This window comes from Scylla paramamosain, chromosome 30 (genome assembly GCF_035594125.1).
Source record: "Scylla paramamosain isolate STU-SP2022 chromosome 30, ASM3559412v1, whole genome shotgun sequence".
Taxonomy (NCBI): domain Eukaryota; kingdom Metazoa; phylum Arthropoda; class Malacostraca; order Decapoda; family Portunidae; genus Scylla; species Scylla paramamosain.
Genome location: NC_087180.1, coordinates 3,702,101 through 3,990,458, shown reverse-complemented (window position 1 = coordinate 3,990,458; position 288,358 = coordinate 3,702,101). Strand labels below are relative to the sequence as shown.

The 288,358-nt window shown below is 40.9% G+C and overlaps 7 protein-coding genes and 1 pseudogene across 11 annotated transcripts in view; 5 read left to right on the top strand and 3 right to left on the bottom strand.

The window, feature by feature from the left end:
* Positions 1–36,039, bottom strand: part of LOC135116173 (uncharacterized) — a 55,791-nt gene extending 19,752 nt beyond the window's left edge. The window contains exons 1-3 of the mRNA XM_064033458.1: positions 35,537–36,039; positions 34,650–35,362; positions 34,423–34,470 (exon numbers count right to left, since the gene is read on the bottom strand). Of these exons, the coding sequence (XP_063889528.1) occupies positions 34,423–34,470; positions 34,650–35,362; positions 35,537–35,573 (798 nt within the window). The 5' untranslated portion in view covers positions 35,574–36,039. The remainder of the gene's footprint in view (positions 1–34,422; positions 34,471–34,649; positions 35,363–35,536) is intronic.
* Positions 5,195–11,030, top strand: LOC135116172 (uncharacterized). The gene is made up of 2 exons (XM_064033457.1): positions 5,195–6,676; positions 6,760–11,030. The coding sequence occupies exon 2, from the start codon at positions 7,646–7,648 to the stop codon at positions 10,484–10,486; it is 2,841 nt and encodes a 946-aa protein (XP_063889527.1). The 5' UTR covers positions 5,195–6,676; positions 6,760–7,645; the 3' UTR covers positions 10,487–11,030.
* Positions 36,040–51,257: 15,218 nt separating the features above from the next.
* Positions 51,258–179,353, top strand: LOC135116171 (uncharacterized). Of its 5 annotated transcripts, XM_064033455.1 has the most exons (10): positions 60,011–60,286; positions 66,478–66,570; positions 85,907–86,046; positions 103,441–103,552; positions 115,054–115,196; positions 138,122–138,212; positions 158,423–158,603; positions 162,701–162,809; positions 173,100–173,161; positions 177,641–179,353. In XM_064033455.1, exons 1-9 carry the CDS (start codon positions 60,249–60,251, stop codon positions 173,150–173,152), a joined length of 960 nt encoding a protein of 319 aa, XP_063889525.1. In that variant the 5' UTR covers positions 60,011–60,248; the 3' UTR covers positions 173,153–173,161; positions 177,641–179,353. The 5 variants fall into 5 exon arrangements, with proteins under 5 accessions (XP_063889523.1, XP_063889526.1, XP_063889525.1 ...); XM_064033453.1 differs by lacking the exons at positions 60,011–60,286; positions 173,100–173,161; positions 177,641–179,353 and adding exons at positions 51,258–51,370; positions 172,626–172,731; XM_064033456.1 differs by lacking the exons at positions 60,011–60,286; positions 173,100–173,161; positions 177,641–179,353 and adding exons at positions 51,329–51,380; positions 172,626–172,727.
* Positions 179,354–184,019: 4,666 nt separating this feature from the next.
* On the top strand, positions 184,020–185,138 carry LOC135116063 (uncharacterized). Its single transcript, XM_064033272.1, has one exon. The coding sequence runs from the start codon at positions 184,020–184,022 to the stop codon at positions 185,136–185,138; it is 1,119 nt and encodes a 372-aa protein (XP_063889342.1).
* A 602-nt stretch (positions 185,139–185,740) lies between these two features.
* On the top strand, positions 185,741–186,331 carry LOC135116062 (uncharacterized). Its single transcript, XM_064033271.1, has one exon. It carries the CDS (start codon positions 185,741–185,743, stop codon positions 186,329–186,331), a length of 591 nt encoding a protein of 196 aa, XP_063889341.1.
* Positions 186,332–229,976: 43,645 nt separating this feature from the next.
* On the top strand, positions 229,977–233,716 carry LOC135116026 (uncharacterized). The gene is made up of 3 exons (XM_064033245.1): positions 229,977–230,057; positions 230,565–231,833; positions 233,681–233,716. Exons 1-3 carry the CDS (start codon positions 229,977–229,979, stop codon positions 233,714–233,716), a joined length of 1,386 nt encoding a protein of 461 aa, XP_063889315.1.
* A 6,008-nt stretch (positions 233,717–239,724) lies between these two features.
* LOC135116025 (uncharacterized) lies at positions 239,725–240,787 on the bottom strand. Its single transcript, XM_064033244.1, has 2 exons — positions 240,026–240,787; positions 239,725–239,901 (listed from the first exon to the last, which is right to left on the bottom strand). Exons 1-2 carry the CDS (start codon positions 240,785–240,787, stop codon positions 239,725–239,727), a joined length of 939 nt encoding a protein of 312 aa, XP_063889314.1.
* A 3,833-nt stretch (positions 240,788–244,620) lies between these two features.
* LOC135116024 (uncharacterized) lies at positions 244,621–245,724 on the bottom strand (annotated as a pseudogene).
* Between the last annotated feature and the right edge of the window lie 42,634 nt (positions 245,725–288,358).

Genomic DNA, 288,358 nt, shown 5'->3' with positions numbered 1-288,358 from the left:
ACAAACTCCCAAAAATCGACCTCCCGAATAATCCACCTTCCAGCCTTATCCTCAATTTTCAAAACCAACAACAACAGCAGCAGCAGCAACAGCAACAACAGCAGCAACAGCAACAGCAACAACAACAGCAACAGCAACAAGAACAACAACACCAACAATATCAACAAGACACACAACACACAGTCATGGCGAACACACAACAAACACCACACTCATTTAACTCCTGCAAAACAGACACACACGAAACAATGCATACACAACAAGAAAACAACACTTCACATGACCCAAGCATGCCCCCACTGGAAAAAATCTCTGGTCAAGCCATAGGACTTCAGATCATCACCAAGAAAAGCAAAGGCTGGCCTAAAGAAAAAACCTTTAATCTGGTTGACTTAAAACGGGAATTGACTCTGGATTATATAAATACAGGTACACGAACCCGACATATACTGACCAAGAAATACTACTGTATATGATAAATAACGATATGGAGCTAACAAACTGCTGGTGTACTACTGACGACTCGCAGTTCGGTAAAATCCGTAACGGCTTACACCAAGAACTCACCCCGCCACCCACCAAAGCCCCCAAACACAAACACAGCAGACACAGACACTCCTCTAATTAAAGCAAGTACCCAGAATCAAACACCGTTACACACAAATCACTGGAACAAACACAAACTTCTCACATACAGACACATACACAAACATGGACACGATCACCATAATACAACATAACGTACATACATGGAAAACAAACTAATTCTTGTTAACTAACACATATTTACAGAACAACCCTGACATAATACTTCTGAATAGCACCGGGGTCAAGGACACAGAAACCATAAAAATATACGGATATAACACTCACAAAATCAACAGTGACAACACCCTTCATGATGGATCTGCAATACTAGTTAAAAACAATATTGAATATAAAATCACAGATGACTTTGACACAGATATTTTACAAGTTACCATATCCACTAGCACTGGACCAATAAATATTGCAACAACTTACTTACCACCACGAAGACCTTATCTCCCTATCACAGACTTTCACAGATTAATAACACAAAACACACCAACTTACATCATCGGAGATCTAAACGCCAGACATACGATTCTAAACAACAATGACAGCAACAATGTTGGGAAAGCAATAAAAAAACTTATTGACAAAGGGAATCTCTGTTACAAAGGCCCTAACTTCCATACATTTGTTTGGCAGCAATCATACATCTACACCCGACATCATACTTACAAATCATAAAACATACCATAACATGGATATAAAACCCGGTCCCACCACATCTTCTGACCACATTCCAGTAATAATCAAAATAACTACAAAAGCAATAACAACATCCATTGACCCAATACCAAACTACAACCTAGCAAACTGGGAAACATTCACCCAAGACATTAAAGAAACACATAAAAACATAAACACAAACGCTTATATGACCACACAACAGCTAAATATATCTTTACAACAATGGACAAGTGCTGTAACAAACTCAATGAAGAACAACATCCCCTTAAAAAGAACAAGAACACAACAAAAAGCCACTAACAAATAACACCATAAAATATCTTAAAATCTACGCAAAAAAACATCACAGACGAAAGCAATTATACAGGTTGGATTCCTTTAAAATACGCAACCTTAAAAAGAATAAGACATGCAATAATAAAAGAGTGCAATAACATACAAAATAAACAGTGGGGAAGTAAAATAACTAAGCTTATTAATGCACATAAAGACTCTAAGAAATTCTGGTCACAGATAAAAAGATTACAAGGCAACAGTAAGACCTCGGAAAATTACATAATACACAACAACGAAAAAATCCATGACATAAGAAAACAAGAAGAAATTTTTAGAGAGATATGGAGCAATAACTTTCAAATATCACTGCAGGAAAACGCAGAATTCGATCAACACACAGACAACATGGTCACCCAATACATGATTAATAATGAAGATAAATTTACGCCATACCCAAATGGAGACCCAAACAGACTTGATGACAACCACCCACTGTTACATAAAATAACCCCAGACACAATACAACGTATAATTAAAGGCCTTAAGAATAACACCCCAGGGGTGTCGAAGATCAATAAAATAATTCTACAACACCTATCACCAGACTCGATATTAATTCTTACAAAACTACTCAGCATATCAATTTCCATGGGCTACTTCCCAGACGAATACAAACATGCTAAACTCAGACTAATCCCAAAGGCCAACAAACAAACAACAAACCCACCTAACCACAGACCTATCTCTCTACTTGAAGTGCCAGGAAAAATGTTCGAAAAAATAATCAACCACAGACTAAGAAATTACCTAGAAACGAACAGCCTCTTTCCAACATCTCAACACGGATTTAGACACCACCGATCAACACATACTGCCATAGCAATCCTCACAGAAAAACTAAGTCATACACTAACAACAAACAAAATAGCCACAATTGTCACCCGGGATATATCAAAAGCATTTGATAAGGTCTGGCACCAAGGCTTAAAATTTGAGATATCCTTATTAAATTTACCAGACACTTATTGAGTAGCTTTTTGAATAACAGAACAGCAAGTATAGCAATAAAAACACACACGGGTCCACCCATACCACTGCTAAGCGGAGTACCTCAAGGCAGCAATATTTCACCAAACTTATTCACTATATACACCTCAGATATTCTACCACCAAGCCCACATTGCACATACGTAACTTACGCTGATGATATCACCCAAATAATAACACAACAAGGGAATAGTAGAAATTTCTTAGCACGAAAAGTGGAGAGAGAAATCACAAAAATAAACCAATACGAACATCAGTGGAAATAAAAACAAATATGAATAAATTCGCAATACTTCGTCTCAATAACGAAAACGAAACCAATAACTATCAACCATCAAAGAATACCATACACAAGAAAGGTAAACATTCTTGGACTGTCAATCAACAGCAAAGGGTACAACAACCAAATCACAAATAACGTAGTAAAAGCAAAGCAGGTTCTATATACTATAAAAAGATTCAGCCAACTCACCACGAACATCAAGTTACACCTCATAAAAGCTTGCGTAATTCCACTACTTCTCTACCCAGAATATCCACTAACAACATTATCTAAACATGCTATAAGAAAACTTCAAAGAGTACAGAACCATGCCTTAAGGTTTGTTTACAATGAACAGTATCCATACACAAAAACCACATCAGAGTTACACCAACTAAGCAACATGAAACCAATAAACATTCTATTACACGAAAGAGCTCAAAAAAACAAAATTCACACTACAAAACATTTTACACGACACAGAATACATACACACAATAACAGAAAACCAAAACAACATTTTGGAGCACACATGGTTCAGGAAAACAGCAAAAACATTAGAGCAAGATGTACCACCTCCACTTTACACTTAAACTTCTCAGTTTAAGATGACAACAATAACATGTTATAACACACACACATATATATGCACTGCCCATTGCCAAAACAAAATTTACGTCAACTCAACGGTAAAAGGTAAATAAACAACAAGAAAAGCAAGGCGTACAGCCCGCCACCTATTACTCTCTAACTATATTTCACTTTCACCAAAACTATTCCCTCCAACTCTCAACCCTACTTCCCCCTCTAATTTCACCCCCACTGTCTGTCCCCCTCTTGTAATGTAATGTAATGTTGAGCCATTCTCTCCGACACCCTCAATACGGAAAGACCTTCGCTACTGAAGAAGGGTCAAGGACCCGAAATCGCGATCTAGCGAAAATGACTAGCTTCGGCGAAGTCATACAGCCAATTAAAAAAGAATATAAGACAATCAAAAGATATAAGGAAAATATCTTAAGAAAAATAATAAATGCTCAAATAGCTATCACATTCAATGAGATATGTATTAGAGAAAGACTCCTGCCCATATACACCCTTAATATATATATATATATATATATATATATATATATATATATATATATATATATATATATATATATATATATATATATATATATATATATATATATATATATATATATATATATATATATATATATATATATATATATATATATATATATATATATATATATATATATATATATATATATATATATATATATATATATATATATATATATATTGCCATATTGCGATGGGGGATCCTGATAGCAATTTTCCATAGACCCAGGCTTGGGAAGGGGGGGGTGATTCACGACGGCAAACACCAAGGGGGGGAGGGGGAAGGGGGGGGAGCGGGACGGTGACGTTGACACTGACGGAGAGGTGGGGGGAGGCGTGCGTCCTTATCCTTCGGCGACGATGGAATGACTAAATGAATCAATGATGGTGGGTGGAAAATAATTGAGTGAAAGTTGGGGCGGGGTGTGGACTGGCGGCCAGACGTGGAAGTCGCCCACACACACGCGTGGTTAGGGGGGCTGTGACGGCAATGCCGTGTAGGTCACCCTTTCCCCCTTTCATTCACGGGAATCCTGGAGGGTGGGATGACTGAGTGTTGCCATCACGCGTTCCCCTCCGACATCTCAATACATCCCCTATGGTCAAGGTCGTCGCGACTGCCCCACGAGATCCCGTTACCTGTCCATCCTTTTTACCTGGAGAAAGCGTCTGTGACGGCCAGGGCGGAGCGGCGGCCTCTTCCACTTTCACCGACCAACAGCGGCATGGCTGACGTAATACTTATGTCGGATGGCGGTCTTATTATTATCATTATTATTATTATTATTATTATTATTATTATTATTATTATTATTACTATTATTATTATTATTATAGCCGACACGTGCTCCCTCCGATATCTCAGTACATTCCCCCTATGGTCAAGGTCGTCGCAACTATCCACGCTGTACCGCTATAATCTCCAGTCTGTCGACGTATATATGTCATGAAAAAGTAAAGTTTAAAGTCAGTCTGTTAGTTGACAGGGTTTAAAAAACATGTCGTTGAGAGATAGTGACGATATATACGTATACCCATCTTCTCTTGCAGGTGGTAGGTCATTTCCCAAAAACACAACAACAGAATTTGAAAACAGAATCTTACCCATTCATTTAGACACCGGCAGGGACTATGAAGTCGGCCTGTGTAATATTTTATTCCCTAAATATTTCTACTGCATTACGGAAGGGGATCCAAATTCCAGTATATCGTTCTATGGTCGGGTTAAGCAGTCAGACTTTGATATGTATGAATATAATATGTATACCTATCTACCGGAAAGGAATATCATCTCCAATTTTACCGATAAGAACATACCAGCCATAACTAAGGCGATTAATGGACAGATAGTGAGAGAACTTCAAGCAATCTTGAATGACTCCTTTAAGATCTATTTCCCTTACTCGGATATCATTTATTATGACCACGACTTGGAGCGGGTCGTTGTGAATAATGCGATTGTCCCTCCTAATGACGATCGTATTTACAGTGATATAAGTATAAAATTTGCATCGCATATAGCTCGCATTCTGGGTTTCAATTCAAATTTTCGCTACACCGTCTACTTTCAAAGATCTGGCGACGTCATTTCATCTTCCAGCGCGAGCGAAGCTTCCTCCTCATTACCCATAAAATTATTCGCTCAATACGTACCGTGAGCTGATGCAGGGACGGATTATATGTACGTTTATACCGACATCATTTCCCCCTCGCGATTTGGTAACCAACTAGTTAATATATTAGACGTCATACCACTCCCCGGCGACAGCACCAGTAAAGGTGCGAATTCAATTACGTATAAACCACTTTCTGTATCAACTATAGAGAGTGTGGCCATCAAAATTGCTAATCAAAGAGGCAAACCTATTCAGTTTGAAGATGGGGAAAACAGTGTTACTTGCGTGTTACATATAAGACCACGTTAACTTTGCGTTTCGGACGTAAAGTTTTGAAGAGAATCGATCAAGGTGGGATAATGGGTGGAGTGGAGGATAATGAAACAGGCAGGTGTTGCCTACTTCCGAGACAAGTCACGCACCTCGCGACCATCTGCGCGGGAAGCTTCAGTGTTTCCCCGCGCGGCATGGCGGCCGGGACGAAAGTGTTGACAATGTTATAGAAAAAAAAAGAAAAGAAAAATGGGTGTTCACTGTGGAACAGCAGAGGCGCGGCTTTTATGTGAAGTGTGTGGGAGATGGCGCACTAATCCATCCTGCCCCTCATGTGTGGAAGACCAGTGTGATTTATGCGAGCGGTGTGGACTTCTGTTTCCACATCCACCACCAGAACACACATGCGAAGTTGGCAATCCTGCTTCTTCTGCTAAGCATTATTACTTATTTTGGCGGGAATGTATAATAATAAAGATGAAATGACTGTCAATCTCTACAAGTTTGAGCTCTGAGCACATCTTCCTGTACAGGCTCACACTCGATTGAGGTTGGACAGAACGGCGGCGTAGAAGGCGCATGTCGGTGGGCGTCACAAGGCGGCATTCCACGCGGAGGCGGGGGAAGAGGTGAGAAAAAAAAAAATACTACAAATAATAAACCAATAAATACGGTGCCACCGCCACTACTAATATTCTTTTTTTTTAAGACTCGCCACGGCCGGGACCGAGTGGATTATCGGGGAACGTATTCAATTCTTCCGAGACTTCAATTCCTTCACTACCTACACAAGGTAAATATCAATTCAATAATAATAATAATAATAATAATAATAATAATAAACTGTCGCTGCTACTTCTATTTTTTTCTCTCCAGACACGCCACAAGCGGAGTCGGACCACGATGAGCGCAGCATGGCAGGAGAGTCGGCGGATGCAGACCTTGACGAGCGCGGGATGCCGGAAGAGCCGCGGTTAATTGACTCGAGGGAAAATTTTATGAGGAGCTTCACCAGACATCAATATGACATACCTGATCATGTAAGCAGAGATCCACTCGGTCTACTTACCGAATACAGGGAGTTCTTTATACGGGAAATTAGATCATATTTCACGTCGCACGGCTCGCCATTTCCCCCTACCCTGAAAATATTTTCACACATTTCTCTGTTACTAGTGAAATTCTCTACCTTAGGCGAGGATGAACATCGAGTCATTCATATTGCTTTTAGAGCACGACTGATCACCTATCAAGATGTGCCTGACCTTGTTGATTTATGGATCCATCAGCTGAACAGTCGGCTGGAAAGCCTTACCAGCGAGACTGAAGGATCTGGTTTTATCATTTCAAGAGTACAGAATTTTTTCATCAACTATTGCTTACACGTCGCATGTAGTGGCATAGGAGATTATGTTGCTTATCCTAGAGGCGTACGAGGAGGGAATGAAATTTTCAATCCTGATGGCCGACATTCATCCTGTGTTATTCAGTGTTTGGCGGCTTTCAGACTTCATGCTCGAGGTGTACCTTGGAAAAGAATTCCAAAAATATTACGGAGACGGCATGGCGGAGAGAAATACGTCACGCGCGGAAAAGTAGACAGTCCAGTGACTTGGGAGAACTTGAGTCAATTAGAAAGATTAAATTGTCTGTCTCTGGACGTTTATACACTGACAAAAAGCGGTGAGATATACTATTTAACATTATCAAGAAAAGGCTCACGGAAGTATAAAACTGTAGTCTCACTCCTTTTACTAGACATATGACGCTCATTAAAGACGTGGAGAAGCTGCACCGGAAATTGACAAGAAGCTGTCCCACCCCCGAGGGTCATCAGTTTTGCAAAATATGTTTCAGCTCAGTTCCCAAGTCTGTCAGTTTGAGCGATCACGAGTGTCACTGCGACTTCACTCAAACTCTTCTCTTTCCAGGTGACGGTGAAAAAGTAAAATTTAAAAATTTTGCCTACACCTATCAGCCTGCATACTTAGCATTTTTTGATTTTGAAACTATGATAAAACCTAAGGAGAATAGGAGTGTGATAGCTGAACATGACCCAATTGGTTACTCGTATCTCATCATCAATAGGCATGGAGATGTCGTGGAAAAGAGAAGTTATTTCGGTGAAGATCCCGTGAATAATTTCATTGATAGCCTATCCAATGCTTGGGGAATCATCAAGGAAAGTGTAGTTAGCTATCCAATTAGCATGTCTGCAGAGGATGAAGACCACTTCAAACGTCAGCGTCACTGCGAGCTCTGCCATCAACCCTTTAATGTGAAAACCCCACCTCATAAACATCACGACCACTCATTACCACAAAATAATTACAAGGGGGCTTTGTGCGCGCGATGCAACCTCCAGTGTCGTGACATGAGGAAATATCTCATCACTCTGGCACATAATATGAGCTTTGACGTCTCCTTAATCATAAAAGACCTTCACTTGCCAGAGTCGCACGTGGACATCCTTGCCAAGTCAGAATCGCATTTATTGAAAGTAAGGATTAAGGAATTGCAGTTTCAGGACACGCTTTCCATTATGAATGCCGGCCTCGGTCATCTCGCTCAGAGTCACGTGCAGGCGGACTATAGCACGCGTTACGCCCAGGAAATGGTGAATTACCTCCCCGAGGATGTAAGGCGTGTAATTTGCACTCAAAAACAGTTTCTTTGTTATGAGTACATCACCGACCTTGGCCGCTTAGAAGATCGACAATTGCCACCTCGCGAGGCATTTTATGACACGCTCAAGGGGAAGGCTCTGTCACCTGGAGAATATGAACACGCTCAAAGCGTGTGGAGTATGACATCCTGCCACACTTTAGACGATTACATAAGACTGTATTGTGAGATTGATGTGGGATTATTAGCCGACACATATCTCAAATATAGATCATACCTGCATGAATTTTATGGGCTGGACGTGGCACATTACGTGTCACTGTCTTCTTATGCTTATGACGCTTTTTTAAAGTCGACAGGCGTTCAACTTGATCCACCTTACGACCCTAACATGTATCATCTGATCAAAAGAAATGTACGAGGAGGCTTTGTAACTTGCGTCAGGCCACACCTGCAGTCAAACCACGAACCCGACGGTGGACCCGGCACCTATGTGTTTTATCTGGACTATAATTCATTATATGCAAGCGTTATGCGTTCCCCCCTGCCTATGGGCGACATCAAAAAACTTTCTCAGTCAGAGATGGATGATTTTTTTGAAGTTGGCATCCAGAATCATGCGACAGATGGTGACGTCGGTTACTGGCTGCATTTAGACAGCTGTGACGTTTCCCCCGACGTGGCTCGGATCACGGACGAGTTCCCTCTGTGCCTCGCACACATGACTATTACAGAAGATGACATCTCACCGTACAGTAAAAGACTGTTAGAAGCTGAGGGTCGTAAGCTGGGGAGGAAAAATCGTAAACTCGTGGCCAGTCATAAGGGACTGAAAGATCATCTCATCAGTCTGGAATTGCTGCAACTTTTACTCTCGCTTGGACTGGAAATACAATGTGTTCATGCTATATATAGCTTCAGACAGGCTCCATACCTGAAACCTTTCATAGAAAGGAACGTCGCTCAGCGTAAAAATGAGACGTGCGCCATTAAAAATCGCATTTGCAAACTGATGTCAAACGCAGTTTATGGTAGATCCATGTTATCTGAAGTGAAGTATGGCCTCCAACAGAAATTAGTGACAAAAAGAAAGTCTTTCCTGAAGTATGCAAGAAATCCATCCTTTAAAAGGGTCCACCAATTAGGCGAGGACCGAGTCATATGTGTCAACAGTAAGAATACGATTAAAATCAGGCAGCCAAATTACTTGGGATACCATATTTTAGAAGTGGCAAAGAAGTACATGTACAACTTTTGGTATCGTGTCATCAAAGCTAATTATGGGGAGAGAGCTAAATTAGCTTATGAAGATACTGACAGTTTCATTTTCAGTCTGCACATACCTACAAACTTAAATGATGAACTGAAACATGGACCCATGGCAAATTTTCTCGACACCAGTAACTTTGCTTCAGATCACCCGTGTTTTAATGGGGAGCGGAAGGGTCAACTAGGCTTGCTGAAATCTGAAACCGGATCCACGCTCATCAAAGAGGCGATTATATTAAAGCCAAAGATGTATTCGCTGCTGTTGGAAGATGACAAGCAAGTATCTCGAGGTAAAGGCATTCCAACTCACCTTCAGCAAAATATATTGCATCAGCAGTATAGGGAAACACTTAATAATGTCGCATGTGGGATGGTAGATTGCTATAATATCAGGAATGTGAAAGGACAAATTTGTACCACTCGTATGCGAAAGCGTACGTTGTCACATTTTGACGACAAGCGCTTTCACGTCGATGGCTATACCTCAAGGGCGTATTATCACCCCGACAATGATCCGCGGGAAAGAGATGTGGAGAATGAGATGGAAGAGGAGGTGGCGGTGGATGTGGGGGAGGTGGAGGTGGATGAGGAAGAGGAGGAGGAGGAGGAGGAGGAAGAGGAAGAGGGGGATGGGGAGGGGGAGGATGGGATAATGAGTGGTCTGTGGCGTGATCGGGAGAGACTTTCCACGACATTATTCACATCGTGATTAAGGGGTAGAGAAAGAGGGGACGCAGCTGCTAGCAGCCGCCCTTCATGTAATGTAAAAAAAAAACATTTGCACTGACCACGTAGGCTAAGGAAGAGGGGGAGGTGAAGGATGGGTTAATGAGTGGGCTGTGACGTGATCGGGAGTGGCATTCCATGACATTATTCACGTCATAATTAAGGGTTGAGAGAGACCGCGGCCGCTAGCAGCTGCCATTCATGTAATGTAAGAACATTTGTTTTGAGTGTGGGGTTAAGGAGAGGAATGAAAGGGGATTTGTTCATGTGCTGTAAGAACATTTGTACTGTCCACGTGGGATAAGGAGGATGAGGAGGAGGAGGCGGAAGAAGAGGAGGTAATGTAAGAACATTTGTACTTTGGTAGGTTAAGGAGAGGGAGGAGGAGGTTGAGGAAGAGGTGTGGGTCGGGGGAGATCCACGTCATAATTAGAAGGCAGGGATGAGGATGCAGCTGGGAGTTTAGTTATGCTGTTACCTACATGACCATGTAAATAAAGGTTAAGCAATAAATACTGTAAACATATCGTAGCGTCTTTTAGTAACCCTCTGAACTTAACATGGACAAGACATTTAGCGAAGAGATGCTGAATCTCTTCAGATATCCTGCACGCATAATTATTGCAGGTTATACAAATTCCGGCAAAACACACCTCTGCAATAAAATTATAGAGAAATATCAGCATGGATTTAACAGAATTATCATTTGTGGCGTCTCATCGCATTCGCTGCAGCAGAATTCCCCTTTTCAAGATAAGGTCGAAGTGCATGAGAAAATTATTGATCCCGTGATGGATGATGACAGTCCATACGCCGACCCGCAAACGCACACACTCCTGATATTAGATGACAATTTCCTCACGGCTGGCAATTCTCAAACGATAGCAGAGGCTTTCACCAAAAAGAGACATAAAAATTTGTCAGTTATAATGATAGCACAGAATATCTTTTTCCCTGGAAAGTATGCTAGAACGATAACTTTAAATGCTTCACATTACATTCTTATGAAAAACAGAGATATATATCAAATTGAATGTCTGGGCAGGCAACTTTATGGAAGGGAGCGCGCCAAACACTTTCTGGAAATTTATAAAAATGTCGTGCTTAGACGAGATCACGGTTATTTGTTGTGTGATTTATCCCCGAACGCACCCGAAGAAATTCAACTGCGCACGAATATTGTGGATGAGCCACCCTGTGAGAAAGTCTATCTGCTATGAACGCCGTTTTGGACGAACTTTACCGGGATATGACGAATCCTGCGGCTTTAGGAGGTGTGCAAGCACTCTACAGAGAGGGGAAGAAAAGGGATAAGAATCTAACACTCCGTGATGTGAGGGCATTTCTGCAGGGCAACCGCACTTATACGCTTCACAAGCCGACGCTGAAACGTTTTCCGTGACGAAAAATTCTCGCTCCTAAACCGTCCGTCATTTTAACTTGCGATTTGGCTGATTTTGCGAGGCTGCACAGACACAATGGCGGCGTCCGATACGTCATGTTTTGCCTGGACGTCTTCAGCAGGTACTTGAAAGTGGCAACGCTGACAAGTAAATCCGGACGCAGTAGCCTGCAAGCGCTGAAAAAAGTTCTAGAGTCAGGTAGTTTTACAGGCGTGTCGTGTCTTTTTACCGATCAGGGATCCGAATTTTATAATCAAGCAGTGAAAAAATATCTAACTTTGAAAGGTATTACCTTGTATTCCAATTACTCGCGTGAAACAAAGGCGAGTTTGGCAGAAAGGGTCATCTGAACCATAAAGACAAAAATATATAAATATCTCACGCAGAACAATACACTGACGTATATTAACGTCTTGCCCACCCTAATAAACACGTACAATCACACCCCACACCGCGGTTTGGGCGGCAGCCAAACGCCGGCTCAGGTTCACCGCCTCCGCGAGCTGTCACAAGTCAGGAAGCAATTTAAACGAATGTATTTAAATCGGCCAAGGGGAAAGAAAGTTGTCAGTCATAAATTAGACGTGGGAGACATTGTACGCTTACAACGTGCTTCCCGAACGCAATTTAAATTCAATAAGGGTTATACCGTCAACAATACCGAGGAGCTTTTTAAGATAAGTCGTGTGGATTACTCACATAAAATCCCTATTTATTTCATAAGGGATTTGGCGGGGGAGGACGTGACCGGTGCTTTCTACAGGGAAGAATTAAGTCCTCTCTTCCTTCACATTACCAGGTCGATATATTACGATCGAAGGTCGAGCGAGGTAAGAGAAAGTACTTCGTCCATTGGCGTGGATATCCAGATAAATTTGACAGCTGGATAGATGCGGACGACTTAGTATAAGATATGGATGAGGAAAAACCATTGATATTGAAGTACAAGGATTTGGTTTTCCTCCTCTCGCACGTCACCCCTAAATTGCGGAAGCAGGTCTTGCAAAGTTTGAATAAGCGCGAAGTCAATTGCATCTCGGAAATATTCGCCAACTTTTTGAAGAAACGCCTGACGGACGACGATACCATCATTAACCGCCTGAAAAAATTCAAGAGTGATATTCGCACTGTAGCCTTGAAGAAGACGCCCGTGTACAAGAAGAAGGCCATTCTAATCTCCAAACGAGGTGGCAGCATATTGGCCGCGTTACTCCCGATAGCCGTGTCGGCATTAACAAGTTTACTACAGAGATGAAAGAATATTGTTTAGTTCCCGTCTCAGTTGCCGAGAGGTGTAAGTTTAAACTGACCGACAGCGCAACTCAGCACCGATTCACGTCAAAACAAGTCAAGAAAAAAAAAAAACTTCACTTCCGCTGCCGGCCGCCGCCCTCCCCAACACAACCACCGCGACACCACCACCACGTGCACCCATCAATCCACCCTTGGATGATTTGATTCGAGTTGCCGTTCCTCCTTCCTTTAGAGAATATGGTTTATCTCTCTTGAAATTATTGGAGGGTAAACCTGGGATTTCATGGGATGAGCGCGATAACTTACTTCCACCATTTTCTGGCATAAGCGTGTTTGATCTCATACGAGTACTCGGTCACGAAAAGGGGGTTGCGAAAAGACTTTCACCCGATAAGCGTCCATTATTATCACTGCTACTTCGCATGGCGCAACTCCCCGCGGATGCCATCAGAAATACGACTCAACGAAGTAAACTGATAGGTGGCGGGGTCGGTGACATCTGGGAAGCATATTAAATGAGAAAGCTCCCCATCTTACTCTGTAAACGAGTAAGTACATCAATAATACATGAGAGCACGTGTTAGGCGCGTCAGGGGTGCAGGCCCACGGATGGATAATTGATGAGGGTTATGGTCAAAAAAAGGTTCACCCCCCCATTACCCACATCCCCTAATAAATAATACGTTCCCCGCCCTCCAGCCCTTCCCACCAACAAAGGAAAAAAAAATAACACCTGCGTCAATTTGAATGAATAAATTCTACTACGCAGGAGGTGTAATATCGACCAATACGTGCGAATAAAGGTCCGCGATGTCACATTTCCCCCTCACTCCCCTCACAGAGGGTTCAACGTGTGGATCAGCCCTCCAATTACTCGTCAAGATGAAGGTGGTCGAGGGCAAGCTGACCGATGGCATCTTCCGTGACCGCCGCTGTTATATCATTTACTCAGTAAATGCTGTCTCCACTGAACCGAGTGGGATTGCGCGGGATCTCAAAACGATTTACCCATACGAGAATACACATGCAGCTAGAAAGAGACTCTACTCGCTTCATCGGGCCACGGCAGACACGAGAGATGACCCAGGACGTATCATTATCCACGCGCCTCCCACAGGAAGCGTAAATCTCCCTCACCTGGTGGCCTGCGTGACTCAGTATGGTTGGGGCGAGGCCGTCGAGGGTAACGAGAAGGCGCGACAGGCAATCGCGACGTCGAAGGATTTGCCTTACGTGGAAGGACTCAAGATGGATACAAGCGTGAATCGACGCCAACACTTCCAGAATTGCCTGAAAAAGATTGCCCTGCTAGCCATGGCGAACGCTGAAGTAGAGCAAATTATTATCCCGGAAGGACTGGGATGTAGAGGTCGCTGCCAGGATGAGTGGAGGAATAATTACCTGCCTATGGTGGAAGGGCTGGTGCAGCGACTTCAACCTTTTGGAGTTGAAACTATTCTGGTGAGGAAGTCTGAATAACTATATCATGTAAATTTTAAAATAAAGTTGATGTGTGTTTGACGAATCGAGTATGAATGTATTCCTTAATTGGGGTGGCAGTTATTATTTATTTTGGTCATGGCGGGAGCGGAGCATTATCTGTATTTGACGAGTCTGGACAACGCCAAAAACTGCATATAAATCGCTCAGTAAACTATTATCGATTCGATTGCGAGTCAACTCGCGGATCAAGTTAGCCGAGTCATTCACTTTGGGAGGGTAAATCGATTACACTCTTGCTGCATATCAGACAGAAATAAATAGTCGGTGATTATGCTCGACGTCTTATTCATGACGTGACATCCATCACGACGAGAGCGTTCGCACCTCCCACTCGAGCGGAATACGACTTGCTTTTTACGCAAAGCAAAGGTGGAGGTTTAGACGACATCCGGGTTTTTATTCCACCCCATTCAAGAAGAGATGGTGGCCTATTTTCCGTTTTGAGTGGCTTTGCTAAAAGAGCAATTCCCTTTCTCATGCGCACTGTGGCACCCAAAGCGCTCCAAATGGGAAAAGGTTTATTAACAGATGTTTTAGAGGGGAAGCGACTTCGCGAATCATTAAGAAATAGAGGTGTTGCAGCCGTGAAGGGCGTGGGGGAAAGGATAGTTCAAGGCGGACGAGTAATGAAAAAGAGGAAAGTTGGAGTCGGAAAAAAAAAAAAGAGAGAAAACCACCAACCAGGCAACTGAAAAGAAAGACTTGCTATAAAGCAGATATCTTCAATATTTAGCTTAGTCGCGAAGATGACTCATTACGGACCGGATGTGCAGGGTGGAGCGACCTCCACCCCCCTGAGCAATTATCTGACGGCCGTGAGTGAGAACTTTCCGCGGGTGAATCGCCTGCATACCATCGAATCGTCAGTCGCTGCGAGGGGAAAGTTGGACGTTTTACCCGTTAATTTAGACGCAAATGCTAATAATCATGCGGGGATTAACGATCCTTACATTGAATTTAGACTGCCTGGTGTTCCAGGACAATTTTTGGATCTATCAACGCTGTCTCTAGAATTGCGGGTTAGCGCGACGAAGGCAGACGGTGCGCCACTAGACGATGACGATCACGTCGTTTTTAGTAATGGTTTGAATAATACGATGTTTAAGTCATGCGCTTGCTATTTTAACGAACAGCTTGTGGAGTCATCCTCTTTGTTCAACTATCACGCCTTCATTAAAATGATTACAACAATCCCTCAGGATAAAATTGACTCTATCGGTCGCGTCGTCTTCTACCACCGCGATTATGATGGATCAAAAGGCATAATCAATAAATTTGATGAAGACTATTTCACGGGAGGGAATAAAGACGAGAAGCAAATGATGAAAGATTGTAAAACGCACGGCATTTCGATGACTGCGCCTTTGTTTTCGGATATATCAAGTCTGGACGCTTATCTGCTTGACTCTGTTGATGTCAGAATTCGATTAGAATTGGCTAACAAAACATGGATTCTTAATTCACACCAAGATGCCAGCAGTTTCAAATTTAAGCTCGAGATGGCTAAGTTATGGGTTGACCGCGTCACGCCACATCCGCCCGCCTTAGAATCGTTAAATACCTCCTTGACTCGAAATCCAATGCAATACACTTTTAATAGAACGCTCAATAAAACGTATGTGTTAGCCGCCAATCAAACGTCTTTGATTGCCGAATTACCTTTCGCGCAAATCATACCTCAAAATTTGACCATGGCAATAGTTGATATGGACAGCTTACAAGGCGTAATTGATAAGAATGGTTTATATTTTTAACACGCCGATCTGTCACATGTACATATCACCGTGAACGGGGCGACCATTTATAACGTTCGCAGCTCTTTCCCGCATCACGCGTCAAAATTGTTTTACACGACCCTTGAGTCACTAGGATTGGACACACGTAATTCCCTAACATTTGATGCATTTAATAAAGGTCAGACAGTATGTTTCTTTAACTTTGTGACGGAGGACGTGCACAATGCCATCCCTCTGGATAAATCAGGAAATCTAAGAATTAATCTGTCTTTTGCTAAGGGACGTAATCACAACCGCGTCATAATGTTTTTCGCCGACACTGCTGGCGTCATAGAAATTGATCATTATCGTCACGTTCGCTGCATTGTCCGCGCATAAGCCGTCATGAATGCACGTGAAATACAGGCTGGTCTAGCAGGCATCTTGGACGATCGAGTTTATTTTTTAGGCTGTCACGACCATCGCCATGTGACAGATCTGATAAATCTTGCCAGAAAACAGGTGAAGCCATGCGTTTTCATTCTAAATACATTGAGTGACTCAAAGACCATGGGCCACTGGATTACTGTTTATCTTAATTTTCAAAGTCAGACCATAGGCTATTACGATAGCTATAACTTGCATCCCAAATACAATTCCGCTGTCTTACATCATTTTATGCAAACTTGTCCACATATGAAAATTAGCACATTAAATTATCGACTTCAGGGGTTGAATTCCCTCGTGTGTGGCATTTATTGCATGTTCTTTTGCCTTCTACTGAGTTGGCATACATTAAAACGTGCAATGTGCATTATTCACGCCACCTTCAAAAAGCATCAATATCTATATAATGACAAAAAAATTACTTGTATGGCATACGTAATATTTCGTAATATGCCGCATTGCATGCCTACGTTTTGCCCAGCCGGCAGCCGGGCGAGATGTCGTAACATCTGTAAAGCGGTAATAAGGTAGATTGGGGGTGGGGGGGGTGGGAAAGGGGGTCAATATGGGGTAATTGCTGACGGATAAGCGTCACTTCGCCATCACCTCTCAACCCAGTCGGACGTCAAAGCCTCATCTCCAAGAATGGAGCAAGCTAACAAACGTTTCATCTTGAGAACTGCGGGTGAGTACGCCATTGCCTTGCACGGCATCTGACATCTTCACCATTGTAAATTACATTAACGTTCTTTGCCAATGAATAAGAAGAGGGAGAGTGGGAGGGGAAAATAAAAACTTTTCCATTGTTCTCATCGTTTTTTTTTTTTTTTTTTTTTTCTTGTCTGTTACAGAACGCATCTCTTTCCGCTTTGGTATCTATCTGGGCGATGCTGGGGGTAAGCGAAGCCATGCTGACCATGAGGATGTCAATGTGGAGAAAATGTCAGAACCTGCAAAGAAGAAATTGATCTTTAGTGATGACGACATGTCGCCACTGCCGGCCAGCCCACCTCCTGACGCTCCATCAGGACAGGAGTCGCAACAGCAGCAGCCGACATCGCAGTCGATTCCGCCACCTCAGGAGTCGCTGATGCCGCCTCCGACCGAAGCACAGCCGCAACGGTCAGATGAGTCGGCAGTAGGCGGCAAAGAGGGTCAGGAGGTGAAGAAGAAGTCGCAGGAAAACAGAAAAAAAAAAGAATATTCCCCCTAACATGCCAGAGGACAACAGCACACCAAAACTCCCCGTTGCTCCAGCCGCTCCTCGTAAGAAGCTGGTTCCTAGAGTTATTAAAACTACGCCCGTCATTGACAGCGATGACGATGATCTCTTCGCCTTCAATTCGCAAATGTTTTGAATGAAAGAGATGTATTTGCCCTAATAAGCAATGAGCTGTATTTGTCCTAATAAAAATAAAATGTTCCATCGACTCTGCATAACCTTTCTAATAATAATAATAATAATAATAATAATAATAATAATAATAATAATAATAAGGTGACCATCCGGCATAAGTATTACGTCAGCCACGCCGCTGGTGGTCGGTGAAAGTGGAAGAGGCCGCCACTCCGCCCTGGCCGTCACAGACCCTTCCTCCAGGTAAAAAGGATGGACAGGTAACGGAACCTCGTGAGGCTGTCGCGACGACCTTGACCATAGGGGATGTATTGAGATGTCGGAGGGAACGCGTGATGGCAAGTCTCGCCACCCAGACTGTCCAGGATCCGCGCGGGCAACTAGCGCGTGACGTCCACGCGGCGGCCCATTCTAAGCCCTCAACTTCCCGTTCCCGCCCAAAAAAAAAGAAAAAAAAAAGCCTGCATGGCTGCTGGTGGCGTAAGGCCGCATGGGACCTGGCGGCGTCGCCCGCCACTTTCCTGACACGTGCAGGTCTCCCCCCACCCCATTCCCTTTCCGTCCGACCTTTGACCATCCAGCGGCGACGACCTTGGAATGTACTGAGGTTTTCGGAGGGAACACGCAATGGCAACACTCAGCCATCCCACCCTCCAGGATTCCCGTGAATGAAAGGGGGAAAGGGCGACCTACACGGCATTGCCGTCACAGCCCCCCTAACCACGCGTGTGTGTGGGCGACTTCCACGTCTGGCCGCCAGTCCACACCCCCCTCCCCCCCCCCCACTTTCACTCAATTATTTTCCACCCACCATCATTGATTCATTTAGTCATTCCATCGTCGCCGAAGGATAAGGATGCACGCCCCCCCCACCTCTCCGTCAGTGTCGCCGTCACCGTCCCGCTCCCCCCTTCCCCCCCTTGGTGTTGCCGTCGTGAATCACCACTTTCCCATTCCCAAGCCTGGACCTCCATCCTGAAATGGACTGCCACTGAAGTCTACGGAAAATTGCTGCCAGGTTCCCCATTTGCAACTTGGTGAGGTCCTGCTCGCAATATGGCATGCCATCAGAGTCGCTCCTGGGGGTGGGGGTGGGATCCCCATCCTCCCCCCCCTCCCCCCCTCCCCCTCCCCTCTCCCATCCCCCAACACCCTATTTACAGCCAGGGTCTCCATCCTGAAATGGATCGCCACTCCGGGTAATTGCCAGGGGGGTCGACCATCCTTGTATGGCAAGCCATGACGGCCCCCCATGAAATGGGGGCCGTCATGGCTTGCCATATAAGGATGGGCGACCCCCATGGCAATTTCCCAACTACTGTTGGCGGAGTCGACTCAGGAGGCGTTAACCGCCCACCCCTACTTGGATGGCCTCGGCCTCAGACTTTGCGAATGGCGCTCATTGTACCAACACAGTTTATTGTCAATATACGGCAGCCAGCTACTGCTGTGTTTCTCTGCATTCTCTGAGCAACAAACAAAACTACAAGCAAGCTAAATCTGATACATATGGTGGCCGCAGTGAAATGGAATTGACTTGGCGTCCTACAAGCGTTCCCTGTCTGCTTATCCCCTGCTACTCGATTTCTCCTGCCCACGTGCTCTGCCTGCTCGCCAGCTACTTCAGCATTCATCGCCTGCCAGCTAACTGCTACGTACGCTACCATGTCTTCTTCAATTGCTTTAGGACCTCCTTCAAATTTTCTCTTGCCTGCTTGCCCATCAGCCTGTGTTCCCATACGACTTCAAGCCGTCACCGATGCATTTCGCCAGCTATAACTGCTGTTTCTGTCGTTTCAAGACTGGATTCTTTTCAACCGTCACTGACGCATCTCGACTGCTTCATTGCTGTTGTTCCTGTCGCTTCAAGACTTTGGACTTCTCAGTCGTCAGTCTTCGCTTCAATTCTGGATCATCGACTGCTTTAGTGTTGCTGTTCCCGCCGTTTCAAGACTTAGGACTTTTCAGTCGTGTGGGTCTCCTGTACTTCTCGCCTGTCATTTTTTTGGGCGGGATCACTTGTGGCATCTCCTGCGCGCCATTTCTCCTTGTCAGTCAGTGAAGTCTTGGATGACCTTCAGGGCCAGACTCTACAGGCTGGCGCTCTTTATACCAACACAGTTTATTGTTAATATACTGCAGTCTGCTACTACTGTATTTCTCTGCATTCCCTGAACACCCATTGAATACCATAGAGCAACAAAAAGATCACAAGCAAGCTAAATCTAACACAAGATACAGATATGAGATCGTGATCGGATACAGCCAACAAACAAGGCAAGATTAACAGAATAAGAAGGGGACTAGAGCCACTGTTCTCAATTAGTGGTCCATGGTGGTCCACAGGACGTCCACTATATATGCTGATAAACGTGAAACTAAAAATTCAGTATGAACAATTTGATCAAAATAAATAATTGTCTTCACTCTATTACGTTTTTATCAAAAAAATATTGAGAATCTTCAAGTTGTAGCAGTTAAGTAATACTTTCAGTCATTTCTGAGTTTAATGTATAATGAATGTTCAAGATTCATGCCGTTATACATGATCAGGGCTTAAGTACATATTAATACTACACGTGTCAAATAGACGCGTCATACTGATGATTTCTGTCAGCTGCCGTGCGGCTACTTAATTCCTAAGTGTCTTGAACCACTGACTGAGGCTGTGGTCAGTAGACACTGGACAGCCGAGCTAATTGTATCATTTATTCTGTGATTGTTATGACCACAAATCCTGCCCCTTTCACAGCTCGCTTCCCCAAGTCACCACCTATGTAACTTGAGCGGGGCTCAACTACGGGTTACAAGGTCCTTCTGGACTCTTGCACCCTGTACAAGACAGTTGCAACACCAGGTTCTGTTCCTCTTCTTGGCTGCCACTACCTGAGTAAGCCTCCCTACCCTGCCTCCTGTGCAGCGTAGTGCAGAGCCCCCATTCACCTCCATAGGGTCCTTCTGTCCTCCTGTGGTGAATTACACATCTGAGGTCGCCAGCCTGTTTCAACTCCTACAGGCAAGGAAACACCACGACTGTCAAATCACTCCAATAGCTGGGAAAGAATCGATAGCCACATTATAGAAGTGACAGCTACAAGAAGCGACAAACACATATAAGTATCATTATGTTCTATGGAATACCGCCTTCACAAACAAGACAACATCTACCCACTTCCGTAGAGCTTTATCTCCCGCTGCTGTCCAATATTATACTCAACTTCCCAGACAACAGGCCCTGTTCCCTCACAGGAACGACACGGCTCGGGTAAAAATACTTTACTTAAATGGTCTCTGCGTCCAGGCCATTTAAGAGAGCTCAAGAACACAGTAACACATAAAAAAAAACAATAAATGTGACACAGACAAGAACAAACAGTCCACAGACAAAATGGTGGGTCCATCGACCCGCTTTAAAACGCCAAAAACTTGATGCACACACAGCCGAGGAATCCTTTAGGACTTATTTAACAAATTACGATGCCCAACAATGACTGGAAGGACTTTAAAGGTATCTGTTTCTCACCTATCATCATCATGGGCTTAGAGCTTTACTAGACAAATCATATTATCTGAATCTAAATACCCTATAAGTATATATCACGCAAATTCTTCAAGCCTCGCTCTGCCTTGAGATGCACGTCCCCTGCTGTGGTCAACTGGACAACGACTGAGAAGACAAAGGAGGGAAGCCACTCTACTTGTCCCGGGCGTCTCTCACAAGGTGGAAGGGAGGAACTCATATGACGAATGGGGAAGATACAAGGGAAGGGACAGGAGTGTGACATATTGTCTGCCGGCTCTACTTACTAGTATACTATATGGGCTGGATACATTCTGATGATTGAGTAGGGAAGACGAACTCCTCCACTAAATAATATGTGAGACTCAAAATACAAAGATAACTGGAAATATGGAAAATTAAATGAGGAAGAGGGATGACTACATGTGGAATGTTTTTACAGTAAACTGGAGCGAGTGGCCAGGCAGTTATCATACATGTACGTCTACATCCTTTCTTCCAGTTAACCTACCTTCTCTCTCTCTCTTTCTCCTCCCATCTCCATCCTTCCTTCTCACTTCCTCTTTGCCTTTCTCTCTACTTACAGAGCTCATAACAACATATATATATATATATATATATATATATATATATATATATATATATATATATATATATATATATATATATATATATATATATTCCAGGAGACAGTAGGCACCTACCGAAACGATAATTGCTCCCAGTGAGGTTTAAAACACTGGATCAGATGGTGCTGTCAACTTATCATTAAACCTAACTGTCACCTCACTGAACGTTTCCCTTTGTTTCTCATAACACATGGGGCAGTCACAGCCTGCCCTCTAAAGACAACTGTCTTCCTTCACACAAAACTACAAGCACCTAATTACACAGACACCCCCTTCACTCAAAATTAAAAATTATCATGGCGACTCCTACACCAGACTCGGAGTCCCCATCTGGGGAGGGACCACAATTGTCCCCAGGTCGGACTGCTCTTCTGATATCGACCCTAAGTGTCTTGACTCCCCCTCAACTTTTTCTTCATTAACTTCTGCAACATTCGCGGTCTTGGACCTAATTTTCAATCTGTAGAACACCACCTCTCCTCTACTAAACCTTATCTTCTTTTCCTCACTGAAACACAGGTGTATGAACCAACTGACTGTAGCCCCTTTTCTGTTCCCTTTTACTTTCTCTATCCTCATTTTCAATCCAAAACTGGATATTGGGCTTATGCGTGCAACATCTTAATCTGCTCTCATGCCCACGCTCTTGAATCTTCTGAATTTTCCATCTGACTATGACCACAGAGTCACTCTCAAACTAATTCTATTTGTGCTGTATACCTCTCACCTAACTCCTCTGTCTATAATAAATTCTTTGACTACATAACTTCCAAAGTGGAGCACATTCTGACCCTCTTCCCTTTGGCAGAGATTTCCATTCTTGGAGACTTCAATGTTCACCACCAGCTTTGGCTTTTCTCTCCCTTCAAAGACCTTCCCCTTGAACTAGCCTCCAACTTTGCTATCCTCCACGACCTAGAGCAATTGGTGCAACACCCTACTCGTATTCCTGACCGTCTTAGATATACGCCCAACATTCTTGACCATTTCCTAATTTCTAATCCTTCTGCTTATGCTGTCACCCTTTCTTCTCCATTGGGCTCCTCCGATTACAATCTCATATCTGTATCTTGTCCTATTGCTCCAATCCCTCCTCAGGATCCCCATAAGCAGAGGTGCTTCTACTGTTTTGCCTCTGTTAGTTGGGGAAACCTGAGGAGGTATTTTGCTGATTTTCCTTGGAATAACTACTGCATCCATATCAGAGACCTGTCTCTGTGTGCCTAGCACATAACAGAGGTGATAGTGTCTAGCATGGAGGCGTACATTCCTCACTCTTTTTCTCGATCTAAACTTTCCAAACCTTGGTTTAAAAGAACTTGTTCTCGTGCTATACATGATAGAGATGTGGCCCACAAAAGGTACTTGAGCCTTTCATCATCAGAATCCCATGCACTTTGTATTTCTGTCCAGAACCATGTCAAGTCTGTTCTCCAACTAGCAAAAAACTCCTTCATTAATAGAAAGTGTTAAACTCTTTCAAGATATAACTCCTCTCGTGACTTCTGGCGCCTAGCCAAATATATACCCAATAACTTTCCTTCTTCTTTTCCTCCTTTATTTCAACCAGATGGCTCCATTGCTATCACATCTATCTCTAAAGCTGAACTCTTCACTCAAACCTTTGCTAAAAACTCTACCTTGAACGATTCTGGGCTTGTTCCTCCCTCTCCACCACCCTCTGAATACTTCATCCTACCTATTAAAATTCTTCGCAACGATGCTTGCCATGCTCTCACCTGCCATAACTCTCGAAAGGTTTATGGACCTGATGAGGTCCCTCCTATTGTTTTCCGAAACTGTGCTTCCTTGCTTGCACCTTGCCTAGTCAAACTCTTTCAACTCGGTCTCTCAACATCTACCTTTCCTTCTTGCTAAAAGTTTGCCTACATTCAGTCTGTTCCTAAAAAAGGGTGACCTTTCTAATCCCTCATACTACCGTCTTATTACTTTAATTTCCTGCCTATCTGATTTTTTTTAAATCTCTTCTCAACAGGAAGATTCTTAAACATCTATCCCTTCACAATCTTCTATCTAATCGCTAGTATGGGCTCCATAAAGACCGTTCTTATGGTGATCTTCTGGCTTTTCTTATTGAGTCTTGGTCATCCTCTTTTAGAGATTTTGGTAAAACATTTGCTGTTGCCTTAGACATATCACAAGCTTTTGATAGAGTCTGGCACAAAGCTTTGATTTCCAAACTACCTTCCTAAGGCTTCTATCCTTCTCTCTCTCTGTAACTTCATCTCAAGTTTCCTTTCTGACCATTATATTACTGGTGTGGTAAACGGTCACTGTTCTCCTAAATCTATTAACAGTGGTGTTCCTTAGGGTTCTGTCCTGTCAAACACTCTCTTCTTATTATTCATCAATGACCTTCTAAACCAAACTTCTTGTCCTATCCACTCCTACGCTGATGATACCACCTTGCACTTTTCCATGTCTTTTCATAGACGTCCAACCCTTCAGGAAGTAAACTCTTCACGCAGGGAAGCCACAGAACGTCTGACTTCTAATTTTTCTAAAATTTCTGATTGGGGCAGAGCAAACTTGGTATTATTCAATGCCTCAAAAACTCAATTCCTCCATCTATCAACTCAAAACAATCTTCCAGACAACTATCCCCTCTTCTTCACAGACAATCAACTGACCCCCCTCTTCTACAATGAACGTCCTCGGTCTGTCCTTCACTTATAATCTAAACTGGAAACTTTACATTTTATCTCTAGCTAAAAACAGCTTTTATGAAGTTAGGCGTCCTGAGACGTCTCTGCCAGTTTTCGTCAACCCACCCCCCAGCTGCTAACTCTGTACAAGAGCCTTATCCGTCCATTTAATGAGTATGCTTCACATGTCTGGGAGGTGGGTTTCCACTTATACCACTCTTTTAGACAGGGTAGAATCAAAAGCTTTTCGTATCATCAACTCTTCTCCTCTAATTCACTGTCTTCAGCCTCTCTCTCACCACCGCAATGTTGCATATCTAGCTGTCTTCTACCGCGATTTTCATGCTAACTGTTCTTCTGATCTTGGTAACTGCATGCCTGCCCTCCTCCCGCGGCCTTGCTGCACAAGATTTTCTTCTTTTTCTTACCCCCTATTCTGTCCACTTCTCAAGTGCAAGAGTTAACCAGTATTCTCAGTCATTATCCTTTTCTCTGGTAAACTCTGGAACTCCCTGCCTGCTTCTGCATTTCCACCTTCTTATGACTTGAATTCCTTCAAGAAGGAGGTTTCAAGACACATATGCTTCAATTTCTGACTACCACTTTAGACCCTTTTCTGGGAGTGGCATCACAGTATTTTTTTTTTTTTTTTTTGTTGCCCTTGGTTAGTGTCTCTCATATATATATATATATATATATATATATATATATATATATATATATATATATATATATATATATATATATATATATATATATATATATATGCATAGAAGGGCACAAGGACAAAATCATTGAAGATAAAAAAGCCCACTGAGTTACCAGTCCCAAACAGAATCAGAAATAATTGCCAAAAATTGGAGGATAAGTGTCTTGAAACCTTCCTCTTGAAAGGGGTCAAGTCATAGGAAGGAGGAAATACAGAAGCAAGCAGGGAGTTCCAGAGTTTACCAGAAAAGCGAATGAAGGATTGAGAATACTGGTTAACTCTTGCATTAGAAAAGTGGACAGAATAAGACTTAGAGAAAATAGAAATTTTTGTGCAGTGAGGCTGCAGGAGAATGGGAGTCATGCAGACAGGAAGATCAGAAGAACATTTAGTGTGAAAATAGCGGTAGAAGATAGCAAGAGATGCAACACTGTGGCGATGAGAGAGAGGCTGAAGATGGTCAGTTACGGGAGAGGAATTGATAAGACGAAATGCTTTTGATTATACCCTGTCTAAAAGAGCAGTATGAATGGAATCCTCAGATACATATGAAACGTACTCAGTAGATAGATGGACAAGGACCCTGTACAGAGTTCACCAAAATTCCTAAAAGGGGATGATTAAGACTCAGTAAGGAAAACCAGAAGATCACCAGAGCTGCCGTGATGGAACTCATATTGACAATGAGATAAGGTTTTGAAGTGTTTAAGAATCTTTTTGTTGAGGATACGCTCAAAAAAAATAAATAAATAAAGTGCATGAAATTCAGGTGATGGATGGCCAGCTTTCTATCATGTATAGCATGTTAAACCAAGGTTTAGAAGATTTTGGGTGAGAGAGAGAGAGAGAGAGAGAGAGAGAGAGAGAGAGAGAGAGAGAGAGAGAGAGAGAGAGAGAGAGAGAGAGAGAGAGGAATGTACGCCTCCATGCCAGATACTGTCACCTCTGTTATGCGCTCAGCTCACAGAGACAGGCCTCTGACACAGAAGCAGTACTCATTCCAAGGAAGATCATAATAATACCTCCCCCATTTGGCAGCAGCAAAATGCCAGAGGCATCTACGCTTTGGCGGATCCTGAGGAAGAATTGGAGCAATAGGACAAGACACAGGTATGAGGTTGTGATCGGAGGAGCCCAACCAAGAAAAACTAATAGCATAAGCAGAAGGATTAGTGGTTAGGAACAGATCAAGAATATTAGGCGTATCTCCAAGATGGGCGAGAATACAGGTAGTGTGTTGCACTAATTTTTCTATGTCGTGGAGGATTGCAAAGTTAATTCACCAAGATGGTCAGTGAAGGGAGAGGAAAGCTAAAGCTGGTGGTGAATAATGAAGTCTCCAACAATGGAGATTTCTAAGAAAGAGAACAGAGTCAGGATATACTCCACTTGGGAAGTTAAGTAATTGAAGAATTTTCATATTCAGAGGAGTTAGATGAGAGCTAAACAGCACATATAGATATGTTTGAGAGTGACTGTAGTCGTAGCCAGATGGTGGACAGTTCGGAAGACTGAAAAGCGTTGGTACGAAAGCAAGTTATGTTGTTGCGCACATAGACACAACATCCAACTTTGGACTGAAAATGAGAATACAGAAAGTAGGAGGGAATAATCTAATTATAATTTTATCTTCTACAGTAAAAAAAAAATGTTCACTTTAAAAGGAAACTGGCTGAAAGTATGAACAGAGTGTTGTATTTCTGTTCACTTGTTAAGGAATGTGCTGTATTATGCAGATTTATGCAGTTAACGACACATGGGTCTAATCTATTGGCTTTTTCCCCACCCATAACTGAAATTAACCTCATTTGTTTTTGTATTTATTGGTGTGGTGGTCTGTGGCCTGAAAGGAGTTGAGAACCACTGGATTAAAGAAGTTGTAAGAAATTTGTTTATTTAGTAGGTATGGATGATGCCATGTTTGACCTCCGAGGTAATTTGACATCACTGATGGTCGTACTTGTTGCTGCTGCTACAAAATGCCTTGGCTCTGAGCACCAACACTGATAAAGGCTGAAAAACGGCGCCACTTACTGTAAAACTTTGTCAAAGGCTATGAAAACGTTGCTAAAGATCGTGAAACCATTACTGAAAAGTATAAAAGCACTGTTAAAGGTTATAAATCGTTGTTAAAGACTCTAAAAAAATTTTTTAGGAGTTTTTTAAAAGGTAGCTTAAGGCTGTAAAACAATGCTCATAAAGAATGGTACAAAAGTGAAACAGGATCAATCAAGGTTAATGAAGAATAATCAAGATCAGTCATATTTAACAAAGGCTCATTCTAGAACAATCTAATGTTGTGCAGTACCTCAACCAGTCAGATTACATATAATGTAACATTGTGCAATACCACTGCAACCATCTCATGGTAAACCATCTCATGGTTAACCATGAGTTACTGTGACCTAGAGTTACAGCAGTTGTGGGAAGGGTGCAGGAGTCACAAGGAAATCTGTGCACCCATATTTGAGCCCTGCCCTGAGTACACATAAGAGGTGGCTCAGTGAAGCTAGTCTAGGTGTGGCAGCTTGGTGAAGGGGTTAGGAATTGTGCTTGAAACAATATATATATATATATATATATATATATATATATATATATATATATATATATATATATATATATATATATATATATATATATATATATATATATATAAACGACACCAGCCAAGGGCATCAAAATCCAGTAAAAAAAAAAAAGGTCCACTGAGATGCCAGTCTCCGAATAGGGTCTAAAGTGGTAATAAAAAATTGAAGGATAAGTGTCTCGAAACCCTCTTGAAGGAATTCAAGTCACAGAAAGGTGGAAATATATAAGCAGGCAGAAAATTCCAGAGTTTACCAGATGAATGACTGAGAATACAGGTTAACTCTTGCATTAGAGGTGGACGGAATAGGGGTGTGAGAAAGAAGAAAGTGTTATGCAGCGAGGCTGTGGGAAGAGGGGAGGCATGCATTTAGCAAGATCAGAAGAGCAGTTACCATGAAAATAGCGGTAGAATATAGCAAGATATGCAACACTGCGGCGATGAGAAGGAGGCTAAAGACAGCCAGTTAGAGAACAGTACGAGTGGAACCCCCAGAGATATGTGAAACATACTCCATACATGGCTAGATAAGACACCTGTACAGAGTTGGCAGCTGGAAGGGTGAGAAAAATTGGCACAGATCACTCAGAACGCCTAACTCCATAGAAACTGTTTTACCTAGAGATGAGATGTGAAGTTTCCAGTTTAGATTATAAGAAAAGGACAGACTGAGGATGTTCAGTGTGGAAGAAGGGGACAGTTGAGTGTCATTGAAGAAGAGGGGATAGTTGTCTGGAGGGTTGTGTCAAGTTGATAGATGGAGGAATTGTTTTTGAAGTATTGAACAATAATAAGTTTGCTCTGCCCCAATCAGAAATATTAGAGAGATCAGAGGTCAGGCTTTCTGTGGCTTCCTTGTGTGAACTGTTTGCTTCCTGAAGGATTGGACGTCTACAAAAAGGCGTAAAAAACGTGCATGGTGTTATCATCAGCAAAGGAGCAGATACGACAAGAAGTTTGGTTTAGAAGGTCATTGATGAATAATAAGAAGAGAGTGTTTGACAGGACAGAACCCTAAGGAACACCACTGTTAATAGATTTAGGAGAACAGTGACCGTCTACCACAACAGTAATATAAAGGTCAGAAAGGAAACTTGAGATGAAGTTACAGAGAGAGAAGGATAGAAGCCTTAGGAAGGTAGTTTGGAAATCAAAGCTTTGTGCCAGACTCTATCAAAAGCTTGTGATATGTCTAAGGCAACAGCAAAAGTCTCACCAAAATCTCTAAAAGAGGATGACCAAGACTCAATAAGGAAACCCAGAAGATCACTAGTAGAGCGGCCTTAACGGAACCCATACTGGCGATCAGATAGAAGATTGTGAAGGGATAGAGGTTTAAGAATCTTCCTGTTGAGAATATACTAAAAATCTGTAGATAGGCAGAAAATTAAAGCAATAGGACGGTAGTATGAGGAATTAGAAATGTCACCCTTTTTAGGAACAGGCTGAATGTAGGCAAACTTCCAGCAAGAAGGAAAGGTAGATGTTGACAGAGTTAACAGTTTGACTAAGCAAGGTGCAAGCAAGGAAGTACAGTTTCGGAAAACAATAGGAGGGACCCCATCAGGTCTATAAGCCTTCCGAGGGTTTAGGCCAGCGAGGGCATGGAAAACATCACTGCAAAGAATTTTAATAGGTAGCATGAAGTAGTCAGAGGGTAGAGGAGAGGGAGGAACAAGCCCTGAATCGTCCAAGGTAGAATTTTTAGCAAAGGTTTGAGTAAAGAGTTCTGCTTTAGAGATAGATGTGATAGCAGTGGTGCCATCTGGTTGAAATAAAGGAGGAAACGAAGAAGCAAAATTATTGGAGGTATTTTTTGGCTAGGTGCCAGAAAGTTTGACACTTTCTATTAATGAAGGAAATTTTTGCAAGTTGGAAAACAGGCATGATGTGACTCTGGGCAGAAATATAAAGCGCATGAGATTCTGGTGATGGAAGGCCATCTCTCTATCATGTATAGCACAAGAACAGGCTGCATTAAACCAGGTTTTGGAAGGTTTATGTGGAGAAAAAAAGTGAGGAATGTACCAGACACTGTCACCTCTGTTATGCGCTCAGCACAGAGAGACATGGACATGGAAGCAGCAGAGACTCTGACATGGAAACAGCAGTCATTCCAAGGAAAATCAGCAAAATATCTCCTCAGATCACCCCAGCTGGCAGAGGCAAAGTGCCAGAGGCACCTCCGATTATGGGAATCCTGAGGAGGGATTGGAGCGATAGGATTGCGATCAGAGGAGCCCAACGGAGAAGATAGGGTGACAACATAAGCAGAAGAATTAGAGATTAGGAAAAGGTCAAGAATACTGGGTGTATTTCCAAGACGGTCAGGAATGCAAGTCGGGTGTTGCACCAAGTGTTCTAGGTCGTGGAGGATTGCAAAGTTAAAGGGTAGTTCACAAGGATGGTCAGTGAAGGGAGATGAAAGCCAAAGCTGGTGGTGAACATTGAAGTCTCCAAGAATGGAGATCTCTGCAAAAGGGAAGAGAGTCAGGCTGTGCTCCACTTTGGAAGTTAAGTAGTCAAAGAATTTCTTATAGTCAGAAGAGTTAGGTGAGAGGTATACAGCACAGATAAATTTAGTTTAAGAGTGACTCTGTAGTCATAGTGGAAATTTCGGGAGATTCAAGAGCGTGGGCATGAGAGCAGGTTAAGTCGTTGTGCACATAGACGCAACATCCAACTTTGGATTGAAAATGAGGATAGAGAAAGTAGGAGAAAACAGAAAAGGGGCTACCGTAAGTTGACTCAGACACTTGTGTTTCAGTGACGGAAAGAAGATGAGGTCTAATAGAGGAGAGGTTGTGTTTTATATATATATATATATATATATATATATATATATATATATATATATATATATATATATATATATATATATATATATATATATATATATATATGCACACACACACACACACATACACCGTGGTGCAGGTGTTTGGTGTCAGTAGGAAATCGTTGTAATATATGTGTGTGTGTGTGTGTGTGTGTGTGTGTGTGTGTGTGTGTGTGTGTGTGTTTGTGTGTATGCACACTCAAACGCACACAGAAACATATTTTTTACAACGAATCTTTATCCCAACGCTGGCATCAAACACCTGCAGCGGGCTTCTCTCGTAAAGATAGGGAAGCAAGTGGTGCATGTGTGTGTGTGTGTGTGTGTGCGTGCGTCTGTGTGTGTGTGTATGTGTGTGTGTGTGTGTGTGTGTGTGTGTGTGTGTGTGTGTGTGTGTGTGTGTGTATGTGTGTGCGTGTTCATGACAATTCGAATCACTGCGTGGTAATGGGTAACCTAGTGGCCGCGGCAACATATGGCCCCCAGAGGATTAGCTTCCAACCCGCCACCCTGCTCGACATTAACATTGTAATCAGATTCACAAAACTCCATCCAAAAATAGATAAATTCTTCCAAAGCATCTTTGTTGTCATAAATCCTGAGTGGAAGCAGAATTACTTTTTCATCAAGCTCATATACTTCAAGACTGTGGCAGTCTCCAGTGTTTAACGTGTGCTGCTACTGGGAGACAGAGCACCGAACATCAGACTGCGTCGATATCCGAAGATGTGAAGACTGTCAGGCAGCCTGCAGAAAACGACTTTGGTCTTCCGCAAGCAGACTGATGAGATCAACAAGGTGGCGCTCACCAGTTATGAGGTCTCCCGACCCCTTGCTTGCCAGATGAAGCTATTCTCCATTATCAAAAATTGCCTTGTCACCATGGTAACCTCCGTCTGTCCAGAGCAGCATTATGTCTTTGGGGGTATGAGCCTTTCATCCCACATCGTTCGTCGTCGCATCGGGGTGTTGACAACGTGCAAGATTCATTAAAACCCACTGCCCAACCCTCGTTGCCCTTTCCCTGGTTCTTGACAAAAGCACCGACAGGAAAGACACTTGCCCAGCTAGTTATTATCATCCATGGGGTCACTGCTGACCTCCAGGTGTGAAGCAACACTCTTTTCACCTTTCCAGTCGTGTATGTGACGACCGATTACTGGTGAGAAGAAAGACACTGTTTCACTACTAGTGCGCCACTGTGAGGCTGCCGAACACACACACGCCATCCACAAGGTGCACTGCATAATCCACTAAGAGTTGCCGTGCACTAAGTCTGCCAGCCTTGTGGATGTTATGTCAATCGTGGTGAAGATCGTCAACTTCATCCTCTCCCGCAGCCTAATCACCACCAATTCCAGGTGTTGATGGACAACGTCAACGAGTAGTAGGGCAATCTGCTCTAGCTCGCTAAATCGTGAAACCATGCTGTCATGTGTGTGTGTGTGTAAGCTGCGCAAGAAATTGGCACTTTCCTCTCTTAGAGCAAACTTCCCTATGCTGATGATTTCTGCAACTCGCGATGCTAGCTCATTTGGCCATACTGACGGACATATCACTGCCCACATGAACGACCTCAATATGAAGCTGCAAGGCAAGGATATCCTAGTGACAAACATGCCTCAAACATTACCGCCTTTGAGGCTGAGCTGTGCTTGTTGGAGACAGTTGGAAAATGCTCAGTTTGTGCATTTTCCTCACCTGACTGCTTGCGTCCCTGATGACGGGGACCTGTGGATATTTGCATCCGTGTTATTGCCTCGCTGCGGATTGTTGCACGAGTCAGGCTGCGGACTTAAAGTTGTTCACCACTTCTTTGATTTCCTTGTGAATGACGCCCCTGCCATCCTGCAGATAGTGTTATTAGAGATGCAGTGCAACAACAAACTCAGGGCTAAGTTCCGCACCTCCTCTCTGCCGTTTTTTTTTTTTTTTAACGATCTCGTCCTCCCTTCCGGCAAATTTCCAAATTACATCGCTCATATTCAACACAGTGGCCATGTTTGGCAGCACTTATCTGTGAACACCTGTGAACAGCTCCTCTCAAAAATGAAGTATCACCTTCGCTCCTGACTCTTGGACCGCCATCTCAATTAAATGTTTCTGTTGTCTATTTCATCCATCGAGCTGGACAATGAAACACTTATTCAAGGTAAACAGCACAAATTGTCTCACTAATTTGTATGCTTTCCAATCAAATTCTGGTATAAAGTCAGTGTGGGGCTCTCATCCCTCCGGCTCACGGGCTGCTCCTCAGTCTCGTCTGGCCCTTGCCCTAAAAAGGTTGTTCGCCGCTACTGTAGAGAAAGATGAAGAGGAGGAGAGAACAGGGGAGGAGGAGGAGGAGGAGGAGAAAGAGAAGTATGAGAAAAGAAAGAAAGTAAAAAAGGGAAAAATGGAATAGAATAAGATTATATGCAAAGAAGCAGCAAGTTTACAAGAGGAAACTGAGGAGAAGGAAGAGAAGCGAATAGATATAACAGGACATTTATGAATAGGAGGATAGGGAAGAAGAGAGGCAATTGAAAGGGAATGATAGGTTAATCAGTGCATGTGATTACATAGGAAAGCTAAAAGAGAAAGAGAGAAAAAAGAGAAGAATGTGGAAACCTTTTTTGTAAATAGAATATCGGTCTGACTGAGAATACTAGTCTTGTCTTCATATTATGGCAGTCTTACAAAATAAAATTATGGTTTTGAGTCCTTCACGCTCGAGCCACATCGAAACTACTGGTTTGAATGGCTCGAAACTTTCAGGGAGGTTTCTTTGAAATGGATATCAGAATAAAAGTAAAAAACTGGTCGACATTTCTCTTACAAAGAAAATCCCAACGATTTCAACAGAATATCGGTAATCCCAGCATCGGCCTCCGCCGCAGATCGGCTACCGAGGACATGTTAGATCAGAAAATTCTGTTATCTGTACGATATTTTTTGATATTCTTAAACGGTTGTTCTTAGTAGTTCTCCAGTGGTCTGACAGAGGACTCTTTCCAGCTGATACGAACACCCATCCACTATCATAGAAGATGTGCAATCACGAGTTATTACTACAGTTCCCTTTCTTGACTTTTCTGACAAGTTTATCTATGGATAGTCCCGTAATGAGTCACGACAGGAGACGAGTGGTGTCGTCTGTCCAGGTGCTAGTAAACATGGATTAAGGAAATGACATGTGCAGTACCTGCACGTCAGCCACTCATTCAAATGGAAGATTAGGATCTTTTATATGGCCTTCATCTCACAAAGCCTTTACGTCTTCTTAATACTAAACTTAATACACTTACCTTACTTGGAAAAAGAGTGGTCAGCATCCCTGTATTTGAGTCTGTCGCCTGAAAATAAATTTTCACATTATATATGTTGCACAAGATATTGTACAATAACATATTCGTACACAATGGATGTTTTTAATCTTCTTATTTCACATTTTATGAATATCAAGAGGAGTACAGTCATGCACAACAGTGATGTTTTCTGCTAGCCTTATAGGAGTCTCACTTTTGCAACTCACCTTTCCATTTCGCTTGGCATTTCCTGAAGACTCGTTAGCGTCTCGGACTGCCTGAGATTTGTGCGAAATTTTATCTTGGATTTCGTTTTTCTTTTCGTTGGTGCCTTGATCATCCTTATCTTTTCCATGCTGATTGTTGTCTACAGTTGCTTCTTCGTCCCTTTCATACCGACCAACATTTCTGCCATTATCACCTTTGAGTTTATCGTCCTCTTCCACATGCGTGACATTGTACTTAGCGTCTTTCTCCTCCTCTTTCTTTGCTTCTTGAGCATCGCGCTTTTTGTTTTCGTTGTTTCCATTATTTTTAATGTCGTCCATTTCGTTCTTATCGTCTCTCTTTGTGTTTGGAGTATCAGATTTTTCGTCTTGAATGTTCTTTTCGTTGTCTTTTATATCGTGAGCCTCATCACTGTCACGTGAGGCGGTTTCATTCTTGAACTGAGAGTGCGTATCAGTGAGCTCTTCAGGTTTTTTTGACACCTCACTCGCACCATAGTTCTTTTTTGTCATACTCTGATGATCCTGAATAAAAGTCGGTTTCCCAGCGCTCACTCTATATTCTCGGTCTTGGTGCAGGAGAAAACCTTTGAGTTGTTCTATATTAAAGGTCGTGGAATCTTTTCTTATAAAGTTTATGAATAACAAGGTGAGAAATATGGCGACCAAAATAAAGTACATCTTTGCCGCAGCACGTGGTATACGACACCAGCCTGTGGAAGAAAGATGCTCAGGGTTATAAAGTGTGTGTGGTGAGTAGTCGTGCATTGGAATGTTACTTGAAATTGATGGTATTGTTATAGAAAGAAAAAGTTACATCTTAAGAACATCTTTTTCCCAACTGACTTTCAATACAAACGAGTAGATAGACCAATACACATACTTACGCATGGTCCTGAATTGAAGGATAGAATTTGCTTGCATTTTTTTTTTTTTTTTTTTGTCACCCCCTGACTTGGAAGTTCTTCCGTGAAGTAAAACAAAAACAAAAAAAATCAGCAAACAATATCTGCTACTACAACAATTAAGAAGTCATATAAACTAAGTTAAAGAAAGATTCTCTTAGAAAACGGAATTATAAAGTTAAAAAAAAACAAGCAGCAGTTCAATTGGAGGAACACATTTCCATTACTAAATCACTTGACTGCATTAGAGTTCCTATTCTTTTGCTTTTACCACTAATACTAGTATATCCAAATGAGGGTTCGTCAGGCGTTCAGCAACAATATTAGCTGTTGGCCTTTTTTTTGTACAGACCGTATTTCCACGGTTCACACGGTTACCTCTATAAGATTGTCTGGACGCAACAAAAAAATAAATAAATAATAAATAAAAAAAATAATAATATATATATTAAGTTTTAAGGGGAGACAACTATACTTCGGTGTTGTTCGTGAAACTCCACAGAGGCTACTGTGGAAAGAGGCGCGATGTATCCGAGGAAAGACGTGAACACCTGCTCCGCCGAACCAACTCTGATTTACCGTAGCATATGTTACTGAAAGAGCACCTGTCATTATGATTTCCTCTGCTGGGATTCTATTCTTTCCAACATTGTTTTTATTATTTTCTCTTCTTAACTCTACACGGTCTTATCGAATCATCGATTTCTCGTTTTCACAATTTCTTGTTCACCAGAAAACAAATTCGTTTTATTAAAGTCTGGTATCCTTGTGGCGTCCAAGAAAATGATATGCAAACACTAAAAAAATAATATCTTATATCTTATGAGACACATTACTTGAGTGTAGTGCATTGGTTTAATAATTTTCTTTTGCTTTAAGTATCTAAACTGTGGACAAGCTGTGAGAAATTTTGCATAATGTATTTAAGATATTTGTAGTAAATAAAAAAAAAGAAAGAAAGAAAGAAATCTGGGAGTTTAAGGATATATTTGATACCCACAATGTCTTCCTTCATTGACATCTGCCTAAGTAACGGTAAGATCAGGCAGAAATTAAGAAAATAGTTCAGTCATTCATATGCCGTCCTTACCTTCATGAAGCCAGTAGACATATTTCGCACATTTCAACAATCGTGCCTCCGCAAGTTTGTAGCGAAGATGCTAGGGATTCCACACTCCCAGATCCATGTTCATTTACTAACTGTAAAAACTTCTCCCTGTCTTACCTCATGGCAATAACTGACTGAGATTGAGAACAAACATTATGTAATAAGCACCCGTCACACTGGCAATTCCTCAAAGAATACTAGAAGCATTAGTCTATTAAACTCTATTCATGCCAGTTGCTTAGAAGTGCTAGTAGCTACCTCGTACTGAGGATTTCTATTTATTTGTTTATTTTATTGTTTAATTATTTATTATTATTGTTATTATTATTATTATTGTTGTTGTTGTTGTTGTTGTTACTGTTGTTGTTGTTGTTGTTGTTGTTGTTGTTGTTGTTGTTGTTGTTGTTGTTGTTGTTGTTGTTGTTGTTGTTGTTGTTCTTCTTCTTCTTATTATTATTATTATTATTATTATTATTATTATTATTATTATTGTTGTTATTATTAATTATTTTTACTATTATTACTATTACTATTATTATTATTATCACTACTATTATTATTATTGTTATTATTATTATTATTATTATTATTATTATTATTATTATTATTATTGTTATTATTATTATTATTATCATTATCAGTATCATTATTATCATTATCATCACTACTATTTTTCATAATAATAATAATAATAATAACAATAATAATAATAATAATAATAATAATAATAATAATAATAATTATTATTATTATTATTATTATTATTATTATTATTATTATTATTATTATTATTTGGTTTTGACATTTTTAGCTACAATAATTACCTCTCTGGCAACTCGTTGTTCTCTTGAGCAGTGGCGTCTTATCTCGACAATTTCAACATTGGAAGCTATGGAAGTTACTGGAATTTTCCAGTCTTTGCCCACTTTTCGAAAATCCATTCCCAAGCCAAAATGTTAATAGCAATAGAGGCGTTGTAAAAGCGGAAGATACAAGTCCCAAAAATTATTTCGCAATCACAGCCATTTCCCTCCTTCCCAACCGTGGCTCCTCAACTATCTTCCTCCCCATCAATCATCACTGCCGGTACTCTGTGGTTATGCATTGAGTATTCATAAGTTGAAGGTGCTTCGGAGGTTGGGGGTGATTTTTAACAACCCTTTATTTATTTACTTATTTATTCATTCATTTTCAGGTAGTCCCTGGAAGCTATGCAAACATTTTTTTTTCTTTTAACGAAATGTAGATCTTTAATTGGAAACTATGTCAAAGACACATTTTTTACTCCATTAGTCATTGAGGCTCTGCTTCCTCAAGATCACAGTATGGACTATTTGAACTTCCCTCATATTATTGCGTTCTATGCTATTTGCTTTTATGATTCTTCGTTTATCATAAAATTCCACTTGTCACGCTCTATTTTTTTTTTTTTTTCTTTCCATTCATCTATTGTATTGTTAATCATGCAAGTTCTACTTTCGGACTTAACGTGGTTGTGGACACTAGTTACTTCCTTTTCTCTCTTTTCTTTTGTAACATTTGTGTTTTTATAAAGCTGAAAGTGATGACAAAGTTTTCCTTTTCATATAGAATGACCTGTGAGTAATGCAGTACGTGGCACATCGTCCCTTATCCAGGCACGTAGACCACATACATAAACCGAACAGGTGTGAAATGTCACAAGTCACAATAGCTGCACCTACCAACAAATGATTTGTACGTGTCTTGCGTCCACTTTGCATTCGTACACACAACAGAAGAACCACTCTCCCTTGTTTATTCTCAGTTACCTTTGTTTCAAGATATGCAGTAATGGAGGGAGTATCAGTAAAAAAAAAAAAAAATCTATTGAGAGGGACTTCTACCATAGAAAACTTAGATATATAGGACTGTCAGATATGGTTATGTTTCCGGATATGCAGGAATTCCATCTTAAGGCATACAAAAATAAATGAAAACCGTTAAAAAGAAAAAAATTTTGTTGGTGAAAGGAATAAAGATTCATGTGGTGTTTGGAGTCCTGCAGAGGGGATCAACGGGTGGCACATGGCGCTCCAGGGGCACAGATTGAGAATACTAGTTAACTCTTGTATTAGAGAGGTGGACAGAATCGAGATGAGAGAAAGAAGGGAGTCTTGTGTAACGAGGCGGAAAGAGGAGAGGAGTAATGCAGTTAGCAAGATCACCTTGGATGATTCAGGGCTTGTTCCTCTCTCTTCTCCACCCTCCGACTACTTCATGCTACGCATTGAGATCCTTCGTAGTGATGTTTTCCATGCCCTCGCATGCAGAAATTAAGAAAATAGTTCAGTCATCCATATGCCGTCCTTCCTGTCATGAAGCCAGTAGGCTAAACATCTTTGGCACATTTCAACAATCGTGCGTCCGCAAGTTTGTAGCGAAAAAGCTGGGGATTCCACACTCCCAGTTCCTTATTCATCTGCTAACTGTAAACTCTTCTCCCTACCCTGCCTCATGGCAACAACTGATTGAGATTGAGAACAAACATTGTAAGCACCCGTCACACTGGCAATTCCTCACACAATACTAGAAGCATTAGTCTATTCATGCCAGTTACCTAGAAGTGCTCGTAATTACTTCGTATTGAGGATTTCTATTTATTTATTTATATATTATTTAATTGATATCTATTTATTATTATTATTAATATTAATATTATTATTATTATTATTATTATTATTATTATTATTATTATTATTATCATTATTATTATTATTATTATTATTATTATTATTATTATTATTATTTTATTATTATTTTATTACTATTAATATTATTATTGTCATTATCATCATTGTCATTTTCACTATTATTATTATTATTGTTATTATTATTATTATTATTATTATTATTATTATTATTATTATTATTATTATTATTATTATCATTATTACTATTATTTTTGACATTTTTAGCTGCAACAGTTACCTCTCTGGCAACTCGTTGTTCTCTTGAGCAGTGGCGTCTTACCTCAACAATTTCAACAGGCTCTAATGGAAGTTACTGGGATTTCCAGTCTTTGCTCACTTTTCGAAGATCCATTCCCAAGCCTAAATTTTGATAGCAATAGAGGCGTTGTAAAAGCGGAAGATACAAGTCCCAAAAATTATTTCGTAATCACAGTCGACTCATTTCCTTCTATCCCAAGCGTGGCTCTTCAGCCATCTTCCCATCACTCATCACTGCCGGTGCTCTGTGGTTATACACTGGGTATTCAGAAACAGAAGGCGTCTTGGAGGTTGGGAGTGATTTTTAATAACACTTCATTTATTAATTTACTTATTTATTCATTTATTTTCAGGTAGGCCCTAGAAGCTCTGCAAACATATATATATATATATATATATATATATATATATATATATATATATATATATATATATATATATATATATATATATATATATATATATATATATATATATATATAGATAGATAGATAGATAGATAGATAGATAGATAGATAGATAGATAGATAGATAGATAGATAGATAGATATAGATATAGATATAGATATAGATAGATAGATAGATAGATAGATAGATAGATAAATAGACAGACAGACAGATAGATAGATAGATAGGTATATAGATAGATAGCTCTTTAATTGGAAACTATGTTAAAGACATTTTTTTTTATTTAATTCGTCACTGCTGCTTTGCTTCCTCAGGATCACAGTATGGACTAATTGAACTCTCCTCGTATAATTGTGTTCTACGCTATTTGCTCTTATGATTCTTCATTAATCACAAAATATCGCTTGTGATCCTCTATTTTTTTTTTTTTTTTCTATTCATCTATTGTATCTTGAAGTTAATCATGCAAGTTCCACTTTCGGTCCCAACGTGCTTGTGGACACTAGTTATTTCCTTTTTCTCTTTCCTCTTCTATCATTTGCGTCTTTACATAGCAAAAGTGATGACATGACTTTTCATGTGGAATGACCTATGAGTAATGCAATACGTGGCACATCTTCCCCCAGCCAGACACGTAGACCACACACATAAACCGAACAGGTGTGAAGTGTTACGTCACATTAGCTGTACCAACCGATGATGGTCCGAATGTTCGTATTTGCATTTGCAATAGCGAATATTTGCATCTTTTTTTTAAGACTCGCATTCACATCGCACTGGCATGTTGCCTACCAAATATTTTTCCGAATATAAGCCTATTTCAACGCTATTCTTATACGAATGCAGAGAGAGAGAGAGAGAGAGAGAGAGAGAGAGAGAGAGAGAGAGAGAGAGAGAGAGAGAGAGAGAATTACTCCGATGTGATCTATTAAACAGTTACTCTTAGCTTCTGTCAAACTCCCAGCAGGTTTTTAGACGCCACGTAGAGTCTAGGCACACATGCAGCTTTTTCCCAAGCCTCAAGCCATCGTAATTATCGTATTGCCTGTTCAAACAAAAATTCGCATTCCCATTCGCATTCGCAAGTAATGATAATTATTATTCGCATTCACATTCGCACTCGCAAATACTGAAAAATACACATTCGCACCTCCTCTAATCCGTACGTGTTTTACGTCCACAACAGAAGAACACTCTCCTTTGTTCATTCTTAGTTACGTATGTTTCAGGATATGCAGGAATTCCATCTTCAGGAACACTAAAAATAAATAAAAACTGTAAAAAAATAAATAAATAAATAAAGTAAATAAATGAAATAAAAAAAATAAATAAACAACATTTTTGTTGGTGAAAGGGAGGAAGATTCCTGTGGTGTGTGGAGTCGTGTAGAGGGCGTCAACGGATGACACATGGCACTCCAGGGGCAATGCACTGAATTGTCGGTTGGCAAATCACTGTAAGGCCAATGATTGGGTTTTTGTTGACACCTGAGATTGTTCTTACGGCCAAGACTACTTATACCAACGGGATAACCTTTTGGCTTGGGCCATCGACCGTGAGGTTCATGCCCTGCAGGGTTTTTTGGAGTAAGTAGCCCGATCAAGGAAAAGGTAACTAGTGTCAGGTATAGGATTACCAGCAATAGAGGTAAAAATAACAGGACTAACAATGGGCAGCAGAGTGATAGTGAGTTCATTGTGTATCATAATTATAGAATGAAGGAAAGTCAGTAAAAAAAAAATATATATATATATATATATATATATATATATATATATATATATATATATATATATATATATATATATATATATATATATATATATATATATATATATATATATATATATATATATATATATATATATATATATATATATATATATATATATATATATATATATTGATGGAGACTGCCCCCACAGAGAATTTAGACACACAGGACTGTCAGAAATATGGTTAGACTTAATGTAAAAATAAAAATCATTTCCGGTTAGAGAATGAGGTAGGTTTTTTTTTTCTTTTTTAAGTAAGAGGGTCACCGGCCGAGGGCAAGCAAAAAAAAAAAAAATATATATATATATATATATATATATATATATATATATATATATATATATATATATATATATATATATATATATATATATATATATATATATATATATATATATATATATATATATATATATATATATATATATATATATATATATATATATATATATTTTTTTTTTTTTTTTTTTTTTTTTATGTAGGAAGGACACTGGTCAAGGGCAACAAAAATCCAATAAAAAAATATGCCCACTGAAATGCCAGTCCCATAAAAGGGTCAAAGCAGTGGTCAAAAATTCATGAATAAGTGTCTTGAAACCTCCCTCTTGAAGGAATTCAAGTCATAGGAAGGTGGAAATACAGAAGCAGGCAGGGAGTTCCAGAGTTTACCAGAGAAAGGGATGAATGATTGAGAATGCTGGTTAACTCTTGCGTTAAAGAGGTGGACAGAATAGGGATGAGAGAAAGAAGGTCTTGTGCAGCGAGGCCGCGGAAGGAAGGGAGGCATGCAGTTAGCAAGATCAGAAGAGCAGTTAGCATGAAAATAGCGGTAGAAGACAGCTAGATATGCAACATTGCGGTGGTGAGAGAGAGGCTGAAGACAGTCAGTTAGAGGAGAGGAGTTGATGAGACGAAAAGCTTTTGATTCCACCCTGTCAAGAAGAGCAATATGAGTGGAACCCCCCCAGATATGTGAAGCATACTCCATACATGGACGGATAAGGCCCTTGTACAGAGTTAGCAGCTAAGGGAGGGGGTGAGAAAAACTGGCGGAGACGTCTCAGAACACCTAACTTCATAGAAGCTGTTTTAGCTAGAGATGAGATGTGAAGTTTCCAGTTCAGATTATAAGTAAAGGACAGACCGATGATGTTCAGTGTAGAAGAGGGGGACAGTTGAGTGTCACTGAAGAAGAGGGGATAGTTGTCTGGAAGGCTGTGTCGAGTTGATAGATGGAAGAATTGAGTTTTTGAGGCATTGAACAATACCAAGTTAGCTCTGCCCCAATCAGAAATTTTAGAAAGATCAGATGTCAAGCGTTCTGTGGTTTCTCTGCGTGAAATGTTTACCTTCTGAAGGGTTGGACGTCTATGAAAAGACGTGGAAAAGTGCAGGGTGGTATCATTAGCGTAGGAGTGGATAGAACAAGAAGTTTGGTTTAGAAGATCATTAATGAATAATAAGAAGAGAGTGGGTGACAGGACAGAACCCTGAGGAACACCACTGTTAATAGATTTAGGAGAAGAACAGTGACCATCTACCACAGCAGCAATAGAACGGTCAGAAAGGAAACTTGAGATGAAGTTACAGAGAGAAGGATAGAAACCGTAGGAGGGCAGTTTGGAAATCAAAGCTTTGTGCCAGACTCTATCAAAAGCTTTTGATATGTCCAAGGCAACAGCAAAAGTTTCACCAAAATCTCTAAAAGAGGATGACCATCCCTTAGTAAGGAAAGCCAGATCACCAGTAGAGTAGCTTTGACGGAATCTATATTGGCAACCAGATAGAAGGTTGTGAAGTGATAGTAAATGTTCCCGTTGAAGATAGATGAACTTTAGAGAGGCAGGAAATTAAAGCAATAGGATGGTAGTTTGAGGGATTAGAGTTTTCACCCTTTTTAGGAACAGGGTGAATGTAAACAAACTTCCAATAGGAAGGAAAGGTTGATGTTGATAGAATTGGAAGAGTTCGACTAAGGTGTAAGCATGGTGGCACAGCTTCGGAGAACGATAGGAGGGATCTCATTAAGTCCATAAGCCTTTCGAAGGTTAAGGACAGCGAGGGCATGGAAAACATCACTGCGAAGGATCTTAATGGCTAGCATAAAGCAGTCAGAGGGTTGATGAGCGGGAGGAACAAGCCCTGAAACATCCATGCATTACTCCCTTCCTCCTGCGGCCTCGCTGCACAAGACTTTTCTTTCTCTCATTTCTATTTTGTACACCTATTTAATAGAAGTTTCCCAGTATTCTTAGTCATGCATCTCTTTCTCTGATAAACTCCGGAACTTCCCTCCTGCTTCTGTATTTCCTCCTCCCTATGACTTGAACTCATTCAAGAGGGAAGTTTCAAAACACTTACCATCCATCACTTGATTTTTTCTATTTGGAATCTTCATGGGAACTCACATTAAGTTGGGCTTTTTATTTATTTATTTATTCTTTTTTTTTTTTGTTCTCCCATCAGTGGCCCTCTTATATATATATATATATATATATATATATATATATATATATATATATATATATATATATATATATATATATATATATATATATATATATATATATATATATATATATATATATATATTTATTTATTTATTGTTATGCGCTGCGTAAATGATTGAAGATGAGACTAGTGGAAGGAAAAAAGAAGATGAGTAGAAAGATGAGAAGATAGTGAGATGAAGAGGAAAGAGTCACAGAAAGGCGACAAGCCCGGCTTGTCCTCTCAGTTGAGTAGGCTACAACATTTATTTTTGTTTCTTACATTTTCCTTTGGAGTACCATATTCAAAATACTATCATTTAGAAAAGTAGAAAGTTGTGTACGAGTACATTACAAGACAGATTGTAACCAGTTCCTTCAGGGAAGTGCAGCAAGTAATATTAATGAATTCTCATTGTGCCTTGCAATGTGCCCACCAGTCCCAGCTTCTATGCTCTCCCCGCACACTTTTTTTTTTTCTTCTTTTGTCATGGGAGTTTCCCCCAGCCTTGTGAGAGGAGAGAGGCGCTGGCTGGGAGACACGTCCCATTGTTTCCAATGGCCCGAATCCACAAAACTTAACGACCTGGGAGTGGCGCGACTTCCAGTCGCTACATGCGATTCACAAACGCATCAGAGGTCGTTAACTCCGCGGGTCGCTAATAACTCCACCTCCAGAGGTGTTGTTAAGGCATCGCTATCTCTTATATAGATATTTATGTGCGCAAAATAACGTTTTTTTAACTGTTTCCAAGCTTAACCACCAAGGAAACATGATTTTCCGATGCAGAAAGTGCAATTTTGCATAGAACAACAAAAATAAAACTGAAAATAAGAAGGCAAATTTGCAGTCGATCGGCGAGACATCCCAAGAGTCGCCACAATATTTGAGTTGTTCCCGCTCCTCTAGTGACTGCTGTAATGGAAATCATCCTTGCAGAGATCTACGATTGTGCCATGAGGATCACCTTGACCTCGTGGCACACAACACACGTCTCAACCACCACCAATGGCCAGGCTGCCAGCAGCGCACGTAGCCACCTCGGTCTCCAGGTGTGAACACATATCTCAGCCCAAATCTTGGGGAGAAGCAACACAGGCCTTCTCTCTTGCTTTTTCAAGTTTCACCTCTCTAGCTCCCCTCACGTCTCCATCACTCATTGTCCCAGCTCCATGCACAGTCCAGGGTGAGAGCACGTTACACACAGATACGTCTCCATCACTCACCGTCCAAGCTCCAAGCACAGTCCAGGGTGAAAGCACGTTACACACACGTCTCCATCACCCACTGTCCAAGCTCCAGGCACAGTCCAGGGTGAGAGCACGTAACCAGGGTCGAGTCTCGAGAGAGTGTGAAGCAACACAATCTATTGCGATCCTATGGCCCTGTTCACACAAGGCGGTTTTACCGGCGCGGTTCAAACCGCGGCGGTGCAGTTACAATGTAAGTCAATGGAGTTGTTGACACACAACCGCGTAGTTTTTCCTTCCGCCGCGGATCCGCTGCGGGTGGAGGTTTATCGTCAACCGGGTTGATTTACATGCCTTTCAATGGGAGCATACAAACTTGGTGGTTTGAAGGCGGTGTGAAGGCCTTTCCATTGGCTAGCTTACCCTTAGGCTTAGCTTATATAGGTATGGTTAAGTAACCATACCTATATGCCTAGCATCTAGCCAAAAATATCTCCAATAACTTTGCTTCTTCTTCTTTCCCTCCTCTATTTCAACCAGATGGCACCACTGCTATCACATCTATTTCTAAAGCTGAACTCTTTGCTCAAACCTTTGCTAAAAACTCTACCTTGGACGATTCTGGGCTTGTTCCTCCCTCTCCTCCACCCTCTGACTACTTCATGCCACGTATTAAAATTCTTCGCAATGATCTTTTCCATGCCCTCGCTGGCCTAAACCCTCGGAAGGCTTATGGACCTGATGGGGTCCCTCCTATTGTTCTCCGAAACTGTGCCTCCGTGCTTGCACCTTGCCTAGTCAAACTCTTTCAGCTCTGTCTGTCAACATCTACCTTTCCTTCTTGCTGGAAGTTTGCCTACATTCAACATGTTCCTAAAAAGGGTGACCGTTCTAATCCCTCAAACTACCGTCCTATTGCATTAATTTCCTGCCTATCTAAAGTTTTTGAATCTATCCTCAACAGGAAGATTTTTAAACATCTATCACTTCACCACCTTCTATCTGATCGCCAGTATGGGTTCCGTCAAGGCCGCTCTACTGGTGATCTTCTAGCTTTCCTTACTGAGTCTTGGTCATCCTCTTTTAGAGATTTTGGTGAAACTTTTGCTGTTGCCTTGGACATATCAAAAGCTTTTGATAAAGTCTGGCACAAAGCTTTGATTTCCAAACTACCCTCCTACGGTTTCTATCCTTCTCTCTGTAACTTCATCTCAAGTTTCCTTTCTGACCGTTCTATTGCTGCTGTGGTAGATGGTCACTGTTCTTCTCCTAAATCTATTAACAGTGGTGTTCCTCAGGGTTCTGTCCTGTCACCCACTCTCTTCTTATTATTCATTAATGATCTTCTAAACCAAACTTCTTGTTCTATCCACTCCTACGCTGATGATACCACCCTGCACTTTTCCACGTCTTTTCATAGACGTCCAACCCTTCAGAAGGTAAACATTTCACGCAGGGAAACCACAGAACGCTTGACATCTGATCTTTCTAAAATTTCTGATTGGGGCAGAGCTAACTTGGTATTGTTCAATGCCTCAAAAACTCAATTCCTCCATCTATCAACTCGACACAGCCTTCCAGACAACTATCCCCTCTTCTTCAATGACACTCAACTATCCCCCTCTTCTACACTGAACATCCTCGGTCTGTCCTTTACTTATAATCTGAACTGGAAATTTCACATCTCATCTCTAGCTAAAACAGCTTCTATGAAGTTAGGTGTTCTGAGACGTCTCCGCCAGTTTTTCTCACTCCCCCCCTAGCTGCTAACTCTGTACAAGGGCCTTATGCGTCCATGTATGGAGTATGCTTCACATGTCTGGGGGGGTTCCACTCATATTGCTCTTCTTGACAGGGTGGAATCAAAAGCTTTTCGTCTCATCAACTCCTCTCCTCTAACTGACTGTCTTCAGCCTCTCTCTCACCGCCGCAATGTTGCATATCAAGCTGTCTTCTACCGCTATTTTCATGCTAACTGCTCTTCTGATCTTGCTAACTGCATGCCTCCCCTCCTTCAGCGGCCTCGCTGCACAGGACTTTCTTCTTTCTCTCACCCCTATTCTGTCCACCTCTCTAACGCAAGAGTTAACCAGCATTCTCAATCATTCATCCCTTTCTCTGTTAAACTCTGGAACTCCCTGCCTGCTTCTGTATTTCCATCTTCCTATGACTTGAATTCCTTCAAGAGGGAGGTTTCAAGAAACTTATTCATCAATTTTTGACCACTGCTTTGACCCTTTTATGGGACTGGCATTTCAGTGGGCATTTTTTTTTATTGGATTTTTTGTTGCCCTTGGTCAGTGTCCTTCCTACATAAAAAAAATAAAAAAATAGAATAAAATAAAACCCTTAAGTTTGTTTGTTACTTACTCTGAAGATAGAAAAACGAAGCGAGGATGCAAATGTACACTCATGTGAAATGCATTTATCATGTATGCTATCCAGTAAACGTACTTTGAAGTAATTGAAAGTATTTTTACAACAGTTATCATCACCTCGATAGAACCTCAACAGAAAACCTCAATAGAAAACGGAGGAAATTTTACGTCACTACCAGCTACGGAAAAACGGCAGCTCTGCCTGGGCAGTATACCGCTGGAAGACTGCCGGCAATGAGTGTGACCGTTTCGAGACAGACCTCTTTATTCATGAAGTGGAAAAGCGCCCAGCTATATGGGACATGACTTCCAGATCGTCGAACAATTTCATCGACACCCTGTAGTAATTAAAGAATTTGTCTTCATCGTCTCTCAGCTTGGGGTACAATGTTATGAACATTGTCCTGTATAATAGGGTGAATCCAGTGATATCTTTGTCTCTTCCTGCACTGTGCCAGTCGCCGATACTGGAACCAAAGACTTGCTGCTTCTTCCACGTACATGTTGACACACAACACTGTGACTACAGTGGCATAACTCATGGTCAGTGGCATGGTGAATTATGTTGATCTCCCGCCTGGTGAAACCGCCTCGTCTTCACTTATGCGGATTGTCCCGACGCGGGGACAGCACGCTGGTGTGTACAGAGCCATAAGTTCCACATCTGTTCTCAGCCCAAGAGCGGCTTTTATATAACTTCGGCTGTCTCTGGTTGGCTGGTGCTCCAGCCAACCAGCACCCGTTCATCTGTATATCTCATGGCAAAGAGAGAGAGAGAGAGAGAGAGAGAGAGAGAGAGAGAGAGAGAGAGAGAGAGAGAGAGAGAGAGAGATTAGATATGTCAATAAGCAATATGCAAATAATTATTCTATTTGAGATCAACATCATTCACCTGATATATATATATATATATATATATATATATATATATATATATATATATATATATATATATATATATATATATATATATATATATATATATATATATAAGAAGAGAGAGAGAGAGAGAGAGAGAGAGAGAGAGAGAGAGAGAGAGAGAGAGAGAGAGAGAGAGAGAGAGAGAGAGAAAGAGAGAGAGAGAGAGAGAACTAAATTTCATATAATTTGATATTGTCATGGGACAAAATAGCAATTATGAAGGAAAAAAAATGGGGTGAAGAAAACACCATCCAAATAATAATAATTCCGTGAAATATTTTTCTATAGTCTAACGAAACAGTCATAAATATGAAAAAAAAATTCTTATATATATATATATATATATATATATATATATATATATATATATATATATATATATATATATATATATATATATATATATATATATATATATATATATATATATATATATATATATATATATATATATATATATATATATATATATATATATATATATATATATATATATATATATATATATATCAGGTGAATTATGTTGATCTCAAATAGAATAATTATTTGCATATTGCTTATTGACATATCTAATCTCTCTCTCTCTCTCTCTCTCTCTCTCTCTCTCTCTCTCTCTCTCTCTCTCTCTCTCTCTCTCTCTCTCTCTCTCTCTCTCTTTGCCATGTGATATACAGCAACTCTCTCTCTCTCTCTCTCTCTCTCTCTCTCTCTCTCTCTCTCTCTCTCTCTCTCTCTCTCTCTCTCTCTCTCTCTCTCTTTGCCATGTGATATACAGCAACTCTCTCTCTCTCTCTCTCTCTCTCTCTCTCTCTCTCTCTCTCTCTCTCTCTCTCTCTCTTTGCCATGTGATATACAACAACTCTCTCTCTCTCTCTCTCTCTCTCTCTCTCTCTCTCTCTCTCTCTCTCTCTCTCTCTCTCTCTCTCTCTCTCTCTCTGCCATGTTATATTAGGCCTTAGAGCGCTTATTTAGAATTATGGGATACCATGTCACTGCACACTTAAAAAAGCATCTAACTTTTGAGTTTTTGTTTTACTGCTTGTGTCTTGCCATGCAATAAACATTGAAAACATTTTTTTTTCACTACTATTTCTCCTGGAAGCGTCTCTGATGTATTTCTTTCGGTATTCTAGTTATTTGGTATAAATATCATTGGTAATAGGCCTACTATAATGTTCTTTTCGTAGCTCAAACCATCAATTCTTTCTTATTTTTCGTCTAGTATGCAAAAAAGTAAAAATAAAAATGGTAAGTTCTCATAGTTCAACACTGGGGATCACGATGTTTCGGATCTGCCAATTCTAAGCTCTGTCCACAGACTGAAAGAGTTCCGCCCACTAGCTTCACTTGTCTTGATGAGAACAGGCTGTTTTCTGTATATGAAAGCTCCTCGGGTGGCACAGACTTTTCAATGACACCACACTTACACCAACTTTACCACAGCGATACCAACACCACCAGGACACGGCGCAGCAATAGTATTTAGCTCGTTTTGCCATATTTCTTGCTCTCTGCTAGATGACGGTGGCTAAAAATGTTCTTAATATTTTGTTAGTTGGTTTGACAACACAAATGACGTTAAGACTTTTTTTTCCAGTTGACCAACTTTTATGTCTAAAATTCAATCAGCTGGTGAATCTGGCCATTTTCCCAGAACATAGCGAACGTCCCAAGTGAAGCCAGTGGGCGGAGCTTGTCGAGTCTGTGAGCAGAGCTTACAATCAGCAGATCGAAAAACATTACGATCTCTCGTGTTGAGCTATGGTAATTTACCCTTTTTTTTTTTTTTTTTTGCATACTAGACTAAAAAATAAGAAAGAATTGATGGTTTGAGTTACGGAAAGTACATTATAGTTTCCTAAATATGTATGTAGACCTATTATCAATGGCAATTATGCCAAATAACCACAATATTGAAAGAAATACACAATATGTTTCCAGAAGAAATGATAGTAAAAGATTGTTTTTTTTTTTTTTTTGTTAGTTTATTGCACGACAAGGCACAAACAATAAAAGAAAACTAAGTCATTAGATGTCTTTTAAGTGTACAGTGACATGATATCACACATAATTCTAAATAAGTTTTCTTCAACCTAATCTCACACACACACACACACACACACACAGAGAGAGAGAGAGAGAGAGAGAGAGAGAGAGAGAGAGAGAGAGAGAGAGAGAGAGAGATTTAATATAATGTCAATAAGCAATAAACAAATACAGTGGAACCTTGGTTACCTTTTCGAACAATTCTGTTTTCAAACAAAATTTTGAACTCATTATTGCTTCGGTTGTGGTACCGTAATTCGGTTCTAAAACGGTTACTTGATTTCAAATATTAAAAGACAGCAGAGATATCGTTTATTAGTAATTTATAGTTTCTATAGATATCTACTTCGTTTTTTATATATCTGGAGGAGAGATAGAGTGTAAGACTCTGTGTGTAATTCAATCTTTGAAATAAGTTAAATGTGATCCCATTGAAAAGCCTGGGTGTAAACGAGCAGTTTTCGGCGCTCAGGACAGCGTGAAGAAGAGTGACTGAGGATGAAAGGAATGGAAGAAAAGTCATCAACCAGGCAAGAAAAGGCATGAAGTTCGAATGTGTGAATGTGAGAGGATGGGGCATGAGGAAATTTAAGGATGTGTGTAAGAAACTAAATGAATGGTATTTTGACATAGTTGGAACGACAGACACATTTGAAGGATTACATGAATTTGGATGTCAGTGAGTATGTGAGGAAATAAATAGGAATGGTGAGATGCTTGATGGGTTAGTGAATAAGATGGATGTGATAAACCTGAAAGAGACCCTGGCGGAAGGAAGAGTGACGTAGTGTGCTAGGAACCAGGAATCTGTGATTGACTATATGCTAGTGAATGGAAGAATGCGTGAGATTGTGGATCACATGTGGATTGAAAAGGACAGAATGATCGACATTGTCTCAGACCACAATATGCTAGTGTTAGAATGTAAGTTGAATGGAAGAGAGGGAAGGAATGTAAAGGTTAGAAGGAGAAAGTGGAGATTGAGGGAAGTAGAATTGGAGAATTTCCAGGTAGACTTGAGTGAGAGAAACTAGGAGGATGAAAGCTTGAATGGTGTGGATGAAATGAATGATAGATTTGTAGAGAATGTGAGGAATACAGCAGCCAACCAGATAGGGTATTTAAGAATAAGTACCAAGAAGCCATGGTGGAGTACCATGTAAGCCATGGTGGAGTGACGAGATCAGGGATGCTAGAAAAGAAAGAAAGAGAATAAATAGGGTGTGCAGACACTTGAGAAAGAGGAGGCATGAGAGTGAAGAGGCAGAGAGTGAGTACCAGAATGCATGGATAACTCATATGAGTCAGCAGCGAGTGACAAAGCGAAAGATAATGAATGCTAAAGTTAAGTGTGAGATAAGTGTGATTCAGTCCCTAAGAGATAAAGGTGTTGAAGGTGGCCAGGAATGGTACAGATTCCTGAGGGGTGAGGGAATGCCTGACAGTGAGAATGTGGAGAGTCTGAAGGTGAATGGAGCAGTTGTGACAGATAGAGAGGAAACAAGAAGGGCAATAAAAGACTTCTGCAAAGAGATTGAAGGTGTAGGTGAGGTACGTAATGATAGAGTAGGGTGCATAACACTAGAGAGGAAGGATGCGGATGAGTTGAATGAAAGGATCAGCAGGGAGAAGGTAGAAAAATGTGTGAAAAGGCAGAAGAATGGGAAGGCAGCAGGGCCACATGAGATACCTTATGAAATGTACAGAAATGAAGGGGAAGTTGTGAATGATAGAATGACTGAATTATTTAACCATGTAGTGGAGGAGGAGAGAGTACCGAGAATGGGGAATGAATGCACGGTGACTAAGTTGGATAAGGGAGGATACAAGAGTAAAAATGAGTTGAAAATTTACAAGCCAATTGCATTAGTGAACACAAAAGGTAAAGTGTTTAGTGCAGTGTTGAATGAGAGATTGTGTAAATGAACTGAAAGAGTTGGAGTGCTAGGTGAGGAACAGAATAGGTTTCGTGTGGACAGGAGAGCAGAGGATAATATGTTTGTGCTGAATGAAATGATTAAGAGAAAAAAGAAGGATGGTAGCAAACTGTACTTAGGTTTTCTGGACATAGAGAAAGCTTCTTTTTTTTTTTTCATGTAGGAGGGACACTGGCCAAGGGCAACAAAAATCCAATAAAAAAAATTATAAAAAGCCCACTAAGATGCCAGTCTCAGAAAAGGATCCAAAGCAGTGGTCAAAAATTGAAGGATAAGTGTCTTGAAACCTCCCTCTTCAAGGAATTCAAATCACAAGAAGGTGGAAATACAGAAGCAGGCAGGGAGTTCCATAGTTTATTAGAGAAAGGGATAAATGATTGAGAATACTGGTTAACTCTTGTATTAGAGAGGTGAACAGAATAGGGGTGAAAGAAAGAAGAAAGTCTTATGTAGCGAGGCCGCAGGAGGGGAGGCATACAGTTAGCAAGATCAGAAGACCAGTTAACATGAAAATAGCGGTAAAAGACAACTAGAGATGCAACATTGTGGCAATGAGAGAGAGGTTGAAGACAGTCACTTAGAGGAGAGGAGTTGATGAGATGAAAAGCTTTTGATTCCACCCTATCTAGAAGAGCAATATGAGTGGAAACCCCCAGACATGTGAAGCATACTCCATACATGGACGGATAAAGCCCTTCTGCAGACTTAGCAGCTGGTGGGGTGAGAAAAACTGGTGGAGATGTCTCAGAACACCTAACTTCATAGAAGCTGTTTTAGCTGGAGATGAGATGCAGTTTCCAGTTCAGATTATAAGTAAGGGACAGATCAAGGATGTTCAGTGTAGAAGAGGGGGACAGTTGAGTGTCATTGAAGAAGAGGGGATAGTTGTCTGGAAGGTTGTGTTAAGTTGATAGATGGAGGAATTGAGTTTTTGAGGCATTGAACAATACCAAGCAAAAGTGTTAACACAATAAAGGAGAAAAGAGAGAGAGAGAGAGAGAGAGAGAGAGAGAGAGAGAGAGAGAGAGAGAGAGAGAGAGAGAGAGAGAGAGAAAGCTAGGGTACGGACACCAGATGTACGATGAAGAGTGGCCTCTCACTGTCATTAACTTAGCATAAGAATTTCCACACCCAGAGACTCCCCTTCCTTGATTAATTTACCTTAATTGCCTTTGTTCATTCAATTTGAGTCTCACATTGTTCACAACTGAAGAGTTGCCCTTGACAAAGAAATAATCAGTATTCATCTAGCCCCTTTTGTTTACTCAGGAGAATCCTGAAGTTTAGAGTTTTTTATTTAAATGGAAACCGCGTGAGGAGTGTGTGTGGGTGCGTGTCTGTATGTGTGTGTGTCACACCCACCCCTTCTTTATCAGTAGCATGGAAAAGTGGTTGGAGCACTCTCCCACAGAAGGTCACTTCCCAGCAGTTGGAAGGAGCAGACATACTGATACGTGTTCTAACATTTATTGGAGACTAAGGCAGGATACTAGGTAGCCAGATCAGTTGCCTTAAGGGAGATAAGTGAGTCATTACTGGCCACACGCACTGGCCTATTCGTATAGAAAAGGAGCCTCCACAGTAGTTTGCCAGTAAGGGTAGTTGTGTATTACACACACTATACCCTGGAAAGTGACTCCTTGGCTGCCAGTGTGCATGTGTTGACTTTTGTGCACAATGAGCAGTGACTGACCCTCCTGTGTGTTCGTGGGCCACTCTTTCTTAGTAGTTTCTTGTGTCCTTTGTTAGTGTCCCTGTTTGTCTTAAATGCTACTGTGGGCTGATGCAGTTCAGCCACAAAGAATCTAAGTAATTAGCTCTGTAGTAAACTTTACTCCCTTCTTAGGTCCTGACAAGGCCTGTCACCCTGGAGGCAGTAAATGATACCACTCAGCTTGAGGCTATAACACTCTGTTGGGCAGTGGGAGGACTGTCACAGTAGGAAGAAGTCCAACGTGGTATTATACCTCAATCATATGCATGTTATTGTATATTAACTGTTTTTCCTAGAAATGGTTGTTGATTCTTCTGCAGCTGAGGGTGTTTGGAGTATTTCCTTTGTCTGTGGGTAAAACAGATTGGCGACCTCAAATTATTGTGACTTAGAGTTATGACTGTTGTGAAAAGGGTGCAAGAGTCACAAGAGATCCTGTACACCCATATTTGAGACCTGCACAGAGTCTACATTGGAGGTGGCTCTGTAGTCACCAGCTGCACCACCTCACAAGGTCCTGTGAGGCTGGTGGCAAGAGACTAATACGAAGCATGTGTAACACTAAGGAAAGAGTAGAAACTAAGGAAACTGCATTCATTATGGTAGTTAATTGCAGTAGTGAAGTTGTGTGAGAGGAACTAGCTTAGCTGTAGAGAGGTAGTGAGGGTTGTGTTTACATGGTAAAGTTGATGACATGGAACATAGGGTAGATAAGACACAGAGGGACCTCTGTAGGGGAACGGGTCACCCGGGGTCACATATCAGGCCCAGCAGCCTCAGAAGGGGGCAGATTGTGTCCAGGCTTCAGAGAGAGAGGTGTTGTGACTTGCTCTGCTTTCTCCATAAATCCTAGACCCTCGAACGCCGACCCTCATAGTCATAAGTGTTGCATTCTGGTTAAGTCAAAGTACACTGAATATTGAATATTATTATATATGTATTGGATTTGTGTCTCTATTATTCTGACTGCTTGTTAAGGCGTAAACCGTCACGTATTTTGGTTATTATATCACTCTGTTATGATGGAGTGCTATCTCTTTGTGATGCTTATGTGCCTTATGTGCATGCAAATGTTTTATTGTATATCAATACTCTTGCTGATGTCAAATTAATTGTCACTACAGGCTAACCACATTAAAGCGAGTAAATGACTGGGTCATTTGTCATCCTGATCCCTTATAGACATGACAGCGTCTACAGGCTCAGCGAAGCTAGTCCAGGTGCGGCAGCTTGGTGAAGAGGCTGTGAATTGTGGTCATAACAGAAACTGGCGACCTCACCAGGATAGCTGGGAGCTTCATCGCTACATGGGGGGAAGACAGTTTGTTGTTTGTATTTTGTTTCCTTGTTTTGTGTGTGCCCATGTTTAGAGTAAACCATGGAGAAAAGGGCTGGTAACAGGGGTGACTCACAACTTGGGTCCCCTGCCTCTGCTGGGAGTGGCAGTGTAGATTTTGCCCAATTCGGTGTGAGGACACCTAGTCTCACACATAGCATCCACAGACGTGTTAGCCCTGCCCATAGCATTGTGGTTTCTCCCAGGCCAAAGGTATGTCTAAGGAGATGAGATTTAAGTTGGAAATGAGAAGAATGGAGATGGAGGAGGCTAGAGAGAAGAAGAGCTAATTGAGAAGGCTCCAGTTGGAAGCTGAAGCCAAGGAAAGGAGGTTGCAGAATGAGGAGGCTAGAGAAGCCAGGAGGCTTGAGGTGGGGAAGGAGGCAAAGATGTATGAGAGGGAGGAGGCTGAGAAGAATAGGATATTTGAGTTGGAAGATACTCAAATTGAAGTTAATTCACCTCATGGCTTGAGGAGAGGAGAAGGAGTTAAGGAGGATACTGTAGTGAGCCAGACGGTGAGAAGTTTGAAGTTAATTCCAGAGCTAGATGAAAAGAAGGTGATGAGTGGTTTAGGAGATTTGAGAAGAAAGCCTCTGAATTTGATTTGCCTCAGGAGAGATGGGTTGGCCATGTTGCAATTATGTTGAAGGGCAAGGCATTGGAAGTTTATGACAGGATGTCAGTTGAGGACTTGGAGGATTATAAGGAGTTTAAGGCAGATATCATAAGAGCTTATGTGCTGTGGCCAGAGGCATACAGGCTACAGTTCCATGGAGGAAAAAAGAGGCCTAGTGACTCTTACCTTGAGTGTGCTCACTATCTTGAGGAGACATTTGAAAAGTGGATTGCTAGCAAGCAGGCCATCTCCTACCACAGTAATGGAGTAGTTTATTAATGTAGCCAAGAAGGAGTTAGCACCATTGCTCCATGAGAAAAGGTTCAAAAGCCTTAAGGATGCGGCTACATGGGCGGATGATTATGTGCTGGTCCAGCACCATGCATCCTACCATAGAGGTATGGGAGATAAGCTGGCCGGGGAGAAATGGTCAGGAGGTAGTAAGGATGGTAATGTTGTGTCTAGTGGAGCAACCCTGCCCTGAGTCCATATAGGAGGTGGCTGAGTGAAGCTAGTCCAGGTGTGGTAGCTTGATGCAAAGGCAGGGAATTGTGGTCATAATATATATATATATATATATATATATATATATATATATATATATATATATATATATATATATATATATATATATATATATATATGTGTGTGTGTGTGTGTGTGTGTGTGTGTGTGTGTGTGTGTGTGTGTGTGTGTGTGTGTGTCAATCTCTTTAGTTATTACAATTTACAGTATATATTATTCATATCAATTGCAAATGAACAATATTTTAGAATCATATGAGAGAGAGAGAGAGAGAGAGAGAGAGAGAGAATAGTACATCAAGAAAAATCAACTTACAGGACATCGTTCACCTGATGCACAGTTTATTTATTCTCTTTCATCTATATACACATGTATATGTACGTACATATATGTGTATATGTGGATATGATCTCGTCCTCGGTCCACCCACATGTCCACCCCAGAGACAGCTTCCCACCTCTCACCCGAGTTGAAAAAACAGTATGATCTGATATGTATGTATGATTTTCCGTCTAAATTCTGGTGGCATGCACAACACCACTGTCGCAGTTTTGTGGTCACAGATATGTTGGGCAGCCTGGAAACAACAGCAGGAACCAGAAAATGAGGAGTGGTGCATCTGCGTTTTCTATATTTTCAATGCTCAGCTGGTAATATTTTGAATCGAAGGGTCTTCTTGATCTTGATCTTGATGGTACAGGTGGCACAGGATCACTCCTGAGCCAGGCCTTTGGATCGGCAACTCCTGTAGAAAGGAGAAAAAAAAAGAGAAACGAACAGCATCCTCTATCCTAATTGTTCATACACCTGGCACGCCACATTCTCTCCAGAAACTCTTTCACCGCCTCAATCATCCTTTCATTCGCCTCTCTACACAGTCCCAGCAACAACACCATCCATTCCTTTCCTGTCTTCTCCACTCTTTCATTCCTATCATGCCCTAACTCAGTCAGTATCACTTGCATCATCTCATTCCTGTCTCTGGCATACTTCACACACTCCAGCACCACATGTTCCACCGTCTCATCCTCTCCCATGTCACACATCTGGCACACTTTGCTGCGGGACTCAGACCACCTGTAACTCCTTGCATTCACATCCATACACTGTGCCCTCGCTCGGAAGAGAAGATCACCGCCCAGGCTTCCATCATACCACCTTTCATACCTCGGGGCCTCTTTCTCCTTGTACCATTCCAGGGTCTTCTTTCTTTCCATCTCATTCTTCCATTCATTCAGTCCCACACATTTCACTTCTTTGTCTATCTCATTCTTCCATTTTCTCACATCCCATTCGGCTCCCACTCTTCCTCCTCTTGTTACCACCCATTCACGCTCATTTTGATTCCTACCAGCCATTCTTATCGCCCACACAACTTGCAATCCATTCCTGTCTGTCATTCTCATGCATCTCTTCCTCCATTTGCTTCCACTTTCATTCCACAGGTACACCTTCCTTGCTATTCTTGCATCATCCATTCTCTCAAGCCTAATCTTGTACCTAAGTGTAGCTTTTGTCAGTCTTTCTCTGAAGGTGCTCCATCCCATGTCACCTCTCAAGGCTTCAACTGCTGTGCACCTCGGTGCACTCAGTGCCATCCTTGCTACTTTGTTCTGGCCCACTTCTAACTTATCAATTTCACTTTCATTCCATGCAATCACATCCATACCATACATTATACATGGCACAGCCACACTCTTCCACACTTCTCTCAACACATCATACTTACTTGCTCTCATCCTTGCCGCGCTTCCCAATCGACCTACCCACTGGTTTACCATACATCTTTTCATTTTTTGCCTTTGCACACCCACTAGGACTCATCCACATCCCTAAGTACTTGTATTCTTGCACCTGTCTCAACTCATTCTCTCCAAGTCTCCATACCACATTACTTTCATCCTCTGACCTATTCACAATCATTACTTTGCTTTTCTCACTGCTAAACCTTACTCCAAAGTCTTTACCATAGCCATCCACTACATCCAACAAACTTTGAAGCTCATCTGCTGATTCACTCATAACAACTACATCATCTGCATAAAGGAGCACACATACTTTATCATTCCCCACACTTACCCCTACATTCATTCTTCTCATCCTGGCTGCTAGCTCCTCTGTATACAGGCTAAAAAGGGTTGGTGACAATATACAGCGACACCTTGATCTTGATCTTGATGGTACAGGTGGCACAGGATCACTCCTGAGCCAGGCCTTTGGATCGGTAACTCCTGTAGAAAGGAAAAGAAAAAAAAAAAAAAAAAGAGAAACGAACAGCATCCTCTATCCTAATTGTTCATACACCTGGCACGCCACATTCTCTCCAGAAACTCTTTCACCGCCTCAATCATCCTTTCATTCGCCTCTCTACACAGTCCCAGCAACAACACCATCCACTCTTTTCCCGTCTTCTCCACTCTTTTCATTCCTATCATGCCCTAACTCAGTCAGTATCACTTGCATCATCTCATTCCTGTCTCTGGCATACTTCACACACTCCAGCACCACATGTTCCACCGTCTCATCCTCTCCCATGTCACATATCTGGCACACTTTGCTGCGGGACTCAGACCACCTGTAACTCCTTGCATTCACATCCATACACTGTGCCCTCGCTCGGAAGAGAAGATCACTGCCCAGGCCTCCATCATACCACCTTTCATACCTCGGGGCCTCTTTCTCCTTGTACCATTCCAGGGTCTTCTTTCTTTCCATCTCATTCTTCCATTCAATCAGTCCCACACATTTCACTTCTTTGTCTATCTCATTCTTCCATTTTCTCACATCCCATTCGGCTCCCACTCTGCCTCCTCTTGTTACCACCCATTCACGCTCATTTTGATTCCAACCAGCCATTCTTATCGCCCACACAACTTGCAATCCATTCCTGTCTGTCATTCTCATGCATCTCTTCCTCCGTTTGCTTCCACTTTCATTCCACCAACAGCACGTTGGCTTCACATTTGTGACGTCACGTCGACTCCTCCCATTATACCTCTATGAAAACGCCCCTAGCCCCCAATTACGTCATCTTTTACAGCGGCGAGGCGGCGAGTAAGCGACGTCAACACAACTTACACAACCCATAGCTTGTGTTCTGCGGTTCTGCTTTAAAGCAGCAGTGCACGTGCTTCACACCTCGTGTCCTGCTTTGAACCAACACTGCATTGGTTTTATAGGATATCGGAACTCTTCCTGCTGACAAGGAGATCTGACCTTGATTTTTGTGTATGTGTGTGTGTGTGTGGAGGCAACAGTCATCTCCTACCCTTCCCCCATGGATTGGCTTCGGAAACTGTTAGGTTATCATGGCAGGTAAAGAAATTTTTCAATTTGTTTGAGTTCATGATGAGAATTAGATGACGAATAGTAAGTTCAGATATTTCTGAGATTTGCCAGGATAGGAATGGATTGGTTATGTTAGACTAGATATGACTGAAAAGGAAGAGAAGTAAACTAGAAATTTAAGACGCTGTCGAAAAATTACTCTACTGTGCGCTACAGTTAATTTCCAAGGATGATGATTGGTTAAATATTAAATACCTTGCCCATTTTTTTCGGCAGATTTTGGTGGGTTTTGAATTTAAATTACCATCCGTTTCCATAATTGCCAAAAGCACTTTCCTGCCTTTATTACTGGTCTATTCACTTCCATTCCTTCCCATATACCTTTAGATACATTTAGAACATAAATTTAAGGTGGGAGAGAAGTGCTGGTAAATTTCCAGTTTCCCAACAAACTATGGTATAAGAAACTTTTTTTTTTTTTCAGTTAGATTTTGATGTGTTTTTTAAGTAGTCTGCCATCACTTTATGTTGCAAATCACTGTTTTCATTTTTGTTCCTCCCCATCATAAGGAACAATAATTTACAGCAAAATTTGTAAATCGAAACTTACCAGAAAAAGTAGTTTTGTCCTTGCAAAATACCAACAGCTCAGTTTAGACCAGTCACTCACAATAGCAATCCTGATAAAAAGGCAGTAAATTTTAAAAAAATCGCTGGTGGCATTATTATCTAACCAAACCAAACGTAACCATACCTAACTAACTAATCATACCTAACCTAACCTAACCTAACCATACCTAATCTAACCTATCCTATCCTATCCTATCCTATCCTCTCCTAACCAAAACCTAACCTAACCAAACCAAACTAACCTACCTAATCTAACCTTAAATCTTACCTTATTTCTGCTCTCATGCCTCCTCATCTCCAAATATGTCTTTCTTCATGTAAATGGCTGTCTCTTTCAAACCAAGGGCACTTTACAGAGGTTGGCAGGACACTACACTCCTGTAAAAATGACAAGGATTCTTGAATTTTCAAAAAAACTTTTGCTGTGCACTGGAAATATTTAACAGAGCAGCTATCACACAGGGGCATCTTGCTACACTGATTCAAATCTGCCCTCCTTCCTTCCTATGAAATACAGTGCTGTAATTGGCTAAATTAATAATTTATTTTTTTCATTGGCCATGACATTGCCCTCAAACAAATTGACCAATCACGGTGACCTATTTGACATTGACACAGAAATACTTACCAAACACATATACAAACAAACATGCTTTCCCACATCTCTTGTGGGAGCAAGTCAGTTGAGGCCAAGCCTCAGTAGGAGGGGTGTCTTGGTGTCCAGTTTTGCCCAGTTGCTCATGTAACACGTATGAAAGGAAGCCAATAAATTTTAAAAAATTGCTGATGGTATTAGTATTAATTTACTATATATATATATATATATATATATATATATATATATATATATATATATATATATATATATATATATATATATATGTATGTATGTATGTATGTATGGGGTTCAAAATAGCTGGGTAGCATGCCCAATTTTGCCTTAAGATAGGCTACATCACCATCAACTATGTTGCTCCTGTGGTGGCCAGGATGTGAGTGAGCCATCCACCAGTTGACTGCACTGCCTTTCCTGGGCAGAGGTGCTGGTAGTGGTGTGCAGGAGGGACGTTGTGGCTCTGGGTCACCAGTTAGGCTGGTTGGGGTGGTCACTGCTGGTCACTGTCGAGGTCAGTTGGTGAAGGATGGCACTCAATGTCTGTAGAGTTTTCCTGGTGCTCCAGGCACCCTTCATGCTGAGCACATGGCCTATGGGTGTAGCACTCAAGACAATTCCACTTGTGGGTGTCGACCTAGCTTGCTGCACATTATCCAGTCCTGTAACACACTCCCAACTACCACCCAGGGTGCCAGAGGAGTTGGTTATGATGGCAATGATGGGGAACGTCCCCCATCGCGCCCTGGGCACAAATGTCCGCACTCCTTGAGTCCAAAGACAGGACACTACACATTAGTCTTAAGCAGTCACGAGGCATGGAGTTGATCCTCCAGAAGACCCTGATGGAGATGCTGATGAGAGGCTTCCTGAAGGTGGGGCCTGCTGGGCACACAGCCTCCACTCACCAGACATATCTTGTGTCTGTCCTGGTCTGTTGTTGCTCCCTGTGTTCCCCCAAGAGGGCTGTTATTCCCAGTGCCAAGCTCACTGTGACCCTCATAAAATAGGGTCAAGTGGATGTAGCTGGTTCAACAGCAGCAGTTTTTTGCGTAAACACAGGTCTCTCACCTACATCTACTACCATCTCACAGCTCATGTGCACACCCAGAGGCGTGTTATGCGTTGGGCATAACACTTACCAATAGTTGCTCCTCATTTATTCTTTTGCTGTCTCTCTTCAGGACAAGCAAGCTTTGGAAATTGGTGGGAAAGCAGGGTTTTAGGGTGAGGGGAGACCAAAATAGGCCGAACTTACAAAACCTCAAAGTTCTAAAGAGAAAACCTCTCTTTTCTGGGAAATCCTTGAAAAATTGTCAACAAACAGGGAATATCCACCCCCACAGTAACCTAGCCTATTATTACTTAACCTAACCGAACTGGAGGGGCTTTGCCACCCCTGGACCCCCCTTAAGGACACTAACCTAACTAAACCTAGCCTAATCTAACTGGGGTTTTGCCCCTCTCCTCTTCCTCATTCTCAAAAGGTACTGGTGCTACCAATTGTTCAATATGATTGATTTCAGCAACACACCATGTGGTCTAAAGAAATGTACTTCCAGGTCATCTTGCTTATGGAACTGCACAATAAATTCCTGGTACTTAAATTTAAGTCCACTGCGCTCAGCTACCGTTATGACACTGGGTACCCTTGTGATTAACTGGCTGAGTGCTGGCTAAATGTAGGCAAACTTCGAACAAGAAGGAAAGGTAGATGTTGATAGGCAGAGTTGGAAGAATTTGACCAGGCAAGGTGCAAGCATGGAGGCACAGTTTTGGAGAACAATAGGAGGGGCTCCATCAGCTCCATAAGCCTTCTGAGGGAGTAGGCCAGTAAGGCATGGAAAACATTGCTGCAAAGGATCTTAATGGGTAGCATGAAGTAGTCAGAGGGTTGACAAGTGGGGAACAAGCCCTGAGTCAACCAAGGTAGAGTTTTTAGCAAAGGTTTGAGTGAAGAGTTCAGGCTTAGAAATAGATGAGATGGTAGTGGTGCCATCAGGTTGAAATAAAGGAGAGAAAGATGAAGAAGCAAAGTTATTGGAGATGTTTTTGGCTAAGTGCCAGAAGTCATGAGGGGAGTTAGATCTTGAAAAATTTTGACACTTTCTATTAATGAAGAACACTTGTTTAAGTCTTGCTGATACAGGTTGGTCTGGTTGGACAAAGTACTGTACAGGAAATGAACTGGTTAGGCTTGATTATTTTTACTTTTTTTTTTTTATGTATATGTACATATATAGACATTATTTATCAGTATGATATAGAACTAAATTTTGATATGTAAAAATAAATAAATAAATGAAAAATAAATAAATAATTGAAAAAACACTTTTTTTGTTTTTCTTTCTTTTCAAGTGTTTATTTATTTATTTATTTATTTTAATTTTATTTTTATTTAATTTAATTTAATTTTATTTTATTTATTTATGTATTTGTTTTATTTATTTATTTTTTTTTAGTGGGGATTAATGCCAACCCTGGACAGGACATATTAAGTGTTTGGCATTCAGAGTGAGTTTAGCATAAGGCTATGCATTTAGGTGACTATCTTGTAGGAGATGAGATGGATGAGGCTATAGATGATCATGTGAGTTTTACAGTCGACTATTGCTACACATTAGCCAATGTATGTTACACCTGTCAAGATGCTGTTACATCTTCAGATATTTGGCAGGAAGCTATGGAATTAAAAATTAATGCTTAAAAGGGAAATGACGCTTTTGAATTTACTCCATTGCGTGAAGGTAGGAAGAATGTGAGAAGTAGATGGATTTATGACTTAAAATTAGATCCAAAAAATTAAGCAAGGTACAAAGTTTTTGTTACCAAAGGAGCCAGATTATCATGAAACATTTTCTCCACCAGCTCAGATCACATCTGTCAGGACTGTAAGGCTGTACAATATGATCTGATTGTTCATGAAATTAATGTAGAAATCTTACTTAAATGCACCAGTTAATTGTGAGATATATTTTGAACAACCTAAAGGTTTCGGTGTAGAGAGTAAAGCTGATGAGAAACTGGTGTATAAATTGAAGAAAACTCTGTACAGTCGCAAACAAAGTAGTAGAAATTGGAGTTCAGTGTTACATTCTTATTTGACTGAGCTTGATTTGACTAAGTCACTTGCCAATCCATGTGTTTACACATAAATCACTGATGATGAGACAACTTTAATATTAGTTTGTGTTGATTATATCATAGTTGCAACCAGTAGTGATTCTAAATTGAAAAGTATGAAGAAAAGTGTTTGTGAGAGGTTTAAGATGAAAGGTCTGTGCAAAATTTTCTTGTATCTTGATATAGTTTGTGTGTGGTAATGATGTAATCAAGATGAATCAGGCTAAGTATGTGGAGAAGATGCTTGAGAAGTTTGTTATGCATTGTTGTTAGCCTGCTTATATTCTCTGTAACATGGATGGGTCAAAACTTGTTGATATTAACCTCTATCAAGGAGTAGTTGAAAATTTGATTTATGTATGTGATGACATGTACCAGACATGGTCTGTGCTATATTGTAACTACTTGAGTTGTCTCAGAATATGATAAAAAACCAACTACTACTCACCTAATGATGGCAAAACATATTAAGATATTTGAAAGGTACTATTGATCAATGCTTGACTTTAGAAAGTCAAGCTTGGTAGTTTTTGTGATGCTGATTGGGCTAATGCTCAAGATTGCAGAATTGTTACTGGATATAGTTTGTAACTTTCTTGTGGGGATCCACTAATCTCTTGGAAGAGTAGAAAACAGTACAGTTGCTTTATCTACTTGTGAGGCTAAATATATGGCTTTGCCTGCTGCTACTCAAGAAACAAAGTTTTTGTTACAATTACTGAAAGATATATCTGGAAATAAATCTGTCAGTGGTTTTACTATGTATTGTAACAATCAAGGTGCCATAAAACAAGCAAAAAATCCTGTCCAACATCAGAGATCAAAACACATAGATATTAGATATCACTTCATTAGGACAGGTTCTGAGAGCTGTGATACAATTTGTGCTCAAAACATTGTTGATGTGTTCACCAAACCTATACATAAAATGAAGTTGTATGAGTTTATTAAAGTTATTATGGATCAATGAATAGTATTCAGGCTGAAATACTTTTGAGTTAGTAACTGTAATAGGAACTTTTGTTTAAAAACTAATGGGTAGTAGTTTATTGCATTTGTATCCATCATTAGTTTAAGTTGGGGTGTCAGGTTATAAATGTAATTATATAGTAGGCTCGTTTATAGTCATCACTTGGGCCTTTAAAATGACGTATTGTATGGTGGCGATTTCTGTGTTGGGTCTATATGAATAAACAATGCAAGGTGGCTGAGGTGTGGCTTGTCACTTGTTCCAGGTGTTATAGAAATTACTCATTTCTATACTCCACCCTATCTGTCCATGTCACCCTTGCAAAGATGTCCCTCAATGCAACACATATATGCACTTAATTTTTTTTCCCAGCATATATTGAGTAGTTCATTAAATGCTTTGTGATATTGAAATTATATATACTGGATAAGTACTTACCCATAAATGCACTTACCTGAGCAAACTTCATGTAAGAGACCAATTTTAATTGTTAAGTCCACAGCTCATCTTGAAAGATCTAGACTTTTCATGGAAGTTTTGAGGAAAAAGTGCATTTTGTGAGTAGTCAAGTTTGATCATGAAATAGGATAGACATATGCCCTTGAATCTGATAGACAAAAATCACTGGGGCTGATAACTTGGGAGAGACAAGGCAATAATAGCTTCAACTCAATCCTGGTGGTAGTAGGTCTCTAATTGCTAGTGGCTACAGTGAAGTCAAACCATTCTTCCTTCTCAGTGGAATCAATGGTGAAAGCACAATTTCGTCCTCTTGCGAGATTGGAGCAGGATGTTATATAGCTAGAGATGTTAAAGCACAGTGTTATGTTATAGTTTTGGAGAGAGACATGGATAATATTGATATGGTTTATAATTTTTCAGACCAAGAGAAGATGACAACCCTTTCAGAAGCCCAACCTGGGATGAGATCAGAAACCAAAGAGACATGAAGGACTTACAAGATTCCCAGGAGATGTAAGTTAGTTGTTGGTTCAGTACCTTCATCATATTTTCTCTCACTCGTATTCTGTACACTACATTCAAGTATAGTGTGACAGTTCCTACCACAGACTGTGATAAAAATTCTGTTCTGATAAGTAAGGGGATTATTGATACTGATTCCAGTTTTATCCATTCCTTATGCATATACTCACCCTAATGTAACATGCTCTGTTCTCCAATTTCTTACACTTACAAGAATTTAAAACACAAGATAAATAAACTCTAACTCTCTATTCCAGTAATGTTTTTGATACTTTGGTGAGAATGAATGTATCTTGTATTTTGTTTGTGCTGTACATTTACCTGTGGACATTTAATAGAAATTGGTTACATATTGTGTATATTCTAAAAAAGGAAACATGTAAATAAGATCATTACCAGACAAGAATAACTATAAATGCCGGTAAATGCTTATCCCTGCAAGACTGGCATTGATAGTGAAAGTCCATCAGTATGGGAAGTGGAAACTGGTTGAGAGAGAGGCAAGGATTAAGATATAAAAAGAAAGCTCTTGAGAAAGGGATGAATCTCATAATGTCAGCATCCACAAAACATAAAGGCTCATCACCTCAGATGACCCTGGCTTTTGTCATTTTGTGTGTGCTAACTTTAGCAGCAATTTCTGATACTGTTGTTAATTGTTCCAGAAAATTATGATATGGGAAGGGGATGAGGATCAAGACAACAGCCAGAGATAATGTTTTGATTTTGAAGATACAGAACCAACAAAGAGCCATTTTGAGATGCTCAGATGTTATTGTTTGTTTGATCATAGCCACACACAGGTGGTCAAGGTGTTTGTACACTTCATTTTATTTACCTGCTGGTAGATTTGAATGGAAAAACATGACTACATGGCAGAAACACTGACAAATCCAACAGCAGTAATAGTATGAGTGAAATGAGGTGTATTGGCAGTGAAAGTTATCAGTTGAAGATTTGGTTGGTTGAGGAAGTTGATTAAATCCCAACAGTAGAATTTTCTTCTGGCTTTTTAAATTCATCTTAGAAAAGTTTGTGGACAGTAATGTCAGCCAGTCCTTGTGGGTGATCTGAACAGGCTTCTGGTATTTCTATGGAAATAAAGGTACTGAGGGAAATGGCTGTATGAAGGTCACCTCAGTGGACCAAGTCACTGAATAATGGACAACATGCTGAAGGTGCAAAAAATGTCTTCAGATATGTGTCTTGTGGGTTTTCTGGGATAATTTTTGTACTTGCTTTCTCATTTCACAGAATTTTGCAAATTGGTATTAGGAATAGAAAGTATTTCCCATAAGAAAGGAACTGTCTCATGAAAATAAGTTCTTGACACAGTTTACCCCATAGTAAACATCCCATAACATGATAGATATAATTATGAAAATATGTCTCTAGGGATAACTCTCACAACTTTCTTTTGCACACTGCTGAAGCAGTGTGCTTGGGGGCACAGCAAGTGATTGTATGACTGTCCAGGTGCTAAAGAAACAGTAAACACTTTCCTTAGCAGTGTTTACTATTTCCTTAGCACCTGGACAGTCATACAATCACTTGCTGTGCCCCCAAGCACACTGCTTCAGCAGTGTGTAAAAGAAAGTTGTGAAAGTTATTCCTAGAGACATATTTTCATAATTATATTAAAAAAAATTAATATAATTCATTATATTAAAAGAATTCATGATACAGAGAATGTGACTGATTGGCCAAGGGTAGGCTGTGACTGATTAGGAACAACAAGGATTGTGGGAGGATGCCACACAAGATCCCACTAAAACATAAGGGGGATGAGAAGCATCTCAAAGTTATTAAATTAAATAAATGATAAACAACTATGATAATAATAATAATCACAATATGTAATAAGAAAAGAAAATTAACTTCTTATATATACATACATAATGTGATATAGCCCAGCCACACCTTAGCTGCGGCCTTGCAGGGAATAAAACAGGAAAAATATGGGTGGTGCAAGGCACTCTGGGTGACATGCAGGTCACATAAGAAAAATAATTAAAGGTACATATGTGTATGTATATATATGACAAGACACAATAATAATAAGAATCATGTGAAATATGTGTGAAGTGTGTGTGGTGTCTTGCCACAAGCACTGGTCAAGAAACACAGAGCTGGTAAACCATTTACTGATCCATCAACTTTCACCAAAACACAAATTAAGTCAGTCACAGAACAACATGAACGAGAGGTCATCCTTGGCATCGAGAGCGGTTGAACAGGCGTGGGTGTGCAGCAGCAGAAGTCTGAGGGAACAGGATGGCAAAGTGACAAGCCAGAGCAGGGTAAAGTGAGGTCACTGCTGTGCGTGTATCAGGTGATGTCTGTCCTACCTTGTGATGTAGCAGGTAATGTCCCGGTCCTACCTTGTCACCTAGCCTTTGGTCAACAGCTGTGAAGGTGGTGCCCTCTTCTGGAGATGCTTCAAAAACCCAAGGTGGTGTTAACAATATAAAGCCAAGGAGAAGCTTCTTGAAACCAGCTTGTGTTGAGGGTTCAGGCACCATATGTGCTTATCTGTGTAAGTCACATGGAAATAATAGAAATAATAACATCATAGAACATATATGTAGCACACAAAAATTTCACAGAAACTATCCCTCCTGCAGGACAGCACAAGAATAATAAAAATCAATCCTACCCTGAAAAAGACAATCCCTCCTGAGGGACATAACAAAATATACAGACCCCTGGGACAGCAAGGAAAAAAAAAATTTACATGACAAATATGAAATGGGTCCCAACAATGTTTATACACTCCTACAACGGAAATTACAACAGAATGATGAGGTACAGGTGAAGACTGAAGTATTGGAGAATCAGGAGAGTAGGGGATGGGGACCTGAGCCTTCTTCAACCTGGCTACATGAACAATTTTTTAAACATTCAGAGATGGATCAAAGATTTTAAATTTATTACCAAAAAGGCTCTCAGTAATGAGAAAAGAGCTTGAAAATTTACATTTTGATTTTGAATGATGCAGAGGTGACTCTAAAGACAGTGTCATCAACACCAAGGGACACAGGGGTGGCTGTACTGTGTTCCTGACTAGTCTCTCTTGTATAAACACATGAATAGTTTGAAAAGTGTAGATATGAGACCACATAGTCAACTGTGGAAGACACTGGCACATGAGCAAGTATGTCATAAGGGAGATGTTTCTCTTCGCCAAACACAATATAGTGAGGATTCTTTCCTGTAGACACATTTACAGAATCATTAATAGAAGCAGGTATGTGCAGAAGCCAGTCCTCCCGCAACTCATGAAGTTTACCTGCAACATGCTGAAGGATCTCCAAAATTTTTCTATTATTCCATTCTACAAGTCCATTAGAAGCCATATGGTGAGCTGTGATAAAGCATTGTGAAATTTTGTTCTTTTGGCAAATGGTGTGAAGCACCTCATTCCTCAGTAAATCTAGAAAAGCTGTCAGGAATATCACTGATGTGATTATTTAATTATTTACATTCCTATCATCACTCTCAGTTTCATGTCCTTCATTTTCATCAAGGTTTGCCACAACTTCCCCAAGCTCACAACGTTTGTTTAAATACTGCATTATAACTGCTTGTCTTTTTTCATTAACTTTTTCATAGACTTCACTTAGTTCCTAACTTTTTTCTATAGACTTCACTTAGTTCATAGTTTAGTTTATGCAGCACAGTTAACACCACTCCCACCCATGGTGATTGATGTGTTTTTACCATGCAGAAAGTCTTCCATTTATTTGAGATTGATAATCTTCCTAGACAGGTAGCCAGCTGTAACTTTTTTTTTCTTTTTTTTTTTACTTCTTCCTTGCTTTCTTCTTGTGCCATCAACTCAAGCTCTGCATCTTCCACCATCTCTTCAGCAGTTTTTGGTTCTTCTTGTTGCAATATTTTTGCTACAAGGGCCTCATTAACTTCACCAAATCCTGGTGCTGGGATATTCCTGGCTGCCTCTCCTGCCTCATGAAGAAGTTGAGCCTTGCACTGCCATTTACATGAGTTGGGTACCGGGGTGGGAAGAAGAGGATGCGAATCATACATATTGTATCTACTGTAATGTTTTTCCAGGCTTCAATCATGTAGTCAATTTCATTTTTTACATTAAAGTTCTGCCAAGACTGTTTCACTGAGATTATGGCCTTGGGAGGGCTGTCTTGGGTGCTGGCTTCTGTGGGGCTGCCTCTGGTGCTGGCTGTGTTGGGGTTGTCTCTGGTGCTGGTCTTGGTCCTATCATTTCCTCTATTGCTTTCACTTCTTGTCTGTCTTTAGCTTTGCTTATCTCATCATACACTCCCTTGTAGTTTAGTAGCTTTCCATTGGCTTTTACTTCCTTAGCCAGTGGTTGAATAAGTGATGTGTTCGCAGGCAAGAATTTGGCTTTGAACAGCCGGGTGATGCCCAGCCAGATACCATGCATGCCCCAGGCATTGTCCATGAATAACAAAACTTTCTTGTTCAAATTCAGCTCTTTACGCTGCGTAGTGCATCTGGCACAAAATGCTTATCAGACTATTCAGCATACAGTATCATGTTCATTTAATCCTTAAAGTTAGATGCTCATTGAATGTCATTAAGCTTGCTCATATCTGCCCCTTTATAAGCTCTCTTGAATTTGTAGATAACAAGAGTCTTCATATGGTGAGTGCCAGTTGCATTGCAGGTGAGTAAAATATTCAATCTATCCTTTGCCATTTTAACACCTGGTGCCTGTTTCTCACTTGCTTGGATATAAGTTGATCTTGGCAACCTCTTCCAACAGGGGCCAGTTTCATCACAGTTGTAGACTTAATTCAAGGTGTATCCTCCCTACTTAATTAACTCTTGGGCAGCGGTGAAATATGAATCTGCATCAGCAGTCTTGGCTGAAGAACTTTCTCCTTGATATATATAGCCTGCTTAATGCTTAACCTTTTCTTAAAGTTGCCAAACCAGTCAGCTGAAACAGTAAATGGTGGAGCATCTTTAATATTTTTCTTTTTGCAGGTGGCTTTATAAAGCAATACAGCTTGATTTCTTAACTGGGGCCCACAAATACTGGCTTTGTTCCTTTAATCCACCACTCTGAGTGAAATTCTATCACAGCTGTAAGGCAATTGGTGGATGAATAATTTGTTGATAATAGCTGTGATGAGCTCAGATTGCCACTAAATAACTTTTTTACTACTTTTAGGTTTAGCCTTTATTTCATCTTTCTGTCTTTTAAAGTTTCTCACTGTGCTTTCTGGAAATCTTGTTTGTTTCTTAAAGGCCTTTTCAATAAGTTCAATCCCCTTGGCTTTGTTTTCCATGGAATAGCAGTTCAGTTTTTTTTTACCCACACAGTTGGTATGTTTCACAGTTTCTTTATTCTTCACCCCATCATTTCACCATTTCCTGAGAGTTGGGCCAGCATAGCACAAGGTGTAATCCACCACCAAATACACAAGATGGGAATTTATGTGATGGTACTGTGGGCAAGAATCATCTATACAGCATGGACATAGAGAGGAAACTGCTACTGGGGTCAGTGGAAGAGATGGCTCGAGTGGAGGAAGGATGAGCAATAATTAAAATAATTTCACATGGAGGATTTAGGCATGGTCCCCATGGAGATTCTCCAGCCCATCAACCTACTATGTCAGTTACAACACTCATTGGTCTGTCTAATAGGTTAACTATTTGTTGCTTCAATATGAATCTGAATACTACATTAATTTCTATAATAAGGATGTAAATTACTATGAATATATTGTTTCTTTAAGGATAATGGCAATGATTTTGGTGTATCTACTGCATCACAACACTGCTCTCCAAGCTTAGCAAGATCATAGAGTGACTGGCCACGGCCATGCACCACAAGTCAGGTGGAGGCAGGTGACCGAGGTGACCAAGGTCCTCTGGTGGAGGTCAGGTGGAGGCAGGTGACCAAGGTTCCTCTGGTCACCATCAACACAGGAAACTTGGCCTCCGGCATCTTCTCACCACTGTGAGGCACATGAAGGCGCCTCTTCACAGTAGTGAGAAAGAACTTATGACAAAAAAAAAAAAACTTGGAAGAAAATAATACATGACCTTGATTGAAAGTAAGGGTATTCTCAGATCATCATAGATGCAGCACAGAGGGTAGAGGAAATCCAAATCCCCAAGGGGGCCACATGTAAACACTCACTACAAAATAGCTTCACTATGACAAGGTCATGCACTCCCCTAAGGGGCGGCTGGTTTGAACCACATGCCTAGAATTATTTTGTTAGATTCAAAACACATGTTAAATATGAATATGTGTAGAGGTACAGTTATGTTGCTAGATGTGAATTTGTTAAGGTACATCCACACTATGCCTCATGCTGTGCTACATGATGCATTGTTGAAGTGGGTCAGGAGGGGTGGTAAATGTCTACACTAGAGGAGACACTACCTTGCATGCAAACCAGTAGCATCTGAACTGCTGAAGCTGCCGTGTGTATGAATATGGCCACTGTCAACACTGCTTGTCTAGAGGCACATTTGTAGTACACTGGGAACAGCTTGCACAAAGTTGAAAAAAGGAAGAAAAGGAAGCTTTGGTGCAAGGAATGGATTTCCAGGTGGATTGTAAAGGGAAGTTTTACACAGATTTTCTCTGAACTTGAAAGAGAATATCTCAGTGATTTTAAGAACTACATTGGAATGCCTGTGAATTCATTTTACAATTTGCATCTAGACTTGCATTCCTCACTGCCTTGTTTTAATTTTCATTTCTAGCTTGCCACAGGTATGGATGCTCTTTCAAGAGTTCAATGAACAGCTGAGTGTTCCAGCAAGTTCCCTTAATGTTTTGGTCTGCAATGAATGATGAACAAGCGAGTGGGCAGCATCTTCCTTCGTTGTCAGAATTCAACTGAGCCACCACGTGTCACCAAACCATGAAATGCCCACAGCCCAGACTCGGGTATGATGCACAGCATGCCTCCTCACTTGTTCCATATGTTGTAAAACTCTCACTGCAGTGTGGTGTGTAGCCCGGCATGAGGCATAGTGTGGATGCACCTTTAGATGCAAACTTGTGAGATACAAGATCCCACCACACAAAACAAGAAAAAAAAATTTCACAACTTCATAGCTCAGAACTTTCTGCATGAGCATTCAGCACATTAAATCTCAAGAAAATATAGGAAAACTGAAATCAGCATTCCTCTCAGATGAATTTATCACTCTTCCCAGCAGTTTCTTTGAAGTACAGAGCATTTTTACAATCTCCAAAGCAGAGACACATTACAGTCCACGCACATAAATCTTGTGCCCTTGGTGATGATGAAAGTGATGATGCTGATGCTGTTGGCGATGATAAATGGACCACATGCAAATTTGAATTCATGAATGATGAAGTCAGTTGGTGTAAGTGAGCCTGGACGTGAAGATGTAACTAATGGAACAGGAGCAGGCCCAGGAGGACTTGAAAATAAAACAGGTTACAAAGTTGCATAAGTGTTAGAGGCAGAAGGCCCTAAAGGTGATGAGAAAGAAACTGGTTGCAAAACTGTGGAGGTAGAGGGTTGAAGATAAAGGCTGAGATTTCTGAGTGGGTGGTGAGGCAGGAGAGACACGAGGTAAACGAGGGCAAGGGAGATTATCTGCACATAAGGGAAGGGTGGTCAGTGAGGAAGTTGTTTTGGCAATTCCATGATCCCTCTATCACTGTCTCCTACATCCAGATAAATTTCACTGTCTATATTCTCGGCATGTTCATGATGAATTTTATTCCATCTTACTGCATCTCTTTCTTTTTGACATATTTGTTTTTATTTCCTCTGTAAGACTTTCCCTGAAAAATATAAAACAAGGTTCTGCATTACAACACAAGTAATTCACTTTGTACTACTGCATGTTACATAGGTAACACATGCAATGTGTATGGCAACACCATTTACACAATATCCATCAGGAAATGGAGATTATTTGCAGGCAGCCTGAGTCACAAGCTGAAAATGACAAATTATCTAATGTTCAGCCTGATCTGGGAAGCATCAGCATTACCAATTCATTATTTTTGTGAAACTTACACTCATCTTTGACACACCAAAAACTGACACACTTCCACCAGAAACCTTATTTTTAATGAATTTAAATAATTTTTTTTTATGCACTTGTGCATTATTGCAGTTTTGCACGAAGACATTTTGATGCACACATGCATCTGGTGCTTGAGAGGGTTAAGTGCCAACAGTGTTAATTGCAACACTACTTGCTTGAGTATCAACAGTGTTAATTTAACACTGCAATGGTAACTGTAGCCACCATTTCTTCACATGCTGACTGAGGTGGGTTGAGTGATTTTTGCACACTACTAAGAAGACAGGACAATTGTATGTAGTGGTTAGGGCCTGTTGGGAGCCCCATTACATAAAATTTGTGCTGAGATGACCCATTATATACCACATATTTTTGCTGCCATAGGTTAACTGAGAGCCATCCACATACCTTTTCATAATCTTGTAACACTGCTGAGTGCTTCCAGGAGTGCTATTGATACACTACTTTCACCTTTTGGGTAAAGCTTTGTTGTCCAGATATGTTAAGTTTTAGCGGTTTCTCTCATCACCAGCTATTTTCTAAGTTTTATGACATTCATGAGGTTTATAAATCCAGTAAGAGAATATGTACATTGTTACAACCAGACTCAGCCCCTCTTTATAGCTACCATTAATTCGGGTCAGCTTTCACTAGACTACCACCTTCATAGCTTAGTGTGGGGCAAATAACAACGTGTATCCAGGCTGACGAGCTGGTCACAAACAGCTATAGACTTGCCCGCAATCTCACCATAATCCTGAATGAGACCATCAGAACTGTTACAACCACAAATCCAGTCCCTCTTACAGTTGCCACTCACTTGGATCAGCATCTCTAAGACTATTCTCTCTGTAGTCTAGTGCAGGACCTCCTTTAACGAAAGACACGAGTCCAGGTAACTTGTCATGGCTGCACACAGCAAATGCCTCTAGGTCGCCACCCTGCCTTACCCACAGGGAAAAATACAACACAAAACTTATCACACTTGCTGAGAAAGGACTTGCAAGTACATGTCCTAGGGAAAGACACACACAACTACTACACGACTAAGCACAGCCTCAATACAATACATTATGAGCAAACCACCCACAACAGCATTCACCCACTGCTCAATAAGATATTATGGCACCCTGCTTCAAGTTTAGCCAATCTTCAATTTCTCATAAGATAGACTCTGTCCCCCTAACAGTGACAAGTCTGGAGAAATGGAAGACTGTCAAACCCAAAGTGCATGCAAAAGATACCCTCTGGCCACAGAGACAGGAACACATAACAGGGGGTCAGTCACACTTAAAAACAAGGAAGTTGCTGGACTATGGCAAAGGAATGATACACAAGGGGACACCAGATCTCTAAAAAATGGACACCAACACAGCCAACGATCATGAGTGGGCTCCCAAAGGCAAATATGCCTGCCTTAGGCAACAAGAGCATCCCAAACCAAGCAAGACATATGAGCCAATGCACTAGTCAGAATTGCAAGGTGTATAGCTAATATTCCCCTTGGATACTGGGTTATTTATGCCCTGAAATACAGTTGCACACTGCTTGCTCTCTAGTACGCCCTCCTCTTACACGTATTGGGCCACCACTGAACAAAGGAAACCATGCTGGACAAAAGATGCGTCATGTGGCTTGGTCACTTGACAAGAGGAAAGGAAGGGGGAGAAATGGGGAGCTGGGAGGCTAAGGGATGCGTCCTACACTCTCTCACTCTTGCCTCTAAGGCATAATGGTATGGCCTATATATTTTCATAACATACATGAAAAACTTAAATTTTTATCTGGAATGAGTAGGGAAGAATACACTAAATTTACTACCTTACTCTGTCAACTTAGTGATATGTACCCTAGGCCTATGCACTTCATAGTCCTTGATCTTGTGCTTGCAGCATCATGGCATGCTGCTGAAGGAAACTAACACAAAAGGAGATTAAAGAGTTGGCTAACTGTACGTGAAACATTATGATCAATGACAGTGATGCATTTGCAGATGGTAATGAGAGCATAATAGATAAGCATTATGAGTCTGATTTTGATGATGATGAGTTGACAAGTAGTATCCTACCTTAATTTTTTGTTATCTTTAGATAATTTATGCAAAAGATGAGAAAACAAATCAGCCAATGCCAGCTTGTATCTTGAGCTCTATATTTGGCTGACACTGTATGATTTAAGAAATACACAACTAATTTCTCCAACTCAGTGCCACCAGCAACACTAAGGGACCCAAATGTCTTATGAATGGGAGGTGGTCTGCATTAAAAATAAAATTTGATTTACAGTTGGCCATAGAATTTGTGATTTTGCTGATTGTTCTAATTGGCACAGTACACCACCAGTATCATCTGCATTGTGACAATGCATGTGTATGGCAGGGAGATGTAATGAGTAGAAATGTTGATTGGGGAGTTTATCTGCATCTTTTATAATTTTTCCTAGAAAAATACAAATTAGGAGTCATCTCTGAAATTCTTGGGGAATTTATCAACATCTTTTATCATTTTTCCTAGAAGATGCAAATTACGAGTCATCTCTGAAATTCTGAAGCAGATTTACTTCAAATGAATTGCCTCACCATTTGTGGATAATATTCTCCAAGGTGAGAATGTTGTTTCCTTAGAATGTAGTAGTAGTAGTTTAATGACTGTAGATTTTACTTGGAATGGTCCAGCAAGTCACAGACGGAGTGAAGTTTTGGAATTTCAGGTTGGAGTGGAGTGGACTCTTCAGTGGTGTGGGGCTAGTGACATCATGGAAGCATCTAGTCTTTAATGAGAAGTTGCTTTTGTGGTATGGGTGGCCAGTTAGTCACATGCTAGGGTGTGACTGGCTATGTTGTTCATCAGGAGAAGAGTTACTTTTCTCACAGGGACATGGCATTACAAAACATTAGATGTGGGACTGTGATCGATGGTAATGACATGATACAGCATGTGAGCCTGAGTGAGCCCTGGTAACTCTACGTTACAGAGCATTCACAGGCAGTTGTAGTGATGAATTTTACAGTGTATGTGTGTGTTTCATTATAATATAATGTAATACAATGTATAGATAATAATTAAAGTGTAATCATATAAATTAATTTTGGAATTGCGAATGTGTCAGTGAAACTTGATTGAGCATCATTAAGTACCCAAAGATGAAATGTCAAACAAATATATGGTTCATGAAAGGTTAATTAATTGATAATATAATAATATTAATAAAAATAAAAAAATATAATAATGTGTCATGCCTCACTGTCATCAAATGAAGCTTTGTGTCACTTTCACATATTTTTTCTAATAAATAGATAACTTGTGTTTAAAAAAAATATACCTATTTTTTTCAGTCACTATACTTAAGACTTTTCTGAATTATCACTATATATCTGGTAATATTCAATAGTGCTTAGATCAAGATTGGAAAAACCCAGGGTTTTTTTTTACCCAACCCACTTTTTTGTTTTTTCATGTCCTATTTGTTTTTTTTGGGGGGGTTTACTTATTATTTTCTTTATTCCTCATATTTATTTGTAAATAAGTTTAGATAAGCAATTGAAAAATAATCTAGAGTGAAGCAAAAGGTTTGAATTTTTTTTTTTCATGTAAGAGGGGACTGGTCATGAGCAACAGAAATATAATAAAAAAAAAAAAAAAGAAAAGGCCCACTGAGGTGCTGGTCCCCAAACAAAGTTGAAAGCAGTGGTCAGAAATTACAGGATAAATGTCTTGAAACCTCCCTCTTGAAAGAGTTCAAGTCAAAAGAAGATGGAAATACAAAAGCAGGCAGGGAGTTCTAGAGCTTACCAGAGAAAGGGATGAATGAACGCTACTGACCTTCTCGGAAGTAGCAATATTTTTACATTATGTAATGAGGACTTGTGTTAGCCTTCGGTAGCCTTGTCTCAAGCGTATAACTTGTTTCCTTGAATCTTTTCTCAATAGACAATAAAGAAAAATGTGGCAACCAGCAAAGCTGTGACATCATCACCCCAGCTCCCGGCCGCTATATAAGCCGGCCCCCGGCCCAGAGGAACCTCATATCGGATCAAGGGAAGTGATGATGGACGAAGGTTTGACTGCGGTAATGGGAGGAGGTGGTCCTCGGCTAACACAAGTCCTCATTACGTAATGTAAAAATATTGCTACTTCCGAGAAGGTCAGTAGCGTTATTTTTCATTATTTCAATCAAACTTGTGTTAGCCTTCGGTAGCCTTGGGATTTCAGACCCTGCCTTCGTCCAAGGTAGAAGAACATTGGGAGGTGGAGCAGTCAATGAGGGAAAAGGTGAAAGGTAAAACCAGGAGAACACATGGCTAGATAAATACATTGTTAGGAGGTTATATGTTTAATGAGAAACACAGGAAAACTTGAGGTCGAATTCTGACCAAACCTTTACAAACAATTAGGTGCAATAAGAACATGTAACCTTTATACAGCGTAGGTAAAAGAAAATATGTTTGGGAAACCCTAGGCTGGTAACTGTACATGAGGTAGAATGCTGTGGGGACCTTTGGTCCGTACCTCTTCCGCCCCCCCTATTTTGTTTCAAGAGGAGGTGGTGCTTCGTCCAGCGACGAAACTCGTGGTTGTTGGTCGGCAGGAGATAAGGTACTTCCGGACAAAAACAGATGCGTTGTGCCAGAAACCATTCTCTAGAATGGAACACGGAGTTGAGTTCCTGAAGGCGGCAATGGAGTGACCGACTTTCCGGATATCGTGGCCAGCAGGAGGTATGGCTTGGGGGTCTCCGATCTTAATGGCTTGCGCCAGCCAGTAGGATAAGCAGCCGGCTTTGAGAGGTTTAGAGGACTTGGGATGAATGAAGACGAAATCCTCATGAGGAAGCGTTTGAGTGGCTGCTAGGTACTTTCTGAGAGCTGTGACTGGGCACAAGGGATGTGCGTTGCCTATCGCCTGAAAGGTAATATCCGGTGGTGTGGGATTTTGAGGGTTTTTGATTTTTGAAAAGAAAACTGGGGTGTGTTGGGAGCACTGCTTTGGTGTCGGTGAGGGAAAGGCCCGTCCTGACGGAGGCGGAAAGCTCACTGGCTCTGTTGCCGGAAGCGAGAGCGGTAAGGAAGAGCGTCTTGAGGAAGAGGTTTACTGGAGAGGCCAACTCAATTTCAAAGTCTGGGGAGGAGAAGGTGTCGAGGATCCGGTCTATGGACCATTGTGGAATTTTTTGCTTAAGTGGAGGGTTGCGTAGGAACTGGCTGCGTGCCAGTAGCGAGAAGGTGTCTGTAGAAAGGTTGATGTTGAAGGCATGAAGCATAGGGAGAGTTAGTTGGGACCGGTAGTTGAGGATGGTCCGAGGGTCTAAGCGGCGGACGTCCTCACAATGTATGAGAAACTCCATGAGAGTTTGGGAAGAAATGGTGGTCAGCGTCGGGGGAAGCCAGCGTTTGAAGGTGTTCCAGACTGACTGCGCCTGCCGAGCGGTTGAGGTGCGATGGGCTGTGATCAGGCGGGAGGCGACTGTGGCGCCCCATTTAGCTGAAAAAACTTCCTTCAAAAATGGAATGCGGTCCAGTTCTCGGAGGTGCGAAGTCCATTTTTCATTGGGTCCAACAGGTTCAGAGACCAGAGGTCGAGGGACCTGTTGAGGACGTATGGGAACCAGGGTTCCGCTGGGTACCACGGTAGAACTATCAGGCCGTGGTATCTGTAGGTTTGAATTTTGGACACGACTAGAGGAATGAGCCACTTCGGGGGGAATATGTAGATCTGGGACCACTGGTTCTAGTCCCAGGCTAGAGCATTGTGGCCTCACGCTCGGGGGTGAGGGTGGGTGTATATGAAAAGAGGTAGCTTCGAGTTCTCGCTCGTGGCCATGAGGTCGATCTCGAGGGGACCTCTGAGAAGTTAGAGCTGATGGAAGGTCTTCTGTGGAAGTTCCCATTTGAGGAGAGGATGGGAAGTACGGCTGAGGGCATCGGCCTTGGCATTGAGGAGGGTGGAAATGCGGAAGGCCTTGATCTTCAGAGAGCAAAGCTGGAGAAGGTGGACCAAGTGGGTCACCTGTGTTGGGACTGGTTGTGATTTCTTGTGGTTGATAAGGAAGCCAAGGCGGGATAAGACGGAAGCGGTAGTCATGTAGGCATGAGACGCAAGATCTGGAGATTTTCCCCACATTATCCAGTCGGAGTATCCAGTCGGAGTGGGAAGGAAGCTTGGTATGTATGGCGTTCCTTTCGGATTTGAGTGATTCATGAGATGCGGCAATGAAACTGTAAGTGCCAATCAGGAACAAAAGTTCCTCCTTCAGAGAATGAAAGAGAGCGAGCATATGGTGCTGGGGGGAGCGTGAGATAGGCGTAAGCCGTTGGAAGATCCGTAATGTGATTGAAGCTTGCCGCTGTGGGAAGGTTTAGAAAGGTAACAACGGAGTCAGCAGCGTCCGCTGCAGTGATGGTGAGGAACCGTTGCACCTTGGGTGTGAGTGGCCGGTCTTTGGAAGTTGCAAGACGCTTCAGGATGTCCGCGGAGGGAACACCTTTGACCAGTTTGAGAAGGTCTTTTTGGGCCGTTCGTGCTAGGCAGTGTTTGTTAAGAGCCTGGAGGAGGTCCCCGTGGAGGGAGGACTGCTTATGGAGGTGGATGGTGGGCGGGTGCATGGTCGCTGAAAATCCAAGCTTGTCCATTAGGGAGGTGTTGAACATGGTAAGGCTAGCCTGGAGGTCTCCCGAGGATTGGGATGAGGCTGGACGGGAGGACGGATTATCATAGCAGTCCGCTAGGAATGGAGCTGCGTACTGTAGGAGGTTTTTGTAAACTACTCTGAAGCTGAGGGGATCGCTCTCGATGATCTCGAACTTGCCATAGGATTTGTACTTGTAATGATAGATGACTTGGTTAGTCACACCCTCAAAAATGGCAGAGGCTCCATCAGGGGGATAGAAAACCTTGGTAAGTTGATCCTCCGGAGAGGAGGCGGGGCTGTTGAAGTCCTCTGTGGCGGCTGTTTTCGCTTGGACTGCAACCGTACCCTCGGGAGGAAGGACGGGAGTGACGGAAGTGGATCGGTCCAGAGTGTAATCGGGAGAGAAATGACCGTCCTCTGAAATGGCGACCGCTTCTACCGCGGGGTTTTCCTCCGCTTTGGAGAATTCTGCTTCCGGGACGTCGTCCTCATAACGGGAGTAATCATAGTGGGGATCGTGAAGGAAATCCCCTTGGGAAATGGGAGGGTAAGCTTGATGGTAAATACGTCCGTCAGGGGCGTGGTAAAAGTAGGGAGTATGAGGGTCTTAGTGGTCGGAAGGTCCACCAACTTCAGGAAAATAAGGGGGGGCTCTGTGCCCTGGAGGAGGGTAGGGTGGTGAGCGCCGGTGTTGTTGCTTCCGAGATTTCCTTTCCGGGGGGTGAAGAGGATCTTCTGCGCTTCTCCGAGGGCTTGTGTCTGGAAGACTTGGTTTGCTGGGGCGAGGAGACGCGAGAAGAAGTAGAGGAGGAGGAAGTGGCGTTCGTCCTCTTTTGTTTCTTACCCTTCTTGGAGGACTGTAACTCAGCCTCGCCAGAGGAGGAGGAAGAACTCGTCCTAGAGCGTTTCTTATTCTTCTTCTTAGAGGAGCTTCATCAGAGGAGAAGATAGCTGAGATGTCAGTTTTGGAGCACTGTGGTTTTGGGGGAGGAGAACGTGTTCGTCTGCGCCCCCGTGAGGGAGTTCGGGAAACACTCCACATTCGTGACTGGAGTCAAGGGAGGAGTGTGCCAAACTCGTCCTGCAGAGCTTGAGTCTGGAAGAGGTCTAGCACAGCATCCTCCTGGATATGTGATTTTATGCGGTGTCTTCATACCAGTTTTAGGACAGCACACAGTTCCTCTCCTTTGGAGTTGTCCTTGCGAAAGATGTCCGCCCAGGAAGAGCAGTGCGGGTAGGCGGCAGGGTTCCATTTGACACCTCCCAGAATACCTTTGTGCGGGACGGTGACGCAAGGGGCGTGCTTTATGCAAGGATGTTGGTAAGGCACGTTTTTGCAGTCTGGACAATCCTCCATGGCGAGCCTGAAAGTAGGGGGAGGCAATGAGTAGTCTGCATTGGGCAGAAGAGTAAAAATGTCAAGTGCAATTGGAAAATGCCGCAACTGCCGCATGTTCGCAAGGGAGACGGAAGATAGAGACTGTCGCTTCATGTCGCAACTGTCGCTTCTGGCGCAACTGTCGCTTCTGGCGCAACTGTCGGTTCTGGCGCAACTGTCGCTTCTGGCACAACTGTCGCTTCTGGCGCAACTGTCGCTTCTGGTGCAACTGTCCCTTCTGGCGCAACTGTCGCTTTTGGCGCAACTGTCGCTTCTGTTGCAACTGTCGCTTCTGGCGCAACTGTCGCTTCTGGCGCAACTGTTGCTTCTGTCGCAACTGTCGCTTCTGGCGCAACTGTTGCTTGTGGCGCAACTGTCGCTTCTGGCGCAACTGTCGCTTCTGGCGCAACTGTCGCTTCTGTCGCAACTGTCGCTTCTGGTGCTTTGTCGCAACTAAGATGAACATGCAGCAAGAAGAAGCGGCAAAAAGAAGCGTCAAGAACTAACCAGGGTGGAGAAAACCCAGTAAATGGGCATAAAGATGAGAAGGGCTAACACTGCGCACAGGAGGAGTGGTCTGTACGAGAGCTTGAGACGATATGAGGTTCCTCTGGGCCGGGGGCCGGCTTATATAGCGGCCGGGAGCTGGGGTGATGACGTCACAGCTTTGCTAGTTGCCACATTTTTCTTTATCATCTATTGGGAAAAGATTCAAGGAAACAAGTTATACGCTTGAGACAAGGCTACCGAAGGCTAACACAAGTCTGATTGAAATAATGAAAGATATTGAGAATACTGGTTAACTCTTGCATTAGAGAGATGGACAGAATAGGGATGAGAGAAAGAAGTCTTGTGTAATGAGGATGTGGGAGGAGGGGAGGCATGCAGTTAGCAAGATTAGAAGAGCAGTTGGCATGAAAATAGTGGTAAAAGATAGCATGAAATGCAACATTGTGGCAATGAGAGAGAGGGTGAAGACAGTCAATTAAAAGAGAGGAGTTGATTAAATGAAAAGCTTTTGATTCAACCATGTCTAAAAGAACAGTATGAGTGGAGCCCCCTAGACATGTGAAGCATACTCCATACATGGATGGATAAGGCCCCTGTACAAAGTTAGCAGGAGGGTGGGTGAGAAAAACTGGTGGAGACAACTCAGAATGGCTAAGTTCATAGAACCTGCTTTAGCTAGAGATGAGATGTGAAGTTTTCAGTTTAGATAATAAGTAAAGGACAGACTGGTGATGTTTCAGTGTAGAAGAGGGGGACAGTTGAGTGTCATTGAAGAAGAGAGGATAGTTGTCTGGAAGATTGTGTCAAGTTGATAGATGGAGGAATTGAGTTTTGAGGCAATGAACAGTACTAAGTTTGCTCTGGCCCAATCAGAAATTTTGGAGAGATCAGAAGTCAGGCGTTCTGTGGCTTCCCTGCGTGAAATGTTTACTTTCTGAAGGGTTGGGCGTTTACAAAAAGACGTTGGAAAGTGCAGGTTGGTATCATCGGTGTTGGAGTGGATCGGACAAGAAGTTTGGTTTAGAAGATCATTGATGAATAATAGGAAGAGAGTGGGTGACAGGACAGAACTCAGAGGAACACTATTGTTAATAGATTTAGGAGAAGAACTGACTATCTATCACAGCAGCAACAGAACAGTCAGAAAGTAAACTTGAGATGAAGTCACAGAGAGAAGGATAGAAACCATAGGAGGATAGTTTGAAAATCAAAGCTTTGTGCCATACTCCATCAAAAGCTTTTGATATGTCTAAAGCAATGGCAAAAGTTTCACCAAAATCCCTAAAAGAGGATGGCCAAGACTCAGTAAGGAAAGCCAAAAGATCACCAGTAGAGCAATCGTGATGGAACCCATACTGGCGATCAGATAGAAGGTTGTGAAGTGATAGATGTTTCAGAATCTTCCTGTTGAGGATAGATTCAAAACTTTAGAGAGGCTGGAGATTAAAGCAATAGGATGGTAGTCTGAGGGATTAGAATGATCACTCTTCTTAGGAACAGACTGAATGTAGGCAAACTTCCAGCAAGAAGGAAAGGTAGGTGTTGATAGAGTTGAAAGAGTTTGACCAGGCAAGGTGCAAGCATGGAGGCACAGTTTCAGAGAACAATAGGAGGAGCCCCATCAGCTCCATAAGCCTTCTGAGGGATTAGGCCAGTAAGTGCATGGAAAACATCACTGCAAAGGATCTTAATGGGTAGTATGAAGTAGTCAGAGGGTTGACAAGTAGGGAACAAGCCCTGAGTCATCCAAGGTAGAGTTTTTAGCAAAGGTTTGAGTGAAGAGTTCAGCCTTAGAAATAGATGAGATGGCAGTGGTGCCATTAGGTTGAAATAAAGGAGAGAAAGATGAAGAAGCAAAGTTATTGGAGATGTTTTTGGCTAAGTGCCAGAAGTCATGAGGGGAGTTAGATCTTGAAAGATTTTGACACTCTATTAATGAAGAACAGACATTTGTTTAAGTCATGCTGATACAGGTTGGTCTGGTTGGACAAGGCCTGTGTTAACTTGTACTGTACAGGAAATGAATGAGTCAGGCTTGATTAGTTTTCTATATTATATATGTATATATATATATATATATATATATATATATATATATATATATATATATATATATATATATATATATATATATATATATATATATATATATATATATATATATATATATATATATATATATATATATATATATATATATATATATATATAGACCTTATATATTGATATGATATAGAACTAAAGTTTTATGTTAAATATTATCATTATTATTATTATTATTAGTAGTAGTAGTAGTAGTAGTAGTTGTAGGTTTTTTTTTTTTTTTTTTTTTTTTTTTTTTTTTTGTGTGTGTGTGTGTGTGTGTGTGTGTGTGTGTGGTGGTGGGGGGTTAATGCCAAACTTGGCTTAGATCAACTTTGCATTGTTTTGCCTACAGTTGTGTTAAAGGTTTCAACAGAGCCTGGAAATAAATCCATTTTAAAAGTGTTATCTACAAATCCAAGTGATAAATTTGTGTTGTAGATTAGATAAAGTACATATGTAATGTCAGTTACAGTACCTAGCTTTTTTTTTGGGGGGGGATAAGGAATTAGGTATGATGAAGGGATAGCCACAGTGCAGGGTGCTGAGCACAACTTATCAAACATTATAACAACACCATCTGTACAAGCTCACATTTTGGAGATGTAGAAAGACAGCTATCATAAGTCCTTATTGCTTAAACTAAGTTGTTTGTCAGTTTACCATTTCTTTATTCATCTTTCCTTATAACAGGCAACACCCATGGGGACACTTCTTCCATGGTGATATGTTCTCACCACATCAAGAATTATTTGGCCAGGTGGATGACATGTTTTCCCGACTGGAAGACATGATGAAGGAGATGCATCGTCATCCAGCTTGGGCACTGCCAGGTATAGTCTTGTGGAAATTTTGTGATAGCTCTCTTGAGGCTTATATGTTGAGGTTGTTAGTGGGATGCTCTGTTGGACTAAAATAGCCTATTTTAGGACAAATCTCTCTCTCTCTCTCTCTCTCTCTCTCTCTCTCTCTCTCTCTCTCTCTCTCTCTCTCTCTCTCTCTCTCTCTCTCTCTCTCTCTCTCTCTCTCTCTCTCTCTCTCTCTCTCTCTCTCTCTCTCTCTCTCTCTCACACACACACACACACACACACACACACACACACACACACACACACACACACACACACACACACAAAACAGTATGGTAGTGAATATGGGGTGACCTACTAGAGTGGTCTGATGTTTGAGATGAGTGTAGAACAAAACTTATGAGTAATAAAATATGTTGATGAAGTAAATCCAGGATGATGACTGCTGCCACACTATCATCTGAGTTGCCTACAAATTGCCCAGTGGACTCCACTGGGTTCATTGATGATAACACTCTAGTGGCTGATATGATTGTGAGGTTCTGTAGTATTAAAATAAAAGGTGACAAGATGAAAGATGAAGTGAAAGGAATCAAGGAAGAGGTGAGTGGATGCAAACAAAGATTATGGCACAGATGACCAGGTAGGAGGAAAAACAAAGCAAATGGGAAAAGACAGAAAATGAGAACTAAAATAAAGCATCATAAAGTAATTGGTGAAAAAATTATGGAAGTTGAAAGACCTGAGGAGTGAAAAATAAACAACAGAGGAAGGTATGTGGAGGTAACTTCATCTCAAGTTTCCTTTCTGACCGTTCTATTGCTGCTGTGGTAGACGGTCACTGTTCTTCTCCTAAATCTATTAACAGTGGTGTTCCTCAGGGTTCTGTCCTGTCACCCACTCTCTTCTTATTATTCATTAATGATCTTCTAAACCAAACTTCTTGTCCTATCCACTCCTATGCTGATGATACCACCCTGGACTTTTCAACGTCTTTTCATAGACGTCCAACTCTTCAGGAGGCAAACATATCACACAGGGAAGCCACAGAATGCCTGACTTCTGATCTTTCTAAAATTTCTGATTGGGGCAGGGCAAACTTGGTATTGTTCAATGCCTCAAAAACTCAATTCCTCCATCTATCAACTCGACACAACCTTCCAGACAACTATCCCCTCTTCTTCAATGACACTCAACTGTCCCCCTCTTCTACACTGAACATCCTCAGTCTGTCCTTTACTTATAATCTGAACTGGAAACTTCACATCTCATCTCTAGCTAAAACAGCTCCTATGAAGTTAGGTGTTCTGAGACGTCTCCACCAGTTTTTCTCACCCCCCCAGCTGCTAACTCTGTACAAGGGCCTTATCCGTCCATGTATGGAGTATGCTTCACATGTCTGGGGGGGGGGGGGGTTCCACTCATACTGCTCTTCTAGACAGGGTGGAATCAAAAGCTTTTCGTCTCATCAACTCCTCTCCTCTAACTGACTGTCTTCAGCCTCTCTCTCACTGCCGCAATGTTGCATATCTAGCTGTCTTCTACCGCTATTTTCATGCTAACTGCTCTTCTGATCTTGCTAACTGCATGCCTCCCCTCCTTCCGCGGCCTCGCTGCACAAGACTTTCTTCTTTCTCTCACCCCTATTCTGTCCACCTCTCTAATGCAAGAGTTAACCAGTATTCTCAATCATTCATCCCTTTCTCTGGTAAACTCTGGAACTCCCTGCCTGCTTCTGTATTTCCACCTTCCTATGACTTGAATTCCTTCAAGAGGGAGGTTTCAAGAAACTTATTCATCAATTTTTGACCACTGCTTTGACCCTTTTATGGCCCTGGCATTTCAGTGGGCATTTTTTTTATTAGATTTTTGTTGCCCTTGGCCAGTGTCCTTCCTACATAAAAAAAAAAAAAAAGAGAGGAATGAGTGAAGGACCAAGTGAAAGACTTAATGAGCAGTGAGGTATTGAATTGGAGAGAAGAATAGGAAAAAGAGAAGGCTACTTTCTGTGCAATAATGCTGCAACAAGAGAAGGATTCAAAAGAAAACATGGAGTAGAAAGTGATTAATGAACTAAGAATGAATGAAAACTTGGTAAGGGATGCAGTCAAAAAGAAAGAATATGATATACAGTCAGCCCCAAAAGTAATGGTGCCACCTTGCAATGCACTTTCATAAAAAGTTAAAAAGAAATAAGTAGAGAGTACTCACTGGGTCTAGTATTTTGTGGGGAGTCCCTTACACTTCACACAACTTGCCAGATGTCTTGGAAAAGATTCAGCCAACCACTGAAGGAGACAAGGCTCAAGGTTGTCCCATGTCATGGAGGTGCTCCACAAGCTTAGGCAAGGTTGAGGTATCCCTTCCCCTGAGGTGCCTCTTGATGAGCCTCTAGATGTTCTCAATAGGGTTAAGATCTGGGGAGTTCCCTGGCCAGTCTATGATGTAGTCATTACTAACCCACTCACTTTATTAATTTTGCCATGTGGGCCAGTGCACCATCCTGTTGGAACACCTTGGACTAGCAGTGATCAAAGCAGTCCTCAAGGTGTTCAAAGAGGAGCTTCAAGTAGCGGTCATTGTTCACAGTTATGTTCCTCAGCAGTACAACAAGCTTCCTTGTCCCATGGCACCCGAAGGTACCCCACCTCATTACTGAATCAGGATGTTTGAATGTGACTTGCATGTACTTTGACGATATGGATCCATGCCTGGCCTCATCCACTCCTTCCTTCCTTTATTTCCAGTCACTGTAAAAGTCACCTCATCAGTCCACAACACATGCTCCGATTGTTTCAGGTCTCAGTCAAATGTTTCTTACAAAATATAATCCTTTCCTGTCTTTGTTTCTTAGTGAGCAATGGTTTTTTGTCATGGCTGGTGGCTTTCATAAGAGAGGTCATCCTTGAGGCGGCTTTGGATTGCATGAATGCTGACCTTTCTCAGCAGCAGACGATTCTTTCCCTTTATTTCTTTTGCTGTTACACAGGGTTCAGCATCCACTTGACATGAGATGAGTTTGAGAGTCCCCTTAGTTGTTTCATGGGATCTCCCTGAGCGAGATTTGTGATGGGGTGGATTCTCACTTCCAATGTCTCTGATTTTCCTAGCCCAGTGTTGAACTGTTTGGAGTACAACTCTGGTGAGAGTGGAAATTTTCTTATTGCTTTTCCCTGACGCAATCAGGGATGCAATAGCAACGATTTTCTCCTTCGAGGGCTATAGTCCTCGAGGCATGTCTGTACACAAACCAAAAAGCAAAGGTGAGTCAAGTTGCAGGTTGTATGTATTGATTGTAATCACAAAAAGTAATCCTCTAATCACCAATACCTTGGGCACACTGGCAGGAAAACAGTATGCACGGTTGACAAAACTCCACCTCTGCTACCAACACCCTGCGTTTGATATTTTCCTTGGGTGTAGAGAGGGGGTGCCATATTTGGTGGTATATAAGATGCATCTTTTTTTCATAAAAATGGCTCAAAAAATCACCTTGCATCTTATTAACAAATATGAGGCCTCCCGTAAATTTAATTTTGAAATTTCCTCCACCCATAATACACCCAAAGATTTACACCACCGTATTAAAGGGGTTTTACACGGTCAAACATGTTGACCAACACATTTGACAACACGATGTTTGAGAGTATGTTTGAACAGGTGAAAGGGGTAAACATGTTGGACCAACGTGTTGGACGGATGTCTGATCTGGCCTGACTTTTGTGGGTGGAACTTGCTCGTTCATGTCCATGCATAAACGTCTGAACACGCATCAGTCTCCAACTGTCATACATACTCAAATCTCACGGAGGTAACATCTATAGTAGCTCCTTCAGTGACAGACTTGCTGATTATTTCCAAAATGAATGATACGTGTACCGTTAAGGACAAGGAAAGGGAAATTATGGTGGATTTCATTGACATATATTGGAAGCATATAGCATTGTGGAAGGTGAAATTGAAAGAATAATTTTAGGAATTTAAGAAATAAAGGTATAGATGAATTGCATGGAAAGCTAAAAGAACTTGACCCTCAGTGCACGTGGGATGATGTAATGAAAAAAATCAACTGTCTTCTTAGTTCTTTTCGAAGGGAACTTCGAAAACATGAGAGCTCCAAGAAGTCTGGCAAATCAACTGATGAAATATACACACCCACTCTCTGGTATTTTGAAGACACGATGTTCATATGTGATCAAGCCGTGCCACGAGAAAGTATATCAAATTTGCATTCTGTTGATGAAGAGGTGAGTTATAAGGATTTGGCCTCTCATTTTATTCTATTTTATTTAATTTTCTATTTTTTTAATTTTTATTTATTTATTTTTTTTTTTTTTGCCATGGGTAGATGATTTTATTCAGTTTTATGGGCACTTTCATATGATAAGTGGGTTTTCAAATGTGTCTGACTTTGGTATTTTAGTTTGAAGTTTCATACAATTCTGGATTACAATACATGATTTCATTAAGATCTGAGGGTTAAACTTGAGCCATACATAGGTCTAAATGAAGCATTTCATTCATGAATCAGTTAAACTTGTCATAATTGTCATATTTATTTATTTTGGGAAGAAAGATTACAGCACAATATTAGTCATACTGTGTAGATTTGGAGGTGTGCATTACCCTGGAGACTAGGCCTAACTTACCTATTTTCATAATTTATATGGTCTTTTTGCCATGCTACTGCACCCACAGTTGGAGAGTAATCCTTTAATCTATCTCTTACTACCTTTGCAATCTCAGGATAATTATGTGAGCCTTGACCATTTTGCAAACCCACTAAATAATTAGGATCTGCAGATAAACCTGGCAAGGTAACTTTCCTTACTCTATCCTCCCTATGAAAGCACTCCTCTGGGGAATAGTCTGAAGGGCATATTTTATGCAAATACAGTAAAATCCCTCTTATCCGGCATTCGAGTATCCGGCAGCTTCAAGTATCCGGCACATTTTTCCCCGAGCCTTAAAATCAATAAAAAATCAATGTGTACTCATAAAATCGATTAAAACTCCTGCACGAGGCATACTTTGTCCCCTCGCCACCAGAGCGCACTGCTTCGCGTCATCCGCAGCCCACTGCACTGTGTTTACTCATTGACTCAGTCCCGCATGTGCACTGTTGCCTAAAGTTGTAGAAAAGAGGAAGCGTGTTGTGCTTATACTTAAGCAGCTGATCAGATCAGCTGCTGATTAAGATCAGCTGATCTTTGTTATGGTAAGATGCGTGAGTGTAGGGTGGTGATTGTGGACATAATTTCACTTCTATTCAAGTATCCAGCAATATTCAAGTATCCGGCATGTCAGCGGTCCCGTTGATGCCGGATAAGAGGGATTTTACTGTAATTATGTAAGACCACATATGCTATAACCACCTTTTCAATACTTGTCAATCTGAGATTTTTGCGAGTGTGGAAAATTCTCAACCAGGAAGCCATTATGCTGAAGGCATTTTCTGTCACTCTCTGTGCCCTTGAAAGCCTGTAGTTAAATACTTGCTTTTCATTATCTAGGTCCTTTTGAGAATAAGGTTTCAGGAAATCTGGCCTTAATGCAAATGCCTCATCACCCATGAAAACATATGGTAAAACATATTCTGAATTTGCTGTTATTGACTCATGTGGGATGCAGAGCTTTTCATCTTTGAGTCGCTTGCCAAATTCTTTATTATCAATGACTCCAATATCTGATACACTACCATTAGTTCCAATGTCTGCCATAATGAATTCGTAGTTCACATTTACAACTGCCATTAACACAAGGCTGTTGTATCCTTTGTAATTCCAATTCTGATGGCAGCATTATCCACACATGCTTTCCGTCAACACCTCCTAGACAGTGGGGAAAATGCCATCTAGACTCAAACTGTTCTCCAACAATCTTCCACTCCTCTCCTGTTGCAGGAAACTGAAACAGATACAAAATACAACACTATGAGAGAGAGAGAGAGAGAGAGAGAGAGAGAGAGAGAGAGAGAGAGAGAGAGAGAGAGATTATTATCTTGCAATATATTTATAGGTGTTCTCCTTTTCCTAGAGAGTGGTTGAGCCACCAGATGATGATGAAGTACTTTTATGTAGCAGTACTCCTGCAGTGAAACGGAGCTGCAGAAACACTACTAAATTAGATCACATTTTAAATTTGGTCGCTCGAAACTTAGAAAATGGATTTGAGAGATGACGGTGCCAATGAGACTTGGGAAATACGTTGGCCAAAGACTGGAATCCCTGAACACGAAAACAGCAAGTTTTGCTTGGAAATTGATAACTGATGTACTTTTTGAAGCAGAGAATGGGAATTTGACTGCCTCTTCTAAAATTGCAACTGAACCTTATTATTTACATGAATCATTTGCAACACCATTACCACAGTCTTCAAGTTTCTCACATTAGAACGATAAGAGTGACTCCAGTATTTGTCAATTTTTCTCAAGTTTTCAGCCCTTGTAACAGTTTCATAAGTTAGAAGGCTGGCAAACGAGGGATATTTTGTTTTGGCTTGGTACTATTCTTGTTTTGTAATTTTGATTGATTTGAGAAGGTATTTACTTGGTATTTTTTGTTTTAGGTCATACATTATTACTTTTGTAGGCCTATATTATTTACCTTTGAAGAATGAGATAATAACAGGTTACATCTTTGGATTGGTTTGGTTCAATCCCTTTGTTTACCACTGTTTAGAAGTATTTCACATTTCAACTGCAGGTTTCAATATTTTTCACATATCATGAGTATTATTTTTGTTTTTTAATCTTGATTGACATGAGAAGGTATTTACTTTTTTTTATTTTAGGTTATACATTATTACTTGTGTACGCCTATATCATAAATGTTTACCTTTAAAGAATGAAATATAACGGGTTACATTTTTAGATCAGTTTGGTTCTGTCCCTTTGTTTGCCACTGTGGTTAGAAGTATTGCACATTTCAACAGCAGGTTTTAATATTTTTCATATATCCTGACTATTTACTGATTTTCCACAATAAATGAACATTACATTTTGAATATCATAACTCACCTTTAAATAGTCCTTCTTAAGAATTTTGTAGATGGCATGACAAGTTTCTGGTATAATCCTAAATAAGGTGCTAGTTGCGATGAGAACTGAAAATCTCAAGTCTTGCAGGGATGTGCCCGTTGCTAAAAAAGAAAAAAAAAAATGCAGTGTTGCGCTCAGCCGTTCATGAGGGCTAATGGACTTTCTCATAACGGTGTCTTTACAAGTAATGAATGGAGTGACCAAATTCAGAAGTTCTAAATATGTTGATTCGTCCATGCTCATATAATTGCGCCAATCATCTGGGTGTAATTTCAGCTCCTTCATTAAGTTGGTATGAGAAGTGTGGTCCCTTTTCAGTAACCAGTCCTTTGTCCATTCTGAACGTATAGGAGTCTGTATGTTCCCAAGTGCGGTACGATATGTTGGCATATATATATATATACAGGCGCCATGGGAATCAGGAGTCTCCACTGAACCACCGATGCTCCACTGAGCCACCGATGCAGACACAGACAAAACCTCCTATATAAAAATAGCAATGTGGTCTGCCCACAGTCTTTTCTCTCTACAGTCTTTCCATTTCTAACTATACACCTTCCTCTGTCCAAACTCTTCTTCATTCACCTTCTTCCTCTAATTAAAGTAAAAAAGTAAAAGTAAGGAATCAGGAGTCAGTCCGGACCTCTCTCTCTGTCACGGCGTGCCTTGTACTCCCTCGCTCCACAAATAAACGCAACCAAGATTCTGGTGTCTCTGCTACCCTTCACACCCCAACATGGCGCAGTATCATTTACACTGGGGTGAGGCACCAGGATGCGTCGGAGGAAATCCAGGAATGGAGCAAGTATCCCTGGAAGAAGTAGTCACCGGTACACTGGCAAGAGACCACGTGCCGCTTCATCCGCCATTACCAAGCCCTCCCGCCACAGCTACCAGGTCCGGGTCCTTCAACACACCCCTCGCCCCACCAGCATCTACACGACCACCTAGTGCACAAGCAAGTTCACCATCACATCGTCCGCCAGCTCCCCTGTCGGGTCCTGGAACTGCAACTGCAACTCAAGGCATGTCACTGCTGGCATTCGAGGCATGGGCCGTTAATGTCGAAGACTATGGCCTGATCTGCGGGTGGTTCCTGCCCCTCGCCGCCCCATACGTGCATCTCCTGTGCGACGGCAGTCTCCAGCAGCGCATTGACGCACGCTTCTACAAGCAGGACTTCCGGCAGCTCTCAACCAGTGCAGCGGTAGAGGTGGTGAGAAGTGTGGTGATCGGACGGCGGTGCGAGGTAGGTGCATGGTTCGATCTCTTTCAGTACTCCCAGGAGCCGGGAGATAGTGTCGACGCATACGTGTCGAGGTGCCTGCCCTGGCAGCTGAGTGCAATTTTCGCTGCCCAAAGTGTGATGACTCACTGACCAAGTACATCATGAGCAGAAAAGTGGTCATGGGCTCAGTGATCGCAACATGAAAGCTGAGGTGTTACGGAGCTTCCCTCGCCTGGCGTCCGTGAGTGATATAGTGAATCAGTGCGAGATCATAGAGGTCGCAGACAAAGTGGCGGGGTGGCGGGTCACAGGGAACGTGGCAGCCCTGGCGGATGCAGGAGTGTCCACCCCCCACCCACCGCAACCCCCCAACCCCCCCGCCACCGAGGTGTCAGCTGTGAACCACCAGCGCCGCGCCTGGAGCCGCAACGCCCCTGGTCATGCTGGCCCAGGGCGCAGCCAGAAGCGGTGCAAGGGCTGCGGGGACAGTGGATGCGGCAGTGCTGATAAGTGCCCCGCCTGCGACGCCACATGCCACAATTGTGGGCACAAAGGGCACTTCTGGCGTATGTGCCGCGCCCTCACACCAGGCAGGGGCCCCGCCACCTCCATCGCAGTGATTGTAGGAGGCGTGGTGGCGACGGCAGACCTGTCAGTGCGGATCGTCTGCCCCTGGCCGCAGGCGGAGTGCTGCACCACGGCCGTAGCCGACACAGGGGCTCAGGTGTGCATCGCTGGTCGGCCCCTGCTGGAGAGTCTGGGTATCCCCCCAGAGCAACTTCACGCCTCACCCAGGACAGTCAGCCACGTCGCCGGTGGAGGGGTGAAGCTTCTGGGAAGCCTCACGTGCGAGGTGACAGCTGGGGCCATCACCACGTCTGAGTGCATATACATAGCTGAAGGGGTGCAGTGGCTGTACCTGTCACTCGGAGCTTGCAGAGCCCTTCAGTTGGTGCCACAAGATTTTCCCCGCCCTGCAATCAGAATCAGCGAGTTGACGGCCCCTGCATCTCTCAAGACCTCGGCCCACCCATTGTCACCACCCTACGAGTTGGTAGAAGAGAATGTGGGGCGTCTAGAAAAATGGCTCCTGGAGGAGTTTGGACGCACGGTGTTCGCAACAGAGCGCACGCCTCTACCAGAAATGCGTAGCCCGCCACACCACATCCACCTCCGCCCCGGCGCACACCCCCACGCGGTGCACGTTCCCGCCACAGTCCCGCACCACTTCTACGATGAGGTACGACGCCAGCTCGACGACAACATCGCCAGAGGCATCATAGAGGAAGTGCCTGCCGGAGAGCCGACCGAGTGGTGCGCGCGCATGGTGGTGGTGCCAAAGAAAAACGGGAAGCTGCGCAGAACCGTGGACTTCCAGAAGCTCAACCAAGCTTGCCTGCGCGAGATTCACCACACCAGGACTCCCTTTGATCTCATCTCCAGCGTGCCCAAGCACACCTTCAAAGACAGTCGCCGACACGTACTCCGGGTACCACCAGATACCCCTGGACAGTGAAAGCCGCAAATTAATGACATTCATCACCCCTTGGGGAAGATTCCGCTACCACAGGACTCCCATGGGGCACTGTGCGGCGCAGGACGCCTTCACGAAGCGCCTTGACGACATCATGAGCGACGTGCCCAGGAAAATCAAGTGTGTTGACGACACGCTTCTGCGCGACGAAAGTGTGGCAGAAGCCTTCTGGCACATGTATGGATTTCTGCAGAAATGCCGCGACAACGGGGTAACACTGAGGCCAGATAAATTCAGCTTCTGCAAGAGAAATGTCACGTTCGCCGGGTATCTACTCGGCTGGGAAGACTACCAGCCCAGTCACGACCTCATCAAGAGCATCACAGAATTCACAATGCCTGCAAGCCCATCACTGACGGATATCCGGTCGTGGTTCGGCCTGGTGAATCAGGTGGCTTCCTTCTTAGCAGTTGCTCCCATCATGGAGCCTTTCAGGGAGCTCCTGAAGAAGCCAGCCGGGAAGACAGTCTATTGGGACAACACACTCAACGCCATCTTCACGTCAGCGAAGGACACCATCAAGAATCTCGCAGCAGAAGGTCTCAAGTTCTACGATACCTCACGCCCCACAGCCGTCCTAACTGACTACAGCCGGCAAGGTATAGGATTCATCGTATCACAGCAGTACTGCCAATGCATGTCCCTGGAGGCACCGATGTGCTGCCCAAACGGATGGAAGCTAGTCCTCTGTGGCAGTTATTTTATATTTATTTCCATTAAATATACAAAAGGAAAGTTATACAAGAAAATATATAATTCCACAAACGTAATCACAGCCAAGTATATTCATGCATTATTATTATTATTACTTTGTATGAAACTAATATTCATTTCCGTAAAATAACAAAAGAATTGTTAGACAAGAAAATATATAATTGCACATTATTACATAATCACAGCCATGTATATGCACAATGATGATACAAATGATACAAAAGAGAAAATAATATATCCATATGGTGTAATCCATTAAGATTGTTATGTTGAGAAGATACAAAACATGAATATAGAACACTAATGTGGAAAATAAAGCCTTTTTTTTTTACATACAATAAAAAAAAAAACATACTTTAGGAAAATAAAAGCATTCTGGAAGTAAATAAACTGTAGGCCTATCAGTAGCAGTTTTGCTTACAAGTTCTTATTCAGAAAAAGGATCATATTTACTTTGCTCTCTGATAGATTACTTCTCAGAGATATGAGCTCACCTGTTTTACTGAATAATCGCTCCAATGGAATGGATGGTGCGGGTGAGCACAAGTATTTTTTAGCCAGCTCATTTAGCCTTGTATACTGAGCGGCGTGTTCCTTCCACCACATATGTGGATCTCTCTCTCTCTCTCTCTCTCTCTCTCTCTCTCTTGAAGCATGATTTTCCACTGTAAAATATCTCCTTAGCACAATATGAGGGCCTACCAATGACTGTGAGGAGTTTTTCTCATTAATTTTCTCAGTAGTTTCATGTGAGGAGTTTTTCTCATTAATTTTCTCAGCAGTTTCATCAAGAGTGCTCCAAATCGAGGATTTTTTTTCACTAGCGGGGTTCTGCTGTGACTGGCAGCTGATGTGGTTGCAGTTCATGGCGTTTCATCTGAGCTGGCAGCAATGTGTGATGTGGTTGCAGTTTTTGGCGTATTATCTGATCTCATTTGATTTACCAGTCAATCCTCTACTACTTTAACATTAGAACTGTCTGAGAATGGTGCTTTTTTTTTAATTCAGGATCTAGCAGCGTTGCATCTGCGAGGCTGAATGATCCTTCCACAGTTGCGAACCTGTGTTTCATTTGTGTTTGAATGCTCACACATACCATCTTTCTCATCAATTGACCTCATGCATGTTTAGATTCCTCTAATCATAGGTATTACCTTTGAAAGTGAAGTTGTCTTTTCAGATGACATTTCTCTCATAGCTTCCTCAAAAATCTCCAAAACATTGATGGAACTTTGGAGAAGTGCAAGCTCTTCATCGTTGAGGCACAGATTGTTTTTACCAAGCAGGCACAAGGTTGTCATGACAAGTTCATTTTGCTCCAAATCTTTCTATCATATAAAATGTAGAGTTCCATCTGGTCTCCACATCCTGAATGAGTTTTTTTTGCTGGTTGATTTTGCTGCCTTACAACTGACTAAGTTTGTCTGTAGCCTTTACACTGTGATGGGAGAAGGTTACAATCTGCTTTATTTTCTCTCTTACATTAAGGACATCATCAGTATTCTTTATGGCTTCTTGCAGGACTAGATTCAAAGTGTGTGCAAAGCATGGAATTTGATGTTTGCTTAATGATTTTATAGCTGTGCAGATGTTTGCAGCATTATCAGTTACAGTGGCACGTACTTTATCAAAGATATTCCAGTTGTTGCAGATCAGTGTTAGATATTGTGCAATGTTTTCTGCTGTGTGAGACCCTGCAAATTGTATCAAGCACACCAGATTTAAGAACCCACTCTGGTGATATTAAGTGAGCTGTTACTGTGATATAGCCTTTTGTTTGGCATGATGTCCATAAATCTGTTGTTAATGCAACATGGTTTGCCTTCTCAAGCTCTTTTCGAACTCTCTCTACTTCTCTATTATATAGAGCAGGCAAGAGAGTCCTGCCAACTTCCCTACGGCTAGGTAGTTCATATTTTGAGTCAAGTCCATGTAGTAATTTTTTTAAAGTTGCTTTCTACTGCCGATAGTGGCATCATGCCCTTCACTATCCATTCAATTATCACCCGTTTCTTTCTTTGGTTTTGAGTCTTTTTTGTATGGCTGAGTTCTAGTGACAGTTTGTATCAATGTAGGCTGAGATGTGGATGGCTTCAATGTCTTTGCAATCATCTCATTTTCATTCTCCTCCTTTAACTCTGCATAATCGAGAGGGTGTCTACCGCGAATGTGTTAAAGCAAATTTGAGGTGCTATCACCACTGTACTTCAAAACATCCTTGCAGGTCAGACATGTTACAGAGACAAGTGATGTCTGTTCCATTAAATTTCACACTGGTGCTTTTCTCTCTCACTTCAAGGCCATTGTAAGAGTTGAGCGGATAGTAGGGGTTAGAGGAGTACCTATTCTATGTTCCCAATAAAAAGTGATTAGGTCAATACATATAACAAAGGTAAAATTTTGTAAAGGAATGTCTATAGTTTGTTGTACAAAATAAATTTTGCCATTAGTCTCGTTACTTTAATCAACTTTATTTTATAATGAAGAGTGTCACAGGTTCCCCCCTGTAAGGAGCACTCTCAGCAACTGAGTAGATGGGGCAGTCTTTATGCTTTGCTTGTAGAAAGATTGAGAATATTGAAGAGTTTGGACAGAAGAAGTAAAAGAAAGAAAATTGAAGGAAAGTAGTAGATTAAATATTGTGGGCAGACCACGTTGCTATTTTTTAAATGAAGGTGTGTGTGTATGTGTGATGGGGCAGTTGGGGCTCTGGATGAATGTTATTTATAGCCATAGTTGTGACATCATCATTCACCAGCCAATCGGGTACTCCTCTAAGTTGTGTGATGTCACATGATATCTCTGACACTCTGTTATTGCTCAATGACCACTGGGTGGCTGCAAGGGTGAACGAAATATTTATATCATACTCACCCTATATTTATTAATAATTGTACAGTATGGATATCTATTCCCTTTACCCTCTGTAGACCAAACTGTTTTCCCTTTTCCATCATTATGTTCATATTTCATTAATGATTGCACACCAGTACTTATATTCGAACTTTAGATCCTGAATATTTGCCTTGGAATATTATAGAAAATACCCGACAATTTATATTTTGTCCCGGATACCCGTCTGGATACTCAGTACTCAACTACCTGGTTATCTACCGGGGTATCCGCCCGTCACTACTGTATAGTATCAGTTGTCAAAGAGAGCTGAAATATGGTACTACCTCATTTGCTTTTCCTGCTTTCCGCTCTAATATTGTGCTTCTGTTTTTACATGTCAGAGCCTCATAGAAATGGGTGGAAAGCACGCTGATGAGAAAACTACTCAAGCTATTATAGATCTTGAGAAAGCAGGTCTTAATAGCAAAGAAATCTGCATTCAAAAGAGATTGAAGCTCTGCACTATCCAGGAGCTAATACAAAAAATTAAAAGCTGGCTGGAGCAAAAGTTACCACTTCCACAAAAGCTATCTGGAAGGCCACATAAGGTACCCGAGAGGACAAGGACACTTCTCAGGAGGCAATTAGAGGATACCAAATTAAGGAAGGGAATTCTAATATATCAGCTGGTGTCTCATTTGCACTGTGACCTTGGGTACTTCAGTTTTCACGCAAAGAAAAAGCCGCTTATAAATGACTCACATAGAAAGAAAAGGATCAATTTGCAAAGAAATATCAAGACTGGACCTTAGATAAGTGGTGTACAGAATTGTGGTCTGATGAAAGAACTTTCTGTGTGAGTGGTACAACATCTACCTGAGTGTACAGGTGCCCAGGGTCTGATTCCATTTATTTCCCCTACATTCAGAAAACCACAAAACACCCTCAGAGTTCAATGGTTTGGGGATGTTTTACTTTCAATGGCCTCGTCAATCTTGTGTTCCCTAAAAACACTACTGTCACTAAAGAAGAGTATTTGGAACTTTTAATGGATAAAATAATTCTGTCATCGTTTGAAATAACCAAAGCTAAAATTTTACAACAGGATGGGGCACCAGCTCATACTGCTAAAATTGCTAAGGAATGGCTAGACAATTGTAAAGTCAACACCATAAAAGATTGGCCGTACAATTCACCAGATATTTCTCCAATAGAGAATTTATGAGCTGTAATTAAAGCCAAATTAAGAGATTGTTACACCCACACTCCAAGCTGGAAAAAGAGCTTTGCAAATGTTGGGCAGAATTCAAGTCTGAGACACTTCAAAGTTTAGCTGATAGTGTACCAAAACGTCTCATAGAGATGCTAAAGAAACAAGGAAACGCAATAAAATACAATGTATTGGGTGGAGTTAGATTTTTTTTTTTTTTTTTTTTTTTTTTTTTTTTGTGTGTGTGTGTGTGTGTGTGTGTGTGTGTGTGTGTGTGTGTGTGTGTGTGTGTGTGATCTGACAGGATCTGCAAACAAAAGCTATTGGTGTGGTAACTTTTTGCACAAACTGTATACATAACATAGATAATTTTGCAGTATCATATGTGCTAAGTCTTATAATAAAACCTCATTATTTTGCATTAAAACTTTGAAGACTACATAGATACCATATGTACACTGTGTGTATGGCAAAAACTACACTGCCATGGCCTTGAGGGACTTTAGATAGACAAACATGTCCAAGCCAGTCACAGAGATAATGATAATGAGAGTAATGGTTAAGCAGGTGTTTTTAAAATGTGGATAAGAATAATCTTTAAAACATGAAAGAAAAATTAATAGAAGGCAGTTTTAAAAACATGAGAAGTGTAAAATTTGAACTTTTTTGCTAATTTTGAAAGTCAAGAAGGAAATAATTTGTTTCACATATAACCTGCATCACACATAGCTTAGGTTCTGTCCCATATGCAAATTGTGCTCACAGCACAAAAATAAATAACACCAACATACACCTTTAAATTGAATTCACCATTGACCCTGGGTGCTCCTCCGAAACTGTGCCTCCGTGCTTGCACCTTGCCTAGTCAAACTCTTTCAGCTCTGTCTGTCAACATCTACCTTTCCTTCTTGCTGGAAGTTTGCCTACATTCAACCTGTTCCTAAAAAGGGTGACCGTTCTAATCCCTCAAACTACCGTCCTATTGCTTTAATTTCCTGCCTATCTAAAGTTTTTGAATCTATCCTCAACAGGAAGATTCTTAAACATCTATCACTTCACAACCTTCTATCTGATTGCCAGTATGGGTTCCATCAAGGCCGCTCTACTGGTGATCTTCTGGCTTTCCTTACTGAGTCTTGGTCATCCTATTTTAGAGATTTTGGTGAAACTTTTGCTGTTGCCTTGGACATATCAAAAGCTTTTGATAGAGTCTGGCACAAAGCTTTCATTTCCAAACTACCCTCCTACGGTTTCTATCCTTCTTTCTGTAACTTCATCTCAAGTTTCCTTTGTGACCGTTCTATTGCTGCTGTGGTAGACGGTCACTGTTCTTCTTTATCTATTAAAAGTGGTGTTCCTCAGGGTTCTGTCCTGTCACCCACTCTCTTCTTATTATTCATTAATGATCTTCTAAACCAAACTTCTTGTCTTATTCACTCCTACGCTGATGATACCACCCTGCACTTTTCCACTTCTTTTCATAGACGTCCAACCCTTCAGGAGGTAAACATATCACGCAGGGAAGCCACAGAACGCCTGACTTCTGATCTTTCTAAAATTTCTGATTGGGACGGAGTAAACTTGGTATTGTTCAATGCCTCAAAAACTCAATTCCTCCATCTATCAACTCGACACAACCTTCCAGACAACTATCCCCTCTTCTTCAATGACACTCAACTGTCCCCCTCTTCTACACTGAACATCCTCGGTCTGTCCTTTACTTATAATCTGAACTGGAAACTTCACATCTCATCTCTAGCTAAAACAGCTTCTATGAAGTTAGGTGTTCTGAGATGTCTCCGCCAGTTTTTCTCACCCCCCCAGCTGCTAACTCTGTACAAGGGCCTTACCCGTCCATGTATGGAGTATGCTTCACATGTCTGGGGGGTTCCACTCATACTGCTGTTCTAGACAGGGTGGAATCAAAAGCTTTTCATCTCATCAAGTCCTCTCCTCTAACTGACTGTCTTCAGCCTCTCTCTCACTGCCGCAATGTTGCATATCTAGCTGTCTTCTACTGCTATTTTCATGCTAACTGCTCTTCTGATCTTGCTAACTGCATGCCTCCCCTCCTTCCGCAGCCTCGTTGCACAAGGCTTTCTTCTTTCTCTCACCCCTATTCTGTCTCCACCTCTCTAACGCAAGAGTTAACCAGTATTCTCAATCATTCATCCCTTTCTCTGGTAAACTCTGGAACTCCCTGCCTGCTTCTGTATTTCCACCTTCCTATGACTTGTATTCCTTCAAGAGGGAGGTTTCAAGACACTTATCCACCAATTTTTGATTACTGCTTTGACCCTTTTATGGGACTGGCATTTCAGTGGGCATTTTTTTTATTAGATTTTTGTTGCCCTTGGCCAGTGTCCTTCCTACATAAAAAAAAAAAAAAATATATATATATATATATATATATATATATATATATATATATATATATATATATATATATATATATATATATATATATATATATATATATATATAAAGGTGCAGTACATCAAAATTATCACAAGAGGCAATTTTAGAATGTGCTTTTCAAGAGAAGTGTGAGAGTGTTGGCTAACCCTTACATTAAAACAGCTGGTGATCACAGGCAATTCAGCCTATAGCAAATACCCTAATTTGTGAAAGAAGACAGGAAAAAGGAGTGAGAGAACTTTGAGAAGCAGAATCTTTTGGATTGACACTAATATTCTGTTATAGCCATGCATAACTTCAAAAGAAAGTGTAAATAAGAGAATAATGAAGTAAGGAACAGATCAGCAATTCCTTATTTTGATGCTCATTGTAATGGAGTATATTCAGATAACCTTTCTTGTGTATGTTCCATGAAGTAAATGATGCCCATTGTATTTCAGATTTACAGACAGAACCTGAGCCACAGAATCCACGAGACTTTATGCTGAAGGTGCCTGACGATGACCAGGCCAGGACAGTGCCAGCACCTGCTCCCCGCCACCCACTGCATGGGTAATGCACTCACATTTTCTCTATCATTCTCACTACAGTAGTCATCTCTGTAACTATCAGGGGAACAGTTAGGAAACAACTCTTATTTTTTTATTTATTTATTTTTTTATTGGCAAGTGCAACAAAAATCCAATAAAAAAAGGCCACTGAGATGCCAGTCCCAGAAAAGGGTACAAAGCAGTAGTCAAAAATTGAAGGATAAGTGTCTTTGAAGGAAATCAAGTCATAGGAAGGTGAAAATACAGAAGCAGGCAGGGAGTTCCAGAGTTTACCAGAGAAGGGGATGAATGATTGAGAATACTGGTTAACTCTTGCATTAGAGAGGTGGACAGAATAGGGATGAAAGAAGAAAGTCTTGTGCAGCGAGGCTGCGGGAGGGGGCGAGGCATGCAGTTAGCAAGTTCAAAAGAGCAGTTAGCATGAAAATAGTGGTAGAAGACAGCTAGAGATGCAACATTGCAGCAATGAGAGAGAGGCTGAAGATGAGACAAAAAGCTTTTGATTCCACCCTGTCTAGAAGAGTGGTATGAGTAGAATCCTCCCAGACATGTGAAGCATACTCCATACATGGACGGGGGATGGATGAGAAAAACTGGCGGAGATATCTCAGAATGCCTAACTTCATAGAAGCTGTTTTAGCTAGAGATGATATGTGAAGTTTCCAGTTCAGATTATAAGTAAAGGGTAGACTGAGGATGTTCAGCATAGAAGAGGGAGGCAGCTGAGTGTCACTGAAGAAGAGGGGATAGTTGTCTAGAAGGTTGTCTTATGGTTTTTTTTGTCTTGCTCTCATACAGTTATTGGTGTCAGGGAAAATCTAACACACTAAACAACTCACTAAGGCATTACTAATAAGGCTTGGACCAAGATTGGAACCTTTCAGAGACAAGTTATGTACTACTGCTTCATATCAAGTTATCTGCCCCCCATCTATAGCAACCTAATCATGTACCAAATGCAATGTCAGAAATATATTTCCAACAGGAAAATTATTTAATGGTGATGGGCTTTGTTGTCAATTTAAGTTTAACAAGCTGTCTTAAAGAGTGGGTTAATCAGCAAGATCCAGAATTGAAAAGATCCGAACTCCTGGATGCAAGCTTTTATTAGCCAGCTCTGAATGTATTGCACTCATTTACACTCAGTGGTCAGTAGCTGTTGCACTCCAGATCTCACTCTGCTCTGATTCAGCTACTACTTCAGTTGGACGTTCCACCCAAAATTTCAGCTTCAATAGTTTCAGGCCTGTGTACTGATAGATACTTGGCTTCAATAGGTCCACCACTCATATAAGGTAAATCCATTATACTGTGGTACCCTGACTTAACAAGTTTAGTTCGTAGTGTTACTGAGCTTGTAACTCAGTTTGCTCATATATCAAATCAGTTTTTCCCATCAAAAAAGAATGAAATGCAATTAATCAGCTTCAGCCCCTCAAATATCTCACCAATTTTTTTATTCATGTTTTTAATTTAAATACAGTAAATCCTCAATATAATGAACCTCTGTTTATCAAATTTCCAATATAATGACCCCTTTAAGGTTATTGAGCACTTACCCTATTTGATGGCTTATAAGATGCACCTCAGTTTGATCAGGCTTTAAAAGAAAAAAATAAATAAATAAACAGGTGTAAGCTCTGAATATGAAATGAAAAAATTAATCTGACATTTGAAGCCCTCTCATATGTATTCAGATCCTTATTAGATAGCAATATTTTACTTTTAAAAACTTTAATATCTGCTATGACCTTCCAGTACTGGTCTTTAAACCAATCCTGCTGTGAGATGTAAACAAATATGGCATAGGCAGTGACATTGTCAGAGCCCAGAGGGGTAATAAAGTTTGTACATTATTGTTTTTTATCATTATTCTACACATAATTCAAGTTGTAATATTTTAGTACATTTTCAAAGCATAAGGATGTGTGAAAATAGATTTACCTTATTCTCTACAATGTATCTTTATTTGAAATATTCAATACATTTCTAAAACAAAAAAATGTAAAAATAAATTTGTTCTGTTCATCATGAAATTTAGTACAATTGTAGTTTTTTTATTCAGATTCAAATCCATGAAAATAAATTTGTTCTATTCATGTCTTACCTCAAGGAATAATGGCATCATACTAAGAAATGCAGTGATTTTGTGTGTCACCAGATTTGGTGTGTGATCGACTGAGTTTTTGTTACATGCAATGTAAGCATCATCACTTAATTTCTTCTCGACTCTTGTTATTTTATGTGAATTACTGGTAGGTACGACCTGTTACACACTTGCACCTGTTATGTTACCTTGCAAAAAAAAAGTTGTTTTTGTGGTGCAGAAGCAATCATCACTTTGTTTACATGTGCAAAGATATTTGGGGTTTGATTTTAAGGCCACTGATGGCACTCCATGATCTCCAGTTTCACTTGACAGGCACTCTGGGACAGGATGTCACCATAGACTTACCACTAGCCAGTGCCCCAAAGCTGAACCATGGCCTTATAAGATGCAGGCTCATTTTCTGAGACTTTTTTTCTTTTTCTTTTTTGGTGGGGGAGAAGGTGTCTAACAAACCATCTAATATGGTATTTTATTTCACAAACTTACTATCTGCAAATTACAGCATATTTCAAAATTATCAAACACTTCTTTTATTTTATAAACATCCTAAAGTTGGGACAATGACAGAATCTCAAGAGGACACGCCCTCTCCCTACTGTACTCATTCGTCTGGCAGCGGTTTCTGTAACATGATCAATAATTAACCAATATATTTGAGTACACTAATTACTAGTTTTCACTTCGTAACAAATAACAAGTTTACCGGAACTCATATTTAAGTTTCTCATGTGTAATTCATTACACTGCTACCGTTATCAGAGTTCAGAAACTTTACATTTCAGGCGGACCTTCAATTATGTATGAAACAATGTTTTACGGTATTGGCGGCAAGCACTCAGGCCGGGCACGTGCCTGGGCCCTGTTGTGCCAGAATTGTATCAGCTGCATGAGAGGAAGGTTATGGCGTCCCCACTCCACTGTCCAGCCATACCCCAATCCCTGGTAGGCCAGCTGGTACTGTAAGGCTCGTCAGTCAAGCAAGAAATATTGTCTTCAATGTATTCAAGTACTTCAATAAGGACAAGAAAGAACCAGCAGAAGATGTGGTGAAGAAAACCTCTGAGGCAATGAAAGTTTCACAGGCTGTCATCAACAAAATCAGACTCCAGGGCAAGAGGAGTGAAGGAGGAGTTATACAATCACCACTCCATCGGAACCGGTTGTCACCTGTACTTGGGGGTATTGATGACTTCGACAAGGAAGCAATAAGAAGAGAAATTCTGGCCTTTTATAAGAGAGGAGAGCTGCCTACAGTTCACTTACTGCTACAGAAACTTAAGGAACCACCAGTAAACTTCAAAGGAGGAAAAACAAGCCTATGCACATTGCTGAAGAGTTTGGGATTCCGATATAAGAAACACTGTAGCAGCAGAGCTATATTGATGGAGAGATCAGACATCGTAGCTGCCAGAAACAAATTCCTAAGGGAACTGAATATGAACAGGCATAGTGAAAACCCAAGGCCAGAGATTTACCTGGATGAAACCTGGGTAAACCAAAATATCAGCGTTGAACAGTGCTGGACAAACAAGGAGGGCACAATTGGACCACACACAAAAACCGGTAGAGGTGGCAGGTTCATCATTCTCCATGCAGGAAGTACTGAAGGCTTTGTTCCTGGCAGACTCTTAATGTTCAAGTCCAAGTATGGAAATAAAAGAGATTATCATGACTCAATGAACAGCCATATATTCAGAAAATGATTTTTGGAACAACTTATGCCTAATATCCCTCCACGATCATTAATTATCATGGACAACGCTCCCTACCACAACATGCAGCTGAACAAAGCATCTTCAGGAAATTCAAGAAAAGGGGATATCAAGTGGCTATGGGACAACAAAATTCCCCATGATGCTTCACACACCAAAGCTTAACTTTCTCAGCTTGTTCAGCTTCACAAAAAAGACAAGCTGCGCTATGAAATAGATGAGCTTGCTGCTGCTGCAGGACATAAAATACTCCGACTTCCACCTTATTATTGCCAGTTTAATCCAATAGAACTTATATGGGCTCAAATCAAACAAGAAATAAGGAAGAAAAACTCAAATAACCAGCAGTTCATGAAGAATGTTGAAGACTTTACTCAAAAAGCTATCAATAATGTGACTTAAGATGACTGGAAAAAATGCATAGAACATGCAAGAAAGATTCAAGAAGATTACATTAAGAAAGACATTGCTTTTGAACACATGTTTGAGTCATTTTCAATTGAACTGAGCACCTCAGACAATAGCAGTGATGAAAATGATGATAGTGAGGCTGAATAATTGAAAATATAAAAAAAATGAATGCAAATGAATAAAATACAATACAAATACAAAAGAATAATATATATATATATATATATATATATATATATATATATATATATATATATATATATATATATATATATATATATGTGTGTGTGTGTGTGTGTGTGTGTGTGTGTGTGTGTGTGTGTGTGTGTGTGTGTGTGTGTAAGGGGTTTCAAATGATCCGCCTCCATGTGGTTCATTCTGGAAACATCATTATAGACGACTAAAGGGACCACAAAATAATTAATTGCAACACCTTCTTAAACACTGCACTGAGAAAATAGAGCAAAGATGGGAAGGGAAGGTGGTGGTGGTGGTGGTGATTGTCTGGGGAGAGAGAGAGAGAGAGAGAGAGAGAGAGAGAGAGAGAGAGAGAGAGAGAGAGAGAGAGAGAGAGAGAGAGAGAGAGAGAGAGAGAGAGAGAGAGAGAGAGGATGGGGGAAGAGGAGATGGTGGTGGCAATGACGGAAAGAGACAGAGTGGGAAAACAACCTATTTATTCATAACCTCATATTTATTGAACCAGGATACCTAAAAAGCTCACAGTTTGCTTAATCATGGAGAGAAAGCTTTAGCAATGATATTGAGACAAGTTATACAAAAATAAATGCAAAACTACAGGTTTTAAAGCATTCTTTTATTGTTATACATTTATGTTATCAGTGCGGCAGTCAGATGTCAAGTGGCGGTGACGAGACTGCGGTATGAAGACATGTTCTTTACAGCGCTGACGGGAAGGGGGCGTGGCCTCTTGAGATTCTGTCATCGTCCCGACTTTAGGTCTTATAATGCTGGAGAGTTGACTGACACACTGTCAACCACATATTTTGAAAGGTGGTAAGGTTTTTCTCCTGCAGAGGCTGTTCACACCCTCTGCATTAACATCACATGTGGCTAACTCCTGATGGCTGCTTTCTCTCTCTCTCACAGAAAGAGAGAGAGAGAGAGAGAGAGAGAGAGAGAGAGAGAGAGAGAGAGAGAGAGAGAGAGAGAGAGAACAATTCTGATGATTGCTAAACAGAATGAGACTGAGTTTGAATGAAAATAAATGGAAGGAGCATAAATACAGAGAAAATGGATGGATGAAAACAAAAAAAGGAGTAGAGGACAGGAAATGAGAATACTTATTTCCTAATACTTCCTCTTTTCCTCTAATTCTTCGCTTACTCCTCACCCTGCTTATATTTATTATTTCTACCATCTCCCCATCCTCCCATCCTCCCTCACCCTTTCTCAACTTCCTTGCCCCAGTATGTCCCTTCCTCCCCTTTTTCCTTTCCTCCCCTTCCCTCTTCCATCTTGTCTCAAACCTCCCTTCCTGTCACCTCCCCTCCCCCTGATCTGTCAGAGATGAGGGACAAGAGAGTAATAGTTCACTCTCTCTCTCTCTCTCATTCATTCTATGTCATTTTCGCTTCATCCTTTCTCACTTTCTCATATAATTCCATTTTCATTCTCAATCAGTCTCATTCTATTTAGCAATCTTCAGGATTGTTCTTACTTTCATATAAATATATATATAGAGAGAGAGAGAGAGAGAGAGACCAGCAGGGAAGGAAGGTTTTAGTATAATAAGTATACGTGTGATGCCGATGGTAGGTAAATGTGACTGATACTTGTCAAAGCAGTGCATAGCTTGGGTGGTAAGAATTTAGGACTAAGTGCGAAACTCAAGGATTGTAAAACTCAGATAGCACGTAACTCGGGAGGATATTGTATATGTATGTATGTATGTTGGTATGTACAGTTACTTTATTAAAAAAAGAAATGAAGAGTGGCAGAGAGGAAGGAGGAATTGGGAGAAAAGATGTGAAAGAAGAAGAAAGAGGTGATGGGGGGGAGGCTGTGTGAGTCATTCACTTGCTGCAAACATGTGTCAAGTTATTGTAACTTCTTGCTTAGCCTACCTTGTGTCACTCATTTATTTTTGTTTGCCTCTTTCCAGTAGACCCAGTAAGTTGAGATAAATGCTTGTGTAGGAAGAGAAGTTGTAGTTCAGTGTAAAAGAATAAAATTTCATTCAGCTTGTACTCTTTCCCAAAAATTATTTATTAAAGATAATGCATGTTTGAGAAAGCAAGAAGCTTGCCTGGGAGCACGGTGTGGCATGCACCCATTGTCCATCCCTCTCCCCTTTCATGTGATCAGCAACCACCCCCCATCCCATGTATGCTCTCAGAAGTTAGTTGGCTGGCTGCTTTCATAACAAGAGGGAGCATTGTTTAAGTTACATTATGTTGTGAGATGTATTTTGTGGTAGGGGATAACTTCACTTAGTATCTGAGGTATTAGCCATACTCCTCACAGTTCATTTACTATATACCTTAGCCTGGATTTGGTCTAGACTTGCTACCATCTGCATCCTGAAGGGTTGAACATGTCCTGTGTGGCCAACTTGGAGTTATAATCCCTGTGTCTGAGTCCTATGTTGGTTGTCATGGTGGTTGTCTGTCAGAGTCAGGTTGACTCTTGTGTGTCCATGTTAAATGTGACCTGTGTGAATTGTCTGTGTATTTAGTAGCCAGAGGATTTTCTTGTTTTGGGGTCCCATGTTTTCTCCTGAGACTTATCAACTTTGGGGGAATAAAGTCTGTCTTCAAGGAAATTAGAGATCAGCTGAACACAGACCTGGGTACTATGATATTCTGCTGGTGTGAGTGGTTGTTCCTGTGGGTGATGGCCCCAGAATATTATAGCCTTGTCTTTGTGGTGTATGTTGCAACTGTGTCTCCATTGGATGTGCTTGTGCAAGTCCTTTTCCAGCTGTTGGGTGTTATATGTTTTGTTCTGTGTAGGAGTCAGGAGTAGTGACCTTAGAGGCATTTACTCTGTATGACTTATGATTAGCCTGAACTCACACTAGGCTGTTGGTATAACCTAGGGAAAGCTGACCTGAGATTGAATGGCAGCTGTGAGAGGGGCTGTGTTTGAGTCATAAAAATGTATGTACCATATTTCCTGCCACATAATTTGGCAGGGAATAATTAGAAAAAATAAAATAAGCTCCACCTTTCCCTGAACTTCATAGCCCATCCCTCAATCAGGTTTTGTTCCAAATTGCAGCTCAAACTAACACAGAAGAGCAGAAAATATCATACCAGATTATCAGTGATCATAACTGTCACTGAACAATTAAGACTGATACTACCTTATGTTGTTTTCTGTCTTTCTCTGTGTTCAAGATGTTCCACTATTAACTGAAGAGTTATAGGGTTCCTACCCCAAGCAGCTGTCAACTTGAAGTGGTAAACAAAATACTCCGTGCACATGTTAAAGTCTCTTCGTGATCTTGATGCTACAGGTTGCATGTGCAGCTGTGTTTTCTGGTTAGTGCATGAAGTGTAATCAGCTAAAGCCACTCTCTTCATACAAATTATGGCTATGACTTCAGCATAAAGCTATTCATTACCTTGATAAATTTACGATGAATTTTATTCACATAAGGCCATCGAGGGCTGTGCTCAGGGTTACAGCAATCAGTTTTTATATTTTAGCATTATTTTGGCTTGTAATCATTATCTAGTAATTTTTAGCACTATTTCGATTTGTAATCAGTATCTGATAATATATATATATATATATATATATATATATATATATATACGAGGTGTGTCATTACAGTTCCAGGACTGGTGCCACACAAGTTTTATTTCACATCCAGGCTACAAACTATAGGTTATCTCCTTCGAAGTAATCCCCCTGGCACCGCATGCACTTGTCCATCCTTCTCTGCCAGGCTTGCATGCACTGCTGGAAGGATTCTTGCGGGATGCTCCTCAGCTCCGTCGTCACGGCCTTTTTGATGTCGTCCGCATCATCAAAACGGGTCCCCTTCATGACCTCCTTGAGCTTGGGGAAGAGGAAGAAGTCGCACGGAGCGAGGTCAGGTGAGTAGGGCGGTTGCTCCAGCACGGCGATGTTCTTCTTGGCCAAGAACTCTCTGATGCTCAGGGCATTGTGAGCAGGCGCATTGTCGTGGTGAAGCAGCCACGAGTTGCCCTGCCACAACTCCCGCCTCTTCTCGCGCACTGCACGAAGCAGACGCCGCAGTACTTCTTTGTACACATGTTGGTTGACTGTCTGGCCCTGTGGCAAGAACTCGCAGTGGACGATGCCCCTCACATCGAAGAAAGCGATCAACATGACCTTGAAGCTGGACCTGGACTGCCTTGCTTTCTTCGGCCGTGGCGACGCCGGACTCTTCCATTGAAGGCTCTGGCGTTTGGTCTCCGGGTCGTACTCAAATACCCAGGACTCATCGCCGGTGATGACTCTCCTGAGCAAGTCTGGTTCAGTTTCCAGACGCTCGAGGATGTCCTGACACACCTGCATGCGTCGTCCCTTCTGGTCATCGTTCAGGAGTCTCGGCACCATCTTCGCACAGACTTTCCGCATGCCCAGATCTTCAGTGATAATCTTCCACACGCTGTTGTGGTTCATGCCAAGCTCATCTGCGATCTTTCGAACAGTCAACCGACGATCGTCACGCACCATCTGCTTGACACGCTCAACATTGGCCTCATTCCTGCTCGTTGAGGGTCTTCCACTCCTGGGGTCATCTTCCACGTCCTCCCGGCCCTCTTTGAACCTCTTGCACCACTCAAAAACACGTGAGCGTGACATTGTCTCATCCCCGTACACTTTTTGCAGCATACCCAGTGCTTCTGACGGCGTTTTCACCAACTGCACCAAAAACTTCAAGTTTGTTCGCTGTTCAGCGCTCATTGTTAAACGACCTGCAACAGAGGACATGATTTTAAAAGCACGTAAGAAAAAGATTAGTGACTGTAGAGGGTTGGGAGCGCAGTTGTATACTCCAGAAGGATTACTTTGAAGGGGAAATATGGTGGTTTGTGGCTTGGGTTTGAAATTCATCTTTTAGGACACCAGTCCTGGAACTTTAATGACACACCTCGTATATATATATATATATATATATATATATATATATATATATATATATATATATATATATATATATATATATATATATATATATCATTCTGGGGCCAAACAGTGGTGTTTCAGTGTTACTTTAGTAGCAGTAACCATAACCCATGGGCCTACCCAGGGTATAAGATACAAGGTGATTTTTTGGAGCATTTTTTGGGGAAAAAAAAGTGTCATATGGTAGGAAATACAGTGTGTGTGTGTGTGTGTGTGTGTGTGTGCGTGTGTGTGTGTGTGTATACAGAGGATGTCTGAGTTACGAGGTAATGAGTTACGAATGTTCAGAGATACGAGCATTCTATTTGCAAAATGAAATTGTGTTCTCAATATTGTTCCTTTTGCCAGCCAAAAGTTCAAATTTGGCACTACATGCCATATTTACCTAGTACACCGCTTTGCCACTACCCATGCAGTGCAGCAGCATAGCAAAGGACTTCCCACTGCCCCAAGACACAGGCCCTGTAGCTGTTTATTCTGAGATGCTAGTTTAAAATTTAAATTAAACATAAAAACTTAATGTACTGCACCACAGTGAGTCTGGCTTGAGATTCCATGGAAGACAGCCAGTCAGGACAACACCACATCATTGCCTCAAGAGGAAGAAGAACAAAGAGGAACATAACACCATGGGCTGCCTCAGATCCTCACTCCTTTCTGGATCCAGCTGCCATAGAAACAATACCTATGCTGCTGTCCCTCCTTTATACTAATGTGGAAGCGTCACCAATCTTGCAGGACATGGTGAGCGGCAGGAGAGGAAATAATGCAGTGGATGTCCTTGGTAGATCAGACACAAGGGCAAGGGACTGGTTTTGATGAAGAGCCTTATCTCATCACAGGAAAGTCTAGATGTCAGCAGAAGCACACCCAGTGCCAGCCAGATGAATCACAGCTCGTTTTAACACATCAATTGCCTTGGTGCATCAGGGTGCCTGGAGGGCCACAACACCTGCCCTCCCCTGAGCTAGCCACTAGACCACTGCCTGCTCCCCCCACCAGGATGATGCCTGGGGAGCAAACAACAGCACCAGAACCTCCCTCGCCATCCACCACCATCCTTACATCATCGAGGCACCATATAAGCTCTCCTGGTCTTTCCCTCTCCCAGCTATGATAGTTTAGGGCCCCTCTCTCCTGGTCACCACCTAGAGTGGGAAGGAACAGACAGGATTATCCCGCCTTGGCTCAGTTAGGGGAAGTTTGAGCTTCTTTTGAAGTTTATCTATTTTTGTTATGTTGGTAATTCATTAAATGACAGAAACTTATCCTTAACCCCCAGAGTGCCAGTGCCATTTATTTATGGCAGTGGGTGGGTGCTCACCATGTGTCAGTATCATATATTTGCAGTGGTGGGCAGGCACATGCTGTGTGCCAACAACATATATATACAATGGCAGTTTAATGAAATCACTGTGGCCATATTTTGACTAGAAGGCTTTTCATACTTTATCAGGACACTTGTCATACTTTTACCCTTCTCCCTCACTGACCATCATCCACCACCAAGCCACCTTTGCCCTTCTTCCTCACTGACCATCACCAAGTCTGTAGGCATGCCAAGGCTACAGATCCTATTCCTGACCTGACTGCCGTACAGAGAAGATGTCTTGCCACGCAAAGAATATTTAAAACATGTAAAATATGTACTAAATAGTGTGTATGTAAAATGAACAAAGCCTCAATAGCATAGTGTGGTAAAGATATTGAATATATGGTGGTATCATAATTAGCCAAGATAAAAGCTCGGAGCAGATATCTCATGATGAATGTGATTTATGTGGAAGTCTGCATGAAAGTAAGTAATGTAACTCTCCTTGACACAGACATGAACTCCATGGCTTAAATATGTAACTAAATAATTAGCTAGTAATCCATCACTTATCATTGTAGGCAAATATTAAATTTAAATGTCACTAAATTTTTGCAGTTGTCATTACATATATTCAAAACACTTCACACACCTTGCATAATTTTTTCAAGGTCCTGGACATGTTACACTGTTTTATGGTTACCTTGTCCAAGAATTTATTTATTCCTAAAAATTGTGCACCTCCTTACTCCTGTTAAAAACTCTATTTTGTTTACACATTAAATTGACATTTGTTTCCTGTAAGTTAAGTGTAGTCAACTCTCCCCAAACAGGCATGAGGATGAAATGCCAGGGTCCCAGAGTGGCCATGATGACTTCAGTCAGCATAGAAATCCCTTCACTTTTAGTCCTCACAGCTTCTTTGATGGAATTTTCCAGCAATTTGGAATGCACCCTAGTGAAACACCCTTTCCAGGTAAGAGTGCATTATTTTTTTATATTGAACTGATTTAACAGTATTTTGAAATATATTTTGTGTGGAAAAGAATTATAAATGATCCATGAAGAACACCTTGTATTTTATAACTACAGTGTTAAAAGTGAATGTTAGCAGTGAAGAACAGGAAAGTTTCAGGAAAGGAAAAGATTGTGTAGATTAGATTTTTGTAATTAAAATGGTAAGAGAAGTGTATTGAAGAAAGGATGAAATGTCACATGTAGCTTTCACAGACCTTGAGGAAGTATGATGGAGTGAAAAGGGAAGCTTCTTGGGATGTTTTAAAAATTTTAAGATGTAGAAGGATTGTAGTTGGAAGGAATGGGGTTGTGCACTGACCACTATCTGGTAGCATGCATAAAATTGTGGGTTTAGAGGATTTTTTTCTACATATTTTTATTTAGTACTTTGGAATCACAATATTTTCTGTATAGTTATAATCTATCTGCAGATGTTACACAAACAGTATTGAGATAGTGTATAGCACCTTGAAGAAGATATTTCTCTACAAAAAGAAAAGCTATTACATGCCATACTGTTTGAGTCTTTTTATCATAATGTCAGGGTTGAGCCAGCCATTTGTCACCAAACCAGAAATTAGGATACAGTAAAACCTCAATAAACCAAACTTTATTAAACCAGATTCCTGGTAAACCGACTTCTTTGTGCCATCCAAACTTCCCTTGGTAAACCAACAACATGTTCGGTTTATCTGAAGAGTTTGAAAGCTGACCGAACATGCTGGTGACGCTGTGCGTATCCCTTGGGTAAGCCGACCACTGGTGCAGGCCCAGGCTGGGCTGACCTAACTTAGCTCAGCTTGTGACTGATTATTACAGAGTGTGGTACCTCGCTCATGTGCTCTTTCTCAGTTGCAGTTATACATACATCTACAATGTTTTCCCAGACTCCCACCCCATCTTGTAAGACTCCATCACCATTTCCTGCTTCATCAAGAAAGGGGGGGAAAGAAGAAGATTCTCTCTGTTCATCGGAAGTTAGAGATAATTCAGGACCATGAGAGGGGCATGTCACATGCTCAATTGATGGACAAGTATGGCCTAAAGAAAACAGTGCTTTATGATATTGTTGTGTGGTTTGTCCATACTCATATCTTGTATCCTAGTATCATGTCTCTAAAATAGTCCAAAAGTAAATTGCAAGTGTTTCACACTCCGTGATGGAATAATTCCTTTCCGCTGATGTACATAACCTAGAGGCATAAACTATTGGTTGAGGCATGCCATTTCTCTCTTGCACCAAAATTCCTCCTATACTCAGTACATGGAATAAAGTCCTTGACATACTCTAAGAAGATAAGTACTGGTGCACTGGTAAGTTTCATTTTTAATGTTTCAAGTGCTTGTCTCTGAGCTGTTCCCTAAGTGGACATTGCATTTTTCTTTAGCAGTTAACTTAATGGCTGAGCAATGTCAGAATATGAACTGTTGATAATATCCTGTCAAACCAAGGAAGCTTCTTACCTTCTTGACTGAGGTCAGTTCTGGGAAATTTCTCACTGTATCTACTTTTGACTACACTATTCTTAATCCATGTCTGTCTATTTGGTGTCCTATATAAATTATTTTGTCTTGCAAAAAACTAAATTTTTCTAGTTTCACCTTTAAACCAGCAGATGCTAGTCTGGAAAATACTAAATCTAGTTTCTTGAAGTATTCTGCTTCTGTATGTGAAATAATCAATATGTCATCTAGGAATATGCTTGCTGTTTTTCTTATTCCATGCAGTACTGTGTTCATTAATCTCATGTACATCAGTGGGCTGTTGGATAATCCAAAAGGCATGCATTTGAATCTATAGTGTCCTGTTGGTGCTAAAAATGCTGTCATGTCCTTTGAGTTGTTGTTCAATTCAGTTTGCCAAAAAGCTGACTTTATATCTATTATACTAAATAATTTGTTCTTTGTTCCAAGACTTCGGAGGATGTCTGCTATTAACAGTTGTGGTAGTCAATTTGGGATGGTATGTTTGTTTAGTTACCTGTAATTGATTATTGGTCTTACTGTACTGTCTGATTTAGATAAAAGAATGAGTGGGAAGTTTCAAGGACTCACTGGGTTCAATAACATCTTGCATCATTTCATTATTCATTTTATCTACTGTGGCAAGCTGTGAATGAAGTAGTCTGTATGCTGGTATGTAGATGGGCTGAGTATCTGGTTTAAGCTTAATCTGGTGTTTTAACATGCTTGTTTTGCCCAAGGCATCCCCTGACAAAGCAATTGCATTCCTGTGCTTATCATTAGTGTTAGGAGTTCTTGATCTAAATCAGGTCAACTGGTAGACTTAAGGTGTTTCCAGAATTCCTCTCTCAAATCTGAGTCTTCCTGTACTAAGCAAATCATTGTATTTTCTTGTTCTGAACTTTTATCTCCATTTACTATTTTAATTGGATGTTCACATACATAGAATAATCCTACTTGAGTTCCTTTTTAAGTGTAATGTTCTTATTCAGTGTACTTATTAGTAATACTACTTTTCTGTTTTCTAAGTTGTACACAGCCAAATCAGACTGCACCCCTTTTATCCTCATTGATTTGGAAATTGCTGTGACTTCTGCATTTTCCTTACTCCTTTCAATTCTAGTTTCACTTTGTTAATTGACATAGAATGCAATAGTGTTGACTCTATTATATATCCTGGGACAATTTGCATGGCTACATCTGGAGCATTTCCCTCAACTGGCTGAGATGTGAAGTCTTTAGTTGATTTGCTTGGGGCTGCTTTTAGGTTCTGGTCTGTTTATGTAATGTGTTGCTCTGGTGTCATCACTATTTCCTTGCAGTTGGGTGTCAGATCTGTCTCTGCATTGACATGTTAGCAATGGGTGTGTCATTGGGCTGTGGTGGTGTTTGTACCTGTACACCTTTGATCACTCAGCCACATTATTTGATATTTCTTTCTGAGCCAATGCAGCTTTGCCTGTCTCTGCTGGTTCTTTGACTAGAATAAGTGATTCTGTAACTACACCTGAACTTATGAATGGAATGAATTTGTACAAACAGTAAACATCATGATCTGTGGGTGATACAGTGATTTCTTGGTCATGCATATTTGCAAATCCAATTTAGTAAATCACTTGGAAATGTCAGTTTTTCTACAACAATAGTGGAGATGTCAAATTCAAAGTAATCTCCTACAGTAACTGTGATGTGTTGTTCCTATTGTGTTCAATTTATCTCCTTTTACTCCTTGTAAGCAGTAAGGTGCTGTCTCAATAATTTTCACTCCTGGTTTGATCTTATTTAATGCCTCAAGATTAATTGTATTTACTGTAGCTCCTATATCTAGAAATATTTTGACTGACTTTGGAAATATTGCCTTCTGTTAGTGGTCCTTTTGTATTGATTCAATGTAATAATCATTTTACTCTCTGTTTCTTCCAATATATCTCCAGCATGCTTTCCATCTTCATCTCTATCTGTGTTTGGTATTTGGAAGTTGAATCAGTCTTGTTACTTTGTTTTGGTTCATTACACCCAATTTGGTTTTTCATTATGATTGTGGAGGGAGGTTTTGGTTCGTGGGAAAATTCTGTCCTCGCCTAGCCCTACAGTCTTGGGTCTTGTGTCCTACTCTATTGTGATTGGTACACCAAGGTTCTCTCCTGCCATCTGTTTCATGGTGTCCTTCATACTGGCAATTTGTGCGAAGTATCCTGGTGTAACATTCCCTTGCAGTGTTACCATGTTTGTGACATCTGTAGCATTCTATCTGTGCATTTCCAGTGTGTGTATTGTGTGCCCTTGAAGCACTTCTGGTCCTGTTCTTGGTTTGAATTTTACCATGCAACATGGACCTGGGGGCTCCTGCTCTGGGTGGTGGTGACTTTGGGGTAACTTTTACTGGCATTACATGTGGGGAGAAAGAGGGACTGGTCTCAGCATATCCCTGCAGCAAATAATCTATTTCTCCTAAAGTTAAGGTTTCCTTCAAATCTTTGTGCAATCTCTCATTTGTTACCCCACCACATTTAGCAAAAATTTTGGTGAACATTATCAATTTGGTGACTTGAGTTACATGCATGAAATTTTTATTTGCCTGTGAAGTCCAATCAGGGTTCTTCAGCATTTCCTCCATGTCTTTTCCCCACACACATAGTTGTGGAAAGTATTTTGTGAAGTGTTCTGAAGTTGACTTTCTTGTATCTAACAATTTAACCAATGCTCTGAGAGGATCTTAGTCACTCTTTTTGTTGAAATGTTTTCTGAATGCCTGTACATAGTCATTATAGTTATTGATATCATCCATTTACTGATAATAATATACTTGGTTCTGCCTTTCTTGAGGTAAACATTTTGCTTCAATCTTCAATTTATCTTTGGTGATTCCCTTGATAGCTATGTAGGTATCTTACTTTTTTTTATGAACTGGTTGAGCTCTAATGTATTTGGTTCGCCAGAGAATTTTGGAATATCAGTGATGATTTCTTGTTTTACTATCTGATCCTGTTCTGCCTTAGCCATGGAGGTGTGTCTGGGACGTGTTTAAATGAGAAAATTTCTACAGTAGCTACAGGTAATCACCTGGCTTTTTCTAGACTGTACGTAACTGTACATAAACGTGAGGCTGGCAACATTTACAAAAAATCATTTCCATTTACTTCATCTATCTGTTTGGCAGTTGAGAGAGCAGCCTTTCACACTGGTAATACAATGGTAGTGCAGACAACATACTCTCAAGGTTCCTCTTGACTCCTGTTACTCCTCATTCACACCAATATCTGCCTGTGAAAGTTGTATGAGTAAAATATCAATTATGTATAATTTAACAATACTTTTAGTTGTCCTCAGGATAGTGTTGATGGTCGTAGATACTGGGAATATCCACTCATTGGGCAGTGGTTGCTGTGGCAGCAGCTGTGGCAGTTCTTGAGTAATGAGTTACTTGTTGATAGATTGCAGTTGAGGCTGACTTAGTTTCTGGTGGGAGTGGGGTACTGCAGTGACGACTGGCGAGTAGCAGCTGAGATAGATGGAGTGAGGTTGTGATGCTGCAGTGCAGCCTTGAGGTGTGTGTGTGTGTGTGTGTGTGTGTGTCAGACATGGGTATGATTAAAATGTGATTATTGTGATTATTTCTTTGTAATTTCCATGAAGCACTTCGCTTTCAAGTCCAAGTATGTTTTAAAAGCTTAGCACTTAGTTTTTACTTGCTTGTCTCCCATGATATACAAGTACTAGTCAAATGTTAACAAAGCCTATACATGTTTCAACAGACTTCAAATGCAGTACTGGTAAAAATGATTGCCACTAGGCTGGTGTGTGAGTGCACAGCCACAGGGTTACATATGAAATATGTTGTCTGTGTAATCACTGTAATGCATGTATCAATTATAGAACTGTCTACCATTGTGTGTGTGACTGTGTGTGTATGTATTTACCTAGTTGTGGTTTATGGGAAAGGAGTAATCTCATAGTATCCCATCTCTATATCTATCCATTTTGGACAGTTAAGGCATTCACGTCTTCACTTAGTTCATTCAATTTGTTCACACTTCTTGTGAGGAAATCTATACTTCTTAATGTCTATTCTACAATTAACTTTCTTCAACTTCTCATTGTGTCTCCATGTACTCTGTGCGTCTAAATTTATAAAACTTTCTTTGTCCACATTTTCCATACCATTTATCATTCTATAGATGTTTATTGAATCTCCTTTCTCTCTCCCATTTTCAAGGGTAGGAATTTCCAGCATTCTTAATCTCTCTTCATAGGTTAATTTACTCAATTCTGGAATCATCTTAGTGACTGCTCTTTTAACTCTTTCTAATTTTATAATATTCCTCTTTGTATGAGGAGACCACACCACTGCTGCATATTCCAATCTTGGTCTTATCATGGAAAACAACAACTTTTTTTATAATTTCTTTATCAAAATATGAGAATGCCATTCTTACTCTTTTTAACAAATTAATCATCTCCAGTAATTTTATCAATGTGTCTGTCCAGAGTCAAATTTTCAGTAACTGTTACTTCCAAATCCACTTCCTCTCTTGACTTCTTTAACTTCACACTTTCCACCTCATAATGATATTGTATTCTTTTCTTTACATTTACTTAAATTGAATTCCATTTGCCAAGATTGCCAAGTTACTCCATCTATTTATCTTATTTAAATCATCTTGCAGTACCATACATTTTTTACCCTTCTCATCAGCTTAGCATCATCCACAAATAAGTTCATATAACTGTCTATTTTTTCATTTATGTCATTCACATATATTACAAACATTATCGGTCCCAACACTGACACCTGTGGGACACCACTAATTACTTTCAGCCAAGATGAATTTTGGTCTTATATTACAGTTCTCATCTCTCTATCATCCAGATAATCCTCCATTCACTCCAGCAGTCTTCCTCCAATTTTTCCATAATTTTTTATCTTCCATAGCAATCTTAAGTGTGGTACTTTGTCAAATGCCTTCTTCAAGTCTAAGTAGACACCATCCACCCATCTGTCTCTCTCCTGCACAATATCGACTAACCTTGAATAAAAGGACAATAAGTTCATGGTGCATGATCTTCCCCTCCTAAATCCAAATTGACAATTTACTAAAACTTTATCTCTTTCTAAGTGTTCCATCCATCTTTCCTTTATTGTTCTTTCACACAGTTTTCCAACAACACTAGTCAAGGACACTGGTCTATAATTTAGTGGGTTTTCCTTATTTCTTCCTTTGTATATTGGTGTAATATTTGCTCTCTTCCAATCTTTGGTACTCTTCCCTGTGATAGTGATGTCACCATTAGACTGAATATTATCAGCCAGTTGTTCTCTACATTCCTTCAATATCCAGTTTATACTCCATCTGGACCAGTTGCTTTATTTACTTCAAGTTCTTCCATCATCTTAAGTATTTCCTTGTAACTGACTGGGACAGTACTTAGTATATTCCTCACCAACTTACTCCTTCCAGCATTAAACTCCCCTTCCACAGTAAATACTGATCTGAAACTATTGTTCATGACCTCCACCACGTCCTGTGCATCCTCATAGATTTTTCCCTCAACTTTTGATCTTGATGCACCTTCCTTCTTCTTCATCTTCCCATTAATATGTCTAAAGAATAGTTTGGGTTCATTTATACACTCATCAATTATATCTCTTTCATAGTTTCTTCTTTCTTATTATCTCAATGTACTTGTTTCTAGCATCATTATATTCTTCCCATCTGCTCTCAGTTTTCTTCTTCTTCAATCTATTCCAAGCATTTGGTTTACGATTTCTAGCCTCTGCATTTTGTATTGAACTGTTCTTTACCCTTTCTACATCTTGCTCCTCCTCTAGGTACAAATTTCTCCACAGCAGAATTGTATATCTTTATAAATTCATCCCATTTTTTCTGAACATCTGCATCTTCAGTCTTTCCAGTCCACGGTAACAAAGTACTCTCTTAATTTTTCAAAGACGGCTTTACTATATTTAAATCTTCTTACCTTGTAATTTTCATCAATGATTACATTTTCATTTTTTAAATTAAATTCCATCAACACATGATCACTTTTACCTAGAGGACTATCATAGTGTACAGTTTCAATAATTTCCATGCCCTTGGTAAACACTAAATCAAGTCTTGATGGTTTATATACCACTAATTCTTGTATTACAATCAACCCATTGAGTCATCAAGTTTTCCACTGCCCAGTTTAACAGTCTATTACTCCATGAGTTCTCACTTCCAGTAATTGTCATTGTCTCCCAATTTATCTCCTTACAATTAAAATCACCAACAATAACTATATCACTACTTTCCATCACTATATTTTCAAGACCTTTTAACACATCTGCCAACATCTCTTCATGCTCTTCTTGCTAAGCATTGGTCATAGGTGGCACATACACTCCTACATAATTTATTATCCTTCCATTTCCATTTCTAATGATCACTTGTAGAATTTCAGACTTGTCTTCACTTTTTATTACCTTCTCCACTTTGATACATTTTTTTTTGTCAGAATGATCACTCCACCTAACTTGTCACTTCTATTTCTCATCCATAAATCATATTTATCATCACCAAAGTCAGGAGTTTCCCATTCATTTTTCCATTTTGTCTCACAACATACATCATCCGGTGCAGTTCTGCTTAACAACTCACTGTGTGTATTTACCTAGTTGTATTTACCTAGTTGTATAATACAGGGTCCGAGCCAAAGCTCAATTAGTCCTGTCTCCATACCTGAATTTGTCCAATTTCTCTTCAAACATGTGCACACTCTTTGCCGCAACTACCTCTTCTTTTAAGTTATTCCATATTTCAACCGTTCGATGCGGAAAGCTGTATTTCTTAATATCTCCCAAACAAAGACTCTTCTTTAATTTCTTCATATGTCCCCTTGTACGTCTATCTCCTTCCTCCACTTTTACAACTAGGTCATCTCTGTCTATCTTCTCCATGCCATTTACTAATTTGAACATTGTTATCAGGTCTCCTCTTTCCCTTCTTTCTTGCAGTGTTGGTAATCCAATTTCTTCCAGTCTTTCCTCGTAACTTAGGTCTTCCAATTCAGGTATCATTTTCGTAGCTGTTCTTTGTATTCTTTCCAATTTCCTTATATCTTTCTTTTTGTGTGGAGACCATACCACTGCTGCGTGTGTGTGTGTGTATGTGTGTGTTTGTGTGTGTGTGTGTGTGTGTATATATATATATATATATATATATATATATATATATATATATATATATATATATATATATATATATATATATATATATATATTTATCTAGTTGTGCTTTATGGGAAAAGTGCTATGCTCATGCTGTCCCATCTCCATATCTTTTAATATCAAACTTAGCCTTGAATCCATGTATATTTTCTGCATTTACTATCTCCTCATTCAGACTGTTCCATACATCAATACTTCTATATGGGAAACTGTACTTTTTGACGTCTCTTGTACAAGCACTCCTCTTCAGCCACTTTCCATGTCCTCTAGTGTCCCATGTATCCCATACCATTAAGTCGCTCCAGTCCACCTCCTCTACTCCCTCATATGCTTTATATATCGCAATCAAGTCTCCCCTTTCTCTCCTCTTTTCCAACGTTGGTAGATGTATCCTTGCCAGTCTCTCTTCATGACAAGTCCCTGATACTTGGTACCATCTTCATAGCTGCTCTGAACTCTCTCCAACTTTCTTAAATCCCTTTTCTTGTATGGCAACCAAACTACTGCTGCATATTCTAGTCTAGGTCTTATCAGCAACACAATCATCTTCCTGACCATCTCTTCATCCATATATGCAAAGGCCTGCCTTATTCTTCTCAACAAGTTATAGGTTTCTGCTGTAATTTTGCTAATGTGTCTCTCCGGGTCAGGTTCCCAGTCACTGTAACACAGAGATCCTTTTCCTCTTCTGCTCCACTCAACCTTACACCATTCAACACATAATTTCCTTTTACTCTTCTTGTACTTTTTCAAAATTCTATTACTTTACACTTTCCTTCCGGCAATCGTATATATACAATTGCATCAATGCGTCCGTAGCGACGGCGATCATACCCATAATCAAGAATTTTCACGCCTCAAATTTGAGCTCCAAGCGCAGTTTCTCAAGTCAGATGGTGAGTGGAAGTGTCTGGCATGTTTCCACATGTATAGTGTTGTCACTAGCTCTGGAAATTTAGCGGTAACTATGCTATTTTCCCTTTCTCCGGGCAACACTTGGCAACCCCAGCGACCCACCTGGTGGAAAGCACCATGATAAGTGTGAAGAGACATCCTGATAAGAGCGAAGGATCTCAGATCATAACTCACCATGGAGCAGGACAGAACATATGTATTTAACAGTGCTTCTGAGTTTGAAGGCAGTGACAGTGAATATTTAGAAGAAGAAACTGAAGAAAGCAAAGACATTAGTGAGGACTCAGAAAATGATTTACAGGATCCACCTGTTTTATCAGAACAGAGAGATGATACCTATCATTCTTTCATGTTAATTTTTTCATTATCTTCGATTTTATAATAAAATGGTAGAAGGTAACTTGTCAGAGAGAGAGAGAGAGAGAGAGAGAGAGAGAAAGAGAGAGAGAGAGAGAGAGAGAGAGAGAGAGAGAGAGAGAGAGAGAGAGAGAGAGATAATGTTATTTGCCTGAAACTTGATATGAAAAGGGATGAAATCTCTCTCTCTCTCTCTCTCTCTCTCTCTCTCTCTCTCTCTCTCTCTCTCTCTCTCTCTCTCTCTCTCTCTCTCTCTCTCTCTCTCTCTCTCATTGGAAGTGTACAATTTCCCCTCCAAGATGAGAGAGAAAGAGAGAGAGAGAGAGAGAGAGAGAGAGAGAGAGAGTGTGTGTGTGTGTGTGTGTGTGTGCGTGTGTGCGCGCGTGGTGTCATCGCTCTCCGGGCTGTTTCTGGAAGACGGATCACAGCGGGAGGAGGAGGAATCCTTGATAAGGCATAAACTGAACTTTCAGAGGTCACATTGAGCTACAAAGTACATCATTGTATTCAGAATAACAAAGAGAAAATAATTATTAGTATTCAAACAGTTTTCTGACAATTTCTAGGTTTACCATTTTTAGCCGTCATAACAAATGGAAAAAAAGTTTAAGCGCCGGAAGGAAAGGGTTAAATTAAATTCCATTTCCCATCTATAACTCCACTCTGATATCTTGTTCAGGTCTTCTTGTAACGTTCCACAGTCCTCAGCACTCTCAACTTTCTTCAGCAACTTTGCATCATCCACAAAAAGGCTCATGTAGCTGTTCACACTCTCCATCATACCATTTATATAAACTGAAAACATGATTGGTGCAAGTACTGAGCCTTGGGATACTCCACTTCTGACTTCCCTCCATGATGATTTTTTATCTTTTACCACCGTTCTCATTTCTCTGTTTGTCAAGAAATTTTCCATCCATCTCAGCAGGATGTGTGTGTGTGTGTGTGTGTGTGTGTGTGTGTGTGTGTGTGTGTGTGTGTGTGTGTGTGTAAGAGAGAGAGAAAGAGTGGGGGAGGGGGTGTAGACTTCTACTCTCCAACCTTCCTTACTTTTTGATGTACCATCAAACAGTAAGTAAGGTATGTTATACTAATGTAAATGGATTAATGTCAACTAAAATGGAATTAAATGACTTGTTAAGCAGAACTGCACCAGATGTTGTTGTTGTATTATGTGAGACAAAATGGAAAAATGAAAAGGGAACTCCTGACATTGGTGATGATGAATATGATTCATGGATGAGAAATAGAAGTGACAAGGGAGGAGGGGTAGTGATCATTCTGACTAAAAAATGTCTCAAAGTGGAGAAGGTAATAAAACGTGAAAACAAGTCTGAAATTCTACAAGTGATCATTAGAAGTGGAAATGGAAGGATAATGAATTATGTAGGAGTGTATGTGCCACCTATGACCAATGCTTGGCAAAAAGAAGTGTATGAAGAGATGTTGGTAGATGTGTTAAAAGGTCTTGAAAAGATAGTGATGGAAAGTAGTGATATAGTTATTGTTGGTGATTTTAAATGTAAGGAGATAAATTGGGAGACATTGACAACTACTGGTGTGTGTGTGTGTGTGTGTGTGTGTGTGTGTGTGTGTGTGTGTGTGTGTGTGTGTGTGTGTGTGTGTTTACCTAGTTGTGGTTTACGAGAGGGGAGTAATCTCATAGTATCCCGTCTCTCTATCTATCCAGTTTGGTCTTAAAAGCATGGACAGTTATGGCATTGACAACGTCTTCACTGAGTTCATTCCATTTGTTCACACTTCTGTGAGGAAAACTATACTTTTTGATGTCTCTTCTACAGTTAACTTTCTTCAACTTCTTACTGTGTCCCCTTGTACTCTGTGTGTCTAAGTTTATAAAACATTCTTTCTCCACATTTTCCATACCATTTATCATTCTATAGATGTTTATTAAATACCCTCTCTCTCTCCTATTTTCAAGGGAAGGAATTTCCAACTTTCTTAATCTGTCTTCATAGGTTGACTTACTCAACTCCGGAACCATCTTAGTGACTGCTCTTTGTACTCTTTCTAATTTTATAATACTCCTCTTTATATGAGGAGACCACACCAGTGTTGCATATTCCAATATTGGTCTTATCATGGAAATCAATAACTTTTTTTATCATTCCTTCATCTAACTATGAGAATGCCATTCTTATTCTTTCTAACAAATTCATCGTCTCTCCAGTAATTTTATCAGTGTGTCTGTCTGGAGTCAAAATTTCAGTAACTGTTACTCACAAATCCAGTTCCTCTTTTGATTTCTGTAACTTCACACCATCCATCTCATAATGATATACTATTCTTTTCTTACTCTTACCAAACTCCATTGCTTTACATTTACTTAAATTGAATTCCATTTTCCAAGATTTACTCCATCTATTTATCTTATTTAAATCATCCTGTAGTACCATACAGTCATTTACATTTTCTGCCCTTCTCATCAGCTTAGCATCATGCACAAAAAGTTCATATAACTGACTATTTCTTCATTTATGTCACTCACATATATTACAAACATTTTCGGTCCCAATACTGACCCCTGTGGGACACCACTAATTACTTTCAGCTAAGATGAATTTTGGTCTTGTATTACTGTTCTCATCTTTATGTCATCCAGATAATCCTCTATCCACTCCAGCAGTCTTCCTCCAATTTTTCCATAATTTTTTATCTTCCATAGCAATCTTTGGTGTGGTACTTTGTCAAACGTTTCCTTCAAGTCTAAGTAGACACCATCCACCCATCTGTCTCTCTCCTGCATAATATCGAATACCCTTGAATAAAAGGACAGTAAGTTCATGGAGCATGATCTTCCCCTCCTAAATCCAAATTGACAATTTACTAAAACTTTATCTCTTTCCAAATGTTCCATCCATCTTTCCTTTATTGTTCTTTCATATAGTTTTCCTACAACACTAGTCAAGGACACAGGTCTATAATTTAGTGGGTTTTCCTTATTTCCTGCTTTGGATATTGGTGTAATATCTGCTCTTTTCCAATCTTTTGGTACTCTTTCCTGTGATAGTGATGTCAACACTAGACTGTGAATTTTATCAGCCAGTTGTTCTCTTCATTCCTTCAATATCCAGTTTATACTCCATCTTGGACCAGTTGCTTTATTTACTTCAAGTTCTTCCATCATCTTAAGTATTTCCCCATAACTGACTGGGACTGTATTTAGTATATTCCTCACCAACTTACCCCTTCCAGCATTAAACTCCCCTTCCACAGGAAATACATCAGTATTTACTGTGGAAGGAGAGTTTAATGCTGAAACCATTGTTCATAACCTCTGTCATGTCCTGTACATCATCATAGATTTTTCCTTCATCTTTCAATCTTGTTACACCTTCCTTCTTTTTCATCTTCCCATTAATATGTCTAAAGAATAGTTTGAGTTCATTTATACACTTATCTATTATATCTCTTTCATGGTTTCTTCTCTCCATTCTTATTATCTCAATGTACTTGTTTCTAACATCAATATATTCCTCCCATCTACTCTCAGTTTTCCTCTTCTTCCATCTATTCCAAGCATTTGACTTTGAATTTCTAGCATCTTTGCATTTTGTATTGAACCATTCTTTACCCTTTCTACATCTTGCTCCTCCTCTAGGTACAAATTTCTTCACAGCAGAATTGTATATTGTTATAAATTCATCCCATTTTTTCTGAACATCTTCTGCATCTTCAAAGTCTTTCCAGTCCATGGCAACAAAGTACTTTAATTTTTCAAAGTCAGCTTTACTATATTTAAATCTTCTTACCTTATAATTTTCATCAATGATTACATTTTCATTTTTCAAATTAAATTCCATAAACACATGATCACTTTCATGTAGAGGGCTATCATGGTATTTAGTTTCAATAATTTTTGTGCCCTTGGCAAACACTAAATCAAGTCTTGATGGTTTATCTCTTCCACTAAATCTGGTATCACATCAGCCCATAGAGTCATTAATGAATTTATTCATCAAGTTTTCCACTGCCCATTTTAGTTGACATTAATCCATTTACATTAGTATAACATACCTTACTTACTGTTTGATGTACCATTTCTTTATTCTCATATCTCTTACTCTCTAGAAAAACAGTTTGTGTGTGTGTGTGTGTGTGTGTTACATATTATAAAAATACAGGGTGCAATCCCAAGCTTCCACCTTGATGGAAGGTGAAGCCACCACTCACGTCAGTAGATATTATCAAGCTTCCATAATGATATGTAGGAAAACTAAGCCTACCTTGGTGTTCACAAGACATTGCTGCTAATCAAGAACATGAATGAATTGCCAGTTCAAAGGAGAGTTCATTGCTCTCCTCATCTCCCTGCACTCCATTGTTACACAGGCAAGTTTTACCTTATTGTCACTCATCAGCACCTTCATATTTTGTATCATTATGTGTTATATACCAATAAAATTACAAAATATGCTGATTCTGAGAGTGACTGATATAATTCAATGCCAGCATCATTACAGGAACAATAGGAAGTTAAAAAAATGGGAAAAAAAATGCTTACTCTCTTATTTATTTTATTTTTCATATTTTAAGCATTGTCTACTGTAACTAATTTATACTCTAGAGATACAGCAATGTCTTTTGAACTTGATGGTAGGTTCACTTTTCCTAATCATCATCTGGTAGCATGACAAAACCAGACATAACCATGTGATGTTGAGCGTGGTCTCTTGCTTTGCATAACATCATTCAAGGGTTGCTGCCATAGCTGTCATGTGGTGTGTGTGTATGTGCATCTGATGTGAAATGCCAGTAGTGATGGGGAGAAAGCGAATATGAGCAATGGTGTCATGAAAAATCATGGCCAACTTTGCCTGTAATAATATGTACTACACTATTGGTAATCAGACGGAATGGTGCCATATGATATGTTGGGGCCTTTTGCTGCAAGGCAATGCACAGAATATTGTTCATCTGGTGATGTTTATTCATACTTAATACATGATCCCCAGGTCAGCAAGAGTGAAAATCCAGGAAAGCCACAGACACCTTTTAAACTTAAACTTGCTTTTAGATACATCCTTATATATTGAAAAAAAATAATAAATTCAGTACACTTACCTGTGAAGATACTACAACTTGATTGATGATGATGATGATTTTGATTAGCTGTGCAGTACTGAACAATGTAGGTGATGACGATGTGTAGGAGAAGATTACGGCTGACAGCCTGACACGTGCAGGTGCCAAGGCAAAGATTTGTTTATGTTTAGGAAAACAGATCGTACTGCACATTGTGTATCCATAATTTTATACCATCTTCATCCATCCATTGTTTTCATGAAATTGTACAAAAGCCCCTGGTGGGAATTCTGTTTTAAGTTTAGTTTTGTGCTTCTGAAAATTAAGAAGATATTTTATTCATTGTACTGGTTCATCACCATCTCAGTTATCTGGTACTCACTGACCTAAACTTCACATCAGATGGTTTGGTAGTTTGGGTGTCATCTTATACCACCATTATCAGCTAAAAACCATTAAATTCAAGCCAAAATTTGGGGTGGGTCATCTTATCTGCTGGAATATACAGTAAGTTGAATCAAGGGTACAGAGTTTCATCTGTATGAATTACAATAGTGTATTTTTATCTATTAATTTATTAATGTTTAGCCTAGAAAATGTTCAATTTATCATAGAAATAATTCAATTAAAAAAATATAAATACCTATCAGCTGCAGAAACCTGTGATATACTGAGGAGTCTGTAATATAAATTTACTTATATTAGCCAGAGAAATCTGCAGTGTACTGAGGGCATGATAGGTGAAATCGTAATAGTCGAGGGATTATTGTAATTTGCTTTGCAGTTTTTATTGAAGATGTTAGAGTATTCCTATATTTTTGTAAGGTGTTTTCATATATTAATAGCCATTTGACATATAATTATTATAATCTGTTGCATTCTCTAATAGATTTTTTTTCTTATGGCAGAGGTTATATAAGGTTTATTGATATGTTTTTCTTTCACTGTGTATTCATATTTGGGAAGGTGACATATAAGTATGAAAAATGTTCTACGTAAATTTTAGAAGCTTTGCCAGCATCAGTATTACTTATAATTACTCAAGTGTCAATATTTCAGCTGTCAATATCTTCATTATTAAATTTTCTTTTATATTACTTAATTTTTTCACACATTAGCTTTTTAATTTGTAATGAAATGTATTTGTTGTATGCAAAATTCCACTGAAGTTATAATTTGCTAAATTATTAGCCCATTTATGATAAGTTATTGTTGTTGAAGATTTAGTTACTCTTGTAGGTTTAGTGATGATGGCAGAGAACTTACATGTATAGAGTAAGTTGACAAAACTGTGAACATTATTGGGTAACAAGCTAATATTGAAATCACCTGTTATGTAACACTGTAATTTTGTTTGTGATATTGTTTCTTTTATATTTTCAAATGACACAAGAAATTCATCAATGTTAGAGTTTGGTGGTCTGTAAAACAATTGGATAATAGTTTTTTGTGGTTTTGTTTAAAAATAATAATTCCATGAGAGAGAGCTGTAAGGAAACATTTTCAGCTATCACACTGTTAAACATTTGATCTAAATATAATACCAACCTGCCCCTTATCTTTAAAGTAAGCATCATAACCACTTACACACTGATGAGATGTTGTCACTTAAGCGTGTTTCTCATGAACATATGACATTAAACTTTACATTAAGTGGAGTCAAACACTGATGTGTTCATGTGCCTAGATGAGTAGGTGCACTGCTTATATTGATAGAATACTGAGGTTTTGTATAATCATTGGATAAATTTAAACCATGTTCATTACAAAAGTAATAGTCACATACAGGATTTTGAAATATATTGTTTGATTGAGAATCATCTATTGATTTTCAGTTGTAAATATATGATGGAAGGTAATTGAGTTTTCAGTATCAATGGAAAATGACTGAATTCTGTCTTAACAGTATTTAAGAAATCAATATCACTTAAATAACAAAATGGGAGAAACACCTGGTTATCATCTATGGTTGTTATGGGTCTGATTAGCACTCACTAATTACTGACCTTAATAATGACTTACATTAGTGATCTTTTCTGCCACTACATGTTGAGGATCTAGTCACTCGTATGGCTGCACTGCTCCCTCTCTGGTCCTATTCCATGGAAGTGCCTTTAGGTCCACTGTCACCAGGTAAATACATTGACCTCACAGGACTGCCACCCCTCCATGCACTAGCATGACTGTCACCACTCAAAGATGTGGAAGCAGAGGGTCCTCCAGAAGCACTACTTCCTGCACTCACACCAGCTGCAGCACTGTCAGTCCTTCTGTCTAGAGCTGTGCTGGTTCGGCTTGGTGTTGAATTACTATGCCTGGGGTTACTTGGTATCAAGGTTTTGCTTGAGGCACCAGCACCAGTTGAGCAGTTGATGAACTTGGTGTGCCAGAAGAGAGCCACTTTGCTCTCACTCCATGCTTGTTTTAGTTGAGAAAGTTGTGCTTTCCTTATGGTCTGTAAAGCAGGGCACAAATCTTCATTGATGAAAATTCTCATGGCTTGAAGCTTGGTGATACTGCTTCACGACCAAGAAATCTTGAGAAACAAGTGATGATGAGGCAGGCTTGATGTTTGCCCCGTCATCCCACCGAGTGTGCTAATTCAAGTTGGATATTACCTTGTGCTCCAGTAGTTAGCTGACTTGAACAGCTATTTGTTCCAAGCTTTTCCTGGTCGTTCTTCAAGCCTGATAATTTGGAAGTAATTTCATCAACTGTAATCTTCTTGATAGTTGGCTCTTGCAATTCTTCTATGAGTTTCTTGCTTACTTCCAGTTCTTCCTTTGAGAGATGAAATAACTTCTTGATTTTTATTATTCTGTAGTTTATATTTCTTGATGTTGTTATATGAAGAGAGAGAAAGAAGTGATAGAGATAAAGAACGATGAGAGAGAAGCAAAGAAAGAAGCGACAGAAAAAGGAGAGAGAGAGAGAGAGAGAGAGAGAGAGAGAGAGAGAGAGAGAGAGAGAGTTGATTGAGTTGCACCCACTTGAGTGTATATGCATCTCATGTTTTATTGTAAGTTTCACTAGCCTAATCAATTGTATTCTTCCTTTTATTTCTCTCTTCCATGTTGATACAGCAATTTGAAGTTGGTACCCAAGATAGAACGAAAGCCATGGTCCAGTATAAAAGTATTAAAATTCACCCATCCCCCTGAGATATGAGTGCAGTAATTTATTCAGTTTGAGATACTTCATAGAGAAACAGTGTAGGGTGGTGTGTGGCATGTTAATACAACTTTCAGCCATCTCACTCTCCTTCCCCACCCACCCCCATGATGTGTCAACCCCACCATGAGACCATTCCCCCTTCTGTGTTCTCAGTTTAGTAGGCAGCATTGACTCGTTAGAAGTGAACATGTGTACAGAGAGCTGGTTATGGATATACATATAGATATTTTAAGGTAGATATGGGCTGTGTCTTAGTTTTGTGAATCAGAATACTTCTGAGGGCCAGTTGAGTGCCTGATGTCACCACTCTCTTCCCTTCCTGTGGGGGAGGTGTCTGCCTATTCATTTTCTGTATTTTTGTGGCTGTTTTCTTTTTCTTTTTCTTTTTTTTCTTTTTTCTTTTTATGTAGGAAGGACACTGGCCAAGGGCAACAAAAATCTAATAAAAAAAAATGCCCACTAAAATGCCAGTCCCATAAAAGGGTCAAAGCAGTGGTCAAAAATTGGTGGATAAGTGTCTTGAAACCTCCCTCTTGAAGGAATTCAAGTCGTAGGAAGGTGGAAATACAGAAGCAGGCAAGGAGTTCCAGAGTTTACCAGAGAAAGGGATGAATGACTGAGAATACTGGTTAACTCTTGCATTAGAGAGGTGGACAGAATAGGGGTGAGAGAAAGAAGTAAGTCTTGTGCAGCGAGGCCGCAGAAGGAGGGGAGGCATGCAGTTAGCAAGATCAGAAGAACAGTTAGCATGAAAATAGCGGTAGAAGACAGCTAGATATGCAACATTGCGGCGGTGAGAGAGAGGCTGAAGACAGTCAGTTAGAGGAGAGGAGTTGATGAGATGAAAAGCTTTTGATTCCACCCTGTCTAGAAGAGCAGTATGAGTGGAACCCCCTCCAGACATGTGAAGCATACTCCATACATGGACGGATAAGGCCCTTGTACAGAATTAGCAGCTGGGGGGGTGAGAAAAACTGGCGGAGACATCTCAGAACACCTAACTTCATAGAAGCTGTTTTAGCTAGAGATGAGATGTGAAGTTTCCAGTTCAGATTATAAGTAAAGGACAGACCGAGGATGTTCAGTGTAGAAGAGGGGGACAGTTGAGTGTCATTGAAGAAGAGGGGATAGTTATCTGGAAGGTTGTGTCGAGTTGATAGATGGAGGAATTGAGTTTTTGATGCATTGAACAATACCAAGTTTGCTCTGCCCCAATCAGAAATTTTAGAAAGATCAGAAGTCAGGCGTTCTGTGGCTTCCCTGCATGATATGTTTACCTCCTGAACATCTTTGTCTTCCATCTATGTTATTGCACTTCGAGTCAAGTTGACTCTTTTGTCTTATGCATCTTTTATATAAATACTACTGGTTCCGTGTTTTGTACATTATTGTGACCAAAGGACATTCTTTGTTTGGTGTTTTGTGTTCATTTGTCTGTTTTCTCTCAAGACATGAATTTTAAGGTGATAGAATCTGTCTTTCAAGAAACTGGAGACAAGGTGTAATATTCTGGATGGTGTGGGTGGTTGCTCCTAGAATATTAAAACCCCATTGTGTGGCATCAGTCTTATCTATTTCTCCCCTGGTATGTGGTTGTTTGAGTCCTTCCCAGCTGTTTGGATAAACCTGTAATTTATATTTTTTCCTACATTGCAAGACAGGAGTGGTAACCTTGGGGCTGTAGCTGTATATGACTCACAAGTGACCTGGATTTGTTTGTTTTTTGCCCTACACTAGGCTGTTGGTATAGCCTAGTGAAAGCTGACCTGAGATTGAGTGGCAGTTGTGAGGGACTGTGGTTGAGTCATAACAGTATCATCCTTCAGTTCTTTTACATCTTTTGTGGTGAACTCCAGGCTGCTTCATAAATTGTCAATGGTCAATTCCATTGGCTTCTTATTATTTATTTGCTTCAAAGAGATTTCTATTGTGCCTTGCATAGAGTACACCACACCTTGATATGCTTGATTTTATGAGTCAAGTAGGACTTTCAACAATGACTTATCCATGTTGAATAAAAGATTCTTGATTTTATTAAGGGAACAACTAGCGTAGGAGCACCACAACACATCCATTGAACAACATGGTGTGTGGAAGAGGAGAGAGAGAGAATGTTTTATTTTTATTTTTTTATTTCTATGGAATCGGCTTCATTGCAAGAGAGAGTGATTTTATTTTTATTTTTTCATTTCTATAGTATCAGCTTTACTGAGAGAGAGAGAGAGAGAGAGAGAGAGAGAGAGAGAGAGAGAGAAGCATGGGTGTGGGGGGAGAGAAATTGGAAGGGAGATGTGAAAGGGGAGAGAAAGAAGGCAGGCCTAAGATACATGTTGAAGGGAGCTTTAGCTAATGACAGCTGCCATGAAAAAAAAAAATGATGGATGTCACTTTTGTTAGAAATTTAGATAAGAAAGTTGCTTCACTTCATGCAGATGGAGAGTTTTGTACAAAACTTGTATAGTTTTGGAGATATTTTCAGGCCTCAGATGTCAGCTTATATGTCTGTATAAGAGTGTTCCACATCCTAACTGGATTCATAGTGCCAATGGGTCTCACCAAATGCACCCACACACCTTCCGAAGGATCATTGAAAGCATATCATTTTTGTGCACTCACCACTGTCACTCTCCATTCTCTTCTATCACACACACAATTGTTCTTGCTTGCCGCAGTCATTCCTCTCATTCATTGCTCTCTTCACACAGTTCATCCACTCCAGGTGTGGTCTTTTTAACCTTTTAATGTCCATATCTGACCTCATTATTTTCTGTACTAGTTTTTACTGTCCTCCATTCTCTGTACATGCCAAAATGATCCTAGCACACATTGATCTGCCCATCCAGCCAACTCTTTCAAAATATCAGTTCTTCTAACATCCATGTTACTTCACACATACTCCTTAAACACTTCACTTCCATTACATATGACAATTTCTTATTTGCTTTTCCCATGTTCCAGTTTCAGCACCATACAGCACAGTGGGTACCTCTTTTCTCTCATGTAACCCTCACTTTACACTCATTAAAGCTCTTTTTCTACCAACTATTTTTCCTGCCTCCCTCACCCAGCAGTTCACCTCTGTCTCAACTCTTCCATCCACTGTAACTGTTGATCCTAGATATATGAAGCAATCAACCTTTTCCATCTGTTCTACATTCAATCTTATATCCATTCTTTCACCACCTATCTCTCTCTTGAGCATTTAATTTCTTTACTTTTACCAACATCTACTTTCAGCTTCTTCCTCCTACAGACAATTGCTTCCATCAGTCTTTTCAACTTTCTGAGTCAGCCATTCGAGCTGTATCATCAGCAAACAGCACCTGACTCATCCTATAAATAAATAAACAGCACACTGCACACTACATCTGAACCAAATGGAGTGCCAGCCTATCTCTTCAGTGGTGTGTAAATATTCTTCCATGTATGTTTGTGTACATATCTACATGGATATCATACACATACCACAGTGCCTGGAGTCTACTCCCTTGTTTGTTACATTACTTTGTAGTTTGTTGCTATTATACTACTGCACTAGGGATCATCTTCAAAGATTTAGTTAAAACACTGTCAACATTACTGTGAGACTGAGGTGAGCAGCAGTACAAGAGCATGTGTGTGTGATTAGGCATGTTTGTTTGTGTGAGTGAGGGATATGAGTTTTACTGTTCCATGCTGTGCTGTGCCAAATTCAAACATTATTTATAAATAATGACAATCAAAAGCCATAAGTCACATAGGTCATAAGATGATGAACAGCTGTATTCCACATCCAGATCTGATCCATGCATCAGTGTTGACTGTAGAATACTATTTCTTTAAACCTCTCTTTACATCCATAGACACATTCCTTCCTTTCATGATTCTTATGACCTGCCTACTTTCTACAACTCTCTCTTGTCTCTCCATCCATCTCACTTTGTTTATCAAATACTAATGCCAGATATTTAAACTCACTCACCTCCTCCATTCTCTCTCCTCCCAAAACCACCTCACCTTCCTACAGCTACCATATTTACCATGTAAGGTATCCTAAAGTCACACACCTCCACTTTCCTCCTCTCAAATACCATCACCTTACTTTTCCCAACATCCACCTTCAATTTTCATTTCACACACAAATCACTCACAGCATAAAAAAATGTGGGTCTGTGAGCACCATTTTCATGTGCTGGCTATATGATCTGTTGTTTTAACATTGTTTCTGCTCAAAAAAGAGCTGAAAATTGGATGTCACCATCATTTATCTGAGTTATGCATTTAGCTGAGGTTGTACAGCTTAAAGGGAATTAAATGTTTTTGTATGATGCATGTGTTCAGGTAGAAAATAATGTGGGAGGAGGTTTCTTATTTAAGTATATGTAGTTGTGGTAAGGTTGTATGATGTCTCCTTCATCGCTCATTGGAATTGTGAAGGAGATGAATGCAAAAGTGTTCAGTAGATGTTTATGTTTGATGAATGCTAATAGTAGAATGTAAATAAGCAGTTGTTTGCAGATAATACTGCTTTGAGAAGTGAAGGAGTTTAGAAGGATGTGTAAAAGTAGGAAACTAAGAATGAATGAGGAGGAAAGTAAAGTAATAGTGTATGAGGATGGTATTTAGTAAGAGGACAGGTAAATAAGTTGCTTGAAGGGGACTGTTTTAAGTTTTGTTATCAATAGTATATTGCAAAATGATGTTTTCTCTAGCCTAACACCAGGAACATTTCTTTTCAGGTCATCTTCCTGAAATTGGACCTGGATCAGACCATGAGGACCACTCCCGCGAGTCATTAATGAAAAAAGAAGATAGTGACATTGATGACAGGTATGTGTGTGCGTGTGTGTGTGTGTGTGTGCTTATTTGCCTAGTTGTATAGCACAGGGCATGAGCCAAAGCTCATTTTGTCTTGTCTCCATAACCATATTTATCCAGTTTATCTTTAGACTTTAGACCTCTTCCTTCAAATCATTCCAGATTTCAATAGTTCAATACAGGAAGTTGTATTTCTTTATGTCGCTCGAACATCCACTCTTCTTTATTTTCTTCCCATGTCCCTTTGTCCATCTCTCTCCCTCCTCCATCTGTGGTACCAAGTCACTTCTGTCTATTCTTTCTATACTGTTTACTAATTTGTACACTGTTATCAGGTCTCCTCTTTCTCTTATCTCTTGTAGTGTTGGTAATTCCATCTCATCAAGTTTTTTTTTTATAGGTTGAGTCTCTCAATTCTGGTATCATATTTGTCGCTATCCTCTGTATTCTTTCCAGTTTCTATATATCTTTTTTCTATGTGTAGCCCAAACTACTGCTGCATATTACAGTTTGGGTCGTATCTTACTTGTTATAATTTTCTTCATCATTTCTTTATCTAAATAGTTAAATGCCACCTAAATTGTTAACAAGCTGTATGTAGAGCCGAATATTCTGTTTATGTGCATTTCAGGTGATAGTGTGTCGTTGATCATTACTCCAAAATCTTTTTCTTCATTATTTTTTGTTATTATTTCTCCTCCCATTTTGTAATTCCATGAAGGTCTCTTTCTACTTTTTCCTATTCCCAACACATGGCATTTTCTGGCATTAAATTTTAGTTTCCATCTTTGGCTCCATGCATGTATCTTGTTGTCAGTTTGCTTTTGTAATTCCTTGCAGTCATTTTCATCCTTTATTATTTTCATTATTTTTTGCATCATAATCAAAAAGGTTTTTTATAACTACTTAGATTCTCTGTCATATCATTTACATATATTTGAAACATAATAGTTGCTAACACAGATCCTTATAGTACTCCACTTGTCACATTGTGCCAACTTGAATTAGTGTCTCTGATTACTGTTCTCATTTCCTTCCCTTCTAAATAATCATCTATCCATCTCATTGTTACTTCCTATAGTCCTCCTTCATTCTCTAACTTCCACATAAGACTTTTGTTGAGAACTTTATCAAATGTTTTTTTGAGATGCAGGTATACTGCATCAACCCGTCTGTCCCTCTCTTGCTATCTATTTATTACTCTTGTATAAAAGCTCAATAGATTTGTGATGCAGGATCTTTCTTTCCTGAATCCAAATTGCTTTTCTGTAATTATCTTTTCATCTTCTAGATATTACACCCATCTGTCTTTAATTACTATTTCACAAAGCTTGCTTACAATACTTGGTACTTTTCTTCTTTCAATGAGCTGTTATTTATATTCCATATGGGTTCCTCTATTTGTTCTCTGCATTCTTTTAATATCCACCCATTTACTTGATTTGGTCCCAAAGCTTTTCTGTGTGTGTGTGTTCGGTAGTGTGTTTTTCCCATTATTTTTCTTAATTTTATCAACATTTGTGTCCAGGTGAAGGCATGTGGGAATTTTCCTTGATGAAACAATCACTCACTCTGTTGTTATAATGAGACAACTAGTGATCCTTGAAATACTTTTGTAAATACATTTGTTAGAGTTTCATTTGGGATGACTTTATGCTATAATTAAAACAAGTGGAACTACCAGTCATCAGAAGCCAACACATTGATGTCAAAGCCTAAACACATTTCCATGCTCATAAAGATTAAGGCTTCTCCTAACAAGTAAAGCCAGCTCCCAGAAGCAGAATTGATAATTGTTCAATTATTAGTACAGTAACTAGATAACATGTTGAATAAGTGTATTTACCTAGTACTGCACATTCAAGCTGAACACCAGACAAGCTTCCCACCCCAGACTGCAATCTTTGAGAATGATTCAGTATGCCATTTCATCCATCTATCCAACTAAGTTCTGTACCCTACTTTGTGGCCACACTAGGTAGGGTTCAAATCTGGCATATGCACATATGCACATATTTTCCTCATTAAACTGTTTGGTGTCCTGAGTGTGAAGACCTTAATGTTTAAAGCAGTGTTTGTCACCCTAAACCTATGTCCAGCTGTTAGTTTGATGGTGAGACTCAATACTTAAATTGACTGGGATGTAATATTACACCTTCGGTGGTTTTAATGGTCTGAATGAAATGCTCCACTGATCTTACAGTTCCAGTGATCTTCATGAAGTTTCAGATCCTCCAGACATAGCATAGTCCATAAAGGGGATTCATGAGGGTTAGGGTAAGACCAGTTAGCTAAGTTGCTTTTCATAAATGTGACAGTTATGATTTAAGTTATGCATCTTGTAAGAATAAGCTTACCAAACTTAGCTGCCTAGCTAATGACTAGAGATTAGTTAGGATAAAAACCACCTCCAAACATCCAAAATTACTGTAATCATGTCCCCTCTAGTTGAATGCTAGATTTTCAGCAAAGTTAAGCTGTGTCACAAGAATGTGTAGGGTTTGTAATGAAGTTAGAGAACATTACCCTATTAGTTGCAGCCATTAATTTGCCGTCATTAAATAATAAATGGATTACATTTCAAGAAGGATATTTGAGTGATCAAGGTCAATAAACTCATAAGAATCCCTGGAATAATTAGATAAGATTATGCAAATGTATTTTGGATCTCCTGCACAAGTATGAGAAAATAGCAGATAATAAATTCCCAGTAAATAGTTCCTCCAGAAAACTTAAGTTAAGCTTAGCTATTTCTCAGGAATAATTGGGTGCCTTACTGGAATAAATTTGATTATGATTTTGTGATACCAGGAAGGAATTAATTCTTTTCAGTACTGTTTAAATACTGTATTATTTTCTGAACCTTTTTTTAATAAACTAAACTAGAACAGGTTATATTACTTTACTTGTACCTTACCCTTGACTCTAATAAACCCTTTGGTAACACCCAGGCATTAAAGATAATTATACTTTGTGGGCATAGTTTGTATTTAACAAAAGTTTTTTGTTTTTTTATCTATTTATTTATTTTATTTATTTATTTTTTATTTTTTTATTTTTTTTTCACGTAGGAGGGACACCAGCCAGGAGCAAAAAAAATCCAATAAAAAAAAAAAAAGCCCACTGAGATGCCAGTCCCAGAAATGGGTCCAAAGCAGTAGTCAAAAATTGAAGGATGTGTCTTGAAATCTCCCTCTTGAAGGAATTCAAGTCATAAGAAAGTGGAAATACAGAAGCAGGCAGGGAGTTCTAGAGCTTACCAGAGAAAGGAATGAATGATTGAGAATACTGGTTAATTCTTGCATTAGAGAGGTGGACAGAATAGGAGTGAGAGAAAGAAGAAAGTATTGTGCAGCAAGGCTGTGGGAGGAGAGGAGGCATGCAGTTAGCAAGATCAGAAGAGCAGTTAGCATGAAAATAACAGTAGAAGATAGCTAGAGATGCAACATTGCAGCAATGAGAGAGAGGCTGAAGACAGTTAGAGGAGAGGAGTTGATGAGATGAAAAGCTTTTGATTCCACCCTGTCTAGAAGAGAGGTATGAGTGGAACCCCTCCAGACAGTCAGTTAGAGGAGAGGAGTTGATGAAATGAAAAGCTTTTGATTCCACCCTGTCTAGAAGAGTGGTATGAGTGGAACCCCTCCAGACATGTAAAAGCATACTCCATACATGGACAGATAAGGCCCTTGTACAGAGTTAGCAGCTGGAAGGATGAGAAAAACTGGCAGAGATGTCTCAGAATGCCTAACTTCATAGAAGCTGTTTTAACTAGACATAAGTTCAGATTACATGTAAAGGACAGACCGAGAATGTTCAATGTAGAAGAGGAAGACAATTGAGTATCATTGAAGAAGAGGGGATAGCTGTCTGGAAAGTTGTGTCAAGTTGATAGATGGAGGAATTGGGTTTTTGAGGCGTTGAACAATACCAAGTTTGCTCTGCCCCATTCAGAAATTTTTGAAAGATCAGAAGTCAGCCATTCTGTGGCTTCCCTGCATGAAATGTTTTCCTGAAGTGTTGGAAGTCTATGAAAAGATGTGGAAAAGTGCAGGGTGGTATCATCGGCATAGGAGTGGATAGGACAAGAAGTTTGGTTTAGAAGGTCATTGATGAATAATAAGAAGAGAGTGAGTGACAGGACAGAACCCTGAGGAACACCATTGTTAATAGATTTAGAAGAATAGTGACTGTCTACCATAGCAGCAATAAAACGGTCAGAAAGGAAACTTGAGAGAAGGATAGAAGCCGTAGGAGGATAGTTTGGAAATCAAAGCTTTGTGCCAGATTCTAACAAAAGCTTTTGATATATCCAAGGCAACAGCAAAAGTTTCATCAAAATCTCTAAAAGAGGATGACCAAGACTCAGTAAGGAAAGCCAGATCACCAGTAGAGTGGCCTTGACAGAACCCATACTGGCGATCAGATAGAAAGTTGTGAAGTGATACCTGTTTAAGAATCTTCCTGTTGAGGATAGATTCAGAACTTTAGATAGGCAGAAAATTAAAACAATGGAAAGATAGTTTGAGGGATTTGAAGTAACCCTTTTTAGGAACAGGCTGAATGTAGGCAAACTTCCAGCAAGAAGGAAAGGTAGATGTTGACAGACAGAGTTGAAAGAGTTTGACTAGGCAAGGTGCAGGCATAGAGGCACAGTTTCGGAGAACAATAGGAGGAACCCTCATCAGGTCCATAAGCCTTCCTAGGGTTTAGGCCAGCAAGAGCATGGAAAACATCATTGCGAAGAATTTTAATAGGTAGCATGAAGCAATCAGAGGGTGGAGGAGAGGGAGGAACAAGCCCTGAATTGTCCAAGGTAGAGTTTTTAGCAAAGGTTTGAGCGAAGAGTTCAGCTTTAGAGATAGATGTGGTAGCAGTGGTGCCATCTGGTTGAAATAAAGGAGGGAAAGAAGAAGAAGCAAAGTTACTGGAGGTATTTTTGGCTAGATGCCAGAAGTCATGAAGGGAGTTAGATCTTAAAAGATTTTGACACTTTCTATTAATGAAGGAGTTTTTGGCTAGTTAGAGAACAGACTTGGCATGGTTCCAGGTAGAAATATAAAGTGCATGAGATTTTGGTGATTGAAGGCTTAAGGCCACCTCTCTATCATGTACAGCACGAGAACAAGCTGTGTTAAACCAAGGTTTGAAAAGTTTAGGTCGAGAAAAAGAGTGAGGAATGTACACCTCCATGCCAGACACTATCACCTCTGTTATGCGCTCGACAGACAAAGATGGGTCTCTGACACGGAAGCAGTACTCATTCCAAGGAAAATCAGCAAAATACCTCCTCAGGTTTCCCCAACTAACAGAGGCAAAACAGTAGAAGCACCTCTGCTTATGGGGATCCTGAGGAGGGATTGGAGCAATAGGACAAGATACAGATATGAGATTGTAATCGGAGGAGCCCAATGGAGAAGAAAGGGTGACAGCATAAGCAGAAGGATTAGAAATTAGGAAATGGTCAAGAATGTTGGGCGTATATCTAAGACGGTCAGGAATACGAGTAGGGTGTTGCACCAATTGCTCTAGGTCGTGGAGGATAGCAAAGTTGAAGGCTAGTTCACCAGGATGGTGAACCAGAACAGAGAAACTTAACACCTAAATTTCACCACACACTTCCACCTAAGTTATAGGCATTTCTGCCGCCTAAAAATCCAATTTAGAATTATTCCCCCTGCAGCCAAAAGTTTGAGTGAGGTGGTCCAGTAACCATCTCTCACAACCTATGCATGTGATACATGATATAATCATCCACTTGAGGAATCTTCCCCCTTCTCCCAATATGACATACTCTTGCTTTATACAAACCCAATTTTGAATGTTTCCCCACCCATGCCGAAAGTTTGAGTGAGGTGGTCCAGCAACAATCTCTCACAACCTACATGCTCAATACTACAATATAATATTCCATTTGGAAAAAATCTCTCTCTCTCTCTCTCTCTCTCTCTCTCTCTCTCTCTCTCTCTCTCTCTCTCTCTCTCTCTCTCTCTCTCTCTCTCTCTCTCTCTCTCTCTCTCTCTCTCTCTCTCTCTCTCTCTCTCTCTCTCTCTCCCCAGTGCTACAGTTCAGCAAGGTGGCTGACTGTCCTGCTGTCATGAGCAATGGACTGTTACCCTGACTGCCATCTTATGTCCCCTTGGGCAGGCAACCAGGTCCCAGACACGTACTACCTATACCATACTTGACCACCACTGCCTACTGTCTCAACAGGCATTCTTCCCTTGACACTTCCACTTAAAGTTACCTACAGAAAAGCACACAACTTATCAATTACATCCTGTGAACAAAGGAGAGAGTGGTGAGCATGGTGTATAGGTAGGGGGCAGGCTTTGTCTCTGCGCCAGTACATTACATATCTCACTTATAATGACTTTATTACACTTCTCTTCACCCCCAAACTATTGCCACTGTTTTCTCTAACATGTATATATAGTCATACATTATGTTTAGCTCTAAATTCAAGATACCATACCTGTAAGAAAGGAGAGAAGCAGTGAGTGTGGCGTTACAGTACAGAGGGCAATGCGTCTCTACCCCTAGCCAACTCACATTGTCCCCCTCGGCCATCTGGCTTGCCAGATGCCTCATAACATTTAATTTCCACCTCTCCTCTCCCTTCCTATACAACATTGGGATCCTATACAACACTGGGATCCCATTAGTAAAACTGATGAAGGAATGTGGAAAAATTTTGTTGCAGGGACATAATTCATTCCCAGAGTTGCTTTAAATAATTCTGCTTTCCTGTCTGGTCAGATGAGATATTAATTGTTAACCCACAGAAACGTTATCATGTGGTGATCAACTTCCCCAATTGAATAATAAATTCACATTAAACATACAATATGAATTTTGACTGGCCGAATATTTAAGAGGGTTAATTTTATGGGCTCATGCAATCATTACACAAATGAGCATCTATTATTTAATGCCTGCGGGATATTTAAAAAACAGTTGGAGGTGATGGGGCCACTACATGGCTGTCTTACAGGGAAAAAAAATTTTCCTCATTACTTGATTTCTCACTACAATACCTTTATTTTATCAGCAGGTATACATATATACATAAAGAGAAAATACGTATAAGGTTATGCACATCCTAGGGTCATCAAACTAGAAAATCTCTCCTCGGCCTCTCCATCCTTCCACCTGAAATTCCCACTGAGCTGAATAGGTCTCAGCATAAGCAACAACATTGAAGTCCCTATGAGACCTGTTGTCACCCTTTTACCTAGTGGAAGCATCACTCCAATTTACCTACCTAAGTGATTCCACTTTACCCACTTAAGTCACTCCATTGTACCCACTAAGTGACTCCATTTTATCCACCTAAGTAACTCCATTTTAGCCAAATAAGTGACTCCATTGTATCCAACTAAGTGATTCCTGCCATCATCCCAACCCACACTCATGTGAGAATCTGAATGACTTGCCAGACTTGGCAAATCTGGTGCAGTCTGAAACCAAGTTAACACTGCCTGAATCCCTGACCTATCATATATAATGTTACAACCACAAATCCCTTCCCTTCCCACAGCTGCTTCAAATGGACTAGCTTCCCCCAAGTCACCACTTACATGACTGGGTGCAGGGCTTACTATAGGTTACAAGGTCCACTTTTGACTCTTGCACCCTTTTTACCAACAGTCATAACACCAGGTTACACAGATGAGATCGACAGTCAGTTTCACCCACCCACAGACAAGGGAAATACAGTAATGATTAACTCCAACAGTTTAGAAAGGATCGACACCCTTGTCTAGAGAAAAACAATTACAATGACAACTCATATAGGGTCAAGGTATAAAACCCCATTGGACTACTAACCTCATACCAAATCCACCCACATCCAGCATCGTGTTATAGCCTTTAGTCGAGTAATGTCGTTTGCAGCCTCCTGAATGGCAGGCTTTGTCAGGGTCTGAGGAGGGTGTAAAGTTCATTACATATCTCTTTACATAAGTCCTCTGTGGTTGAACAGCTTCAGCCAACAGTAGAATTTAACTCAAAACAAGTATGCAGACATGAATACTGACAGGTGCCCACAAACAGGAGGATAATTCACCTCTCACTGTACCACCAAGTACTCAGCAGTGCTGCTTCAGCACTGCTGAGGAGTCACATTCCAAATATGTGTATTACAAATAACTACACTCACTGGCAGACTATGTGGAGACTCCTAATGCTATTTAGATAAGCCTGGGCGTATGGTGAGTACTTACTCAGTTATCCCCTTAAGTTGCACTCTAAAAGGCTATAGCAGTACACAGATCCTTATGTGACTGTCTGGATTATCAGCACACTAATGGAGAGGCAATTGCTATTGTCAAAGTGTGATTCTATTTTATCATAGGTGTAAAAAATTAATTTCTTAGTTCAAGAGATAGAGGAGGGCTTAATGCATTAAAATAAAAATTTTACAGTGCAATCAAAAGCTTGCTCAGAAGAAAAAAAAAAAATGTAGAGAGGTACTTAAGCCTTTGTTGCTCTTATGCCATGTGTTTCAACTTTGTAGAATATTTGTAGTAAAAATATTATGGGAATACCATCAGTTCTACCTCTGATCTCAGCAGTTGTTTTAACTTTGCTTATGAAGTTTGAGCAGCTATGTAAGTGTGGTTTGTTTGCATAATTTTTAATAAGAACTGTTATACCAATAGAATGCAAATCTTTGTTGTTATATTTTTTCAGTGCCATGCTCAGACAAATATTTTATATAATTTACATAACCATAATAAAGCTCTGATTTTATTTATTCTGTTACAGAAAAAGATGGGAAGTTTCCATTTCTAGCTTCCATAAGATTATTTTTTGTTATATAAATTTCCTCACTGAGAAATTTTTCTATATTCTTGTAAATATTTTTATCAAGTGATTGAAAGAGTGATTCAGTGTTTGTTTGGAAGAAAAATTATTTGATATTTGTAAATTATTAAAATGACAGTGGGCATCATTAGTAAGCATGAGGACATGAGATTGGATAACATAATCTAGTCTTATCTCTGGAAAGCAAGATGATTGCAGTTTTTCACAGTTGCATTTCTTTAGTTGACAAGCTTAACCATTACCATAACACCATAGAGACAAGCTGCAGCCCCCCTGCATTGACAGTTCTATATTTGGCATCCAACCCTTCATTCTGTAATACTGTACCACCACATTAGTGTCAGTTTGTTCTTTTCATTACTATAATATGACAATATTTTTACCAACAGTTTTTTGTACTTGGTCAACTTATGGCTGAAATTCTCTCAGCTATACACCAGTAGCTGTTCTGTATTCATTGTTTAACCTCATCTTTTGGTAATGTGGTTGGGTTAGATGCAGGGTAATTTTTGCATCCCTTTATTTTTTTTGTGTCATGCATTAACTAATACTGGGACCCATGTAAAAAAAAACACCTGGCAATCAACAAAATTAGATTAATGATGAAAAAACAAGTCAAATTTAAGTAACATTCACCCTGATACCCCATCACCTCCACTTGGCCTTTAGCACAGTCCAGATCCATTGTGGCATGCTCTCACACAAGCTCCTGAAGTAATCCAAATTCATATCCTGGCAGCAGACACATGTGATGACCTCCTGCAGCTGTAGTACTGATGACACCTGTGCATCCTTCCCCTTCTCTTTCAGGACCTTTCAGGGTTTCTCAACCAGATTTAAATCCAGACTGTTGCCTGGCCATTTCATGATGGGGATATTCTTGTCATTGAGGAAGTCTTTCATTATTTTTAGAGGTGTGACAGGGAGCCACCATTGTGCATGAACACAGTGTTGCCATGAATGGCATAATAGTTGATCATGTGTTCCCTTAAGAACTTGGATATAGTGATCCCCATTCATGGTCACATTCTCAGACAAGAAGTGCAGTCCACCTCTTCCCACGTTACCAGTGAAACAATCCCAAATCATTATGGAAGCACTGTGCTTCACTGTTTTAATGGTGTACCTGGAGTCATAACGATGGCTGTACGAGTATTTGCTGGCACATTACACACTTTTTTAAAAAGTATCTAATAATTACTGTGTCTAATGCAGCTGTAGTACAAGTGCCAAGTCCTGTAAGCCTAGGTTTATAGGTGTGGAGTTGAAGCAGTGGTACACTAAGCACAAATATTGTTACTTATTACTAATAAAATTTCTCTCTCTCTCTCTCTCTCTCTCTCTCTCTCTCTCTCTCTCTCTCTCTCTCTCTCTCTCTCTCTCTCTCTCTCTCTCTCTCTCTCTCTCTCTCTCTCTCTCTCTCTTGTCCCTTATCTCTGACAGATAAAGGGGAGGGGAGGTGACAGGGAGGGAGGTTTGAGACAAGATGAAAAAGGAAGGGAAAGGAAAGGAAAAAGGAAAGGAAGGGAAAAAACTGAGGAAGGAGAGTACATAGGACAGGGAAATGGAGGAAGGGTAAAAGAAGAGGATGGGAGGATGGGGAGAAGGTAGAAAGAGTAACTATAAACAGCAAAGGTGAGAAGTGAGTGAAGAATTTAAGGGAGAGAGCAACTATTGAGAAATAAGTACAATGGAACCTTGGTTTTCGAACTTAATTTGTTCCTGAATGCCGTTTGAAATCTGAAATGTTAAAAAATGAAACTATTTTCTCCACAGGAATCAACGTAAAACAGATTAATCCGTTCTGAGACACTCATCCACCATGTCTTAGCAAGTAAAGACGGATGCTTCCACTACTAAGATGGCCACTCCACAACATCTCCAGCTTAGAACTGTTGTTTATCTAGAAAGGATGTATTGAATGAATTTAGTGACATGGAACTCATCAAAAGATATTGTTTAGACTATGCAGGTCTTTGTCACCAGTCTAGTGAGGGAAGACTTACAGAGTGACAGAGTAGCAACCTGCACACCACCAAAATGATGGTGATCATAACACTTAGACATCTTGCTGCTTGGAAAAGCTACTGGGAAAATGCAGTTGTGCAGTAGTGATGGGGTTGTGGGTCATAGAGAGAGCCACAGGAGGCTCCTGAGTGCCAAACCTTGTTTGTTTACATCAAAGTTCTTCAACTCCTTCAAACAGGATCACATTTAATTTATTTCAAAGATTGAATTACTGTCTTACCCCCTGTGTCTATCCTCCAAATATATTAAAACGAAGGAAATTTTTATAGAAACTATAAATTAGTAATAAATGGCTGCTTTTGCTACGTCTTGTAGTATTTGAAATCAAGTAACTTAGTTCAAAAACTGAATTATGATACAGCAACTGAAGCAATTATGAGTTAAATTTTTTGTTCGAAAACCAAGTTATTCAAAAAGGGAGACATTTGGTAACCGAGGTTCCAGTGTATTCTCTTTTTCTATTCCCCACTCCTTTTCATTTTTCCTCCATCCGTTCCCTTTGCATTTATACTCCTTCCATCCATTTTCACTCAATCATTCTCATTTTATTTAGCAATCCACAGGATTGTTCTCTCTCTCTCTCTCTCTCTCTCTCTCTCTCTCTCTCTCTCTCTCTCTCTCTCTCTCTCTCTCTCTCTCTCTCTCTCTCTCTCTCTCTCTCTCTCTCTCTCTCTCTCTCTCTGTGTGTGTGTGTGTGTATTTACCTAGTTGTATTTACCTAGTTGTATAGTACAGGGCCCGAGCCAAAGCTCAATTAGTCCTGTCTCCATACCCGAATTTATCTAATCTCTCTTTAAACATGTGCACACTCTTTGCCGCAACCACTTCTTCTTTTAAGTTATTCCATATTTCAACCGTTCGATGTGGAAAGCTGTATTTTTTTATATCTCCCAAACAATGACTCTTCTTTAATTTCTTCACATGTCCCCTTGTACATCTATCTCCTTCCTCCACTTTTACAACTAGGTCATCTCTGTCTATCTTCTCCATGTTGTTTATTAATTTGAACATTGTTATCAGGTCTCCTCTTTCCCTTCTTTCTTGCAGTGTTGGTAATCCAATTTCTTCCAGTCTTTCCTCGTAAATTAGGTCTTCCAATTCAGGTATCATTTTCGTAGCTGTTCTTTGTATCCTTTCCAATTTCCTTATATCTTTCTTCTTGTGTGGAGACCATACCACTGCTGCGTATTCCAGTTTGGGGCGTATCATGTGTGTTATAATTTTCTTCATCATTTCTTTGTCTAGGTAATTAAATGCCACCCTGATATTTGCTAGCAAATTATATGTAGAGCCAAATATTCCATTGATGTGTTTTTCTGGTGATAGCGTGTCTTGAATTATTACTCCCAAGTCTTTTTCTTCTTTGCTCTTTGGTATTGTGATTCCTCCCATCTTATACTCCCATGAAGGTCTCCTTTTACTTCTTCCCACCTCCATTACATGGCACTTTATATTAAATTCTAATTTCCATCGTTTACTCCATTCATAAATTCTATCAATATCCCTCTGTAGTTCCTCACAATCCTCTTGGTTCTTTATTACTTTCATCAATTTTGCATCATCTGCAGACATATTAATGTAGCTATTTAAACCCACCGTCATATCATTTATATAGACCTGAAACATTATAGGTGCCAACACAGACCCTTGTGGTACTCCGCTTGTTACTTCGCACCAACTTGATTTATTATCTCTGATTACTGTACTCATTTCCCTACCTTGGAGATAATCCTTCATCCACTTAAGTATTTTTCCTTTTAGCCCTCCTTGATGTTCCAGTTTCCATATGAGACTTTTATGTGGAACTGTATCAAAAGCTTTTTCAGATCTAAATAGACTGCATCAACCCAACCACCTCTCTCTTGTAGTTTATCTATTACTCTTGTATAAAAGCTCAGTAAGTTTGTTACGCAAGATCTCTCTCTCCTGAAACCGAATTGTTTTTCTGTTATTATATTTTCTTGTTCAAGATATTGCACCCATCTGTTTTTAATGACTATTTCACAGAGTTTACTTACAATACTCGTGAGTGAGACTGGTCTGTAATTCAGTGGTTCCATTTTATTGCCTCCTTTGTATAGCGGTACTATATTTGTTCTCTTCCATTCCTTTGGTACTTTTCCCACCTTCAAAGAATAGTTAATTATCTCCCATATTGGTTCTTCCAATTCCTCTCTACATTCTTTCAATATCCATCCATTTACTTCGTCTGGTCCCATCACCTTCCTAGTATCTAGCTCTTCCAGTAGTCTTTTAATTTCTTTTCTTTCCACTTGTATGTTTTCTATTCCTTTCTGTTGTTCCTCATCTCCCAGTGATGCAAAGACAGTTTCTCTTGTAAATACAGACTTAAAGCTTTTATTCAGTATCTCAGCCATCTCGTGTGGTTTCATAAATTTCTCCATTTTCTTCAGCTTTGTAATGGTATCTCTATGCTTTATTTTTCCATTTACATATGTATAGAAAAGTTTGGGTTCTTTTTTACACTTTCCAACTACATCTCTTTCAAAATTTCTTTCTTCTTCTCTTCTTATTTTAACATGATCATTTCTAGCTGTCCTGTATTCTTCTCTATTTATCTCATTCCATTGTTTCCTCATTTTTTTTCCATGCCCTCTCCTTCTTCTTTTTTTGCCTCTGCACACTTTGCATTAAACCACACTTTCTTATTTTCTTTTACCTTATATCTTGGCATATATCTTTCAACACCTTCTCTAAACTTGCTTAAAAAAACTTCATATTTTTTCTGCACCTCCATACCTCTTAATAAATTACTCCAATCAAGCTCCCCGTAGAATTTCTTTAACCCTGTAAAGTCTGCCTTAGCATAATTTTTTCTCTCATTTTTATATTCCTCATTGAATTTTGGCACTTCTTCTTTGATCTATATCTCTATCTTCACATGATCACTTTTTCCCACTGGACACAAATATTCTATACTTGGTTCATTTTCTGGCTTTTTTGTAAAAACCAAGTCTAGTAGCGATGGTTCATCTTCCCCTTTGTACCTAGTATTTTCTTTCACCCATTGATCCATCGTGTTTACCATCATAGTCTGTAAAAATTCTTCACTCCATGTACTGGCAATCCCTGTCACCTCCATCTCCCCCCAGTTTATCTCCTTGCTATTAAAATCTCCTACTAGTAACACCTTGTTTCTTATCTTTAGCATGTCATCTATACTTTTTATGAACTCACTTTCCATGTGCTGTAAGTCCCCCAAGTGTTGGTCTTTGGAGGCATGTATGCAACAATAATTTTTCTGTTTTCTTGTCCTTGGATCTTGATCTCCACACTCAATGTTTCTGACCTCCCTTCACCATATTCCACTGTTTCTATCAAGATGTTTTTTCTTACTAGAATCATCACTCCTCCTCCTCCCTTATTCTTTCTGTCTCTTCTCCATGTGTTATATCCTTCTTCTTCAAATTCAACATTAATCTCCCTTGTTAGTTTTGTTTCCGTAATGCATTCCACTTCTGGTTTCTTTTCATGTAAATAATCTCTTAGTTCCCTTAGGCTGGACACTGATCCATCTGTGTTTGTATACATAACTTTAATTTTATTTATTGTGGACCCATTTCTTTTGTGTTCTCTCTTTGTTGTCTTACTTCTTGCCCCACATTCTTTAACCACCATTTCCTCATTTTCATGTCTATCACTCTCCATATATACCTTTCTGCCTGTTCCTATGTTCTCTCTTCGTTTTTTGTCTTGGCCTCCTCTTTTAACTCTTTCACCTTGTTTCTTTCCTCCTCATTCATTTCTCTTCTTATATATATATCCTTCATACCCTCTAGCTTTCTTAACAAACTCGTTCTTCTCAAGATGTATTCGGCTGCTGCTTGGGTATTAAGACTTATTTTCATGGGACGTTTCCCCCCTTCTGAATATTTCCCAATCCTGTACACTTCTTCTATTTGTATAGCCGTTTCATCTCCTTCTACAATTTTCCCAATGATTTCTTTTGCTCTTTGTAATTCTTCTCTTTCTCTTAGAACTTTATTTGATATGGTCTTCTCTTTATCCCCAAACACCATCAGGCACATCTTTTTTTGTACTGTATCCCTTACTATGTTATCTTTTTCCTTAATGATTTTCACTACTTTTTTCACCATCTCTTTATCATGTTCTTCTTGCTGTTTTCTTATTATTTCTGTCATATCTATCTTCTCTTGTTCTCTCTCTTCTTTCCAACTTTTCACTTCCTTTTCAACTAAGCCTTTTACTTCACTCTGGATTTTGCCTTCATCTATCCTAACTTCTTTCTTCTCCACCATGCTCCTTAACTTTCCATTTTCTTTTTTGAGTTCTTGTATTTCTTCACTGTACTTCACATTTAAATCCACTATCTTTTCTACTTCCTCTCTCAGTTTCTTGTTTTCCCTTTCTCTTCTTAACTCCCTTCCTTTCAACTCGCTCTTCAACAATGTCATTCATGTCTTTAAGTGTGTGTGTGTGTGTGTGTGTGTGTGTGTGTGTGTGTGTGTGTGTGTGTGTGTGTGTGTGTTTTTACCTAGATGTGTTTTACAGGAAAAGAGCTATGCTCGTGCTGTCCTGTCTCCATATCTATAAGCATCCAGCTTAACTTTAAATTCATGAATATTTTTTGCTTGTACCACTGTTTCATCTAAGTTCCATATTTCTATGCTTCTGTTTTGGGAAACCATATTTCTTGACATCTCTTCTACTTGCTGTTTTCTTCAACTTCACTCCATGTCCTCTTGTATCTCTTGAGTCCCACACAAATAAGTCTTCTTTGTCAACTTGATCCTTACCCTTTAAAGCTCTGTATATAACAATCAGGTCTCCTCTTTCTCTTCTCTCTTGTAATGATGGAAGCTTCAATCTCCTTAATCTTTCTTCATAGGTTAAATCTCTCAAACTTGGTACCAATTTGGTTGCAGCTGTTTGGATCCTTTCTATTTTCCTTATTTCCTTTTTATTATGGAGTGACCAAACAATTGTGGCATATTCCAGTTTTGGTCAAATCACATATTCCATCAACTTTTTCATCATCTCTTCATCCATGTAAGCAAATGCCCCTTTCATCTTTCTTAGTAACTAATAGGTTTTCTCAGCTATTTTGTTTACATGTTTTTATGTAATTAATTCATTCCCAAGACTTTTTCTTCTTTGGTTTTCTTAATTTCCACTTCTCCCATGGTGTAGGAACTTGTCAATCTTCTTTTGCTTTTTCCTAATTCCATCACCTTGCATTTCTTTGCATTGAATTCCATTTCCCATTTCTTACTCCATTTATATATCTTATTTAGATCTTTCTGTAATATTTCACAATCCATATTGTTTTCCACTCTTTTCAATAATTTTGCATCGTCTGCAAACAGACTTATATAATTGTCAGCCTCATTCACCATATCGTTGACATACACCAGAAACATTACGGGGGCCAAGACTGTCCCCTGTGGTACTCCACTTATAACACACACACACACACACACACACACACTTTTAGATGTGATGGTACTGCACAGCCACAGTACTGCATCACACCAGATATGAGGACAAAACACACACACTTTTAGAGATTTTGGTGAAACTTTTGCTGTTGCCTTAGACCAGGAGTTATCAACCTTTTGCAAGCTGGGACCCACCAAAGCTGGTTCAATGCAGTTGGGGTCCTCCTCCTTGCACCACCCATTCAACCCCCTCCCCAACTATGCCACCATAGATTAATAGAATCAGATAGATAGATAAAATAAATAGATAGATAGATCGGTAGCTGCATCTCTTTTGTACTAATAGCCAGTGAGTCCTTGATTTTTCATGATTTTTTCCCTCCTGTCCTATACTAGCACCCCCCCACCCCGAGAGAGGGTCCACCCAGATTGAGAACCACTGCCTTAGACATATCAAAAGCTTTTGATACAGTCTGGTACAAAGTTTTGATTTCCAAACTACCCTCCTACTGCTTCTATCTTTCTCTCTGTAATTTCATCTTAAGTTTCCTCTCTGACCATTCTGTTGCTGCTGTAGTAGACAGTCACTGTTCTTCTCCAAAGTCTATTAACAGTGGTGTTCCTCAGGGTTCTGTCCTGTCACCCACCCTCTTCCTGTTATTCATCAATGATCTAAACCAAACTTCTTATCCTATCCACTCCTATGCTGATGATACCACACTGCACTTTTCTACATCATTTCATAGATCTCCAACCCTTCAGGAAGTAAACAGCTCACACAGGGAAGCCACAGAACACCTGACTTCAGATCTCTTTAAAATTTCTGATTGAGGCAGAGCAAACTCAGTATTGTTCAGTGCCTCAAAAACTCAATTCCTCCATCTATCAACTCGACACAACCTTCCAGACAACTATCCTCTCACCTTCAATGACACTCAACTGTCCCCCTCTTCTACACTGAACATCCTTGGTCTGTCCTTCACTTATAATCTAAACTGGAAACTTCACATCTCTTCTCTAGCTAAAACAGCATCTATGAAGTTAGGCATTCTGAGTCATCTCTGCCTGTTTTCTCAGCCCTCACCAGCTGTTAATTCTGTACAGGCCTTATTTATTCACGTATGGAGTTTTCTTTACATGTATTGGGGGATTTCCACTTATACTGCTCTTCTAGACAGGGTAGAATCAAAAGCTTTTCATCTTATCAACTCCTCTTCTCCAACTGACTGTCTTCAGCCTCTTTCTCATTGCTGCAATGTTGCATCTCTTGCTATCTTCTACCTATATTTTCACACTAACTGCTCTTCTGATCTTGCAAATTGCATGCCCCCCTCTTGTGGCTTCTGAATCATTCCTTTCTCTGGTAAACTCTGGAACTTCCTGTCTCCTTTTATATTTCCTCCTTCCTATGATATATATATATATATATATATATATATATATATATATATATATATATATATATATATATATATATATATATATATATATATATATATATATATATATATATATATATATATATATATATATATATATATATATATATATATATATATATATATATATATATAAACAAAAAACACACACACTTCAATTTTTTCAATAAATTTATGATGAAACTAAAAATTTTTTCTAGAAAACATCCCTGTAAAATAGGTGTGCATCTTATGCATAGGTGCATTTAATATGCTGGTAAATATGGTACATTTGAGGGGGACACCTTGCATACAGTCTGTGGGATATCACAACTTTGAAAATTGCTCTCATTGGACCAGAGAAACCTTCTGCCAGTCTACTACTGACTAGTTCTTGTGCTCTTTAGCAAAAGCAAGCTTCTTACACAGCCTGGTGTCAGTCAGTAGGGGGTTTGCGTGCCACCACACGACTCAGTATGCCAAGCTGATGCCAAGCTCATCCCACAATCAACTCCTCTTTCAAATGGCCCCATCTGGAAGTCTGTAGGTGCCATGATAATGGAAATATCACGAGTTGAACGAGGTGGTGTCAGCATACATGGAGCATGGCTCAGCTCATGCGTCAGATCAGCTCACCCCACCCGTGGCTTGGAGATAAAGAAAACAGGTGCTCTGCAATTTTTCATGCACCTGATACTCAGGCAATTTCTCTGCCCCCACGCATTACAGTGTCTGATCATGTGGTTAGGTGACCATACCAGACTGGTTATGCCCTGCAGGGAAGGTAAGGAAATGCAGGGGCAAGCGAGCCGAATCGGCACCAGAATCTTATTCCTGAGAACTGGCCATGACAGAGGCTATCTGCAGACTGACAACCCTTGCTGTCTGACTTGAAACCAGTGTAGTCATAGCCCAGGCTAGCAAAATCAGGCAAAAAATAGCATAATAATGTCCCAAGTCCTTTAGCAGCTGGATGTCAATCGATGTCCCTGGTCCTATAGGGATTAAAGGAGGGATAACTGAGATAAACTGTCTCATTGCTAATACAGTATAGTATTAACAAAAAGATCTGCTGCCCAGGTGAAAGCAGCATGATATGGTAAATTGTGCTTATTGTATTCCTGAGAGTAATAAATAAGATGTAAAGTTCTGGCACCTGCATGATGTCGTGACAAACATACACTCAACAGGGATGGTCATGTGTTATTTTTTGTTGCTTACAAACTTTACATTTTTGCAATTATGGCTAGGTTTTATGATTTTGCAAAAAATAATACAGATAATTGGTCTGAAGGATGCAGGACATGAAATAAAAAAAATAAGCCTAGTAGTGTTGACAGTAAAGCAGTAGGGTTTGTAATCAGTGGGAAAGTGATGGTTCTCTACCCATTCTCAAGGGAACTGTGAAATAGCAGGGCAACAGAAGGCAAGAAAAATATAAGCAACGATTCATTAACATGAAACAACTTAACTCATAAGAAAAAAAAAAAAAAAACAAAGGAAACTACTGAACACATAAAAGGGGTAAGAACAATTAAAAACAAAAAATGGATAACCAACGAACACATGAAAGACATGAAAGACATAAAAGAAATAAAAGCAATTAATACATCAAAGGGAAAAACCAATTAGAGAACACCAACCGCCCCAAAACAAATACATGACCTCCAACACAGAATCTCGTCACCAACAGTTTCCCCCAAGTCCCCACATTTCCTGCCCACACCCAGGAGCTAGCTGTGCCCTGTCACTATAAACATTCTGTAACTATAGACATAAAGTCCAAATGAAGCAAAAGGATTGAATCCTGTCTAGAACACTAACTGTCTTGCTATCATATGTGGTGAATGCCTCACCACATTGAGAGCTCTCACAGAAGTCTTCTGTGAACAGTGAGAACCTTCCCCAGGCATGGATTACAAATCACTGTTTTCCATCCAGTATTGCATACTCCATCACTGTATTTTTTACTTTGCTAGACCAGCTAACTCATTATTATTTCCTTGGTTTTATGGCTATCTTGTATGTATGGCAACTGGTGCAAGCCATACCAAACCAGTGAAGTGAGTAAGTCCTGCCATAACTGTAAATTCAGGCAGGCTTATGCACAGCAGAGGTAATAAAACCCAGAGAGTGCTGGTTAGCTCCAAGCTGGAGCATCAAGGATGCTGTGATATCATGCAACCACTAGAAATTTATCTCATATATATTACCCTCAAGAATACATTTAACAAGGTTTATCTTAATGTCTTGCTACTTTCATCAGGATGCTGTATTTTTCATATTCTGTATATTTATTTATTTATCATTTTCTTATTATTTTTTTTTCTAATCATTGCATAATAATACAGACCTCTTAAGAGGTGTTTCCAATCCTCTATCTCCATTTCTTTTAGTTACCTGTTGCAATACACAGGAAACACTTAGGTAATGTTCTTTTAAACTGGCTGAGATATGTGCAACTAGGCCATGAATTCCCTACCATTGGAGGTACCACTGTTGCTTTCTAAAATTAAGTTCCTTTTGACAGGGTGTTGGGTGATCTTTCTAAGTTACCAGAAGGTGGACCAGGTTATTCACATGGGTTGCCACAAATTGTTGAGCCAAGAAGATCCCCATGGTCTCATCCTGAATCCCCCGGGTCTCCTCATGCAGGAGTCCGTCACAAATTTTATTCACAGTCAATTGTCACTATCAGAAGACCAGATGGGGTAAGTACTTGTTTGCCTCACTTCTATGATTTAACTTTATAGTGTTTCAATATGTCATTTTAAAGGTTGTGCATGACCATTAAAGAAAAAGGCATTGACTGTCTTATAACTGTGCAGCATTCCTTTCTATTTACAGAAATTTTTGGTGTTTTAGATTCCTTAATTGAAACACACACGCACACTTCTGTTTTCTCTCTTCACTTCTTCTGGGATTTCTATCTCCTCTCTTAGAATAATCTATTTTGGCAGTGTTATGACCACAGATCCTCCCCCTCTCACAGCTGCCTTTAAATGGGTTTGCTTCCTTAGACTACCACCTGCATAGTAGTACCTGTAGTGTGCAGGACACACTACAGGTTACAAAAGTCCTACTGGTCTCTTGCACCCTTTAAAGCAACAGTCACAACTCCAGGTCCAATCCCACCAACAGCTGGCACTCCTCAAGTCAGCCCCACTAGTCCATCACTTGCATAGACTAGTGTGGGGTCCACATATATGTTTCGGGGTTCATCTGGCCTCCAGTAACAAGTAACATACAAAAAGTCACCACCCTGTTTCACCCACTAATAGGGAAGGGGGTTCCAATATATATATATATATATATATATATATATATATATATATATATATATATATATATATATATATATATATATATATATATATATATATATATATATATATATATATATATATATATATACACAGTTCCCACACCTATTCACAGTTCAGCATTTGTGAATATATATATATATATATATACACACACACACAGTTCCCACACCTATTCACAGTTCAGCATTTGTGAATTTGTACATTTGCAGATAAAAAAAGAATAAAAATTGGGGGGAAGATAGGACTCTTAAGTGACATCTTAATTTGTGTTGACAAGCCATCCCCAGGGCCCATACTGGTTTATTAAGAGTAACCTCAACCTCAAATCATGAATGATATGCAAGGTAATATTATAGACAAGCTTCACTGAACTCAGTGTGGCAGACTCAGCAGCAGAACAAACACAGGTGTCAAACTACTGGAGCAATCAGCTGATTATCTTCCTCTTCTTGTGACAACTTGCTGACCTTGAGAAAATAGCTGACGTGCTGGTGGTCGAGATTTCACGGAATATTTTGCCAAAATTCCTCTGAAATGTTGCCAACTTTGAATCTTGGTACAAAATTCTTGAAAAAACTGTCTCATGTGACAGTCCCTTTATTTTCCCTCAAGAAAACACAAAAAGAGGATGAAGGTCAACTGATTACTCCAGTAGTTCACCACCTGTGTATGTTCCTCTGCTGAGTTTGCCACAGTGAGTTCAATGGAGCTTGCCTTTGCTTTGCACCCAAGTGTGAGACGTATATTTTGTGGTTTAACCCATATAGTGTCATGCTTTCTCAGAGATAGGGGTCGTCAGGTTGCATTTTTTTCATATATATATATTTTTTTTTTTTTATTTACTCCATAAAATGAGAAAAAAATAACAAATAGTTTGGTATATATATTTCCTGGCACATGAAACACACTTAAAAAAAAAATAAATAAATCACCCAGTTTCTTATACACTGATATTTAGGTTTGGGTAGGCCTATGGGTTATAGTTACTGGTATTACAGTAACACCAAAACACCAGTTTGACCCCAGAATGAAATATATATGTTTATATATTACACTGTGTAACAAAATTTTTACTTTTTTTGACTGGTCAGTAAACGTTACTTCCTAATTGCTTTTATCTAAAAATCAAAGAAAATGACAATTACAGTAAAATCCCTCTCATCCGGCATTCGAGTATCCGGCAGCTTCAAGTATCCGGCACATTTTTCCCCAAGCCTTAAAATCAATAAAAAATCAATGTGTACTCATAAAATCGATTAAAATTCCCGCGCGAGGCATACTTTGTCCCCTCGCCACCAAAGCGCACTGCTTCGCGCCACCTGCGGCCCACTGCACTGTGTTTACTCAGTGACTCAGTCCCGCGTGTGCACTGTTTATCGCCTGACGCCTTCATCATGCCTAAAGTTGTGGAAAAGAGGAAGCGTGTTGTGCTTACACTTAAGCAGCTGATCAGATCAGCTGCTGATTAAGATCAGCTGATCTTTGTTATGGTAAGATGCGTGAGTATAGGGTGGTGATTGTGGACATAATTTCACTTCTATTCAAGTATCTGGCAATATTCAAGTATCCGGCATGTTGGCGGTCCCGTTGATGCCAGATAAGAGTGATTTTACTTTATTCCCTTTAAACTTTATTTTTTTCTGATCTGGACTGATATTTTGAAGCTAACCTGCTATCATATATCCAGATCTTATGTCATCCATTGCACCATTGCCACACTGCTCTGAGCTCTCCATACCCACTCTTTCAAAGAGAGAGCAGCAGTTTTTAGAAAGGAAAAACAGTTCAAAAGATGATTTCAGAGGCACAACTGAAGAGAGAAACCCTTACTACACCAACCATAATTATGTCAATGACCTCAGTAGAAATCATGGTCTCACAAAGTCCAATGCTGAGCTTTTAGTGTCGAGACTCTAGCAGTAGAATTTGCCAGATGAGATTATAAATATCAGGTCAGAGAAAGTGTCACCAACATTTTTCAAGCTTTTTTTATTCATCAAGATGAGCTTTGTTTTTTGCCACAATGACCAGTCTGTTTGAGGCAATTGAGGGAATCGCCGTAACCCCCGAGTGGTTCCTCTTCATCAGTAGCTCATACAGGAGCCTCAAAGCAGAGCTGCTTCATAATGGGAACATGTATCTATCTTTTTCCCTCACTCACTCTGTCCAGCTTAAAGAGGAATACAATAGTGTCAAGATCTTGCTAGATGCCTTGAAATATGAAGAGTATGGTTAGGAGGTTATCAGAAACTTCAAAATGATGGCCTTCTTGATAGGTCTCCAAGGCAGCTTTACCAAGTTCCACTGTTATCATTGCCTTTGGGACAGCAGAAACACTGTGGCACACTACCACAAGAGGGACTGGCCACTGCAGATCGAGTTTAGTGTGGGGAAGAACAATGTCAAATGGGAGCCATTGTTGGATCCCAGAAAGGTACTGTTTCCTCCACTGCACTTAAAACTGGGCCTTATGAAACAATTCATCATAGCTCTAGATAAGGAGTCTGCAGCTTTGAAGTATCTCCAAGTTTTCTTCCCTAAGCTGTCAGGAATAAAAGTGGATGCCAGTGTCTTCATCAGTCCACAAATAAAGATCATCAACTCATCCTCTTTCTAGTGATGCCATCCAGATGTCTCTAAATGCAATGGTTATGGAGACACAGCAAATTGAAGAGGAAAGACTCTGGGAGAGTGGGAGAGAGTGAGTCAGTTGCCTGTCATGCGTCCATTTTGCCTAATTGGATGTGGCTAGCATCTGATGAAAACAGGTGCCCTGAGTTGTCTTCATGCATGTTTAACAGTTTATTGAGTTTCTGCCCTATTCCACTCTCACTAAGGCATGTAGCAAATGGTTGAGTGCAAGCAGGTAATACACGTGATGAGGTGCAAGGACAGGAGGGAGTGGGCATCATGCTCAGACTCATCACAATTGCTCTCATTGCATTTGGCCATGGTGAGCTTGCAGGCAGTGTGACCAAAGACTGAACCACAAAAAGTTAAAAAAGTAGCTAAATTTAGCATAAAAATTGCAAAGCAGGGGCTATAGCCAGTCCTTTAGAGGTTAAACATGAAACATTAGGATTCATTTGTATTAAAGTTGAGAGCCAACTGTGCCAGCTGCTACATCACCAAGCCATCAGAAGTTTTATAAATCATGCATTCCTTCATTGGTTGTATATTTTTGTTTTTAAAAGGAACTAAGTAAGGGCAAGATTAGGAAATAAATAGTATGTAGTATGTGATATACTATGCTAAAAAAATCTGGTGGAATAAATGAGACATTTAAAATAAGACCTGAAGACACCCTAGTCATGAATAGTTACCCAAGCAATCCAATACCTGTATAGTGACCTCTGGCTCATATTATATGTAAAGAGACCAATCAAAAAAACAAAATAAGAACTATAAAGGATTCTTGCTGTTTTATTCATGCTTTCAGTCTATAGAGAGTATCCTTACTGTTCAATTGGTGCTCTTTTCAGTCAATAGAGGAGACCAAGAAGTACAGTGACAGCACTGGTCGTGAGGAGGTGATAGTGACCCATAAACAGCCAGAGGATGGAAGTAGTGGCATTGGTTCTCTCCAACCAGGTGAGTGGATGTGGTGTTTATTAAGGAACTGAGACAGAGGAGCATACAGACAAGCAGACAGATAGGCAAGCTGGCAGACAGACAGTCTCTCACACACACACACACACACACACACACACACACACACACACACACACACACACTCCTTCATTAACAGAAAATGTCAAAACCTTTCAAGATCTAACTCCCCTCGTGATTTCTGGCATCTAGCCAAAAATATCTCCAATAACTTTGCTTCTTCTTCTTCTTTCCCTCCTCTACTTCAACCAGATGGCACCACTGCTATCACATCTATTTCTAAAGCTGAACTCTTTGCTCAGACCTTTGCTAAAAACTCTACCTTGGACAACTCTGGGTTTGTTCCTCCCTCTCCTCCACCCTCTGACTACTTCATGCCACCTATTAAAATTCTTCGCAATGATGTTTTCCATGCCCTCGCTGGCCTAAACCCTCGGAAGGCTTATGGACCTGATGGGGTCCCTCCTATTGTTCTCCGAAACTGTGCCTCCGTGCTTGCACCTTGCCTAGTCAAACTCTTTCAGCTCTGTCTGTCAACATCTACCTTTCCTTCTTGCTGGAAGTTTGCCTACATTCAACCTGTTCCTAAAAAGGGTGACCGTTCTAATCCCTCAAACTACCTTCCTATTGCTTTAATTTCCTGCCTATCTAAAGTTTTTGAGTCTATCCTCAACAGGAAGATTCTTAAACATCTATCACTTCACAACCTTCTATCTGATCGCCAGTATGGGTTCCGTCAAGGCCGCTCTACTGGTGATCTTCTGGCTTTCCTTACTGAGTCTTGGTCATCCTCTTTTAGAGATTTTGGTGAAACTTTTGCTGTTGCCTTGGACATATCAAAAGCTTTTGATAGTCTGGCACAAAGCTTTGATTTCCAAACTACCCTCCTACGGTTTCTATCCTTCTCTCTGTAACTACATCTCAAGTTTCCTTTCTGACCGTTCTATTGCTGCTGTGGTAGACGGTCACTGTTCTTCTAAATCTATTAACAGTGGTGTTCCTCAGGGTTCTGTCCTGTCACCAACTCTCTTCTTATTATTCATTAATGATCTTCTAAACCAAACTTCTTGTCCTATCCACTCCTACGCTGATGATACCACCCTGCACTTTTCCACGTCTTTTCATAGACGTCCAACCCTTCAGGAGGTAAACATATCACGCAGGGAAGCCACAGAACGCCTGACTTCTGATCTTTCTAAAATTTCTGATTGGGGCAGAGCAAACTTGGTATTGTTCAATGCCTCAAAAACTCAATTCCTCCATCTATCAACTCGACACAACCTTCCAGACAACTATCCCCTCTTCTTCAATGACACTCAACTGTCCCCCTCTTCTACACTGAACATCCTCGGTCTGTCCTTTACTTATAATCTGAACTGAAAACTTCACATCTCATCTCTAGCTAAAACAGCTTCTATGAAGTTAGGTGTTGTGAGACGTCTCCGCCAGTTTTTCTCACCCCCCCCAGCTGCTATCTCTGTACAAGGGCCTTATCCGTCCATGTATGGAGTATGCTTCACATGTCTGGGGGGGTTCCACTCATACTGCTCTTCTAGACAGGGTGGAATCAAAAGCTTTTCGTCTCATCAACTCCTCTCCTCTAACTGACTGTCTTCAGCCTCTCTCTCACCGCTGCAATGTTGCATATCTAGCTGTCTTCTACCGCTGTTTTCATGCTAACTGCTCTTCTGATCTTGCTAACTGCATGCCTCCCCTCCTTCCGCGGCCTCGCTGCACAAGACTTTCTTCTTTCTCTCACCCCTATTCTGTCCACCTCTCTAACGCAAGAGTTAACCAGTATTCTCAATCATTCATCCCTTTCTCTGGTAAACTCTGGAACTCCCTGCCTGCTTCTGTATTTCCACCTTCCTATGACTTGAATTCCTTCAAGAGGGAGGTTTCAAGACACTTATCCACCAATTTTTTACCACTGCCTTGACCCTTTTACGGGACTGGCATTTCAGTGGGCATTTTTTTTATTGATTTTTGTTGCCCTTGGCCAGTGTCCTTCTTACATAAAAAAAAAAAAAAAAACACACACACACACACTCTGGTACTTGATGACTCAGTAGGTTGATTGTGATACCAGACTTAGTGGAAGAGATAAACCATCAAGACTGGATTTAGTGTTTACCAAGGCCTTGGAAATTATTGAAACTATACACTATGATAGCCCTCTAGGTAAAAGTGATCATGTGTTGATGGAATTTAATTTAAAAAATGAAAATGTAATTATTCATGAAAATTATAAGGTGAATTGATTTAAATATAGTAAAGCTGATTTTGAAAGATTAAGAAAGTACTTTGTTGCTTTGAACTGGAAAGACTTTTGAAGATGCAGAAGATGTTCAGAAAAAATGGGGTGAATTTATAAGGATATATAATTCTGCTGTGGAGAAATTTGTATCTAGAGGAGGAGTGAAATGTAGAAAGAGTAAAGAATAGTTCAATACAAAATGGAAAGAGGCTAGAAATTGTAAGTCAAATGCTTGGAATAGATGGAATAAGAAGAAAACTGAGAGCAGATGGAAAGAATATATTGATGTTAGAAACAAGTATATTGAGATAATAAGAAAGGAGAGAAGAAACTATGAAAGACATATAATAGATAAGTGTATAAATGAACCCAAACAATTTTTCAGACATATTAATGAGAAGATAAAGAAGGGAGGTGTATCAAGATTGAAAATTGAAGAAAAAATCTGATGATGCACATGACATGGTGGAGGTTATGAAGAATAGTTTTAGATCAGTATTTACTGTGGAAGGGGAGTTTGATGCTGGTAGGGATAAGTTGGTGAGGAATATACTAAGTACAGTCCCAGTCAGTTATGAGGAAATACTTAAGATGATGGAAGAACTTGATGTAAATAAAGCAATTAGTCTAGATGGAGTATCAAACTGGATATTGAAGAAATATAAAGAACAACTGGCTGATAAAATTCACAGTCTAGTTGTGACATCACTATCACAGGGAAGAGTACCAAAAGATTGGAAGAGAGCAAATATTACACCAATATTCAAAGGAGGAAATAAGGAAAACTCACTAAATTATAGACCAGTGTCCTTCACTAGTGTTGTAGAAAAACTATGTGAAAGAACAATAAAGGAAAGATAGATGGAAGATTTGGAAAGAGATAAAGTTTTGGTAAATTGTCAATTTTTTTTATTTAGGAGGGGAAGATTATGCTCCATGAACTTGCTGTCTTTTTATTCAAGGGTAATCACTATTATGCAGGAGAGAGACAGATGGGTGGATGGTGTCTACTTAGACTTGAAGGAAGTGTTTGACAAAGTACCACACCAAAGATTGCTATGGAAGATAAAAAATTATGGAAAAATTGGAGGAAGACTGCTGGAATGAATGGAGGATTATCTGGATGATAGAGAGATGAGAACTGTAATACAAGACCAAAATTCATCTTGGCTGAAAGTAACTAGTGGTGTCCCACAGGAGTCAGTGTTGGGACCGATAATGTTTGTAGTGTATGTGAACGATATAAATGAAGAAATAGATAGTTATATGAACTTATTTGCAGATGATGCTTAGCTGATGAGGAGGGTACAAAATGTAAATGACTGTATGGTACTGCAAGATGATTTAAATAAGATAAATAGATGGAGTAAATCTTGGCAATTGTTATTCAGTTTAAGTAAATGTAAAGTAATGGAGTAAGAGTAAGAAAATAATACAATACTATTATGAGATGGATGGTGTGAAGCTGGTGGTGAACATTGAAGTCTCCAAGAATGGAGATCTCCGCAAAAGGGAAGAGAGTCAGATTGTGCTCCACTTTGGAAGTTAGGTAGTCAAAGAATTTCTTATAGTCAGAGGAATTAGGTTGAGGGGTATACAGCACAGATAAATTTAATTTGAGAGTGACTCAGTAGTCACGGCCAGATGGTGGAAAACTTGGAAGATTCAAGAGTGTGGGCATGAAAGCAAGTTAAATCATTGCACACATAAACACAACACCCAACTTCGGATTGAAAATGAGGATAGAGAAAGTAGGAGGGAATAGAAAAGTGGGTACTGTCAGTTGCCTCAGACACCTGTGTTTCAGTGAGGAAAAGAAGATGAGGTTTGGTAGAGAAGTGGTGTTCTACAGATTAAAAATAAGATCTAAGACCGCAAATGTTACAGAAGTTAATGAAGAAAAAATTGAAGGGGATGTCAAGACACTTAGGGTCAATACCAGAAGAACAGTTTGATCTAGGGACATTTGTGGTCCCCTCCCCAGTTGAGGACTCCGAGGCTGGTGTAGGAGTTGCCATGATAATTTTGAATTTTGAGTGAAGGGTATGTGTATAATTAGGTGCTTGTAGTTTTGTGTGAGAGAAGAGAGTTGTCTTCAGAGGGCCTGCCCCCTTGTGTTCTGAGACACAAAGAGAAACATTCAGTGAGGTCACAGCTGGGTTTAATAATAAGCTCACAGCACCCTTTAATCGTGTTTTAGACCTCACTGGGAGTAATTATCGTTTCGTCAAGTGCCTACTGCCTTCTCCAATAGTATATATATATATATATATATATATATATATATATATATATATATATATATATATATATATATATATATATATATATATATATATATATATATATATCATAAAATCATTTAAAAATGTCTCCTGCCACTGACCCATCACTCAACTTAAACAATTTACTTCAATTTGGTTCCATTTTCCCCTTCTATTTTTCTCTTCCATCTCTACTTTTATTATCACCTCTACCTTTTTCTGTTTCATCATGGAGAAAAAACAGCACTACTCCCTATACTATAACTGCCTTATCATAGTCATGGAGCTGCTACCTGTACATTCTCCCGGTTTGGCTGCTCGAGCATAGTTGTAATTTACAGGCCCTGAGCTACGCTTGTGTGGTCCCATCTCCATATCTACACTTGTCTAGTTTTTCCTTAAAGCTGTGCACACTCATTGCCAGTACTACATCCTCACTTAGCTTGCTCCAAAATTCTATATTTCTCTCTTGGAAACTATTTTTATTTATGTTGCTTAAGCATCTTCCTTTTCTTAGTTTTTTTACCGAGTCCTCATGTGAATCTGTTATTTCCATTATTTGTGAATTCTGTTATTTCGCAGTAGTTTCTCATTTTCAGTTTCCTCTACTCCATTCCACAATTTAAAAATCAATATTAAATCTCCCCTTTCTCTTCTTTGTTCTAATGTTGGCAGATTCATTTCCTTTAACCTGTCTTCATATACTAATTCTTCCATTTCTGGAACCATCTTCGTTGCCATCCTTTGTATCCTTTCTACTTTTTTTACATGTTTCTTCTTGTGAGGAGATAACACTGATTCAGTATATTCCAGCTTTAGTCTAATCATAGTGATAATTATCTTTCTTATCATATCTTCATCCATGTAGTGGAAAGCTGTTCCAGTATTCCTCACCATTCAATATGTATCTCTGAATGTCTTTTATACATATTTCTCTGACTGTTAACTTTCCTGTATTGTCACTCCCAGATCTTTCTCTTGTACTTTTATAATTTCTTCATTTCCCATTTGATATGTTTATTTTGGTCTCTTTCTGCTTCCCATTTCCATTACATGACATTTTTTCACATTAAATTCCATCTCCCATTTCTTACTCCAGTCCCAGATTTCATTCATGTCCTCTTGTAGTGTTTCAGTCTTTGTTGTTTCTTATGTCTTTGTAATTTTGCATTGCAAACAAGCTCATGTAACTCTTTACTCCTTCAGGCATATAATTTATGTAGATCAAGAAAAGTATTGGTGCCAGCACTGATCCTTGTGGCACTCCACTATCTACATTTCTCCATTTCAATTTTACATCTTTTACTACTGTCCTCATTTCTCTTCCCTTTAAGTAACTTTCCACCCAGTTTATTATTTTTCCATTTAATCCTCCTTCATTTTCTAGCTTCCCTAGCAGTCTGTTGTGGGGAACTTTGTCAAAAGTTTTTTTGTTTTTAGATATAAATTTTGTTTTTAGATATAAATACACAGTCTACCCATCCATCCCTCTCCTGTGTTATATCAGTCACTCTCAAATAGAAGCTCACCAAATTTGTTACACATGATTACTTTTGTCTAAAGCTATACTGTTTTTTTTATATTATATGTTTTTCCAGAAATTTTGTCCACTACTTTTTGATCACTTTTTCACAGATCTTACATACTATGCTGGTCATTGATACTGGTTCATAGTTTAGTGGTTCTTCTTTCTTTTCACTGTTATAAATTGGCACTATGCTCTCTTCCATTCCTTAGGCACTCTTCCAGTTGATAATGAAAACTTTATTATGTCATATATTGGTTCAATTAACTGTTTCCTACTCTGCTTTAAAATTAAACTTGTCCTGTTGCTTTTCTTTCTTCCATTTCCTCCATCTTTTTATGAACTTTTATTACTTCAATTTCCCACATTTCCCTTTTTGTCTTTTTTGTCTTGTGGTTCTTTAAATTCTGATTTTTATGTGAGAACTTGCTGAAACTTTTTGTTTAGCAATTCACTCATGTCTTTTGGGTCTTCATATGTTTTATTTCCATCCTTCAACCTTTCTAGTTTTTTCTTTAGTTTAATTTTTCAATTTATGAATCCATATAACAGTTTTGGTTCATCCTTGCATTTTTCAGCTACAGTGGAATCTCGGTTACCAAACGCCTCCCTTTTCTAACAAATCGGTTTTCAAACAATATTTTGAACTCATTATTGCTTCGGTTGCAGTACCATAATTCGGTTCTAGAACAAAGTTACTTGATCTCAAATTTCAAAAGACAGCAAAAGTTGCCATATATTTCTGATTTATTGTTTCTATAAATATTTAGTTCATTCTTTTATATATTTGGAGAAACAAAGAGTATAAGACAGTAATTCAGTCTTTGAAATAAGGGAAATGTGATCCTGTTGAAAATCCTTGATGTAAACAAACAGTTTTTGCCACTCAGGAGTTATCTCGAGCCACATGTGGCTCTCTTGATGAACCCCAATGCAATCACTACTGCACAACTGCATTTTTCTAGTAGCTTTTCCCAGTAGCAAGATGTCTAAGTGTTATGATCACCTTCATTTTGGTGTTAAGTAGGTTGCTCCTCTCTGTGTCCCTCTGTAAAATTTCCCTCCCTGTATTGGTGACAATAACTTAACAGTATCTTCTGATGAGTTCTGAATCACTAAGTTCTTTCAGTACATCCTTTCTGGATAAATAATTTGCGAGCTGGAGATGTGAAGCAGCCATCTTGGCTGTGGGAGTGTCTGCTATAAGTCATTGAGACAGGGTAGGCTGGTGTCTGGGAACAGATTAATCCATTTTACATTGATTCCTATGGGAAAAGTTTTGGTTTTCGAACATTTTGAAAATTTGGATTTCAGAAACTAATTAAGTTCTAGAACCAAGGTTCTACTGTATATCTTTTAAATATCCTTTTTCTTCTTCTCCTTATTTTCACATAATCTATCTTTAGGTCTTCTTTATTTTTTGGTTTTGATTGTTTTAATTTTTATCCATGTTTCATCTCCTTTTCTTTGCTCTTGCACATCTTGCATTGAACCACACCAGTTTTCCTTTTTCCTTAGGTCTATAGTGGGATATATTTATTCACTTTTGTCTCCTATAGTTCCTTAAAAATGTCATGCTTATCTTGCACATCATTTGCTCTTTTCAGCTTAAGATCATCTACATTCACTTTCCTACAGTTTCTCCTATTTTCTTTATTTTTCATCCTCTTCACTGACATCATTATGAGTCTCTATTTCTATAATTACATGTTCACTTATTTTCCCCAGGGGGCACACATATCTTAATTCTTTAGTTAGTCAATTCCTTTCATTAATATTAGGTCAAGTCTTGTTGGTTCATCATCTCCCCTATATCTTGTATTTTCAGTCACCCATTTCATCATTGTGTTTTTCAGTCACCTTCAAAAATCTTTCTCTCCATGCAGTCTCACTTCCTCCTGCCTTGAACATTTTCCAATTTATTTTTTTTGCAATTGAAGTCACCAACCAATAGTACTCTTTTATTACTTTTGATTAATTTACTAAAAAACAGAATGATATATTGTGTGTGTGTGTGTGTGTGTGCACTTGTAATGAAAGCCACATCTACGATGTAACATCCTCCTACACCAGCCCTGATGAGCAACATCAAGGGGACTGATCAAGTGAATTTAAAATTGGTTTTTACTTAATTATTTTTAATTATTTTATTCAGAATACTATACATACATATCATAAATACTGTAATAGGCAATGGGGAGTGTTTATTTGCAGTTTATTCTGTGGTTATTTCAACTTAAGTAATTTTTCAACATAAGTCATGACTTCTGGAACCAATTAACGACATAGGATGAGGTATACCTGTAATGCCATATGCTGGTGAAACTTGGCATTGAAGGATGATATATGCTGGCAAAAGCAGATAAGATTAAGGATGTTTAGTGCATCACTGAACAAAACACCTGTCTGGGATCTGAGGAAGAGGATGAAAATTGCATGTACAGTAAAGCTCCATAAGTCAGCATTCTATAAGTCAGAGTTCCACATATGTCAGCAAGGCAACAATATATTCTTTAAACTCCAAAAAAGAAATTTCAGCATTTTACTAAATTGATACCATGCTGCCTAAATTGAGTCAGGCTAGATCAAACTCAGCATAATCTATAAAGTAATAATTACTGTTTAAGTTATGACTTGATGCTAAGAAGGGCTCCTGGTTCTGGTTGAAGATCAGCAATGCCACCTCCCTGATGCAATTTTTTTTTTTTTTTTTTTTTTTTTTTAGTCTGCTCGTTTCTCTCTCAAATAACACTCAATTTTAATTGTATTTTATCTCTTTTCTTCCAAAAACCATATAGTATTTCTTTTGTTGTTTCACTGTTACTGCCATCAAAAAGGACCTCACCAATAATCTAATCTTTATTTTATATATATATATATATATATATATATATATATATATATATATATATATATATATATATATATATATATATATATATATATATATATATATATATATATATATATATACAGTCATACCTCGGTACTCGACCGCCTCTATACTCGACCAAATCGGTGCTCGACCAAAAAATTCGAGTAGAAAATGCATCGGACCTAGAACAGATTTTCGGTACTCGACTAGCCGAGTCGACCCGAACGCGCTCCTTGGCCCTTCTCGGCCCTTCTCGGCCAGCGGGTAAGCATCAGTTCGACTCAGACCGCCAGCGGAGTAAGGCGTACGCAGTTTGTTCGAGTATTTCTTCCCAGATTTAAACTTTTTCGTGTTGCTCTAGCCCTTAATAATGGGTCCAAAGAAAGACAGTGATAAGGGGAAGGCAAAGAGGAAAACAGTGAGGACCACTATTGAACTGAAGAAGGAAATTATAGCAAAATATGAAAGTGGTGTACGAGTGGTGTACATGAATGAAAGTGGTGTACAAAATGGTTTATAATGCTTTATTTATCTTTATCATGTACTGCTTGTGCACATTTACGTTTTATTGTTGTTTAGATACACGTTCTTATAATATTTTAGGTATTTTTCTTAATGGTAAGAACGGATTAAAATACTTTCCATTATTTCTTATGGGAAAATTGGTTTCGGTGTTCGAACAAATCGGTGCTTGACCACCACCTCAGAACGGATTATGGTCGAGTACCGAGGTACGTCTGTATATATATATATATATATATATATATATATATATATATATATATATATATATATATATATATATATATATATATATATCCACCTGTCTCGTCTAATCTTCATCTCTTCCCTTGTTACTCTTCGTTCCCATTCTCAGCAGCTTGGCTCAAGACAAAGAGAATAGTGATAACAAGGACAAGGGAAGAGATGAAGACCAAAAGAAACAAGTGAATATAAAATTACCAAGTCCATATATAGAAAATGAAGATCAGATCAATGGTGAGCTTGTTTTTTACTTTAGTAACATTGAAACAACAAAGGAAATATTATATGCAGTTTTTGGAAGATCAGAGAGAAAGAAGTACAAGGGAAATAGAATACAAGACGTTACAAGAAGGAAAGACAAAGTCTTACACATTTCCATGATTTTTCAGGGATCAGTGTAGTATGTTTTGATTTAAAACTTGTATCTAACAAATATTACCAAGCCTTCTTGACTTTGGTGTAGAAACATTTTGGACAGAATGGAGCAGTATCTAAATTGAGATGATGATGATGATGATGATGCAAGTTTATTTAACATAATTGTATAAAAAAGTATATCTGTTAAAAATTTACTATCTCTTTTCAGAAGGACCACTGGATCAAAGGCCGTCCATCTTCTCATGGTTCTTCACACGATAGTTGGACAGGGAAGTCCTTAGAAACAAGTTTGTTGATTTGTATTTTCAGAATCCTCTCTGGACTTCATAACCAACAACAGAAGTATTGTGCACATTATACTGTATTTCAATTACCTACATAATACAAAGGACTGTTTTATCCTAATTAGCTACAGCTGTGTTATGCCAAAGCTCCTGTGGTGTAGCATGGGTTATCCCTTTCCACCAGGGAACCAACAGGGATGAGAGTGTGAATGGTGTGTGTGTGTGTGTGTGTGTGTGTGTGTGTGTGTGTGTGTGTGTGGTGCCTGGGCCACACCATGTGGGTTTGCCATATATATATATATATATATATATATATATATATATATATATATATATATATATATATATATATATATATATATATATATATATATATATATATAAAATAGATAGACAGACAGACAGACAGATAGATCGATAGATAGCTACAACATTGTAGAATCTAGAGCTTGGAAAAGGCTAAGAACTGCTGCAACTGTTGAGTAAAGAGATTCATCATTGCTTATAAGTTGTCTTTCATCTTGAGATTTGTAATGATAATATACCTGAAGAAATATATATGATTACATTGTTATTCCATGTGTATGTATGGAAGAAAGCCTGAGTGAACATTGTACACCAAAGTATTTTTTGTTACCCTAGGCTCCGAAATTGAGCACAATAAATACTGGCGCAGCAGTCATGATGACTTGCTGGTATGCCTTCCTGTCCCTCCATACTGACTTAGTCATGACTGTGGGTTGTTTACCAGAACTAAATAACATCGTTTGTAGGAAGCCTGAACAACATCTCGTACAAGTATCCTTTTAGTGTGAACACAGCTATTTTGAGTTCATTCTGTGGAGTATGTAATGGTTCATGGAGTGCATTTTCCACGTCATACCAGTATCATATAGTATACCTGTCACAAATTTCCCAGTAACTGGCAGCTTGGCACAGCAGGGTTACCAACCTTGCACAATACCTCACAGATTTTACCAGAAATTATCATGTGCTGTCATACTGTATCACACCATAAAAGTAACAAAATTTTTTTTTGGGTGGATGTACATAAAACCAGAAGACCAAATAAAGTAATGTTGTGATTTTTAATTGTATTGGTAATGGTTCATGCAAAAGATAAATAATGATGCCTTATCTGTAAATAAAAAATAGATTTTAATATATTAGTCAATAGTGACTAAATAAATTCCATCCATAAAAAGAAATATTGTAAATACATCAATAATTTATTGATGACTGATTCTCCTGCTCCTTCTTTAGTTTAGACTAAGTTACAAAAGTAGTTTATTGGCAACTTCTTGATTGGATGGGCACAGATGGAGTTATGTTTAGCACACACTTACCCAACATTTATGAACTCTATAAGTTGGTTGAGGTCCCTCAGTTTTGTGAGATTCTCAGCCTGTTTTTCATATGTAGCTATAGCTTCCAAGAGAGATAGTGTGGTGTTAGATGTAAACATTAGTCCATATTGATCTAAAAAGTAAGAAAATGCTGAAAAAAGACTAGTGTTTTAGTGCATATGCTGTGTAATCAGTGTTGCTAATTAGTTCACCAATGGGAGATATATAATTAGAGTGCCAGGGTTGGTGTAATGAACTAGAAGTTACCTAAATACAATTAATAAAAAGTTATAAAATGGATATTGTGTATACATCATGGAAGTGGAACTTTTAATACACTTATAGGCATATCAGATGTCTGGACTTTCATGAAAGTTTATACTGCTTCAAAAGCTATTATTTATTGTTGTGTGATACCATAGTCACCCAGTTTAGGTAATATTACTTAATTGTTGTTATATAATTTGTATTGTTTTATGGAGTATATATCCATGGCATCTGCTAGAATAGGTCATCATCAAGTAGTATTAGATTTAATATACAAATGCCCTTCACCATCATGTAACCGCCTATCTCATTATACATATTATCTTTTTTACTTGGGTCTGTCCATATTGTTTACATTGGCCTTATAGAGTTAGTGGTTTTCACTGTTCCTGATCTGTGTAAACTTTTGGTTCTCAGGGCTGATATTTACTATATGAGATTTACAAATATCTTCCCATATCTGTCTAGTCACTCAGAATTGTAAGGACTCATGGGAAATATCAGTACATAGAACTTCCAATGATACACACAGGTTCCATTTGAATTGCTTGTATAGTAAATTCTTGTTTGACAAAACATGCAATTAATGGCAAAAAATAGGTTAGATACCATGATATTTGTCAAGGTAAGTTTTCAAGCTAAAATGTACAATATCAAGCACAACAAATATGTCTGTATAATAGAACTGTTGATAAAGCAACCTGGAAGAGAAAACAGCATACAAAGAACATGATTTCATTTTAATTAGATATATAAAATATGCACAACACTCTCTAATGTGAAGTTAATGCATCAGGGAGGGTAACTCACTAACCACTCTTGTGCCTCTTAACAATTTCTACCTTCTTTGCTAGTTTTATTGGTACTAGCTCATTTAGTCTTACTGCTAGGACTCACACTGGAACTCATTGTCCACTTGAGAAGCATATTTAGCACTCGAGAGGCAAAATAAGGCACAATATATACACCATGTGATCAGTCACACACACAACACCACACCAAAGACAGCAAATGAAAGAATATGCCAGCAGTAACACTGTAACAAATGCAAGCACCAGTCAGTCACATAAGCACTGTACACTATACTTGTACTGTATTGTAAATACTCGTATGCTTGAAACCAAAATGATGATTGAGTACAAGTATAATAACAAGCAGCAGGGCTGTAAGAGTGGGAGTCTGAGAGACATCGAGTTCAGTTTGAAGGAAGACTAGAGGGAGAATGAATGGTAGGTAAGGGACAGGGGAGGGGTGTGTGGTTCTCTTTCAACACTCACAAACTCATCCCTATACATCTAAATTATTGTAAAATCACCATACAATCCAGATGTGTTAGCGGGATGGTGCACGAAGGTGTGCATTTTAAACTTTGTAATTTTATTCACCTTGGACTGAAGCTAGTATCATTGAATTTTTGTGGTTGTATAAAGAAAATAGTCCCTAATTTCAACATCTTGTATCATCAGTTTCTCGTATGGTGGATGCTCGTATCATGGAACCTCCATGTAAAGTACTATAAAAATTCTGCATGTCTAAGCAAGTTATGAGAGCAGTTCTAGTTAGTAGTAATAGTAAGCAATATCTTGTTTGAAATACAATGGTATCTTGACTTACAAGTGCCCTAACTTGCGAGTTTTTTTGAGATACATATGAGCTGTTGCTTGGACAACTTTTTGCTTTGAGTTGTGGGCCAAAACCTGAGATATGAGTGAGCTTCAGATACTCAGCCACTAGTAGGCACCTGTCACAGGGAGCTCCACAACAATCACCCACCATACATCTCACTTATTTTTTTTGTGTTTTATACAACATCTGTTATTCATAAATACATTTTTCTTACAGTAAATGCTCGATATAATGAACATCTATGGGAAGAGAGAGACATGAATTGTGGCTGTGTGACAGTGCCCAGTGGCATGGCTCTCTCTCTCTCTCTCTCTCTCTCTCTCTCTCTCTCTCTCTCTCTCTCTCTCTCTCTCTCTCTCTCTCTCTCTCTCTCTCTCTCTCTCTCTCTCTGTCTAAGTTATACACACACACACACACACACACACACACACACACACACACACACACACACACACACACACACACACACACACACTCTCTCTCTCTCTCTCTCTCTCTCTCTCTCTCTCTCTCTCTCTCTCTCTCTCTCTCTCTCTCTCTCTCTCTCTCTCTCTCTCTCTCTCTCTCTCTCTCTCTCTCTCTCTCTCTCTCTCTCTGTGTTACACACACACACACATACACAGAGAGAGAGAAAGAGAAGGAGCATTGGATCATTGACCATTGTCAGGGTTGTTCACTGGCTATAACACAGCCACAATAAATCTCTCAAACATGCAGTTAACTGTGTGTCAGGCAACTCTCCCACATTTTAAGGCCTACAGTATGCATAGAAAGTTTTGTCGCTGCCTGAAAAAAAATATTGTTTATGTTTGGCAGGGAGAAAGAGGTTATAAAATATACATACATCATCAAAATTATCAGTATTTACTGGCATTGCCCTTCCTCTTTACAATCTCCTTTAGACATTTAGTGACACTTGATGCAAGGTTTTGAAGGTAAGTTGGTGAAAAGCTGGCCCACAGCCCTTGGACTGCAGCCTCAAGTTTAGGCACAGACATGTGTCCATCCTGCACAGATGTCTCTTCATTTTTAACCATAAGTTTTCAACTGGATTGATATCTGGGATGTTCCCAGCCCAAAAAAAAAAAAAAAAACACTACCACCTGCAACATGTGCAGGGGCCAACTCTTCCACTAACACTTTTTTCTTTTGTTTCTTCAAAAGAATCACACAACACATCACTCAGAAGTTCTAAGTAATAGTTTTTTTTTTTTTTCATTTGCAGGAAGAATCACCAATTCACCAACTCCATAGTAAGTAAAGCAGACCCAAATCATAAGTGATGCTGGCTGAACAAATGTGATGAAGAACTCCCAGTGACAGTAAATGATGTCTCATCACAGTTTTTCTCTGCTCCTCATTCCATGCTAGATATTCTTGCAAAATTCAGTCCTCTTGTCCTATAGTGCATTTAGTAGCATTTTTTTTTTTTTTCTTTTTTTTTTTGTGGGCACAGTAACTCTTGTATCCCAAGTCATCATGGAGCATCTGCTGGACACTCCTCAGAGACACATCTAGTAATTCTGAGATTTTTTATGTTTAATTCTGGTGCTGTCAGCCTTGGAGACTTTAAAACTTGCTGGAAAATAAGTGCACGGGTCTTCAAGGTCATCTTACAAGACCTCCCAGACTTGGGAAGAAAAGTGAATGCATCTGCCTCCCCAGCATCCTTGAATCTTCCCACTAAGTTCTGGACTGTCCTCAGCTATACTCCTGTTTGATGTGCTATAAATGGGAAATTGTAGCCAGCTTTGTGTAAGGTTACCACCTTTTATTTATCCTTACTAGTGACTATTTTGGACAAATTGAGAGGGTGGTAGGAAGCAAAAATAAAGGCTCAATTTGGCTCTGCCTGGGGGCATCAGGAGAACATATCTTTTCTTTATTGCAGCCAAGCTGCTAATAAGTCCAAGTACCACTGGCTAACGGTGGGCAGTAGAATGTGTAGGGGTTGCCAGTTACAGATGTAAATGCGTCAGAAAAAAAACTCACCATGATACAATGTTGAGCCTACTCACTTAATGCAAAAAGAAATGTTGTCAGCCTTTTGGTGACAAAACTTTCCATGCATACTATGGGATGTTTGTAAAATAAAGTAAGCATTCAGTAACTTTGAACTATGCTGTAATTTGTGAAGTTTTATAAAATAAATTGAGCGTACAATAACCATAAAGGGGTTATTATACCCAAAATTCAGTAAACAGAGGTTCATTAAATCGACAGTTTATTGTATTAAAAACACTTTACAAAAAAATTGGAGTGGGGGCTGGAATGGATTAAAGTTATCTCAATTAATTTCAATGGGGAAAATTGATTTGACAGGAACAAATTGAATTACGAGCTCTGTCATGCAACAAATTAAACTCCTAAGTCAATGTACCACTGTATTCTTACTGTATTACATAATTATCTATATACCATGCCAAGATTTACCTTTAGAGATGCATTTACAACATGGAAGTAATAGTGTTAGTATTCTCCCAATCTGGCCTTGAAATATGTTATTAGGCTGTGCCTGATCTGTCTACAGAATTGTAACTTTGAATATATAAAATGAAATCTAAATCTTTTATATACATTTTATGTTACTGAAAAAAAGATGGTTAGTATTTTCTTTCAAGTCATATATTTGTAGAGGAAAGCATGTTGTCTCTATTGGGATGTAATGTCTTGTGCAAACAAACTATTATTGATTCATAAGGATGTCTCACAGATTTATGCATATTTCCAAGTCCTTGTGAGTGCTCAGGACTTAAGAGGTTTGATAAATATGGGCCCACAATCTAGTTGATTAATTATTATTACATGACTGTCTTATCCATCAAAATAGTCTGCTGATGTCAAGGCTTTGGGATACAAGAGAGCAGATTAATCAATGGTTATCTGTATGTACATGCCACCAACCAGTGGATTGCAATATGAATAAAGTCATCTTAACATGAAGTTGTAACACCTTCCATATAGTTTATACATGAATCTTGTTAATTTATTATATGTTGTGGGATTTTTCTTTCTTGATCTTGATCGTGATGCAACAGGTTGCTCAGGAGTCAGAATCACTCCTGAACCAAGCCTTTGAATCAGCAACTCCTGTAGATGAAAAACACATAAAAACAAGCAGAAAAATGAGTAGTAGCCTCCAGACTAATTGTCCCTACATCTGGCATGCCACATTCTTGCCAGAAACTCCTTCACAGCCTCAGTCATCCTTACATTTGCCTCTCTATATAGTCCTAGCAGCAGCACCATCCTTTCCCTTCCTGTCTTCTCCATTCTTTCATTCCTATTATGCCCTAATTCAGTTAGAATCACATGCATCATCACTCTCCTGTCTCTCTCATACCTTGCACACTCCAGCACCACATGCTCCACTGTCTCATCCTCTCCCATGTCAAACACCTGACATACTTTGCTGTGGGACTCAGACCAACTGTAATTTCTCGCATTCACGTCCATACATTGTCCTCTACCTTCCATCATACCACCTTTCATACATTAGGGCCTCTCTCTACTTGTACTATTCCAGGGTGCTCTTTCATTCCATCTCTTCTTTTCCATTCATTCAGTCCCATACTCTTCACTTCTGTCTATCTCACTTCCAAGTTCTCACATCCCATTCAGTTCCCACTCTACCTCTTGTCACTACCCATGATTTCTTTATTATTTCTCCCAGCCATTCTAATCCCCCACACAACCTGTAATCCACGTCTGTCTGTCATTCTCATGCACCTTTTCCTCCATTTGCTTTCACTTTCATTCCACATATTCATCTTTCTTGCTATTCTTGCATTATCCATTCTCTCAAGCCTAATCTTGTATCTAAGTGTTGCTTTTTGTAAGGCTTTCTCTAAACATGCTCCATTCCATATCATCTCTCAAAGCTTCTACTGCTGTGTACCATAGGTGCATTCAATCCCATCCTTGCTACTCTATTCTGCCCCACTTCTAATTTAAAATTTCACTTTCATTTCATGCGATTACATCCGTACCAGTGACATCATGCTGCTTTGCTTTTGTTTACAAATATTGACATGGCAATGCTAGTTAGCCATGTTGAGAGGAAAAGTGAACATAAACAATGCATTTGTGGTGGTTTGAGCTAGTCAGACAGATGAATGCGCCTACTTCATCTCTTATTCTAAGTGACTAGATGATGAAGCCAAGAGAAGATATATTTGTGGAAACTTTTTTTTCGACCTTCACTCATCCTGTGATCTCCCAGCTAATACACTGATGCAGAAAGCATAGCTAGATATAATTATAAGTAACTCATGACTTAGCTGTAATACACATGTCTAGCAGAGAGCAGTGGCAACTGGCAAGTTGGTGTCACTGGGCTATGTTATAAGCCAGTGGCTGGCCATGTTTTTGTAGCAAAGACAGACTATTTGCTACTGTGCAAGTTTCTGGACTTCTAAGTTTTTAGCAACTTAGGAAATTTATGAGTGAGGACTTTAAAGAGGCAGAGAACTGAACTGGTGGACAGCTGACTGGCAACCGTTCCCAACAACAGGAGTCAAGCAGCAAGCTTGGATCCCAGACCACCATGTCAGAACAAATGCTACCCACTATCTACACATCTCTAATCTTAATTTATTTATAATAGTAACTAATACTTAGTGTAAGACATGATGTTTGATGGTGGTCACTATACAAATTATTTCTGTATATTGCTCGTTTCCTGTTTGTTTGTTTCATAGTATTTGCTCGTTTCATATGATAACTACCTAGGAATAATGAGTGTTAGTGAGTGTTTCATTTGTGTATGAATCCCTTGAGCGGTAAACCGAGGGAAGGTAGCTCAGGGAGGGAGGTAAAGCCGGCAGTCTATCTGTGGTATAGCAGCCGCACACACCTTGTTGGATTTAAACCTGTGGATTTATTCCCTGTGAGCGCCAGAGATTGGTGAGTGTTCCTCTATTATATCTGTGATAGGTTTAGGAATATATTAGGAAAGTGTAGTACTTTGTTGCTTGTTATTCTCTCCTGTTGTATTTACTTTACGTTACCCCAGAACTGTTACATATATGTTGTGTTTTTTTGTGATATTTCAACGTAAATTATCATAGTTAGGTAATCAAACATTCATGTGAGATTTATGTGACCCAGAAGGGTCTTTACATCATAAGGATAGTCACCATAGCTTGTTAGCTAGTAGTTTATTTATCATGTATTTGTTAATTTATTTTTCTTTTTTTTTGACATGTGTGCATAGTGATTTCATTAATGTGTTGCTCTAATGCCTTCATGTGGACTTTGTGATGTTACTTATGTTAATTTTGTATTGCACAGAGATTAATTAAGGGTCCTTTTCCAGTTGGACCGTTCACCCTCACGTTCACCCTCACGTTCACTCTTATGTTCACCATATGGGACAAGTAAACACACACAAGAATAAACGAGTGTCAATAACCTGGCGTAATAATATACCAAGAAGAAATACCCTTGTCTAACGCCCCTGATTGGATGTAATAGTCCAACAATCTTTTTGTGCAGTGTACTCCAACAACTAGAAAATGTCTACTACACAAGAAGCAGCCCAATTTGATGTCGTTGGCGAAGAGGACGTGCCTCTAGAGGACAGGATCGCTGAAGCCATAAGGAGGCGCGGTGCAATGAAGGGAGTTCTCACACGACATATAAACCACATTGACAAGTTAACTAGTGATCATAAAAATATACAACAAGTGAAAGAAAAATTGAGTGTTTTCCCTGAGTGCATTGAAAATTTTGAGGAAGCTCACGCAGAGCTCGTAAGGCTACTGCCAAATGAAGAACTACGCAGTGAGGAAGAATCGTATAAAGTTGCCGTTATCACTCGAGCAATGGATCTACAGGAAGGAATAAGTAATTGGCTCACTCAGTACGAGGATGATGCCAAGGATGAAGAAGAGGTTGAGGAGACAGCGAGTGGTGTTGCTGTGAAGCAGTGGTGCAGCACCACGCTAGACAACATAGAAGAAGAAAACAGGAAGTTAGAAGCGGAACTTCTGGAACTGGCTAAGAGAACACGACAGTGACAGCTAGAGTTACGAAACCTGATGCTCAAAAAGGAGAAGAATAAGTTGACTGAAGAGAAAAAGAAGTTACAAGACGAGCTTCACTCTTACAAAACTGTGGAACATGAACTGGACGCCGAAGGGCAAGGTCTCACTTCATACCAAACTGGATCGAATACACCAAGACACCCAGAAGCTACAGGTTTAGTTCCACAACCACAAAGTACACCCATAGGAACATCCCACAAGACCAAAAGAGTATCATGGGAACCCTCTTGTGTTCCAGAACCTGATGACCCAGCAACAACAGCAGTTTCCGTCCTTGCTGATGCCCTCAGGCAAGTGTTGGATACTTCAAGAAACCAACAGCAGACTGTTGTTGAATCGCTGCATGTACCCAGAGGAGAATTCCAAACATTTGATGGAGACGAGTTAGAATACTGGCCATTTATTACGTCATTTAAAGATAGTATAGATTGTCTTTCAATTTCTGCAGCTCAGAAGCTGGTGTATTTTAAACAGTACTGCAGAGGCAAGGCATCACTTGCACTGAAAAGCACCTCCTATTTAAACCCAGAAGAAGGCTATAAAACCGCATTGGAAATTCTGGAGGAGAGATTTGGAAACTCTTATAACATAACATGTAAATAGATCAAGAAAGTTGTCAACAGACCTGAAGTGAAAACAGCAGCTGATCTGAGAGAGTACGCAGATGAAGTAAATTGTTGTGTGGAATCTCTCAAGGCAATGAATTCTCTGTCAGCTGGGAAGTGGTGACATGTTAAAAATTGTAGAAAATCTGCCCTATTACCTTAAAACAAGATGGATTAAGACCAACCATGACATACGCTCCAAATACAAGAAAGGAGCAGATATAACAGAACTTCTGAAGTTCATCCGTGATGCTGCTGATGAGGCCTCGGATCCTGTTTTCGGGAGACTTGTCAACAAGGAGCAGAAAAAGGACAAGGGAAGGAATCAGCAAAGTAAGTTCCAGAACAGACAAGCTGGAAGTTTCACCATAAAGGCATCTATAACCGAAGGTAAATTTATTGCATCAGAGAATAGAAAACAAATAGCTGGAAAGTACCCATGCTGTGACCAAGAGCACTACATGACATGGTGTCCTCAGTTTAAAGCTTTGAAAATAAAAGAACGCAGAGCCCTTGTAATAGCCAAAGGTCTCTGCTTAAACTGTTTTGTACATGGACACATAAGTAAGGACTGTAATAGGAATTATGTTTGTGCTGTGGCAGGATGTGGCCTGAAGCACAACACTTATCTTCATTTACCAAATAGAAAACCAGATGAAGATACTAACGTACAGGCACCTACTGTGCCGCACACTCCTGTGTTCACTCCTACACCTGAAAACATTTCTGTACCTCCTAAAATGATCAACTACGCAAGAAGTCAAGGTGGAAAGCTGGCCTTACCTATTGTACCAGCTAGAGTCAGATGTACAGATACTGAAACGGTTATCGACACCTATGCTATTTTGGATCCATGAACTAACGCAACATATTGCACAGAGGAGTTGTGTGACAAGCTAGGAGCCAAAGGAATGACTCTCCAGATGGAGCTCACTACCATTACTCAAACATGAATGCCTGTTGAATCCACTGTGATCACTCTTTTCGTGTCAGACATTCATAACAAGCAGGAGCCCTGCTGTATACCAGAAGTGACTGTCAGGCCATCACTAAATATAGACCTCTCAGGTTTGTCTAGTTGTGTTGAGCTTCAGAAGTGGCCACATCTACAAAAATTGGAGATAGCAAAGTTGGATGTGGATGAAGTCCACTTACTCATAGGCCAAGACTGTGCAGACCTGCTGCTGCCTGACGAAATTAAGAAGGGACATCCTGGTGAACCTTTTGCCGTCCATACACCACTTGGTTGGGCTATCAATGGCCCAATTGACCCCTTCAAACCTGCCGTGAAGACGTCTTACTTTGTGCATAATAGGTCATCTCTAGAAAGAGACCTTAGCAGGTTGTGGGAGCTTGAAGGAGTGAACTCTGAAGCTCCTGGAATGTCTCAGAGTGACATAAAGACGTTGGAAACCTGGGATGCAAGAAAGACAATAGAGGATAATCACTACACCTTACCTATTCCTTTCAAGGCAGAAAGACCCTACCTGGCTGATAACTGCAACATGGCAGAAAAACACTTGCGAATGCTAGGAAAACGGTTGAACAAGGACAATAATTTGAAGGAGAGATACACAGAGGAGATGCATAATCTTCTTAAGAAGGGCTATGCAGTAGCAGTTCCCCCTGAAGACCTGAACCGAGCTGATGGTAAAGTATGGTATTTGCCACACCATCCTGTGCACAACCCTAAGAAGCCAGACAAAATTAGGATAGTTTTTGACTGTGCTGCAAAGTATGGAGAGTTATCTCTAAACGATCATGTGTGCCAAGGATCAGATCTCGCTAACAAGCTGGTGGGTGTTCTGTTAAGGTTCAGGGAAGGACCCATTGCATTTATGGCTGACATTGAATCAATGTTCCACCAAATTAGAGTTACTCCAGATGACAGGGATGTATTACGCTTCCTGTGGTTTCAAGATGATGATACCAGGAAACAAGCTTTGGTTTATCACATGACCTCTCATCTATTTGGTGGGGTGTGGAGTCCGAGCAGTGCAACTTATGCACTCCAGCAAGTGACAAAAGAATATGAAGAATTTCCGGATTGTATTAAGTACAGTGATGCATAACTTCTATGTGGATGATTGCTTAAAATCTGTGCATACTCTTGAAGTTGCAGTACCTCTTGTAAAACAGGTGATACAACTACTGTCAATGAGAGGTTTTCATCTCACCAAATTTGTCTCCAACTCACCAGAGCTGATGAATAGTATACCAGAGAAGGAGTGGGGAAGGTCTTTCACCACTCTGGATATCAACCGGGACGAACTGCCAACAGAACGTGCATTGGGCATGCTGTGGAAAATTGAATCTGATTGTTTAAAGGTAGATGTGCAAGTAAAGAACCACCACAAGAGCAGGAGAGGTATTCTGAGTGCCTTAAGCACAGTGTATGACCCGTTAGGGCTTGTAAGCCCATTTGTGTTGTCAGCTAGAAGGCTATTTCAGCAGCTGTGTAAACAAGAAAAAGAATGGGATGAGGCTTTGTCAAGAGACATGGAAGAACAATGGGGCCGGTGGCTGAACGACCTTCATGTCATTAAAGAATTCAGTATTCCTTATGAAGACGGTCCAATTACACCACTTCTGTGATGCGTCTGAGTACGGATATGGTTCCGTGGCTTACTTACGGACTGTCTATGAAACTCAACAGGTTTCTGTTAATCTCCTTATGGCAAAATCCAGACTTGCACCTTTAAAGGGTTCTACCATACCATGCTTAGAACTAGCTGCAGCACTGGAAGCAGTGAGACTTGACACACTTTTGCAAAAGGAGCTACAAATGCCACTAGAGAAATCAGTCTATTGGACAGACAGTACCATTGTGTTGTGGTATCTACAAACTCCTGAAAAAAGATTTCAGACATACGTAGCTAACAGAGTGGCAAAAATTTTAGAACACGCCATACCAGACCAATGGAGATATGTGCCCACCATGCAGAACACTGGGGATATTGCTTCAAGAGGAATGACAGCACAAGAACTCCTTAATGAGGAGCGATGGTGTAAGGAACCTGCTTTTCTGTTCTTGGATATATCTAGTTGGCCAAAGCAACCTGCATTTGACTGTGCTAAGCTAGAGGATATAGCAGAAGTGAAGCGATTTCCATTAGTGTATACCATGAAGACTGAGGAAGATCACCTGGGAAGATTTTTTGATTACAACTCCACCTGGCACCACATGAAAAAGGCAGTAGCTTGGTTCCTGAGACTCCGCCAGATTTTACGCAAGCAACCATACCTAAAAGGCCCGCTGGTATAGAAGAAATGAGATATGCTGAGGAAACAATTATCAGGCATGCCCAGAAAGTATTTTTGCATAATGAGACCACTTACCTTGGGAAGCTGAAACCCAAGAAGTCTGCTTCTGGACTGTTATTAGTTGGAGGAAGGCTAACTCCAAACAAGAAGGTTATACCAAGCATCAGCTCATCATTCCACAAGAACATCCAGCAGCTAAACTTATCATAGAAGATCTACACAGAAGATCCAGTCACACTGGGGTGGAGCGTGTATTGGCAGAAACTAGAAGACGCTACCAGATTATCAAAGGAAAAAAGCTCGTAAAGAAAATAGTGCATCAGTGCATTACGTGTAGGAAGCTGCAGGGTAAGACAGAAATCCAACAGATGGCAGATCTACCAGCATCAAGAGTTACTCCATTTGAACCACCTTTCACTAGGGTAGGCGTAGATTATTTCAGCCCATTCATAGTGAAGAGAGGAAGAGCTAATGTAAAGAGATATGGCTGCATTTTCACCTGTCTTTCTATTAGAGCTGTACACATTGAAGTGTCACATACCCTAGACACTGATAGCTTTATCAATGCCCTAGAGAGGTTCAGTGCCAGAAGAGGAGAGCCCCAGGAAGTCTGGTCTGACAATGGTACCAATTTTGTTGGAGCCCAGAAAGAACTACATCGTGCCATTAAAGACTGGAACCAAAATCAGATTCACGAGCATATGTTAAAGAAAGATATTGCCTGGAAGTTTAACCCACCAGAAGCCTCACACATGGGTGGAGTCTGGGAGAGACAGATTCGTACCATTCGAAGAGTGTTGGCAGGAGTGGTAAAACAACAGACATTGGATGATGAATCTTTGGTAACTCTGTTGACAATAGTGGAGAATATAGTAAACGGAAGGCCAATCACAAAATTATCTGATGATCCAAGAGATAAGAGACCATTAACACCTAATCATCTGCTGATGCTACAGATGAGCCCGATGCTACCGACTGGGAAGTTTGAACGCGGAGACATACCGTCGTCGCTGGAGGCAAGTCCAGTACCTAGCAGACATCTTTTGGCGTAGGTGGCTACTGGAGTACATACCTACTTTGCAGGAGCGACAAAAGTGGCTGACACCAAAAAGAAACGTCATGAAAGGTGATCTGATCTTGATAAAGCAAGACCACTGCACCAGAAATCAATGGCCACTTGGATTAGTAACAGAGACTTATCCAAGTGCTGATGGCTTAGTGCGTTCTGTAGCCATTCGTACAACTAAAGGTACTTACGAGAGGCCTATTACTAAGGTTTGTTTGTTGGAAGGTGCTACTTCAGAACTAGGTGAGACTCCATGTTCAAGTTCAGTACCGAGTTGAATGATGATGCTCTTTATGTGACTGATTATTGTGATTTATTAGTTGGTTTGTACTTTGAGTTTGTATATTACATGATGTATGAGTATGTAGGTAAGGTAAGCGCCCCTTTTTTGAAGGTGCACTGGGGCCGGGGTGTAACACATGGTGTTTGATGGTGGTCACTATACAAATTATTTCCGTGTATTGCTCGTTTCCTGTTTGTTTGTTTCATAGTATTTGCTCATTTCATATGATAACTACCTAGGAATAATGAGTGTTAGTGAGTGTTTCATTTGTGTATGAATCCCTCGAGCGGTAAACCGAGGGAAGGTAGCTCAGGGAGGGAGGTAAAGCCGGCAGTCTATCTGTGGTATAGCAGCTGCACACACCTTGTTGGATTTAAACCTGTGGATTTATTCCCTGTGAGTGCCAGAGATTGGTGAGTGTTCCTCTATTATATTTGTGATAGGTTTAGGAATATATTAGGAAAGTGTAGTACTTTGTTGCTTGTTATTCTCTCCTGTTGTATTTACTTTACGTTACCCCAGAACTGTTACATATATGTTGTGTTTCTTTGTGATATTTCAACATGAATTGTCATAGTTAGGTAATCAAACATTCATGTGAGATTTATGTGACCCAGAAGGGTCTTTACATCGTAAGGATAGTCACCATAGCTTGTTAGCTAGTAGTTTATTTATCATGTATTTGTTAATTTATTTTTCTTTTTTTTTTGATACGTGTGCATAGTGATTTCATTAATGTGTTGCTCTAATGCCTTCATGTGGACTTTGTGATGTTACTTATGTTAATTTTGTATTGCATAGAGATTAATTAAGGGTCCTTTTCCAGTTGGACCGTTCACCCTCACGTTCACCCTCACGTTTACCCTCACGTTCACTCTTACATTCACCATATGGGACAAGTAAACACACACAAGAATGAACGAGTGTCAATAACCTGGCATAATAATATACCAAGAAGAAATACCCTTGTCTAACGCCCCTGAGTGGGTGTTATAGTTTGTACTATATTAACCTTAATTACCCTTTAATATAACTTTACAATTTACATACAAATCACAACATAAATCAAAAATACCTTGATAAATGTGTGATACAAGTGGAAATTTCCACATCCTAGGGATGGACATTAATCTGAATCTATATTCAGGTAATATGACCACCTGAGATTAAATTCCTCCACCTTCCCCAAGACCTTTCAGATGCTACTCGGGGTGGCCTGGTTTGCAACTCAGGATCTGTACTCTCCCAAACCTGAGGCAACCCTTTGGGTCTGCTGACCTCAACAGGACTGTTTGGGATAGGCTTAGGAAAGCACTCCAGCAGTACTAATTTATTAATAGTTCAAAGAGTCCTTTGTCCCTTGACCATAATATCTGTTGTTTTAACAATGCCATTTTCATCAGGATACAATTTTAATATCCTAGCTAATGGCCATGTGGAACAATTCTGCTCCATTTTTAGTAAGACAATATTGCCTTCCTTAAGGGAAGCTACATCCTCAGCTGGTTGAGCGCCATAGAATTTCTAACAAAGACTGACAAGATACTCTTCAGACCAGTATTTCTAACAATTCCCTCAGATACTGGGATCTGTCATCTATGGTAGGGTCTAGGATCTTCCGAGTTTTCCACCATCTGGCTATGACTACAGAGTCACTCAAACTAAATTCATCTGTGCTGTATACTTCTCACCTAACTCCTCTGACTATAAAAAATTCTTTGACTACTTAACTTCCAAAGTGGAGCACATTCTGTGCCCTCTTCCCTTTTGCAGAGATCTCCATTCTTGGAGACTTCAATGTTCACCACCAGCTTTGGCTCTCCTCTCCCTTCACTGACCATCCTGGTGAACTAGCCTTTAACTTTGCTATCCTCCATGACCTAGAGCAATTGCTGCAACACCCTACTTGTACTCCTGACCATCTTGGAGATACGCCCAACATTCTTGACCTTTTCCTGACCTCTAATCCTTCTGCTTATGCTGTTACCCTTTCTTCTCCGTTGGGCTCCTCCGATCACAATTTCATATCTTTATCCAATCCCTCCTCAGGATCCCCCAAAGCAAAGGTGCCTCTGGCATTTTGCCTCTGCTAGTTGGGGGGGAACTGAGGAGGTATTTTGCTGATTTTCCTTGACTACTGCTTCCATGTCAGAAGAGACCTGTCTTTGTGTGCTGAGTGCATAACAGAGGTGATAGTGTCTGGCATGAAGGCGTACATTCCTCACTCTTTTTCTTGTCCTAAACCTTCTAAACCTTGGTTTAACACAGCTTGTTCTCGTGCTATACATAATAGAGAGGTGGCTCACAAAAGGTACTTAAGCCTTCCATCACCAGAATCTCATGCACTTTATATTTCTGCCCACAACCATGCCAAGTCTGTTCTCCAACTAGCCAAAAACTCCTTCGTTGACAGAAAATGTCAAAATCTTTCAAGATCTAACTCCCCTCGTGACTTCTGGCACCTAGCCAAAAATATCTCCAATAACTTTGCTTCTTCTTCTTTCCCTTCTCTATTTCAACCAGATGGCACCACTGCTATCACATCTATTTCTAAAGCTGAACTCTTTGCTCAAACCTTTGCTAAAAACTCTACCTTGGACAACTCTGGGTTTGTTCCTCCCTCTCCTCCACCCTCTGACTACTTCATGCCACCTATTAAAATTCTTCGTAATGATGTTTTCCATGCCCTTGCTGGCCTAAACCCTCGGAAAACTTATGGACCTGATGGGGTCCCTTCTATTGTTCTCCAAAACTGTGCCTCCATGCTTGCACCTTGCCTAGTCAAACTCTTTCAGCTCTGTCTGTCAGCATCTACCTTTCCTTCTTGCTGGAAGTTTGCCTACATTCAACCTGTTCCTAAAAAGGGTGACTGTTCTAATCCCTCAAACTACCGTCCTATTCCTTTAATTTCCTGCCTATCTAAAGTTTTTTAATCTATCCTCAACAGGATGATTCTTAAACATCTATCAGTTCACAAACTTCTATCTGATCGCCAGTATGGGTTCCGTCAAGGCCGCTCTACTGGTGATCTTCTGGCTTTCCTTACTGAGTCTTGGTCATCCTCTTTTAGAGATTTTGGTAAAACTTTTGCTGTTGCCTTGGACATATCAAAAGCTTTTGATAGAGTCTGGCACAAAGCTTTGATTTCCAAACTACCCTCCTACAGCTTCTATCCTTCTCTCTGTAACTTCATCTCAAGTTTCCTTTCTGACTGTTCTATTGCTGCTGTGGTAGATGGTCACTGTTCTTCTCCTAAATCTATTAACAGTGGTGTTCCTCAGAGTTCTGTCCTGTCACCCACTCTCTTCTTATTATTCATTAATGATCTTCTAAACCAAACTTCTTGTCCTATCCACTCTTACGCTGATGATACCAACCTGCACTTTTCCACGTCTTTTCATAGACGTCCAACCCTTCAGGAGGTAAATATTACACACAGAAAAGCCACAAAACACTTGACTTCTGATCTTTCTAAAATTTCTGATTGGGGCAGAGCAAACTTGGTATTGTTCAATGCCTCAAAAACTCAATTCTTCCATCTATCAACTCGACACAACCTTCCAGACAACTATCCCCTCTTCTTCAGTGACACTCAACTGTCCCCCTCTTCTACACTGAACATCCTCGGTCTGTCCTTTACTTATAATCTGAACTGGAAACTTCACATCTCATCTGTAGCTAAAACGGCTTCTATGAAGTTAGGCCTTCTGAGACGTCTCTGCCAGTTTTTCTCACCACTCCATCTGCTAACTCTGTACAAGGGCCTTATCCGTCCATGTATGGAGTATGCTTCACATGTCTGGGGGGGTTCCACTCATACTGCTCTTCTAGACAGGGTGGAATCAAAAGCCTTTTGTCTCATCAACTCCTCTCCTCTAACTGACTGTCTTCAGCCTCTCTCTCACCACCGCAATGTTGCATCTCTAGCTGTCTTCTACCACTATTTTTGATGCTAACTGCTCTTCTGATCTTGGTAACTGCATGCCTCCCCTCCTCCCACAGCCTCGCTGCACAAGACTTTCTTCTTTCTCTCACCTCTATTCTGTCCACCTCTCTAACGCAAGAGTTAACCAGTATTCTCTATCATTTGTCCCTTTCTCTGGTAAACTCTGGAACTCCCTGCCTGCTTCTGTATTTCCACCTTCCTATGACTTGAATTCCTTCAAGAGGGAGGTTTCAAGACACTTATTCCTCAGTTTTTGACTACTGCTTTGATCCTTTTATGGGACTGGCATTTCAGTGGGCATTTTTTTTTTTTTTTGGATTTTTGTTGCCCTTGGCCAGTGTCCTCCCTACATAAAAAAAAAAAAAAAGTGATCCCCACCTTGATGGATGGGAATGGTTCCAGTTGTCTTCCATATAAGAGATAAGATGGTGTTATTGCCTCCAGATGTACTGAGGTATCACTTAAGTAAGTTAGAGGTCAGTTATTGATTCTGGTCTCAATTTCCACTATCATTCTTAATTCTTTGAGATTTAATTTTGTTCAATGTAGCACTTTCTTTAGGCAGTTCTTGACTACCCCTATCATTCTTTCTGTGAATCCATTCTGCCTTGGAGTGATGAATTTCCAATGACATTGCCTATTTGTCAATGTTTGTTGTACCTTTGGATCATTTATAATTTCTTGAATAAAGGGAGCCGTTCCTATGAAGTTAGTAGCATTATCACTTATGATAAGGTGAAGACAGAAATGCCTTGCTGCAAAGATTCTAATCAATTGTAGGAAGGTCTCTGAACTAAGGTCTTCAACCACTTCAAGGTGAATAGCTCTTGTCCTGGCACAGGTGAATAAACATAGGTAGACTTTTCTTTGGGAGGTCACCCTCACTTGCTATTATCAGAGCAGCTGTGTAATCTACACCCATTACTTTGAAGTATCTACCTAGGCTTACTCTTTCTCCAGGTAGATTTGGGGGTCCTTATTACTACCTGCCTAAAGAGTGGGTTTATCCCTTTGGTCCCAGGCTGACCTTTTGTGGTTGTTTCCACTAAATATTTTGCTAACCAAGTACCCATTTCTATTGCTGTTAATTCTAACTGAGGCAAAGTTTGGGTTTTCATTGGTGCTGCTCTTAACTTTGACATTATTAACTAACTATGATTATCTGTGACTGACTAGGCTGCTGCGCCATATGCCTTTGAAGATGCGTCACAGAAGATATGAAGTTGTGCAGTGTTATTATGATTTAGATCAACTTGTCTGGGAATGGAGACCTTAGTACCTGCAATCCAGTCCTTCTTTATTCTATCCCATTTAGATGAATAATATTATGGGAGGAGGGTATCCCAACTAATTTTCTCCTTCCAAGCCTCTTTTATTAACATTTTCCCTCTTATTGTTATAAGGCTTATTATAAATAGGGGAACAAATGATACAGAGATTTGGCTTAGTAAAGATCTTTTAGTCAGATTGTTTCAGAGTATTGAGGCTTATTCTATCACCAATTACATCCCACTCCATAACCAGTAAGTTTTGCCTCATGGGTAACTCTGAATTAAGTCATTCCTTTAAAAGGTTTTGTAAGATTATTGAGTTGCTCTTCCAATTCTGCAGAGGCATGTTAGCAGCTAAACATTCTTTTGTTGTCTTTTCACATAAAATCACTGCTTCTTTCTCTGTATTTACTGTTATTTCTAAATTGTCCATATAAAATGCACAACCTATTTCAGCACAACCAGCTTTGTCAAAATGATAGTTTAAGGTCGAACATAACGGGAATGGACTGGAACATGAGCTAAAGAGGACAGATTTTAACCTGTATACATCTAAAGGGCTATTCTCGTCACTCAGATCTCTTCACCATAAAAATTTTTGTAAGACTGTCTTCTTCCTTTAAACCTATTCTTAGGAATACTTTGAAGATGTCAGCCACTAAGGAGTATGGGTTCAGACAGAATTTCACCAACACATCAAGCAGGTTTTCCATTAGGTTGGATCCTGTATACAAAGTCATTCAGACTACTCACTACCTTGGTTGCTCCTGAGCTGCAACTGAAAGCCACTCTTATTGGGGTGGTGAAAGAGTCTTTCTTTACTGCATGATGAGGGAGGTAATGGCCAGTGTTATGATTTACTGGTTCCTCTACCCTCTCTATGAAGTAACTTGTGGTTTAATTTCTTATAATATTGTTACAGCCACAGTTCCCAGCCCCTTCACAAAGCTGCCACACCTGGACTAGCTTCCCTGAACCAACTCCTGCATGGACTCAGTGCAGGGTTCACAAACAGATATACAGGGTTCTGCACCCTTTTCACAACTGGTCATAATGCCAGGTCACACTAATTGAGGTCGCCAGTTTGTTTTACCCACCTACAGACAAGGGAAATACTCTAACAACAACAACTAACTCTCACAGCTGTTAAAGAATCAACAACTACATCTAGGAAAAAAATAGTTATAATATGCACTAACACATATATGGTCAAGGTATAAAACCCCGCTGGACAACAGCCCTCAGGAACAAGTCCTCCCACTGTCCAACAGTGTGTTATAGCCTCAAGCCAAGTGGTGCCATTTACTGCCTCCTGGACAGCAGGCCTTGTCAGGACCTGAGCAAGGAGTAAAGTTCACTACACAGCTAATTAATTACTGAAGTCCTCTGCAAGTCAAGCACCCTCCAGAAACCTGACGCAGTAGCATTTAACACTAAACAAGCTCATTAATAAGAGACACAACTACAAACAAGTGCCCATGAACACACAGGAGGGTCATTCACTGCTCATTGTACAAGAGCTTGGCCTGCACACACATGCAGCTGAGTCACTTCCCTGGATATGGAGTGTGTTATACAAAACTACCCTCTCTGGCAGATTACTATGGAGACTCATATTCTATATAAGTAGGCCAGGGTATACAGCCGGTAATGACTTATTTATCACCTAAAGGCAACTGACCTGACTAACTCTTATCCCGCCTCAGTCTTTGTCAGAATTAGTGCTCGTCATCTCAGTACGTCTGTTCTGCCTTGGTACTGGGTAGTGATTAACTGTGGGAGTGTGCCACTCTTCCTCTGCTGCTACGGGGATGGGGTACAAGGAAGGCGGGTGGCAACAAATGTACATACATACACCCACCCACACTCTGCTCCCTGCACCGTCTTACACAAACAAAACAGTTTACTTCTGAAAATTCTAATTATCAAACTAGAAGGGCTAGAAGAATAATGATTACTTCATTATCAAGAGCAACTCTTCTATTAAATACTGGATGAGACTCAGATTGAATGGATAAGGGGAGGTAAAGAAATTTACGTGGGGAATACGACTGACTGTATGAATAAATATTAAACTAGAAGCCTCAACTGGTTAGGTACGTGTCAAAGCCTCATCCCCAACCTGTCTTTCTTCTTATCTTTCTCTCTCTCTTTCTCTCTTCCCTTCCTTCATTCTTCTTCTCCCATTCATTCTTACATCTTTCTCCATTTTATATTGCATTATTTCACTGCACACAATAGTATTATCATATCATTGGTTTATTTTCTTTAGTTTAGTCCGGAAGTTATTTAACTGACCCTTGGCATTGATATAATTGGTTAGTAAGGATGCTGAATTTATTTTCCAAGGTAATCTGACCCAATACTGGTGTCTTTATATTTCACTGCTTGGTTAAAGTAGTCTTGGGTCATTTGCTCTTTGACATTTGGACCATTAGGATTTATTCCCATGGTATCCAAGTCCCATAACTTATGTATAGGTTTATTCCTTTCTTCTATTATGTCAGGCAACTCATTAGGGATAATTTGAGCTCCTACACAGGCTACTAGCAGGGACTGGATTGGTGTCACAAAGACAGGGGTCACTCCGTGAGTTGGTAGTACACCTTTGGCAGGTAGCAGTGGTCCTACCATAAGATTACCACCAGCTATTGTCAGCATTTAAACACCATATTTCTTTAAAGTTTTCCCTACAAATTTACCATAATAGCCTGAACCTATTATTAGCTGAATTGGACTCACTTCATCTGATGTTATGTCTTGATCCACTAATTTTATAGCTTTTGTTTTTAGAAAGTCAGCAGTCTGCTTATAACTTTTGATGGTTGAACTGATGTTCATGTCTGGGATCACTACTGCTGTTATCTTTGTCTTAAATTTTCTTAATTTCAAGATGGGCCTTACTAAGTCATAAGTTTGGGTATTATTATTAGTTAGGAAGACTAAGATTTTTAATTGAGCTTTTCCTGTTTTTGGTAAGTTTAAAGCTATTATGGTTTCCTTGTTTATAAAGCTTTTTTGCACTCCTGTACTGAACAGAACCTTGGCCTTCGTCAGTCATCTTTGATTACTAATGTCTACTTCTGCTATTGGAATTGCTGCTGGAGAGATGGTTTGGTTATTATTGGTCCTATCATGTGAGAGGGTTATTTCAGTTTCATACCCTATTACCTCACATAGAGCAACACAATGTACATCTTTCTTACATATAGAGCACATATGCAAATTAGTTCTACAATCTTTTATTTGGTGTGACTCACTTAAAACACAATGTGCACCTTCCTAACTCTTCAAGTCTATTTTATCCTCCTCTCAACCCTTTGATAATTGCCACAGTGTACTGAATTATGTTGTTCGGAGCAAAATGCACATTTTCTACTTGTTGTCTTTTTAGGTCTTGCTCCCGTCTTGTCATAGACAGTATGGGGTGGTACCTCTATTTTTCTTATTCACAGTGATTGAGAAGGTACCTATTGTTTCTGTGGCCCTATAACTTGGTTTGGTTTTACTTACTGGGCAATGGTTAGTCTGCATTCATTTCTTTTAACCTTGTAGGTTGGAGTCTTATTCACCCGTTCTTGGTAAGTTTTATTAGAATGTATTTTATTTGATTTGGATGCCTTATCATTGCTCATGTTTTTACAAATTTCTACCAATGATCCATCTATTGCCTTAAATGTGAAGTGGCTCTTTCGGTATTTTAAATGCAACATTTCTAGCGTTTTCTTATGTAGCTTCCTTTATAAATGATGTTTATGAGACAAACTCCATCCTCAATATTATTATTTGTTTTCAGTTTCTAATATGCTACTTACATTTATCCTCAAAAGTTTTAAATCCTTATAATTATGGCTAAAGGTTGTTAAGTCTAGGAGTTTATAGACTAGCTTAGTGGTTATTTGCTCCTTATCATCATAATTTTCCCTGGGCATTTTTTTTCTTTTTTTTTTTTTTTAATCATTCATCCCCTTCTCTGGTAAACTATGGAATTCCCTGTCTGCTTCTGTATTTCTATCTTCCTATAACTTGAACTCCTTCAAGAGGGAGGTTTCAAGACACTTATCCTTCAATTTTCGACTACTGCTTTGGAACATATTTGGGGACCAGTATCTCAGTGGGCCTTTCTTTTTATTGGATTTGTGTTGCCCCTGGCCAGTGTCCCTCCTATGTAAAAAAAAAAAATCCAAGACAGAGTTTTTAGCAAAGGTTTGAGTAAAGAGTTCAGCTTTAGAGATAGATGTGATAGCAGTGATGCCATCTGGTTAAAATAAAGGAAGGAAAGAAGAAGCAAAGTTATTGGAAATATTTTTGGCTAGATGCCAGAAGTCACAAAGGGAGTTACATCTTGAAAGATTTTGACAATTTCTATTAATGAAGGAGTCTTTGGCTAGTTGAAAAACAGATTTGGCATGGTTCTGGACAGAAATATAAAGCACATGAGATTCTGACGATGGAAGGCTCTAGTACCTTTTGTGGGCCACCTCTCTACCATGTACAGTTCCAGAACAGGCTGGGTTAAGCCAAGGTTTGGAAGGTTTTGGTTGAGAAAAAGAGTGAGGAATGTACGAGTATGCCTCCATGCCAGACACTATCACCTCTGTTATGTGCTGAGCACACAGAAATGGGTCTCTGACACAGAAACAGTAGTCATTCCAAGGAAAAATCAGTAAAATACCTCTTCAAGTTGTTGTCTTTTTTACCAGAGGTAAAATGCCAGAGACACCTCTGCTAGAAGGGATCCTGAGAAGGGATTGGAGTGATAGGACATAATACAAATATGAGATTGTGATCGGAGAAACCCAACAGAGAAGATAGAGTTACAGCATAAGCAGGGTTAAAGGTTAGGAAAAGGTCAAAAATGTTGAGAATGTTTGATAGCAATGTCATAATTTTCTTCAGTAATGGCAGGTTCAGAAAGTATCAGGTAAGTAATACCCTTTTAGTTGGCTTAATAGGTAGGAGAGCTTATTTATTTTAGCAATATCTAGTCTTTGATGGATTAATCCTTTATATTTATCCCAGAATGATGGCCACTCTGATATTTCCTGCAAATTCTAGTAGAATTATTGCTGGTAGGGTTACATTAGCTTGATCTCTCACCGTAGTATTAGAAGGAATGATGTTGGTTAAGTTACCTTTCATTAGTAATAATCCCTCTTCAAATTTTGTTACTGTTCACTATAAATTATTTATTGTTATTCATATTCTGACATTAGTTGTTCATAGCCTTCATCTTCTTCCCCAGTTGTTAATTTAGCTTCTATTTGATTAAAAGTAGCCTGATAACTACTCCATTTTCCTTTATTGATTCTATTACCCAATGTAATTTAGCTAAGGTTAGTTGGTCACTGCCTATTAGCTCATCACCTTCTCTGATAGTTCTTGTTAAGCATCCTTGGGGGAATATGGAGATAACCTTAGCCTCTTCTCCTGAGGTCAATACTTACATATCAGATAGAATTGTAGAATATCATGCAATATATATATATATATATATATATATATATATATATATATATATATATATATATATATATATATATATATATATATATATATATATCAACATCTGGAAACTTGTTAAAACAAAACAAAAAAAACAAAAAAACAAGGTAAAAGATTAATGAGCTGACACATCCCTACACAACACCCTCCCTTCTAAGTGACTGAGAATCACTGCTGGCTGCCCGGCCAGCTGCTGGAGCTGTGCAGGGCAAGGCATGGTTAGCCATTACAAGAATCAGAATATTTAATTGAGGTTCTCACTAACCTAACCTAAAGTAACCTACACCTAACCTAACCCTTGCTTTTGTTTTATTTATTTATTTATTTTTCTTTATAATGAAGCAAGAACTTCAAATAACTAAGTATTCTGATTCCCATAATGGCTAACTCCTCCCTGTACCACACAGCTCTGGCAGCCAGCCAGCAGTGACTCTCAAGCACTCGGAAGAGGAGAGTGTTACACAGGGGTGCTTCAGTTCATTAATCTTACCATGTTTTTTTTTAACAAGCTTCTGAAAGTTGATATATATTGCATGATATTCTACAACTTTAATTCTATCTGGTATGTAAGTATTAACCTCATGAAAAGAGGCTAAGGTTATCTCCACATTATCCCAACCTTGTTTTGTTACCAAAGATTTCCTTAAAATTTTGGTAGATATGTTGGTGGATTTAATTTTAAGTTGTTATTTGCCAATTATTTGAGCAACTGCCCAATGCCCACCTGTTTGTTTGCTGTGGTTGCTTTGCCCACAGTTTAGCTGAACTCACTGGGCTTAAATTGGTTTTCAGGTTGGGCTTTAGCCTAGTTATTTGTCCTTAAAGCACTCAATGTCTTATCCATCAGTTTTTGGTTCATTAATTCTCTGATGTAGTGATAGATGTATCTCTACTGATTTGGTTCCATTGCACATTATCTTTTACCATGTGTTGTGATATCTCTACGTTCTATTTCCACTACAGTAACCTTAGAGGAACAGTGCCTTTGTATTTGTCTAATTATGCCTTTAATGTGTTCCGTTATGTCCCTGAGGTCCTATTTGTCAGTTTAAATCACTGATACTCAGGAGCAATATGGTTAATTCGTGAGGCTATTTTAGAACCTTTTGTTGCAGTGTTGGAGTTGCATTGGTGACACTGAGTAGTGAAGACAGGCATTGGCAATGCTGTAGTGAGCTACTTGGTGGTAATGAAGCTGGAGGAGCTACTGACAGGTGGATGAGAGGCTGTTGGTTGGCTGGAGTGCCAGCCAATCACTTGTGAGCTGAGTCGATGTGGAATGCTGCTGCCACCAGAAATACTAAGAGAGCTCCAATTTCTTGCATACGCCACACTTGCACCATGCTCTGACACTTGTTGCTCCCACACCATGCTGTGACTGCATGTGACTGCATTCCAAGGCTCATTGTGAGACAGAATACCCTGGCAGCTTGAGATAATGGCTATGTGAAGCTGAGGTGTGTGCACAACACCTAGATTGTCCATGACACAGTGGACTGCGGGCAAAGACAGTGGTGTGATGCTGCCCACATGGTGCAAAGGTATTGTGTGCTATGACACTGCTGGTGTGGTGCAACATGTTACTCTGTGGTATTGGACACTTAGCCGTGTGAGGCCATGTGGTGCATGCCTTGCTCGTACTGTGACATGTTGGCATACCTCGTGCCCTGTAGTGTCACTCTGTGCTGTAAATAAAAATGGGAGTGCCAGGAGAAACTGTGTCTCATTACCCTCCCCTCTCAGTAGCCTGTTGAGTCCAGACAGTGAGTGTGTGTGTGCCTACCTCGCTCTTTGCCAGCCAAACGAACCCAACTACGGTGTGGATCCCTGTTGTGTGCTGACTGCCCCTTGGCTGCTGTTGCTGCGGTAAGTGAGTACCTGAAGGCGCTTGAGGGTTGAAGGGGCCCACCACAACAGTTTGGTGTCAGGAATGGGATTCCTGAAGCTGTTGTTGGCATTATAACAGTCTGGTTCCAGGAGACTGGGATCTGTGGGCTGTGCAAGTGAGATGTGCAATTCATACTTTGGGTAGTGGAGTGCTGAGCATGCGAGCACAATGTCTGACTCAGAAGGAAGAGACACTGAGAGGGTGATGAAGGACAGTGTACAGCGGTGGGTATAGCAGGTGCAGAAGATAATGCAGGAGAAGGACAGTGGACAGTCATTGCAGCAGCAGTTGCCGTGGTTGCAGGAGGCAATACAGCAGATGCCACTGTCTCATCAGACGGCACAGCTGACACGGAAGTTGGCAGAGGAGGAGAGCAGTGCTTGTGCCAGAGAGGTAGCACAGCAGGCAGCACTGAGGGTACAGCAATGGTGGACATCAGCCAAAGACAAGAGTGGTGCCTGCAGCGGCGTGGAACTGTTGGAGTCTGCTGAGGAGCGCCGTGCCTGTGCCAGTGGTGTGGAACCACAGGAAGTAGCCCATGAGGAGTACTATGCCTGTACCAGTGGTATGGAAGCACAGGAAACCAACGATGAAAACCGCTGTGCCTGTGCCAGTGGCGTGGAAGCACAGGAAAAATTGTGAATCCATGTAATTATGATTAAGAAAGGCTGAATCTAAGAGTTTATAGATCAGTTTGGTGGTTATTTTGCTCCTTATCATTATAATTCTCTTTGTGTAATTTGATAGCAATGTCATAATTTTCTTCAGTTACAGCTAATTTAAAAATGATTAAGTAGGCAGTAACTTTAGTTGGCTTAACAGATAGGAAAATTTATTTATCTTCGCAATATCTTTTCTTTGATGGATTAATCCTTTATACTTATCCCAGAATGAAGGCCATTCAGTTACTGCAATTTGCTGGCACATTAGATGCACTTTTCCTTGGAAAAAAGTCTAATAATTACTATCCATCCAGCAGTACTATAGATGCCTAGACCTATAAGCCTATGCCTATAGGTGTGGAGTTGAAACAGTAGTACACTAAGCACAAATATTGTTACTAATATTAGAATCTCTCTCTCTCTCTCTCTCTCTCTCTCTCTCTCTCTCTCTCTCTCTCTCTCTCTCTCTCTCTCTCTCTCTCTCTCTCTCTCTCTTTTTCCCCAACACTCCATCCCCCCCTTCCCTGCGATCCCTTGTTCCTTATTTTTGAATGATAAGGGGAAGGGAGGTGACAAGGAGGGAGATTTGAAACAAGACGAGAGAGGAAAGGAAAAAGGGGAGAAAGGGAAATAACCGGGGAAGGAGAGTACATAGGGCAAGAAAGTGGAGGAAAGGTGAAGGAGGATGATGGGGAGAAAGAAGAAAGAATAAAATATAAGCAGCAAGGAGTGAGAAAAGAATTAGAGGGGGAGAGGAAGCAATGAGAAATAAATACTGTTTTCCTATCCTTAACTCCTTTAACTTTCCTCCATCTATTTCCTTCCTATTTATGCTCCTTCCATCCATTTTCATTCTCAATCAGTCTCATTCAACTTAGCAATCCTCAGCATTGTTTTTATTCTCTCTGAGAGAGAGAGAGAGAGAGAGAGAGAGAGAGAGAGAGAGAGAGAGAGAGAGAGAGAGAGAAAAACACACACACATACGCACACACGGTTTTAGATGTGATGGTAGTACTGCACAGCCACAGTGCTGTATAACACCAGATGCAAGGACAAAACACACACTCCTTTATACTGAAACTTAAGTTGTTGTCTTAAATATATCAAAAAGCTTTTGGTAGAGTCTGGCACAAAGCTTTGATTTCCACACTACACTTCTATCCTTCTCTCTGTAACTTCATCTCAAGTTTCCTTTCTGAGTGTTCTATTGCTGCTGTGGTAGACGGTCATTGTTCTCCTAAATCTATTAACAGTGGTGGTCCTCAGGGTTCTGTCCTGTTACCCACTCTCTTCCTATTATTCATCGGTGATCTTCTAAACCAAATTTCTTGTCCTATCCACTCCTACGCTGATGATACCACCTTGCACTTTTCCACATCTTTTGACAGACATCCAACCCTTCAGGAAGTAAACAACTCATGCAGGGAAGCTACACAACGCCTGACTTCTGAGCACTCAATATTTCTGAGCAAATTTAGTAATGTTCAATGCCTCAAAATCTCAATTCCTCCATTTGTAAACTTGACACAACCTTCCAGATATCTATCCCCTCTTCTTCACTGACACTCAACTGTCGTCCTCTTCTACTCTGAACATCCTCGGTCTGTCCTTTGCTTATAGTCTAAACTGCAAACCTCACATCTCATCTCTAGCTGAAGCAGCTTCCATAAAGTTAGGCACTTTGTGTCATCTCTACCAGTTTTTTCTCACCCCCCACCCCCAACTCCAGCTTCTAACTGTCCATGTATGGAGACTGTTTCATGTGTATGGGGGAATTCCACTTTTCCACCACCATGAGGAACAGCGTGGCCTCCGGCCGTTTGACGGAAGACTTGAATACCAAGTTCAACAGCGACATGTTCACCCTGGGACACAAACCAGACTCTTTTATCAGAACCAAGGCCGGACTGGTCATGATGGAGCATGCCAAGAAGGTGCTGGCCGACTTGTACTTGTGAGAGGACAGTTACCCCGATTACGTGCGGCTGGTCAGTGGAAGTGTAATACCTCAGCACATGATCGAGGCAGCCACCAGATGCATAAGAAGGGCTGATTACGTGTAAGAATATCACATAGACAAACCTTTTTGCAAGAGAGACAAAGATTATTTTGAGCCGATACCGATGTTTGGCATCAAAGACTCGTTGTTTGTCAATCCCGCCGACGCCAAGTACACGTTTGACAACACTGCCATCAAGAGCTGTCAGCCTAAGTCTGTGTTTAGGATAAAGAGAGATGATGCCTCAACTTTACAGAGGCTAATGTGGCACGGGGAGTAATCTTGAACGCACAGTTGACGAATAATGTAGACGTGGCTAGGGTTCTCTTCCCAGAGAACAACAGTTACTAGCCTGTCTTTAAGGGCATGAGGGACATTTTTAAAAAGAATCTGTCGACCGAAGAGCCAAGGAAGATGGATAGAAGACCACACGCCCTGGAGCAGCAAGAACACAGGCCAGTCAGGTCGAAACACGACCGAGTTTAATGTGAACTCAGTGATGCTGGTGGTGCAGTACGATCTTGACGAGAACGGGGAGGCTTGCAGCTTGGATGACTACGAGAACGACGTGTTTCTGTCTATGGTGGATAACCAGCGCACTGTTGCGCAGAACGATATCATATACCCGGAGATTGTCAAGTTTAGTGAAAGAGATCCCATGGAGATGATAGAGGCACCGGACTACTCGCTGGTCTATCGATATGGGAGCAAGACTGTAGCTATATCATTAAAATGAATAAAAGGATGTTTTTTTCTTTCTTTTTGTTGTTGTTTCAATGACCTTTTTTTGGCTTTTTTTACTTTTGAAACAAAAAGACCAACAAACGCCCAGCCGAGCGAAAAATCAGGTTATCTTGTGGCCAACAAAATTTATGGGCGAGATAAAACAAACTTACAATTTAGTCTTTTATTTATAAAACTAAAGCCACAGTGATAATTCTGGTAGCATTTTCCATAACATTCCCCTCTTCTCCTCTCCTTTCTTCTTCTCCTTCCTTTCCCATCTTCTAGGCGGCATCGGTTGCCATGAAGCCATACTTTACCAAGGCGCTGTCGAAAGGCGACGGATACTTGGTCTTGTTGTACTTGATATCCATAGAGTTGACCACTTCTTCACGTTTGACGCATTCTCTGGCATTGCTTCCCCTTTTAGTTGTTATCTGAGTCAGAGCCATGTTCAATACCTTATCTCTATCGTCTACTCATTTCAACAGGCAACCCGGAGGCCCAGGCATGTCTTCTGAACCTCCAGACACCGTCTGAAACCATTTTAGATCTTGCACTATATCACCGTTCATACACTCTTCTCCTCCTACTCCCTCTGTTCCTTTAGTCATAAAATGAACTATATCCTTGGCTTTATCTAAGGATGCAAACAACTTTAGCTGCTTAGCGCCCGTCCTTCCACCTCTGTTGGCCTCGTTCACTACGCCGATATCCCTTTGAACAGCCATGGTGACTGCGCCTATGGACAAGGGTTTGTTTATGTCTAAGAGGTTGTTGTTGACGCCCTCTATCATTAAAACATCATCGTCCTCTGAGAACTTTATATCATATAGAGGTCCTTCGTTGTCAGAGTAGAGATGAACGTAGGCAGTCATGGAATGGTACATGCACCATGGAGTATACACAAAATGGGGGTCCATCTTTACCATATCAGTATTGTCGTCGCCACAGCTGTGGCACTTAGACATGCCCAACGTCATCATAGAAGCAGGAGCGGCGTTGTACCACTTGCATCCATTTGGGCAGTGGGTTTTCAGTTGCAGTAGTAGTAGTTCCTGACATCTTCTTTAGCAGTCTAACTACGTGCATATTCTGCCCATTAGTCGGCGCATTGCCTATTACTGTTAACGAGATTACGTTCGTGTCATATTCTAGCACGGGGAGAAGGATGCTCTTGTGCTGCTCATCGCCGTCCTCCAAGTTGGCATTAAAGTCCGTGAGAGCATAAGCTGCATCAGCAGCAGCAGCAGCAAAAGAGCACTGTGGTTCACCAGAAGCAAGAATATTGCGAGTAGCCAAGTCTCCTATGACCTCTGACAGGTTTCTCATCTTTTCTTTCATGAAATCAACCGCCTCTGCCTCTGTATCTGCTGCTCTCCTCACGAACCTGTCCAAGCATAACAACTCTAGTCTCCCCTTTCAGCAATCCTGCATGTCTTTTTTTCTTTTTTTTATCGGCGCAGACTTCGTTTCTAACGAACAGTAGCTGACTGTCCTTGTATCTGTCGTCTTTCGGGGTTGATTCCGGTACGATGCTGTTCATCTCTATGTCAAACCAAGAAAAGACAGAAGGACTGAGAATGCTCTTAGAGGAAGAAAAATAGGTCGCGGTGGTCTTGATGAGCTTATTGGAGAAATGTTCCTGTAAAATATCATCGATGGGGCTGATGTTGACCGTGACGGCGTCATTGGAAGAAGAATAATGAATGCTGACCCTGCCTTCAGTCAGCAGGACCTGTTCTATCTTGTTCCTGGACCTATTCACAGTCGTGACCATCCCGGCGCCAGTCATCATGATTGTGCCCAAGGACAACACATTCACCTTCCTATTCTTTTTTTACTTTTCCCAAAAAGAGTGAGTCTATTATGAGCTTTGTGCTAAATTCCATCAGTTCTTCCGTTTTGCTGTAGTCGACAATCCCCTCCAGCACCAGCTGCCAACCTTCTCCCAGCGGATCGTTGACGAGTAGCACCAGCCGATTCTCCTCTCCTGCTGCTGCAGTAGCTATGTATGTATAGCTACCCATGGGTGCGTACACTACTCTACCTCGAGCAGAGTAGAGTGTCTGGCACATTAGACCGCTCAAGAGACTGACAGCATCGGCCATGATCTTTCTTCTCCTGTTCCTGTGCAAGTCGACATCGGTGTGGGTGGTGAGAAGCATGTCTATCCTCGTTATCCTGCCATACTCTTCATAATTCGTCACGGGAATGTCCAGAATGGTGCAATCTTCTCTCCGTTTGGAGTTGCTAGCGTCTTGGGAGAATAGGAACGAGCCCAAGTCCATCAGAACGCTGTCGAAATCGCATTCATTGCGCCGAACGGCCATAAGAGTGTGCGAAGAGTTCAAAAGAGTGCTGACCATCTTGTCTGGTGTAATGAGGTTCATGCCTATGAACGACGTTAGCACGCCTGAGATCCTTTCCAATCTCTCCCGCAGATACCTCCTAGACACCTCGTGGCCATAGTCAAGCAAAACCAACTTGTTGTTCTTCACAGAAGAAAAGACGATGGCGTTGTCGGAGATGCCAGAAGCGTCGCCATCGGCGGTGATTATTTCACCAGCGAGGCCAAAATATTTAGCATCATTGCTGAGCATATTTCTTTCTTATTAACCTCTAATTGGGAAAGGGATACACCTCCTCCCCTGCTGCTGTTGGTGTTGTTATTAATGAGCTTTGGCAGGACGCTCTTTACAGATACGTGTACGTCACCCTCCTCATTGATGGCAGTCATGTTAAGGCTACTTTCTAGGTCAAAGGCTACTTTCTCTTATTCTCGACAATAGCTCAAACGTGGCTTGGTGGGCGGCGTTATCGTTGAGACTTATGGATGCACAAGAGGTCTCCCCCTCTATATGGTCAAAGAACATCAATAGGCCAGAAAGAACCCTATACACGTTGTACTTTATTCTTATTACCAATGGCAGCGACAAAATGGTATTGTTGCTCGGATACAGGATGTTTTTACCCATTTCAGGGAGTCTCTTGATATCTAATAAGTGGGAGTCACCGGAAGGCCAGCTTATCCACACGGCTTCTGTTGGAACAGTGAGGAGAGTCTGCTGATACAAAAGTTATGCGTTTTTCGTCTATTTGAGGAGGTGAGAGAAGAAAGCTGGAAGAAGAAGATTGACCCACATCACCTGTGAGTGAATCGTCTTTTTCTTTTATTGCTGTCCTTTTTCTAGCATTATTGTTTTTCTTTCCTTTTGACAACATCATTGCCATCAATTGTTGCATATCTACAACATTGTCGTGCTCAGTGGCGGCCTTCTCGGCATTTCGGTGGCTCTTTGATACCTTGACAGGCAGTGGTGGTGGAGGAGGCATCTTGCCGGTTGATGGCTTCTTAATGCTGCAGCCTCCCGAGTCCCCTTCTTTGTCATCGTCGCCTTCTTTCATGGTCTTGCTCATGGCTAGACCGTTCGGTTCACTAACCACCAGCTTTTTCAAAGCTTTGGAAGACACTCTATCATAATACTCCTTCGGAGCTCAAATCTCGCCTATTTGTTTGCTCCAATGAAGCGGCCGAGTTGGACACTACAACATTTCCAGAGCCCGTCTTTGACATTTACGAGAGCGATACCCTACTAACTACCAGCCGGTGCAGTAGCGTCAAGGACAAGCTATACCCCAAGTACCTGCCTAGGCTGTACGCCATCAACTCTGTCCAGGCTCACGCGGTTTGACTCGGTCTCATACACTACTACAAGCACAGACTATGGAGACCTGACTTAAGCAAAGAAGATTTGGTCAAGTACTCTTTCAACAAAAAGGACAGAAAACTAAAGAATCGCTGTGGTGGTGGGATGGTCATAGGAGACGGTACTGGTATAAGTAAGACTAGAGAGATGGCCTCCTTCCTGATCAGTGTGGTACTGGCAGAGCAAGAAATGCAAAACTGCACCAATTCAAAACACATGTATCTCATTTCGGAAAGAGATCACTGGTTCACTCTACATCGCCCCTTCTTTATTATTGGTGAACCCGATCAAGAGAAGATATCTTGGGCTAGGCGAGGCTTTACAGACTCGCCACAGTACTTCATCTTTGACTCGGGCCTTGGCGGAAGCGGCAGTGTCAACAACAACTACGGCATCAATACTACCGACCACAATGGAGAGACCATCAAGCTCAGATTCGTCAATCTGCTAGACATAAAGGTACACATGAAAGAGAAGGATGCGTCGCAGGTGATCAATTACATGACGCTGACCCCGACAGTGCTGTTCATGACGTACAATGACTTGAACTGCAATCTGCCAATCTTACTCAAGTTCTTATTCGGAGATTATGAAAACAACTTTTCTAAACCCGACACTTTCCTGACCATGCTGTTGTGCAATGAATTCCATTGGGGCTCATAACATTAGTGATACGTTCAGGGGGTTTCTAGAAAGTGTTTGGTACAAAGAGGACATGAGACATCAAGAAAACCAATCCCATCATCAGAGGACGGCAGTCACCGACATCATCAAAAGATTGAAAGACAATTTTGACAAGAAGAGGAAGAATAACACTAGCGATAGAAAAGCGGCTTATGTCAGTTGCAAGTATTCTTTTTCTTCAGCTAGCGACATTGAAAAGTTTTTGGGAACTCTGAGCAAGGCTGATAGCTTCAGGTTGCTGTTGGAACTGCTCAAGTACGATACCTTCTTCCTCATGGAAAGCGCCACGCCCTTTTTGAACCGACGATCTCCACTCTATAGATCACATCATCAGAGGAGTGGTGCTGGCTTACACGTCTTCCTGTATGGCTTTGAGAGGAGCGGGCAAGTCTAACCCCTTGGCCATCGTGGACCCCTCGGAATACTTGACCGTGTTCCTCGAGGATATAGTCAAGTTGCTGGGGAACAGACGGTACTTTGTCAGCAGGAGTATAAGTCTGGAGAACGTTGAGAGTTTGGTGGTCAACTGCGCCATTACGCTGCTGCAAAAGTTCGCAATGGACAAGCTTTCCGCGTACTTTATGGAAATGAAGAAGCTCCTGTCCGATGTGATTGGTATAGGCAAGGCACTGCGGTCGTTATTGTCTTCTCTGCCGCCCCCTCTGACAGAATCTTTCATTAAAGCCATCATTAAACAGATAAACGAAGGAAAAGTTATCGGCCACGATCTAATTGAGAAGATAGATCACAGAATGAAGGTTGTAATGTTGAGAGCAACAGATATTTCATCGATGGATTCCGATATTACCATCCCATTCTTGATAAAAGGTCTGATGGCCGAAGATACATTGCAGCAATACAAGAATTCATCTGACAAGACTAACAACAAAAGGGGGAAAAAAAAACATCGATAAAAGATCTAGAAGAGGAGGAGGAAGAAGTTGTAGTGCCTGAAGAAGAAGAAGAAGAATGTGTTAGTTTCATAGACAAACTCCTCTCAGGAGCGGGGCTGCTACCAGAGAAATCAACCGCGGCAGCTTCATCTTCAAACAATTATTGCTCGGCGCCCATAATCAATGAGATTTTATCAAAGAAGCTAACACAGTATAAAGCGTCGATGGCGTGCAAAACGGTGGCCGCCTGTAAAGCAGCACTACTGTCTATGAAGTCGAGATCCATACCAGACACTGTCAAGCGCCTAAGAAACTAAAAAATTGACAAGAAAGTGGTAATGTTGCTAGAAAAGACTGGAGATTCATTCTTGTCGGACTTGGCTTCACAGCTCCTGTACGGCCAATCTTCATCGACTTATGAAAGTAATAGTAGTTAAAAAAAAAAGGCAAAGAGGACAACGACAATGAACAAGAACTATAATATATTCGGCATTGACCTATATGAATCTTCGCCTTTGGCGAGTAATGTCATGAACAGTTACGCCGAAGTGTGCGTGGCCATGGGGTTAGGAACGCTAACAAGGATAACTGGGATGGAAAACGGCATGGGAGAGGATTTATACAAGATAGTTGTACCCAGACCTCTTCCCATCGAGCCCCTCATATCTCTTTCCGGCAATTCTATAGACATTATAGAACAGTCGGTGGGAGAGTCCAAGCATGCTGAAATATCCAACTGAAAATACATTTCTAGGTTCTCGGATAGTGGTTTGATGATGATTAGGAGCAACTCAAAAACTTCCAACACAGCCAAATGCATAAGGAACTTTAGCAACTCTCCCCAGGTGGATGTCATGCTTCTCGGCCCCAAAGGGAGCATAGGACATTCCCTCCACGACCCAAAAAGAACAAATCCAACGCCAGATGAGTTAATTTTATCATAAATTTCCCCTATAACGCTATATCTTACAGACGGAGTATCGGCAGAACACACCATAACGGACAGTTGACTTCACCCATCTACCTTATATTATCATCGGACTCGCCCTCCGAAAGGTGGTTCTTTGATAGTTTGGAAGCCAGAGTTAAAGATTCTCAAGCTGGATCGTTCGCCGATAGGTACAGCAACAATACGAAGTGGTTACTTTGGCAGGCCTGGAACAGTTCTTGGACAAACAACTAGTGTTAAAGACGATGGGCATGATGATAAAAATGTTGACGGGAGACATGAATTCTATAGAAATCTTCATAGCTCTGTCGAAAATGACCATCAAGATGGGAGACAAGGATGGCTTTTACGCTTTTGTGGAGGGGTTGGATGTCACGAACAGTTACTTTTTAAACATTGTGTTATTGGGCCTTCACGTCTCTTTGGTGTTGATCAGCAAGAGCGAATACACAAAGGATGAGGAAGATCGCAACCGAGCAGAAAGCCTGGTCGGCATTCTATTTATCGACATTAACACTATGAAATCTCTATCCAGTGCAATGGGCAAAGTCTTGTTCTCTAATCTATGATTAAAGCTATCCGGTATAAAGAACATCGTACCAGCAGATTGCCACATGTCAGGAGGAGGAAAAGGACCGCTAGACACGTACAAATACAAAATGCTGGCAATAATGAATAGAGAAGATGCGCCAAGGGCAATGTCATCGTCGATCGACGATACCCTGGTACAAAAGATAGCTGAATCGGTCAGTGTATTAATAATATCAGCGATATCTTTGCCTTCATGTACTTTTGCAGCAAATGGCATCGGCGACAGTAATAACAACAACCCTCTCTCTTACGTGCCCAACGAGGAAGGCGAAGAAAAAGGGTTTGATAGAAACGCCTTTCTGGTATCAATATCGAGGCACGATCCGCTATATAGCCCCTTGCCTAACAACGTCTTTACTGTGAGAGTGTTGGGCGGCGGCAGGCGCAAAAATGTAATATCGGAGACATATCCGGTTTTGTATTGTCCGAATCTATGGTGACGTCCATATCTACGGTAGCTGCCACTAACGTTATTACAATACTATGTAAAGAAGATCCTAGATTGATATATAATTTAGAGATGTCATCAGCGCATTTGAGGCAGTTTACGTACCCTCATTATTATAGTTCTTATGCTCTACACCTAGCTAAATGCCTCACTGCCACAATGACTTATAAACAGGAGAGAGTGAGTTGATGAGAGATCTTTTCATAAGTACCCGAGCCGTAATGGCTAGAGATGATAGACTAAAAGGTTTATGCCACAACAGAAAAAATGTAGTGATGGGCGCTAGCTATCTTTCTATACGTGTTTCACCTGCAATAGTTAAAAGATATCAGTGTGTAAAGCAAAGAGTAACCTTGGATTATACAGAAGAAGAAGAACAAATAAACGAAGAACAGAATATCACTATCGATACTGCGTAACAGGAGGAGGGAGAAGAGGAAATGATCAAGGGGCATTTGAAGGTTACAGCAGACTCCGCAGCTACTACCATGCTTCCGTCAGACGACTAGATTATGATTAATAACTATGATCTTGATATCGTCTTGGCGACTGGGGAGAAGGTGCAACTGACTCCAAAGAATAGTATATTTGTATCTGAATATATCGACTTTTTCATGTATGCCTACATGTGCATGACCGAAGTGGATAAATTCTTACAACTAAGTTTTGATATTATAAATATTACGGTTTACCCATGTTTTGCTTGTATAGTCCTGGTGTTACAACAAAAAATTAAACCGAAGAAGAATAAAAATAGTAAGAAATATAATATTTTTGGTATTATTTCCTTTTCTTTTTTGAGTATGAGTAAGCTTGCATGTATTGAGGGAGCGGCAGAAGGGAGGAAGGAAAGGGGGAGGATAGAAAAAAAAGAATGGGGGTTGTGTACCATTTGGCTCGCCTGGTAACAATTATATTGATGTGTTTTGATACAAATTGACACAACTCGCATTGACCCTCATACTGATCTGGATTATACACTAGCTAACACAAGTGCGAATCCCGCAAAGCTCGTACACAAGAATGTTGATCGCCCGTAGGGACAAAACTGCAGGTATATAAGAACTCTGGTGAGACTGAACATGTACACACTATACCTAAAAGTGCATCCGCGTTCTAATAGAATAGTGGTTATATTTCCTTTTCTTTGTTTCGTTTCAGAGATGCTGAAAACAAAGGTGCTTTGCTGTTTTACCTTCACAGTGACATCTACTGATCACCGCCGAGGCAAGGTGGACGCCTGTTGCTGCTGGGGGTGAGAGCGCCATTTCCGTCATCGGCCTTGGGGAATAAGCGGGGTTATGGCACCATCCAGTTTGGTGAAGAGAGCTGCTGATGAAGAAGACGCTTCTTTGGAGCTCGACCACTGTGGAAATGGGAAATAGACAGGAAGGCCTACAGCTTGACCCCACTCTGTGAAATGTCCATTTTTTCCCTATAATTTTTGCACATATACGAATTGGCTCATTAGGCAAATAAAACTTCAAAAGGGATATTGTTTTTATTCCTCTTTCTTTATGTTATAATTTCTATACTGAAAGGCTTAACAATAACAGCGACACCAATTCAGACTGGCGCGCGAACGCAACTGACAGCTCCAGTCGGAGTTCTAGGAGCTGGTCGCTCACACAAATTTAGTGTGTCACCCCCCCATCTCAACCAGGGTGGCTGAACAGGTGTCACCGCCGATATCGTTGTCTTTTTCCAGAATAATAATGTAAAAACAAAGTCCTGTTCAGACCATGAATCCAGAATTAACTATGTAGCTTGTAGACACTACATCTTCCTCTACCATACTGTTAAATAATTCTAGTCTGTTTTCATCTGACTTGTCGACTACAGGAGAGATCTGCCGCCGATGGTATTTTTATACACAAAAACAGTTCGTTTCCTCTAAATGTTCTCCTGTTCCATACGGAATCTTGCAAGACAGAAGCAGCTGTATTTAATCTGATTGAACTGTCCTCATGCAAAGGATGCACGTAGTCCAAATACTTTACAGCTTTGACTAGACGAGTGTTCTTGTTATAGACGAGTGTTCTTGTCAAAGACGACAGCTGGTAATCTGATAAAAGTTCCCACGCTGCCCACGAGACCCACTCTCGGGTCCGATCTCAACACCCTCTTGCTGCGGCACACCTCCTGCCCATACTTGTAGATACGGGCAATGAATACTTGCCGCTGGGTGAGATCTCCTGCTGTTCTCCGCTTGGCGGCCGTGTCAGATCCTCTTGCTCACTGTCCGTCAAGAAGGTTTGACAGTTGATGTCAAAGCTTGCCGTTTATATCCTCCGTTATTATGAGACCGGTGAGGTTTCTGATGATAAAATTTCCATTTTTAGAGTACTTTTGTATTTGCCGGTTGTTTCTCCTCAAAAGAAATACATGTCGACTACCAATGCCCCAATAAGGGAGATTAGGGTAACTGTCACAATAAACACAAATTCAAACAACCCCCACCAACCGCCGAACACACCGTTTTACAAATCCTTTCGCATCCATATTCGTCTAGGCAATATACCTACAATGGGCTCTAATCAAATGAAATAAATTTTATCATTGATCGACGACTCTGAATGCGATCTGAGGGAAGGAACGAAAAAGAGTTGCAATTCTATAAGTTCCAACCTCCTGAAGCACATTCAGCGTATAACTAACAATGCTAACTATAGCGACACATTCGAATGGATAAACATCAACACCGTAGCCATGGCCAGATGAGCTAAACTGGAAGGTTGGGATTACACCCTGACAGCCTGTTATAGCATGAAAAATCACATGAAATTCCTTTCAACAGCCGTAGAGAATATATTTGGCAAAGTTAGACTCATCCTTTCCAATTACGCTAGCTCCCTCTCTAGGATGACAGAAGAAGAAGGGAAAGCATTGGCGTTTGAAGATACAAAAGTGTTTGAGAATAGACCTCACTCCCTAGGCAGGGTGCGCCCTCCAGATCCAAAGAGCATAGCAAGCACGGCCATCCTACAGGGTGAAGGTTTGGCCAATATTGGTTTCATAAGAGAAGCCATCGGCAAGATTCAACTTGAAAATGGCACTTTCGAAAGAGAGAACGGAATCAACAAGAGACTGATTAGGTTTGACGATAAAGGCACAAGCGTACCGGGTGTGATGTACGCGCAGACTCCAGGCAAAGACCGCCTGTGGCCCGATCCGTAGATGACGGAGCCACCTAGCGCCCGTCCATCCTCGAAGGAACTAACTATCCTTGGTGGTGGTACGATTTATCTAACGTTCGGGGAGACAAGGGTCTTTCTATCAAGGCGTTAACCGACTTTATGACTAGAGTGGTTGCACCTAAAGCGCTCATGGCTAGAGCTAAAGTGACCATGTATGTCCATTTACGCAATTGCGCTCAGGCTATAGTTGAGACTGACCTACACAAAGTAATGGAAGCTCCGTTCAACACGAAACGCATCTGGAATGATATCATCATTGTCAAACTGGAATGGTTCATGCTGATAGCTGTGCTCATCTTATTCTTGGACGACAAGAAGGACAAGTTCACCGTGACGCTATTGAAGGACGACACCACAGAAGAAAACGTTCCTGTCCTTCTCACTAACATAGTAGAGAGTCTGCCCCCCCTGGTTGCTGGTCCAGGAGTGGACCAGACGCAACCTGTACAATTGGCCTGAACAACTGAGCGAAGAGACAAAGTCGCTTTCTGGAAGCAGAGTCACACTGGAATCGGCGCTCGCTTCCTCTCTAGTTGACAGGTTCGTTATATGTAGACCCGGTGAAGATCATCCTATTCTCTTGTTTGCCAACGACTCGAACAGAATGCTCAGACGTCGCATATCTTCTACAAAGGCAGAATTCTTAAAGTCTATTCTCAATGAATTGAAGAATGAGGCAATGTATGGTACTCAGTGGTTGATCAAGGGAGGAGGAAAGGAGAGTTCTTTGGGTGAGAGCGCTAGTAATAATAACAACTTTGGTGTATTTATCAAGAATGACAATGCTTCTTCAACGCCTCTGTTCTTGAATCTCATGTGTAAGACAATGCTTCTCCCCTCTAGGAATCATCAAATAATAACAAACTCTATCCGTCCTCTGTTAACACCCGACAGGAAAAGGGAAGGAAAAGCTTCTAATGACAAGAAAGTTGGTGGAGAGTGGATAACGTTCGACTTGAAGATGTCACTCAGCAAGAGATCTGGCCACCTTTTGGAAGAACGTGTCGCCCTGCAATACGAGCTACTACAACGTCAAGCAGCATCTAGAAAAGGATATCGTCAAATTAGAGTCCAAGATAGAAGAATAGAGGAAGAGCAGGGAGGAACAAACAAGAGAGATTAGTGTCACAGAGGACAGGTTAAAGAAGTTCCTAAGCGGTCTGAATACTGCCAATGACAATGCAGAGAAGGCGATCTTCTTGACTTGTCTGTGGAAAGGCTGCGCCGACAGGATGATAGGGCTTCTTTCATCTACAGCAGAGCTGTGATAGATTTAGTTTGCTTGTGTTCGCACGTGACCATTCAACCCAGGCCAGGCTCAACTGGTGTCGCCAGTATCATTGAGCTTTTCAGAAGATTCATATTAACATCAAAGAGCTGCGCAACTTTTTGGGTTTGATGAGGTATATTTTAAAAGTTCCTCTGAAAGGCCTGACGATACCGGCAACGCCGGTTGAGCCGGGCCTGAGATGGAAGGTGACACGGGGGAGCAACTGGGGAAGCTCCTCTACACTCCTCCGGGCGCTCAGTTGAATTCAGTGTGTCACTCCAAGCTCCAGCCTGGCCCAACTGCTGTCGCTAGTATCGTTGAGCTTTTCAGAAAAAAAAATTTTAAAACATACTACATCAAGTCCAAACTTTTGATGTTAATATGAATCTTCCAAAAAAACTCAATGATAATGGCGACATCAGTTGAGCCGGGATGGCCCGGGTCAGGAGGCGTTGCCGGTATCGTTGGCCTTTTCAGAATATTTTGACATTCAAAAACCTGTGTAGCTTTTTAATCTGATTAAACTTCTGAAAAACTCAACAATATCACCAACACTAGTTGAACCTGGCCAGAGCCTGAGGGTCACGCGCGAACACAACTGGGGAACACAGCCCTGGATGCTCAGTTGAATTCAGTGTGTCACTCCAAGCTCCAGCCAGGCTCAACTGGCGTTGCTGGTATCATTGGGCTTTTCAGAACATTTAAACTATCAAACAAATTACCATCCGGTGTCAAGCCTCAGTTGGAGCTTATTGACGACACCGTATGGATCAACATTGATGATTCAGACTATTGTTCCATTCTTATGTGCGTATGTATACACAGTGAACCGGGTATCCACCTCGATCATTCAATTCATCACCGTGCTCGAAGAAAGACAAACATACGATTCTACCGATTTCGTTCCAAATTTACAAACAACGTCCGCCGACTAATCGGTACCGAAATGGGTCCTCTTCAGGAATTAGTAACATTTGCAAGGTAAAGCAGCACCGCCAGCACGTCTTATATGTTTTGCGAACTCAGCAGCTATGACAAGAAGACGCTGCACCGTATCCTCTTTGTAAACCCTCATCTACTCTTCAGCGAATACGAAGGCTACGACACTGTATAGAGATGGTTAATAAAGCATGACTACTTTCTCATCATCAAGTTCGTTTTGAATGAGGCTACTGGAGGAAAACACGGCATTAAATGGTACTTACCTTCCAATTGGTGTGACAAGAACAACGGATCGACCATATTTACCGATCGCTCATTACCTTTAACGGCAAGACTATTCGACTTGTTGTTTATCATGTCGGGGGATAAGCTTCACCTCTACAATGAGATGATCAACAAGACCATACTGCACATACTGGTAAAACAGAATACCATTCAGGGGAAAGAAACAGCATTCATCATACTAAAAAAACATTGTTGCAGAGAACAGCATGGATTTGGATACTGACCTAATAGACTTTGGCGGTAGAACAGCACTTCACTACGCTCTCGAGAGAAGCGAACTGGGGATAGTCGAGCTTCTAGTAGAGAGGATTGGCGCGGATTGGGACCTGGGCATGAAGAATGCCCTGTCCATTTCGAATGAGACGTTGGCTAGCAGGCATCCAAAATGCGTCAAGTTCTTACAGAAATGCAGAGAAAAGTATTCCATCAAGCCTAACTCCAGAGGCAATGGTGAGACCTGCGTTATATGCCTGGATGAGATAGAAGCTTCTGCCTACTCAATGCGGTGCTGTAAGGTCAAATTACACACGGTTTGTCTTAGAAAGCATTTGGCTAGAGCAGAGGCCCTTAGTTGTTTGATTTGTCAACAAGAGATATGCAAGGACAAGGACAAGGATCTGTATGACAGTATACCAAACACTGTGTTCAAAAGCAAATGGGAAAAGGAGATGGCATAGAGACAATCAGCAGCAACAGAAGCTGCTGCTTCTACTCCCAGCACTGAAGCCGAACCAGAGACGACAGTGACGACTTCAGATGCAGCAACCGACGATGACACTGCTGCTTCTTATCAAACAGAAGATGGCGACATACCAATCAGATTAGTCAACGTCACTCCCAGTCAGGATCTATTGGCTTTCCCGCCCTTCAGTGATTATGGGATTAGTGTCTCCAATGAGAGAACAGAATTTTTCCTCGAACCTGACAACATCACCTTTGAACTATCTTTCTTTGGAGGAGATCACCTGTACGAAGAAATAGTGAAAGTGGACTACCGCTACCAAACAACCCATATTTTCAACCGGTCCCTTCCACCACCACTACCACCACCACTGCCTCAACAACCCCTATCCGCAGAAGGAGATGGATGGTCAAGTGACGAATTGGTTTCCAACCAATATTGGAATCTGAGCAACAGTGACAAACTGGTTTCCAACCAATATTGGAAATCAAGTGATGAACTGGTTTCCAACCAATATTGGAAACTGAGCGATGAATTGGTTTCCAACCAATATTGGAAACCTCCTCTATGCTTTTGCCAGCCTCCCATTTGAAACACCGGTGATATTCATCTGCTATTACAATTTCTTTGGCTAAAGATAAACCACAGGTCCCTGAGAGTGATGATACCGCTCGACTGCAAAGAGGCTTTCACGAGTCAATCTATAATGTTTGAAGACATATTTGACTAGTTCTTGGCTGGCAGGCATAGATTATTCAATTCACTCATACCAATGACTCTAACCTCCTACCAGTCACGAGGAACAAAGTTCAAGATTTTTTTTAACATTTTGTGTGTTATGTGCTGCAACCTGGACCTGTTGTACAGAAACGGTCTCAGGATGTTTGCCAACGAGTGCACAGAGAACACATATGATATTTACGGAAGAAGGCTGACTTAAAACTTTAAGTTGCTGCTCAAGGAATATGTCAAGACGAGAGTGGAAGATGAAGGTGAGAGGAACATTCTAACCATACAACTCAAGCACATGCGCTACCACGAGACGGTTTCTGATGGAGAAGACAATGAGGATATGCTAGTGCAGTACGAAAACATTGCAGAGTGGCTGTACATCAGAGGTCTTCACACTCAAACCAAGAAAAAGATCAAAAAGTTGCATTCTAGACTGCTGACAATGTTGAAGAGTATTGACAGTGCTACAAACTTGCACGATTTCGAACTGTTGTTGGCCGCTATTGGTCATGTTCTATCGTTTATGTGATGAATAAAGACTGTTAATTTTGTTTTTTATTTGTTACCAAACAAAAAACGTCTGTTTACGACAAAAATTTCGTATTTACCGACCCTTTTGATCCTTCCAGTATCTACTCAGTCTTTGGGTTTAGATAGTGCCCCTCCAGATGTGGTGGGTGCCAGAACCATAACCTCATTGTTTCCCGGAGAGTTCAAACAAGAATACAATACCTTCGACTGCCACAAGCGAGTATTGAAATCCACGGTGTGGGTAATTGCCTGGCCTGCAAGTCTGTGGGAGGAGGCACGTGCGTTAAGGTGAGTTGCGACATCGAAGAAAACGGATACTAGAGGTGGAAGATGTCAAACCCTTTCACTACTATAGAAAAAAAGCTCACATTCAAAGACAGATATATACTATGGGCCATATGCCAATCATCACCACTACAGTTATGACGGGTTGATGTCTAAAGGATTCTATGATAAAGAAAGCACGATGCCTACTTGGAACAGAACCTGAAGTGAAGAATGTGTCAGATCTGTTTCCGTTCACCTGTCAGTCTGATGGGCGGCCAATATCAGCGACACCAGTTGAATCCAGGCCTGAGCCTGTAGTGACACATTGAATTCAACTGAGCTGTCCGGAAAGACCTCAGACCTTTTTTTTTCTCACCGTACTTACCTCACGGCTAATCACATCCTCAGATCTACGTCGTTCTTCAACAACTGTACGTCGGCGTTTCACAGCTTGCCGGTGCTGCCCATGAGGATGTACAATGAGATAACTTGCCTTTGCCTCGGTCGGAGCTTCCTCCGGTTGCATTCATGTGTGACGCTCAGACCCGGGCTCAACTGGTGTCACCGGTATCATTGAGCTTGCCAGAACATTAGTCAGTTCATCAAGCTTTTCAGAACATTAGTTGGTTCATCAAAGAAAATATGACTATTTTTGTCTTTTTTATTTCACATGTCTGAAAGTACATTTCAATCTTAGATAAACAAGGGATTAATACATCAAACAAATTTTCCATCATTACAGACCTGTTGCCTATCTTCTGAAGAGTGGTTTTGCCTGGAAGAAGCGTGATGAGAGAAGAATTCCTTCTCTTCATAATAATGTTGTTAATGTAGGTTATCGTATTCAAAACGCAAGAGTCGGACGAATCCAGTTGGCAATCATCATTTTCCTCTTCGTCGTTATTAGCAGTCTTGGTCATCATCTTCTTGAGATCGATGAACGAAGCATACAACATCCGATGACAGCAGAGTTTTATCAAAATGTTCATAGAAGTGTTGATCAGAGACGAAAACATCTTCCAAACCTTGTTATCTCCCTTCCGAGCAGTCATGAATTGCGATAGCTTCTCTATAGGCATGAGCTTGATGCGGATAATGTCCGAAAACAAAGATAGTTTAACGAACGGATGAGCTATCATGGTGTTGCTGCAGACCGCCGACGGTATGTCCATCATACGCTTGTTCTCGTCGGCGGGGGTCCGTTTCTTGCACAGGTTTTTACACCAAAACCCTGAGCAGGTTTTTTAGTGTTGATCAGATGAACACCAAAAACCTGCACAGGTTTTTACATCAAAACCCTGCGCAGGTTTTTTAGTGTTGATCAGATGGAAACCTGCACAGATTTTTACATTAAAACCCTGCGCAGGTTTTTTTAGTGTTGATCAGACGAAAACCTGTACAACTTTTTACACTAATACACTGCGCACATTTTTTTATTGTTGATCAGACAAAAACCTCCACAGCTTTTTATACGAAAACCCTGTGCAGCTTTTTGAGGGTTGATCAGACGAAAACTTGCACAGCTTTTTACACCAGAATCCTGCGTAGCTTTTTAAGGGTTGATCAGACGAAAACTTGCACAGTTTTTACACCAAAACCCTGTGCAACTTTTTAAGGGTTAATCGAATGAACATCAAAAACTTGCACAGCTTTTTACACCAAAACCCTGCGCAGCTTTTTAAAGGTTGATCGGATGAACACCAAAAACCTGCACAGCTTTTTACTCCAAAACCCTGCTCAGCTTTTTTAGTGTTGATTGGATGAACACCAAAAACCTGCACAGCTTTTTACACAAAAACCCTGCGCAGCTTTTTTAGTGTTGATCAGATGAACCAAAAACCTGCATAGGTTTTTACACCAAAACCATGCGCAGCTTTTTAAGGGTTGATCGGATGAACACCAAAAACCTGCACAGCTTTTTACACCAAAACCCTGCGCAGCTTTTTTACTGTTGATCAGATGAACCAAAAACCTGCATAGGTTTTTACACCAAAACCCTGCGCAGCTTTTTAAGAGTTGATCAGATGATCACAAAAAAACCTACACAGGTTTTTTACACCAAAACCCTGCGCAGATTTTTAAGGGTTGATGGGATGAACACCAAAAACATGCACAGGTTTTTACACCAAAACCCTGTGCAGCTTTTTAAGGGTTGATCGGAGTAACACCAAAAACCTGCACAGGTTTTTACACCAAAACCCTGCGCAGCTTTTATAGGGTAAAGTTAACGGATGTTATTTTTTGGTGTAAAAACCTGATAGAGAGAGGCAGAGCGAGAGAGGAATAGAGAAAGCTGCGCAGGTTTTTGAGTTTAAATATTCTGAAAAGCCCAGTGATACTGACGACACCAATTGAGACAGACTAGAGTGGACATCTAAATTCAACTGAATGACTGGAGGAGAGCAGAGGAGCTACAGAGCTCGATCCCGGAGTTAGCTTCTTTCCAGTTGCATCAGTGCATGATCCTCCATCCCAAGCCCAGCTCGACTGGTGTTGCCAGTATCTTTGGGCTTTTCAGAGTATTTTTCCTTTCTAATTAGACTTTCAAAAAGCCCTGCACAGCTTTTTAATATTTAGTAGACCCTCTAAACTACGTTTTTTTTCATTATTTTCATTCTTAAAAACTAAAATAGGTCTAGTTAAATTATTAGATTAATTTCAACCAAATTTTATTGTTTTCACTTTTATAAAAAAATTACTCTGAAGTTTTCACTGTTGAATGCGCCTTAGTGACTGCTTTTCTGAAGGCTTCAAACTCGGTATCACGGCAACACAGGTTGATGGTGCAATCCTTGACGATAACCTCGGCATCTGAACGCCTAGCGCGAGCCATGTTGATCTCGTGCTCACGATCCTCGGCCTTAGCCTGAACATCAGCAGTGGCTGCTTCCTCCTGTTGCCGCTTGGCCTCCTCTGCCAGACGAGCTGCCTTCTTTGAAGGGCACTTGGACCTAGAGGATGATGATGGGCGCTTGCACTTCTTGGCTTCTGCGCTCTCAACAGTTACAGCAGCAGCAGCTGATGTTTCTGTCTCTTCTCCTTCTGATGCAATGAGATGGGCATCATCGTGCTGTCTAGCGACTTCAGCACACATAGAGTCGAGAACTTCTGTAGTGTCCATGGCGACGTCGGTTAATTATGATATGGATTTCAATACAACCGTTTTTGTTGCTTGGCAGTTTCTCGTGCTTGTTTTTACAATTATCACCTACATGGTGTGCTGTAGCATGCGCTCTACGGAGGCAATGGATTCAGACGCCTCCTGAAACAAAGATACCCTCGAAGCGACCATAATTCCTCTAGAAATGTTCTCTTTGAGAGCCATGAATGCAAGATCGATGGCCGTCTCCATGACTCCTCTCTAATCGCTTTTTATCCATACGTTCGGTATCTTTATCAAGAACTTGATGTCTACAATGGAACGACAAAGAGCAATCATGTTGTATCTGTCGATATTCAGCGCTGTGTAGTGCCCAGAGACGAAGCCCTTGTTCGCTGCCATGATGTTGCTCATCTTGGCCAGATTGGCCGTCTGTCGTTCGAATTCGCCGATGACCATCGCCGTATTCCACTTACCTGTGTTGTCTGACACCATGTCCTTCCAATCGGACAAGAGTTTGCGAAGCTTTTTTTGTCTATGGCACTCTGTTCCGAGTTAAGAGAGGAGAGAGTGCTGATGCTGTCCCTGGTGCTGTACTCTACCGCCGACATGACGTCTAACCACTGGATGTCCGTCAAGATATCTTTAGGATTGACGGGAATGTACAGTATCTGTCCACTCATAAAGTTTTTACTGGGTCCGGGTTTGGGCATGTCGTTTAGAACGAACCTCGGAAACATTTGGTTCTTTTGTTCTTGAAGACGTTCGTTTTGAATCATTCTTGCGATTCTATATGATCTATCTATCGTATAGATGAATCAATGGAACAGATATTTAAGCCGAAAGAAGAAGGCGCAATGCCTCTTACGCCCCCTGTAGTGCTTTTGTTATTGTTGAGAGTGTCCAGTAAAGAGGATAGATTGTCAGCTATCGTAGTGAGTGCAGCCATTCCCATCGTTGTCGCCAACACATTATTGTTGCTACCACTTTCCGCTGAACCGAGCTCGGACATTGGCCTGAAAAACCCTCTAAATATTTCTTTACCATTGCTATCTATGACAACTCTGTCCATTACATTTTAGGTTGTAAGCCAGGTCGATCGTGACTTGGAGGCTGTTTGACATTGTTTTGGCAACATTGCTACTAATCTTTTTGATGAAGGGCAGTTCGTTCTTGCTAACTACGACCATGAAGCGTGTTAACAACAAGGTCAGTACGTTGGGTAAATCCTGTTGCAGGAAAGCCTTGGTATCGGCCACTGAAGCCCTTTCTGCCGGTTCAAAAGAAGAAGAGGAAGTAGAAGAAAGGTTCTGACACTGTTGAACAGGCTGCTGGCCATTATCGAGTCTATTGAATTCGTTCTGTCTTCTGCTAAGCGCATTCGAAGGTCCAAACCTAGTGACAAAGAACTTTAACATGCTCTTCTTTCTGGCATCCTCTTCATCTTCTTCTCTTTCTGTCACCGTTGATACTTCTTCGCTCTCTTCTGATGACGACGATGATCTGTCGAACCTCTTCCACAACCAAGCAAAGTCAGGCGAAGACACGCCCGCCGTTTGCATTGATTTCAATCTTTCCATCATTTAAAATGTTGAACGTCTTCTTCAACATGGTATTCGTTGGGTCTCTGATGAGCTTGGTCTCGGCCACCTCTCTGAGCGAAGATATCGAGATTAGGGGATCCCAGAACATGGCTTTAGTGTTAGCGTCTTTGATTTGAAAAGATGATGTCTTGGTCCCCACGGACATCATGAGATCTTTGGTACCGAAGCCTGGCAGAGAGACTACGATATATTCTAGTTTGTCGTGTCCGCTCAAAGAAGTCCAACCAACGTTGTGCGCAATAGAAGGTTGCATGCCCATGGCGCCGACGAAAGTTGCCGTCCTCTTCTTATTATTAATCTTGTTTAGTAACGAATTGAGATCGTTATTGCCCAACAATGTCTTGAAACCGTCATCGTTGTTGCATTCTATAGTAAGAGTGCGAGGGACAGCGTACTCCCAAGACAAGTCAACAGCAGCCCGAGATCTGGTGTTGTTAATAACGTGTTTAGAGTTTCTTTTCTTGCCATCAGAGGGATCTTTGATAATAATCGTCATGTTACTGCAAGTTTTGTAAAAGTTTCCAGGCACGAGTATCGAAAAAGATGCGTCCTTTCACGAGTTTTCAGCCCTCGCTACCGCACTGGCGACAGCATCATCTTGCTTCTTGTTGGCAATGTCTCACAACACACCCAACAGGACATCGGAGATGTTCCAATCAATATTATTATTATTATTATTATTATTATTATTATTATTATTATTATTATTATTATTATCTGGATTGAACAGAGTAGAAGGAATATCGGACAGGATGTGTTTAGAGAAAGGCAAACTGGGCTGTATAAAAAAGTCTGTCCTCTTGTCAAAAGAAGTCGATTCCACGGAGGTTTGTCTGCTGGATACGTTGCACACGCCCATGTTGCTGGCTGCTTCGTTGATGAAATAGATTGCCAGCAGATGCCTACCAACGACTGGCATAACGTCAACCAGTTTGTATAGGAATGAATCGGCTACGATTTCGTTCACGAGACATCTAACTTCACTCACCGCCCAGGCCCCCGAGCTGACAACGGTGTCTATAAAGTTTGTCAAAATACCGTCTGTTATGGATGCAATCAATCTAGTCTCTACGTTCTATTGTTCCAACGCATTTATAAACATGAGTACGGGAAAAGTGATGGGCATATACCATTTGTAACTCCTCCCTCTGGCCTGTTTAGCTTCCAGACAAGACTTGTCCATGAAGAGGACGTTGCCATTCATGTTGAACCTCTTATTCACGGTTTCGGCCACTTTACCGGCCAAACACTGCTGTACTGTTGGAAAAACGATCTTTTCGGATACGACAGAGAGCAAGTCCGTAACAAAGTCGCTACTGCCCACATAGTTGTTGTCATACAATACATTGGCAATAAACCTAGTGCTATTGACTAAGCTGATTTCGTCTCCCTCGCTAGAAGAGGTCAACAGCATGTTCAACGTAATCATGTCCACGTCAGGAACGAATCCTTCTCCTCCTCCTCCTCCTACAAATGATTGAAGTAGAAAGTTGATCTACCGTCACAGTGAGCAGTTAGCGATCTTTTTCTTTCTTCTTCATCAGAACTAAGCTGACCTGGACGTCCTGGATAGCCACCACTTCGTTGACGTGTATGTAGTTGCCATTCATCAGAAAACAACTGATGGGAAGGGCATTATTGGAAGACATGACAGCATATTCGTAATCAGACAGGGTATGATGATAATGATGGTCCTCACCTTCAGGGGGGTTGCAGGGCTTTTTTCAACATTTTGTTGTTCGAGCCATAGGTGTCATTCACCGTCTTGGCCAGCTGTCTCAAAGAGTTCGATTTGGACATGGCCAAAGTTGCGAAAAGATTTCATTCTACATTCTTCCTAGTTTTTTTCCAATCTTGTTCTTGCCGCTCTGAGCGTTTTTTCAGTTTTCAAGTCTACAAGTTCGTCGTGCGACAGTTTAGAGATGATGCACTTTCCTGTAAAGTAATGACGCTTGGGGAGATCTCTGTACCGTTTGGTATTGGTTAGACCAAGAATGAAATAAGCATATATGCTATCAGGAGAATGGGACTGATCAGTTTCTTCCAAGTCTTTAATTTTGAACAGGAAAGGATGTCTTTCTCTGGCTATTAGAAGAGACGTATCCTCATCATCCTCTTCATCATCATTAATCCCGTATCTCTTCTTATTATTATTCTTTTCATTTGTCCTGTATGAATGTACCCTCAGACCGTCGACGAACGATACGTTGGTATCCTTTAGTCTAAAGATAACATTTCTGAAGTTTCTATTCCTGGGGTAGTATACGACGTCAGTGAATCCCAATCGGGCATAAAAGATCCCGAACGACAGTCTGTCGAGGATGAGAAAGTTGATGCGTTCGTCTTCCCAGCTCTCCATATCGATGTGGGTAAAGTCAATCAGTTCGCTAACGATATTGTCTCCAGACAACATAAAAGAAAGCACTTCCCCTCTCCTGGTCTTGCACTCGTGCTTTTTTATCTCTAGCACTATAGGTAAGTTCTTGGATACGTTCTTGAGATTCTTGATTGTGTTTTTGGTGACCACCAGTTCATTATTGAACGCAGCGGAAACGGAATCCAAGACAGAAATCTTCCTTGTTATCATCGAACTTATATTTTCCGAAGTTATTTCTTCTTTGGTGAACTCTGGTTTAGTCTTCACAATCAAGTACGACAGTTTGATGTTCACTCTGCGCTTCGACCGAGATAAGAAGTCGGCAGAATTGATTCTGCCGATGGTGTAGTACTTTGCAACCGTTTCAGCCACAGCAACGTTAAGTATAGGTGAGGAAGAATAAGGAAGTTGCCTAACAACGTCAGCAGCTTAAGTTGTAACAATCCCTTCTCTGTCTTTACTTTGCCGGCATGGGCAATAGTAGGGCAGCGGTGTCGCCATTCTGTTTCAAACGCACTAAAGCTCTTTCTCACATCTCTAGGGTTTAAAGATATATGCAAGAATATAAACAAACACCCAAACATGATAGATACCAACAGAATTGAGAAAAGAATATAATCGCTGGCGCATGCCGCATTGTCCTCTTCTCGGGTGGCCGCCAATTCCTTATAAGCGACGCAGCCCAATTCCCTCTCTAGATGAGCTTCGATGACCTTATCCATATCCTTTCTTGAAGACGGATGGGCTCAGTCACAAGGGAGCCTTTGTTCCAGTAAATTTTTTATTTCCGCCTCGTGATAGTCCATCTGATTGTCATGCCCGTTTCCCTGAGGAGAAGAAACAAAGGTAAGGATATCCTACTTCTGAAGAGGTTAGAACCACCCAAACTCAAGAAAATGAACGGTCAAAACCATAGCGCAAGGAATATTCATCATCCCCGTTACCCGAAAGAGGATAAATACGGTGAGCCTATCGAATGGGAGGAAACTTTGAACGAGATTGATAACAAAGTCATTGAACTGGGGAAGGGAGAAGAAAGCGCAAACAGCAACAAATCCATTTGTAATGCTATCGAAAAAGATTACGAAATTCAGACAATTTTGGTTGGTTTGCAGATCGTCATAGCAAATTTGGAGAAGAACATGGAGCGAATAAAAAACCGCTACACACAACTATGCGAACTCACAAACCTCCAAACGCTTGGCCCATGAACAGGCCATAATGATGTTGTTTTTAGTCAATAAGATGACGTTTATATTAATGACCTATCCCATAGGACGGGACTGAGAAACAGAAGGCTCGCCAGGAGCATGACTACTATTGCCGCTTCTACTTGGGTGTCTGTCGATGCTGATTCGCCCCCTGACACTCCTCCTTCCAACCCTAATAACACCCAAGAAGAAGAAGAAAAAGAAAAACAGGAGGAAGAGTTGGTAGGGGATTATGACGAGGATTATGGAGATTACGATGATGATGATGATGACAATAGTGAAGTTTTCAACGTATCATCATCATCATCAGCTAATGATAATACAGGGGGGCCTAGCCTTAGTTCGTTGGATCTCCCTGAGCTTAGTGACAACAAACGTGAGGAAGATGAAGAAGAGGAGGATGATGCAGAGGTCAAAGGAAGGTGTGGGCATAGCTTTTTTAAACTGTGTAATCAAGTGGGTACATCTATACTAGGATTTGTCCAAGGCGTCGCCATTAGAATAAAATCCAAGATTTCAAAAAAACAGGCTTTGGCTCTCATGGCCCTCACCATTGCAGCTATCAAGGCGGCAGCTATCTCTTCTTCTTCCGACACACCATAGGAGATTGCAGAGGACAAGGCATTGAAAGAAAGGAATGATGCTCTAATCAATGATATTACCAATACTGTGATAGAATCTGTAGTAGAAGAGATTGCTGATGAGATTGCTCATTGAAAGAACAGCAGCTATTTATTTTTTTACGTGGGAAGAAAAAATAAAAAAAAATATTTTTACGTGTTTTCAATCTTTTATTGTCAAAATATTACAGAAAAATTAGAACATACAAACGTCAAAACACACAAAAAAAGGCTACTCAAAAAAAATTAAATGGACCCTCTAACAGACAGTGGCTAGGATGTGGCCATACCACGCCCCACAGAACAGACATGTAGTAACCCCCATCCTGATACAAAGCCCCTCCTCCTCACCAAGGCTCTAGTCCTGTGCTAAAACATCCTCATCTCCTCTCGGCACACTTTTCACATACACTGTATTACAAGTCGGACACTTTCTCTTAACTTTTTCCCATTCCATTATACACTGCTTGTGATATACATGGTCACACTCTTCAATGCAGTAGAGTTCTTTGACGGTTTTGACCAGCTCTTCAAAGCAGATGGTGCATTTCCCGTTGCTATACGTCAAGTTCCCTCGTTTCCTTTCACTTATCCTTTCCATCTTTTCTAATATCTCTCTATCGTTGTTGGCTATGGCCGCCCACAGCTTGATGTACTCTTTCTTGAAGCTCCTCCAGTACGTGATGCAGTAGTCTTCAGAGTATATCTGATCGACCATAGCGTTGTTTGCATAGTTGGGCACGCACCAGATGCTGCCCTTGTGCTCAAATGATGACACTTTTTTATTCCATCTGTTGCCTCTACTGCCCGAAGCAAATTCGCAAGCACATCTGTTATGACAGATGCCCTGTTTGATGTTCCGCATTCCTCTGTAGATGTACTCATTGAATATCAAGCCTACCCTATTCAGAGGCGCTGGGCTATCTCCATTATAGTTAGTTTCCCTTCTAACGCCGCTTTCACCAATAGTCTGATGGAAAGTTTGGCTATTGTGGCGTTTCCCTGGTTGAATAGGTTGGGAAACAACATTCCCGATAGAACCATAATGTCGATCGTCCTAAGACAATCTGAACGTCCAAAGGCCGTGTTGAACCCATTGGCTATGGGAAGATGTTTCTTGAAATCGTTCAGAACGCAAAAATCTCTGTGCGCTACGACCACCATGATGGGCGTAGCGCCGTCGTAGTGCCTTCTGGCTGCGAAAAGGCATTTAGTTTTTTTTCTGAATTCGTTCTCAATCTGCACCACTCTTGATATGGATTGATGGTCGTCACAAATGAGTCCTTCGTTCGTCAAAGGAGGCCCTCTCGCCATAAAGTGCATGACGTTCTCTCCTTCGTCCGTAGTCACCAAGGGGTTGGCTCTATTTTTCAAGAAAGTGCACACAAAGTTATTTTGTTGGACCGTGTCTACAGTCAGGTGCCCAAGACAGATAGCCGGGGTGTTGCCGTAGTAGCGATACCGGCAGTTTATAGTCGCTCTGACGTTAGGGAGGGCCAGTATCTCATAGAAAGCCAAAGATTCGCGTTCTGTGCACTCTGTAAGACGCCAAAGTCCCTGTGTCATATAGCATATGTCAGAAAACGTTTCCACCAACACCTCCAGAGAGATCGAAGGCGACAGTGGTCTTTCTTCTCTCGTATCGGAAGTGGGGATAAACGAGGATAAGACCTGCTGGGTCACTGTGTTCCTGATCATGCACATAAATGCGGCCTTCCTGCCATCTTCGTTATTTCAAAAGGCGTTTCTGACGATCCAAACCAATGCGCAGTAACCACTCTCAACGTAACACATGGTGTCTATGGCCGCACTGATGCTGTCAGTGGCGAATGCGTGCTTTTTCAGGTACTGTTTGACGCAAACAACAGAGATGCAAACTTCCTGCAGAATCTCTTAGAGAACTCTCTAAAGGCAGAGTTGACGTGAGCTCTGATCCTGTTTGACACTGGATAGACGTGAGACTTCACGGGCGGCGTTATAAAATCTATGTTGTCCCTCGAAGGCTTTGTTTTGATGGTTTACTTGCCAGCTCCTTGCGTTCTGTCGAACAGGTCCTTTACATAGTCTGCGTGCCTTGTATCAATGAGGTGTCGTCGCTCCATTCTTGTGTACCAGGCGCCCACTCAAAGGATTTCTTGGTAAATGATAGTGGATTGACGTCAAAGCTCCCTTCCAAAGTCGCGGCAGTGGTGATGGCAGTAGCAGCGGCAATGGAGAAGGATCGCGATGAGGACGGAGTCTCCATTGTATTCTTCTGCTATGAAACGACTGAAGAGTTTGTGACAAGAACAGTTTGACACGAAGACAGATGAGGTTGTAACTGAACCCCTTTCAAGGTTCCAATATATATATATATATATATATATATATATATATATATATATATATATATATATATATATATATATATATATATATATATATATATATATATATATATATATATATATATATATATATATATATATATATATATATATATATATATATATATATATATATATATATATATATATATATTAAGGGTGTATATGGGCAGGAGTCTTTCTCTAATACATATCTCATTGAATGTGATAGCTAGCTGAGCATTTATTATTTTTCTTAAGGTATTTTCCTTATATCTTATGATTGTCTTATATTCTTTTTTAATTGGCTGTATGACTTCGCCGAAGCTAGTCATTTTCGCTAGATCGCGATTTCGGGTCCTTGACCCTTCTTCAGTAGCGAAGGTTTATCCGTGTTGAGGGTGTCGGAGAGAATGGCTCAAGCTGATTGCGGGGGTGTATTTATACCGGTAGGCTTGTCCTACCGGTATAAATACACCGGTAGGCTATGTCCTCATCGACAGCAAAGAATACTTAAGCAAGATTGACAGCATCCTCAGCGACACTACCAAGTTCAGGAAGATTTCAAGAAACCCTACAGCAGCCCTCAAGAAAAAACTGAACAAGATAATAGCAAAGAATAACTCCACCTGCGATGTTAAGTTCGAAAGACTCACAGGCGAATATGAGATGGGATACTGCTATGGCAATGTCAAGACCCACAAGCCAGCCAACAAATTAAGACCCATAATATCCCAAATTCCCACTCCTACCTACTACATCGCTAAAAGACTGTGCGCCCTCCTCACACCGTACATTCCTACCTCCTATTGTCTGCAGTCAGCCTCAGATTTCATCGATATCCTCAACAACAGCGACGTAGAAGGAAGAGTTGCCTCACTAGATGTCGAATCCTTGTTCACGAATGTTCCAGTGGAACGCACCATCAACTACATCATGGAACGTGTTTATCACAATGAAGCTACACCTAAGCTTGCGATCCCAGAAGCTGTACTCCGAGAACTGCTGGAGTGTTGCACTAAAGAAGCACCTTTTACCTGCCCCCGCGGCAACAAGTACTGCCAGGTAGACGGCGTGGCAATGGGTTCTCCTCTCGGTGTACTCTTGGCAAACTTCTTCATGGGTTGCATCGAGGAGAAAGTTTTCAAGATAGTAAAAAAGCCGGATATATATTGCCGTTATATTGACGACATTTTCATCAAGACAAAGGACGCAGCCGAAGCAGAGCACCTTAGACTTCACCTCCAAGAAACATCTGGGCTAACATTTACTATGGAAAACAGCAAAGATGGAGCCATGCCCTTTCTCGACGTCCTAGTGCAACAAGAAGAAGGAAGATTTACCACCAGCGTCTACACAAAACCAACGAATCCTGGACTCTGCTTGAACGGACGAAGTGAGTGCCCCAGGAGGTACAAGGATTCCACTATCTCAGCCTACATCAGAAGAGCGCTTACACACTGCAGCACGTGGAAACAAGTCCACCAAGAAATACAGCGCTCAACTCAAGTCCTCATAAACAACAATTTCAGTGAAAAGGACATCAACCGCCTAGTAAAGAAAATTGTCGACAGCTGGCATAACAAGAAGCAACAAGAGGATAAGAAAGGGAACATCAACATCTTCTATAAAGCAACTTTCTCTACCGCCTACGAAGAAGATGAGAGGGCCATCACGCAGATTGTAAAGAGGAACATCAAGCCTTCCGACCCTGACAAACAAGTTAAACTGATAATTTATTACAACACCAAGAAAACCAGCCATCTTCTTCTAAAAAATAACCCCTCAAAAGAGAAAGAGAGCCTTCAGAAGTCACATGTCATATATAGGTTTACGTGTAACCAAGGAAACTGTGAAGTCCTTCCCTCCACCTATGTTGGCATGACGACAACAAGACTCTCCCAACGACTAACTTTCCACCTCGCAACAGGAGCACCCAAGAAACATCTGAAGGAGAAGCATAACATAAACATCACAAGAGGAATGCTAGTAGATATAACGGAGATCCTAACTACATGCCCAGACACCAGGCGTCTCCCCATCTTAGAAGCACTATATATAAAAGAGGCAAACCCCACATTAAATCAACAATCCGAAGACCTACAAGCATTACCAAGCGCGCGTAGACCCAGCTTGGATAGCAACCCAGCACAGCCCGCGACAGCCGTCAGCCAATCAGAGACCAGGACGCGCAGCAGGGTGACAAGCCTACCGGTATAAATACACCCCCGCAATCAGCTTGAGCCATTCTCTCCGACACCCTCAACACGGATAGACCTTCGCTACTGAAGAAGGGTCAAGGACCCGAAATTGCGATCTAGCGAAAATGACTAGCTTCGGCGAAATCATACAGCCAATTAAAAAAGAATATAAGACAATCATAAGATATAAGGAAAATATCTTAAGAAAAATAATAAATGCTCAACTAGCTATCACATTCAATGATATATATATATATATATATATATATATATATATATATATATATATATATATATATATATATATATATATATATATATATATATATATATATGTAAGAAGTTGAAGTGGGCGCGCCTGCGAGAGGCTCACAGACTAGTCAGCGAGTCCCGCCAAAACGAGTCTTAAGGCCCTGAAGGTTTGTTGTTGTGGGGATTTTGGCGGGAGAGGCGAGCGAGAGAGAGACAGGGTGCAGAGTAGTGGTGGATTTGCCATTTGATTTGCAGGAGTTTGGTCTTGGCAGTGTGCTGTGGGACGTCAGTGAGGTGGCACCGTAGCAGATACTGTGAACTAAGGAGGCTGCAGTGAGGAACTTGCTGTCCCTGGCTGCTATGGTGTTAGTACCGCCGTGCATGGAGGAAGAGCTGCAGTACTTCAGGGTAGTGGTAGTGGTGTACCTTCAGCGCGTTGGGTCGGTGTGCGGTTGGGCCTATAGGGTGTGAGGATCCTGGGGGTACTGGTTAGGGTGGGACAGTGTCAGTGGCATATAACATTTCTTGTGTTGGTGCGTGAAGTGTTTATTTCTCCTGTTTATTTGTATGTGGATTTACCCATTTTCTCATGGGATCAGGTATTTTGGAGTGCCAGCAGTGTGGCCTCTAAGAGTGTTAAGCACTCATATTTTATTTGTGTTTTCTTTATTATGTACTCATTTGCGTTTTCTTTATTATGTACTCAACCATTAAATGTATAAATTGTGATCCCGGGTTTCTGTGAACCTAAGCAGGAGGTTTAAATTAATCAGTGGGTTCTTGTGGTGAGTGCTTGGTGAGCCTAATTAAGGTAGGTTAACTGTGCCCTAGTTCTGCACTCATTACATATATATATATATATATATATATATATATATATATATATATATATATATATATATATATATATATATATATATATATGGTGCGAACAGCGAGGCCCCCCCTGCCCGCTATGAGCGCGCAATTGAATTCAGCAGTGCACCTCCGTCCCCGGCCCGGTTCAAGAGGTGTCGCCGGTATCGTTGGACTTTTTAGAAAATTTTTTAAGGGTTTACCACATCAAGTTCAAAAAGCTGTGCAGCTTTTTTATATTGATATGAATCTTCTGAAAAGATACCGGCGACACCTCTTGAACCGGGCCTGAGCTAAGGGTGACCCCATGGATTCAACTGAGTGGCTGGAAGGGGGAGAGGGTACAGGATATTGAGCCTCTTTGCCCGAACCCCGGTTGCATTCACACATGACCCTCTGGCTCCAGCCTGGTTCAAGAGGTGTCGCCGGTATCGTTGGACTTTTCAGAAGAATTTCTAACAAAAATTGTTAAGGAAAAAAAAAAGTAGTATAAATTGCAAATATTTCGATACGAATACACATCAGGAACGCCCGATCTTGTCTTGCGACTGCTCTTCGGGCACGCACCTGATCTTGTCTTTCGACTGCTCCTCTGGCACTCGCCTGGTACTCTTCTTCTTTTCTGATTCATCCATCTGTGAGGTGCGGAAAGACTCCATCAGGGTCACTGACAGAGGCAGTGGTGGTGGAGGAGGGAACTGAGGTCGAACCGTGCTGGTCAATCTTTCACACTGTCGATGGATTCGTAAATGTGCTCCAGGCTCTCGTATTCCTGTCTCCCTTGCTGCTGCTTCTGTTTAAAGGAGGGAGGAGGCATTAGAAGGAACATGGCGCCTTGACGACAGTTGGGGTAGTTGACTATACAGTGATGATCTACTATTGCTGTTGGCTGATGATGATGATGAGGACATATCCAAATATATTTCTTTGTTCTTCTTGTTGTCCTCTGTCACTGCTAGTTCTGTTCTCTTCGGCTCTATTTCTATAGGAATCATCACTCTCAGAGGCGGCGATCGAGGCTTATCGTACCCCCCTTTTGTCACCCTCCTCCTCGGCAGGTCTCCCTGGCCACAGAGAGGAGAAAACAGGCGCCTTCATCATCCTTTCCTCACTGTTTCTTGAACTTTCCACACAAACCACTAACTCCTCAAGTTTGTCTCTGGAACATGGCATCCTGACCACAGCCTCTTGTATACTATAATTTTCTTTGTCGTTCCTCCTAAGAGTGTTGTTGCTGTTCCTTTTCCTTCTCCGGCCTCTGTTCAGCAGACTAATCAATCCTCCATTCTTGTAAATAACAGCAGAAAGGGTCAACACGGAGGCAAGCATACACCCCGATATAAACCCCCCAAGGCTGTAGAGGATCAGCACATTAGGTTTCAAAGTCTCCATCACTAAAGACATTGTTACGTCTTCGCTGGACAGAGAGAATCAAGCAACAATAAATTGCTTGTTCTAGAAGATATCTCTTCAGGTCCTCTTTGAGAAGTGTTGTCTGGACCTTCAGCTAGCGGGGCCCCCAACTACTTTGCAATAATATTCTCTAAGGTTGCCAAAAAGAACAATGATGCGCTTCAAATTCTTGAGTGCGGAGCAGATACAAGAGCTCGTCCACTGTCTGAACAAAAGGAAGGGAAATGTCCTAACCGAGGGTAACCTCAAGATAAACATCAACATTAAGAAAAAGAACTTGGAATTGGCTGGCTTGGGAGTCAATGGAGGCAACAACGACCTGTTGCTCCAGACAATGGGTGGCGCCGGTGGTGGTAGCGGTGGCTGCAGTTTGGGCGATGACGCAAAGAAAGATGACATGGAAGATAAGTTTAGCTTGAAGAATAAGCAAAAAATTGAAGATGAAGACGCCCACATCAAGAGCATGCTGCACGCTGTACTCTCTTCGCGGCTATCAGAGAGCAACAACGACAGATTGGCAGTCCCAGCGGGTTCGATTGCTCCTTGGTCCAAGCCTTCAGAAGAGCTTTTAGAGTAATTTTACCATGAGGGCATCTCGGTCGACATAAGTGCTTCCAAGGACTACGCTGACAGAGTGAATGGGACGCTGTACTTTAGATTCTACATTCGCCAGCTGGCTTGCATACAATTTAACATCTTCCACTACTTTTTCAATCAGGCATACGCCAACGTGGTCGACCTCAGGATCACCAGTACTGGCGTGAGTGAGGTGAGCATCAATCCTGAGACGTCCACTTATTGGTCCAGCATGGAAGTTAAACACATGGTCAGGCCAGAGCATATGGAAAAGTGTTTCGCCTACCTAGAAACCAACTTTAGAGATACCTATACCAAGTTGATGTAGTGCACTACAAGACCCAAGGCGTTCAACGTCAAGTTTGAGTCTAGGACAGCTGCGTGGAACTATACATGTCGGTGCTGGCTATCAGGGGTGCTCAGTGCCTTGAGATGTATGGCTACGGAGGCAAGAACCAAAAAAAGTTTGACGATAACACCAACGCGTCCGATCTGAGTGCCGTTATCAATAATAGCCGAATGGACATGCCCAAGTTTGACAACAGCAAAGTGTCGACTGAGGCTGGCTTGGATGATGCACTAAAGAGCAGCAGCAACAGTGGAGATAATGTTGACATTGTATTGGCTTTGATCAAAACTAACAACAACCACAATACGGGTACCGGTGACAGCGACGGTAAAGAGAAGGGCGCTGCTGCAGCTGCCACTGAGAACATGTTCGTCTGCAACAAGAAAGAGTCTGTCTATGATATTATGGACTCGCTGGTCGCTCTGGCGCCCTGTAAAGGATACGAAAACAGCAAACTGATGGAAGACATGGTGCGGTTCTTAAACGCCAAATGCGAGGAGGTTGAAAACTCTATCGAGCTCGATGATACTGAATTTATCAGGGACAATCAAGCCACTTGCTTCAACATCTTTTTGGAGCGGCTGTCAACATGATCATGTCCAATCTGGTCAATCTATACAGGGTGGCTATCGGTCTCTTTGTCAACTTGGTCTGCTTGCGCCTGAGAAACATGTCGAAGCGCATCCATCTGTTGGCGGGCACCAACAACAAGTACGAGTATGGGTCAGAGATGAATATTTCCAATGCCGCCTTTACCAACTGCAGGTTTAGATTGGACAAGACCAACTGCGAGTGCCGAAACTACTGCGACTGCTCGGCTTGGGCAGACAAGGTGAGGGAAGATAACGCAAGGGCCAAGATGGGTCCCAAGTATGAGCCAGACACTGCCAGGCAAAGACACAACAGACATCGTGTCATCCCACCTAACTTCCTATGGGTGGACAAACTGGAGAAACAGATTCACGAGATTGCTTGCAAGACTACAGGAAAGAAGTTTAAACTTCCTCAGTCTATAACCAAGATGTACAATTACCTATCTTGTGACCTAACACTCTCGGCACTTTCAATAAGTGCTATCTGTCAGCGGGACTCCATGAAATGTTTTGCAACAACGTTCTGTCAATGAGATGCCCTGGCTTCAAGACGCACTTTAAATGCGATAAGTTTACCATTCAGGGGATCAAGGCCATTAATTCCATGCAAGCCGGCAACTCTGAGGAGTTCGAATTTAGGGAGTACACTGCTAGGATCGCCACGCTGCCCATGCGCATCAACGAACGCAACAAAGAGATCGATTGTAGTGAGCATCACCCAATGGTAACAATGGAGGTGTTTAAGAACAAAGTGGCTGATCTCATGATGGACATTGGTGAGCTGATAAACAGCCCCCTGATTGCCAAAGTGCTAGAGCACTACAAGAAGAGTGATACGACTACAAACCCCGGCATCTCTTTGGTCAGTGCTTCCAAAGAGTCTAGAATGATGATGAGAAAGTACGCCCAGTACTGCCTGGAAAACATGAACTTGGCTTTCCTGATGGGCATTAACAAAAAGACATTCTACTCTGTAGTTTACAACCTAAACGGGTTCAGTTTTAGTGCTTCAAACTACAAGGAGGTGAACATTTATCAGTTTATCTCTTCAATCAAGTCGGCTGTGGTGTGCGGAGACTACTACTCGGCCTTCGGCAATAAGAGCAAGGACGAGCAGGCGGTGTTCAACATTATGGACAACGACAATGAAGAGGTCGAAGGGAAGGTTATTAAAAAGGGCAAGAAGTACGAACTAGACATGTTTTTGTGTTTTTCTGCCAAAGATTTGCTTCTTGAAGAAGACTACGAAATAGAGGAGATGAAAGAGGAAAGAATGAAGAGAAAGAGAGAAAAGGAGGAAGATGAAACTAAAGAGGTAGCTGTGAAATCTCAGAAAACGTCTACTAAAATGACTGCAACAACAAAAGTAGCGGCATCGCTGGACTCTAGAAGAGATTGTAATGATGACGAATTTGACTTTTCTTAGTTTTTGTCAATGAAAGTCGGTATGCATTTGTTTCATTTTTCCTTTCAATTTAAATTTTCAATAATGTAAGTGTGGATCCACTGAGATTGCTAGCATTCTGATTGCCGTTGTAGAATTTGAATTCCATGGGTTCTGATGAACTTTTGTAGGTTTTAGCCTGTTAAGGGTTAGTTAATACGACACTTTGGTGTCGCTACTGCGCCTATGCTACAATAAGACGGCACAATGAGTTATTTATAGAATCGGTAGTGCCATCTACAATAATATGTTTCTTGTTCTCGGCGGGTTTCCACCCATACTCTGTCACCCCTGACTCGCTCTCCTTCATCAGATAGATGCTTTCACTACTCCCCAATGTGTCCTCCATGCATTCCGCTCCTCCCTTCTCCCAGAGTGGGGCTATACCAACCATGCTGCCAGCCGCCCTAATCCCACAACCTTCATTGATTCTCTCCCTCTCGACATCCATAAAATAAATATTCCGGTACTTCTCAGACCATTTTTTTCTCACTGTACTTAGCTCACGGTTTGAGTAACTACGTTCTCAGATCTCTATACCTGTTTCATTACACACACATCATTTAGCGGGAGAAGTCTAGGGGCGTGGCTGGACGTGCTAAACACACGAAAACTTACCACGGGTCCGTTTGTTGTGTTATAGGGGTTACTACTTGACAGAATCATAGACACTTAAGAAGGCTTAGGCAGGGGAAATATAAACACTTGTCACTTAAGGCACCGCTGTATTATCGGGCTACACAGTAAAGATGAATGAGGAGAGAGAACAGTGATGCATCGCCCAGCACACACAGGCAACCTGCACGTCTTTCTCTATGTCTGTCTGTCTGTTCATTCTCCTCACTGACACAGGCACCTGTCACTCCTACAAACTCAGGCACAGTCTTTGGGCACACTGCCGTACTACTACTACTCCACTTTCACCGTCGCTGCTATCTCTTGCCCACCCACTGCCATCCCACCCTCTCTCTCTTTCTCCCTAAGCTAAACCGTGTCAGTGAGCCACAGCGAAGGCCAAGGCAATACATTCAGGTGGTGTTCCCCTTCCCTTCCCGCCAGCCTTGACTTCATGTGCCCCGTCTGTAACTTTATTTTTCATTTATTGCAACATTTAGAATTAACGGCAGTTTCTTGATTGATGCCCATGCTTGCACCGTTCTGTACACAATAAGCCACTTCTCTTGCAACAGCAGCGCTAACGCAAGCAAAGCAAAGCAGCGCTAAAACGTTACAATTTCTTTTTTATAGATGGGGTCCAGGGAAAAAAGACGGAGACGGGGTACAACAGCAGCAGCAGCAACCATCATAGGATGAACAGGTTTGTTTCTTGTACATCTTTGCTCATGAATTGCTTTGTTTCATAGATGAAGCTGAGTCATTATTTGGCTTGGCAATTTACGAAAATGAACAAAACGTTACAATTTCTTTTACATAGATGGGGTCCAGGGAAAAAGACGGAGACAGGGTACAACAGCAGCAGCAGCAGTACCAAGAACAACCATCATGGGATGAACAGGTTTGTTTCTCGTACATCTTTGCTCATGAATTGCTTTGTTTCATAGATGAAGTTGAGTCCTTTATACTACAAAAGTGAACAAAACGTTACAAATTCTTTTTTTTATAGATGGGGTCCAGGGGAAAAGACGGAGATGTGGTACAACAGCAGCAACAGCAACCATCATGTGATGAACAGGTTTGTTTCTCATACATCTTTGCTCATGAATTGCTTTGTTTCATAGATGAAGTTGGCAATTTACAGAAGTTAACAAAACTTTACAATTTCTTTTTCATAGATGGGGACCAGGGAAAAAGACGGAGAGGGAGTACATCAGCAGCAAGAGGAGGAGGGGGGAACAGAAGAGCAAGAAGATCAGCAGTGGTTATACAATGACGTGAATTATCCATAAATGATCATATCACCATATGTCTACTAGCAGCTTTCTGAGTTTGGAATGGCGTCGATTTCTATGTAACGACGCTGTTGAATGGTGCAGTTGATGGAGTCCTGCTTGAAGGGCAAGATCAGGTCAGCTCTAGTGTCCCAGTTGCTGTTGTGTGCCTCCTCGTTTTCCTCACTCTCCATCGCGTCGGCTCCTCTTTTTGCTCTCTTCAGCCGTGTTTGAGTCGGTGTCGCATATGGTCTGTAAGAGAGAAGTATAATAATTAGTTTCTTTGTTGTATTAATTATTATGGTTTGTTTGTTTTAGTAATGAGTTTGCACTTATACTTACCCTGACATGTTTGTCGATTTCTTCCTTTCTCTCTCTGTAGATGTATAGGAAGTCGTCCAGTGAGATGTGTCCTGGTGGGGGATCCAGCCCTGTCTGAAGCACTGCCCTGTCGCTCATGCCTTTTATTTCTTTTGAGAGTTCGAATGTCTTGCATCGTGATTGGAGGGCTTGTCCGTCTGCTGGTGGGACCCAGTAATCGATGTCTCTGTTGGTAGAGATGAGGATGGGAATGCGATGCAGTTGTTCCATGTCAGAATTCTTGACATTGATTTCGAATTGTGAACCTTCTAGAAGCAGTTTGTATTCATCTACTGTAGCCACACTGATTCTTGGTTCTTCAAAGAGTCCAAAGTTCCTTGAGAGTAGGTTTTGAAGATGGAACTGGTTGGTATCAGCACCTCTTGTAATGGTTCCAGTGTTTAGTTTGTGGAGCAGTGTTGCCAATGTCAGTGTTTTTCCTGTTCCTGTTGGTCCTTTGAGCACTAGATTGTTGATTTTCTGCAGTTTTTTGTCTCCTATGATGGTGAACCAGGCGAAGAATTCAGAGATATCTATGCCATTTGCAGCAAAGAGATTGTAGATCCATTCCACATTTTCTATTTTGTGGTTGTGTGTGCAGGCGTCATTCAGTTGCATCATGATGGGTCTTGTGTTGTTGACTTGACGTCTCAGTTGGTTTTGGTGTTGCAGGATATTCCTTATTTTTTCTTTGTATCCATTTCCTAGAGTGATCCACATCACTCTGAATTCTTCCTCTGTCATGTGTTGGAGGAGTTGTTTCAATGTGTAGACTTGTTTTTCTTGGAGTAGATTATGTATAAAATCATATTCTTTGTCCTTGAAGTGTTGTTGGACTGCTCTTGTTGTCCTTTTGTGAGACATATAGGGGCATGGTCCATCTACATCGTCTCCACTAACTCGATTGTTCTTGAAGTAGTTGATGATGGCTCTGAATGTGGGATGCAGAGAACCAAAATACTGAAGTCTATCCAGTCCGTATCGGATAAGATAGAGAATCCAGTTTTTGAGAGCCTTGATGAGAGTTGTGCTTGCGCTTGCTTCGAGGCGGGCTTCACTTCCAAGTCCCAGAAAGTTGCAGATGGTGTTTCAACTACGTTGCTCTTGGCGGACTGGAACGTGATGTGCCAGTGGTCACCGTGATCCGCACAGGTGAAGTCTGGGGCTCTTCCTCGTTGTCTTGGGGTTGGTCGTTCTCTGATGATGAATGTGTAGAACGGTGTTTGTTGATCAGCTTGGCTCTCATCCAATCCCCCGGCGTCCATTTGGTATTGTCCGCTGGAAGTCCCTTCACGTACGTTGTCAGATTCGGGTCTATTTTCCTTCGTTTTTCTTTCGGAGGAGTGTTTTCTTTTTTCTGGAGGTGTTGACAGTGGCAGTTCCTCCCACTTGTCCAGTTGAATTTGATGGAGGAGTTGTTGGAGTTGGTCGGGATGGGGACGTTTCTGGGGAGTGCTCTTCAGGGGTGTAAGGGGGGTGTTCTTGGCTTTTCGAATTCTGTTAAGGCTTGAGCTAGGAGTTCGTCTTCCTTTGATATCACTGGGAGTGGTAGGTGTAGCCTTTCCTTCATCTTGTGGTCCGTCTTGATGTTCGTTGAAGTCGTTGAAAAGGTTTCTTGGTCTGAGCGGTATCCGCTTATTAGGGCTTTCAATGCAGCTTCTGGATTGTTTTGGAGATGCAGGTACACATCCGTCTTGTGTGTCATTTGCAATATGGCGCCTTCTCTTGGCGAGATGATGTTCTGCTTCTTGAGGTTTATCAGAAGAGTTGCCAGTTTTGCCCTTATTTCCTTCGAGCTCACATTTTGAATCTCGATGTTGTAGTTGTTCGGTATGTCCAGTTGGTAGACCATGATCGTCGGCTCCCACTCGCTCAGGAACTCCGCAGTCCCAGTCACTGATCCAGGGAAGCTCCTGAGTGCTTCCAGGAGGCGGGGGAGATTGGCTCTCGTCCATATTAGGTATGTTCTCGGGAAGATCTTGAAGCCCTTCATCGTCGTTGGAATGGGTGGGTTCTTCCCACTCATAGTCTGAGTCCTCTTTGTTGATGTCTAGGGTGGTGTGCCACAGGTGGGGTTTGCAAGTATCACAGGTTATATGTTCAGTTTCCCAATATGGACACCACGATATGGGTAAGATTTGCGAAGCTCTTCGCAAATGACTATATAAAACAAGTGAAGACAGACAATCCGCAGTGAACCACAAACTGTGACAACTTCATGCCACGTATTAAAATTCTTCGTAATGATGTTTTCCATGCCCTCGCTGGCCTAAACCCTCGGAAGGCTTATGGACCTGATGGGGTCCCTCCTATTGTTCTCCGAAACTGTGCCTCCGTGCTTGCACCTTGCCTAGTCAAACTCTTTCAGCTCTGTCTGTCAACATCTACCTTTCCTTCTTGCTGGAAGTTTGCCTACATTCAACCCGTTCCTAAAAAGGGTGACCGCTCTAATCCCTCAAACTACCGTCCTATTGCTTTAATTTCCTGCTTATCTAAAGTTTTTTAATCTATCCTCAACAGGAAGATTCTTAAACATCTATCACTTCACAACCTTCTATCTGATCGCCAGTATGGGTTCCGTCAAGGCCGCTCTACTGGTGATCTTCTGGCTTTCCTTACTGAGTCTTGGTCATCCTCTTTTAGAGACTTTGGTGAAACTTTTGCTGTTGCCTTGGACATATCAAAAGCCTTTAATAGAGTCTGGCACAAAGCTTTGATTTCCAAACTACCCTCCTACGGTTTCTATCCTTCTCTCTGTAACTTCATCTCAAGTTTCCTTTCTGACCGTTCTATTGTTGCTGTGGTAGACGGTCACTGTTCTTCTCCTAAATCTATTAACAGTGGTGTTCCTCAGGGTTCTGTCCTGTCACCCACTCTCTTCTTATTATTCATTAATGATCTTCTAAATCAAACTTCTTGTCCTATCCACTCCTATGCTGATGATACCACCCTGCACTTTTCCACGTCTTTTCATAGACGTCCAACCCTTCAGGAGGTAAACATATCACGCAGGGAAGCCACAGAACGCCTGACTTCTGATCTTTCTAAAATTTCTGATTGGGGCAGAGCAAACTTGGTATTGTTCAATGCCTCAAAAACTCAATTCCTCCATCTATCAACTCGACACAATCTTCCAGACAACTATCCCCTCTTCTTCAATGACACTCAACTGTCCCCCTCTTCTACACTGAACATCCTCGGTCTGTCCTTTACTTATAATCTGAACTGGAAACTTCACATCTCATCTCTAGCTAAAACAGCTTCTATGAAGTTAGGTGTTCTGAGACGTCTCCGCCAGTTTCTCTCACCCCCCCAGCTGCTAACTCTGTACAAGGGCCTTATCCGTCCATGTATGGAGTATGCTTCACATGTCTGGGGGGGTTCCACTCATACTGCTCTTCTAGACAGGGTGGAATCAAAAGCTTTTCGTCTCATCAACTCCTCTCCTCTAACTGACTGTCTTCAGCCCCTCTCTCACCGCCGCAATGTTGCATATCTAGCTGTCTTCTACCGCTATTTTCATGCCAACTGCTCTTCTGATCTTGCTAACTGCATGCCTCCCCTCCTTCCGCGGCCTCGCTGCACAAGACTTTCTTCTTTCTCTCACCCCTATTCTGTCCACCTCTCTAACGCAAGAGTTAACCAGTATTCTCAATCATTCATCCCTTTCTCTGGTAAACTCTGGAACTCCTTGCCTGCTTCTGTATTTCCACCTTCCTATGACTTGAATTCCTTCAAGAGGGAGGTTTCAAGACACTTATCCACCAATTTTTGACCACTGTTTTGACCCTTTTAAGGGACTGGCATTTCAGTGGGCCTTTTTTTTATTAGATTTTTGTTGCCCTTGGCCAGTATCCTTCCTACATAAAAAAAAAAAAAAAAAAAATATATATATATATATATATATATATATATATATATATATATATATATATATATATATATATATATATATATATATATATATATATATATATATATATATATATATATATATATGAGAGAGAGAGAGAGAGAGAGAGAGAGAGAGAGAGAGAGAGAGAGAGAGAGAGAGAGAGAGAGAGAGAGAGAGAGATAAACAGGTGCGAAGGGAGACAGAAGACTGTTCATCTGATAATTGGCGGACGAACTGTCAGAATTCCAGAATCTGCCACACCTTGAACGGATTTCCTGCTCTGAAGAGCAAGAAGTCCGTTCAAGGTGGGGCAAGTATGGTGGTTTACCTCTAGCCATGCTGCTAAATCAACCTTCATACATGGACGTCTCTCTTTTCTTTTCCATCCGTGTGCTATGTGAAAGTGATATTTTATGTATTATGTATATAGTAAAGGAAGCTACATAGTACAATGAGTGTCAATGTTTAGAATCATAACTACGATTTGTATAAATTCTAAGACGTGAGCCTGTGTTTTGTTGTCCCTTCCTCCTCTCAGTAGTATGCTGAGTTCAGACAGGTGCCGTGTGTGTGTGCCTCACTCCCACTAGCCAAACTGGCCCGACCGTGACAACAGTGGTGGATTCTTGTTGTGTACACTTGTAAGGGTCGATTGATAGTACCTCTTGGATCTGAAGCCGTTTATTGAGTGACTGAACATATCAATACAGATTGCTAAACATATAGGTAATACTATCAACCCTATACAAATTATGATAGTATTATCTAATGTTACAAACAATACTAATATGAAATGCAACATGATTTAATTGGAATACAATACCGTAACTGACTTTTGAGCTTGATTGGTGACTGATGTGTCAAGGGGCGGTGTCTGTCCTCTGCTGTGGCTGGAAATAGGAAACGGAAGGTGCCTGTGTCCACCAGAAACTCGCGGCAAGATAAGACGTCTGTGACGAAAAAACCCAAGGCCAGGGAATGGAGCGCATTGATATTTCCAGGTTTGAGATCTGAAGAGGCCACCGCCGTGGTCAGTGGCGGCCTTGTTAGAATTTTTTTTCTCCACTGGCAACCTGGGATGTATTTGTGAGCTTCAGTCCTGAACTTGTAATAGTAGTAGCACAGTTCATGGGATAGTTTTAGATCGGACATTCATGGTCTTCTTTCGTGGGTTTGGTCGTTGGGCAGCCATCTTCGACCAGTGGGTCTTGCACCGTTGGTGTTGGAGATGCCCTCAACTAAGGCAGGGCAAATGGTGTCTTGGATGCAAGATGCTCTTGCAGCATTGATCAGATTGTCTGCTTTCTTTATGAGGTCTTCCATATGACTGCTGTCGGCTTCGTGAAGGGCGGCTCTCACAGATGGGGGAAGACGTTGCTGCCACAGCTCTTGGAACAAATCTACCCTCTGAAGTTTGCCAGATGTAGGCTAGGCAGTGTAACGAGAGTTTGCATCTCGTTCCATACTGCGTGTGCTGTGGTGTTTCTCAGTGGCATTTGTGGGAGATTCAGATGTTGTTCTAGGGTGCTGACGGAGAGTGTAAATTCTTGCAGAAGACCTCTTTGTCCTGGTTGTCTAACCGGACAGCGATGCGTGAAAAAATCTCCTCAGGAATGGTCTCCAGTATGTAGTCGGCCTTGGTTACAGGACCTGTGACTTTCCTCAGTCGGAACTGGATCATGGCTTGCTGGAACCATGTGGCAGCCTCCTTGGAGCAGAAGGGTGGCAGCTTCACTGTGACATGATGAATATCTGGTTCTGCAGAGATCTGCTTGGTGTCTTCCATCTTTGAGTGGCTAGTTCAGAGTCCGCTTCGGTGCGACGTGGTGAATGGCTGGTCTTGCATGCAGAGTCCTGGTCGATGTCTTGAGTGGTTGAGTGGGTAGGTCTGAGTACAGGAGTCACCAACTGTAAACGTCGATTGATAGTGCTTCTGGAATCCGACGCAGTTTTAATAATAATAAAGAGAATAAGATGGGGAGGGGGGAAGTAGGGATAGTGGGAAGAATAGGCGGTGATTAGAAGGGAATTATAGTAGGAGAAATAGTCACTGGGGCTTGACCCAGGCGCAATTTGAATTTTTGGTTTTGTTATCAGGGAGGACGTACCAATGGAAACAAGATATGCTTATGTTAAGTGGCAAGGGAGACAAGGTCCTCATCAGGGGGAGCAGGAGAGACAGCCACCAACCAAGCAAGCCAAGCCCAACACAGCCGCAGCCAAGGACGCCGCCCACGCACCCAAGCCTCGGGGCCAAATCCCGCACAAGCTCGAGGGCCAGACTATCCAGAACCTGCAACATCAAGATGTGAAAGATAAGTGAAGGACAGTCAGAGTAGAAAGTGTTTCTTTTTTGTGCTTTTATTGGTTCAAAGAAGGACAGAGGAAGAAGAACATCCATATAGCGGAGGGACCTACAGTTTTATGTGGGTTCCGAACCACAGATAGTAGTGGAGTGGTTTGGTGATGGCAGGGATCTTTATTGTATGATGTAATGTGATGGGTGAAAAAAGCGGTGTCGGTCCTTTCTGGTTGTGGAGGGAAGCCTCGGTCTTCTGGTTCGTCCTGCAAAAAGGCCAACCAGCTAAAGAAAAGAAAAATACAAAAAATTGTCAATTTAATGAGGTGTGGTATTATATGCATGGTGGAGGGTGAAAGTGAGGATGGTTTGTGATAGTGATTGATGTGATGGTAGGATGTGCATTGACGGAGGCTCGAAAGACTACCTCACCGCAGCGAGGGGTCAGATCTGCCGCCATCTGTTGCACACGGTAAGTGGTGAGGGGTGAATGGGGATTCCTGTATGGATGCTTCCAGGGCCCTGCTCCACCATCTCTTGACTACCTTCCTGCGCAGCACTTGCCGCACCCAACTACCTCTGTGGGGGGGTGGTGAGGTGGCTTGCACTGAATGGTGTAGTTACCATCCCCGTCTTCAGTACTGGCCACTCCATAACTGACATGGGGTGGTACCACTACCAGTACGTCATGCCAACAGCCGGGGGCCCCATTGCCGTGACATCAGTGGGAGGAGTGCTGTTCATGCTGTCCCTGTCTCTCTGGAAGTGGTCAGGTGCCCCCTTGAAACCTAGGCTGCGAGGCGAAAAAAATAATGCATAAAAAACAAAAATATGAATACAAAGCCAGAAGACAAAAAAAAAAAAAAAATGAAAAAAAACACTAAGTGTTTGCACATGAGCCCACTCCCTCGGTCAGAGGCATGGGATGTTAATGTTAGTGTTTTTGTCACATCTCTTTCCCAGGAGCCGTCTGGTGCCTCCTTAAAACCTAGGCTACGAGACAGAAAAATAATGCATAAAAACAAAAATATGAATACAAAGCCATAAGGCAAAAAATGTGAAAAAACCACATGGTGTTGGCACACGGGCCCACCCACATAAACGAGAGAACAATGATGATGCCACTCAGACACCATCAGTGGTATAGAGAGAGAGACAGTGGAAGAGAGAAAGGAGGAGTCCATTATTTGAAAATAGGTTCAGGAGGCACAGTGGGAGGGTCAAAGAGGTTGGAGTAGGCAGGTGACAGAAAGCTGGCGGGAGGTTGGTTATGAAATTGTATGTGATCGTGTGTCTGTCGGAGAAGGACCTTAGTTGTTTCTCGATTCTGTTGTGTATGTTAAGGGGGGGGGATGTTGGACTCCTCGTGGATGGAAAGAGAGTCGAACAATTTCGTCCCAAGAACGAAACGAATTGCTCGATTTTGAACCCTCTGAACTTTAGAGAGGTTAGAGGGAACAGAAAGAGAGAGGGCAAGAGGGCAGTAAGTTAAAAGAGGGAGAATGAAAGCTTTGTAAAGGCGAAGTTTTGTTTTTGTATTGCTGTCGCGAAATCTTTCCAGGTTGCTCAGGGTCTTGACAGCTGTGGCTGCTTTTTTATTTATATGTATATTGAAATTGAGGTGCTTATCAATGGTGAGGCCAAGCACTTTGTTGTTGTTACTGATGGGGATTGGGGTGGGGACTGGAACAATTCTGTTCAGTGAAATTTGACGGGGCTGACTTCTTTTAATGTTGAAATAGGTGACTTTTGATTTTTCGGAATGAGTGAGAATTCACCATTTCATCTCCCATAGGCTAGTCGCCGTCATTTCCCGTTGGATTTTGTCGGTGAGGAGATCTAACGACCTGGCACAGGACAATTACATTACATCGTCAGCGTATTGAATAGTTAGTGAGTCATTGTGGACTGGGGAGGGCAGGTCAGCTGTATGCATGTTGAAAAGGGTGGAGCTTTGTGGAACTCCAGCCTGAGCGGTAAAAAATGTCGAAAAGTTACCCTGGTGGCGGATTCTTGTCTGTCTCTCTTCCAGAAGACTACACAAGATGCGTTGCGTTAGAAAAGGAAGGTTGAAATTATTAAAACATTTTGTATTTTAAACCGGTGTGCCAAACGGTGTCAAATGCTTTTTTGATATCTTTTGTTATGAGGGCTGTCTTGTAATATGGCTTGTTGAAATTTAGGTAGGCTACTATGCTGATAAGGGCGTCCTTGGTTGAGGCGTTCCTCCGGAAACCGAACTGCTGTGGCGCCAGCAGTTCGTTACCTTCGAGGAACGCTCTCAATCTTAAATTGATTAGATGCTCAAAGGTTTTTCTAATAATTTCAAGGAAGCTTATGGAGCAATAGTTTTCTAGTAAGTGAGAGTTTTTGCCGAGCTTGGCAATAAGGGTGATGTATGAAGTTTTGAAAGCCTTTGGGAAGTATCCAGAGGCAAGGCAAGCGTTGAAAATTTTTGTCAGGCTTGATATGATTTCTGGGGGAAGGCTCCGCACCATCGGCCAGGTGATTCCTGAGGGGCCAGGGGCTCAGCGCAGAGTGTGTCTGAGCAACTTGGCGAGATCCTCCTCCTCAATGGGTGTGATGAGAGGGTGCTGGGGGTCTAGGCATGTTAAGTGTATAATGTTATGTGGTAGTGTGTTTGCTAGGTTTCGGCGCACAAGATCGGTGATGTGGAGTATATGGGCAATACTGGGCTCATGGGGAGGGAAAGGGTGTGGTTGGAAAGTGTTACGCCAGTGAGTATGGAAGGTGTTGGTGACTTGATCTGGGTTGGTGACTCGATCACCATTCACTAGGAGGTGCTCGAATCTTTCCTGCTGGCATCCCTTCAGCTTGTGCACCATGTGCCAGAACTGAGTAGGATTGCTGCAGCGGGCTCTGTCCATACGGGAGACTAGATTCCTCCAGTGAGCGCTTTGATCATCCTGTAGGCTATTTAGTATGTGTGTGCGTAGGATGCAGAGGTCTCTGTAGATAGGTATGTGGTTGTGCATGTTTTGTAGAAAGCGTGTTCTGTAGCACACTAGTAGTCGTTGTGTCTGAAGTCTATGTGAATTTTATGTTGTTTCTTTGGTATGTTTCTGTTGGCTGATGTCAGAATGTTGTTGTGTAGCGTCTCTAGGGCACTGTCTATTTCTGTATAGGGTTGGCCTTCGAGCTGTGTTGGTTGGTGTAGATCTGTGAGTGTTTCCTTGAATCTCTCCCAATCGGCGGAGCGGTAGTCGGGGACAGGTGGGGATGGGATGGATATGGGGTTGGAGGATATTTTTAGGATTAGGGGAACGTGATCTGAACCACAGAGGGGTCCGTGGGAGATGTGGTGGTGGAAAGGTAGGGATTGTCCATTGTAGAGGATGAGATCCGGCCTGCCATTCCCATTGTGGGTATAGCAGGTAAGAAAGTCAGGTCCAAGGAAACGGAGGTGTTTCAGTTGTGTAAGTTGCAGGAGTTCGTGTCCGTGTTGGTTGTTCTTGGAGTATCAGAATGCTGTGTGACTGGCATTGAGATCTGCCAGTATGTAGATTGGTATATTTGTGTGGTTGAAGAGATTGTTGAGGCAGGCGAGTGGGAGCCCAGTATCTGCTGTATGTTGTGGCGATAAGAAATTGCCCGTGTTGTGTTTCGAAGTGGGCTGAAGGCCAGTCAGTTATGTGTATGTGTTTGATGGTACATTTGACCATGACAGCTACGCCTTCACAGCACGTACTTGCCGTGTAACGCGTCTTGTATCCGTAAAGTTTGATGGGTTTTAAGCAGTGTTGCCACTCGAGATTTCCGGAAATCACTAAACACATACTTGATTTTTCACAAGATTGAAAAAAATTCCCAAGTTTCAGATATTTGATGATAATTTGCTTAATTAACATACAAAATTAGTTTTTACTCACCAATGATGATGCTATTGAAGAAAAAATTGCATGGAGAGGTCATCATCATCACTGTCAGCATCCCCTGAATGTAGAGTTGCTAGATTCATCTTTTCTTTCATCTCCTTCCACCGACTCTCATATCGCTGGTGGCACTTCCCGCTTTTTACGTCATTAATTAGTGATTTTGGCGGCTCCCAGTTATAGCATGGGACGTCTTGCCTTGAGATGGATTGCTTTGCAAGGATGCGATTAGCAGCTGTTGCGAAGTGAAGTCTGTTTGTCTGGTTTGTTTTAATCATATTGAGATGGGAAAATATTCTTTATACTGAGGCTGATGAGTGAGGCAATGCGAGAAGACTGCACATGAATTGTGATAGGAGGCCAAATTTGCACACATCATTACCATCTTTCACTTTTTTTAGTTCACTCCAAAAGGTTGTTGCTTGCTTACTCATTTTTTCTAAGGTTGATCTTGTATACAGCAAGTCCCTCCACTGATCTTGTAGTTTATCTAGATCTTCTTTCACAAGCATTGGAAAGTGCACTGCCAGCTTTGATATAGATTTCATATTTCTTTGTGGGGACAAGGTTCACTGGGTTCCAAGGCTCTTAGTAAGGCAAGGACACTTTGCTTTTCAAAAGTAAATCTTTTCCTTATCTGTCCACATAGTTCGGCCAGGAAGACTTTAGTCACTTCGAAATCGTTTTTCACCCTCTCCAAGAGGTTCTGAGGTTAGCAGAGCTTCACATCTTCCTCCGAGATCAATCTCCTCGAGAGTTTTGTGATTTCCAGGGTTGTGAGGACTAATGTCACCTAGTTTTTGTAACTGCACCACTTCATCCTGAACAAACATGCCCAACAAACTCCTATACTCATCTGTTATTGTTGAAAAAAGGGTGGATAATCTGGTGCTCTGACTGAAACTCCAGGTTTATCCTATCCACTTTCTGTAGGACGTAATTAAGGAAGACCAGCATATGCTTAGTTCCAAGAGAATTCATTGTGTTAAGAATCTGTCCAGCACCATCAATCTTGTCAGTTTTTGCTTCTGCTTGAAAGAAAAGCTTAAGCACTTCCCATTATTCTAAAATTCTGGTTATGATTTTTCCTAGTGATAGCCAGCGAGTTTCAGACAATTTCAGCATTTTATGTTTAGGTGCCTGTACAACTTCTTGCAGTAAATGAAAGTCGTGCTGACGCTTGCTACTTCTTGCAAAATAGCAACAAATATCCTTCATAAGGGATTCAAACCTTGAGGGCAAACAGGCAGAAGCACGACTAGCACATAAGACAAAGGAATGACTTACACAGCCAATGATAAACACATCAGGAACATCCTTCCTTAACAACGGCTGAAAACCATTATTTCTTCCAAGCATGGTGGAACAATTATCACTCGCAAAGCTGATGATATTCCTCAGAGGAATCTCTTTGCTTTCCAGCAGTTCCTTCACACACTTGTACAGCCCTGAGGCACTTGCATCATCCACTTCAACTACGTCTAGTAGTGCATCTGTTACTCTGCATTTCTTTTCATCATAATAGAGCACCATCACTGCTAGCACCTGAGAAACAGAAACGTCTGTACTCTCATCTATTATGACTACGAGGGAAAAGTTACTGCCCCTGCAGATGGCGGCTACACTCTCTCGTTCCTCCCAAGCAATGCCTTCTTGAAGCACATGAGGTTTTTTTAATTTTTTTTTTCAGTCATGTCACGTGCAAATTCACGGTCCGGAAACATTTTCTATATAGTTTCCACTAAATGATCCGCCTGTGCGAAAGGTACACTATGTTCAGCTATGTATCCTGAGTAAAACCTCAGCCATTGACACCTTGTCATGAGAATCACCTTCAGGTAGTTTTCTTAGAAAACTCTGAATTTTAACATTTTGTTTCTTTGATGAAAAATTTTTCAAGTGTTTGGAGGAGTCTTTGTGACTTAGAAGCGATGCTTTGTTACAGCTTTTCAGCTTGCAGTCGCAAACACTGCACAGTGCTGCAAATTCGTCACTAGGATCAGGCTTGAGCCAGTCCTCCAGCTCATCGACTTTCAGCCACTCCTTATTAAAACTTTGGCGATACCAGAGTCTTTTTTTTCTTTCCTGGTGAAGAAACAACTACTTGGGCCATCGGAATCCATGTCTCTTCGCTTGTTTTGTGTACATTTAAAAGAAACACTTGAACACAACACTTAAAGGCACTAATCCTAGATTCCTGGGCCAGGCAGCGATGAGTGACGCAAGAGACTGAGTGCGCGGGACGGGCCAGCCGGATTGTCATACCTGTAGGGGGTCGCGTACGTGTACTGAACGTGACGGGGACAGGAATCACAGGACAGCCAGGGTTGTCAGCTCTGATTTTGGAATCTGGACAGCAAGGTGTCGTAATTGATTACAATAATAATAATAATAATAATAATAATAATAATATTAATAACATTAATAACAATATTATTAATACCATCACTATTAAGATTACTTTTAATATGACAATAAGATGTAATTATTACCGATCGTAGTAGTGGTAAATGTAACATTATGCTACAGCCTTGACGGCCTGATTTGTACTGTGGAACTCATCAAAATTCACAATATTTCTCAATTTCCCCAAAATAAAACAAGTTCACAAGGTTTTACTCAAATTCCCAAGATCTTATGTGAAAATTCTCGAGGAGTGGCAACACTGATTTCAAGAGGTGAGCCTGTTTGAGTGGCTGAACATATTAATACAGATTGCTGAACATGTAGATAATACTATCACAAATTACGATAGTGTTATTTAATGTTACAAGCAATATGGAATACAACATGATTTAATTGAAACACAATACCATACCTGACTTTTGAATTTAATCGCATGTATTGTAATATGTGAAATAGTATTAATAAGATTTTGTAGTATTTGTTTTAGTTACCAATGAAACTGTTCCGTGTTCTTTGAGAACCACGTTATACTTAAGGGGTAATTAAGACAACCTTACACCCTGACCGTCCTGGTCTGCTGCAGTGGTGTGTACCTGAAGGCGCCCGAAGGCCGAAAATGGGGCGTGCACAATAATATTTTTCCTCCTCTAGACTATTTATCCTCCTCCTACATAGAAACTATTTTAATGAATTGCATAATCAACGGTAAGTTTGACAAAATCAAAGGAATTTTTTTTTACATCAGAATTGTATTAGTTTACGTAGTCTGGTAATTTATTGGTACTTGAGTAGTACTAAAATGTTGAATTTTTATGACAGATGGCAGAGTACTCACCGATAGTATGTAGGCAGCACATCATAATGTTAAACCACGTCGTCTGTCATGTTCCTTGGTTACTGATACTATTTTATTATTGCCTATGTTAGAGTCAAAAACAGTTTCAGATAGAACAATGGTGATGCCTCAATACATTTGTCATTATCAGATTATCAGGATAATGGTAAAAAAAGAAGTCTTTATTGGAAGGCTAACGAAAAAAATACTTAAAAAGCAATTAAAAATCACGGATGTTAGAGGAGCGTTAATTCATTTTATCTTTTGTCTTTTTGATTGTGGGACTGGATTAGACTTAAGACAACTCCATGAGCCCTTTATGATTTTGTGTTTTTCCAAGACAAGCAGTATGGTACCAGCAGTAACATGACCCACACTTCGAGTCCATCTGCTGTAATTCTTGAACATTCTTGACATATCCATGGCCCAGGAATGTCGTCCTACTTTGCCTTAAGTGTTGCACAAAGCATTGTAATTCCATCTTCATCCATGTATTTGTAAACACCTTTAAGTGCTTGTGTTCTCATGACAAGCATACCAGGAAGTTTCTCTGGTTTTGCCTCTATTTCATCTTCTCTGACTTATTTTCCTTCAGCTTTCACCTTTCTGACAGTGTCCTCGTCTACAAACATGAGTAAAATTACTTTCTCTTCTGTTGAAATATGTAGGACTGTTTTTTCAGGGTATAGCTGCTCATTCACAGATGCGTTGCACGGTTCTTCTGCTACAGTGATGTCATCTTCTTGCCTAAAACCGTTCGTGTCATCTTGTTTGTACACCTTTAAATTTACTATGTGCCACAAGTTTTTTAGCTCTTTATTTGATGCAGTTTTACAGTTTTGCACGTCTTTTGCTTACAAGAGAAGCAACTTCATCCAAGCCTATGTATTTTGCTTCTAATTTTCCTCCCATTCGGTGATTTTTTTTTTTTTTTTTTTTTTTTTTAATAGTACTAATGAGCCCTCAACTATTTAATTGTATCTAGATATATGTCTTTCATCACAGCTCTTCTTTTGTCTGTTTTGAGCTCTAGCAATATTCATAGTGATTTTTTCTTCTACTGCCTTTTTTCTGATAACTCTCTCTGTTAGCTCTTTAACAGTCTCTGCTATTGTTACCCCAGTTCCTACCGCCTCATATGACCCAGAATCTAGGTAGATATGAAGCACGGGATCTTCCCTAAACATAGCAGTGAAAGAAATAACACCAGTGCTGGCATGGACCGAAGTACGATATCCGAATAGAATTCTCTTTATGTGCAAACCCTAATCGTTTTGTTTTTCATTAACACATTTGGTAAGAACTCTTTCGAGGGTTTTGATTAAATCTTTCCTGCAATCCATTTGTTTGCGGATGATAGGCTGAAGCAATTCTGTGATCTATCTGTAACTTGGCACATAAGATGTCATCCAGTTCTTTGACAAATTCTCTCCCTTGGTCGGTAATCAAGCTAAATTCACATATGGTATCTGGAAAGAACTGTGCAATTTCTGCTGTAGATTTGTGTTTTAAAGGTAAAGCAACTGGAAATTTCGTAAAGTAATCCGTCATTGCTACTAAGTAACAGTGTCCTCTCTCTGTCTGGGGCAAGGGTCCGATCAAGTCCATTCATACCTGAGACCAAACTTTTTCAGGAACAGGCACTGGATGTAACTCTGGAGCTTACATTGCTGGTTTATTACTTGTTCTCTGGCATTTGTCACATTTAAATACATAGTCACTATAACAACTTCTTTGATACCCTTAAAATAATACTTAGCAGTATTTTTTTCCAATAGTCTTACACCACCAAACCCTTCATGACAAGCTCTAATTACTCGGTTCACTTCCATTTTCATCAACACTTGATGTAACTGATCTTCATTATTTATTTTTTCGTTTATGCATTAAATGTCCATCTTTAACACAAAATGGTTCTCACTTTTTTTTTTTTCTAATATAATGCTTTTCGTCTTTGTTCAGTCCATCAGGATACTTTCCGCTATCCAGATACTGGTAGTAGATATTGGTAGTATGTGTGGTAAGTGGGCTCCTCCATCTTCTGACGCAGCTGTTTCCACTGCCACTGCTCGGACAACGGTGAAGCACGTTGGTGCCATGACTACAAGGAAAACAGATAAAAAGAGTGTGATTGTCAACAGCCCAAGTGATGGTAGTTTTGTCGTGGTGATAATTATCCTGTGTGGCAGGCAGTCATTGCTACACGTCGCCAAAGCCATACTCTTATAACAGGACTGGAGTTGGGGGAATCTTGGCCCAGGGGGGAGAATATTATCCTGGGACGAAATTCTCCAGGGGGATATATATCCTGGGCCATATTTCCCCCAGGGGGAAATTCGGACAGGGGGAAAAACAGACTGTTACACCGGGCCTTCTCAGTTGTGAGCCGAACGTGCGAACTTTGAGTGTGCGAACACGTACTGTGTGTGTTCTTTGAGGAGCTGCACACCGTTGCCTGGTATGATATTTCCCATAGTCTCTCTCTCTCTCTCTCTCTCTCTCTCTCTCTCTCTCTCTCTCTCTTTCCAGGCAAGATCGAGATATGATCACGTTGACGTTGCTAGATGGGCATAGTGTGTGTGTGTGTGTTGTAAGGAAATGCATACCATTCTCTCTCTCTCTTTCTGGCAACTCATATCAGCTGCGGGAGGCTGCACCGCCGCCAAATGTCTCCAGAAATATTACAAACATATCAATTTAGGCGGTCTGAAATGTTTTTCACCATTTTTCACTTTATCACTATTAAAAATTTATTTGCTTCTAGAAAAACAGATAAATTATTGCATTGTTTCCAAAAAAAAACAAAAAAAAGCGAAGGTGTCTTCTGCCATATTTCTAAATTCCCCCTTGGCTGTTAGTGATAATATTAATCTCCCCCATCCCCGCGGGTGTGATTGAAACTGCAGCAACGGGGAGGGGGAGGCGGAATGGCTTTGCCTAAGTGGAGATGTTTGTAATGTTTCTGGAGACTGGTGTTTCCATGCCATTGTAAAAATAACCCGCAGCAGTGTGGCCTTCTGTTGCCAGTGCGAGTTGCCAGCGAATGAGAGAGAGGGAAAAATGGAATGCATTTCCTTAGATACCACACACACACACACACACACACACATCATGCCCAACTAGCATCATAAACATGATCGTATCTCGATCTTGCCTGGAGAGAGAGATAGAGAGAGAGAGAGAGAGAGAGAGACTGTGGAGAACATCATACTAGACAATGAAGTGCAGCTCCTCAAAGAACACACACACTGCCTGTAAAAGTGAACAGGCATCTCTAGTCAGCAGCGTGTGTGGCAAAGTGTGATAGAGAGCATGACTGGAAAATATTAGACAATGGTGTATATAAATGAATAAATCACCCAGCATTACATAACTGGTAACTCATTCAGGTAGACATAGCCAGCCTCTGGGATCCCCTCGAGTGATCTTCAAGGTCACCAATATCTGATTTTTATTTATTTATTTTTTTTTCATTTCATCAGCGAAGATCTTAGCTGCATTTTCGTCGTTTACCAGTATGATGGCGAATCCGTTCATGGTAGTGAAGATTTTTTGTGAAGTAGCCTTGCTTCATACATAAGGTTTCCAACAGTTTGGTCTTCTTCGTCATGTCCTCAGGGTTCATGCTCTTTATTAATTTTTTACTCAGGTCATCTTGATTAATTTTGTGTTTTGCTTGGAGGTGTCGATTCCTTTTTGGAACTTTAAAGCTTAAGGTAAAGTCAGGAGAAAGTTTAGGCTCGAGGAAGACTAGGAAAGACTGGTGATGAATATGAGGGAATATGTTTAATTTTTATTTTACTTTATTATGTATTTGTTTGTGGACTTGGGCTTAGTGTCCGGCCTTGACTGTATAACAACAGTACCTGATAGAGACTAATTCGTTGAAGTTTTTGGCTGAGACATAAAAGCCTACATGTATAAAAAAAAAAAAAAAGTACAACAAAATTAGAGGAATGGAAGAAGCCTACCTACAGTGCAACCAATAGCGTACCCTCGGCTTCTAAAAGCTGTCATAGGGCATTAGCTACACTGGCCCTGTGAGGGCTCTTGCCTATCCTTAGCCCTACCAATCTTTGCCTGACCCCTGTGGTTTTCTATAACCACCCCACTTAAGGGCCCCGCAAGTGACCAAGGTCTGCACCAAGGTACCGAGCAGGTTCGGCTTCGTACCACGCTTCAGGGGCTCTCTATCGGGCAGGAAAAAAAAAAAAAAAAAAAATACAGCAGAAGAGAAAAAAAAAAAAAAAAAAAAAAAAGACTGTAAAAGGGCAGGCTCTCACCAAGCGGGAGACCCACGAGACGGTTGCAATCGGCAGCAGTGTGGAGACAAAGTCCCCAAACACCTCTTTTTCGCTCAAATCGCGAAAAAATCGTCCTCAGTAAATGAAGTAGAGTCCACAAAGCGGGAACAGTGGAGAGCAAGCAGATGAAGTATAGAGAAAGTAAAAACAGTATCCTAAACAGAGAAATAAAAAAAATAAAAAGATTAAAAACTGATAAATGACTTTTTTAGGTAGTAGAATGCCTGCACAGTACAATACCGAATATACAGTGCTACAGTATATTCTTAGCGTTGACCTGGAAGAGTTGTTCTTTTATAGAAGTAAAAACAGGTCACACCTGTGTTTGAATTGTTATTATAATTATTGAGGACTAACACAGAGTTGATAGTTTGACAGTTATTTGGAACTGAAAAAGGTATGGAAGAAGTGTAATGGCACGAGAAGAAAAAATAAATAGATCAATAGGCATATTAGATGTGAGGAAAATAATGGGTGAGAGTAAAAAGTCAGTCAGTGATTTAATGTTTCTACGTTTGTGACTATATCAATAATTACTAGGTTCTAGTTTTGGCATCTACCAACCTCTCCGGTAGTACAATGTTTTATATTCTTATTTAATATTAATACCATATGAAATTAAAACAGTACAACTATTAACTCTTTAAGAGAAGACAGCACTTGCTATGAAGTGTAAATAAAAAAAAAAAAAAAAAAAGCAAGAATCGGGAGGATTTTTTTTATTTGATTCTTGAGGGCGAGGATTTCCAGCGTGCATCACCACCCTGACGTCATAGAGAGCATGGCGTCATGGCTGAGTTGATGACGTTTCACTGAACTATCCTTATCTCTTTCTCACCCTTGGAGAGAGCCCCTTTCTTCACCTTTACCCCTACTCCCTCTCATTTTCTTTCATGCACCCAATACATTTTCTAAATTATATTTAGGGGGACTAATCTCTCCTGTGTGGGCCTTAAGAGTAAGTGAATCTGTCTACACTTATTACCCACTACAAAATATATTGGTAAATAAGTAAGGCATACTTTAAGTTTCGTTTATAGTCGGCTCCTGAGAAATGCAAACTGCTTACATAACGGATGATAGCCTTGCACTGATATAAAAGAGTTAGGAATACTTGAGAAAAGCCAGGATTCGGTAATTGCCATAATGTCTATATCACAGTCATGCATGAGATCAGTTACTTCATTAACCTTATTGATTAAACTATTTTTTTTTTTTTTTTTTTTAATTAGGAGTGTCCCTGTGACTCGGGGTCCTTGCACGTGCGCCTTGGGCAGCATTGCTTTCAGGATAAGAGAGGGCTCAGCCCCAGTTTGAGGGACAGGGCTGCGACCAGTGTGTCTGGCAGGCCCTGCCCCAGAGTCAGGGGTAGTCCCATTACCATGAGTACAAGCCCTGCTGGTCTTGGGGTACACTGTTAACACGCGCCTTTCAGCAACGAGCCAAGTCTTGTCGCTAGGCATAGGTTAGGTCTCTGCTGATGAATATCCCATCAAGCCAGGAGCCTTTCAGGTTTTTGGCTTCATGAAGTAGTGATTTCCTGACTTCACTGTTGGGACTTTTAACCTGTATAGTTTTTTTTTTTTTTTTTTTTTGTCCTTGTTAATGCGTATGAGGTCAGTGAAACCTACAGGGTTTCCTAGCAGATGACAGATAACTGAGGTGAAGTGCTGCTTAAAAAGAGTTGTCTGAGGCATCAATATATTGGGCGATAAGAGAGGCTACTCTCTTCTGTTTTTCGTTCATTTCACTAATTTCTTCCCTGATCAGATGTGTTTTCATCAAGTACTCAGTCTGGGGAAGCAGTGGTGAGGTTTGGGTAGAGCGCAGATGGCTGGGGTGAGTGATTAATATAATCAGACTCACTACCTTACCTGACAAAGTATGCATTCTTTTGCGTAACTTCTTTACAGTTTGCAGTAGCTGTTTGAAAGCTAGGTTATCAGAGCCTGATGTCAAATTAGTGGAACGACATTCCGTGCAAATATAGGCGACGGCTTCAACACCAAATTGTCTGATCCCCTGACCAGCTCATAAGGAAGACCAAACACATGTCAAATTGGGCAGAACCAGGTGGTGCAGTGATCACACCCGATACTGTCATCACCTACTGTTTGGTTACAAGTTGCACAATTATCCTCAATACTGGAGTTAGTAGGATTAGCAGTAGTGTTCCTGTCAGGATGAGGAGGAGAGGTAGAAAGGTTATCGTTTGCTGTTCGATGGCGGCCACCATCGCGGCCGCGACTTCCATATCCTCTATCTCCACATGCTACAGTAGCATTATAGTTGTGTTAATGCTTAGGAATAACCAACCAGGTGTTGAGGAGTCAAACCGTAGTCCAGGAACAGCAAAAAAAGTGACGGCAGTTGGCAGGCCCAGCATTCTAGACCTATTCCTAACTTCTAATCCTTCTGCTTATGCTGTTACTGTATCCTCTCCATTGGGCTCCTACAATCACAATCTCATATCTGTATCTTATCCTATCGCTCCAATCCCTCCTCAGGATCCCCATAAGCGAAGGTGCCTCTGGCGCTTTGTCACTGCTAGTTGGGGGGACCTGAGGAAGTATTTTACTGATTTTCCTTGGAATGATTACTGCTTCTGTGTCAGAGACCCGTTTCTGTGTCCAGAGCGTACAACAGAAGGGATATTTCTGGCATGGATGCATACACTCCTCACTCTTTTTCTCGATCTAAACTTTCCAAACAGCCTGTTCTCGTGCTATACATGATGAAAAGACCCACAAAAGATATTTGAGCCTTCCATCACCAGAATCTCATGTGCTTTATATTTCTGCCCGGAACCATGCCAAGTCTGTTCTACAACTAGCCAAAAATTCCTTCATTAATAGAAAGTGTCAACATTTTACAAGATCTAACTCTACTCGTGACTTCTGGCACCTAGCCAAAAAACATCTCCAGTAACTTTGCTTCTTCTTTCCCTCCTTTATTTCAATCAGATGGCACCACTGCTATCACATCTATCTTTGAAGCTGAACTCTTTGCTCAGACCTTTGCTAAAGACTCTATCTAGGATGATTCAGGGCTTGTTCCTCCCTCTCTTCCACCCTCTCACAATTTCATACTACCTATTAAAATTTCTCGCAATGATGTTTTCCATGCCCTCACTGGCCTAAACACTCGGGAAGTTTATGGACCTGATTGGGTCCCTCCTATTGTTCTCTGAAACTGCACCTCTCTCTGTCAACATCTACCTTTCCTTCTTGCTGGAAGTTTGCCTACATTCAGCGTGTTCCTAACAAGAGTGACCATTCTAATACCTCAAACTACTGTCCTTTAATTTCCTGCCTATCTGAAGTTTTTAATCTATCCTCAACGGGAAAATTCTTAAACATCTATCACTTCACAACCTTCTATCTAATTGCCAGTACGGGTTCTATCAAGGTCACCCTACTGGTGATCTTCTGGCATTCCTTACTGAGCCTTGGTCATCCTCTTTAAGAAATTTAAGTGAAACTTTTGTTGTTGCCTTTGACATATCAAAAGCTTTCGATAGAGTCTGGCACAAAGCTCCTATTGCATGCCTCCCATGGCCTAGCTGTTCACCTCTCTAATGCAAGAGTTAACCAGTACTCTCAATCATTCATCCGTTTCTCTGTTAAGCTCATTCTCTCTGTAACTTCATCTCAAGTTTCTTTTCTGACCGTTTTATTGCTGATGTGGTAGAAAGTCTCTTAAATCTATTAACAGTGGTGTTCCTCAGGGTTCTGTCCTGTCGCCCACTCTCTTCCTATCATTCATCAATGATCTTCTAAACCAGACTTCTTGTCCTATCCACTCATACACTGATGATATCACCCTGGACTCTTCCATATCTTTTCATAAATGTCCAACCTTTCAGGAAGTAAACAGTTCTTGCAGGGAAGCCAGAGAACGCCTGACTTCTGATCTCTCTAAGATTTCTGATTGAGCAGAGCAAACTTGGTATTGTTCAATGTCTCAAAAACTCAATTTCCCCATCTATCAACTCGACACAACCTGCCAGACAACTATCCCCTCTTCTTCAGTGATACTCAATTGTGCCCCTCTTCTACGTTGAGCATCCTCACTCTGTCCTTTTTCTTATAATCTAAACTGGAAACTTCACATCTCATCTCTAGCTAAAAATAGCTTTTATGAAGTTATGTGTTCTGAGACATCTCCTCCAGTTTTCTTCACCACTCAGTTGCTAATTCCCTACAGGGGCCTTATCCATCCATGTATGTGAGTATGTTCATGGATAACGCTCTTCTAGATAGGATGGAATTAAAAGCTATTCGTCTTATCAACTCCTCTCCTCTGATTGTCTTCAGCCTCTTTCTCATCACCGTAATATTGCATCTCTAGCTGTCTTCTACCGCTATTTTCATGCTAACTGTTTTTTCTGATCTTGTTAACTTCATGCCTCACCTCCTCCCACAGCCTCGCTACACAAGACTTTCTTGTTTCTCTCACACCTATTCTGTACACCTCTCTAATGCAAGAGTTAACCAGTATTTTCAATCATTCATCCCTTTCTCTGGTAAATTCTAGAACTCCCTGCGTGTTTCTGTACTTCCACCTTCCTATGACTTGAATTCGTTCAAGAGGGAGGTTTCAAGTCACTTACCCTCCAATTTTTGACTACCGCTTCGGACTCGAGGACAAGCATCTCAGCGCTTTTTTCTTTTATTTTTTTTGTTACCCTTGGCCGGTGCCCCTCCTACATAATAAAAAAAAAAAAAAAGGCATAGCAGGAAAAATGAGGAGCTCAGGCCAAAACAACTGCCTCGTCCACCATAGCACTTTTGCATTCAATTACTGTCTTCAGCCTTTTCTCATCGCTGCAGTTCTGCATTTCTTGCTATCTTCTATCGCTATTTTCTCGCTAACTGCTCTTCTGATCTTGCTAACTGCATGCCTCCCATGGTCTAGCTGTTAACTTCTCTAATGCAAGAGTTAACCAGTACTCTCAAGCATTCATCCGTTTCTCTGTTAAGCTTTGAAACTCCCTATCTGCTTCTATATTTCCCCCTTCCTGTGACTTGAACTCTTTCAGGAGGGAGGTTTGAAGACACCTTTCCTATATTATTTCGTTTTTCTCATTGGAACCTTCTATGGAAACTGGCATTAAGTGGATCTTTTTTATATAACATTTTTTTTTTTTTGCCTTTGACCAATGGCCTTGCATAAAAAAAAAAAAGGCATTCACGAACATCATCTAAGTTTACCTGCTCTCCTGCCTCACGCATGTGAGTGTGAAAGTCATTAATCTCAAATCCTTCAAAGTCATGTCCTTTTTATTTTTTTATGTAGAAGGGACACTGGCAAAGGGCAACAAAAAATCCAATGAAAAAATAAAAAAGCCCACTGAGATGCCAGTCCCATAAAAGGGTCCAAAATTGAAGGATAAGTGTCTTGACAGAGAATTCCAGAGTTTACAAGAGAAAGGGATGAATGATTGAGAATACTGGTTAACTCCTGTATTCGAGAGGTGGACAGAATAGGGGTGAGAGAAAGAAGAAAGTCTTGTGCAGCGAGGACGCGGGGGGAGGGGAGGCATGCAGTTAGCAAGATCAGAAGAGCAGTTAGCATGAAAACAGTGGTAGAAGACAGCTAGAGATGCAACATTGCGGCGATGAGAGAGAGGCTGAAGACAGTCAGTTAGAGGAGAGGAGTTGATGAGACGAAAAGCTTTTGATTCCACTCTGTCTAGAAGATCGGTATGAGTGGAGCCTCCCCCATACATGTGAAACATACTACATACATGGAGAGATAAGGCCTTTGTACAGAGTTAACAGCTGGGTTGGTGAGAAAAACTGGTGGAGATGTCTCAGAACGTATAACTTTATAGAAGCTGTTTTAGCTAGAGATGATGTTTCCACTTCAGATTATAAGTAAAGGACAGACCGAGGATGTTCAGTGTAAAAGAGAGGGGGCAGCTGAGTGTCATTGAAGAAGAGGGGATAGTTGTCTGGAAGGTTGTGTCGAGTTGATAGATGGAGGAATTAAGTTTTTAAGGCAATGAACAATACCAAGTTAATTCTGCCCCAATCAGAAATTTTAGAAAGATCAGAAGTCAGGCATTTTGTGGCCTCCCTGCGTGAAATGTTTACTTCCTGAAGGGTTGGACGTCTATGAAAAGACGTGGAAAAGTACAGGGTGGTATCATCAGTGTAGGAGTGGATAGGACAAGAAGTTTGGTTTAGAAGGTCGTTGATGAATAATAAGAAGAGAGTGGGTGACAGGACAGAACCCTGAGGAACACCACTGTTAATAGATTTAGGAGAAGAACAGTGACCGTCTACCACAGCAGCAATAGAACAGTAAGAAAGGAAACTTGAGATGAAGTTACAGAGAGAAGGGTAGAAGCCATAGGAGCATAGTTTGGAAATCAAAGTTTTGTGCCAGACTCTATCATAAGCTTTTGATATATCCAAGGCAACAGCAAAAGTTTCACCAAAATCTCTAAAAGAGGATGACCAAGACTCAGTAAGGAAAGTCAGAAGATCACCACTAGAGCGGCCTTGATGGAACCCATACTGGCGATCAGACAGAAGGATGTGAAGTGGTATATGTTTAAGAATCTTCCTGTTGAGGATATATTAAAAAACTTTAGATAGGCAGAAACAATAGGACGGTAGTTTGACGAATTAGAATGATCACCCTTTTTTGGAACAGGCTGAATGTAGGCAAACTTCCAGCAAGTAAGAAAGGTAGATGATGACAGACAGAGATGAAAGAATTTGACTAGGCAAAGTGCAAGCACGGAGGCACGGTTTCGGAGAACAATAGGAGGGACCCAGTCAGGTCTATAAACTTCCCGAGGGTTTAGGCCAGCAAGGGCGTGGAAAACATCACTGTGAAGAGAGAGGAACAAGCCCTAAATCGTCCAAGGTAGAGTTTTTAGCAAGGGTTTGAGCTAAGAGTTCAGCTTTAGAGACAGGTGTGATAGCAGTGGTGCCATCTGGTTGAAATAAAGGAGGGAAAGAAGAAGAAGCAAAATTGTTGGAGATATTTTTGGCTAGATGCCAGAAGTCACGAGGGGAGTTAGATCTTGAAAATTTTGACACTTTTTATTAATGAAGGAGTTTTTGGCTAGTTGGAGCCCGGAACTTGGCATGGTTCCGGGCAGAAATATAAAGTGTATGAGATTCTGGTGATGAAAGGCTTAAGTACCTTTTGTGGGCCACCTCTCTATCAGGTTTAACACGAGAAGCTTTGTTAAACCAAGGTTTGGAAAGTTTAGGTCGAGAAAAAGAGTGAGGAATGTACGCCTCCATGCCAGACACTATCACCTCTGTTATACGCTCAGGACACAAAGACGGGTCTCTGACACGGAAGCAGTAGTCATTCCAAGGAAAATCAGCAAAATACCTCATCAGGTCCCCCAACTAGCAGAGGCAAAACGCCAGAGGCACCTTCGCTTAGGGGGGATCCTGAAGAGGGATTAGAGCAATAGGACAAGATACAGAGAGGGTGACAGCATATGCAGAAGGATTAGAGGTCAGGAAATGGTCAAGAATGTTGGGCGTACCTCCAAGGCAGTCAGGAATACGAATAGGATGTTGCACCAATTCCTCTAGGTCGTGGAGGATAGCAAAGTTGAAGGCTAGTTCATCAGGGTGGTCAGTGAAGGGAAAGGAAAGCCAAAGCTGCTGGTGAACATTGAAATCTCCAAGAATGGAGATCTCTGAAAAAGGGAAGAGAGTCAGAATGTGCTCCACTTTGGAAGTTAAGTAGTCAAAGAATTTCTTATAGTCTGAGGATTTAGGTGAGAGGTATACAGCACAGATAAATTTAGTTTGAGAGTCACTCTGTAGTCGTAGCCAGATGGTGGAAAACTTGGAAGATTCAAGGGCATGAGCACGAGAGCAGATTAAGTCATTGCTCACATAAATGCAACATCCAGCTTTGGATCGAAAATGAGGATAAACAAAGTAGGAGGGAACAGAAAAGGGGCTACTGTCAGTTGCCTCAGAAATCTGATTTTCATTGAGGAAAAGAAGATGAGGTTTAGAAGAGGAGAGGAGGTGTTCTACAGATTAAAATTTAGATCTTAGACCACGAATGCTGCAGAAGTTAATGAAGAAAACGTTGAGGGAGGTGTCAAGACACTTAAAGGTTCGTTATCAGAAGAGGAGTCCGACCTGGGGACATTTGTGGTCCCCTCCCCAGATGGGGACTCCGAGGCTGGTGTAGGAGTCGCCATGATAATTTTGAATTTTTCAGTGAAGAGTGTGTGTGTGTGTTATTAGATGCTTGTAGTTTTGTGTGGAGAAAGAGAGTTGTCTTTAGAGGGAAAGCTGTGATTGCCCCCTTGTGCTGTGAGACACAAAGGGAAACGTTCTGTGATGTCAAAGCTGGTTTTAATAAGTTCACAGCACCCCCCTGATCCAGTGCTTTAGACCTCACTGGGAGTAATTATTGTTTCGGCAGGTGCCTACTGCCTCCTCCTCCTCTGTTCTCATCACCCTTTAGGAGATGAGCCCTACCATTTTCTTGGATTTCCATGGTGACTACTTTCCAAGCATTTGCCCATTTCCGAATTCCAATCTTCACTGTGTAACGTCAGAGGTTTTCCCTGGTTCTCTGGCCTCGCATATGCTGGCCCTGGCTCTTCTCTTTGTCCTTAAAGATCACCATCACCTTGTACAAAAAAAAAAACTCTGCTGGTATAATCTTTTCATTGACACAATAACCCTCAGCTCAATTAAATGAATCTACAGCATCATATTCCGTGGTACCAAATATCACCATTGTCTGCAACCAACTCGTGTTCAGATGAATATGTTGGGTGGGGCGTTATCAGAGAGCAGGTGAGCTTTTACCTGTGGTCACAAGCAAATCAACATTCCTTCGTTTGGTAGCAGGTGATCTCATTGGCTAAGCAGCTTGTTAGCCATTCAGAGAAGATCTTGGTTATGAACCAAGCCTTCTTAGAATGATACTAGATGATAAGGAGAACATCCATCACTCAACGGAGGCATCGAGGTTGTTTTGTGTCAAACAATAACGACCTTCAAACGGTGATGTCCGGTAGCACTGACACAACAGAAAGCAAACACATGGTCTTTCGGACTGGCACTTGTTTTTCTGCGTCCTTAGTGTCATGTTATTGGCCGAGTTTACCCTGAAAAGGAACACGTTTTCTTAGTGTCCCCAGTGTTTCCTTCTAAACATATCTTTATAAAATAAAATGAAAAACACCAATGAAAGGCTGATAAGATGGTATCTGGTCTTACAGGATTATGACCTGGAAATTCATCATGTAAGAGGCAGCGAGAACGTAATTACTGATGCCTTGTCTCACGCCCCATCTAGTCGTGAGGCATCCTAATAAGGTGCCTCGTGCCTCTTTTGGGAAAGGGATGTCATGTTATTGGCCAAGTTTACCCTGAAAAGGAACACGTTTTCTTAGTGTCCCCCGAGTTCCGTTTTCCTTCTAAATTTATCTTTATTCTTAGTTATAAGTTAGTATAAGGCTTATTTACTCATTTTATATCATGTAGTATTATTCTCTTCATAATTTAAGTTCTTTATATGTACGTATATGTAAAGGAAAAGGTGTATTTGAAGTAAGATGTCGGGGGGCGAGGGACGATACATGTCTGACTTTCGTACCTTACTCAGCAGAATTATTCAGGACGACGGAGGCCCGAGAGGAAAGAGAAGGGGCGACGTTCTCACCTTGGTGTGGCGTGGTGATTGAGTGGGTGTGTGGGGATATTAGTGATGTGGTGGTATAACCCTGATATCCAGGATTAGGTTGGTGAGTCTTTTGTGATACCAAGAGCTCTTGTCCGCTGAAATTTGGTTGGTGAGTTGTGTCAGGGGCAGCGTGTAGTCGGGGTTGTGGTGGTGTTGTGGTGTTATTGGTGTCTTTGGGGATGGTGTTATGATGTTATATGTGATCTATGGTGATGATGGTAATTTTTTGTGAGGTTTGCGGAGATAAAATACAGGAATTGCTATTTAGTGACGCAGTGACGACGTCTAGGAAAATTCCTGAAGTTGTGGAAAATATTTCAGTGGCCTATGAAGGAGTAAACGGGTTTTTGTGCCTTGTAAAGTGACGAGAATGTCATATATTGATGTGCATAATCTCTGACTAATAAGGGAGGTGATATAAGAGCACAAGTAAAAGGGGGAATCTATTGTGAGTGAATGTGAGAATTATCCTGTGTTGGTGTAGGGTAGAAATCTGTTCTCTAATTTCCTATAATCTGTACTACCTCAAGTTGTTTGTAAGTTAACATTATTATTAACATATCCTGTTATTATAAAGAATAATTGTGTTTTTTCCCCAACATTGATCTGGTATTGAGGTGATTTCTGGCGTGCTGTGCCAACGTAATGGTTTTGTGAGAGGGTTTAATAGCTGGTGATTTCGAATAGGTTGGGTAGGTATTCGAGGCCTTTTAAAAATTCAGACCTTTAAAACTTTCTGGGATCAGTGTAACGTTTACTTTCTTGGAAAGATAACCGGGATCATGACAGAAATGGGGGCCCATCCAGGATATTGAATATCTGTGAGGTGTAATGAGTCTTCTTCTTCATACGACCTTAATCCCAATGTATTGCAGGGTCAGCCGCTCGAGTTATCCTTCTCCATCTGTTTCTCTCCATTGCATCATCTTCTTGCACTCCCAGCTTGTTCATATCACTCCTTATTACGTCTCTCCATCTTATTCTCTGTCTCCCAACCCTCCTTCTCCCCCCTAACCTCCACCATCATTGCCTTCCTCACTGGTTCATCCTCATCTCTCCTTATCACGTGTCCAAAATATCTTAGTCGTGCTTCTCTTGCCTTCTCCTTGATATTACATATTCCACACATTCTTCTTATATCTTCACTTTGTCTCCTTTCTAACAGTGAAATGCCAGCCATCCATCTCACCATCCTCATCTCCGTCCTCTCCAGAATGCCTTCCTCTTTCTTCCTTAAAGACCATGTCTCTGCACCATACAGAAGTACTGGTCTCAACACACTTCTGTATATCTTCATTTTCAGCTTCAATGGTATTTTCTTATTTAAGGTTACTCCACTCACTTCCCTCCATTTTTCCCATCCAGCTTTTACTCTTTGTCTAACTGCTTTTTCTGTTCCTCCTTCTGTGAGGTGTAATGAGTGTTACACGGTAATTGTCATTGAGAGGGATTTACCTGTGTGAAATATTTCTTTTAACTGTGTACGTATTTCTTGTGTATATCATTTTGTGGTGCCGGTACTGGTGTGTGAAAGTATATTTTGTCAGTTCAAATAACTAATGGTGTAATATTTGGACGAATATTTTGTGAAGTGTAGTGACTGTAATCATGGCGGCTAAACGTGCTGAGGCGCTCCTTCTGTCAAGGAGTGTGCATGCCTTGTACCCGCTAACCAAGGAGGAATTGTGTTTAGTGGCTGAGAAGTTCCAAGTGGAATTGAAATCCAAGAAAAGGAGGAAATGCAGGTGGAGTAAAAAAATGCTCTCGTAGAGAGGAGCTGGTTTAAAAATGATGGTGATGAAAGTGAGGATGATGATGGAGAGAGTGAAGAGGGAGGTGCTGGGATGAGAGAGATAAATCTGGGTGCACTTGATGGAACTGATGGCCTTTCTAGTAGTGACAAATTTGAATTATGAAACTTCAATTGCAAATGCAGAAGCAGCAGATGCAGATGCAAATGCAGAAAGAAGTGGAGATGCAGCAGATACAGATGCAGGAGGTGAAAGTAGAAAAAAATAAGGGTAGAAAAAGGAATTAAATTGACAGAGGCCAGGGCAGGAAACGGTGTTCATGGAAACAGGCATGCAGAGAGAAATGTAATCTATGTGCCTAAATTTCCACATATGGAAGGGGAGGAAGAGGATTTCTTCCTTCATTTTGAAAAAAAACTACAAAGTTGAGGGGATGGGATGAAGATGAGTGGGCATTGCTGGTCCAGTCTAAATTTGAAGGAAAGGCCAGGGAGGCATATGCGAGTTTGATTGGGGAAGAGGTGTGTGATTATAAAGTGATAAAGGAGGCGGTGTTGGGATCAAGCCGTTTAAGTCTGGGAGTGTACCGGGAAAGGTTCTGCAGGATTAGAAAACGCCCAGGTGCCACTTATCTCGAGATGGCTTGAGAGTGTTCCAGTCTTAAACTGGAACGATGGATGAAGACCAAGGAAGTCACTATGGTCAAGGAGGTGAAAGGAGTTCTGTTGATGGAATAATTTATGGACTAAATGCCCCCCGTTTAAAATATGAGCTCATATCACATAATGTAAAAATAATGTGATGGAAGCTGGATGCAGGGCTGACAGTTATTGTGAACCCCATGGGCTGAGTAGAGGTGAATACCATGGAGAGAGAAAGTCCTTCTCCAACAAAAGTGATGGTCATCAGAGATATAAGAATGACCACCAGATGAGCTCGAGATCATTCCACAGACCAAACCAGTCCCACCCTAACTGTAACGCTCCTTTTTATTATTTCTGTGTTTCTTTGAGTCTCCCCAATAATTGTTTTCTTTTGTAGCTTGCGGTGAAGAGGAGGATAATAGCGGTAATTAAAGGTTTAGTGATTATATGAAAAAAGTATATCTATAAGGCGTGTATTCGTGGGAGTGATTTAGAAGTCTTGAAACATTTGTTATAAATAGTCTTTACTTATTTCAACTGTGATTTTCTCTAATCAGTGGTAATACGAATAATAGGATTACATCATGTTGCGTCAGCCTACCAGTAACTCATAAGGTGTCATTCCCTAGCTTATAAAATATGTTAGTAATTTAGAATTCAATTATTAACTTCAACTAATGTCCAGCCTATATGCTCACCTTGCTAGCCAATTATTCCTGCATTTTTATTTAAACTCACGGTTCAGTAAAATTATTTGTGAAAGAAGAGAGAGAGAGAACTAGCTAAGGTTCCAATAACTTCAGAGGCCTGGGGGTGGGTGTTGAGGGGGAGAGCACAGAATGGCGTCTCCCTTCCCTCTGGCAATAGGTGGGTCTCGTAGCTCTGAAATATTTGATTCTTCTTTTATTTAGAAGTGAATATTACTGTGTTCATGTTTATTATTCATATCTCTAGTGAAGATATAGTGACTGTACGTGTTGACAGAATGGCGTCTCCCTTCCCTCTGGCAACAGATAAAATAGCCGGTGTTGGTCCCACGTGGAGACAGGCCACAGAGTCTTGGGAAAGTGTTAGCCATGTAATGTTTCTTTAGTCAAATATAGTCTACTGTGAATGTGTTGTGAGCAATAATATTGCCGTAGAGCAGTGATGGATGAAGGCTGTGACGCTATTTAGGGATATAACGGTGCCCAGAATCAATGGTACTCTTGAGGAGTTATAAAAGTAATTATTTTCTTGTGTATTCGTAGTGTTAAGTAACGGAGTATAAGTGTATATGCCATACCAGAATTTCAAGTGCCTTTTTTTTTTTTTCTAGATTAACCACTCGATAAAGTGTCATAGTGGGTCAGTCAACCCAAAGAATCCCATCAGTATTATTCATTTAATTATTTTTGCTATTTTTATATTTTTCGTTCCTCATAATAAAGCCACACTGTAGGTACTGTGTGATAATTAACCTCTCCCTACCCTCTGGCCATGACGATGAAGGCGAGAACCATTACCAATCAAAAATGTTTTTTTTTTCTTGTGTGTGTGCGTACTTCACCTCTTCTCTCTTCTTCTTTTTTTTTCTTCTTCACCGTGAAGATCTTTGCCTCGTCTCATTAGAGCTCTGATCGGACCGGTGAGGAGGAGGGAGGAGGGGGGAACCGGAGGGGGGGGTGGCATTACACTGGTGGCATAGCGGTGGGATTCGCTGTAGTCTTGGCCAGTCGTATTGGGAGAGACAGAGTACTGACAGTTGGGTAATATTGGGTCAAGTAATGTTCAAAGTGGCTGTTGTGGGTCATAGCCAGGTACCACGTAGGTTTGATGTGGAAATGGAGAATTCAGAAGTAAGAATATATCGTGCAGGAGGAGCAAGAGCTAGGAATTTCTTTAATGACGAGAGATTGAATCACGTCTTGGCATGGAGACATGACCTCACTTTCCTCTGGTTAGGAAGCAACGACATCAATCCTAATACACAGCCTCGTGAATTAACAGATACAATTCTGAACATTGGCAAAGAAATTGAACGAAATTGCGGTTCGAAGGTTATTTTGGTAGAAATAGAAAATAGACAGTATCCATCTAGCAGACCAGTAATTCCGAATGAACGCTATAAAAAGATAAAACGTGCAGTGAATGCCGCTTTGCTTAAAAGTAAACAGTTCTTGTGTATCAATTTTAACAGTTTTGTGTTTACCCTTGGAAGAGATGGAGTACATTTCGAAACCAGTGCCAAGGCTCAAATTCAACAAAAGTTGGCTATGAATATTAGCAAAGCCAAAGCTCGTCTATTTGGCCCTATACACTAAAGTTCAACATGGATCGCATAGAGTCACTAATAGATATGGAGGAGAATGAAGAATACGGTGGAGTTAGATGGGAAAATCCAGAGCAGGGAGAATCGAAGGTCAAAGGTATATCCTCACCATCATAGATCACTTCTCTAGGTATGTAAAATTTTATCCTCTAAAAACAAAACATGCTCAGGGTATAGTAGCTAAGCTTTCCCAATACATCTCTGACTTTGGCCAGCCACTCTCCATCCTGTGTGACAATGCCCTGGAGTTCACGGGACGAGAACTAAGAACCTGGGCTGGTCTTCATGGGATAGAACTGCTCTACACCACTCCCTATCACCCCCAGTCAAACGGACTCATCGAGAGAATGCACCGGACCCTGAAGACCGTGCTGTCCCAAATGTGCAAGGGTTACCCTTTAAGGTGGCCCGCCCTTCTCAGTGAATGTCAGTCACACATGAATCTGGCAGTACATAGCAGCACGGGGGTCTCTCCATATGTAGCATTCTTCGCAAGACAGCCACCTCGTTTCGTCACGGCGCCTCTCCTGACGGTGCAGTCTGAAGATAGTGACGTTCAGCAACTTAAGCGCATGATTAAAGACGCTAGTGTGACGTCACAGAGGAGGTACCGTGCAGTGGCGAACAGAAAACGACGTGATGAAAAGGTCTCAGTTGGGTCCTTGGTGTGGGTGAAATCAAAAACTCCGTTGCCTGGTACCTCTACCAAATTGAATGCTAAGTGGAAAGGACCATATCGAGTGAGTGAGGTAATCAGGGACGGTCAACTGTATGTAGTGGAGGACCCCTATTCTGGGAAGTTAGTACAAAGAGCAGCAGAAAAGGTGAAACCGTATGTGAGCCGGAGTGAAATTATTCCGGAGTTGGAGGAGAACTATTCAGACGGATGTGTTGAGGAGGAGGAGGAGGAGGATCAAGACCTCCCTCCCCACCGCCGTCGACCTCCCAGACGTCTTATTGAGGAGTGCTAATGTGATGCACGAACTCAGGAGTGAGGAGAAGTGAACAGTGTTATAATGTATAGGATGTGAGGGTTAGGAATGAAGTGAGTTAAGAGCAGGAAATCCTCATCTGTCACAAGTGTTTGAAGGTCAGTGACACTGTCTCAGCCACAAATAGAGTGGGGCATTTCGGGAAAGTCGTCCCCAAATTCTCGTCGTGTCAAAACAGTTCATACCAGATGGTAGCTTATGTGTTTCAGTTCGGGGAAGTGTACCCCATTCTTGTGGGCTTTAGTTCGAGAAGTGAGGTTTCCAGGGAACGTCGTACTTGGTTACTTCCTCCTCAAGTTACAGTCATCACCTCTAACGGGTCCTAAGTTTCCCTTGAGGACGTATTACCCCAGTCTTCGTTGTAGTAAGAGGAATGATTTGTGTGAATGTTGGCGAATGTGTCGAATGCTGCGAATGTAATAGATTATTCCTTTTCTATGAGACGGGGAATAAAGAGAGTGACGGAGTTAGTCAGGTGACTTCTCCATAGATTACCCGTAGAGCAGAGGGTGACTGGGGTCCAAGTTCTCTTTTCCTGTAAGTATTCTGTATGTGAAAGGTGTTGGTACAATTTCCTACGGGAAGAAATGTACGAGTCAGGTGACTCAAGGGTAAGTGGTTGAGTCAGTGTCAGCTGTTTAGTAGACCTTATGTATGGATAGGATAGGGAAAGTGTATAGGTAGGATTTTGCATGTATTCTTCACCGTGAGTTTAACTCTGGGAGAATGGGCGTGTGTAACGCTCCTTTTTATTATTTCTGTGTTTCTTTGAGTCTCCCCAATAATTGTTTTCTTTTGTAGCTTGCGGTGAAGAGGACGATAATAGCGGTAATTAAAGGTTCAGTGATTATATGAAAAAAGTATATTTATAAGGCGTGTATTCGTGGGAGTGATTTAGAAGTCTTGAAACATTTGTTATAAATAGTCTTTACTTATTTCAACTGTGATTTTCTCTAATCAGTGGTAATACGAATAATAGGATTACATCATGTTGCGTCAGCCTACCAGTAACTCATAAGGTGTCATTCCCTAGCTTATAAAATATGTTAGTAATTTAGAATTCAATTATTAACTTCAACTAATGTCCAGCCTATATGCTCACCTTGCTAGCCAATTATTCCTGCATTTTTATTTAAACTCACGGTTCAGTAAAATTATTTGTGAAAGAAGAGAGAGAGAGAATTAGCTAAGGTTCCAATAACTTCAGAGGCCTGGGGGTGGGTGTTGAGGGGGAGAGCACAGAATGGCGTCTCCCTTCCCTCTGGCAACAGGTGGGTCTCGTAGCTCTGAAATATTTGATTCTTCTTTTATTTAGAAGTGAATATTACTGTGTTCATGTTTATTATTCATGTCTCTAGTGAAGATATAGTGACTGTACGTGTTGACAGAATGGCGTCTCCCTTCCCTCTGGCAACAGATAAAATAGCCGGTGTTGGTCCCACGTGGAGACAGGCCACAGAGTCTTGGGAAAGTGTTAGCCATGTAATGTTTCTTTAGTCAAATATAGTCTACTGTGAATGTGTTGTGAGCAATAATATTGCCGTAGAGCAGTGATGGATGAAGGCTGTGACGCGCTATTTAGGGATATAACGGTGCCCAGAATCAATGGTACTCTTGAGGAGTTATAAAAGTAATTATTTTCTTGTGTATTCGTAGTGTTAAGTAACGGAGTATAAGTGTATATGCCATACCAGAATTTCAAGTGCCTTTTTTTTTTTTTTCTAGATTAACCACTCGATAAAGTGTCATAGTGGGTCAGTCAACCCAAAGAATCCCATCAGTATTATTCATTTAATTATTTTTGCTATTTTTATATTTTTCGTTCCTCATAATAAAGCCACACTGTAGGTACTGTGTGATAATTAACCTCTCCCTACCCTCTGGCCATGACGATGAAGGCGAGACCCATTACCAATCAAAAATTTTTTTTTTCTTGTGTGTGTGCGTGCTTCACCTCTTCTCTCTTCTTCTTTTTTTTTTCTTCTTCACCGTGAAGATCTTTACCTCGTCTCATTAGAGCTCTGATCGGACCGGTGAGGAGGAGGGAGGAGGGGGGAACCGGAGGGGGGGCTGGCATTACATAACAACTATAATTTTTCCTACAATTACAACATGCCCCTGCCACACAACCACAACCTTAGGGCTATGCCACACAGGACTGGGCAGGGGAGCACAACAAGAAGGGTAGTGGTGATGAAGGTGCAGTTAAGTGCCTTGGATGTGGGGGAAGTGGGCATAAGAAGTATCAGTGTTTGAAGGGAAGGCCAAAGCGAGTAGGAGCAGTGGTCACACAAAGGGACCTGGTGAAGTATGTGGAGAATATGAAGGCACAGATACCAGAGGAGCCACAGAGAGATGAGGGCTTCGAGCATTTCACCAGTGAAGGCACAGTGAAAGTGGAGAGAAACCCTGAAAAGGTGATTAGAATCTTCCAATATACAGGATGCAGGAGGAAGCAGTAGGCACCTACCGAAACGATAATTACTCCCAGTGAGGTCTAAAGCACTGAATCAAGGGGTGCTGTGAACTTACCATTAAACCCAGCTGTGACCTCACTGAAAGTTTCCCTTCATGTCTCACAACACAAGGGGGTAGTCACAGCCTGCCCTCTAAAGACAACTCTCTTCCTCCACACAAAACTACAAGCACCTAATAACACACACACAACCTTCACTCAAAATTTCAAAATTATCATGGCGACTCCTACACCAGCCTTAGAGTCCCCATCTGGGAAGGGGACCACAAATGTTCCCAGGTCGGACTGCCCTTCTGACGACGACCCTAAATGTCTTGACAACCCCCTTAACTTTTTCTACATTAACTTCTGCAACATTCGTGGTCTAAGATCTAATTTTCAATCTGCTGAACACCACTTCTCCTCTTCTAAATCTCATCTTCTTTTCCTCACTGAAACTCAGGTGTCTGACGCAACTGACAGTAGCCCCTTTTCTGTTCCCTCCTACTTTCTCTATCCTCATTTTCGATCCAAAGCTGGATGTTGCATTTATGTTAGCAACGACTTAACTTGTTCTCGTGCCCACGCTCTTGAATCTTCCAAGTTTTCCACCATCTGGCTACGACTACAGAGTCACTCTCAACTAAATTTATCGTGCTGTATACCTCTCACCTAACTCCTCAGACTATAAGAAATTCTTTGACTACTTATCTTCCAAAGTGGAGCACATTCTGACTCTCTTCCCTTTTGCAGAGATCTCCATTCTTGGAGACCTCAATGTTCACTACCAGCTTTGGCTTTTCTCTCCCTTCACTGACCATCCTGGTGAACTAGCCTTCATCTTTACTGTCCTCCACGACCTAGAGCAGCTGGTGTAACACCCTACTTGTATTCCTGACCGTCTTGGAGAAACGCCCAACATTCTTGAGCTTTTCCTGACCTCTAATCCTTCTGCTTAAGCTGTCACCCTCTCTTCTCCATTGGGCTCCTTCAATCACAATCTCATATCTGTGTCTTGTCTTATCGCTCCAATCTCTCCTCAGGATCCCCCTAAGCGAAGGTACCTCTGGTGTTTTGCCTCTGCTAGTTGGAGGGACCTGAGGAGGTATTTTGCTGACTTTCCTTGGAATGACCACTGCTTCCGTGTCAGAGACCCGTCTTTGTGTATCAACCGCATAACAGAGGTGATAGTGTCTGGCATGGAGGTACACATTTCTCACTCTTTTTCTCGACCTAAACCCTCCAAACCTTGGTTTAACACAGCTTGTTCTCATGATAGAGAGGTGGCCCACAAAAGGTACTTAAGCCTTCCATCACCAGAATCTTATGCACTTTATATTTCTGCCCAGAACCATGCCAAGTCTGTTCTCTAACTAGCCAAAAACTCCTTCATTAACAGAAAGTGTCAAAATCTTTCAAGATTTAACTCCCCTCGTGACTTCTAGCATCTAGCCAAAAATATCTCCAATAACTTTGCTTTTTCTTTCCCTCCTTTATTTCAACCAGATGGCATCACTGCTATCACATCTATTTATAAAGCTAAACTCTTCGCTCAAACCTTTGCTAAAAACTCTACCTTGGACGATTCAGGGCTTGTTCCTCCCTCTCCTCCAACCTCTGCCTACTTCATGCTACCTATTAAAATTCTTCACAATGATGTTTTCCATGCCCTTGCTGGCGTAAACCCTTGGAGGGCTTATGGACCTGATGGGGTCCCTCCTATTGTTCTCTGAAATTGTGCCTCCATACTTGCACCTTGCCTAGTCAGACTCTTTCAGCTCTGTCTGTCAACATCTACCTTTCATTCTTGCTGGAAGTCTGCCTACATTCAGCCTGTTCCGAAAAAGGGTGACCGTTCTAATCCCTCAAACTACCGTCCTATTGCTTTAATTTCCTGCCTATCTAAAGATTTTTAATCTATCCTCAACAGGAAAATTCTTAAACATCTATCACTTCACAACCTTCTATGTGATCGCCAGTATGAGATTTTTGGTGAAACTTTTGCTGTTGACTTGGACATATCAAAAGCCTTTGATAGAGTCTGGCACAAAGCTTTGATTTCCAAACTACCCTCCTACAGCTTCTATCCTTCTCTCTGTAACTTCATCTCAAGTTTCCTTATTCACCATTTTATTGCTGCTGTGGTAGACGGTCACTGCTCTTCTCTTAAATCTATTAACAGTGGTGTTCCTCAGGGTTCTGTCCTGTCATCCACTCTCTTCTTATTATTCATCAATGACCTAAACCAAACTTCTTGTCCTCTCCACTCCTACGCTGATGATACCACCCTGCTCTTTTCCACATCTTTTCATAGACGTCCAACCCTTCAGGAAGTACAGGAAGTAAACATTTCACGCAGGGAATTCATAGAACGCCTGACTTCTGATTTTTCTAATATTTCTGATTGGGGCAGAACAAACTAGGTATTGTTCAGTGCCTCAGAAACTCAATTCCTCCATCTATCAACTCGACACAACCTCCCAGACAACTATCCCCTCTTCTTCAATGATTCTCAACTGTCCCCCTCTTCTACACTGAACATCCTCGGTCTGTCCTTTACTTATAATCTGAACTGGAAATTTCACATCTCAACTCTAGCTAAAACAGCTTCTATGAAGTTAGGTGTTCTGAGACGTCTCCGCCAGTTTTTTCACCCAACCCCCAGCTGCTAACTCTGTACAAGGGTCTTATCCGTCCATGTATAGAGTATGCTTCACATGTCTGGTGGGTTCCACTCATACCGCTCTTCTAGACAGGGTGGAATCAAAAGCTTTTCATCTTATCAACTCCTCTCCTCTAACTGACTGTCTTCAGCCTCTCTCTCATCATCGCAATGTTGCATCTCTAGCTGTCTTCTACCACTATTTTCATGCTAAATGCTATTCTGATCTTGCTCACTGCATGCCTTCCCTTCTGCAGCCTCGCTGCACAAGACTTTCTTCTTTCTCTCACCCCTATTCTGTCCACTTTTCTAATGCAAGAGTATTCTCAATCATTCACCCCTTTCTCTTGTAAACTCTGGAACTCCCTGCCTGCTTCTGTATTTTCACCTTCCTATGACTTGAATTCCTTCAAGAGGGAGGTTTCAAGACACTTATCCTTCAATTTTTGACTACCGCTTTGGACCCTTTTCTGGGACTGGTATCTCAATGGTCTTTTTTTTATTGGATTTTTGTTGCCCTTGGCCAGTGTCCCTCCTACATAAAAAAAAAAAAAAAATAGGAGCCTGATATTTAATAGTGAACTCCCATGGAAATTCACCATGTAAGAGGCAGCGAGAATGTAACTGTCAATGCCTTGTCTCGCACCCCATCTAGTCATGAAGCATCTTAATCAGGTGCCTCATGCCTCTTTTGGGAAAGGGATGTCATGTTATTGGCCAAATTTACCCTGAAAACGAACACGTTTTCTTAATGTCCCCATGTTCCGTTTTCCTTCTAAATTTATCTTTATTCTTAGTCATAAGATAGTATAAGGCTTATTTACTCATTTTATATCATGTAGTATTATTCTCTTCATAATTATATTTTTTTATATGTACGTATATGTAAAGGAAAATGTGTATTTGAGGTGAGATGTGTGGAGGCGAGGGAAGATACATGTCTGGCTTTTGTACCTGACTCAGCAGAATTCTTCAGGGCGATAGAGGCCCGAGGGGAAAGAGAAGGGGTGATGTTCTCATGGGATAAATTTAGGTGTGGTGTAGTAATTGAGTGGGTGTGTGGGGGTATTAGTGATGTGATGGTATAACCCTGATACCCAGGATCAGATTGGTGAGTCTTTTGTGGTACCAAGAGCTCTTGTCCGCTGAAATTTGGTTGGTGAGTTGTGTAGGTGACATAATGCCGAAGAGCAGCGTCAGGGTGAGAGGCAGCCATTTTGTGGTTGGGGTTGAGGTGGTGATGTGGTGTTACTGGTGTCTTTGGAGGTGGTGTTATGGTGTTATAGGTGATCTATGGTGATGGTGGTGATGTCTTGTGAGATGTGAGGAGGTAAAATATGGGAATTGCTATTTAGTGATGCAGTGACGGCATCTACGGAAATTCCTGAAGTTGGCCTATGAAAGAGTAAAAGAGTGCCTTATGAAGTGACAGGAATGTCATATATTGATGTGTATAACCTCTGAGCAATAAGGGAGGCGATACAAGAGCCTGAGTAAAAGGGGTGTGAGGGAGCATGGGAATTATCCTGTGTTGGTCTAGGGTAGAAATTTATTCCCTAATTTTCTTTAATGTGTACTACCTCAAGTTGTTTATAAGTTAACATTATTACTAATATATTCTGTTATTATATAGAATAATTGTGTTTTCTACCCCAACACTGATCTGGTGTTGAGGTGATTTCTGGTGTGTTGTGCCAAGGTAAGAGTTTTGTGAGAGTGTTTAATAGCTGGCGATTTTAGATAAGTTGGATAGGTATTCGAGGCCTTTAAAAATCCAGACCTTTAAAACTTTCTGGGATCAGTGTAACGTTCACTTTCTTGGAAAGATAACCGGGATTGTGACATTAGCTATTGTGTTACTGGCAATGAGTGGTAGAAAAGGTCCTTTTCATCAGCACTGTAAATTTGACCAACAGCGAGGCCCTCTCTTTCGATCAAACCCAACAACTGCATTTGAAAGTCTTTCACTCATTCCTCATTTGCATTTAATATTTTTTCTATGGGTTCTGTGGTTTGTATATACATATCCGTGTAGATTTTGTTTACCACAACACCATGGTCTGGCCATTTTCAATTGAGCATTTAGGCGTTTTTCTTTCCTGGAATTCCCTGGCCTGCAGCACTGCCACACTTATACCAAGACACACCTCATGTCAAGTACTTCCTACCTCAAAATCAAATGGTATATATACCCTGTGGTGCTCTAAAGAAAGCACGTTAGTGTTATATACAGTATGTTTATTTATTTTTTTTTTAAGTGATACTTGCATTATTTTTTTTTGCGAACAATGTTTCCTTCAGGTGCTGTCACATCTCCATGGGTGACTAAGTGAGGTCACACAGTCAGAGTTACTGTGTTGATCCATGGTCACTTCCTGTCACAGCATCAACTAGGATGGACTATGGTCCAACCATTTTGAATTGAGCGTTTAGGCGTTGTCTTTCTGGGGATTCCCTGGCCTGCAGCTCTGCCAAACCTTGTACTGGGCAATTATCAGATTGCCTATATGTCGTTAATAACCTCGCTCCCCCACACACCACCTCTCTCTCTCTCTCTCTCTCTCTCTCTCTCTCTCTCTCTCTCTCTCTCTCTCTCTCTCTCTCTCTCTCTCTGCATATACAGTCTACATTTCATGCAAATTTACTTCTTTCAGATCTATACTTACCTATGAATCATTAGAATTTGAAAAAAATTTGCCTGTCAGTCAGTCAAAACTGTCCCTCTCTCTCTCTCTCTCTCTCTCTCTCTCTCTCTCTCTCTCTCTCTCTCTCTCTCTCTCTCTCTCTCTCTCTCTCTCTCTCTCTCTCTCTCTCTCTCTCCATTGTGAATTTCGTTTATGTGTAATAGGTTTCCTTTAAGATATGATATTTTCCTCAAACTATGATATTATATTTTTATTCTTTAGTTACGACTTTTTTCCACACCACCATCAAGGAAAAGTCAAGGCACATTGGTGGCTCTCAATGTTTGGGCAACAATTCTTGAGAGATCAAGTAATGAGCCCCTAATAGCCTTTTCTTCCAAAAAATACTTATTTACCTAAAAAGTAAGCTCTTTTCCTCGGCTGTGGAGGTGACAAGAGAGACCAGGAGCTACCATCCTGGCTGGTAGGGCGAGAAGTGCAAAAAAACAATGCAAGTATCATAAAAAAAAAAACATATAGTAAACTAACTTGCCTTTCTTTAGAGCATCACAGTGTATATATACTACAACACCATTTAATTTTGAGGTAGGAAATACCTGACATGAGGTGTGTCTTGGTATAAGTGCGGCAGTGCTGCAGGCCGGGGAATCCCCAGAAAGGGCAATGCCTAAGCGCTCAATTAAAAATGGCCAGACCATACCTCTCCCGCTCGCTCTCGTCACCTCCAAAGCCGAGATGGATTGAATGATTGATTTAGCTTATGGCACCGCAACATCGCGGTCATATGGCGCCGCTACAAAACTTTAAAAGCAACAAACTTTGCAGTTTAAAATACTGATATTAAAAACAAAATTATAGGTATGGTAAATATGTTACAAAACCACTAAAAATGTAAACAAAAAAAGTACATAGGAAGAAACATAAAAACTCAGTGCTAAAAAAGAGAGGTTGGTATATTAATTGAATTAAAGTGAGAACATTCCCCACTGACCCAGTGTCTAGGTTTATTTATTTCATACCCAAGACACTGGCCCCAGTGACCCAGATATCTGGCATTGTTCGTTACATGCCAGAGACACTAACCCCACTGACCCAGAATTTTGGTGTTGTTCATTATGTGCCCAAAACACTGACCCTACTGACCCAGGCCCCAAGACCTGGCTCATGTCCTGGGGAGAGAGCCCTATCTCCATGTATCAGCAACATCTGGAAAGTCCACATCCTCATTGTGACAGTGGAAAAGATATCGCTCCTGCAGTTCCACCAGACTAGGGCATTCCACAAGAAAATGTTGCACAGTAAGGGGAACTAAGCAGTCATCACAAAATGGTTGGGTTTTCCAGGACATAAGGTAACCAAGAGTGAGGTGTGTTTGACCCATACAGAGATGGGCCAATGCAATCTCTGTGAAGAGCTCCTGCACATGGGCATACTTCTATGAATGGAAAATTACAGTTTTCTCACCCATTTTAGTGGTGGCAATCACATCTCCCCACCTGCCCTGCCAACTGGCAAGAACTGCCACCCTTATACTGAAAAGGAATGGGGATGGAAGGAGCAACCCAAGTTGCCACCTCTTTAGCCAGCCTATTGGCCTTCTCATTGTCATGAACTCCCACATATGATATCATCTGCCCCGAAGCAGATTAATTCACTTTAAAACAGATAAAATTAGGGGAGGGAGAGAGGAAGCAAAATGCTCCAGGGCAGACAACACACTATAGGAGTTTCTAAAATAATAAAACTTGAAACAGGTAAGGTAAAAAATTATTTCTAGGGCAAGAATAATGGCAGATAACTATGCCATTATTCTTGACCAGAGGGTGACATCTCTAGAGCCTGGCTGATAGCCCCTTGAGGACCAGAGGAGTTTTTATTTCTATCCATGCGGATATTATAAAAATAAAATGGCCCCAAGGGCAAAGGGAAACCACCTACTGGTACTACAAGGGGGGCAAGCACTGGCCGCGTAACAGGCTACCTCATCCCTATAGAGCTACTCGTTTTAAAAAGTGGCCTCTCATGATTCGAAAGTTTGTCCACAACAGAGCTAAGGACCTCCCATAATGCATCCCAGCCCAGACACCCGACCATCCAACACAGGACGACCTCAAAAGGTGGGCTTTCTGGTGAGTGGCACTGTTGACCCCCACTGGCAGCCTAACTCTGGGAATCATTTAGTCTGGTACCTCACTGGCGACCTTTCTGGCATGGGTAACCTTCTCCCCGTAAGTAGAGGGAAGCAGGGGGTGGAAGCCCCGTCTAGCCTTGCTCATGGTTCCCACCAGGGGGCACAGCCGAGAAACAGAGCTTATTTACTCAGTAAAAAAAAAAGTTTCTTTTTTTTTAAGAAAAGGCTAATAGGGACCCATTACTTGACCCTTCAAACAGCAAAAGCCACCAACGTCCCTTGACTTTTACGTCGATGGTGGTGTGGAAAAAAAGTCATAACTAAAGAATAAAAATATAACATCATAGTATAAGGGAAATATCATATCTAAAAGGAAACCTATCACATTTAAACGAAATTCACAATGGAGAGAGAGAGAGAGAGAGAGAGAGAGAGAGAGAGAGAGAGAGAGAGAGAGAGAGAGAGGTGGTGTGTGGGGAGCAAGGTTATCAGCAACACAGGCTCTAATCCGATAATTGGCCCTGTCCAAGGTTTGGTAGCTCCGCAAGCTAGGGAATCCTCAGAAAGAGCAACGCCTAAACACTCAGTTCAAAATGGTCAGACCATAGTCACGTTGGTTGACTTGCAAGAGATGAGGAGAGAAAGAGGGGCTCGAGTCCCCCTGGTAGCTGACGTGTATATCCGAATACTGGCAAGTCCGGTTACTGAAAGTTCAGATATTTGAGGGGTCTCTCTCTCTCTCTCTCTCTCTCTCTCTCTCTCTCTCTCTCTCTCTCTCTCTCTCTCTCTCTCTCTCTCTCTCGATCCCTGGAAGTTCAGATATTTGAGGGGTCTCTCTCTCTCTCTCTCTCTCTCTCTCTCTCTCTCTCTCTCTCTCTCTCTCTCTCTCTCTCTCTGATGGTACAGGATCCTTGTTAAAATATCCCTATAATCATGAGAGCATTCTTGAAAACCATTATAACTTCCCCAGAGATAATCAGCATAAGGCGCCGAAACTTTTGGGCGAGTGGTTCTAGGAATGGCGAAAGTGCCTTCAGGTGGAAAAGTCAGTATTCGCATTGGACACATTTTAATCATGATAATTAACAAAACATTAAAGTTCCTCTGTCTAACAACTTCAACAATACAATAAAAATTAGGAGTCCATATTCGCCTTTTCATGGAGAGAGAGAGAGAGAGAGAGAGAGAGAGAGAGAGAGAGAGAGAGAGAGAGAGAGAGAGAGAGAGAGAGAGAGAGAGAGAGAGAGAGAGAGAGAGAGAGAGAGAGAGAGAGAGAGAGAGAGAGAGAGAGAGAGAGAGAGAGAGAGAGAGAGAGATTAATAGCACAAGGCGAGAACAAAGATAGTGAAGATAATTTTGACTAAGAGGTAAATGAACACTAAATGCATGGCTGTGATTTTCTTTGCTCCAAGGTGCGTCATGGCATGGGCCAACAGATACTTCCCATAAGACTTCAGCAAAAGAGAGCCAGACATGAGCAGTAAGTGTGCCAGGTGAGGAGAGACCAGTCCCAACATCATCACTACTAAGTAGAATATTATCATTGCGCCAGCCAAACTCACAGCTTCCATAGACACCCCAAGGGACCTGTGCATAGTAATGACCAGCGGTATTTCCAATGCTAGGATGTCCAGCATCAACAAAACCACTACTCCAACTCTTGCTATGGTTTTCATGCTGCGCCAACACATGTTTCGTGATGGGAGTACCATAATGCTAGGAGAAGTGGCTTCCTCGTTTCCATCAATCCTCAAGTGTGTACTACCATGGTGTATTTCTCGGGGTACAGGCAGACTGGTTATCATCCTACTAGCAAGACTCGTGCAGTGGCTTTCCATCGTGGGCATTATTCTGGAGCGGAACAAGATTGCAAATTGGTCAGACAGGAGCTGGTGCCCATCTTGCTAGTAAAGGGGGAGATAAGATAAGCCATGATTAACTCATCTTTACCTGGTTTAATTCATTAGGTCAACATAAGACCTGCTTATACAATTCAAAGGGAGATGGTAACACATCATCAGGGCATCAAAAAAAAAAAATAAATAAAATAAAATAAAATAAAATAAAATAAAATAAATAAATAAATAAATAAATAAATAAATAAAAATAAATATAAAAAAAAACGAGGAAATAAAATCCCTTGCAAATGGGTAACCATTATTAACAATTCGTATGATTAAAAAAAAGAAAAAAGAAAAATGCATATATGCACTTAGTAGACATTGTATTACAATGTGAAATACGTGAAACGTGAAATAAATAAATTAATTAATTAAGGAATGAATGAATGAATGGATAAATTAATGAATATATGGATCACTTGAAGATCCGCCACCCCACAGGGATCACCTGAAGATCCGCCACCCCAGATTGTCTCACCTGAAGATCCGCCACCCCAGACTCTCTCACTTGGTTAGGTTAGGTTAGGTTAGGTTAGCCTAACCTAACCTAACCTAACCTAACAACATGAACGCATTAAAAAACTGAGTGGATATAAAAAATGCAGAAAAAAGTTTACTTCATTAAAAGTATGGGATCACCTGAAGATCCGCCACCCCAGATTGTCTCACCTGAAGATCTGCCACCCCGAGTGCGGCTGGGGTGGCGGATCTTCAGGTGATCATATATATATATATATATATATATATATATATATATATATATATATATATATATATATATATATATATATATATATATATATATATATATATATAGATAGATAGATAGATAGATAGATAGATAGATAGATAGATAGATAGATAGATAGATAGATAGATAGATAGATAGAAAGATAGATAGATAGATAGATAGACAGATAAAAAGATAGATACATAGATAGTTGGATAGATATCCTCTGCGCTGAAGCAGATGAATCCACTCTAAAACAGATAAAATTAGAAAAGGAAGAGAGGAAGTAAAATACTCCAGGGCAAACCACTCACTACAGGAGTCACTAAAAATAGTAAAACTTGAAACTGGTGAGGTCAAAATTATTTCTAGGGCGAGAATAATGGCAGATAATTCTGCTGTAAAAACAGGCAGCTCTCGGAAGGCTACCGCCTCAGCAGAAAGTAGGGAATACAGGGCGTAATGCGAGTTTCTGCAAATACTAAAAGAGGTGAAAGAATGTGTAATTCTAAGTAGAAAATGTTCAATACACATATGCATTTTAATGCTTTGTTTACCTGTCAGAGGAATTGAAATGTATGGGTGTGCTCTGCGTGTAGCTATGAGGTGACAGACAGACGGTTGCATTGTCGCAGCCTCAGAGGTGCTACTTGCTCAAATTACGAATGGTTTAACCTTATTTTTTTTTTTTTTTTTGCAGGCTGTGGAATATTACAGTATCTTGTAACAAGACAAACAGTATCAAAAAGCATGTAATTTACCAATAAGCATTACACAACAGCATTATTCCGGTGATTAAAAGTACTCTTGTAAAATGCTACATGGCATCATCATTCAGCTGTTTTCAGGGTTGCTCGGATTCCCTCTCCCCTCCTCTCTTCTTTTGATGATGCCACGTATCATTCATAGAAGCTGATGTTTCCAGTTCAGATTATAAGTAAAGGACAGACTGAGGATGTTCAGTGTAGAAGAGGGGGACAGTTGAGTGTCATTGAAGAAGAGGGGATAGTTGTCTGGAAGGTTGTGTCGAGTTGATAGATGGAGGAACTGAGTTTTTGAAGCATTGAACAAAACCATGTTTGCTCTGCTCCAATCAGAAATTTTGGAAAGATCAGAAGTCAGGCATTCTGTGGCTTCCCTGCGTGAAATGTTTACTTCCTGTAAAGTTGGACGTCCATGAAAAGATGTGAAAAAGTGCAGGGTGGTATCATCAGTGTAGGAGTGGACAGGACAAGAACTTTGGTTTAGAAGGTTATTGATGAATAATAAGAAGAGAGTGGGTGACAGGACAGAACCCTGAGGAACACCACTGTTAACTGATTTAGGAGAAGAACAGTGACTGTCTACCACATCAGCAATAGAACGGTCAGAAAGGAAACTTGAGATGAAGTTACAGAGAAAGATAGAAGCCATAGGAGGGTAGTTTGGAAATCAAAGCTTTGTGCCAAACTCTTTTGATATATCCAGGGCAAAATCAGCAAAATACCTCCTCAGGTCCCCCAACTAGCAGAGCCAAACACCAGAGGCATTTTCGCTTAGGGAGATCCTGAGGAGGGATTGGAGCGATAAGACAAGATACAGATATGAGATTGTGATCAGAGGAGCCCAATGGAGAAGAGAGGGTGACAGCATAAGCAGAAGGATTAGAGGTCAGGAAAAGGTCAAGAATGTTGGGCTATCTCTATGACGATCAGGAATATGAGTAGGGTGTTGCATGAGTGGAGAAGTATGTCGCAACTTTATCACAGTTTCTATCTAATCTACTGAGTGGGCAGGAGTGCTGAGTTCCTTGAATAGGTACCAATCCGTCTTATCTAGCTGCCATTGAGAAGGACGTGACTGTGGTGCAGAATCAGTTGACTCCAATAAAATTGTGAAGTGATTGCTCCCATATAGGTCTAGTAAATCTTTCCAGTTAAAATTAAGAAAAGAGTTAGATGCACAGAGAGAGATCTGTTGTTGTAAAGTACCGGTTTGACTGTGGAAATGGGTCACATCTCCAGAATTTAAAATCTCCAATCCTGAATTCTCGGAAAAAAAAAAAAAAACAATTAATAGACCATGTCGGTTGACAGCGTCATCATCTTACAAAGGATGGCGACCACTGAAGTCTACCAATAAAATATGAGGAGAAGGAAGAGCATTTAAAAGATTATCAAGTTCATTTCTCTCGACAGGAACACTGGAAGGAAGATACATACTGCATAATGAATAAAAACGATTTATAAAAACTCAATAGCAACAACTCGCAGCAGCAAATAAATCCGCATGTGGATAAAAGGAATATCATTGTGAATAAAGATGACAGTGCCACTGTGGTGGCCCTGACCAGGAATCTGAATGGAGAAGAATGCACAATATCCAGGAGGACCAAAAGTGAGTTGATTCTCCGAGCTTTGTCTCTTGCAAACAAATAAAGACAGGAGAAAATCTAGTGATCAATATCCAGAGCTCCTCCCAGAAGGCACGCAAACCACGGTAATTCCACTGCAAAATCTTGAATATTAGTATTTTGGGGGGGTTTCAGGGAAGCCCTAGAGAGAAGTTTGCCTTTGACTACCTTACTCAGCCTGCAAGGCTTATCTGGTCCCTCACCACCTATAGGTACAGAAACCCGAGATTGAGTAAGTGGCGTAGGGATAGCTACACACACACAATTCTCTGAAACTACTGAAAAGACTGGAGGAGGAGGATTCCTCGACAGAGCCATATTGATATTGCTCTTGGAGAAGGACTTATTTGGAAGACAGGCAGAGAAACCCTTCATG

Excerpts from the sequence above, each read along its gene's own strand:
- LOC135116172 (XM_064033457.1), top strand. The coding sequence starts at position 7,646 with ATGACGCTCATTAAAGACGTGGAGAAGCTGCACCGGAAATTGACAAGA.
- LOC135116171 (XM_064033452.1), top strand. The coding sequence starts at position 60,249 with ATGGATTGGCTTCGGAAACTGTTAGGTTATCATGGCAG. Across the intron at positions 115,197-138,121 it reads TAGTGAAACACCCTTTCCAG|GTCATCTTCCTGAAATTGGA; the intron begins GTAAGAGTGCAT and ends ATTTCTTTTCAG. Across the intron at positions 158,604-162,700 it reads CTATCAGAAGACCAGATGGG|TCAATAGAGGAGACCAAGAA; the intron begins GTAAGTACTTGT and ends TGCTCTTTTCAG.
- LOC135116063 (XM_064033272.1), top strand. The coding sequence starts at position 184,020 with ATGCCTGTTGAATCCACTGTGATCACTCTTTTCGTGTCAGACATTCAT.
- LOC135116062 (XM_064033271.1), top strand. The coding sequence starts at position 185,741 with ATGGCAAAATCCAGACTTGCACCTTTAAAGGGTTCTACCATACCATGC.
- LOC135116026 (XM_064033245.1), top strand. The coding sequence starts at position 229,977 with ATGGAGAAGGATCGCGATGAGGACGGAGTCTCCATTGTATTCTTCTGC. Across the intron at positions 230,058-230,564 it reads AAGAGTTTGTGACAAGAACA|GCTTGTCCTACCGGTATAAA; the intron begins GTTTGACACGAA and ends TTATACCGGTAG. Across the intron at positions 231,834-233,680 it reads CTTCCGACCCTGACAAACAA|ATACCGGCGACACCTCTTGA; the intron begins GTTAAACTGATA and ends TCTTCTGAAAAG.
- LOC135116025 (XM_064033244.1), bottom strand. The coding sequence starts at position 240,787 with ATGACAGAGGAAGAATTCAGAGTGATGTGGATCACTCTAGGAAATGGA. Across the intron at positions 239,902-240,025 it reads AAATCGACAAACATGTCAGG|AGAGCAAAAAGAGGAGCCGA; the intron begins GTAAGTATAAGT and ends ACACGGCTGAAG.